Genomic DNA, 288,358 nt, shown 5'->3' on the forward strand with positions numbered 1-288,358 from the left:
AATGAAACTCAACATTTAAGTATTCGGGTTAGCGATAGAATTACAATGGAAGGTCTATTTGCAGACTTTCCAAGTGTCCTACGTGAAAATTAAGACACTGATCGGCAAGAAATAGAGGTATTCTAGGCAGACACAACTAAAGCTGAAAATCTGGAATCTCCTCTGAGTCCTTCTTTCAGTGACGTGCTTGTTCTTCTCAAGGTCTACCATTCCCATTCTGTCTAGTTCTACAGTTAGAGAAACCTGAGCACCCTATAATAGAGACAAGTAAAATATCCAGCCCAGGAAGAAACAGGTTATACCCCAGAAGAATTAAAATATTTTCCTAAATTTCATTGGCATGAACCTAGGAGTTATATGTGAGAATATGTTATAAGGGCATTAGAACAAGGTGGATCGAATGTGACACTGAATCAGCACAAAGCAATCAACGAGGTGTTCTTATTCCAGATTTAATATGGTAGGTTGACCAGATGAAAATCGTCCTAAAAGTTTTCTTGGTTTATTGGATTCAGTGATGACCTGCTTTCAATAAGGTTGGGTGAGACTCTGCCATACTTTGCTAATATAAAGGAAAGGCTTAGGGATATAGGAATATAAGAATGGACTTGTGAAACTTCCATATGTACCACCTCACTACATCTCTTCGGAGGGCCCGGAGGATATTCCCTTCACTAAGGCATGCACCAGTACCCTTGGAAAGCTCTATAGCAGCTAGCCTCTAAAGGTTAAAAATGGCAGTGGGACATGCTACCACTGGAAAGGAACCCCTGGGGCGCCCGAATGGCTCAGTCAGTTGAGCATCTGCCTTTGGCTCAGGTCATGATCCCACGGTCCTGGGATGGAGCCCCACGTGGCGCTCCCTGCACAGCAGGGAATCTGCTTCTCCCTCTGCCCTTCCCCCAGCTTGCGCCCTCTCTCTCACTCTCTCTCTCTCTCTCTCTCTCTCTCTCTCTCAAATAAATAAAGAAAATCTTCAAAGAAAAGAAAAGGAGCCCTAATCTCAGTAGATATCATGGGATCATAGAGTAGCAGAGGTAGCAACACTTACTTCAAGAATCAAGATTTTTTTAAATTACTGTAATAGACCCCAAAGAAGGATTGGTAATCAGAATATCTTGCTTTACAGGGATCTTTTACTATGGCTACTTGATCCTAGGGGTGAAATATCCCAGGGGTAAAATATATGGGTAGATTCCTAAAGTGGTGATTTTCAACATAACAGGTAAATTTTAGGTAGAAATCTGGCTTGAGTTTTCACTCAAGTCTCTCATCTACTTCCCAAACCTAAGCCAACTCATTGACCTGGAGTCTATTGATTAAGAAGGAAGCTAAAGGGGCACCTGGGTGGCTCAGTCGGTTGAGCACCTGACTCTTGATTTTAGCTCCATATCATGATCTCAGGGTCTTGAGATCCAGCCCCACATTGGGCTCAGAGCTGGAAGTGGAGCCTGCTTAAGAATCTTTCTCTCCCTCTCCCTCTGCCACCCCCCCCACCTCCACATGGGCACATCTGCACTCTCTCTCTCTCTCTCTCTCTCATAAATATAAATAAATAAATAAACAAACAAACAAGCAAACAAACAGTAGCTAGATACCTTTGAGAAAGGATCCTACAAAATCGCCACCAATGTAAACTGTAAAATCTTTCTAAGCCTTCTCAAAGCGTAATTGCACACATTTAATGGGTGACTTCGCACTAGATGTGAACGGAGACTAATCCAGGAACTCAAACATTGTTTTGGGCCACTGCTCAAAGTGGATGGCTAGGCAGTGGGTTAAAAGCTTCATCTCATACTGGGCCAATTGAGGGGAACCGAGACGTCGTGGACAAAGAAGAACTATGTATGTTTTCTTCCTCACTTATGTAGCGTTTTGCAAAATAGAAATTTCCGCAGCCCCTCCCTTCGAGGCAGGATCTGTTTTTCCATGTCTTGAGATGGGGCTGCCCTTGTGACTTCCTTTGGTCAATAGAACACAGCAGAAGTGACTGTGTGATTCTAAACTTGGGTCTCAAGGGGTTTGTATCCTTCTGTTCTCTCTCTTGGAACCCTGCAACTACCACATGAAAGAGCCTGTCCTTGCCATCTGGAAGTTGGAAAACCACATGGAAGAGGGACAAACCATTACAGCCAAGGCCCCAGACACACAAGAGAGTCTAAAGACCGGCCATCCCAGCAGCTGACCACAGACAGATAAGTGGATCCATCTGAGCCCAGAGGAATCACTAATTTGTTTCGTCTTTTGTTTTATCCCTATTACTTTGTGTAAGGAGTTTTAGTGAGTTTGTGACTGAACAAGATGATTTAGCATCCCCCAGAGATGGGACACAGTCAGTGTTAAGACGTTGAGTCTCCTCTTTGTGGGGGAAAGTGTAAGAGTGACTTCATTTTGGATAAAAGAGAGTTGGATCCTGCCGGGTGGAAGCATGAGGTTGTGACTGTTGCAGGGAAGTGAAAAATATGTGCAGAGGACGGACGTTTTTGAGTGCTGAGTCGCCAAAGCAGGTGGCTTTATGATGCTGAGGCTGGGGCTGGAATTCTGCAAATTACATTTCCCAGTTACATTTGCCAGCTGACCTCATTTTAGATCCTACCTTTAGGATACACAAAGAGAAGACAGAGGGAGGGACTTCCTTCCTGTTTTCCCTGTGTTCGCCAACATTGCCCAGGAGCAGCAGTTGGTTCCAGCCTCCAGTATCTTATGACATGTCTAGCGCAGCCCTGGGTTGTGTTCTCAGAGAAACCTGCAGCCCCTGGCAGTGGTTCCTGCCTTCGACGTATGAGAACCAGCTCTGCAGAGCCCTTCTTCTGAGTTTGTAGCTTGTAACCTATTTCTTCCCTTTGTGTCCCCTGGCCCAATGATGGAACTTGTTGCCCACAGTTATTAGTTGTTATGTTATTACCATTTCATTTTTTAAGTTGCCCAACACCTACCTGTGTAAGGGTCCCCTCAGTTCAAAATATTCACTGTTGTTTCTAGTTTTTTGACTACACTCTAACTGATAGAAAGCCTTTGCAGGGGTCTGAGATCTGGAATAATTTGTCTTACAATTTAGCGGGATCACCCTTGCAGCTGTGTTGGAAAAGACTGAAAGGAGAGACCAAATAGGAGACTATTTCAGTAGAAATATTTAGACTTGGCAACGGGTTTGCCGCCAGAACACAGGTGTTGTGAAAACCACCGCTAAACCTAAACCAAAATGGGAAAGGAAAAGACTCACATCAACATCGTCGTCATTGAACACATAGATTCGGGCAAGTCTCCACTCCTGGCCATCTGATCTACAAATGTGGTGGGATCGACAAAAGAACTATCGAAAAATTTGAGAAAGAGGCTGCTGAGATGGGAAAAGGCTCCTTCAAGTATGCCTGGTTCTTGGATAAACTGAAAGCTGAACGTGAACGTGGTATCACCATTGATATCTCCCTGTGGAAACTCGAGACCAGCAAGTATTATGTGACCATCATTGATGCCCCAGGACACAGAGACTTTATCAAAAACATGATTCCAGGCACATCTCAGGCTGACTGTCCTGATTGTTGCTGCTGGTGTTGGTGAATTTGAAGCAGGTATCTCCAAGAATGGGCAGACCCATGAGCATGCCCTTCTGGCTTACACATTGGGTGTAAAACAACTAATTGTTGGTGTTAACAAAATGGATTCCACTGAACCACCCTACAGCCAGAAGAGATACGAGGAAATCATTAAGGAAGTCAGCACCTACATTAAGAAAATTGGCTACAACCCCGACACAGTAGCATTTGTGCCAATTTCTGGTTGGAATGGTGACAACATGCTGGAGCCAAGTGCTAACATGGCTTGGTTCAAGGGATGGAAAGTCACCCTTAAAGATGGGAATGCCAGCGGAACCACACTGCTTGAAGCCCTGGATTGCATTCTGCCACCAACTCGTCCAACTGATAAGCCCTTGCGTCTGCCTCTCCAGGACGTCTACAAAATTGGTGGTATTGGTACTGTCCCAGTGGGTCGAGTGGAGACTGGTGTTCTTCAGCCTGGCATGGTGGTCACCTTTGCTCCAGTCAATGTTACAACTGAAGTAAAGTCTGTTGAAATGCACCATGAAGCTTTGAGTGAGGCTCTTCCTGGGGACAATGTGGGCTTCAATGTCAAGAACGTATCTGTCAAAGATGTTTGTCGTGACAACGTGGCTGGTGACAGCAAAAATGACCCACCAATGGAAGCAGCTGGCTTCACGGCTCAGGTGATTATCCTGAACCATCCAGGCCAAATCAGTGCTGGACATGCACCTGTGCTGGATTGTCACACAGCTCACATTGCTTGCAAGTTTGCTGAGCTGAAAGAAAAGCTAGATCGTCGTTCTGGAAAGAAGCTGGAAGATGGTCCCAAGTTCTTGAAATCTGGGGATGCTGCCATTGTTAATATGGTTCCTGGCAAACCTATGTGTGTTGAGAGCTTCTCTGACTATCCTCCTCTGGGCCGTTTTGCTGTTCGAGACATGAGACAGACGGTTGCTGTGGGTGTCATCAAAGCAGTGGACAAGAAGGCCGCTGGAGCTGGCAAAGTCACCAAGTCTGCCCAGAAAGCTCAGAAGGCTAAATGAATCTTATCCCCAATACCTGCCACCCCAGTCTTAATCAGTGGTGGAAGAATGGTCTCAGAACTGTTTGTGTCAACTGGCCATTTAAGTTTAATAGTAAAAGACTGGTTAATGATAACAATGCATCGTAAAACCTTCAGAAGGAAAGGAGAATGTTTTGTGGACCATTTGTCCTTTTTTTTTGTGTATGTGTGTAAGTTATTAGTTTTTAAAATCAGTACTTTTTAATGGAAACAACTTGACCAAAAGTCTGTCACAGAATTTTGAGACCCATTAAAACAAAAGTTTAATGAGAAAAAAAAAAGAAATATTTAGACCTGACTGTGACAAAGTGGTTAGATTATGTATATATTCAAAATATATTTGAAGGTATTGATGATTGGATTTGCAGATAGATCGGGTGTAAGTTTTGAGATGAAAGGAAAAGTATGAATTATTATCAAGAAGAGAGGAGATTGAATAAAGTACAGAAATTTAGTGTTAACGTTAGGTCCAATGAAGATTAGTGATCATGGATTTAAAAGTGAGACCAATTAGCACAGCTGTATATTTTCTACAGACATGGTTCTATGGTGATTATCTGTTTAGATAATGCTAGCTGCTGAAACAGATTAACCCTGAAGTTTTAGTGACCTAACACAACAGAAATTTATATTTCGGTAACCTGACGTCTAATGGGTAGTGGGACACGGGAGTGGAGGTGGAATCCAAGGTGGCGCAACTATGTCTTTCGGTGATCCTGACTGAAGCTCGGCACATGTTTGTCCAAGGTTATCCTGGGTGTTGACATCTAGTTGGAAAAATTGGGGAAGAGAGAAAATGGAGGATCTCAAGAAATTCTATTTATGCCAGGCCTGGAGGTGGTATGCATCGTTGCTACTCACATTTCATGGACAAAAATCCAATGCCATAGTTATATCTTAAGTCAGCAGCGGCTGGGAAATATTTTCTGCTTTGTACTCAAATGGAAAGGAAAACAGGTTTGGTGAACTATTAACTAGTCTCTGTGAAAGAAGAGACAAGGTCTGTCACTGCAAGCAGACATCAGTCAAAGAGTTGGACCAGGGCCGTCATTTTGCAACAGTACCACAAAAGTGAGAGAAAGTCAAAGGGATTCAGAGCATATATGAGGAATGATTGTGACTGACCATGAATGTAACCTGGATAAGGGGAGAGGACACAAGGAGAGAGCAAAAAACATGAAGCTTCTTGTTGTGTTGTGGTACATGAGTGGTGAAAACACTGTGAGAACTGCATTCTAGTGGGTATTAGTTGGCAAGATAAGAGGTGAGGTGCTGGTTGGAGAATGTATTGCTAACAATGGAAATTTTACATGAATTGTAGTGCTGTGTTGTTTTTTGGTTTTTTTTTGTTTGTTTGTTTTTTGTTTTTTTGTTTTTACAAAAGTGTGACCTTGAAATTCAATATCTGAGATAGGGGCCAAGAAAAACCATTGGGACAGAGACTGGCAAGGAATTTAGAATCTATGATATTGATAGATGATCTATTGCAGATATCAAAATGTTGAAGAGAGTGGCAGGTGCTGAATCTTTGAGGAATGTGGAAATATGAATGTAAGAACAGTGGATAACTTAGAAAACTATTCAGTGGGTAAAAAGACAAGGCTCGGTCATCAGTGACCGGCAGTTGAGATGAAGGAAGTCAATCCCAGGTTTCTCACTTATGCAAATGAGTGGGTCGCCTAGTCATTTAAAGGAGGAGGAGGAAGAGGAGGAGGAACACTGCAGTATAACTACCTTTAGGAGATAAATGATGAGTTTATTTTTGGACATATAGAACTCGAACTTTCTCTTTCTCAACTATCTAAATGGAGATTTTGATGAGATTCTTTGAAATCTAAAGGTCTCAGGGCTTAGAGAAACACCAGATATAAGCTACACATTTGGGAGTCCTTGGAAAATAAGTAGTAACTTAAGACCATGTATTGATAATATTATCTGAGGAATCATTGGGAAGCAAAACTGAGCCTTAACACATACAGAAAATTGAAGCACACAGAGAACACTATTATTTGTCAACCTACCGTATTAATTCAAGAATAAGTATACCTATGTGGATTAATTTAGCCTGATCCAATGTCATATTTTGTCCTCCTTAGTCTATCTAATATTCTTAAAATGTATTCTCTCATGTGTATTCTCTAGGTTTATGCCAATATAACTTAGACAAATGCTGCAGTCTTTTGGAGTATAACCTATTTCTTCCTAGGTGGGATTTTTTCCTTGTCCCTATTGGAATGTACTCACATCTCTTTGTTATAGGTCTGGATGCGATAGGGATGGCAGGAACAGGTCTTGAGGAGAACAACCAACCCACTGAAAGAAAGCTTAAACTAGATTCAAGATTGCCATCTTTGTTGACATCTACCCACCCTCCCAAAAAAATATCTACCCACCCCAAAACCTCTACTCTTCCTAATCAGTGTCCTAATTTTTACTTAGGACACCTGGATAGTCTGTAAATACACCTTACATTTTAATCCTATAACTAACTCAGATACTAAATGCTGAGTTTCATTTTCAGCCACTTCTGCTCTGCCATTTACAAATAAAAACAAATACATGTAGACAAAAAATATGACTCTTTTGAGGATTACAGGAGAAAGTCTATATTTGTATTGACACTGTTAAACCCCTGAACGTGTTGTTTAGTTATTTATTTATTTTATATGGTCTCTGGGGCAGACGTAAATAGCCATTCTACCGAAATCAAGAGAGTGTAAAGTGTAGTTGCCCAAAAATAGAGTTATTCAAGAAGGAAGGAGTGGTCAATAGAATTGATAGTAACTTTTTTTGAGGACTCACTAGGTGCCAGGCTTTGTTCTAAGAACTTCGCATATTTGCATTTACTTTATTTTTACAACATTCCCATGAAGCAAGTAATATTTTTATCTCTATTTTACAGAGAAGGAGACTGAGGCACAGAGAGATTTCTTTTTTAACTAATTGCTTTCAGTCCCAGCTGGTAATTGGCAGATCCGGGAATCTATCCCAGGCTGTCTGACTTCAGAGCCCACAGTTTTAACAACTACTTTATATTAACTTCTAACCAAAGTGGTCAAAAATACTCAGAGAAAAGTAGGCCATGAAACACACAATTGATTTTTTGATTTAGTGGCATGGAAGTCATTGTTGATGATAGTGAGAGCTGTTTCAGTGGAACAGTAGTTCATGGGGCTCATCAGAGGATGTTGAGAAGACAATGGGAAGGTAAGAAGAGGATACAGTGGAGGTTCTCATGTGTCAAGAAATTTGGCTGTCAAGGTCAAGAGAGGAAGAGAGAGAAAATGAGAGAAGTAAAACTGCATCAAGGAAGGTTTTATTTTCATTTATGCTTTGTTTTTAAAATGAAAAGAACTCTTTAAATGTTTGTGGGAAGGATCAATTTGAGAAAGAAGGCGTTTGATCACATAAGAGAGCAACAGGATAAGAAACAGTGCATAAGAAACTAACTGGGAAGGTAAAAGGAGATTGAATCTAGAGCCCTAGTGGAAGAACTGACTGTAACAGGGTCAAGGACAATGCTTCTTTATTTGAATAGGAGGGGGGGAGAAGTTGGTGGGTGCAAATGCAATAAGGTATATAGGTTGAGTGGCTGGGAAGTACCGGTGTGCCCATCTGATAGTTTCTATTTTTCTCTTCCAAGGAGTAAAATCATCTGGGCTTGAGAAAGATGGGGTTGGTGTGGTATAAATAGAGATTGAAAAAAGTATAGAATGTGTGAATAATTGAGGCCAGTAAGAGATTTGTTAACGATCTAGATGAAGTCGGCGATAGGTTTATAGTGTTACTCTGCTCTCTCTGTTAGTTCCTCCAGTATCATTCACTGCCTAAGATACAGAATATTGTTTCCTTTAAGATTTAGTTTTGTTGAATGAATGCATTGAAAAAGGAGAAAGAATCGGAGTTGACAAGGAAGAAAAAAGAATACTTGAGATAATGGACCATGGAATCTATACTGAACAGGAAAGCAGTAAAGATAAGAAGGATTATAGTTATGTTTATGGTTCTGGTCATTGTCATGGTTATGGTTACGGTTAGAGTTAGGATTGGGGTAGAGTAACAGTAGGGCAGAGTGTAAAACAGTCAAAGAACTGAAGACCCTGAAAAAAAGTTGATGAATGGTCATCATAGATTTTAGCTGAAAAATAAACTTATGGGCAAATGATGGTTTGAATTTTATTAGCTTCAGGCTATGGCCAAGTCCAGATTATGGCTTTAAGAATGAACAACAGAATGAAGTAGAAGAGAACTTTGGAAACAAGTAGTTGGAGTCCTAGATAGGTTGGCCATGGACCTGAAAATCTTATAGGATAATAGCAGAAATCTTGGGTTGACACCTAGCCCATCTGTGACTTAGGTGTCAAGGTGTTTGGTGAATGATGGGGAGTTACCGAGTGGCTGGTAGGTGTCACCTATAAGGTATGGAAGTGTGTGCTATGCCTGAGTGGAAGCCTCACAGCAGTGAGACTCCACATTGGACAGTGGGAAAGCAAATGTCTGAAATCTGCTAACATTACAGCTTGAATGCCTAATATATGGAGGCGACAGAAAAATAAAAGCCATGTCTTGAGGCCTACGGTGAAACTGGGTTCTCAAGACAGGGCCAGGTCCAGTTGAGGCGGAGGTGGAAGGAATGTTCTAAATAGAAGTTGATGGTATAGAGGGATTTTTATGATACGGAGTAGATCTTTCAGGAGGAACTTTTGCATGAGTGGGAGAAATTGTCTCAAGAAGATAAACAGCATAATGCAGTAGGAAATAGGGTGTGTTTTTTTTTTTTGCAATAGATTATATAATTTTTTAAAGAGGTCTCTGAGGCTTTGAATATTGGCTGAATTAAATAGGAATTAAGTGCCTGGGAATTCAAGAGTTTAGTCCTGACAGTCTCTTTAAAGGAGGTATAATTGAGGGATTTTTTAAAAATATTTTTTCTTATAATTTTCTCTTATGGATTTTCATTTTTCTTTTTAAAATTTATTTACTCATGAGAGACACAGAGAGAGAGAGAGAGGCGGTGATACAGGCAGACAGAGGAGAAGCAGGCTCCACGCAGGGAGCCTGGTGTGGGACTCGATCCCAGGTCTCCAGGATCAGGCCCTGGGCCAAAGGCAGATGCTCAACTGCTGAGCCACCCAGGTGTCCCAGAATTGAGGGGTTGATAGATAGTTCTTGGCTCACCTAACTTGAGGCAATGTTGATTTGGCCACAGGAGTCTTCAAGCTGAACACATGGATTGAGCGGTGTCACGGCCCCATCTTTGTAAACCTAGTATGTTTATTATTCATCTGTAAATGTTTGTTTCTTTGACTACAATCTGTTATTGCGTATATCATTTTGTGTTGCCTGTGTTTATTTACAAACCTTCCCTGCTGAACTCTGGGCCCCCAAAGGGCAAAAACTGAGTCCTGTCTTTTTATCCCTAGCACTTGGCTTAGTGCCTGTTCAATAAATATCTGATCCAATGACTTTAAGCACACTATTTCTAGTCCAAGTTCATTGCACTGTCTATGATCAATATAGGTAACCAACGCAGTGTATTGCTTTGTTAGTTCATGATCACTGTAAAAAAAAAATTTAGAGCCTAGATATATAGAGAAGTTGGATACAAACAAGAGGAAGAATGTGGAAGCATTAGTTTGTGTACAGACCAGTGATAAGAGAGGGAGGAAACCAATTAGCATTCTTTTCATTATCAGTTGTTTTCAATTGTGTTATGATGACCTAGATAGGATTTCCCATAAGAACTGAGTGGTGAAAAATAAATAAATAAAAGAAGACAAAGTCAATTGCTTAGCTGCATTTAATGCTGAAACAATCAATCTGGGAAAAAAATATTTCAAGAATAGATGTCTTACTGGACTCTAGCTGATTCTTTGTTGCTGACATTTTACAATAAAACACCCTCCCTCATTGGCATCATCATATTATATAGCCAAACTTTCTTAAAATGAGTTAAATCTCATTCACTATGACAAAATCCTATCAGAGCCTTAATTTTTTTTTAGTGATACCTGATTATAATTTACATCTTACCTATTGAGTGAAAACGTTTTTTCTCCTGTTCTAGAATTCTGAATCTTTTTTTATACTAGTTAGATTTTAATTCTTGAGCACAGGCTTCACAGAGGTGTTTTAGAACAGCAGCCAGTGTGCAGTTTCATCAGACATCATCAAATATAGCTCTTATCAAAATAGCTCTTGCCAAACATCAGTGGGGAAAATATGTAATAGTCCTGTGGGGAGAAACAGAATAACCTTTTCACAAGGTGAGGTTCTAAGCTGATCTCTGACACAGTTACCCTTCCCTTTTTAAGAAATCATAGATTTCACTGTTAAATTTCTAATAATACTTTAATAAACTGACTATTAAAATGACCACTTATGAAGTGCCTACTCTGCATTGGATGCTTGACAGTATCTCGTGTTATCCTAAAAATAATCCAGAAAGTTTTTCTTTAAAACTCTCAAGTTACAGATGATTCAACAGTCTCAGAAAAATTAAATGGTCTACAGTCACAAAAATTTTAAGACAGCACCTCATATTTAAGATCGGGCTTATTAACTCCCATCCCCACGCTCTTTATACTATATCACGTTACCTTCACACCATAGCAGACCAGAGTTACCAGTGTTTCCTTTGGAATGGAGGCAAAAGTGTACACACACCCATGCATACTCAATAAGCACTGGCCGGGACATAAAAGAAATCAGACCCTGTTGAATGAAAACTAAGCAATGATTCCAGTGAAAAATCTAAATTTTCTGTCTTCAAGTCCATGTTGAGCTTTTTCATTGTTGTTCATTTTGATGAAGAAAACTGTGTTTTCTATAGAAAGATCATTCGTTTCATGTAGTTCTGTAGTATAGATACAAATTTTAAAATGAAAATAAGAAGTAAAAAGGTGTTTCATTCAAGTAAAAAAATGTTGCTTCATCGTCATAGTTAACTGACTAAAACCAGAAACTTCATCTTTGTCTGGAAGCATGTTTTCCACTGAAAGAACAGTGCCATGAATTAATGGAGGCCAAGATTTCTATACTTAATAGAAGAAAGCAGTTTATTGGGGCACCTGGGTGGCTTAGTGGTTGAGCGTCTGCCTTGGGCTCAGGTTGTGATCCTGGGGTCCTGGGATCGAGTCCCACATTGGGCTCCCTGCATGGAGCCTGCTTCTCCCTCTGCCTGTGTTTCTGCCTCTCTCTCTGTGTCTCTGATGAATAAATAAATAAATTTTTTAAAAAAGAAGAAAGCAGTTTATCACAACCACTTATATGACTTTGAAATACAGCAGACATATTCTTTGTTGAGCCATTTTAATTACTGGTAAACTGAATTACAGACAGTACTTTACCTGCAGTTCCAAAATACACAACTCTCTAAAAACTGAACGTTTTGGAGGTGCTTGGGTGGCACAGTAGGTTAGGTGACCGACTCTTGGTTTCAGCTCAGGTCATGATCTCAGGGTCTTGAGATCAAGCCTGGCATCAGGCTCTGTGCTCAGTGTGGAGTCTGCTTGAGGTTCTCTCTCCCTCTCCCTCTGCCTTCCCTCTTGTGCTTTTTCTCTCTCTAAAACAAATTAATTTTATTAAAAAATGTATTATTAAAATTTTATTTAAAAAAAAACTTGAAAGTTTTGGATGAGTGTAGTTCTAGAACTTACTTGGCTTATAAACATGCCCTGAACTAACATTAGGCTATATATAACCTTGAACTTACTTTGTATGAATATTCATGTGTTTTGCCATAGAAATATTAATATTTTAATTAAGGGATGCTGGAGCTGGTGTGTAAAATATGGCATATATATCACATTACTGTTCTAAAATCCAAACAGTTTAAATACCAAAACACACCAGGCCCAAAGAGTTTTGGAAGGATGACCTTTCAAACTATGCATTTCTCTTTCATGTTCAGCTCTGTTTCAATCCTATAAATGTTACCCTAAGTTTATATAGTAAAGTTTCACTAATCAATATATTTTAAATTAGCTTGAAGTGTGGGATATATTTTACAATTAATTTATTGACATATGAATAAGCAGACTTCCAAGATGGAGGGCATCCACCCTTTGTAGAAGCCAATGTGGTCTTTTTACTTTTACACTGTGGAATCATAAGAGCTCAACACTCGGGATATAAGGCGTTCCCATCACAACAAGTCTCTTCAAGTCCTTTTGCAGTGAATCCCCTTTCCACTGGCATCATGACCAACCATTTGGCCACAATAGGATGGAATCATACTATATGTACTCTTTTCTGCCTCTTTTCTTCCTCCAGGATGGTGACTTGGGATCCACCCATCTTCCTTCATGTATCAGTATTTTGTTTCTTTTTACTGTTGAGTTGTGGTCCAGTGCATGAATATTTCATGCATTGTGTATCTGTGTACCTGTTGGTGGGCATTAGGGCTCTTTTTAGATTGGGGCTATTTTAAGTAAATTTGCCATAAACATTCACGTACAAGCCTTTTGTGGGAATATATTTTCATTTTCTGGGGGGTAAACAGCTAGGAGTGCAATCAATGAGTCCATACAAAAAAGTGTATACATAACTGTGAGAAATTGCCAACTATTTTCCAGAGTGTTTTACCCTTTTATAGCCCCATTAACAGTATATCAGAGTTTGGGGTGGGACCCATATTTGATACAAACGGTATTATTAGGGTTTTGTTTCAGTGTATGTATGCTTGTTTGTTTTTAATCATTTCAGCTAGTCTAAGGAGATGTAGTAGTATCTAATGGTGGTTTTTAATTTGCATTTCTCTGATGACTAATGAAGTTCAACATCTGTTTCTGGGCTTATTAGGCATTTGTATGAGTTTCTATGAAGTGTTTGTTCACATAATATCCCCCTTTTCTGGTCATCTTATTGTTGAATTATGAGAATTCTTTCTATATTCTGGATTCAAATCCTTTATCAGACACATGTGTTAGGAATATTTCTTTCACTCTGTGGCTTGACTTGCCCATTTTCAGTAATACCTTTTGCCGAGCAGATGTTTTACTTTAATTAAGTCCAATTTAAAAAATTGTCTTGTGTAGTTCATGCTTTTTTGTCCTCAGAAATCTTTACTTGCCCTAATGCTGCAAAGATTTTCTGTGAGTATAACTGTTCAAAAATAAAGCCAGCTCACCTTTTGCTTTTCCCTTTTTAAGTGAGAAGTTGAGCCAGATAAATGTTAAATTCCTTCTTAACTAGTACTTTTTTATTAGTTCTTGAGATTTTCTATGAAAAAAAAAAACCATACTAGTCATTTCCCTAAATAATATGGGTAAATCAGAGGTTGATAGTACCAGTTCTTAGTGAACATACACTATATTAGAAGAAATAAAAGAGTATAGTTCAAAAGCGAATGTGCTAAGCGCCTCAGGAACAGTATAAGGATGTTTGTAAAGATGTTCTAGGCACCAGAAGAACCCTGCTGTCTGAACAAGAAATGTTTTATGGAAAATGCAGCAGTCAACCTGGGCTGTGGGTGATGATAGAATTCTGATGAATGGGGTGAAGCCAGGGCATCAAATATAGCATGACATGACAAGGAGCACAGAGGCAATTAAAAAAAAATAGAAGTGTTAAAAATATATATATATATATATATATAAAATAAAAAATAGGAATGTTCAGGCAATAGTGGGCCACGCAGTTTGGCTGGAGATTAGTCCCATTTTAGGTAGATAATGAGACCTGAGGCTGGAAAAGTAATTTAGAGGTTGGGTAGAGCTTTGTAGTGTATCAGGTGCTGCTTACCTGACTAATTAGTTCTAGAGTCTCTCTGAAAAGACACCCATGGATGATTTGAGGTGGAGAAAGAGTAGAGTCAAGGACGTGCTATAAAAACATTTTCATGTAGCTTTGATGAGAGTGGTTCAAAGGGTAAATATATTGAAGAGACAAACACCAATTAGGACTTGGCTGAAGGGAACTGGGCCTTACCATTAGTCCTGTACTTCTCCTTTGCTTATTTCCACACGTTCGTGTTCTGTCTCTCTGTTGTGTGATTAAAAGGGTTGGTTTTTTGTTTGTTTGTTTGTTTGTTTAAGGGCAGGGTTGGGACTTATGACTCATTTTCATACTTGCCAACCTGTAGAGTAAATCACACAGCAATGTTGATTGATACCCAGGCAGCCAAAGAGAATATGGGAGGATGGCAGAGAGAAAATGGAAATTGCTAGTTCTAGAGAAATATTAATCCTGGTCCCATAATTAAAATTGCCTTACAGGCATACATCATGTTATGTCAAAATCTCACTTGTTTAGAAACCAGATCTGCTTTTGGCCATGTAAACATAAGAAGGTGAGTTTAGGTTACCCTAAACTCCCTCAAATTTGCTTTCATGGTCCGTAAAATGAAAAGTTTAAATGAAATAACTCTAAGGTGCCTTTTATCTCTGAACCTCTGGACATTGGTACAAAACCAACGTGTTATTTCTTTCTGAGATATCATTAAATGTAAGATGATTTACACAGGGGTCTTAAAAGGGGTCATTTTGTGTTCAAAAGATAAGTTATTCCAATAATAGCATTTAGAATAAGCAACATAGTAAATCATTTGATATAGGATGTACAGGGTATTGATTCTCTGTTTGGTGATGGGGTGATTTTTGTAAGTATTTCTTAACCTTACCTCCATGTTAGCTTTTCTCATGTCATACATTGATTTAATACAATATGATCATTGTAACATGGTCTTAAATTTTCCAGTATCTTTTCCTCTAAACACCTAAAAATACACATCTTGCTTGTGGATTTAGAAGATAGTGCTTCTCACATATTACTCTTCCACTATAATCCCCTGTCAACATGGGAACAGAAAGGAAGAAAAGAAGGAAAAAAGGTAGATCATTGGTCTGCAGAGTGTTTGCGGGGTGAGGAGAAGGAATGACAAAGGGGGGAGAGAACCCTGCCGGAGCCCCTCAAAACTGAAAGAAGCCATACGTGTATTCACTGTCCCTACTATTAATTTTCTGTAAGCCTCGAGAATTGAGTCCCTCAGCTGGAGAAACTCTGATTTAGTGTATAGCTAATAAAATAATTTTCCAGAAATTTACATTATATATATCTATGGTAAAATGATAGAATTTTAACATTTAGCTCATTTGCACATTTCCAAGTACCACTTAGCAAAGAGTTATGCTGAACTTTATTAATATAATAGAAAAATATAGATTCTGTTCTACATACGATAATGGGCAAACTGATTGCTTACTGATTTATAAAAGTCAACTTTTATCCTAAACTTTTTTCTAAACTTTCAACATTTCAAGCATTTTGTTTTGCTTGTTATACAGAAAGAGAAATAAGGTCTCCAGAGAAAACTTCTGTGCAAGCAAAATGTGTTCCAAAAGGGCTTGTGAAACTCTATTTGATATTGTTATCTACTAAGAGAGAGAACGAAATTATCATTTGATAAAGCCCAAAGAAAACTTGATGGTCTCAGATAAAATGAGTGATCTTTGCAGAGGAAAAGTACTTCACAGAAGCCGGAAAGTGGGATACCAAAGGGAGGAAACTGGTACTAGAATATTTCACTTAATGACTGTATGACAAGTCCATCACAGGTCATTATTTATAGGTCATTTTCCTGTCAATTGTAGGAATCCTGGCCTTAATCATTTGTGTCAACACACACTTCCGTATAAAAACTTCCAACATGATACAGATAATTCTGAGAAACACGATATGTGTTCTGACAATTTTGTGCTTTCCTTTTGACTCTGAATTTGCCAAGATATTTCCTGTTAACTCCTTGGCATGAGTGTTTTTAAGTGTCTCTTACTAATGCCAGCACTGGGTGTCATGCTGGGAAAATCCAGTTTTTGAGAGGAAAGTTACAAAGCATTGTGGTCAGCATTAAATTTAAAGAAACATCGCTAATACTTTTAGAGACATTTCCACAGTTGGGTATTTCATCATTTTAGACAAAATTTCTTTTTTAACATCTTTACTGTGGTACAGTTGATACACAAAGAACCGCACATATTTAATGTGTATAATTCGGTGAGTCTAGACATATGCAAACACCTGTGATACCACCACCACAATCAAGGTAGACATCTGTCCGACACCTCCCAAAGTTTCCTAAGCTCCTTTGTTTTGTTTTCTGTTTTGTTTTATTTCTACCCTCTTAACACATTTTCAAGTGCCCAAAACTATATGGTTAAGTGTAAGTGGTGGATGTCTAGAATTTATTCATCTACCATTATTTAAACTCTGTGCTCATTGAACAACACCTCATTGCCCCTGGCAACCACCATTTCTCTGCTTCTATGGGTTTAATATAGTCCCATTTGTCTATTTTTGCTTCTGTTGCCTGCGCTTTTATCGTCATATCCAAGAAATCATTTCTGAGACCAATGTAAGAAGTTTTTCCCCTCTTTTCTTTTGGCAGTTTTAGTTTCAGATGGTACCTTTAAGTCTTTAATCAATTTGGAGTTGAGTTTTGTGTATAGTGTAAGGTAATGATCCAATTTCGGTCTTTTGCATGGGAATGTTCAGTTTTGCCCAGACCATTTGTTAAAGAGACTGTCCTTCCCCATTGTGTGTTCTTGGCATCCTTGTCAAAGATCAGTTGACTGTACATGTGTGGATTGATTTTTGGCTGTCCATTCTGTTCCATTGACCTATATTTAATGTCTTTATGCAAGTACCATACTGTTTTCACTTCTGTAGTTTTGTAATGTATTTCGAAATCTGTAATTTGGATGTTTCCAGCTTTCTCCTTTTTCAAGATTGTTTTGACTATTTTTTTTTTGTGGTTCCATATGCATTTTAAAATCTTTTTCTATTTCTCTATTAAAAAATGCCATGTAGAGTTTGATAGGGATAAAACTGAATCTGTATTATGAGCATGTTAACAGTATTAAGTCTTTCAATCCATGAATGAGGGATGTCCTTCTTTTTATTTGTATCTCCCTTAATTTCCTTCATCAATGTTTTATAGTTTTCAGTGTCCAAGTCTTTCTCTTCCTTGGTTAAGTTTATTTCTAAGTATTTTATTATGTTCACTGCTGTTGTCAATAGAATTATTTTCTTAATCTTTTCTGTTGGTTTGTTCTTAGTATATGAAAATACAGCTGACTGTTGCATGTTGATTATTTGTATCCTACAACTTTACTGAATTTGCTTATTAATTCTAACATTTATTTTTTTTTGTGGTGTCTTTAGGGTTTTCTACATACAGGATCTTTCATCTACAAACAGAGATACTTTCACTGCTTCCTTTCTGACTTGAATGACTTTTTAAAATATTTCTTGCCTAATTATTCTGGCAAGGACTTCCAGTATTATATTGAATAGAAGTGACAAGAGTGGGCATCCTTTACCTTGTTCCTGATCTGAGAGGAAAAGTTTTCAGTTTTTTTGTGATTGAGTATGACATCGGCTGTGATCTTGTAATATATGGCCTTTATTATGTTGAGGTATATATTCAACATATTCCTTCTATATTCAATTTAAGAGGTTTTATCATGAAAAGATGTTACATTTTGTCAAATGCTTTTTTTTCTTTTGCATCTGTTGAGATGATCATATGATTTTTCCCCCCATCATTCTGTTTTGTACTGAATTGCCTACATTAATTTGTATGTATTGAACCATCCTTGCATCTTATGGGTGTATCCCACTTAATCATAATGTATGTCCTATTGATTTCAATTTGTTAGTATTTTGTTGAATATATATATATATATATATATATATATATATATATATACATATATATACATACACACATCAGGGAAACTGCCTGTAGTTTTTTTGTTTTGGTTGGTTTTGTTTTTTTTTTTTTTTCATTTTTGTAGTCTAGATTGGCATCAAAGTAATGCTGGCTTCATAAGACGACTTTGGAAGTATTCCTTCTTCATCAATTATTTAGAAAAGTTTGATAAAGTGAAGTCTAGGCTTGGCTTTTCTTTGTGAGGAGGTTTTGATATGCATTACTGATCTGTTCAAGTTTTCTTTTTCTTCATGATTGAGTCTTGGTAAGTTGTACATATCTAGGAATTTTTCCATTTCTTCTAAATTATCCAATATGTTGGCCTATATTTGTTCATAGCAGTCTCTTATGACCCTTTTTATTTCTTTTGCATAATTTGTAATGTCTCCTGTTTTATTTCTAATTTTATTACATTGTCTCCTTTTTTAGTTAGTCTAGCTGAAAGTTTGTCGACTTTTTTATCTTTCCAAAGAAACTGAGTCTTAGTTTTATTGACTTTCTTTTCTGTTGTTTTCCTAGTCTTTGTTTTATTTCTACTCTTCATTATTTCCTTATGCTAACTTTCAGCTTAGTTTGTTCTTTTCCCAATTCCTTGAGGTATAAGTTTGGGTTGCTTATTTAAGATCTTTTTTTCTTTTTTAATGTAGGCATTTGTAGCCATGAATTTCTCTCTTAGTACTGCCTTTGCCACATCCCACAAGTTTGATCTACTGTGTGTTCATTTTCATTTGTCTCAAGATATTGTCTGATTTTCCTTTTGCTTTCTTCATGGGTTCATTGATTGTTTAGGACTGTGTTATTTAATGTCCATGTATTTGTGGAACTTCCAATTTTTCTACTATTGCTAATCTCTAGTTTATATCACTATGGTATAGAAACTTGGAATATTAATCTTCTTACATTTGTTAAGACGTCTTTTGTGACCTGACATGGGGTCTTATCCTGGAAAATGTCTCATGTATGCTTAGGAAAAATGTGCATTCTGCTGCTGTTGAGTGAAATGTTCTGCATAAGTCTGTTAGGTCTATTTGGTCTATACTGTTGTTCAAGTCTGCTGTTTCCTTATTGATTTTTTTTGTCTGGATGTTCTGTCCATTGTTAAAATTATGATATTAAAGTAATCTATTATTTTTGTACTGCTGTCTATTTCATCCTTCTGTTAATATTTGCTTTATATCTTTATGTGCTCTGGCATTGGATGCATATATAATTGTTGGATCTTCCTAATTAATTGGAATATATATTTATATACCATTTATATTTTTTATTATTATATAATATCCTTCCTTGTCCCATATGACATTATTTAACTTAAAATCTATTTTGTCTAATATAAATATAGCCACACTTGCTCTCTTTTGGTTACCATTTGCATGGATTATCATTTTCCATCCCTTCACTTTCAGCCTCTGTGTGTCTTAAATCTAAAAGTGAATCTTTTGTAGGAAGCATACAATTTGGCCTTGTTTTATTATCCATTCATCCATTCTATGTCTTTTGATTAGAGAGTTTAGTCCATTTATTTTTAAAGTAATTATTGATAAGAAAAGATGACTATGGCAGTTTTGTTCATTGTTTTATGTGTGGTTTGTTGTTCTTTTATACCTATTTTCTTCTCTTGTTTTCCTTTGTATTTTTTTGATTTTTTGTAACAATGTTCTTTGATTCCTTTCTCTCTTTTTTGTGTGTGTATCATATATATATATATATATATATATATATATATATATATATATAAATTATACCATGAAGTATAATGGTTACTATAAGGATTACATAAAATATCTTCTAGTTATGACAGTCTAAACTGATAACTTCATTTGAATCATATACCAAAAATCTACATTTCACTTCCCACACACACACTTTATGTTATGGATAACACAATTTGCATCTTTTTATATTTTGAATCCATTAACAAGTTTTTATAGTCATATTATTTTTTGTCTTTATAATTTCTATTCTATTCTAAAATTAAAAGTAATTTACACACCATTATTACAATATTCTATATGTGTTTATATATTTACCTTTATACTTTCATTTTTCATCTTACTAATTAGCATCCTTTCGTTGCAGCTTGAGGAACTCCCATGCCATTATTGTAAATTGGACCTAGTGGTGATGCACTTCTTCAGCTTTATTTGCCTGGGAATGTCTTTCTCTCTCCTTAATTTTTGAAGGACAGTTATGCCAGGAATAGTATTTTTGATTGGCAGTTTTTTCTTTCAGTACTTTGAATATATCATCCCCCTTCCTTTTGTCCTTCAAGATCACTGCTTCCTCCAAGGAAGAAATTGCCTATGAGATGGATCTCTCTCTTAGCGCTGAGCCATATACTAGGTTGGGGGAGGGGTTGGCATGAATAAAGTGAAACTGCTCTACTTAACCATTTCAAAGTGCTTTTTCTCTATTTCATTCTCACCTGGGATGTTGCAATTATTGACTAGATTCTGGACTTCTTATTATTGCTTTATTAGTGTTTCTCCAGGGCAACAAGGACTGGGACTTCCTAATCTGCCATCTTGCTGACATCCTATACAAAATTATTGGAAATTTTCTCTCCTTGCCTTTTTTTTCCTTTGATAGACATGTCTTTCCCCATTCATCAGTTATTTCATGAGTGAAAGAGATAAAATTATTGTGTTTGTATATGCCATGAACCTTAATTATAAGAATAATAAACATCTCCTGAAAGCAACAACACAATTTTCTATATCATCAAGTTAGTTAGGACTCTAAAAAGTAAGTGCATTTCCAGGTATAATTAGCTGTGATAGAGATTTGGAAAATGCTTCTTTAGCTGATAAAAGTCCCTCAGAGTAACTTATCTTCCTATAAAACTGTAGAACTTCATCTGTAAAGAACTCACACAATATGCTTGTTCTAAATTATAATCATTTGAGTTAAAAATTTAATGGGAGTAGTAATCGCTCCCAGTGAAGCTTTCAACTTTTATATTTTTAGATCCATAAGAGATAAAGAGCTGTTCCTGGCTTCTGCCCTGTCTGGAGTGGGAGTGCCGTGGGAGTGTGGGTGGTGGATCAGTAATTCAAAGGCAATTACTGTTCTAGGACAAATTATATTGAAATTTTATCATTAACATAATATCTTCTAACAGAGATAGTAATAAGATTGTAAGTGATTATGTCAACTAGCAAAGTCTAGGTTTCAAATTAACATAATAGTTTACAAATAAAATAAGATAAATACATATGCAAAAGAGTCATTTATAAATCAAAAAAAATTTTTAAAAAGAATCGCTACTTGAGTAAAAAAAAGAAGTCAGAGAATACAGAAATAAATATTTTCACATGAATTCAATAACTTATGAAACACATAATACAAAAAAGCCCTAATAATCCAGCCAATAAGATAACAAACTAATTTTATAAAAATGTAATTTTTAAAAAGACTCCCCAATTAGAATCACAGAAAAAATTAATCAAAATAATCAATGAAGATTAATTAATCTAAAGATAAAATTAACACAGGATATAAGATTGTAACTGTAATTTAACCAAAAAACTAATTGGTTGATCAGAAGTACTGTCTTTGCTGGCATCGGCATTGTGAAGACTACTCTGGGAATTATAAAATATTAGACAAACAATCTTTAAAATCTCAGACTTGGAATTCAAATTCATTACGCATGCTTTGAGCATATAGTAAACGGTAAGCACTATACTAGTTGTGGGGTACCCGGATGACTAAGATGTGGTCCTCATCATGGAAGAATTAATGGCATAGTTGAGGTACTAAATTCAGTTCAATACAAAGCTGTCACGGTCATAAAAAAGAGAAAAAATAAGAGATGAGAGGAATTTCCTAGAAAAAGTTGACAGGTCTCAGTGTCTATAAATCAGTAAGTCTAAATTGGTGTTTCTGCACTTTAAATTTCATTGTTCTCATTAATTTCATTTGTAAATTCCAAATGTATCAAATAATATAACAAAAATCAAAGCAATGGCCTTACATGAATCACACACATACCTTTTGAGATTTAGGTATGTCTTCCACAGGATAATGCATTTTGCTTAAAAATCACTGCACTAGATTCAGAGTAGATTTGAACAGATAAAGAAAAGAATTAAGATATAGAGTATGCTTAGGCTAAATTAAACTTTTATACTAAGTGGATCTCCATTCACCTGTACCATGTTGCCTCAAAACCATAGTCTGAAATTTCTTCATGCCAAAACTCAGAGGATGGGTTGCAGGCAAATATTTAGCAAGTAGGGCTCCTTGACATTATGACGTCTTTTTGCTGCAGTAACCCCCATATCTAAAATGATTTCTGCAGCATGCTAGGTATTCAATAACTATCTGTCATTGAGCAGATAAATTAACATCATCCCTGTTCACAAACCTGACACTTTAACTTCAACACACAACTCACATGGACACAACATTTTTTAGGGCACTGTGAAACACATGTCTCATCTAGCTTTGGTAGTGTATTAATTTCCTATTGCTGCTGTGACAAATTACTACAAACCTAGTAGCTTAAAGCGGTGCACATTTATTCTCTTATAACTCTGGAGGCCCAAAGTCCAAAATGAGTGTTATGGGGCTAAAATCAATGTGCCCAAAAGGCTGGTTACTTCTGGAGCCTTGGAGAAATATCTGCTCATTGCCTTTTCTAGATTCTAGAAGCTGCTGACAAACTGGCTCATGGCCACATCACTCCTGCTTCTGGTTGTGTTACTAAATTGCCTTCTCTTCTGACCCTGACTTCCCCTGCACCCTTTTTATCAGGACCCTTATGATTATACTGAGCTTACCTGGACAATCAAGGATAACCTCCCAATCTCAAGGCTCTTATATTAATCACATCTGCAAAGTACCTTTGTCGTATAAGTTAACATAATTCACAAGTTCAGGGTATTAGGATATGGACATCTTGATTGGCCATTATTCTATCTACCACATTGTCCTTTGTAGTCTATCTTGAGTTTAATTTTAACCAGGTTTTCCTCTGTCTGAGAGAGGATCTTGCTCTCTCAGAGGAGGAAAGATGCAGAAAGGGTATGCTGCCATTTGGTCCAGGTCACTTTAGTCTCCTAAAGATGGTACCACCATGCCCTAAAATCTCTGACAAAGGCTATCAGCAAGAAAATTTCCAATTTTAATTTTTCAGTTTTCTCTGTTTCTTAATTTTTCTGAAAATACCATTTAATACCTAAATTGAATATAAAGTAGTCATGACTTCTTACAGAACAAAAGCAAAAAGAACTCTTAGGTTAATTAGCTGGACATTTCATCAAATCTTTTGTTTAAGTCTTTTTGTTTAAAATGTAAATAATAAGCTCTCCTGCTTATGAATGGTTGTTCAGTGTCTATAGCTACTTAAAAATTATCTTAAAAACATTACATTTGAAGGCTCATGAAGTTTACTGTAACAATAGGCAAAGGTTTACTTTACAAAGTGCCCTGTACCATTGAGAAAGAGAACAGTAACATTGGTTTTCTGAGTTATTAATGGCTGACTTCAATTTTAAAAGTCATAATTAATATGTTTCAAATAAAAGAAAACCTTCAAAAGAACTCATTTAAACTTGTTAATAAAAAGAAGAAAACTCAAGTTCTGTCCTTCTTGGTATTATCAGAATTTAGATTAACCTCTCCAGAGGAAGTGGTGGAAACAGGTAGGATAAATGTTCCCAAAGAAAGAATGACTCATCTGGAAGTTTATAATTAAAATCTGGGCCAGGCATATCAAACACTCAGAAAAGTAAGCTCAAGAGCAGACATTTTCTTCATAACAATAGACTGTATAACCTAGCCATGTAAAAATACCTTTTCTTTTAAAAGGAATGAATATAATGATCTTTCATTCACCATATCTTTAAGAATGTCTCCATTTGGTTTATTCTTAGATAGAAAAAGGAGCCAGATCCACTGCAAAAAAAAAAGGCAGCAGATTCACTGAGACCATCAGTTGGTCAACATTTAATAAATGTCTTCATCACTCATTAATTCAACAAATAACTACTGAGCACTTAATACTTGCTAAGCGGTGCTAATGAATTATAAACAGAAAAAAGGAAAGATTCATCCTCATGAGGCTTACACTGAGCGGGGATTCTGATAATCCTATGTAAATAGCCATTAGTACCTAAATAACAAGCTAATACTTATCTAACTGTCTCAGGAGAAATTGTTACATGTACAGTGTTGCATGTGCATTGAAAACATTAAAGCAGACTAAACGGGTAGGTTGTAATGGATGGTGTGAGGGTATCTTCGATAGAGTGGTCTGGAAAGACCTTTCTGAGGAAGTGGCATTTGTCCAGGGACCTGAACATGGACCTGAAGGAAGTGAAGCCACCAGCCACGTGAAGAGCAGGAGAAAGGACCTTCCAAGCAGAGAGGACAATAGAGTAAAGCAAGATTCTGATATGGGAAGGAGTTTGAATGGTCGAGAAAGAGTAAATCCAATGTGGCTGGCCAAAGTGAGCAAGAGGGAAGTGGTAGGAGGAAATAAGGTCTGCATAGCCTGTGGCCATGAAGTGTAAGTTTATTCTGAGGACAATGGGAAACCTTTGAAGTGTTTCTAGCAGATATATTACATGATGGATTTCTGTTGTCGAAAGTTCACTGTAGGTGTTAATGTGGTAGGATGATGTGGGACTCAAGAGTAGAAGCAAAGAGACAAGATAGGTACTGTTTTTGATGCAAAATGGTAGTTACTTGGACCAGGAGGTGGTTTTAGAGTGTGAGGAGACATTGAAATTCTGAGAACAGCTCCTCCATGATTCTGATGGAATTCTTTGGGGAAAAACTTTAAAAAGGAAAGCTAAGGGGACCCACTGTAGCCCCCTTTGCAGGTCTCAAGGCTACAACTGATATTCATTGTCTCCTACCCCTTCTGTCTCTTCCAGGTACCTCTCACTCTCAGCTATTACTTCAGCTGACCTGGCTGGCTGACCTGTTGGTGTGACTTCAACCTGCATCCCTGAGTGTCTGAGGCCTGAGTCCTCATGCTTTCCTCAGGCTAGATGGTAGCACATATCCATTTATCATCAACATTGAGTACGGAATGTCCAAATTGACCACGTGAATCCCAGACACTTTTCTTATTGGCCTATGGTGTACCAACAGTTGTCCTTCTCCCTCATTATCACAGGCAATGATCTCTGCCATGGTGTTAACTCCTCTTCTTGCCTGCTGGTCCTTTAGCTGGAGTATCCTCAAATGCATGGGATGCATCTATGTCCCCTGCTGGAGCCTGTTGAGAACTAAGACCTCTAAACACAGAGAATCCAAGAGGTTGAGGGAAGAGGAACATAAATTAGTCGAGAGGATAACAGAGAGTGATGGTTCCCAAACTCCTGAATTCTATCCCTCGGAAACACACCATCATAGAACAACTATAGATTTTAGAGTGTGTACTACTTCCTGAATGAAGTGCTTTCAACAAGTTATTTTATCACTGTCTCAGCCCAACAGCTTCTCAACGGTGCGGTATATTGATAAATTCACTAGATCTCATGTGCCCAGTGTCTTACTCCTTTGCTATCCAGTGGGTCCCCCAATGTGGCTGTAGGAGTGAATGAAGGAAGAAGAGCTGGGACATCAGTGGTAGAAGACATGGGATTCCCAGGGTCTGGGCCTCCTGCTGGTGCAGCTTACCTGTGCCCTCTCAGCCCTGCAGGTGCCTGATCCCAGATGTGCCATTCCTGCAACCCCATAATAGCTGAGAGCTGCCCATTAGCAGCATGCCAAACAGCTGGAAAAGTAGTGCTTCGTTCCAAAGGGGAGAACTGGGAAGTATATCACATCATCTAGCACACGCTCCAAAGATTTCATATGCTACCTAGATGTTTCTTTATTATTCCTTATCCTCTTTCAAAGCAGAAAACTGAAACGCAGAAGAAAGTGTCCTCTTTTGTGTCATTATCTAACATGTCTCCTCTCTGCATTTCCACAAATGAAGACAGAACTCTGTAGAATAAAGAATCCCCCACCCACCTGACACCTATTTCATTTACTCTAAATCCTTCCTCCCCTGCCTTGTACATTTCCAGTTATCTTAACCGTGCCTGTTTCCAGACTGTTCACCCTTCCCTGCAAAAACTCAAGTTCATCATCAGTGTCCCTCCTAAGGTTTGAAACTATTTCTCATGAGTCTACACAAAGCAAGGACTCCCTGATCCTGTATTTTGCAGGTGGTATTTCGAAATGAAGTCTAAAACTATGTACTTTTTTACTCCTAATTAAATTTCCTCTTCTTGGATTTGGCATCCTGTTCCAGACTAGAGAGATATTGAAACCTAGTTCTGTGATCCAATATATTACTCAACTGAATGAACTGTAAAGAGCACTCTGCTAGTGTGAGAAACGTTTTCAAGTCTTGGCTTTTACCGCTCATTAGCTCCACTGGATAGGAAGAGCTTTATCACATTAAATCATTGGAATTCTATTAAGGTCATGAAATTAGTCTTTAACATTAACAGACTGCACTATCATACTGATTTTATTTTATTTTATTCTTTAATGATGTATTTATTTATTTTAGAGAAAGAGAAAGTGTAAGGGGGGGAGGGGCAGAGGGAAAGGGAGAGAGAGAAGCAGACTCCCTGCTGAGCATGGAGCTCAATATAGAGCTTGATCCCAGGACCCTGAGATCATGACTTGAACTGAATTCAAGAGTCAGACCCTCAACGGACTGAGCAACCCAGGGGCCACTACCATTATGCTAATTTTAGTTCACGCATACTATGTTGGCAACTATCAGAAATGTTTTCACGTTCGATAATTAACACTTAATTATACAAAGAAAACTAGAAATCCAAGGTCTTTCAGACCACTTACCTGTAAGAACAAAAATCTGGAGCCATGTTAAGTCCTTTAGAGGAGCTTACAGAGCCCACTGGTGGGCCTTGAAATAGATGTTGAGAGATACCCTCTATGTCTGACTTCAGTCTATTTATTAATCCATGTTTTGTATGTGCTTGACTTGTCGTATAGCCCACATTTCATCCGGTGTGGTATCATAAGCTGTCTCTTGCTTCCTTCTCTTCATTTATGATCGATCAGAAACAGTTGCTTTCTCATCAACCAAAAGGTTGGTTCATACGTGGATATGAGAAGGCAACTAAGGTAGCCAAAGAGAAAGAGAAGAACCAACATAGGCACTCCTGTGAATCTCTTGAAGGCTTTGACCTCACTATTTTCTCCTGCTTGTTTGTCCTAGTAGGTGTGGCAAGTGCCTTCAATTATGAATATTTACAATCTTAAATACTGCCGCTAATGAAATACATTAATGAATCACACAAATATTCCAGCTATGCTTTTTTTTTAAGATTTATTTGAGAAAGAGAGAGAATGTGCATGGTGGGGGAGGCGGAGAAGGGGAGAGAGAGAGAGAGAGAGAGAGAGAGAGAGAGAGAGAATGTCAAGCTCACTCCACCCTGAGCACAGAGCCCGATGTGGGGCTTGATCTCACAACCCTGAGATCATGACCTGAGCCAAAACTAAGAGTCCGACGCTTAACCGACCACCCGGGCACCCCAATTCCATCAAAGTTTTAATGATGCTAAAATCAGTATCTAAACAAATGGTACAGTGGCTGATTTCTCCTATAATCATTTTTGTTGTTAATACAGGCTACCATTTCTCCATAAATCATAGTCTACTTCATGTTACTTCCTAAATCAGTCTTTGTCCAACATAAGCTTTATTTGAAAGGTTTTTTCATTGGTTTTGAAGGTACATAGGTGAACCACTGATCCTGAGCCTACACGATCCTAATAAGGATGTTGAATTATTCTATGAATTAAAATAGGCTTCGAAACCTCAGGAAAATTGTCAGTCTCTATAATCTCTCTAAGGAAGACTTTACTGTTCAGAGAACACATCTATATGCACCTAAAACTGTAATATGTGTGTATGTGGATCTATTATGTGTGTGTATTTGTTATGTACGTGTGTATATATTACACAAAACGTAATATATGTATTATTTCAAAAGCCAGACTACTTTGTTTAGACTTCTTTATTTCAGAGGAGGAAATTGATACAAAGGAAAACAAAAGAAGGCAGATTTTTCTTGGCCCCTTCATTGCTGATGATAAAATTCTGTGAGGAAGGAGGGTGTCAAGGGTTCCCACTGCCCTCTTTTGCTTCTTGCTCTTCTCTTGAAATAAATCCTGATGATACCACCATGATCTTTGTAATTAAATTGCTTTACCCGAAACAGATGTTCTCCAGGAGCATTTTCCCTTTTGCAGCCTACTCATAGTTTCTGCGCTCATTTATCTTGTTAACTCATATCTAAGAGAACACATGGAAGTGGCATGGTCAAAAAGAAATTGGATACAAAGAGAAAGAGTTTAATTGTTGCTATTAAACTAAATTATTAAACTGCAAGTCATCTGAAAGAGCTAAGACTGAAAAAGACATAAATCAGCCACCACCTACATATTTTGTTTCATGACTTTTTTTAGTGTTTTAGTATTTTACTCAGTTTGAATAATGAAACAATTAATTGATTTCACTTTTAAAGCAATGTTATTATAAACACGTACCTAAACTGAGTAACATTCTGAAAATATATTTTACGTGTTAAAATGTTTTTTTGAATGTGTAGTTAGATTTAAAAACATGTCTTACCATTTTAGTTCTATCTAGAACATTCCTACGTGACGTCAGTGAACTGAAAAGAGAGCAGTCCATATTCTGATCCAATGAATATATTGGATTTATATAAATCCAATTTATATTGCCTTTAAATTTATATTGCCTTTAAAATATATTTAAAATAAATAAAATAAAATAAAATAAAATAAAATAAAATAAAATAAAATAAATTTTTTTATGTATTAAATACAACTCTGAATTTCACACAGGCAGTGAAATCTCCTTTCCTGTATACCTGAATGGTTTTAGTTTTAGTATATTTTAGTATATTTAGTATATTTTAACTTCCACTAAAATTCTTTCTCAGAAATCTTTCTATTAGGTTCTAAAATATTTTTCTGTTTAGATTTTAAGAAGTCTGATATTGTGACCTAAAATATAAGAATACCTTAATTTAAGTAAAAATTAGCTCAACATGAGAGTTAAACAGAAAAATTCAATAGGCTTCAAATGTTTTTGAGCTTGGGCTCTCTGACATTAGCACGCTTTGCTCTTGATATTGGGAACGAAATAGTTTTCTGACTGTGTAGTTAGACTTATAAACATGTCTTACCATTTTAGTTCCATCTAGAAATTTAAACCTAAGGCAATACATAATAAAAACATAAAAGATGTTAAGAACTTTCATATTAGGTTGTCTTACACTCCTATGTGACTTCAGTGAACTGAAAAGAGAGCAGTCCATATTTGGATCCAAACACCACTGAAAGTTTTATGGTTCACTTGGATTTACAAATGGTGAAAATAGCTTTATTTTTCCTTTGAATCATTTCCCAGTTACTGTTAACTAATATATATATTTTAAAGTTATTGATTTTTATGGAAAAGACTTTCTCCATCTGGAAAATAAAGTATATATTACTGTCATATTCAAGGATGAATATGCATAATTTGAGTTTTGCGAGGCCATAACATGTGGGATTTGCAGAGGGGTCTGCAAGGAGGAGACGAAGGATGAGCAACGCGCAAGGTTGCACACGATCTCTTAAGATGGTCTCTCGTATCCAAACCAGTATTGAACGCCACTCAGTGCATGTGTGGCACAACTATTATGTTGTGCCTTACTTATTGATGAAATTTTATTTTCCTTTTTAAATTTATCTAACATTAACCATAGAGTGATTTTTTTCCTTAAAAGTTTAAGAACTTCCTCACAGTATTTATGTTTTTCTGACGAGATGGAGACTAGCCTAGAGAAAAGTGGAGTTAACTGAGAAACTACATTTTATTAATTGCTGTTAATTATTTTTTTATTAAAATTAAGGTTTGCTCTCAGTACTCTCATTCTATTCTTAGAACCACATGTTGTCCCATAACAATACATGTTTTTTTTTTTTTTTTTTTTTTTTGCTGATACAGAAGAGGCCGCATGGTATAATGTACACAGGGCTGGAACTGGGGACAGGAATCCTCGGAAGCCGTTTTGGTTTTGCCATTAACTAGCTGCCCGACCCTGCAACTGTCACTGATCCCTGTGGGCCCTGGTTCCTTCATTTATAAAATGGAGAGCAAAACTAAATGATTTTAAAATCTTTTCCAATTCCCATTCCACTGTGATTCTCAGAGGCAGATTTCATCTGATAGTCCAATACATAGTGATTTTGAAATAAAGAAAATCAATTGACTAGCGTGTGTCTTCATCCATGACATGGAAGTTTGTTCTGTAATCACCTTCAAAATAGATTTCTCAGATGATGCTCTCTTCATATGGTGAAACACGGGGAGTACAAATAAAACTAGAAGACAATCACATTATCTTGATACTGGAATTCATTTAATACACTCAATTTTTATGTTTTATCTTTTATTTTTTAAATTTTTTTGTTTTATCTTTTAAGATCTTTTTCGTCATTGATACTGAGTATTAATAGAAATACTACTTTGTAGGGAAGAGTCTAAGAAAAATTTTGAAGAGAGGAGAAAAGAACAAAATTTGGAAAAAGTATAAGCACACGGAGGAGACGTTTGACAAAGCACAGACTGAACGAAGAAAACCAGGCCTATAACGGTAAAGTCTGAGACCCCTAATGCTTGCTTCTTCATTCTGCGGGATAAGGACCTCACAGGCTCCCATGCCTTTACTGGAGGCCCAATTTCTTTATTTGTCTTTTGTCTTTCAATAAACTTATTTTGGAAGATTACAACTCATGAGACTGGTCGCACCAAGATCGGACCTACCCCAAGGCGAAGCAGTTTCGTATACATGTGTCTGCTTGTACCTTAACACTGACTTTTATTGAAAGCATCTTGACTGTGACAAAATGGACAAGTTTCCTCCCATGCTTAACCAAAATTATTGGTCAAGTTTAGCTGATAGTCGCTTATAAAGCTTTCACAAGACTGCCATCACCCAGTTCTCTAAAAATAACCTCATGGTTTGTTTTATGGTCTTAGTCACCTAATAAAATTCAATATTCTGTCGCAAATTGAAGTTTTATTCTGTAAGAGGAATACTCTGGGCAATCAAGTATGTTCTCGCCGGTGGTATAAATAGGATTTTAAAACACTGATTTGTTTAGTTCTATTGAAACTTCAGAGAGAGCTCAAGAACACATAATCGGGTGACAGGATTGCTTTGAAGATCTCTCTTCTTTGTTGACTTATTCATCTTGTTCCTAACTGGTCCATTTGCCCCTTTCCCAAACACAAAACGGAAGGTAAGATTTGGACTGCAAAGTAAATAATAACACAGTGTAGTACACGGAATTACACCTACAGAAAATGCATCACAAGTGTCCATGACTAACAGCCTTAAGTTTTCTCTCAACTATTTTCCTCAGGTGTTCTTTCATGTTTTTGTCTCCACGTGACCGACCACTGCAAATTTAATTGAGGATTTGTAAATATTCCCCACCCCTGATGAACTCGGACAGTTTGTTTTTCCCGTTCTATTGGAAACACTACCAGCACAGTGCCAGCTCCACGCACAAAACCTTTTAACAGCACACCAGAGCAAATTGTAAGAGAGATAAATGGGGTTCTAAAGAGCACACACTCAATCAGAATGGAATTTACTTTCACAAAAGGGTCCCTATTTTCAGTTTGTTTCTTTCATAGTGTGGTCATAAGAGTCTTATGAAAACATAACAAAAACAACAACAACCACCACAAAAACTTAAAACGATCCTTTCAGGAAAGTTTTTCACTGAGAATAAACATATCTCAAGACACTTCACATCATATGCTTCTCCAAAGGGTTTTGTTCCATACACACTTGAGTATGTTCAAAATATTTCAGCCCAGGCACTGGCAGCCAGGATCTGCCCAATTAGAAGGGACGGCCCGTGCGGAGAGCCTGCTGCACCAGACCTTCCTTCCTCGGCGGAGGGCTCTGTGTGATGGGGGCAATGGGGTCACAGGAGATTGTTTACCAGCACTTTGAAAATACCACAATCATTTTAACAGTTGTTCAGCTAATAATTTATCTGGACCGGTGCCTTCTCTGCCTTGTATTAACTAAAACACTATTCTCATACTACGGACAACAGAAATTTAGAAATCTGCATGTTTCGTTTATTAATTCAATAAATATTTATCGAGGACATCAGCAGGTGCCAGGCACTGGGCTAGACCCAGAAGGAAAGAAGACTAACGACACCAGCCTCCGTAGAAGCAGTTGCTCTCAACGGGGAAACTCCTATGTAACGTTTAACAGCTAAATTTCTTACTGACTCTCTTCTGCCCATGCTGTGTTTACATGACTCTTCCTCTTCTGGGAATAAAAAAGGGCTGATCCATCATCATCTATCTTCTCAATCTAAAAGAAAGCCAGTTTAACCCTCCTCTGTAAAATTAGGAAATTTGATGTTTCGAGTCTTCCGCATTCATTCCCAATGGATCTGCTGAGGTTTAGAAACGTTCACCCACTGTCCTTCTTAAATTCTTTTTGTGTTGTCCGTGTCACACTGGAGGGCACTCCTGAAAACACTCCGCTTGGTCCAGACCTCTGTAAGCTGGACCTGAGCTTCTCCTGACCAGAGAAGCGAGTGGGCAGCTCTCCCTGGGGAACACTCGTCTACCTTGGCCAGTTAGAGTCATAAGGACAGTGCATTTCTCTAGAATAAAACATTTCCTGCTTAGAGACAAGCATGGTAGTTCGAGTGATGTTTATCCCCTCTGCTTTGTTCTTTTATACGATGTTTGATGAAAGTTGGGGCATTTGCACACACAACAGCTTTCTGTTGGCTCCCGTTAAAGGATTACTTTTCCCTCCAGGTGCCAGCATGTCTACCAGATGGCGAAGACCTCAATGCTTAGAGCTAAGGCACCACACTCCGGACCTAGAATCCAGAAAAATATCTCAGAAGTAAACCCCATTTCTTCCAAAATGCCGCAAAATAGACAGTAGTCAATCATCAATAAGTACTTCAGAAATATGTATTCACCTGCATTAAAATTGTGTGGGGAATTACCGGTTTGCTCTAAATTTAAGATCAGGGAAGAATAAATCAATAACTGAAGTAAACTAACAGATTAATTTTAAATTTATGTTAACGGAGGAGATTATAACACAAATAAAGATGGGGTGTGCAACGGAGACAAATAGTCCGTTAAACCAGAGCAACCTTAGGATGGAAGTGGACACCTTCATGGGAAATCGGTAAACATGTCATGTAGTCTCAGCAAACATTTTTTTTAAGTGACAATAGACACAGATTGTCTACCACCTGATTAATAGTATAACTGGTATTGAAGCCAAAAACCAGGACATACCCACTCACCACTATAATAGCAAGATTCGTAAAACAGAAAGAACACAATCTATCCTTTCTCACCTCTCTGTATCATAAGTTGAGGAAAAGCCTCATGAGTTGTCCGGAGCAAATCATGGCATCATGGTAAAAACGCGTGGCCCTTTAAATTCATGGAAAATTCCCCTCTGTGCAGGAGTGGGAGTGGGAACTGGTTGTGTGGGGGGGTGGTATTGAATAGGGTAGAGATCTAAAGACAGTCACCTCCTTGGCAAAAAGCAAGGCGTTAGAACCAATCAGAATCACAACCAATGGAAAAGTGTGCAAAAGTACTTTAGCGCATATTTTAAGTCATGAAGAAAAATGGTATAGGATTTAGGAAATCATTCTGTTTTAGGGAACTGCACAGCTCAAAGCAATCCTGGTAGATCTGAGGAAGAACAATTCTCACCCCCGGGCCTTCTATTTAAGTCTTGAGCAATCAGTCCAATGCAGTAGTCACTAGCCACGGTGATTATTAAGCTCCTGGAATACAGCAGGTCCAAATATACATGTGCTGTGAGTATAAAACACACCACGGATTCCAAAAACTTGGTATCAAAGAAGAATGTAAGATATTTCATTAATAATTTTATATTGATTATACATTGTAATGATACTATTTTAGATGTATTGGGTTAAATAAAATTATTTAATTTATTAGAATTAATTTCACCTTTTTTTTTTGGTCTTGGTTTATTTACTTCTTAAATGTGGCTAGAAGAAAATTTAAAATTATGTGTGTGCCTCCCATTATGTTTCTGTTAGACAGCACTGGTCTACATTAGCATGTCACAGTCCGAAGGAAATTAACCATTTGACAGCTGTTTACTGACGAGATAGTGGGGGGTAGGAGAGTACTTACCAGACTGTGCCAAGAGCCCCTCTGCAGGCAGTGATTCTTCCTGAATAGTAGAGACATTTGCTTTAAATCTTTGGAACTCAATCTGGCTTTGGACCAGACACAGCGCTAAAATCAGCACATGTAACTTCTACGAGTCTCTCCGGGCAATATCAGATGACAGATCTGGATTGAGTTAATGGAGAAGACCCAAATCCTTCTTCATGCTATTTTTGTGAAGGACCAACAGCGACCCTTTAAGAATGAGGACTCCAAGCTTAAGTTGTGTTTGAGGAAGCTCCCAGAGCAAGCTGAACATGTAGAGAGAGTGAGAAGAGCAGTAGAGATGATTGGATTATAACCAGAGTTGTGTTCTCACAACTCTGGAGGTAGTTCTTCCCGAAGGCACGGCCTCATGGGAGGGCGGCAGTCCTTCAGGATCTGGGCCCAGGGCAAGTTGCTCTTCGGGAGTAGGGTACAACTTTGGGACCAGACAGGCAGGGGCGACGAGTGGCCTCCGGTTCCGCATTTTTCACTGTTTATTGTCTCTTTGATTCCCATTCTGCATCCTCATGGAAGTTCCTTTATACGTGAAAGAAAGATTCTTGGCTATTGGCCACGAAGCACAGAAACACATTACCTCCTACACTGGAAATAAACCTGACCTAAGGGAGAAATTCAAGAATGACACTCAGTTTGTGCTTCCTTCTTGGAATTGTTAGAGAAGGGCCTCAGAGAACAGTGACTTTCCCCCGACCCCTGCCCGCACTCTCCCCCAGTTGTTTTCGGTTAGCTCCACCTGTATTCCTATTCTCAAATTATATTGGAATTGACAGTAACCAGAGAGAATGAGAAAAAGCAGTTGAGGCTGGGAAAATGAATTGTCTCAAGTTGTTTGTCCTACTTTTGGCACCATACGCCTGTTCTTTCATTGAGTTGTTTGCCCTGGCTCTCTCCATTCCTGCGAACACCGTGATGGGAAACCATCCTGCAGGGACTTCGGACCTTGGGTCTTGCGCAGCTATCTCAGTCTGTGACTCCTTGAACTTGGTTATTTACCAGGCCATTGAACTAGTTCTGCTCTGACACTCACGTTTGGTCTCCTCTGCTTTTCTTGGCCTGTCTCTTTATTTTCCCCCTTAAATCATTGCCACCCATATCTCTACATGGTGAGATTAAATTGATAAAATAGCCCCCTTTGACTAATGGAAAAATAGGCCTGCCTGTTAAACATTTAATTTCACTTCTCCTTGTCAAATAGGTAACAAAGATCTTCCACACACCTGTTGTATCTGTACAAACATGTAGTTTATTATTAATTATAGAGCTTAAGATTTTAGCTTATGCTTCAAGACTTCAAAACCACGATTCTCGCTTCATCTCTAGTTATAAATATTTAAACTTTGGCAATGAATCTTAAAGAAAACATAGCATGATTTATTCTCTGAGAAGAGACCACTGTTAAGAAGTTTGGCATGAAGCATTTTTCTTAGCACTTGTGAGACAAGCCAACTTCTCAGCTCATGCACATTACTGGGATGAATGGCATAGGGCTCTTGTGACTCTGCATAAAATTATTACTAACCTCCTAGGTTTTAGAGAAGCAGGCCTGTGAAGGAGTGAAATAAGTATACTAGCAACATCCAAAATTAAAGACAGATAGAGCCTAGAGAAATGCTTCTGCCAACACACCATATGATTTATTACTGGAAATAGTTCCCAAATCTGGAAAAAATATTTTAAATCTCCACTTGAGGTAAACTGAGGGTCTACGTAAATTGTTTACTTTTTTTAGAGTGACATTTTGCTATGGTGAGACAATAGTGTGATATATATTCCACCCTAAAATATATGCATGTAAATTAAAATGGGACAGTACGTTTGGCCTGAAAGACTCACTAAATAGTGAAGTGATTAATGTCCTGATTACCAATCTTCAAAGCCTAGACTCGACACAATTATAAATCACGATGTTCCATGGGTCCTTAGGATCACTCACAAACAATGTCAAAATGTTAAATCCACAATGAAAATAAACATAAAAATGATTTTGCCACTTTTGAAGAATTACCCAATATGGAATATAAAGGCAGGCAAAGTCTTGGTTATGGGTCCAGGTGACAAAGAGAAGTGTCACCCAGCACCCCACCATGCTTTATCAATATTCCTCATGATCTCAGTTGACACTGGGCAGATCCTTGAAGCTGTGAATGATGAGAATATGGAACCCCAGGCCTTTTCAGATACCGTCAGGACTTGCTGCCATCAGGGCCACTTACTAGATGCTCTTAAGTAATAGGGAATGAGTATGCTAGTGGGACCTCCAAAGAAGCCTGCAGCTCCTGATGGGGGTCCCAGGGAAGTACAAACTTAATTCAATGCAAGCTCTCTGCAAAGTTCTTAAATGCAAAAAAAAAAAAAAAAAAAAAATATCCAATTTGTCCTGGTTAATTTTAAGTTTCAAGCCTCTCTCATGGGGGAGGGGTTACAACACAAACATCTAGGGCAGCTCAGCGGTTTAGCGCCGCCTTCAGCCCAGGGTGTGATCCCAGGGTCCGGGGATCAAGTCCCGCATCAGGCTCCCTGCGTGAAGCCTGCTTTTCCCTCTGCCCTTGTCTCTGCCTCTCTTTCTCTCTCTCTGTCTCTCAGAAATAAATACATAAAATTTAAAAACCCATAAATATCTAAAGACCCCAAGCAAAACAATACAGATTGACAGAAACATATCAGACTGGAGGACAGAAACTGCAGTAAGAGAGAGGCCACTCTTTGGCTCCAAAGGATTATTGTCAAGCGTTGCCCAATCTACCAAAATTCAAGAGAAGTCAAACTCCAGAAGGCTTTTGTGTGTGAAATTTCCCTATTATCAGAATATTTTGTTGTTCAAGAAAAGCATATCTGTTTTCTGTGCATCGCATCTCTCCAGCCCGCTGACTCCCGGGCCTCAGCCTGAGGTCTATAGGTTCACTGGATCACAAATCCTCTCTGTTTTCTCCTTAGCATGCCAAAGCATTCGAAGGTGGTGTTCCCTTGTTCCCCAGGACCTCAGATCATGGACACTGTATTGAAAGTTTGCTTTCAAATTTTTGCTCCTCAAGGGCTACAACCACTCTCTTCAGCAGTACCTAACTCTGTGCACCGGAATGGGTTACAAAACAAGGTGCAGCAAAACTCCATTTAACCTCCAACTGTTTATGGAACAATTTCCATCTGCAGGCTGAAAGCACGTCTGCATGGAGAGCCTGGAGAAACATAACTTGATGTGTACATTGAAGGAGTTCACAATCCATAGAATCATTATGGAATTAAAATGCGAAGAGTATTATTGTCAAATATATGATGCAATTTGTCACCAGAAGAGTCAGATGGAGATTCATTTATTTTCTGAACTTAGCAAGCATCCTGACAACTCCAATGAGTTTGTGCCTCTATTCCTTCTCAGTTGCCTGTTATCTGATAGAAGTTATATACAGGCAGTGGGAAACCCAAAACCTTGCCTGAAAGGTTCAAGAGAAGAGTAAGGGCTGGGGGAAAAAAATCTGAGTAATTACCTCATTTATACACACAGAGACTCATTAAGGTCTCATTGCCTTCCCTGCAAGATGAAAACAAAGATGTGATTGATTCTCAGATGTTAGATTTTGCTAATTATTACAAACTAGTATTCATCACTGAAATAACCAATTCTTTCTGAATTGCTAGGTCTCTTCAATTCTCTGCTTCACTTTGAATGAAAATAACCCGCTTTCTTCATTACTACTTCTGAATAATTCCTGGGAAAATGCTGAAATCAAGTCTCCGATTAGATAATATTAGCCCCAACTATTAAACAAAATCCAAGCTCACGCTTAATGAAGTTCCAACGATGTGTTCTCAGAAAAAGACCAAATAAAGAAGTTCCCAGATGAGTACAACATGCACTTGACTTTTGTCTCTAATAGCAATCACTCACTGAAGTGTTTTCAACATGCTCAGGCATTTCCTCCTCTATCCGTAGTAGAAGCCTCCAAGCAACAAGACCTGCAGTGTTCCTCGGCTCAATATATGTGGTAATGATTTGCTATTATAAGGATAATCATATATGGTATTGTTGGGCCTTCGGTTCAGGATTACATCCTGATTTTTAAAATACCCATGACCTCATTAGCATATCTGTAAGATTCCGACAGGAAGCTAAAGAGGAAAGAGCCAGGTTTTGCTTTTAAGACTATTAAAGAAAGAACATTTAAGCATTGCAGTTCTGGCAAAAGAAAATATAAGCATTGCAATTAGTGGAATGAAAATTCCGCGCAGGGTTCAAAAGCATAAAAACAATAAATCGAATGTAATCATTTCAAAGAAACTTCTCATTCAGTAAAGAAAGAGAGAGGGAGATTTTTTTTTTTTTTAGACATTTGAAATAATGGAATCAATTGTGTTAGAACCAAAATTGTGAAGTATATGAAGTATATATTCAATCTCCTGCTTTTCCTTTAATGTGAAGACTCAAGGATCCTCACAGGGTGGGTCAAGTGGTTGGGGGGTCCCGGTGCATCAGTGGGGGGCAGGGGCAGGGCCAGGGGCAGAGAAGAGGAGCACCTAGGAGCGTCCAGCACCGCTCCTGGCCTGGAAGGTGCAGGCTCCGGGGGGGGGGACTCCAGGCAGGGCGGTGGCAGCAGCAGAGGAGGAGACCAGGGCAGCTCCCCCTCAACAAGGAGGCCTGGGTCAGTGACTGACCTGGTGACAGTGAGCAGGATTTCCTCTGTGTGTCCATACCCTACTGTCCCAGTCTCCAGGTTTTTTAAACCAGTACGTCTCATTAGGACGGTTGGCAGGTCCCAAGGTGGTTCCGAAGGCTGTGACTCCTACGAGCTCTGTTTGGCCAGAATAGTTTCCCCCTTTCTGTCATTTGCTTACAGTGAACGATGGAAGGGTCTAGAGCCTTGAGTTCCTTCTCACTCAGTCCCCGCTTCAGAGGCAAACTGAGGGAAAGAGAAGATTCAAATGACTTCTCAAAGGATCACATTTTGCCTCAAAAAATTGTATTCAATGTGGTAGCAGCACATTCCAAAATGAAGGTCAAAGAAACGTAGGACAGGCCCCCACATTTTGGCACTATCATCCATAGATGCATGCTACAGAGTCAACCAACCCCCCCACACACACAAAAAGTTTAGCTGCTGTCATTTAAGAGCATCCTAATTATGCTGAATTAAAAACCACTTTCCTATTCTAAACTCCAGTTGTCCTCTGACATAAAAATAAATGTAACTTGGCAGGAACATTAATCGGCTCTTTTGTCACAAGGTGTGGTGAGCTCCCTGGCCTACAGCAGGAGTCCTCCAACCTTGGCCGGGGTAGGACTCAAAGAAAAAACTGTAAAAATGCTGATTATCAGGCCCATCCATAGAAATTCTGACTTGGTATGTTTGGGCTGTGGCTCAGGAATCTTTTCAACAGCGGAACCCAGGTAATTTTAACGTAGGTGGGCCATAAGCCTCTCAAGAACACTGGTTTCCAGGATGTATTCTCAGAGGACAAATGTGCAATTATAGTCCTATCAATGTATAGTCTTGGTGGACTATATATATATATATATATATACATATATCCCCAAAACCCTCGAGTACCTTGCTCGTGAATCCTCCCAGAGCCATGCTGAGGTGGGCGGGGGACAGGAAGTAATATTCTATAGACAAGACTGAGTCATTTACCCAAAGTGACTTAACAGGTCTGTGCTTGAACAGCAGTTGGAACTAGAGCCTCCAGCCCCTTGAGCCCCGTGCTCTGTAGAGAGCTCCACTCCCACAGCCAGGGAGCACGTGTTGCACTCCACATCCTCAGTTCCCCCAAGATATTACAGGATACTTCTAATACACCCGTTAGGGAAATGTACACACCTCACGTCGAATATTGTCACCTACTTTGGAAGTGTTGCTATTGCACAGGTGCAGGTCTGTACTTGCGGCCACGCCTTCCACACCCACTACTCACCCTCCGACCCCCCAAAACCTGCATTCCTTCCCCCACTTTGGTAAATGTGTTGCCACCAAGATCACTCACAATTTCCTTGTTGCAAAATCCAAAGGAGAACATTTGGGTCAAGTTTATGGGAGAAACGCAATTTTCTCTCGTCTCCCACAACGTGATTCTTGAGATGACTAGAAGACTTCGAATCTCGGATAAAGTTACCACTTCAGTCAGAAATGAGGAAGCATGGCATAAGTAAATCAGAAAACGTGAGGAATTCCTCAAAGATTCACAGCAAATGGAGAGGCTCCAGGGAGAGCAAGAATGGAGAACCAGAGGCCAGAACACCACACAGCGGAAATGTGACAAAGGCGTCAAGGATGCTTCAAAGCAAAAAATTAAAACAGTGGTTGAACAGCTTTGCCCCCAATGTCCCTCTGCACTCTTTCATTAAGCTCACAGCACTGTTGATTCATAGGCCAATACGTGAGAATTGTTCTCCAAACAAGTAGGTAAGCTTCTTAGGGAAGTCTTGTTTTAAGAATGATGGGGCTTAATTTATGTCCTTATTGAGATAATATAAATACCAATTTATGTCATTATTGAAATAGTAACATATATAACAAGAACTACTGGTGCTAATAAAGTACCTACTATGTGCCAGGCCCTGTTCGAAACAGTTAATGTGTATTAACTCATTTATTCTTCACAATAACCCTACAAGGTAGATCTTATCTTGCCCCGTTCAAGGAAAAGCAGAGACATCAAAGGGCCTCCCCAAGGTCACACAGCTAACACACGGTAGAGCCGCAGTACGAGCTCAGGGAGCTGTAGGGGTCTGTGTGTTTGGACAGAGGCAACTCCAGATCTCAACAACAACCACAGAAAGGGGGAAAAGGCCAAACAGCTAGACCCAGAAGAAAAATACATGAGATGCGGTACCATGTGGACCTTTTTATTCCAGAACCGAGTGAGGAGGTGTTTGGTTCAGTTATACATCTCTACCAGCTGAGAAAATTCATGCTCACTACCTATCCCAATTAGCCCAGCCTTCATGCAAAAAAATAAAAACAAAAAAACAAAAACAAAAACAAAAATAACAAGAGAAAAAGCAAAGATCAACACATAGAATACTTGACCCTGAAGAAAAAGAAAGACTACGGAGAATAACTCTACGAGACTATGAGAACTAAAATATTTGTAAAAGCAAACTCTGGGATACAAGGTAATATTTAATTCATAAAAGAAGAAAAGCTCACTAATTTTTTTAAAAAAGTAATCAGAGGAGGAGTTCTTAGAAATTAAATATATGATTACTGAAATTGAAACCTTTAGTACATGGGACAAATCCTAGAACAGACATCCTTGAAGAATAGATTAATAATCTGAAAGATAATTTTAAGTAATTGTTCTAAAACAGAGAGCAAAAAGACAAAGAACTTGAAGAACTAAGGGACATGGAGAATTAATAAAAGTTCAATGTCTGTTTAAAGAAACGGCAGAAAGATAGAACCAAGACAATAAAATAAAAAATAAATTTCTCTAGGTTACATAAAGGCACAGGACTCAGATTTAAAAGGCTCTCATCGAGTACTACTGAACAGTAAAATAAATTCTGATGATGGAGAAAAGCTGTGGCAATAACAAAATAACCTTCAAGTACACAAAAATAGATCCAAAAACCTACTGTGCAAGATATCATAAAATAAATAATGGTGAAAGATGTAAAAATAGTCCTACAGAGATAGGCAATGATTCTCCTGAAATTGATCTATAATTCAATGCAAATCCAATAAAAATTTTAAGAGGAGTATGTGCAAAACTTCAAAAGATGTTTTAAAAATTCATATAAAATAATAAAGGACCAAGAATAACTAAGATGATTTTTTTAAAGTTGCTGATCAGCCATTAAAACTTGTTATATAACTAGAAAGATTAAGACTGTCTGAAATTGGCACAGAAGTAGATGATGACCAGTGGAACAGAACAGAGAACCCAGAATGTGGACGCTTGCTATACTACAGACGTGGGATAAAATCAGTGGGGAAAAGATAAAAATCAATAAATTTCCCTAAGACAAAGCCTTTTTCATGTTGAATGAAATAGTGATCCTTGCCTCAAATAATACAGAAAATTAATTTTAGATTGATGAAAAACCAAAATATGCCAAGCAAACATTAAAGCTTTTAGAGGGTAACGTATCGGAAGATCTCTGAGATGCAATAAAGCTAACTGGATAAAGATGAGCTTTGACCAAGTGACTTCATTTCAAGGTTTGAAATAAATGAAAAATAAATTTCTCTAGGTTAAGTAAAGGCACAGGACTCAGATTGAAAAGGCTCTCATCGGGTACTACTGACTGGACGGGAAAATAAATTCCGGAAGAACTTGCAGTCACATGCACAAGGAGACATGTACAAAAATGCTCATTTTCCAAGTTCTTGCAATTGTGCAAAACCGGGGGAAAAGTTAAAATAAATAAATACATTTAAGTATATTATACCTATAGGGAAAAAAGAAAAATGAATATATACTAAGCATATAAATGTTTCCAACAGCGTCATGAAAAAATGCAGATTGATACAGAGACAATCTTCCTCCACATATATAAAGTCTCAAAACACTCACTGTGTCATATTATTTGTGGAAATGTACGTATATCGTGAAAATGTGAAATCACGCATAAGAAAGAAGCAAACCGACCGCAGGCTAGAGGCCCCTTCCGGAAAGGGTAAGAGGCGAGCGGATGGGACCAGGAAGAGCAATTCAGGACCTTCAATTAAATCTGTAGTATTTTATTGTATCTCTAAACATAGGGCATGTTAGTTGTGTTATTCTCTGTGCTTTTTCTCTGTTTATAACATTCAATTAGAAATCCAGCTATTAAGACAAAAGACGCTGTACTTATTAAAATGAGTAATATGTTTTCTCATAGCAAACAAGTCAACTTCTCTAGCACCTGGGAATGTCTCAGCAGGAAATGTCTAATAGTAATTGCTCACACAATGCTTTAATATGCCCTGAACGAGAATATAACCTCCTATAACGATTATGAGTAAGCACTTTATATTCCAAGGGCCCCCTGAGAGCAACAAAGGAAATTCAAGTGGAAAGCCCCATGCAACTGTCAGGCCCCAACTCTCTCCGCCTATCTGCTACCCTGAGCAGGAGTGGGGGCGAGTACACACCCTCCCACAAAGGATTCGGACCATCCTCGGTCCTGTGTTTGGATTAATTAATGGGACCATTTACTGAAAAACCTATTCCAGGCACTAGAGATCCGTGAAGAAGGTGGGGATGGGAGACAGCGGGGCTCTTCTTTGAGGTTTGATACATTTCTCTTCTACTAATAGTAAATGTGACAGTCACTGTCATCCATAGACACAGACAACTCTAAGAGCACACAACTAAGGTCTTAAATGAAGGGACCACACCCTGGATGGGGTTCTAACACACCCAGGGAAGCCCAGGACAGCCCAAGATGAGACCTGCACATCTAGTTAAAGAACTGGGGTTCCGTGCAGCCATGGAGAAGGGACCCCAAGGACCTCATGGTTACTCATCTTAAAACTTGATTCCCATAGAACAGCTTTACTCTTAGCTAGCGGGTGATCGCATTGCAGGTCCCAGAGAGAGCCAAGGGTGGAACGCACAACAGACACATCTATGGTAGGATGTTGGCTGCTGGTCTTTTATATCAGTTTGGATTTGAAATAATGCTTTCTGTGTAAAATACAAACCTTGACTTTTATACAGCACTTTCAAATACATGATTTCATTTCAACTCTTAGAGCCTCCCAATATGGTTGGCTGTGCACTGTGGGGGAAAAAAAAAAAACTACAAAGGTTCCAGGGTATGGTACAGACACAGAATTTTCAGAGGCTGGGATGCTTCCCAGGGACATTTCCTTGGCTTCTGGGTCACCACCATCCTTTTCTATAGACATCTCAGAAAACGGCCTGTCTTGTTTCCCCATCCATGGTCAAAGGTGGCTTCAAAACTTCACTCAGGAATTAATTATCCATTTAGCATAGAAGAAAATAGTCTCATCTAGTTAGAGAAGCACATACCAGCCCTATTGAGGTTTTTCTAATCGTTTTATATTGGAAGGGTTAGAGAAGATTTCTAGCTCAATTCCTAGTTTCCTTATTTTGACCCTATAGACCAGTACTTCCCAGTGGAGCAGGAGTGATGGGCAGGCTGCCTCAGGGTCATCTGTGGCACCTGCCAACATAAAGATGGATGGACCCCCATCACTAGGGATTCCCATTTGCTTAAGTACGAGGTGGGGCCCTAGAATCCAAATTGTTTTTCAAAGTCCCATAGGTAATTTCAAGGTATAGATAATTTTGGGAATCATCACAGAAGGAAAAGACAAGACTGTCATAAGTCTTTAAAGGAGGGGTTTGGGGTGCACAGAGGTCTGAAGATTCACCTATATTTCAAATAAGTTTGTCATAAAAATTTCAGCAAGTGCTTCCAAATGAAGGGATTTGAAAATGATATAGCCTTCACACATTTTTATTTTGGCACTCAACGTTATGTTATAAGCAATGTGTTGGAGCTGGCTTGTACAGCTTTGTTAAGTTTTCAGGAACTTTGCCATTCGGTTGTTAAACTGTTGATAGCTTGAAATCAGCTACGATGGAAATATTTACACCATGGAAATCAGGAAATGCTACAAATCAGGGGATTTGCCCCCCAGGGTTACTCGATACAAATTTATCATCCACCCCCACTGGTTTTAGGGGATGTAAGGAATAATGTGTTATAAATATACACATTTATATAGTACTGCTTCGTTCCTCTCTTAAATGTTTCCGATTGAATCAAACCCCAACAGTACTGGGTACTCAACAGCCATTACGCATGTGGAAAACATCGGACTATCTCTTCTTTAGCAGACCCAAATTTTACATCATCCCATCTTCTTACTGAACTTGCTTTCCACATCTACTAGAAAATTTTATTTATATATAATTTTTTTAAGCTTGAGAGACTTTCATCCTACCACATTTCTCTTATAGATTATGTACGGAAATTGAGATTAGAGATTTTTAAACTTTTCTCTGATCATGAGCTCTAAGTTTTAAATGATCCAGAAAACTTCTGGATTGAGTTATCAGTACTATCAGTAGTAGTAGACAATTGATTAAAACAACACATACATATTAATAATGTATAAATGATTGCTAATTATAAAAAGCAATTTTTTTGGAGATGCATCTGCTCATGAAATGGGCGGGGCTGTTGAAATTACTTCATGTGTTCAAGGATGAATATTAAAGTTGCTAAAGAGATGTGCTCGCTTCGGCAGCACAGAAAACAGCCCATAGCCTAAGCTTTACTACCACCTTTTCTTGTTTAGTAAAAAACAATAAAGGGAAAAAAATTGTTAAAAAATAGGAATAAAAATAATTCAGTGATGTTCCTCAATTTTTTAAATTTCTTCTCGGTTACAGGCCAAAAATTACATGGTAATCTGGTTATAAGAAATAATTCTTTGATGTAACATGATCATTTGATTAGGTCTCTTTCAGTTGTGTTGTGAGCAAATACTTGGAAAACCATCACATTTCAAGGGTTTGCCCAAACAATCAGCCATTCCCCTCTCTCACTACTCGCACTGTTCCTTCATTTCCCTCGGGGGTTTTTCCCACTCTGGACAATGCACCAGTGAGAGTAGGAAGGGGTGAGGATTATGTCCCCTCTTCCTTTTTTGATAAAGTATGAAACAGAAAAAAAAAATATGAAACAGGTGCCTTTGGAAAAAAAAAGGTGAGAAAGGAGAACCAATTTTAAGGTGAAGTCTCAGACTGGCCCACATTAGGAATGATTTTTAATGAAAATTGAAGATTTAAAAATTGATTTCCATAAAACTATTGATGAGCTCTCAGACCCTGCGATAGTCGTCATACACATCCAGGACTTTGAGGACTGTGGCTCTGCAGCCTAGCGGGGGTTCAATCACGCAACCAGAATCCACTTGATGTCAAGGACTACGTGTGTCTGAGTCATCCATCCTTTCAGTTCTCTCTTTTCAGACGTCCCAAATAACCTCATTTCTCCCATGACTTCTTGGGTGTTGTGCACAGCACTTTTACACTTAAATATTAGCAGCTAACCCCAGTCTGGCTCCATATAAATTACAGAACTACCTTTCTAATAAACAAACAATTATACACAAGTCTAACTCTATTGACCACAGAGATGAAGCCTAATTTTCAGGATTTAAAGGTCAAACTGGGTGGTCCCCATACCTACTGCAATCTTAAAAATTCTTCAATGTCTTCCACCAGCTTTTCCTTCCTCCTTTCCCAAACTTCCATCTGCTTCAACAGGAAAAGGCATAGGAAAATGTTGCTGTAAGTTATCTGAAGTAGTGGAAATCTTTTTGAAATATGTCTCTTTATTTTTAAGCAGTAAATTTTCCAACTATTTAGAGCAATAATTCTTAAACTCCCCCCTCCCAAGGAATATGATGAAAGACTGGACATTTGACCCCCTTAAAAATGCATTTTTTTGCAAATACACAAATATGTGCCTTCAACTGCAGAGGGTGTTGTTGGTTCCATGAAGCCCATCCATGGGCCCCACTCAAGAAATTCTTTTGGCAATACAATAGGAATATTACAGCCAGATCATCTCTCAGAATATATAGTGTACAACATCTCAAAGAATTAAAATAGATAAGCAATGTTTCAACCAAAAAAAAAAGTTTTGGTAATTATCCACAAAAAAAAAATTGGAGTAGGCTTTCTTAAAAAGGTCAATTTCTCTAGTGCATCTGGAATATTTCACTATGTGGTGGCTTCTTGCTATAGAAGATAAAGCACAGGACTTGGAGTTAAACACATTGAGATCCTGATTTTTGTGCCTCATTTTATTGCCTCTCTGCTTTTATATGCCTCGTTATGACCTTGAATCATATCTCTAGTTTCTGAGCCTCTCACATTACTTATTTGCCAAATGTGGATAATATCCCCATCTTGCAGGGCTGCTATGAGAATAAAGTAATAAAAGGAAATGTCTAGTGCCGTTTCGTGAATGTGAAAGAACTCAATAATTGGTAGTCCTTGCTTCTTAATTTAAATTAACTATTTTAGAAACTTTTTCATTTCCAGTGACATGCACAAGTAGGCTATTCCTATGAAAAAGCAAGGTGGTAGAAAGAGGAGGGATTGGAGAATCTCCAAAGAGGCTCAGAGTCTCCTTGGTAGATGTCTGGAATCTAGGCTACTTATTTTTGGATCTTATACTCTCTTTGTGGAATTGAAGCCACACTGGTGAACTTTGATGGAAACGAACACACCAGAATTTACTGTTATATTCGTGTAGTAGGATGCCTCTGCCAAATTCCTGTAGTATTTAATGGGAAATATTGATATAAATCTTTTTTCAGACCAATGAGAGTAATGGTCCTAAAAGTCCCAGTCCTTAGGCAATAGAATGGATCTGTTGTCAATTTAGTGTTACATAGTCAAGATTATAAACAAGGGTATATTTAAAAACCCTTATCCAGCAGCGTGGCTTTGGTATAAATTTTTAAGAAAATCAACCTTTTCCTTCAGGTCATCAGTCATCCCCTCCAAGTGACACAATGACAAAATGTTTATACACTTAATAATTTGAATCACACAAAAGAGAAATATGAAGTCTGAGTAGATCTTATTTCTCTCCCTGCTGCCCTGGAAACCAGTGAAGAATTTATTCACCAAACAGTGTTTCTGAAAGTTCTGACCAGCCTAGATTTTAATAAAAAAAAGCCAAATATCCCTGATGATGAATTTTAAGCCAGCAGAAAATTGAAAAGATCAAACTCCAAACCTCTCAGCAAGACAGTTTTGAAAGGAAATGCTAACGGACCCACCACTGGGTGCTGCTATGATAAACAGATGAACCCTTCTGAATGTGCCTCAGTTCCAGTCACACCCATTGGCCAGAGCCATTATTGGCCAAATCCAGCTGCTGCAACCGCTAGGCACTGTTGAGACAGATGCCAGAAATAATAAGTTGGAGCTGAGGCAAAACCCAGGAGGAAACACTTGATGTCAGATATGAGCTTGCCATTGTTTTGAAGGAACATGGATGGAGGAAAGAGTAAATTCCTGTGTCTTTCAGACCCGATGTATATGTGCTGACTATCAGAATGGATCTTATTTTCCCTGGCTAATTACAACTGCCACGAGATCATCTTTTTCGGATATTTACTCTAAAGGTGACTTTCATTCCTAGGCTGTTATCCAGAGCTATTCTAGCGTTGAGAATTTTCCTTAAAATAATAAATGTATGAAATAATAAAACATCACACAGATGTTTATAAACATTGGCCAGACTCATTTCACATCATTGTGACACTATATCCGCTCATGGGGAATTCATTTTGCTGGAGGGGACAAATAACCTCATATGCCTCTCATGCCTGTACTCTGTTTTGGTCAAGATTAGCAGTAGGGAGGCAGCAAGAGAAAAAAATCTCACAAAACACATGTATACCCAATCTCTGTCCATGCCCCCATGGCTAGTCCTGTCACGGCAGCTCCACAAAAACTATAGCGGAATCCAACAGAGAAGGACAAGACCAGAAGTCCCTTTCAATCACCAAAAGCCATATGGACTTTGGAAAGCTAAAAGGTGTTAAGCTGACCTAGAATCACATAGTTTCTAGGCTGGGCTTTTCCTATTTAGCAAGCCACAAGGCAATTTAACTTGTAGTTTATAAGCATTTGTTCAGTGGTACACTCCATCTGAACTGCATGGTACTATCTCTATCATCATCGTACCCATGAGAACCACGGAAATTAATTCGAGTCAAAAGGGACCAGGAAATGGTAATATTGAGCAAATACAATTTAATAAGGATTCAAAAGCTACTTAGTATATATCTGTTATGTGCCAGACCCTGAAACGACAAAAATAAATGTCATTGTCCCTACTCTCAGGAAGCTCACGGTCTAGAAGGAAGAAAGATTCACACAGAACAAAATTATATTACAATATGACCATTCTCACCCATAGAAGAGCGGGCATAGGAGCACAAAGGAGGTAGCGATGAATCTCTTCCAAGTCGGGTACAGCTTTTCAGAGAAGGTTGATTTTTGTTTAGTCATGAAGGGTAAGTTGTGTGTCCTCCAGCAGAGCGGTGGAGGGGGAAAATGCAGGGAAGAAGGCCAGAGGGAAAAGGCATTCCAAGAATAAAAAACAGTATGAACAAAACAAACAAAAACAGAGGTGTTAGCCTACCTGCTGTGTTTATACGTCACATGAGTAAAATCGGAGTACACAAAGCGTAAGACGGTGGCAGAGAAATGCTTGGCTGCTTTGCTAAGAAGCCTACTGCGATCCCAAACAGTGAGGAGCCACAGATGATTTTTAGCACCGGAGCTACATAATTACATCTGGCCTTTAAAAGGCGGACTCTGGTGATAGAGTAAAGGGTAACTGAACAGGGAAGGGTGAGGAAGGAGCTCCGAACTTACCCAGAGAGAGTGCCGACTCTACAAAACGTACCAGTTAATTCTAAGTTGGAGCAAAGAAGGAAAGCAAATAACAAGGGACAAATGAAGTCGTAGGCTCAAGAAGATCCCGTGATTCCTGTTTTCTGTCTGGTTCTGCATCCTGATCAAACATAACGTGAGGAGTTACCCAACGTTCAAGTCAAAGTGCAAGACTTGAGCCTTTAAGGATTAATTAATACTCAAATACTTGAGTATTTAAGAGTCTAAGTTGCCTCACTGGGCACCCTGGCACGCCAGTTGCCTGGAGTGCTTGTGCTCAAGACGTGCTGTCAATGGTGACACGGGCCACTTGAAAGACTGTCGTAGAAAACCGTCGGAAGACATGATGCTGAGCTGCTCGTGAACACCCTTCTCAGCGGGACTTCGGTATTGTGGAATGTTTGAATACAATCTCAGTCCTAGGAGTTCCTGGTATTAAACAATTTGTCAAATACCTGACAGCCAGCACAGCTGGAGCAGTGATATGACTGTGGCTGCCAGGGTGGCTGCCGCCCAGCTCTTGCACTTTCTGCTTCCATTTGTAGGTCCCGACAAGGACCTTTCTTCCAGAGACAAAGCCTTGCTTCATGACTCAAGGACTCTGGGGTTATCTCCTTGTGATTACCCTCTAATGGTTTTGTTCAGCGTCCTGCTCACCTGCCTGGCTCCTGAATATTTCTGGGATCCTAACTTGACACCCAGTCAAGACCTCTGCCTTGCCCACATCCGGCTTTCTTATTTTTAACTTCTTAACCCAGACCCCCAATCTAGAGTTGTCCAGGTTTGTGATACATAAAACTAAAACAGCTCAGAGATAAAAATATAACCCTATAAGTGAATTTTTAATGGTATGATTTGAATTAAAGACAGTGAAGGACACAAGTATGGTTGGCATTTACCTTCTTTTTTCCCAGAATCATACTCAGAAATATTTCTAGTTGTTCTGTTTGGCTAAGTCTTCATCACCACTATTATAAGAGATCTCTGTCTTACATTTTCTTTTCTTTTTCTTAGCTTAATAAAAGGAATGAGAGTTATCTGAAATAAGTGATAAATATAAGATTATTAAAGAATCTAACAGAATCTGAGACTTGGGAGAGTAGAGGCCATCAAGTGTGATCTGTTTTATATCCTAAGATATGAAAACTATCTATAATGTCATTGACAGGTAAATCCTCAGTTTCCTCCTGGGCACCATCATTGACAACAATGCACTTCTATTTGAAAGACCCCTTTCCATTTATTACCTCTGATGTGTAGAGAGAGCCCAGTGAATGGAGCTGAAACATCTATCCCCTGACCATTGATCCCATTCTACCTGTTGAAGCCATACAGAGAAGGTCTATCCTCCCACTAATAAGATATAGATAATTATATTGGTGGAGGTGGAGGTATAGACATAGATATATAATATAAGTATATATTTGAAGAACATACCTATAATCACCTAAATTTATATTTTTCTGGGTTGTATACGCCCCATTCCATCAACCATTCTTCAGATGGTAAGGCTCCTAAATCCCCCCACACTCTTGGTCGCCCCTCCTGTGGAAACTCATCATTTTGTCAATGTCCTTTCAGTATTTCCACAGTATTGTGAGAACATCTGGAGATGATACTTCCGTTAATGCTATGTAAGATTTATTTTTTTCAACATCTGTGTCACACTGTTGACTCATTTTAAGCCTGAGGCCAAAGGCAACCCTTAGCTCAATTATTTACCAAACTATCGGCTCTTAAACCATATGCTACATGTTTCTCCTAGTAACAAACTGATGAGAAAGATTTAAGGACTGGGAAAAAATTAACTAGTGTAAGCAAGACTCACAAATTTCAGAGAAATATATTTCCATTTGAAATTCCCCATTTTTAAGGCAATTTCCATTTGGCAACATCATGAAATTGAGTAAGATGATATTTGATAATTTGAGGTCTGACATTACAGGGTGTATTACAAATCTATAGCGAATAGGACTAAAATTACTTAATTTTAGAATAAACCTTAAAAGAAATTTTAGTTGAAAATTGTTAATTGTCTACTGGATAAAACTGAAACATGTGTGAGGCACTCTGTTATCTTCCATTCACTAATATACTGTTTATTTTACTTGATTCGACATTGTTATACTGAGACCAGGGCCAAGGCTGAATGAATTGTTGAATAAATCTAAGAGACTACTTTCTGTCCATGTGTCTTAAAACCCCAATAATACACTCCAAAAACCATTCACATCTCTCCATTCTTGGGAGTGTGCTCTTTGTAAGACAAATATATATTTTACTTTGGCTCTGTTCTCTCTCTTTTCTGTAATTGGCCCAAAAAATCACCTTTTCACAATCAAAAGAGATTGTATATTACACTTGTAAACCTAAGAGTAACAGTTCTAAAAGAATGTGCTGTGATGTTGGAAAATATCAGTTTCCCACTTTCACTTTCTAATATCATATTGAGTCATTACGCATGAAAGCATCTTAGCTCCCGAGTGCTGTGATTTCCATCATGACAAAGTATCCCATGGTGAAGGACAGATATCTCCTTCACATACCCAATTTCCATAGCATGCGCTTTTAAAAAGATTCATTAACTTAAGTGTTGAGAAAATACTGAGATTTACTATTTAGCTCCATAATCTTAAGCACTTTGTTAAAATATTTGGCCCATTTTGAAACAGAATTTCTTTGAAAAATCTATTTAACTTTCTCCGGGGGAAAAAATATCCCTTCCCAGTATTACTTTCCTTTTTCTGAAAAAAATTCTTTCCTTTGAGAACATGGGATCTCTGATGCTCTCATGCCCCTGGTAAATTCCCTGTCCAATTACCTATCATCGCCCAGCTGTGATTCACACCCTGAACTTAGATTTAATGGCTAAAAAAAAAAAAAAATTCACATCCAGAATAGTTCAAATGAAACAGGTCAAAGGAACAGAGCACGGATAATTCTGAGCACACAGATGTTCAACAGAGACAATTCAGAAAGCAGCATGGAAATATCATTGCATTTGTTATCCCATCGCACCGTGGCCATTAACAACAGAGAAGCCATTAAACAATGTATATTCACCTGTTTGTTCTGGCCTACAACATTTATGTTCACTGTGTGGTTGTTTTTCTAATTACAGCACAAATTCACTAATTTATAACTGCCACAGATTGCTTTCTAGACACTGAAGAATCCACCCGGAAAGGAATTTGCTGAGGATTTAATAATAAGAAGTACATAATGTGGTTTCCTCTAACGGGTCCTAGTAGTCACCACTAGTTTACCGTAACACTCAATAAAAATATAAATTTGAAGACAACAGCCCTCCCACCAAAAGTAATCCCACCAAAAGTAATTTTAGAGGCAAAAAATGGCAAAAGGAGGAAATAGAACAAAGCAGAGGAAATATTCAAACTGGTTACAGAGGAAGGCCATGTCAAATGAGTGTGAAGTCAGAGTTCACCAGAGCGACTTGTGAGCAGAAATCAAAGGTAACCAACCTTTGGCCGGGGTCACACATCTTACTCAAGCTCGGGCCTCATAGTGGAGATTCTGGGAGGCCTCCACCTGATGGTCACCTTCAGATCGTTGGCCTCCACGGGAAGACAGACATTTTATACATCGAGCCCCAGTGCCATATTGATTGTATAAGCTAGGTGCTCTGAGAAACACAAAGATCAACCAGATTTCTTCTGAGTCCTACCCTCAAAGGGGAGATAAAACAGGAGCATAACTAACGCGAATATAGAGTAGAATCTGACAAGAACCATGAAAGAGGTATAAATTGCTGTGGGATTTAAAAAAAGGGAAGAGACCACTGAAGCATGGACAAGGAAAGAGAAGTTGGCAAAGGTCAGTGATGGCTTCAGGGAGGAGATGCCATTTTTTAAATTTGGTAATTTACTGGTTGACCTATTCATAAAGCTTTTTTTGTTTCTTTTTTGAGAGAGATAGAGGGAAAGGGAGAGAGGGGGATGGGCAAAGGGCAGAGGGAGAAGGAGAGAGAGAATCTTAAGCAGGCTCCAGGCCCAGCACAGAGCCTGACATGAGGCCTGATCTCACAACTCTGAGATCACGACCTGAGCCATATTCATGAGTCACATGCTTAACTGGCTGAGCCACCCAGGTGCCCCCCACCCCGACAAATCTTTTTTAGCATTCTTCTCCAGACTTTTTTGGGGGTCTCTTCATATTAAAGTGAGTAAAAGCAGAATATGGTCTTCACCAATATAGTGCAATGTTAGATAATATGCTCAACCCTTCTTGATAGAGGTATAATTAAGCTTAACTAGTAAAGCACATGCCATTGCTCATCATCTAGGTGCACTGTCCTGTGCGCCAGGGATGGCTATTCATATTCAAATTAATTAAGCTCTTCAGTTGCATTAGCTAAATTCCAAGAGCTCAGTAGCTCTATGTGGCCAATGGCCGCCTTATCGCACAGAGTAGATATAGAAGAGTTCCAGCACGGCAGAGAATTCTATCAGATGCACTGAAGGAATGGGCAACAAACAGAATTATGAAAACTGTGTACTTTGTCTCAGTGTTTTTCAGGCGTCTCAACATGAACAGTTACAAATGCCATAAATTATATTCAACTTAGATAGAAATACCATTAAGAAGATCATGGTGCCTAGAAAAATAAAGTGACTGGATGCATTATGTAATATAATTAAAATGATTAAGAGTGAAATTCCTTGAATTTTCAAAAAATGCCTTAGGACATTTACCTTTGACAACGTTTTAAGGGAGGAAGATAAATATATCAGTATCCAAGGAGAAGAGTACAGGATAAGAGCTCAGGAGTGGGGAGACAAGCAGGATCAGTAAGCTGGGTAATAGGAATTAGTGAATAGAAGAATAGGGGCAAGAAGAAACACACTTTAGTTAATTGTCAGAAGTAATTTTTTTAAGTGGAAATGATAGAAACAGAAATACTCTGGAGGTAGAAAAGAAATATTTTCTGAGTCCATTATTCACATTATCTAATTCTCTGGATATATCTAAATCATCTCCAGGAAGACCACTTCCGCTACATAATTTCTCTCATATGCACAAAGTGCTTGTTATAAATTTGGCTGCTTATTTGTTTTAATTAAAAGAATATTTATATGTAATTTTAATGCTGTATTGAAATTAATCTTTTAACCTCAACATTATAAATTTCAGTTGTAAAGCCTCATGGGATTAAAATATTATGTCACAGATCAGTGGAAATTTTCTTAATGATTCATAGCAAAATATAACCACCTGAAACTAAGCAAAAGTTTTCTAATGGGAATTGAAAGAAGACATAATAGTTTGTCCCATTTATATCTCTATCCTAAATAAAACAAACTTCGAGGGAACAGTCCAGGATTAAAATATATTTTAGGTAAGAAATGCTTTTGTACTTCTCTCTTTTGTGAAGCTAAGGAATGTGTACTCACATTTCTTTAGAAAACTGGTAAATTATCTTTCTAAAAAAAGGAACTAATTTTCCCTCTTATTGAGAAACTGGGGTTAAAGAAGAAATGTTGGATTTAGAAGAGGAAACTCAAGGCACAGAAACTCTAATGACATATTTCACGCATTTTAATCAATGGAAGTGAGATCTATTTAAAACCCAAGTTTACAAAGAAGCTCACAATTTTAAGCCTCTCGAATGAGAAACAATAAACCACAGGTAAGGGATCATAAGTACTTCCTAATGTATGTTCTCTTATGAGAGGATATTTTCACATTTAAAAGTAGTATCATATGAATATTCAATAGGAAAATAGTGTCTCATGAAAAACTAGGGGGGAAAAGACCAAATGTGACCACTACGACATATTTTATATTTGAATAGGGCTGCCAGGTTGTCAAACCTTTTTTATATACTATTGCTTACATTTGATCCTCACAACAGTAATATCTGGGGAGCGTTATTATAAACTTTCTAGAGATGAAGAAACTAGACTTATGAAACCATGGGAGGTATTAAGATACTCCCAAGTCAACAGAAACATTTCCTGGTGGGAAGTCCAGTGGATTGAGCTGAAATGGGAACTTTGGGCTTTTGGTGAACCTGGGATCCAGATTTTCTGCTCATAATCCTATTGTGGTAAATATTATTACCGGGCAAAGATACGTCCATCTTACCGTTTTCAAGGACGTGAAAGGATTATACTTTGTATCCACCTTGCAAAGCTTGACAGGGCCATAGAAACTAGTTCGACCAATGAAATGAGTGGAAGTGATGTCACATCCTGGCAAAAGCATTTAATTGCCAGTGCAAGATGTTATTCCATGGATTACAGCTGGCCTGGACACACAGCAAGAATGAATTACTCAGTGTGTGGAGGCTGAGATATTTTAATTGTGTCCTACTGTAGCGTAACGTAGCCCATCCTGGCTGAAACCTCTCTGTACTCTTCAAAACCTAACTGAGCTCCAATTCTTCACATATCCACAATACAGCTTTTTCTTTCAATCACTATTTTAAAAAAATGTTTGATGAGTGCTTCAGTTCACTTAAAACAAATTTTTAAAAAATCCTCTCTCGCTAATGCTTTACATTCCTTCTACTTTTCATAACAAATCCATTTACCCCCATTCAATTTTAAGAGCCTTCTTGGCACCAAGCGACAAAGCAGCCATCTTTGTGGGTTTTCCTTCCTTCTCTCTTAATTTCTCCTCCTTCCACTTTTCACTAGAATGCACACTTGGCTATTCTGTAGCTACCAGCCTCTAAAGTGACAAAAACAAAAAATAAAAAGTCAACCCCCTTAAAGGTTGGGTATTTTTAGGGGTGTTTTTAAAATAGAGCAAACCGCAACTGAGATCCTAAGGGTGTTGTATTCATCAGGACTCTAACTCAAGCTAGTTTAGCCAAAAAGAGGGACATCACTGGATTCCTGAGATCAAGAAAGAGCTAAATCATATAGGTGACAAGGACAGGGAGATAATTGTTCTTCAGGAAAACCTGGAACCAGTGATAAAATCCCGGTGGCTGTCCTCCCCACCACCACCTTGTTTTTCTCTCTGTCCCTGTCTCTAACACTGTAGACAATTGCTTTCACATGACGGTGGCAGCTCACGCACTTTCTATCTTACACATTTCTCCACCTGGAAGATGTTGATTCTCTCTCAACTACAGGATGAGAAGTCCCAAGCAAAATCTCAGGTTGGCTTAGTTTGGGGTCATACATCTGTACTTGAACTAAATAACTGTAAGAAAAAGGAGATGGTGCACAGGAAGCAGGTCACTCTCAAACCAAGTGGAAGACATTAGGGGTGGTCCCAGAGACGGAAGGACAGCAGCTCACATACACAATACCATAGATGCCCACTATAGACCCCCCCCACACACACAAATCTACCTTTTTTGCAAATAGTTTTATTTGATTTCAGTCTATATAGTTTAGAAGTTGAGTATAACTATTGTATAGCTTAATCAAGTTGGATTGCAGTGGGTTACGTGCAGCCACCCTCGCACTGTACCTACAAATCTACTCATTTTTGAAGTTACCTCTATCCTAGCTCACGATTGCTATATTTACTTTTAAACTAACAATTAACAGCGATCTGAAAACTATACTACAAACTTTGCATGAATATTAAATGAAAAAAATAAGTGGTTTTGGATCTGAGACAAAAATAACATTGATCCCACCTACAGGTCAGATCTGTTACGGGAATTCTCACCTCTCGTACTGACTGTTTTCCCCTCCCATATTTTAGCTATCTCTGTATTTCACCAGGTTGAAAAGAACCTCTTATTTCTCGCTGAGAATCACATCTTCCAGAAAACTCTCATATCCTCGTATATACAGATGAAAAAATGTGCAGAGGAGGAGAAATCACTTGCTCTTGCACAAAAAAATAAAATAAAATAAATTTTAAAAAAATAACATTTCCATTGAAACGATGTATTAAGTGTAGGAGTACAGGAGTTTCTTTGAAATATTCTTTATGTTATGAATTAGTTCCTAGAACTGTGGAAGCTCCCGGATGAGTTTCTCCGGGGTCCTAGGGATGCTTTTAATTTGGTGGGAGAACTTTCAAAAAGTTAATTTCTATACCTTCTTCAATCCTAACTATTTTCTGTGTACCACCATTTTAACATATTATGCCTATCTAAAAATCAAAACATACTTATATTCTTAAAAGCAGGGTGACCATAGCATTTATTGTCTGAACTTGCATACTTTCGAGATTCAAGGGGGACGCTATTAATAATTATGCCAGGACAGCAGAGTAGACTGAAACGGTTTTGCCCAAATCAAGTCTTAAAAACTCATCTCACCTAAAAATAACAGTTGATCAATTTGGCTTTGCATTATGCTCCATTTTCTACTGATATTATAAAAGGGGGAAAAAAATTCCTTTGCCTTGCTTTTGTGTGTGTGTGTGTGTGTGTGTGTGTGTGTTTTGTTTTTTGCCCCTGCACAACGAGGAATGCTACAATTAACTTCTTTTCCAGGAAACAGTCCCACATAACTGATAAATGTGAAAGTAAGTCTGATTGTTTATCCAGTCTTAAGTCATAGAGACCCCATTTAGAATCCATACTTAGTTTCTTAGCCCAGCCAGGGCTAGTTGGTAAATAAGGCCCTAACAAACTGTTAGCATTTGGATTTGGCCAAAAGCAATCCAGGCCTTGGAACTGCCCAAGTGCGGTGGACCACAGCCTCTCCCCTCTCCCACAGCTCTGGAGATTTCCAATGGGCTGAGGCCTCTGTCCAACAGCAGAGCTGAAGCCATAAATCAGACTTTCCTTGGAATCATGGGGAGAGGACTGGGACCGTTACTGGCCTATTTTTATTCTCAACAAAGACCTTTCTATCCTGTTGAGAGACCATACTTTCAGATTAAAACAAAAAGGAACGCATCGTCTGAGCGCTGTAGGCACTTACTGTGAAGAAAGAAACGCAAAAATCACTTTGAAGTAATCACGTTTGCCAGGATTACGTACGGCTTGAACCTCCATTCCAGGTCCCTTTCTGTTCCCAGCACTCGCTGCCGTTACCCACTTACCACGGCCAACAGCACAGATGTCCAACCCGGGCGCTAAAGGCAGCAGGGGTTCTGTGGGCTGGGCTCCTGCCCTTCAATCCCAGCACTTCCTTTACTCTCCAAAAAATGTGAAGATCAAATATTTCTTAGTAGTGATCATCACTTAAACCTTTTGTAGATGTTGGAAAAACTCTCCTCTTTGTAAATGTTCTTTTCCCCTTGTGATCTGCTAAGAAGTTTCTCCCACCCTCTAGACGTAAAGCAACATTTCGTTTAACTATGCAGCACATTTTTTATGGACTCCATGGCCTGTAGCCCATAATTCTAAAACGCTGAAACAGAGATGCCAGATTTTAGACCTATTTCACTCTCTTCCTGAATGGAAGGTTAGGAGAAGCAGGTAACATTTTAGAACGCCGTTTGCAAGAAATCCCTGGCTGGCACCTGAGTGTTGAAATATGAAGGAAGGCCAGTGGTGCGATCACACACTATTAAAGCCCTATGAGTGAGTAGGGATTAGTCCCTTCTTCAGGACCACCACTGTGCTGGATAAAGCCACTTTATAGTGAATTTTCTCACCTTGTGAAGACAAGTTCTCCAGTACCCTATGCGTCTTTCGAAGTATGATTTATCGCCTCTAATAGCGCTTAAATATAGGATGAAATTATCCGATCATTTTTCAAATAAATTTGTCAGGAAGGTATAAATCATCGCTCAGTAAGAGACAAAGAAGCTCATAATATCCTGCCCTGCCTCCATTCGGAGTATGAATCAATCGATCATGCTCAGAATGAAGTGAACAGCTTACAGGCCTCACACTGTTCAAATGAACTTTAGCTCGTGAATCACGCAATTTTCTCATCCATACTCAACAGTCCTCTGTAAGTTTGTGAAATAGGTTGAATGTTAAAGGGCGAGGCCACGGAGCACCGTCACACACACACGCATGTACACGTACACGTGTTTATGTGTGCACGTTGTGTGTTCCCACACAGAGACACAGGATGAACTGGGATAGAAATACAGAATCAGTAGGTATAGATACCTGGAGAGGGTGTCTAATACACATTAATAAAACAAATATAGAGACAGATGTTTGAATGGATTAATCACAAACAATCCAAAAAAAAAAAAGCGGGGGGGGGGGGGTGTTTAGGGCTAAAACCATTACTGACCAGCGAATTACATGATGCAGTGCTTGGTGCCTGCCAGCTGAGCGAATGATCCTTTCCCTCCCAAGCCTGCGAGGCTCTGCGGTGCTACGTTGTTGAATTCGGTTTTCCACACTTCTAAAGGATATGCTCAGTTAACGGTCAGGAGCTCTTAACCTTGGGAAGTGTAAAAGGCTCCTGGACACCCGAGATAGGCAACCTAAGTCATCTCTTCAATAATAAGAGTCACTCGGTGTTCATTTGGGTTTTTAAGGCCTGAGGATTTTTATGTGTTCAGAGAACTTCTCGAGTGATCATAAAACTGAGCCTAGAGCTGCCTCCAACAGTTTGTGTTTCCTCTCAGCATCACGACTGTGACTAATCCCCTAAATTAATTTAATTTCATAGAATGAAGCATCTCAAAATACAGAGTAGAATCATTTTCTTGAAGATGAGCCAGATCGTATATCCACTGTTCCTGAATGCTGTGAATTCATCTGGGGACACTTAACATTCCACAGTTCAACAACCCTGGCAAATTTTTATTCCTAGGGAGTAGTAAACTTTCACTTTCCTTCTTAGAACATTTTATATCTGAATAGAGTGTATGCCCTAGGTTTTTTTGTTTTTTTTTTTTTTTTTGCTTTCTTGTCTTATTAATAACTTACTTTTAAATTGAGATAGAGACACTCAAGTGAATCCCAACAGAAAGGAACAATAGACACCAAAAAGGCTTCTTTTCTTATTTTTCCATTTCAAGTATTATGGGCTTGGGTTTTTTGTTGTTGTTGTTGTTGTTATTTGTTTGGTTTTGGTTTTGTTTTGGTCATTTAGAAAATACTTTTGTGGAACTTGGCTCGTTCTCTATATATTAAGAAATGGATGAGAATTTATGTTCTAAAGCATAACGTACCCACACAGCAATGTGACTGGAAAATACTTTCTTACTGATCTCTGACTCTCAACAATTCACCCTAAGCTACAAAAGCAGGTAAAATATATTATGAGGAGCAAAAGAGAAGGTAATAAATTTTCCATAATGTAATTATTACAATTGGGTTACCTACCTACAGAAAAATGCAAGTTTAAATGTCCAGTGTTCCAGATGCTGGTTTGATAAAAATCTGAAAATTAGCTTTTAATAAAAACTGGTAGTAATTTAGCCTAAGGTATGCCAGTGAACCGAATGGACATTATTGAAACTTTTGGGAAAATGTTCTCTTGGAAAGGAACATCTCAATTTTTCTAAAAAGTATTTGGTGAACATTTCTCTAAAAGTTTCATAATTTGACTCATTATAGAGGCCCTTCAGTCACCCTCAAATTATAGCCAAAACTCAAAAAACAAAAAATAACTCCCTTCGGTTGCCAATGCTGCAATTGCTCTTCCTGTTCCAACCCCCTTGCTATCTAAGGGGCTCCCTGAGGCAAGCATATGAATCCAAGGAGGTTTCCTTCAGACCTGAGACTGTAGTTGCCCAAAGTAAAAACCTAATTTCTCCCCAGATTACTTCCTAGGAATCATATTGTTTATTTTTATAATACGGGCAAGCTTACCTGTCTCGACGTAACTCTGGCTAATTGACTTGGTGTCTATTTCCCCAATCATGTTCCGCTATCCTAACCCCTTACCCCCCTGGGCCTTACTCTTCACCGCCCAGCAATTTGAGAAGAGAGTGAATCTAAACTCCTCTGGGTAACCAGGAACCCCCTGCTGAATTCTGGGGAACCCAGTCCCTACGCCCCCCCCCCCCCCCCGCCAAGGTTTAGTAAATGCATAGTTTGCTAGCTAGTACCATCCAGCCTTAGGAAACAGCGTTTTCTCATTTTCTTTCTTCCTTCATTTTTTTTCTTTTTTTTTTTCCTTCTAGTTTACCACACCATAGAACACTAGTGAAGAAATAGTTCTCCTTTTTTCCTCACTCTAGAAAGGGTTTCTAATTCCTTGGATGTGAAAAGATTTGGCTCCACTACCTAATAATGGTGATCCCTATATACTTAAGGCTTTTTTTTTTTTTTTTAGTTACTCAAATTATTCTATTTTTCGGCAGAAAGTAGGATCAAAAACTAACCAGAAGACAACATCATCGTTATCAGAAGCATTGAAGAACATGAACAAACAGTATTTTTCATGTCAAAAGCCCTACAGGGGCCCCACAACATTGAAATAAATATGTATAAGTAATACTTTAGGAAGAACATGCTATTGGACCACCCTCCTCCACAAAGAACACAAGAGCGACTCTTTTTGCACTGGGAGAGTAAGTCGATTCAGGTCTAGGCCTCCCAGATGTGCGAGAGCCTGAGAATCAAGTCGCTGCTAGGTGGCAAAAGGTCCCCACGTGGGGGTTAGCACACCTGCTCTCATGCTTCGGTGATGCCACTTGACTCGCTGTATGGGGTGGGCCACGGAAAGGGCACAAAGTATAAAATCTGATGGAACTCCCCAGAAGGAGAACTACCTTCTAGAAGCAAATCGATTGACGCCTGCCTTTGGTTATAAAATGACAGCCCTCAGCTCATCATCAGGATGGTTAGAGAGAGAAAAAATAAAAATCAAATGTTGCTACCTCAAAATAAGTGAGGGTTTCCCACAGCAGCAGAGAGGGAGGGGATGGGGGCAACGGTAGAGAGGAGGGCAGAGACCCATGGGCAGTGGGCAGTGGGCGGGAGCCCGGGCCAGCCACAGGGCAAGGGCCCGCCTGTGACTCCAGGGCACAGAACCATCCTTGACCAGCGCCCGGGAAAAGGGAGGGCTGCTGGGATTTTAGGAACAAGGAGGTTTGATAGTCACTGTGAAGGACTCCTTTGCACGTAGGCTGTGCTGTACAACTGCAACAACCAAGGGGGCAGCCTAACCACGCTTTCCAACCTGTCCAGTGCCTGACAAATCCCTAGCGGCCTGCCTCCTACTCTCTACAGGCCTGGGGTTGAGGAAATGCCAAGAGGCTGCCTCCCGCTGACGCGGAGAGGAAGGGAGGCCACAGGTAGTCTGAGGAGAAAGAATCGCCAAAGAGAAAAATGTAGTGGAAAACGTGGCTAGGAGAGATTGCCATCAATTTGTGGGGGACGTGCTGGGCCTTCAAGCCATTTTTACTGAAATATCAAGGGACCATGTTCCTCCAAACCCTGAGGCTTGAGGAAGGCCAGGCAGCTGGCCTCTGGGCTACGACAGGGAGTAGGCGCATCGGGGTCGTGAGCCCAGGTAGCACCCATTAAGCCAAAGGAGGGCACCGATGGGTGTATGTGGCTCTTCTGGGGCTCTGTTTGTGATGCTCACGTTAAAAGTACACAGCTGCATCTTCTCTCAGCCCACCTATCCATACAAATACAGCTTAAAATAGCAGAGGCCTCTCTAGGTTAGTAGAAAATGTGATCATTCAGGAGCCGTAAGCAAAATAATCTGCTCTTGTCAAACTGTATCTAGAAGGCAACATCTCTAAAACCCTTCAGGCCACTAGGCTGATAATAAACCAGACTCATAAGTTAATTAATAGGAAGGCACATTTATGTATATACAGAGAGAAAAAAAAATGTTGGTTCCTACAGCTGTCTACCCTCTACCTACAAGAACTTAAAAATAAAGGAAATAATACGGTGCTGTGGAAAATAAATGGTAAATTCAATCCACAATGATCCAAAGCAGAAATAGTGCCAGAGTCACTTAGAGAGATGTAATAACACAACCCAAGAAAGAAAATATTAGAAAAGGATATTTTCAAAGACGGAAGTTGTGAGAACCTACTGGAACATTTGCTGAGAAGATGGTACGTTCATCCTTAAGGCCTCAACTTGTTGAATCAATGGGTGTGAGTTACCTCAGGCTTCCTCAGTTGGGCATCTTGAAACGTTCAAACCATGGAACCAACTCCACAATTACTCAACAAACAAACTCTTGGGTAGAGTTTGGCTTTCCATGCAGCTTGTTTGGAAGGAGTTAAAACATTACTGTAGGTTAATAAATTGGCCGTTCTGTTTATACATCAGGGTTTGCAGTTCATAGGATAAGTTTCTCCCTGAGAGGCAAGGCCACTTCCAGGGAGCTGAAAAAACAGGCTGCTGAGTCTGGAAAGCTGAGGGCCAAGTTCTGGATCATTACAAACAACTCAAATAATAACCACCCCGGGAGGTAGCAAGAGAAGCTCCATCAGGTGCGAGCCTCACTGTTCCCAGGTCTACCTTGAAATTTAACACGAAAACACCGAACTAGCATGCATTATTCTCTTAATCTATAATGACTCAAACTACTGCTGTCGAGTATTCTTACCTCAAATAATTAGAAAATGAAAAAGTAACTATATTCCATACAGTGCAATAAGCTATATCAAAAAACAACAGAAATGGAATGGCTAGATTAAAATATAGCCCCCAAAAAAGCCCTGGGAAATTGAACTCGTCATTTTGATTTGGTTTGAAAACTAATATTTCTTCATCTGTTACTATGGTACCGTTTAGCTAATCGTAACATAATGAAGTAAGTTTAGGTTTTCCGTTTTTTTAAATATGTTATGTTCAGAGATCTAGGTAGCACCTTTGTGATGTTTTTCTATTACTTCCCAAGTAGAGAAAAACTCTGTTATCTGGGAATAACATTATTTTTGGCTTGACCTTGTGTGGAAGACTGTAATGACACATGCAGCTGTTGAAATGTAAATGAGAAATAGGTTAACCGCATTTGGAAACTACGCTTTCTCCTCCAGCCTTCTTCTGCTCCTTTCATTTGGCCTGATAAGCTGTCCTTAACCTCTGTTCAGCATAGAACACTATTAGGCATAAGCGATTTAGCTTAATTTCTGATATTTCATACTGATTATTCTACTTTCATGGGGTGGAATTTTAAAAAGATCAGATAGTCAAACTAAAATGTGAATTGAATGCTATTCCACTGAAGGATACACGAAACACATTTTATTTCCTCGTCTGGAACAGTAAGCGTCACTCTGTGTAGAAGTCGTGTAAACTGATGTGAAACGTCCTCCCAACTCCAGTCCGTTTCACCCACTGGCCACAAGAATCAAAACAGCAGTCGCAGGGCTTTGAGACCAAAACTCACGGAGTTTAACACATAAAAGTGAAATACAGATTACAAGACTTCCTTAAAATCTCAAAGCATTTTTTTAATGACTTATCTTCAAAGTGCCAGTCGTTATTTTGGTGGGAGAGACACAAGTTCCTGGAGCTTGTATTCTCGCATGGAGATAGACCCTAAACCAAATAGAATGTGTTGTCTGTTAGATATGATCCACGATAAGGAGAGAAACAGAGAAGGGAAAGCATAAAAGTTTTGGGGTGGCGGGTTTTGCAATTTTAGATAGGAGAGTAAGGAAGACTTTACTAAGAAGACATTTGAGTAAAAAAAAAAAACTAAAAAAAAAAAAAAAGGTTGGGGAGGAAGCTATGCAGGTTTGGGGAAGATCACTCTAATCAGAGAGAACAAGTTTCAGAGGTGGAAGCAAGCCCAGCTATTTCAAGGAATAAGAGGCAGGTCTGTGTGTGTGGAGCAAGGTGAAGAAGGCATGAGTAGGAAGAGATGTGGCGAGAGGGGAAGCAGGCCAGGGTGAGAACCAGGGTGAGAACCTCTAGGACCTTCTGAGTAGCAAAAGGACTTGACTTTCTGCATTTTGAAATGAGAGCCATTGGAGGGTTTTGAGCGCGAGTGCCATGATCTGACTTATCTTTTAAGCAGATTTCTCTAACTGCTGTGTTAGGAAGATAATGAAGGAGTCAAGAGACCTGGAGCTGGAAAACGCTGGATTTGGAAAGCAGCTCATAAAATAACTAGTGATTAAAAAAAATTATATGTATTTATGTGTGTAGTGAGAGTATATTAGGCTTCTCCAGAGGAGCAGAGCCCATAGGATGTACGTATACATGACCACGGAGTCTGAGACTCCAAGATGAACGGGATGAGCTGGCGGGCTGGAGACCCAGGAAGAGCCTGATGTTTCAGTTCAAGTCTGAAGGCAGGAAAAAAGCCAAAATTCCAGTTCAAAGGCGTTCATGCGAAGAGAATCCTCTCTTACTCTAGGGAGTGTCAGCCTTTTTTGTTCTAGTCAGGCCTTGAAATGATTGGATAGAGCCCAATCACATTAGGAAGGGCGCTCTGCTTACTCCGTCTGCCAATTTACACGCTAATCTTATCCAAAACAGTCTCACAGAAACACCCAGAATAATGTTTGACCGAATAGCTAGGCACTCCAGGAGCAGTCAAGTTGATACAAAAAATTAACCATCACAAGCGCACCCCTTGTCAACATGGCCTCACACACATCTCCAAGATTATTTGGAGATTAAACTATACCTAATCTCCAAATGCAGATAATAACAGGTCATTATCCCATCTAACGTGATAAACTATCCTGCATACAACCAGGTATGCACTAACCCTTCCCCCAAAGGAAGAAGTAAAGTCCTTGAGTGATGTTTACTCTTCTTGTAACTTAATATTATGCTATAAATCGACAATACTTAAATACTGTGATATTAAGTCAATGCATCTTATATCACATGATAAAGGGGTAAGAGAAAACAAAGACATCCATTAAGAATATTGTTGTGAATATTTTGTTTTTGTGAATTCTCTTGTGTATACACATAAATACATTATTTGTAGATGCATATACACCATATACACACATACACTCACAAACTAAGGAGACTATATTCATGACAATTACAGTCCTCATTTCTGTAACTGGCCGCATGGTCATAACTGCTTTTTAGAGCTACTTTTCCTATTATTCATTCTGTATTTCTTTTGCCCTCATCAAGCCTCCCAGCTGGTCGTGATTCTTTACCTGATGAGGTAACTCAGAAGTTCATTCCTAAAGCGTCTGGGTCAGTAGTGGTCCTGCCTGGACCGTGTTGTAGTTTTTCATAGACCTTAACCACAGGGCACGGTAACATCAAGAAATGCCCTAAAGGAACTCTATTCCAGACCTTCTCTCCCTTACCCCCACTGTGACGTAATAAAGCGATTTCTTCAAGGTGGTCAGGATCATTCATTCCAGTCAGCACCCTAACTCTGTTTTGCCTATTGATTCAGAGGCCTGAGGCGCCCAAAATAGCCAGCCTTCAGTCTTAACTTTAAGTTCGATGAAATCATCGTGTCCCCTGATGGAAGCAGCCCTCCCTCTGGAACTCGAGCCCCTAGGCCAGCAGACCATAAGGGCGTGTGAACAGGAAGCAAAACTTTTGCTGTGAATCACTAGAAGTAATGATGAATGATGCCACTCCCATTTCCACCCGTTGATTCCTGGACCCATGACTCCTGGCTATTGAGAAACAGAAAAATTGGACACTGATGCAGAGAGCATGCAGCCTTCTGGAAAACCTTGCCCCAGCCCTGTGAGGTATTGTCATCAAGCTGGCACTAGAGTTGAGTCCTCCTCAATGGCCGTTCCAACCTTCTATCAAGTGAGCTGCTTTGAGGAGGTTGGGAAATACGCTAAGGCCAGTGAATTTTATGAACATAGGCCCACTTCATTTTCTACGAAGCGAGTTCCTTGATCAGAGGCAATGCGGTGCGGAACTGTAGTAGATAAGGCACTCTATAAACCCCTGAACAGTGATTTTGGCAGAAGCATTGCCCTCAAAGAAGGCAAATTTGTATCCAGAGGGTCTATTCCAGTTTTTTAAAAAAACAGAAACGCTGCCCTTTTCATGAACAAAGCAGAGTAATGTAATCGACCTGCCACAGGCAGCTGGATAATCACCCCGAGAGATGGTGCCATGCTGGGGACTTGGTGTTGATCCCGCTGTTGTCAGATTGGGCACTCAGCAGTGGCTATAGCCAGGTCAGCCTGGGTGAGTGGAAGTCCCTGTGGCTGAGCACGTGCATAATCTCCATCCCTGCAATGTAGTAATGAGAGGGACGGTGGGGAAAAGCGGGGGACTAGCATCCACAGCATGGGTCATCCTGTCCATTTGGTTATTAAAACTCTCCTCTCTCGAGGTCATCCTTTGGTCTCATTCCCATGGGACACAAATACCCTCACATTTTTTGCCCATCCAGAGAAGTCTATCCACATATCTCTTTACCAAGCTTCCTTCTCACTAAATTTTCTAATCACGTTCCTTCCAAGTCTCCGACCACCCAACTAAACTATTGGCAACAGCCCACGGACTGGTATATGATCATGCATCTAACTGTTTCTCCTTTCACGTAAAGTGAACAGTCAGGTGCACTACTTGGAGTTCTGCCTACTGGGAGGATTTCCCTTCACTGCTGACCTTCAGGGATGTCCCAGAAAGGGACAGTAGGGTTACAACTGTCCACTGAAGGTGGTGCCTGCACACCATACTGAACCATCCGCAAACCAGGCCTAAGTCCACTCTTCCTCTTCAGCTGATCTCAGGGAAATCCTCATGAGGCCATAGGTACAGGCCTAAGAGAAGGAAAGCAGTATAGTCGGAGTGGGGACCATAGGCATTTAAGCCACCTGTTTCATGTAACTTGGTTGTGTCTTCAGGGCTTGGTCAATCATAATCATATACGTATCACTTCTATTGGGCAATGGAGTGCTGCTGTGTACACAACTCTATGGCTTGGTGGATCATAACACGCAGTTCATGATGGGCAGGTCACATGGTAACTTGGTGACCCACAGAAAAGCATTCAATCTCTAAGAGCAGCTGTTTCCTAAAAGAAGAGTAGTTATCTGTGATGGATGACAGGGCTTTGCTCCAAAATCCTAAAGGCCTATGCTGCAATTCGCCTATAGAGGCTCCAAGCAGCATCTCTATCTGCCATTGCCGCATCAAGCACCATTGGATCTACTGGATCCTATGGCTAAGGTGGCAAAGCAGCTTGTACAGTAGCCTGGACCTGTTGCAAAGCCTTCTTTGTCCTGTACTTCACTCAAAACCAGCACCTTTTTGGATCACTAGATAATGAGCCAGAGTAACAGACCCGAATGTTGCTGTGTTGCTTCCAAACCCCAAAAAGGCCACTAGGCATGGTATCTTTTCTTGTCATGGAAGGGGCCAGAAGCAACAACTTATTCTTGAACTTATGGAGAACCTTTACCAGGAACATTTGCCAGATCAATAGCTGTATTTCCAGGGTCAGAAGATGTGTTAATTTGTTCAAGCAATGAAACCACCTCTGGTACAGCAGCTGCGACTGGAGTCACCACCTGGTTAAGCTTATGAAAATCCACTGTCCATCTCCAAAATTCAATTGTCTTCTGCGCAGGCCGAATAGGCTAGTTGAATGGGGATGTGATAGAAATCACCACTCCTGCATCTTTCAAGTCCCTGATTATAGGCTAATCTCTGTAATCCCTCCAGGGATGCAGTGTTGCTTTTGATTTACTATTTTCCTTGATAGAGACAGTTCCACTTGCTCTCTCCCACCAGGATAGCCTTTACTCCCCAGGTCAGAGAACCAGCGTGCGGATTGTATCACCTAAGTCTGTCTAGTCCAATGATGCATTGTGGAACAGGAGACATAACCACAGGATGAGTTTGGGGACCCGCTGGGCCCACGGTGGGACGGACAGGAGCTAAAATGCCATTCAGCACCTGACCTTCAAAAGCCACTACTAGCAGACCACAGTGATGATGTGGGTCTCTTGGAATCAAATCAGAATCAGTATCTAGTAGTTCCTGAAATGTCTGATTACTTCCTTTTCCTCAGCATACAGCTACCCTGAAAGAAAGCTATAGGTCCTTTTGGGGAAGGCTGGAGAACGATTAGCAGCGTTTTTGGCAGTGTTCCAGGATTCTTCCTCAGGGGGATTTGGTCTTCTCTTCATTCAAGGAGCTTGAGGTCTGGCTCAAGTCTGGGAATTTACTGAGGGGCCATATCCTGTTTTTAAGAGTCAGTTTAGACCTTCGTTCACTTAAACGAACACTTTTCTGCTTATATGTATCAGGTAAGAATTCAGTAGGCTTCCTATCTGTTTCACTTCTAGGAGCATCATGATCGACTAGCCAACACCATAGATCGGTGTGATTCGGATTATTCTGATCGCCTTCATTCCGCTCTCCATTACACTAACCACAACCACCTTGCCTTTGGTGGTTAAGTGCTGCAACTTGACTCCTACCACACAGGGATCCAATTACTGCCATGCATTTAGGTTTCCCAATCCAGGGACCTCAGTTCCCACCATGAGGTCCGTCCTACAGAGAAGGGTGGTCACGGAGCTCTTCAAGGATGCTGGGGCTCCCCTCACAAATTTATTTCTCAGAGTAGTGGTGAAAAGCATGACTTCTGGGCCCTCCCAGAGTGGGTGAGGGGGTCTTAAATGACAAATCCATTCTAATGTTCTAATTTCCCTGAGCCCTTGAATCCTCTACATTAAACGAAGGCAGGAGGGGCATTTCTAACTCACACACGGAGTCCACCATTGGTCCACGTCTCAGCAACAAACTATTTGACCCCTTTGAACTCCCGAAACTACCATATTAAGTGCATAATGTCTGCTCAGTCAGCCCCTGTCAAAAAATGCAGCCTGATCCAACTCCACAGTTCTTCTACCGTTAGCCCAATCCCAAGTATCCATTCCTGCAAACGTTCCCCAGATTTCTATCTGTAGAAATAGAACGCTCAAGCAGTTATTGTCAAGTGCAGCACACCTCCCTGTGAGTCACACTTTGTGCCTCACCTTTAAGGGCCTGGCTGGGGGGCAGCCCGGGTGGCTCAATGGTTTAGCGCCTCCTGGAGACCCGGGATCCCGTCCCACGTCGGGCTCCCCGCATGGAGCCTGCTTCTCCCTCTGCCTGTGTCTCTGCCTCTCTCTCTCTGTGTGTGTCTCTCATGAATAAATAAATAAAACCTTTAAAAAGGGGGGGGAGGGCCTTGCTGGGACTTGAGTCTAGTTATGGGTCTAGAAGTGAAGACGGCTGGTGGGAGTGGGTCCTAAGGAAAATCAGCATCATCTTGCAGGGCAACTACCTTAGGGAAAGCCACTACTGCTTCTTCAGGTGATGCAGAGTTAATCCCCTCAGTCAGGGTGGGGCGGCCTCTTCAACTAGCAAAGAAGACTCATCAGAATTCAGGGGTTCAATGTCCCCAGTTTTGTCTAAGTCTTCCCACACATTCCCATTCTCACTTTCCGGATCCCATCCTTCTTCCATCAGTGCTCTTACTTTACAAGTGAACACATCGCAAGGCTGGGATTTCAACTTGTATTACAGTTGAGCCAGCTGCAGGGTGAGGTTCTGGGCTGGATTCATCAATCTCACCCTGCAGCTAAAGGAGACAAGGGGCTCCTCCTAGGAATACATCGAAACTTGCAGGTCACTTATGCACCTCAGCTGGGAATTTATATCTCTGAGCTCATCCTTTGTTTTCACCATTTTTTCCAGAGATATAAGGAGCAATCAGCCAACCTCATTATATTTATTTGTTTGACAAAAAAATAGCCAACAATATTATACGCATAGTCACCCAGATACTTGCTTCTGGTCAGTGATTGATTATCAGTATCAAACGGTAATATTTTGTGTATCTCTATTGCCAGATCATGCCAGAGTATTAGTGATCTCCTTACTACTGGAAATAGAGTCATAACTAATCATAGTAGAGAGCCAATCCCAAAAACCCCAGAACCAATTCAGAAAACTCATCCTTAAAGTTCTATTTCTCTAGAATCACTCTTGGTACCAAAAACCATAGTAGTCAAGGTTCTTTACAGAAACAGAACTAATTTTATATGCATATAAAATATATGTATATCATTATTATAAATACAAAATAATTATTATAAATATATGATATATATAAATAATATAGATTAAATATATCTATCTTAGAAAGGGGGAGAAAGAGATTTATTATAGAAAATTGGCTCACATAATTATGGAATCTGGCACAAGTCCCAAGACCTGTAGGGTGAATCGGCAAGCAGGAGCCGGAGAAAAGCCAGCGACGCAGCTCCAGGCTGAAGGCTGGCAGGCTTCATGTGCAGGAAGAGTTGATGTTTCAATCTGAGTCTAAAGGCTGGAAAAGGCTTCTCTCCCAGTTCAGAGGCAGTCAGGTGGAAGGAGTGCTCTCTTGTTTGGGGAAGGGTCAGCCTTTTTGATCTCTTCAGGCCTTCCACTGATAAAACGTGGTCCACCCACATCGGGAAGGCAATCATCTCTACTCTGTCAACCTCAATGTTAATATTCTCAGAAACACTCTCACAAACATGCCCGTGATAATGTGTGACCATATAGCTGGGCGCCTTGTGGTCTAATCAAATTGACACATAAAATTCACCATAATGAAGAGGTTTTAATGATAAAAAAAAAATGAGCAAACATTTCTCCCTCATACACATGCTACATATATACAGGCAAATCTCATTTTATTGTGTTTCACTTTATCGCATGTCACAGACACAGCATTTTTTTTTTTTTTTACAAACTGAAGGTTTGTAGCAAACCTGCATCAAATAGGTCTATCAGTGCCATTTTTCCAACAATATATTTCATTTCATGTTTCTGTGTCACATTTTGGTAACTTTCACAATATTTCAAACTTTTTCATTATTATTATATTTGTTAAAGTGATCTGTGATCAATGGTCTCTGATGTTGCTACTGTAATTGTAACTGTGGTGTTATTATTGTAATTGTGGGGTTCCGCAAACTCTGACCGCCGTAAGATGGCGAACTTAATAAATGTGTCTGGTCCAGTGACGAGCCTTTCCCCCATCTCTCTCATTCTCCTTGAGCCTCCCTATTCCATGAGACACAATAATGTTGATATCAGGCCAATTAATAACCCTACAATGGCTTCTAAGTGTTCAAGTAAAAGGAAGAGTCACATGTCTCTCACCTTAAATCAAGAGCTAAACATAATTCAGGTTAGGGAGGAAGGCATGTCAGAAGCCAAGACAGGCTGAAAGCTAGGCCTCTTACATCAGGCAGCCAAGTTGTGAATGCAAGGAAAAGTTCTTGAAGGAAATTAAAACTTCAATGCCCGTGAACACACAAATGATAAGAAAGTGATACAGCTTTGTGCTGATACGGAGAAAGTTTCAGGGATCTGGATAGAAGATCAAAGCAAAGCAACAATAACATTCCCTTAAACCACAGCCTGATCCAGAGCAAGGCCTCACTCTCGTTAATTCTGTGAAGGCTGAGACAGGTGAGGAAGCTGCAGAAGAAAAGTTGGAAGCAGAGGTTGGTTCATGAGATTTAAGGAAAGAAGTTAACCTCAAAGTTCAGGGTGAAGCAGCAAGTGCTGGTATGGAAGCTCCAGCAATTTATCCAGAAGGTCTAGCTCAGATAATTAATGGAGGTAGCTCCACTAAACATTTCCAGTGCACATAAAGCCTTCTATTGGAAGAAGATGCCATCTTGCACTAGAGAGGAGAAGCCAATGGGAGTCAGGTTGACTCCCTTCTTAGAAGATAATGAGGCTGGTGACTTTAAATTGGAGATAGTGCTCAGTTTCCAGTCTGAAAATCCTAGGGCCTTTAAGAATTATGAGGAATCTATTCCACTTGTGCTCTATAAGTGGAACAGCAAAGCCTGGATGGTAGCATATCTGTTTACAAAATGTTTATTGAATATTTTAAGGCCACTATTCAGAACTACTATTCAAAAAAGAAGATTCTTGGGCAGCCCCTGTGGCTCAGCAGTTTAGCACCGCCTTCAGCCCAGGGCCTGATCCTGGAGACCCAGGATCAAGTTCCACGTCGGCTCCCTGCTTGGAACCTGCTTCTCCCGTTGCCTGTGTCTCTGCCCCCCTCTCTCTCTCTCTCTCTCTCTCTCTCTCTCTCTGTGTGTGTGTGTCTCATGAATAAATACATAAAATCTTAAAAAAAAAAAAGAAGAAGAAGATTCTTTTCAAAATAAAATTGTTCATTGACAATGCACCTGGTCACCCAAGAGCTTGATGGAGATGAACAATGAAATTAATGTTTTCATGCCTGCTAACACAACGTCCATGGATCAAGGAGTCATTTTGGCCTTCAAGTCTTATTATTTAAGAAATGCATTTTGTAAAGCTAGAGCTGCCACAGATAGTAATTCCTCTGATGGATCTGGGCAAAGTCCACTGACAACCTTCTGGAAAGGATTCACCATTCCCAGATGTCATTTAGAATATTTGTGATTTGTGGAAAAGGTCAAAATATCAGCATTAACTGGGGTGTGGAAGAAGTTGATTCCAATCCTCATGGATGACTTTGAGAGGGTCAAGAATTCAGTGGAGAAAGTAACTACAGATGTCGTAGAAATAGTAAGAGAACTAGAATTAGAAATAGAGCCTAACATGTGACTGAATTGCTACTATCTCATAATCAAACTTGAAGTAATGGGGAGCTGCCTCTTATGGATGAGCAACAAAGGTAGTTTCTTGAGATGGAATCCACTCCTGGTGAAGATGCTGCAAAGATCGTTGAAATGACATCAAAGGATTCAGGATATTACATAAGCTTAGTTGATAAAGCAGCAGTAGGGGAGAAGATTGACTCCAATTTGGTAAGAAATTCTACTGTGGGCAAAATGCTATCAAATAGCATCACAGGCCACAGAGAAAGGAAGAACCAATCCGTGCAAAAAACTTCATTATTGTCTTATTTGAAGGAGTTGTCACAACCACCCCAATCTTCAGCAACCACCATCCTGATGAGTCAGCAGCCATCAACACTGAAGCAACATCCTCTACCAGCAGAGATTACAATTCGCTGACAGCTCAGATGACGTTAGCACTTTTTTTGGCAGTAAAGTGTTTGTTAATTAAGGTACGCACATTTTTGTTAGACATACGCTATTGCACACTTAATAGATATAGCAGAGTATAAAAATAACTTTTATATATACAGGAAAGCAAAAAATTTATCTGACTCGCTTTATTGGATATTTACTTTATTATGGTGGTCTGGAAACAAACCTGCAATATCTCCAAAATGTGCCTATACTCAAAACTGATTCATAATCTGCATATTAATTCTGGTATCCAATTTAAAGCAAATGCCTCCTCTTATAGATATATATTTAGTATTAATATCTCTTTCAGAGCATGTCCCTGACATTATGTGATAAAATAGTATTGTGAAAAAAATAGTATTGTGAAATGTTTATTATGATTTCTCTCCAAGAATGATACTATTACTAAGTCTGAGAATGATTTCACAATCTTTTCACCTAGAAAATACCTTACATGTTTCTAACATATGAACTAAAAATTTAAATCCACTTTTAGCCTATTATTTATTTGGGGGACAATGCAATTTTTTAAATTTTTTCCTTTTTATAGAAATAATGCACTGGTCAGAGATTCTGCTGCCTAATTTTGAAAATTATATAAAACTCTGTGGGTTCTTTCCACTATTTGAAAAGGCTCTATAACACACAAGAGACCAGGGTCAAAAGGCCCATTGATCTAATGAAGTCTGATTTTCAAATATTCATGAGCAGGTCTCCTAATTAGTTTGCTCTTTGGATATCCTTACAAATCATCATTATTGTAATTTCTCTTGTCCCAGTAGCAAAAGATTCACATTCCGTGATGAAACTGTAATTTCATGATTATAAGGAGTTAATGATCATAAAATATTTTTAATTACAGCAATTATACTATCGTTTTGTTATTAATCTTTTTAAAAGATTTTTATTTATTTATTCATGAAAGACACAGAAAGAGAGGCAGAGACACAGGCAGAGGGAGAAGCAGGTGGGGGTGGTTTGGTGAGGAGCAGATACTGACCTCATTGTGCCCTGACACTGCTGTTCCCCTCTACATGGAGAGAAGAGACTCAGGGTCTCAACTGGGAATAAAAATAGGTTCTCAAAAAAAAAAAAAAAAAAACTTGTCATTAATTTAATACTTCAGCAAAGTATATTTTAATTGTTGATCCATCTTGTGAATTCAGGATATACTTAGCACTATGGTCTCAACAACAAAAATAATAGGATTATTAATAAGCAAAGAATAATATACAAATGATATGATATAAGTTATTTAAATAGACTAATTCATTGCTTGTGGCACATATACAATTCTAGAAAACATAATGATTATTCAGAACATAAAGAAATTTCTGTTATGAAAATCATTATTATTGTTTTACTTCAAATTTATGAAATGTATGCGAGCAAATATTTCATGTTCTTCTTCTGAATTGCCTAAACTCCTATGAATCACCCATAAACCATCAGGGACCACCAGTGTTCCGTGGACTGTGCTTTGAGAAACACTGCCCTCGAGGTTCATTGCAGATACTTTAGGGAACGCACCAAAAGGCAAGAGGAAGGAGAGGCTGGAAGAAGAGGAAGACATCTGATTTCAATAAGAGGATTCAGCCTTCACCTAATTTACATATTGGGTTGGTGAGAAATTTTTCTATTTCAAGAAATGTTTCTACTGATAAAAAAAAAAAAGTTTAAGAAGCATAATGACTAACTTTGTTGAGAGGAGGAAATATCAGTCAATTGAAGATACATTACTTGGCAATATCCTATTATTAGCTAGTTATATAGCTAGAAGAAGGATTTAAGTTCTCTTAATTCAAGACAGTGGTCTCTTCACTGTGTCATGTTCTCTTCTTCAGACAGGAAAAACGGGAAAAGGGGTAGGATCCTTTGGGAGCAAAAAGCTCTTTAAACCGTAAAAAGAGGGACGCCCGGGGGGGCTCAGCAGTTGAGTGTCTGCCTTTGGCTCAGGGGGTGATCCTGGGGGTCCTGGGATCGAGTCCCCCATCGGGCTCCCACAGGGAGCCTGCTTCTCCCTCTGCCTGTGTCTCTGCCTCTCTCTCTGTGTGTCTCTCATGAGTAAATAAATAAAATCTTTTTTTAAAAAACTGTAGAAAGATCTAAGGATGTGACTAAAGTAAATATCATATAGCATATGGAATAATACATCTGACATGAGCAAAATAAAGGGAAGAGAAATACATGAAACAGTTTTTATATTATTTCTCGCTCTGAGAAAAGAAAGAAAATTAAGACAACTACTCCTGTTACACTGTTTCAGAAGTTAAAATCTACTTGAGAGATTGATTATAATAGATTAGCAAAATTTGATGTACCAAACTGATTGTTCAGTAAACCCAATGGATCCATCATCTCTTCCATCCATCCAATATTTTTTTTGCTCTGATTTAAGTTATTTCTCTAGAAGACGTAGGATTCACTTGTCAGAGTTCCATTCTCTGAGCATATCATTTCCCAGCCAGAACTACACTAAAAACAAGCATCAACTGCTGACCTTTTAAATTCATCACTCTTTGTAACTCCAATCACAGAAAAATACTTAGGAAAATGTGGCTCTTTCATCTCTGTGTGGTAGTGGATACATAGCTCTTCCTACAGAAGCTGGCAACCCCCAGTTCCTTTTCTCACTTGTGAGAAATGCTTTGAAAAAGCCATTTCCAGCCAAAGTTCTCAGCCTTCTATTTCCTCCTTTACTTAAAATGAGGAAATGATTTGTAGAAAGGGGAAAAAAAACAATAAAAGGATTCATTTATTGTCTACTTAGCTGGTCTGAATTATCTCCTGATCCACATCTTTGCTGACTTTGGGAACTCCTTGAGTCCATTCTCAGCACTCGACAGAGCCAGCTATTTTGCAAATTTTCATTCTCATAACCAACCTGGGAGTTTGTAAGACAAAATGCTAAACTTGCTTCAACATATGCCAGATGCTAAGGCTAAAATTACTATATAGAAAGGAGCCAAGAAACAGATAAAAGTCTAAACTGTGTGCGTGTGTGTGCATGTATGTGCGTGTGTTGAAACATGCGTTCAGGACCACTATGCTTCATTTATTCCTACATCAAATTATCTTTGTAACCATAGTTATCTGACCTAACACTGAAGTGTCTTTGCATTCCCCAAGTAACAACAGATTAGGAAGATCTAATATTTATTGACCACTTTCCACATGCCAGTTGTGCTGGGCATTTTATGTGCATTGTCTTATTTATTCCTCACCTTAGGCTACGAGGTGGACACACTTTGCAAATGCTAAATGTGGAACTTAAATAAATTAAATAAGTTTCCTGAGGCCACATAGCTATCCTTAAAGTACAGAGCCTGGATCCAACTCTGGGTCTAACTAGCCAGTCCATAATCATATTCTGGCCCATAGCAGATAAGGATGCTGCAAGAACATTACTCATTAAATTGCCATTTCTTCTTTATAAAAACTCATATATCACTGTTGGTCTTAGCATCAGGACTAATTGAGTTTCTTCTAAGCAAATGATTATATTGATGAATATATCCTTATACCATATGGATAGTATACGGATTATAGGAATATTATATATTGAATTATAATAAATACATCCTTATATTACCTACTGAAAAATGCACAGCCAAACTCATAGCCCTCTTGAAACAGTGAAAAAAACCTTTAAGAACTTACTCAGAGAGAAAAAAAAAAGAACTTACTCAGTCACATCTTCCTGACATTTTCATTTTGTTCCTATTCCCATTTTCTTTGAGTCCATTGTCTTCATTTCTATAATGTGTTTTTCATTTTATCTTGTTTTATTTTCAGTGTCCATAATAGCTATATCAGTGGTTTTCTGGAACAGAAAGGAGATAAATGTATAAAAACCACATAAACAAAACTGGGATGATAAGAGTCTCGAAATGTGAAAGATACTATGACAGAAAAGGTGTCACCCGAAGATGAAAAAATTATTTCATATGACTGACATATGGATAACTGACAAGTGTCAACATGAGAAATATTTTTATGGACTAACAAGTTGTTGGTAAGATTCCTTTCTCAGATGGTAAGACTCCAATTTATCACAAAAGAGCTTTGCCATCTCAAGAGAAAATTGTACATTTTATTTATTTATTTTTTTTTAAATTTATTTATTTATGATAGTCATACAGAGAGAGAGAGAGAGGCAGAGACACAGGCAGAGGGAGAAACAGGCTCCATGCACCGGGAGCCCGACGTGGGACTTGATCCCGGGTCTCCAGGATCGCGCCCTGAGCCAAAGGCAGGCGCCAAACCGCTGCACCACCCAGCCCAGCTTTTCTTCTGAAGCTGTCTGGAAAACAGAAATGGAGATCAGTGGTCAGGATGAGGGAAAGCTGATAAGACAACATGTTGCTGCTGATATTTTGTGAGGTTTTCCCTTCAATGAGCACAACAGGTGAACCATGTTGGGGTTTTTTCTCTCTAAAACTTTTTATTGGAGTATATCTTAGCATATAAATGAACACTTGCATTACTCTTCTCTTTAAACAAATTAAATAAAATTGCAGAAAACTCCAAAACAAAGAAGCTCCACTTCTTCCTTTGGCAGTCCCTAGAAAACCAAAATAAGGCCATTTTTCCAGTATAAAAAAAAAAATGTATTTACTGACCATTTCAGCAATGATAGCATTTTGTAATTATCTGATATTTTGAAATCGTCAATAATATGACATTACAATATGTCAATATTGTTCTCATTACAATAAAAGAAGACCGCGCAAATTACCAACAATTAAAGGCTTTTTCTTTTAATATACTCTACAGAGTATATTACAATGAAAATCATTAAAGGATAGTGAGTATATCTATGTGAACCAGTACAGAAAAAGCTCCAAAATTTATCAGATTTTTCTCCTTCTCCTAATATATATCCTTTATGATATCTTTTTAAATAGGTAAAAATCACAAAAATTTAATGTTCTACTTTTTTTTTGACGATCACAATATCCTCTCTGCAACTTTAATTTATAAAGTTGGCATTTTAACATATTGTTGAATAATATGTATATATTGCATTGACTAGAATATATCCCCTGAAAAGAATTCATTCTATTTATTATGCTAGATTAAAGAGGACCAAAATGACTTTTATTTTTTTATTAGAAATTTTCTAAGGTAGAATTATGCCCATAGAAAAACTCATAACTGAATCCATTTCAAAGAATAATAAAAGTTCTGAGATGAGCTATTGGCCTTTAGTTCAGTACTTTCCTTGGACAGCTTACATCTGGACTCTAAAACTTACTTTCATCTAATTAAAGTGTTCAGATGAGAACATTTTCAGTAAATGTAAAATAAAGGAAATGTGTCTGAGGATTCTCTGACCATTTAATCATCCACATTTGGCCAAATCCTTAGAATGAAGGTCAATGAGTTATCTGAGACCTCCTCCGCATCACTCACGTTTTCTACCCAAACCAATCGATCCCAAGATTCTTATAAAAAGGAGCGAGCACAGACAGCCCAGACTAAACTGGCCCATTGGAATACACACTGAAGAGCTGTCTAGAAATCCAGCCTACTAAAACAAATACCCAAAACCCAACGTGGCTTCTTTCATTTCTAAACTCATCTTTCTTTCTCACAGATAGACTGGTTTTCTTTACCGAGGCTCTTAGATGAAACTTCTTGGAAAGAATTCAAGCCTGGGCTGAATGTGCCTGGCGTGGGCCTGTAGAGGGATCCCTCCATGACCACCGAGGCCAGGCTACCTGTGGACCACCACAGCAGTTGTGTAATTAGGCTCAGCATCACGTGAGGAGCAATTTCTGATGGGAAACGAAGCCTCTACTTGAAATGGCCAGGGGCACTGGACAAGCAAAATGTAATTATCTGACCTGAAACCCAGCTGACAACTCAAACAGCAAATGCCAGGGGGTCTTGAAGGATCAGATGCTTCATCTGACGTCAGGACTTCAGCCTTCAGCATCCTCTACTCCCTGTCCCCCAAAGTGGACAGAGCACTTAACACCCAGCCGCCAGCACCGCTTAGTTTGGCGGCCAACTCCTGCCAGCACGGCGGAGGCCAGCTTTCTACTAACCGAGTAACTGAGACGAGGATCCAGATATCTAACACCAGATGAATTTTGGTTCTTTCCAAATTAGGAGGATTATATAATTCTTCCTTCCTGCCTCTCCTAACCCAGAGAGAACCAGTTTTCCTTGCTTTTTAAGGTATACAGTTAGAGATAGGACAGCTCAGATGGGTCTTTTTCTGGCACCCAATGAAGACATTCATTTAATTTATGTCTTTTGTAAGTTAATATGTTAAGAAAGAACTCTTGGGCTTTTAAGCCGCAGTCTCTGCTTTTTTTTTTAAGTCAGAAACAAAGTGGACAGATGAAAACTGGGATATGATCGGAGCCGCACCAATGTTTGGTCTCAGGATTTTCGGTGCCTCTAGTGTGCTTAGTGACCACAATCACTAAGACAGGCTCTTTGCCCTAAAAAATAAATAAATAAATAAATAAATAAATAAATAAATAAATAAATATAAAGATAAATAAAAATAACTGAGTAAAAAATAAAAGTTCAGAACTTTTTGAGATATTAAGAGCTAGAGGTAAAAAAAAATAAAAAAATAAAAAAAATTTAAAAAAAAGAGCTAGAGGTAGAAAAGATTTTCCAGTTCAATGATCTTATCCTGGTGAAGGCCTATTTCTTCTCGTATATACACATACACATTCCCCATTTTAATTTTCAATATTTCAGCTCATATTGGCTAAAATACCCTTCCCTAGGAGTATCTTTTATAATCAGTCTTGGCTATTAGAAATTTTTCCTGGTACTTTACTTAGCTCAATTATTCCTTTGTTTACCTTTATGCTACTAGTCTTAATTACACCCCATTGGACTTCTCTAAATAATTCTTCTCTTTACCCTTTGATTCATCACAGGAAAAACACTGTTCACATACCAGGCATATTTATCATTCTCCTTCACATCACTTTTTTTTTTTTTTTTTACTTTGGATGGTCTCCCAAGTGCCCCTTTAAGACAGTGACCAGTGGTCCTGTTTTGTGCCTGTTATCCCAGCATAATTGTTCACACCAGGGGATCGATTTGAATGAGAAATAACACAATTACTTTAATTTTATAGCAGACAATGTACTTGAGATCACTGTCACACTCTGAAGAAGAGAGGATGAAACTGAAGCTAATGGCCACTCTTTTATGCTCTACTTTATAGCACTCATCACAATGCTAAGATATTTAGAATCAATTATATAGCTTTTTGTTTAATATCTGCTTTCTTCTTTAGACTGAAGCTTCATGAGAGCAGGATCATATTTCTCTGAATCTTTCCACCATTCTCGGGACCAGCACAGTGACCATAACACTATGGGTGATCAACAAATATTTGTTGAGTAAAGAAATAAATAACTTTGGATCTCAGAAACTCACAGAGCCCCATGTAGCCTGCAATCTCCTCTATCTTCTCTGTATTACTCCAGCCTCTCACCAACCTCATTTTTGGTTTGGTTTGGTTTTATAAAATTATTTGTCCTCTATTTGCTTGGATGTGGCTAATTATTGACAAACTTCGTTCCTACACTCCTGAGATCCTGAAATTAAACCGAAAGGAATTTTTGGTATTGGATTACTGTTTGTCAAGTATTCAACAGAATGAACACATCTAGAAATCCCAGATCCTATAAGCGAAATTAATCTTATTTAAAATCCTATAACCCACCCACTCACAGCACAGAATCCTAGATTTTTTTTTCCCCCAATTTCCAAAAGATGTTTTCCGGCATTTATTCATCTCCAATAGCTCCTTTCTCTACACCCTTTTTGCGATCCTGTATTGACTCCATCACAACCTGAGAAATGTATTTGCTGAATCCCACTGCCTTCCCTAAGTGATGTGCTCTTTCTCTCTTCCTTTCATTGCCAGACTCTTTAAATTACTGGTCTTAGCTTTCATTGAAAATGTCCACTGGGACATGCTGCTACCAGCTCACCCCAAGTTTATTGGACATGTTGCTCGTTGTCTTCTGGTTGCCCGTTAGCTTTCTTCTCAATGATGCCACCACAGAGTTCTTCCAATCAGCAAGACTCAAGACTCTAAGATGGTCTTTGGGTCACCCTCTCCTTCACCCTTAGGTCCAATCAACCAAGACTTCCATTCTCATCTTCATCCCCACTGATGACACCCCAATGCTGACCCTGATTGTCTAACCTGTAGAATCTATTGCACACAAGTTCCTGAGAGAAGCCTCATAGATTTGAGTCCAACCTGCTTATTTAAATGTTACCTTCAGGCGCCTTCAGCCAAGGGCGTGACCCTGGAGACCTGGAATCGAGTCCCATGTCAGGCTCCCTGCACAGAGCCTGCTTTTCCCTCTGCCTGTGTCTCTGCCTCTCTCTCTCTCTCTTTCTCACTCTGTGTGTGTGTGTGTGTGTCTCTCATGAATAAATAAATTTTAAAAATCTTTTAAAAAATGTTACCTCCATTATGTACAAGGCATCATCTCTGACTTTAGCTTCTGTTTCTATTCTCATTTTTCCCTTTCTTGCCCAGGCTGCCTCTCTGAAGTCAATTCCTCCATATCCCAGCACCTTGCTCACTCCATCCCCACCGGCATAATCCTACCTCAGGACTGGTGTACTAACTCTTCCTTTTGCCTAAAATGCACTGTCCCTTTGTGTCATAGCTTGCTCCTACCGTGTTCAGGTTCCTGCTTCCTTATCAAAAAAGACTCTGTCTCATACTCTGTCACTCTCTATCCTCCGACACTGTGCTTACTGCCTGCCTATGATGTATTTATGTATTTACTATTCCAGCACCCCTACCCCTACTCTCTAGGATGCAAACTTTATGAAAAAGGAATTTTCTTTCATTTTTTTATCTTTGTTTTCTGAACTATCTCCAGAAACTACAACAGAATAGGAGCTCAATAAATATTTGTTGGATGAATAAATTGCTATTTTGTACCTGATATAAAACAAGGAATTCTAATATTCTCATGTTCTCCATTATTCTGGGATCACCATTTCCTTTCCGTGCTGTAGTATAAATGTAACTGCTGGATGTTTTTTTACAAAATCCAGAAAGTTAAAGCGTCAGAGGAGGAAGGAATTATTTAGCTTTTTCTCAATGATTTTCCCCTCTTGCATCAAATTGTTATACCAAGTTTCCCTTCAATACCTCTGGCTGTTATATAAGCCATAACCTTCACTCATCCTCACTCTTTCAAATATACTTTCTTAGAAAAAGTGTACCAGACTCTCAGACTTCCTTTATATGAACAAAGGAAAAATTTTTCTAAGATTGTTTGAGAGAGAGAGCAAGGGAAAGGGACAGAGGGAAAGAGAAACTTAAGCAAGACTGCGCTTCGTGTGAAGCCCAACACAGGCCCAACTCATCTCAGGACCCTGAGACCACAATTGAGCCAAAACCAAGAGTTGGAAGCTTAACCTACTGCACCACCCAGGTGCCCCCTAAGAAGGAAATTTAACAGGGTCCCCCAAATAAACAAATGAACCTTGCTACCATCCCTGTGCATTGTTAATATCTGACCATTTTCTTCCTGCTCTAATAGGTGATTAAAAACTAGTAATAGTGATTAACATGAGTTATTTATTAATTTCCCAACACACATTCAGACCTTGCAACAACTCGATCAAGTAGGTGCTGTTATTAAAGTTCCTGGTAACAGAGAAAGAAAATTAGTATTAGAAATCTAACTAACTAGCTTAATGCCATGACACACGTTTGTGAAAGAGTCAGGAATCTAGCTGAGACGTGTCTAACCGCAGAGCCCACCACCCTATACTACTTCCATCATAAAGTACACTAAATCTCTTTTGTATCAAGTGGGAAGCAAATTAATGAATAAATGAATGATCAATTGTGTCTATTTTCTATCCTATTAATGATGTTTAATAATATATTTTCAAGTTAAGTCAGTGGAAAGACTGGTTTTCAACCACGGAGAGCCACAAGTGCCCTTTGCCAAAGATTTGGCAGAGGATGTTTCTGAACTGTGTGGGAGGCATAACTCCATAATCTTTAACGTCTCTGCAAGATCAAGTGATGCATTCTGTGATTCTAAGAGGTTCTTATAAAGTGGAAAATTTGGAATCATAAATGACTGGCTATCGTCTACACAAAAAGAAGTAAAATTAATCTGAGTTGGTCTTTTTATGCTCTTCTAAAAACGAAAGAATCATTTTAGGATGAACCCAGGAGATAACAATCTGAATATCAACATTTTGAACTCTATCAGCTTTAATTCATTTTTTCCTTTAAGTTTGCATTTTTGTAGCACTGACTTTTCTCAAGAGTCAGAGAAAATAACAATGGTAAATAATGAGCACTTCGTGTTCCTGAGACAAACTACCCAGTGCTAGAAACGCCGGCTTTGGCATGTGCTGAGAAAGCATCCAGATGTTAGCCAGCTGAAACAATATGTCCCAGTGCATCTAAATAAAAAAAATTATTTTCATCTAAAAATTGGAAATCGAAATAGAGTTCTGGATTTCTAAAAAGAGTCAAGAAACTCCAAATACTAATGAATCTGTGAACCTGCTTTTGCCAGAAGTATCCATATTGTTACTAGAACACTGAAAATGAACAAGTAAATACAATTCTGGGTATGATAGCTGAACAACTCTGATTTCTGAACCTTGAGTTAATAATCATAAAGATGCCTAATATTTCTTTGGTTAATTACTTGTGATTTTCTCATGTCAGATCCTGACCATGGGTTGCTTAGAAGAGTGAAATCATATGCTCCAGTACAAGGAGATGCAGTAGAGATGAGGAGAGACCCGTGGAAGAGCTGGGAATGGGAAGGGGCATCCCCACACTCCTCACAAAACTCTCTAAGAGGGGAAAAATTAACTAAACTGTCAGACAAACAGAACAAAATGCTGAGGAGCCCTGAAAACTTTAGAAGTAGGCTTTGGTTCTCAGGGTCACAGAAAACCAATAGGCTTACTCTCATAGAAATCAGTTGAAAGAAAAATAGGATTCGACTTATAAACTGAAACGTATAGCATGGATACTTCAGTGTTTGACTAGAGCTCACTGCCATCTGAGAAGCTAAGATGGACTAGAGCATGTTTTTCAAAGTGTGGCCCATGAATTCCTAGCATTAAAATTATAGGGGAGTGGATAAAAAGAATAAAAATAAATGCCAACTTCCAAGCCTCCCATCAGACCCATGAACAAAAAAGTCTAGCAGGAGAGCTTAAACAGTCTGTATTTTATAATAATACACCAGTAATTTTATATGTACTACAGTTTGAAAATTTAGGGGGCTTGAATAATATTTTTAGGTAACAAATATTATTTAAAAAAATCTAAAGTGCAAGGCTGTGATTAGAGCCAGCTTAGCATGTAACTTTATCCCCTAAATACTTTAATTAAAAAAAAAAAAACTGACTGAAAGACCCAGTGATTAAAAGGATTCAAATGAGAAACACAGTAGGAAGAGAAGAGGGATGTCAAAATGTAAGAAATTGAAAATAACTTCTACCTGACAGCATTTCCAAGGTCCATCTTTGGAATTTTCTCTCTAATATTTGGGGTATTCAGAAGTATTTCTGATGGTCAGATATGTGAAAGATCATCTCACAAAATTCTCAAATTTTAAGGTTAAGATCAGGAAAAAGCAAGATTTTTAAAAAGCAAAAAAGTATAAGCACATATAGGTGCACACAGGGTCATATTCTGTATTCAAGTCTTCGAAGGTCAGTCCCATAAACCAGCCATACTGACCTGAAACCAAGTCAGCCCAAGGAAATCTATAATTTGACAAGTCAAAAAAAAATGTGTTATATGATCAATTTAATAGAATTTCAAGTGGAATAGAGTTTGTAACATCTATTTCTTTTTTCATTTCCTAGTCATTCACATCAATGGTCTCCACAGCAGAGTATGCAAGAAAGTGGAGTAAAAATGAACATCTACTTACATTTATTTTTCATCTTAAAAGAAATCAAGCTTTCCTTACATTTAAAATATAGATTAGTGTCTCTATAACTTATAAGTAGAAAATGTGCTTATTGAGATACATGCTCATAATGTTTTTACTTATAGGGATGCCTGAGTGGCTCAGGGGTTGAGCATCTGCCTTCAGCTCAGGCATGATCCTGGGATCTGGAATCAAGTCTCCTATTGGGCTCCCTGCAGAGAGCCTACTTCTCCCTCTGCCTGTGTCTCTGCCTCTCTCTCTGTGTCTCTCATGAATAAATAAATAAATCTTTAAAAATATATTTTTTACTTATATAGATGCGTGATCCGAAGACTTTGGAGACCCTTAATTTATTCAAATTTGTAGTAATTTAAACAGTTCTTTCTTGTAAAAACATATATCTCTAAGCTTTCAGATATCTGAATTTTATATGAATATAAATTATATGGCATATATTTCATATCCATTCAAATATGGGTATAAATTATATAAAAAATCTTGGGATACTTCTTTTGGGTCATTGTAGACTAATTTTGGTTCACATGCTCAAGAAACAAACAATTCAATAGTATGATACTTGCATAAAAGCTCCCAACAAGTCACATCTCTAACAAAATATCTTCCAACAAAATCATGCTCCAACCATATAGTTTAGTAGTTTAGAAAGTATAGACAAAGGAAAAAGTCCAGTTCAGTGATTTCTCCAGCCCTCATAAAATGTCAATATTCACTCAAGTTACATACAAGACATCCTGGAATTTAAATATTGCAGTCTAAATATTGCAGTTATTAGATCCTGGTATGATAAATTCTCTTCCCTCCTTGACATTTATCACCAGAGAAGCATGTGAATCTAAAGATTCACCCCAACAATTGACCAGTTTCTTTTATGGGCAAGAACCACCTTTCACTTGTTTTAAATCTCACTATAATATCTGTCCTCAACAGTAGTGTCAAGACAAGTTGATGTCATGGTCACGTACGTCATTGGGGAAACAGTTTGCGCTTTCTGCCTGCCACCATCCCCTCTCACTCTTCTAGTGCAGGATCCCTCTTTTTTGTTTTATAAAATACCTCATGGTTTGCTTGGGTCTGCTGTTCTCCCTCCTAGGAGTGGGCACATGACTTGAGTTGCTCAGAGCTTCCAAATTCCTGGACACATTTATTAGCCCAGGGATGGACAATTATTTAAACAAGTTCAACAAGAATCATTTTCAGGATTGAAAAAATACTGGGGAACTGAAGGAGGATTTCTTTTCCTGCCAGGATAATTGCTGCTAAAAACTATGCCAGCTTGGTGATACCAGAAACATTTTTTGCTACCAAAGGGAAAAAAATCTGCTTAAGATAAATCAACACAGGGGAAAAAAGAGCTGAGAGATAGAGGGAAAGAGTGCCCAGCTTCACCCTTTACTTTTACATTGCATGGAGGTAATAAAATTCCATTTGGGGTTGGATTTTCATCAGCTGCAACTAAAAAAGTACTATTAACACTAGGATGATACACTAGAATATATTCAGGTAATTACTATAACGTTATTCCTACTTTCTAGATACATTTTCTTGAACAGGGGAAAGGTAAACCTCCAAATAATCTTAAATAAATCGCACGACTGTGGCTGCATTTCTCAAGTGTGTCAAACATGTGACCACCATCCATTAAACGTCTCTATTCACACACACACACTCACACACACACACACACACACACACAGGTCACAGAGTTTTGCCCTAAAGTAGCTTAACAAAGAGCACTACATAGAGTTGTGTATCCAACAACTACAACTGACTGACCAACAATAATATAATGCTTGAATTTCCTCCAGTAATACCTACCCATTAGGTAAACTGTTCATTTCTCCTTTGGCATTCTTTTATTTTCTTCCCTTCTAATTTTTTATCGTCCTATACAGCTTCTTCTAGGCCATACCAATGAATCCAAATCCTTACAATATTTTGAGATTTGACAACTTTTACCTACTGAAGCTTACAGAATGGAAACAACCATTGATAAAAAAAAAAAAAAACAAAAAAACACCAACCTCAAACATTTGTTCAAACCCTAAATCAATTTGAAATATTATGCTATGTCAACTATATAAGCACTTTTCTTTGAAGAAAGCCGCCAGCAAACGATTTCACCTTTTCTTAGATTATCTATTACCGGCATTTCTTAAAGAATAGGGCCAAAGGGAAGCATTCCTTTAAAAGCGAAATAGAGTAAAATCTCGTTTAGATCTTTTTCAGTAGTAAAAGCTGGTTCTTCTATGAACCTACATCTCTCTGCTATGATGTATTATTAAAAATGGATAGACATTGTTGATGGTATGTATTGTATCAATAGCATTGTGGGATACCATTTATTTCACTTTAAGGAGAGTTTATTTCATCTTGAGCCAACTTGGAAAGCCTTTCAGAGGCCATCAGCACACTGGCTTTCTTCATATTAGATAAAAGCAAGGACACTGTGTATACACATTGATCTGGAGCCATTCAAAGACTGGGTTAGGGAAGAGAGAATTTCCTTCCTTGGTACAGAGGAACTTTCATATCATCAATACCTTCGAAAATCTGCAAAGGCCTTTTAAAATCAAGAATGTCAGTGGGGAAATTTCACCTTTTCTGAGGTAAACTGGAAACTTGGAGACAAAGTTTAATCGGAACAAAAAGGAATAAAATAAAAATAAAGTTAATTTCAAGAAAATAAAAATAAATGTCAACTTTAAATGTCAATATATTCTATAATATAAATAGTGAAAAACTGAATTTAAACCATACCAATTACTTGAGAGTACCTTTAATTAGTTATTTGTATTTCGAAAGTTGTACGTTAATATATACTGTTCACTTAATAGAGTGCTAAGCATAGGACTCCAAAAAGGATACTTTTCTGACAAACGTTTTATTTAAATGGCCAGATAATAAATACTTTAGGCTCTATGAGGGCATCCAATCTCTTCTAAACTCTACAATGTATCATGAAAACATACATTACAAATCACAAATGTGTATGTTCCAATAAAACTTTATTTACAAAATCAGGTACCGGGCCAGATTTGGCCCACAGGTTGTAGTTTGTCAACTCTGTCTCTATGCCAAATTCTAAATTGCTATATAAGCTGTAAAGGATAATAAGAGTAGTTTATATGTTTAATAAATTGAAACATTTTCCTTAGAATCATATGACTTATCTTTCTAACTTTACCAATAACAAGTTTTAATCTATTTTTTCCAAAAGGTGCTCCTCTAAGGCTTAGTTTTCTAAAGTTGAGAAGGGGAGAGGATATTTTGGTAAAGAAAATGAGCATTATTGGTCACGATCTGCTCTGAAGCCGACCAATTCTGCTTTTGTCTACTTCATATATTTGAGTTGTGCAAAATCTCATTAAAAATGACTCTACTCCGGTGCCTGGGTTACTCAGTCAGTCAAGTGTACATCTCTTGATTTGTGTACAATCTCAAAGTTGTGAGATCAAGACCCACCTTAGACTCTGCTATGGACAGGAAGCCTACTTAAGATTCTTTCCTCTCCCTCTGCCTCTGCTCCTCCCCACCCCCCACTCTCTTCCTAAATAAATAAATAAATAAATAAATAAATAAATAAATAAAGACTCTACTCAGAAAGGTTGGAAAATCACTGCTCTAAATTATTTGGGTAAGTTGGATCCAGCTCTATTTGCCACAAGATAGTATACTGTTGACCCTTGAATTTTTTTTATTTATTTATGATAGTCAATGAGAGAGAGAGAGAGAGAGAGAGAGGCAGAGACACAGGCAGAGGGAGAAGCAGGTTCCATGCACCGGAAGCCCGACGTGGGATTTGATCCCTGGTCTCCAGGATCGCGCCCTGGGCCAAAGGCAGGCGCCAAACCGCTGCGCCACCCAGGGATCCCCTACTGTTGACCCTTGAAAAACAAAGGTTGGAATTGCATGGGTGTACTTATACACAGATTTTTTTACAGTATGGTACTATAAATGTAGTTTGTCCTGCTTCTGCTTTCTTAATAATGTCTTCTTTTCTGTACCTTACATTATTGTAAGAATATAGTATAGAATAGAAAAAAAATACAAAATATGTGTCAATCAAACATTTATGTTATCAGTAAGGCTTCCAGTCAGTAATAGGCTATTAGTAATTAAGTTTTGGGGAAGTCAAGTTATATATGGGCTTTCAATTGCATGGAGAAGGGGTCAGTGTCCCTAATTCTTATATTGTTCAAGGGTCAACCGTGGATGTCTTAAGATCAAAGGGACAGATGCTTGAAGTGTAAAGTGAATCTTGTGTATAGGAAACTTTAAGAGATCATTATTTGAGATGAAATGAAGATCTAGGCACATCCAGTGTCCTAATAAAGAAGCAGAGAGCACTGAGAAATAACAATAGAAGACAGATGCTAGCAGTGTCAATACAAGGACACAGTCACCCTAGTGCTTATTGCTGGCTTGTGAGGAATATTCCATCTTTAGCTTTTCAGATGCTGATTCTTATAGGCAACATGGAGCAAAGGCTGCAGCCTTTCCGCAGTGCTCAGATCACATGTGACAGCCATAATTGAGTAAGCAAAGGGGGTGCCGAGAAGAGGGTAATGGGCCATGCAGACAGAGGGAGAGCTGAGCAAGTACTAAGAGATGATTCCCACTGACAGTGATGTGAAACTGGTAGATGTATATTGAGTTTCAAACATGCTTCCGATCCAGAGATTGAAATTACTATTATCATTGTGACAGATCTGCAAAAGGTGACTGTTGTCCAAAGGCCGCAATGCAACAAGGATTAGAATTTAGGATACAAATTCTCCCTTTTAGAAGAAGGAATTGATATATGTGGTGGAATTTGAGGTAAACAAAATACTTCTATTTATATTACAATATATAAAAATATTCACTCACTGACCAGCTCTGGAACTCAAGAGTTTTGGAAAAGAATTACAACGCTGATACCCTGATTGTGTAAAACAGTATAGAGGTTCCTCAAAAAAATAAAAATAGAAATACCATATGATCCAGCAATTCCATTACTGTATATTTACCCAAAGAAAATGAAAACACTTATTTAAAAAGATATATATATATATATACCCTTATGTTTATTGCAGCAATATTTATAATAACTAAGATAATGGAGGCAACCCAGGTGTGAATTAACAAATGAATGGACAAAGAAGATGTGGTATATTACACATACATATAATGGATATAGGTGCATCATGGATAAAGAAGATGTGGTTTATATATATAATGTTTATAATGTGTATGTCATACATAATATACATATTCCATATACATATATGTATGTGTGTATAAAAGAATGAGATCTTGTCGTATGTGACAACATAGATGAACCTTAAGGGTATTATACTAAAGGAAATAAGTCATGAGCATTAAGTAATGTATAGAATTCTTGAATCACTATGTCATACACCGGAAACTAATGTAACATTGTATTAACAATACTTCAATAATAAATTTTGTTTAAAGAATCTTAAAAAACTGAAACCCTGAGTAAACACATTTTATGATCTTCCTAACTCTCACTTTCAGGCTCTCTGTTCATCTTTGATTCATACTTCCCTCACTAACAACATTTATCTACCTCATAGAGAGAATAAAAATAAAAGATCTAGAGGTAGAGCAGCCCCTAAATACGATTCCCTGAAAATAGAGAGAATTCTACTCAGTTGGACAAGTTTCAGCTTCTTTGGATCTCAAGAACTGAATGAGAAAATCAAAGGAATACAGGAATACAGTATAGGATTACCTCTGAGCCAGGACAGTAGGGACCGCTCTACAACTTTCATCTAAAGCACTGGACACGTGCTTTGGTTAATGTGCCGCCAAGTGAATGGTAATGCTTAGTCTAAGTTCTTAAAATCTAAATAGAAGGGCTTTCTATAAACATGATTTATGGATTCAAGGAAAATGTAGTCCAATACTCCAAATTAACAGTAATGTCCTAGAAAACTATGTACTGGAATAAATGTATAAATATTAACTGCCATTAATGTAATATGTTTGTATGATATATGTTATATATCATATATATGTTATTATATATTTATTATGTATATACATATACAGAGAGTTGAGAGCAAAGGTTCCCAAGCTTTCTCTATTCAAGGCATCCTTAGTGTTTCAGTAACTTTTCCATGGCACCCCTAAGCCGAAACAAATTACTAACAATTCCATGTTTTATCTAGTCAGGAATCACTAAAAGCCCAGCTTCATGATGTTATGACATCAGCAAATGGAAGTAAAATGATCCAGTGTTGACACTGTGAAGTACCTCAAGATTCATGTGGTGATCAACTATCTTTACCTTGAAATTCTAAAATATCTCAGTGGCCTTCCCCTGAGTTTGATGCAACCCTGGGAGCCCTGAGCACATAGTTCAGAAACCAGGGAATGATTTTGTACCTAATCTCTCATCCCAGTTTAGTCACACGACACTGAAAGCTAGCAATTTAACACTCTCATTCTCTGCTCAATCTTAAATTGACCGTTCCTTCAAGTTTAAAAAGTAAATAAACTTGAATTGACTTTACTTTGAGGTTTCAAAGAAAGCCCGTGGTTCTCTCAGACACTATCCCTCTAACCATCTTTCTTCTTCAACAGGAGAATCTCAACTGACCATCATAATTTATCGAAGAAAAAGCTGCGTTTGTCCTGCAAAGGTCACAGTAGTTATTTTTCCCCAGGAGCAAAGCTGATGAAACAGATGTAGATTTATTTTCTTCACTCTGAATATATCCCTTCACTGAAAAATCTCAACAGTCTTCTTCGCTGATCAAGATATTTCTAAATTAATAACCCCTCACCACACCAGTAGCTTGTCATTCACATGTGGTTTCCTCATATGTTTTAACGCATATTCTAAGATTTCTTTCTTTCTTTTTTTTTTTTTTATTCTAAGATTTCAACAACCCTAACTAACACAAAGAGATCATGGTTTCCTCTGGCCAACTTATGTTCTTCATCAAGTGAGACTCTTGAAAATAAAATATTTTTAAAAGATAATGATCCTTCACAAAACATAAGAAGTGTCAAATAATCTAATTTTTTTTCAAATAATCTAATTTGACTAGAGAAGAATCCTGCGTGCCTACGAAGAAGATGCCTAAGAGTGTGTGTTCGTGTGTATGTGCTTGAGCACACCCACACGCGTGCATGCCCACGAGAGAACTAAGAGAGAACAAGGATACTTATATTCCTTACAGGCATGTGAACGTGAACTTGGGACAACGTTAAGGTGATAGGATGAGTGTAGGCACGCAGGGAGAAGGGAGGAGTCTACGTGCAAAGTGTGGGCCAAATAATCGCAGCAGGCCAAAAGATTTTCTCCAAACACAGGGAGTTTTCAGATGGATCTAAAGTGATTCAGTCAAAACATGTTAAATGACAATGATAACCAGGGGCAAATTGCAACATTCCGAAGCAATCTGAATTAAACTACATCCTCCTTCCTCCACGCATGCCTGGGAGGCTTATCACAACAGCAACCACGTGCATTATAAACACTATCACCCTTCAAATGGACAATTGGCTTCTTCCCCTGCAGTAATGTGATTTGAGACTACCTCGGCTCCAACAATCGGGGAGATGTTTTGCATTAACTTTTGCAGCATGGATATCCTCCGAAGGCAGAGACAGGATCCTGTTGCGTTCACAATTAGCAGAAAAGTGCCAAAGGCAACACCTCTGACGAGGGCCACAGAACGACATCACTTGGTATCGATAGTTTCTCTCCAGTACAATCCCCAGTGCGCTTGCCAGCGTCTATGAAACAGGTCAGTGCACAAGACCAACAAATCACGAGAGCCTATGGGGGATTAATTACTGGGTTACGTTTATTTAAACACAAACTTTCAAACTGAAGGCAACTGGTAGAGCCATCAAATACGGCATTCATCACATGTAGAAAGATGTTTGAAATTGATCTAAAAACATGACTACCTTGCAATTTAAACTTAAATCTCAGTAAATACTTATATTTAAGAGCCCACAATAATTACTGGATGCATAGCCTTAAATGAGACTAGTCCCGTATTCATGCATTGAGCAAATGCTGGTACTACACTGTGCATTTAGTAAACACTAATTAGTTGTCAAAAGCAATTCTTCTTAACCTCTTCACGGTGTAGTAAGGCACGGGTAATGCGTATCGCATGAAGTGACTGAGGGTGGGGTCTGGAAGATGCAACAAGCAAAACTAAAGCCAGATGTCGGTGAAATGATCCCCACACTGGGTCTGTCTATCTCTTCCCTTGCTATTTCTCTATTATTATATTACGAAACCCCACATGGCAGAGAGCCATTATAGTTTAGTAGTAGAACCACCCAAAAGAAGCAGATTTCTAAACTTTTTTTCTAACCTACTTGGAACTTCCTAGAAATAGTAGCAGTAATATTATAAATCCCAGAAGTTTTAACATGTAAGTATTCACTGTAATCCTCCTTTTCCTCTGGTAACTCTAAAAAAAAAAAGTGTCATGAAGACCGATAATGCTTTAAAAAAAAAATTGTTTTCAAAGAATTTATAACCAGAAAACCTCAGACTTTAGAACAGCCGCTATCGGTAAATAGTCCTTTACTGACCTCTTTGTTTTAAAGTCTTCCTATATAAAATGGAGGTAGAAATAGTGCCAACTTCAAAGGGCCATTGTAAAGATTAAATGAATTACTATATGACTACAAATTCTCATAGACGGGTATGTCTCAGAATTTAGAGTTATAACTTTCAGAGAGGTAACATAGTGTATATGCCATGTGTTAGGTGACACTATAATCAATCACAGTATTTCTGCAGAGTCTGTAATATATACCTGGATAGGATAAAGATTATAAATTAAAAATTGCCCACTCAGGACAGTTCTTGCCACCAAATTAGTTCAGACCATGTCAGATCTTGCTGCTAATTGAGCTTAAAACAAAACTTTTTGAATTTTAGGATCATAGACGAAAATCGCAGTCCCATATACATAGAACGCTTAGACATTTAGCACAGAATCTCACATATAGGGAGCATTAAGCATATGTTTCTCAATTGTTATATTTTATTATTATTATCCAATTTGGAACTCAAGAAGTTTCCTTCCTTTTCTTCCTTCTTTCCTTTCTTCCTTCTCTCTCTTTCAACAAATAAACATCCAGGGCATTTTACTTATAAAGCACAGTACCTCATAATGAGATAATTTGCCAAGGGAAGCACTTCCATAAAATACAGTTCCTTTCCCGGTAAGATTCCTAAAAATATTACTTTGTATTGCTGCATACGTTTTCTCTTGCCAAAACCAAAACTTAAACACTTTCTATAGCCACCCATACTCCACAGCTATCACCCATACATTTATAAAGTCAATAATTGGCTTAAATTAGTAACTAAATAGCAGTCATTTAATGGTGTTACTATAATTGTTGACATAACTTTGATTACCAGGGTTTTCTCTGATCCCCACTTGTAACAGGAAAAATGAAAGATCTTCTGGAAGATTCTTCATAATTAAACTACTCTTAAAACGAATTAACTAGGGATGCCTGAATAGCTCAGCAGTTAAATATCTGCCTTCAGCCCAGGGCGTGATCCTGGGGTCCTGGGATCGAGTCCCACGTCGGGCTTCCTGTGTGGAGCCTGCTTCTCCCTCTGCCCGTGTCTCTGCCTCTCTCTCTACGTCTCTCATGAATAAATAAATAAAATCTTAAGAAGAAGAAGGAGGAGGAGGAGGTGGAGGAGGAGGAGAACCTAGAGTAATACTCCATACTTATCTGAAGAATTTCAATCAAAACCAAATCCTTATTGAATAACATTTTAAGAGTCAAAAACTACAAACTCCCAATTATAAAATAAACAAGTCATGGGGACATAATGTACAGCATAGGAACTACAGTTAATAATACCACGTTGTATATTTGAAAGTTGCTAAGGGAGTAGATCTTAAAAATTTTCTTCATAAGAAAAAAAAAGTGTAACTACGTGTGGTGACAGATGTTAACTAGACTTGTGATGATCATTATTTGTATACCTGAAACTAATATAATGTTATATGTCAGTTATATCTAAATTAAAAAGAACAAATCCTTATTAAATAACATTTTACACTCAAGAGATGAAAATCTTCAAAGCATTCCCCATTAATTCCATAAGAGAGTTACTTATGTTTGGTCCAAATCTGTAGAGAAAAAACTGTTAGGGCAAAATGCTAAGTATGTCTTTTAACACAATAACAACCAATCATACCTCAGATTCTCTCTAAATCCAGTTCTAACTTCCAAACAGGACAGACCCTTCTGCTGAAAGCGTTTGCACCATTTTTCCCAGTTATTCAACTGCTCTACTAACATGGTTGAGATCTAATTAAAAGACTAATCTCAGGCTTTTTGCATGTATAACTAACTGCCTATATTGAATATAATACTCTGAAGTGAAGATAATAAATCCTACCTCTAGAGTTACTATGTGGATCCAAGTCAGTCTCAACGCACATTTAATTTCAACTACTACTTGCCCAATAAAGATATGAAAAGGGCTGTATAACCTGTTAAGCAACATAAATGGTAACATGTCTTACTCTTTTTTAAAAAAGATTTTATTTGTTTATTATAAAGAAAGAGACAGAGAGTACGAATATGGGGAGGAGCAGAGGGGAAGGGAGAAGCAGACTCCCCACCAAGCAATAAGCCCTACTGGGGGCGGGGGCAGGGGACTCCACGTAATGCCCCACTAGGGGCTGATCCTGGACTCTCAGATCATGACCCGGGCCACATGCAGACATTGAGCAACGGATCCACCCAGTGACCCCATGTGTTTTAATCTACTGCAAATAGTGAAAAAAAATTGATGTAGAGAATTACATTTATACATTTCCGTTAGATAGGGACCTGTGGAAGATTCATCTTAAAATTCTTTAATTTATGAGATATTTGTGATTTTCTAAACAGATGGATAGAGACTATTTTGCATGTATCATCTTATTTTACTCCCCCTTAAGGAGAAAGTTCCTAAAGAAATCTAAGTATCATTCTTGAACTTCAGATTTACTGATAGACCAAAGGTCAGATAACAGGATTTATGTGACTGCCAAGGTTGTTCCTAGCTGAAGCAATGTGCCTCCCTAGAGATGAGACCTAAATTCCCTTGAGGTCCCAAGGTATCTCTAGAGCAAGCAATCTAAGCAATTGGAGTGAATCAGATTTTATCCTCAGGTAAGATGAGAATCACCCACTCCACTTAGTTTTGCAATTGCACTATTACTATATTACACATTTATATGATGGCATAGTATAAATAGCAATAGAAATAAAAAGAACAGAGCTACAATATATGGCATATGTGATAAATTCAACAAAAAATATTGAACAAAATGGCAAGTTTTAGAATATATACATTATATGTATATGCCATTTAAAACATACACAATATTCTATTATATATATATATAGTAGAATTATGAAAACTTAGGTTAAAATAATCAAGAAAATTCAGCGTGGCTTATTCCTAGGATTGGAAAGGGAAGGGCTGAAGGATATAACAGAAGGGACACAGGGAGGGCTTTAACCAAATCTAAGATACTTAACTTCTTAAAAAAAAAAAAATCTGATATAATTATAATAAAATCCTAAGATTTGTTCAAACTAAGTACCGATGACCATATGCATATATTTGTTTCATAAATTGTTATACTTTTATATAAAAATATTTCATAAGTTTAATTTTAAAAATGAATGAATATGTGCATGACAAGGGGAAAAGTAAAACAAAGGAAGAAAGCATGTTACTCCTAATGCATTTTCTCTTGGAAACTGGCAACTTATACACATCCCTCTGATTTCCTAGTAATCTTTTTATTAGCAAAACAATGCCAGATTTTTCTGAAAACCGAAAGAAAACACTATAATATTGAACACTTACTATGAATCTAATTCTATGCTGCATGCTCTCATTTAATCATTCCAAAAATTTTGTGATAGTCGTTATCATCCGCATCTGGCAGGGAAGGAAATTCGGAAGCCAAGTAATTTGTTCAGGGTCATACAACTGAGGCAGAACTGAGCATCAAACCCACCCAGGTGTCGTCGACCCAGGGCCCATTCTCTTTGGTCAGTACTGCATCAGGAAACCCTAAAAATCAGAGGCAGAAGTGAGCAACCCAAGCAAGTAGGATAGAATGGGAAGAACAGGAGAGATCATTCGAATTGAGTCAGTTAGAAGCCAGCTTAGGGGGAGAACTGCTTTTAAAAAGATGAGATCTGAGCCATGCTCTAAGTGAGATGTCTTTAGTGACTTAGAAGAATAAAATGGAACACAGACAGTGAAGCAGAACGGGAGGGTGAACTCCTTGGCGAGGAGGTTCATTTTCTCAGAACAAGAATGGAGAGTGCAACTGACACAAACAGGAAAACAGACAAAATAGAGAATAGGCCTAGTGGAAATTTAAAGAGAAGAGATCCAAATCAGAAGAGAAATTAAACGATAGAAAACATATGAAGACTATTAAGACAGAAAAATAGGAAGATTGAAGAATCAAGCATTAGCTTCTGAAACTTGAATCAAACCAAACTCTGAAGGCAGAAAGGAGAGCTGAATCATCTGATTTCAAAGGTAGGAAAATTGGAACAAATGATTAGGTTGAGGGAAAAAATGGGGAGCAGAATTGTGGTTTGTTTATTTTTAGAGGTTAAATGGAATATTCTTTTGAAACATGTATTAAAAGCATCTGATTCCACATAAGGAACTTTGAAAAGTGGAACAGGGAAAAGAATTCTGCTTCTGTTTCCTGAGCCTTCTGAAAGTACTTAGGTGGGTGTGTTTGGGTGGAAACATGAGCTTTTTTTTGAACACCCTTCTGATCCTCCCCCACCTCAACCTGAAATCCTAACGCTGTGTTCATGACAACACAATCATTTCTCCAGTAACTAAAGAGCTGTCAGCAAAAGAGGATTATTACTTAAGTTGAGAAATAAGCAACTAAAAAAAACCGTAAACCACAAAGAACAGGTTCCCATGCCAATACTGAAAGTGACAAAGCCAAAGCAATGCAAATACGGAAAATGTTACGTGCTGGGCAGCCCCAACTGACCATCTAGTGATTGGTTTCCAAACTTTAGGGAAAGATTTCTCCAATTTAACCCAACAGAGTCAGACTTTGATATATTTTGCTGACTCCTCAGATACAGATTTATTAATGGGTATCCACAGTCAATGGAAGGCATTTGGTTTGTATGCCTTCCCACCCACCTGTGATATATTGAATTCAAACTGGACCATCTGGGCGCTCTGTGATAAGAATTATGAATTCTTTATGAAGGTTTGAGATGGTCCAAACTCCACCAACATAAATAAATGAATCACAGTTTGTTGAATGAATGTGGCCCAGGAGTTCTGGGGGAAATAATGATATATTACTATTCCAGGAAAGCTATCAGACCATTTCCCAACATGGTAGTAGGAAAGCTACCACATGGTTTCTGCAGTTAGCTCACTTTCCTTCTCTTTGCTAATTCAGTTTAGAGTACCTCACCCTTCTCTTTTTTTCCACTTTTTGCTACCAATAGAGAAGAGTTTTAATATTATTTACAACAAATTGTTTGCATGTTCAATAAGTTATAGAATAAGAAAAAAAAAAACCCTTGCAGCAGGTCTGCTATCTCATGCCAAAGAAAAACATAATTGGAAAAAAATGATTTATCTACCTGACCTAATTATTTATTCTAAATAAAAGAATCTACGAATAGTCCACCTTACATTTTTTAGTCTTGAAAACATGTCTTAGGCCCTGTGTTTCGATCTGCCAGATAGCAAGTGATAAATTGATAGGGGATATGCTGGTATCATGAAAGCAATTTACTTTCAGTAACAGTAACTACGCTACTGGAGAATTATAGTCTTCAAGGAATATTTTTAAGAATTTTTATGCCATCATTTGTATAATTATAAAATAAACGTAAAATTTAGGATTTCTCTAATGCTGAATAGATTCATTCTATAAAATGTTGGATTTTTCATTCCTCAAAATTTTGGCAATTTAGGAAGCCAGATTAACTCTGTTAAGCCAGTAGGGTCCACTTTACAAGAGAGAAGCTTTTGCTACATCTTAAAAAGTTAAGGGGCTTCATTGGATGGTTCCTTGGAAAGCAGTGGCAGAAAAAGTTAGTATGGTCATTTCAAAAATGTAGAATTGAAGTCACAAAATCTAGAATCTAATCTAACCCTAGCTATTTTTACCAGCCAGGTGACCTTGGTTAAATAAGTCAGTATATCGTTTTCTTCAGCAGCAAATCAAGGACACCAACCACACTTCTCTCACCAAAAACCAAGTGAAAAACACTATGTTTAGATAGATCCATCTGTGTGCATATGCATGTACATAGGATTGAAAGGATTTCTGTGTATATGTGTGGGCAATAAAAATGTAGAAATTCAGACAAACCGTGAGTCCCAAAGTCAGAAAAAGCCAGCAGATTGGCAAGCAGATTTGGCACGCCAAAATAGATGCAAAAATGGTAGCAAGAAAGGGGTGCACATTTGGCAGAAAGATGGTTAGATTTCAAGACATCAAAGTTAAGGCAAGAAAATGAGAGAAATTGCAGGATTCCTGATGTCCATCCACAAAAACAAAACAGTGACGGAGGTGAGACCAAACTCTTGATGATACTAAAATAGAGAAATTTGTCTAGTGGAGCCTTAGAAAAAGTGTGCACTATGTAAATAAAAATCACCAATATCCTCCCAACTATCTCCTTGAATTCATAAGATGATAAATTTCCCAGGGCTATGTATTGTATTGAATCTTAGCACAGGCCAACACAGGATCATAAAGTCAAATCAGTTTAATAGAAGCAACTTTTTGGTGTCTCAAAAACAGTGTGGTGCAGGTACCCAGCTCTTTATTGGCTGGTGTTAACACACAGAAGTGTATTTACCTCGAGCAGCAGATTTCAAATACGTGGGTCTCAGAATCCCTTCACGTTTTTGAAAATTGCTGTAGCCCCGAAGGGCTTTTGCGTACCATGGTTATATATACCAATATTTAACACATTGAAAATTAAACTGAGAAAATTTTAAAATGCAAAAATACATCAGAGTGACAATATCTTCACATGCCACGTAGCCTCTGGAAAACTTCACGGTACACTCATGAAGGAATGAGAGGAAAATGACAAATAATACCATAGTGTCATAGAAACAGTTTGACTTCGCAGGCCTCCAGAAAGTGTCTTGGGAAACTACAAGAGCTTCAGACCATCCCCTGAAAAGAGCTAATCTAGAGAAATTGTAGATCTATGTATGCACCCTTTGAGCAAGGCTTCATCAATATTATTTCTTGGAATCAAACCTTTAATAACTAGGCAGCAGGAAATGTGAGCTTATACCTCCAAAAAAAAATTAGATGGCAGGTATTTTATGTTTCTAGTTGTGAGAAATTCCCTCTACTTACAGGATCAACTGAAGAACATTTTCTTACTAAAATTAAGAAGCCAAACCAAAAGTAAAACCTCTTACCTCCATCTGAAGAGAGACCAAGACAATTTCTCACAAAATTAGTTGGGATGTTACGGCCAAGTGTTCTCCACTGGACAAAACCATATACGTACAACGTTAGTAGTTATTACACTCACTCACCACGGCCATAAAGAACACATTTAACTAAAGCACTCAGAGAATATTTAACTGTAAGCAATGCATCCCCCTGGTAAATCCTACAAATTGTCAGACATAGTCCCGTAGAGTGGAATGAGTGAACCTGATAGAACTAGTCAATACTCCAAGTAAATGTTGGAAGACGTCTCTTGAAAATCATAATTTTGATTTTGGAAGAGTCGAACTTAATTCATGTTTTACACATACTAAATTGTCTTTGAGCCACTCTTGAGTGCACAGTGATACAGTGATATCGTGAACTGAGGGAAACCTCTTAATTCTGCAGACTGGAGTGGAGATAGAACTGGAAGTGTGCCTCGTTTATTCAGAAATAATATTGTGGTTTTTACAATATAAGCCTAACAGTTCTGATTCGGAATATCTCCAAAAAACACTCTAGCTTGTTTCTAAATCAGCTTAACTAGATAAAGAATTTCCAGGATCAGAGGGGGTTTGGTGGTGGGGGTGGTGGGTAAGAAAGATAGCAAGGACTTCACAGCTGGGCAGTAAAATGCTTGCATATCCCAACTGGAATCTGGGGTGCCTTGATCTCACACTCCAAATTCAGGCTTACAGAACATCCGCACAATCAGTTTTAATGTTTACCATATCTTCCTAGTCAAATTTATCATTCTTGTTTCCAGGGTAATGAGAACTTTATAAATAAAATTGAATTTGATTGAATTCTGAGTAATGTCTTCCAAATTTCAATTAGCCATGACTCTCACAACCAGCAGTCCTCATGGTATGAGTCAGTTGGAGAATGAGCTCTACATTTGATAAATCCAAATTAGATAACATTGGCTTAAATTTAAGAGCAAATCATTAGTGAAAAGTAAAAAGGAGACTACTTGTTCCAAGCACCAGAGGCAGAGTTCTGAGCAACCCTCACATAGCAACAGATCAACATTGGGATCCAGTTTATCTTTCCTAAGACTTTCTTATTTTTTCCAGCTTTATTTAAATATAATTGACATATACTATGGCATAGGTTTCAGGTTTACAACATAACGGTTTGCTACACATCTATACTACAAGATGATCACACTATAGTTACCTGCTGTGAATGTGTGTGTGTGTGTGTGTGTGTGTGTGTGTGTGTGTTGAGAATTGTAAGGTCTGACCTCCCAGCAGTTTTTAGGTCATACAATACACGCGTGTTAACTGGGGTAACCTTCCTACACGGTATATCCCCAGAACCTATTCATCTTGTAACTGGACGTTTGTACCTCTTGACCACCTTCAACCATTTCTCCCAACCCCCCCGCCCCCCGGTAGCCACCTGTCTATTCTCTGCTTCTATGAGTTTGTTTTTTTAGATTCCACATAAAACTTATTTCACTTAGCTTTTGCCTTTCTCTGTTTAACTTATTTCACTTAGCGTAATACCCTCAAGGTCTGTCCATTTTGTTGCAAATAGCAAGATTTTCTTCTTCTTTGACCAAATAAGGTAACATTGTGTATACATTTCACATTTTCTTTGTTCAGTCATCCATCAGTGGTCCCTTAAGTTGTTTCCATATCTTGGTTATTGTAAATAATACTGCAGGGAACATGGAGTCCAGCTGTTTCGTCAAGATCTTCATTTCCTTTGGATATATACCAAGGAGTGGAATTGCTGAATCATATAATTCTATTTTTTAATTGTTTAGTGGCTGCACCAGTTCGTATTCTCATCAACTGCACACAAGTATTCCCCTTCCTCACATCCTCGTCTGCATTTGTTATCTCTTGTCCTCTTGTCTGTAGTCATTCAAACAGGGGTCAGCTCAGGTGATATCTCATCATGCTTTTGATTTGCATATCCCTGCTGATGAATGATGTTGTATACCTTTTCATGTAACTGTAGGCCATTTGCATGTCTTCTTTGGAAAACTGTCCATCTGGGGTCTCTACTTAGTTTTAACCAGATTATTTTTATATCATTGAGTTGTATGAGTACCTTATATATTTTGGATATTAACCTTTTATGAGATACATGATTTGCAAATGACTTTTCCCATTCTACGGATTGCATTTTCATTCTGTTGATTTTTTTTTAGCTGTGCAGAAACTTTTTAGTTCAATGTAGTCACATTTGTATATTTTTGCTTTTGTTGCCTATACTTTAGGTGTCATATCCAAAAAAATCATTGTCAAGACCAATGTCAAGGAGGTTTCTTCTAACAGTTTTATGGTTTCAGGTTTATATTCAAGTCTTTAATCCATCTTGAGCTAACTTTTGTGAGTGGCATAAGAGAAGAGGTCCAGTTTCATTCATTTGCATGTGCATATCCAATTTCCCCAACACTGTGTACTAAAACACTATCCTATCTTCATTGAATATTGAAAATATTTGTCAAATATTTGTTGACCATATATGCATGGGGTTATTTCTGGGCTTTCCAATCTGTTCCATCGCTCTGTGTGTCTGTCATTATGTCAGTACCATACTGTTTTGATAACTATGGCTTTGTAAGATAGTTTGGAATCAGGAAGTGTGATGTCTCCAGCCTTGTTCTTCTTTCTCAAAATTGCTTTGATTATTTTGGGTTTTTTGTGGTTCCCTATGAATTTTATGATTTTTTTTCAATATCTGTAAAAAAAATGCCATTGGAATTTTGATAGGGATTGCATTCAATCTATAGATTGCCTTGGGTAGCATGAACGTGTTAACAATATTAATGTTTCTGATTCATGAACACAGGATATCTTTCCACTTATTTGTGTCTTCTTCAGTTTCTTTCTGAAATCACCTCTGGCTGAGAGAGTCTTCCAAGCTCTTTTCCCTGGCGGGATAGTACCACGGGTTGAACTTCACAATTCATCAGGACTGCAGGTGGGCTCTGCAGTTACTCCTGGCTGGGTGGGACTTCAGCCTGTGTTCCCCAACCAGACAGTGTATGTGGCTGCACTCCGTGTTCAGACAGGGTGCAGGCAGGGCTTAGTGGTTGGATGGGGGCTCAGATTGTGCTCTGGCATTAGGCAGACCACAGGTTGTACCCCAAAGCTGTGTAGGGCTGCAGACTGGGCTTTGCAATCAGGTAAGCTATAGGATGTCCTCCGTGATGCTGAGCATCTGTGGCCACACTTCCCAGAGGGCAAGATTAGACATTATTCAAGGAAGTTGAGTGTCACTTCGAATTTGTTCTCTGCCTGTGTGGGGCCATAAAATGGACTCCATGGCAGTGTGGCCCTTTTGCTGGGGACCAAGTCAGGCAGTACTGCTAGCTGAGCTCTCTGGCTAAATAAGGTGACCAGCTCAGCTCTACAGATAGCCTGAGACACTGGCTGGGATCTCTACTTAGACACTGTTGTAAGTAGGAACTGAATCTACCAAGATCTGAGTGCTGGTTGCTGAAAGCCCTGCTCCCCTTCTCCATCTCTATCTGATCCCCAGTGGTCAAGCCCTGAAGATTCCCCCTGTTATCCCTGTGAGGTGAGATTTAAGCAGGCATCCCAGGAAGCATGTGCCAGTGTTTATGAAACTGGATGTCTACTTTGGGCTCTCTTTTTGCACCAGAGAAACTGGAGACCCAGGGCAGCCCTCTCAGTGCAATGCTATGCCAGCCTGCGGGAGGAAGTGAAATTGTTACTCTTGCTCTTCTAATGAGTTCCTTTCCCATCTCTGTGTTCCAGGAGGGTACCTCAGCCTTGCTCTTGGGTTTGGGGATTTTCACAATGGTGTCTTGTATATGAATACTTGCTAGTTGCTCTTCTGGGACTGAAACTGGAAATGACCTATGCCACCATCTTAATGATATCATCTAGTTTTTGGTTGTTTTTTTTTTTTTTTTTTTTATTTCCACAGTAGGCCTTTCAACTTTCCACTCTTCTGGTGCTCCACTGGTGCGCGGTCTGAATAGCATCACGTATTTTAATGCTTAGCTCAAATACATCCTACTCTCAGGTACCCACTCTCTTGACTTGGTGGAAGATGTCTCAAGACTCCCTTACTCTTTTCAACCATTAAATTAGACAAGTACAATTAGATAAGCAACACTGTATAAAATAAATATTTGTTGATTATAAGAAATGAAAAAGTTAGAAAAGCATAAAAATATAATAAAAACTGTACTAAGAGCTAATCTTTAGCATTTTGATACATATCCTTCTAGACTATATAAGTATATATACAGATAGAAATTAATATACACATAGAAACTAGAAGATAGTAGTGGATATATTCATTTATACAATTAGCTTGATGCTGATATTATGCTAGCATCATGCCAATTATATATTAGCTGTATTCATTTTTTTAGCTGTACTCATTTTTAATTAAAATTCCATAAGAAGCATTTTTTTCAATCAATAAGCATCTTTAGAAATAATTTTAACTGAATAATCATAATTTTGATTTTTTATTATTAACCATTTGGGTTATTTGAGAATGCTTTGAAACTGTAGATCACTTACAAGTATATAAATAAAAATTAACATGTGTATCATTGAAATAGCCCCAGAAAGATGATAGTATAACTTGAGTATTATCCTTTGCTCTGAAATGATGGCCATGCTACACTTTAATATATGAATAAGTTAACTTGCTGGAGAAAATAATTTGCTTGAAAATAAATGGTTTGACACCTAAACAAGTCAGCTAAGTTTTCTATAGAGTAACAGAATGACTATAGAATAACTACCCATTTTTTTCTTAGTTAGAGTGGTTTCCTAATGAATTTTTCTAAGTGGTTTGTCCTGTCTAATTTTATCAGTCTAATAAGAATCCATGCTTCAACTTTCTCACTGCTTTAGGCAGAAATTCCTGTGAACATGTCAAATGCATGAGTGAATGGACAAATTGGCATAGTGGGAGAGCACACACACAAAAGTGAGATGATGGCTGACCGATTTCCCTAATTACTGGAGTTTTAATGAGACGATAAAGCCCTTGCTAAGGATTTCCTAAGTTTTATTAGAAGTCAACACTCTTTTTCTATTTGCAAAACCAGGGCAGCTCAAACCGACTCACAAAAGGACAGTGTCATATTCAGTTTACAGTTGATGGTCATAGTTAGTGCCAAATGAAGCACTGATGCACACGCCGCCGAACATGCAAACAAAGCGAAACACAACAAAACAAAATTGAAAACGGGGAAGTGATCTCACATGGTAAGCACGACAAAACGGTGAGGCCCAAAGGACTGGATCTCACCTCTCCTTTAAAATAGTAGCCCTGAGTCTTCACTCATCTGAGCATCTGATCCCACAAAAACCACTGGATCAGGTTAATTCTCTTCTAATTCTATCATGACACATCCCTCCAACAACTGAAGATCTGAAGAATGTGCTCCTTTCTCACCTAGAGGATTTGTGTGTCACTTAACTTAATCCAGTTGACATCCTTTGTTCATTAGGCCCACCTTCCTGCTATTAGTTACTTACCATGGTTAGTTACTTACTGTTATTACTTAATATCTTAAATATCTTTAATAAATATCTACATATTACCTCTAAACCCTGATTCTTATGATTTCTCTTTACAAGTTGCTCTTATATGGCTTCACAGCCATGAAGCGTTTTTTTCCAAATCAACGGAACAAGAAGAGAAAAATTATGAAGTTAGCAATATATCTCCTTTATTTCTCCATATTTCTGAATAACTCTTACCTTGAGACACAGGGTGCTTAGTGGCTCTTTCTATTAGTTCAAAACTCATACAGCAGGGGGTTGCACTTCAGCTCCCTGCCCTATAGACAGAATGTAGACAGGTACGCCTGTTCAAGAAAATTGCCTAGCTTCAGACTACTGTGATTTAGTTTTATGATCCTTAGTTCTCTAGTTAATCCAAAAAGCAGGATCATTTGACATGAAGGTGTAGTAAGTGATTTACATAGTCATTATCCCAAAGAGAAGGTGGCACTCTCTAATTTCTTAACCCAAAGACTGGTTATTGATTTTATCAATTGCATAAATGATTTTTAAACTTTTTAAAAGACTTTACTTTGTTCTTTATAAAATGCATAATTCAAAATTTGCTAATAATAGGCATTTACCGAATGTCATTTTAGAAGGTGTGAAATGCATACTTAACTTCTTGTAACTAATTACCAAAATCTATTTGATGTGCACAAAATACTGGCTTGGGGGGTAGGCTCATTTATTGAGTGTTCCTCCTCTCAGAAAAATCCTTTGGGGGTGGCCTTGATGATCATGTTTGTTCAGGCAACACTAATTGGCTCCCACAGCCCTGGAAGATTATGCCAGGGATAGACATCTGACTTACATTCTCTCTCATAGGAATTTGGAATTGAGACCGAGAGAAAATAGTTTCCCTAGTTTGTAGATGGAACTGAATATTTAAACGTGGGTGGCATGGGACAGCCATGTTTGTGGAGAAAACCATGCTACACACAGAGTGAGTTTTGAAGATACACACAGAAGGAAAAAGAGACACAAGGCCATTAGATCACAGTTCGAGAGGCTGCGAGGAGAGCTTGCTTAGTTTCTAATGGTTTTCTAATTCTTGATTCCAAGGCCTTTGTGGTATGATTAACTCCTGGATACTTATATTTCCTTTTCATTTTTAAGCTCACATAAAAGAGATTGTGTTTTTTTTGTTTGGTTGGTTGGTTGGTTGGTTTTTTTGTTTTTGTTTTTTGTTGTTGTTTTTAGAACTGAAAGGACACTGAAGTTTGTAGCTATAGAAATGATGGTATTTTCATTTTGTGTATCATATTTTTCAGTTCAACAGTTCTGCTTGGTTCACTATAATTTCCATTTTTCTATTGTTTCTTTTTTTTAATTTTATTTATTTATTTATGATAGTCACACAGAGAGAGAGAAAGAGGCAGAGACACAGACAGAGGGAGAAGCAGGCTCCATGCACCGGGAGCCCGACGTGGGATTCAATCCCGGGTCTCCAGGATCGCGCCCTGGGCCAAAGGCAGGCGCCAAACCGCTGCGCCACCCAGGGATCCCTGTTTCTTTTTGTTCCCCGATTATATCCATCCTTGCCTTTAACTTCTTGAATATGTTTGTAAGAGCTGTTTTAAAGGCCTTGTCTGCTAAGTACATTATTTCTTGACACTGCATCTAGTTGGGGTCTTCTGCTATTTTTTTTCTAGCTGTGGGTCACTCACATTTCTTTGCTTCCTCACGTATATAGTGATTCTTTATTGTGTGCTGGATATTATGGGTGTACATTGTTGCGTGTCTAAATTTTATTGTCTTCCTTGAGTTTTAAAGTTTTTTCTGCCAGGCAGTTAATTATTTGTAACTCTGCCAAATCTTTTAAAAGGCTTGTTTGTGAACTTTGTTAGGGTGGATTCAAGTCATCTTTGCGCTAGAGATAGATTGGCTCTCTTCTGAAAGAACTCTGCTGAGATTCTGAGTGTTCCCTGAGATCTCGCCCCTCTTTTTTGGGGGCGAGTCAGAAATTGGGTATCTCCCAGCCGTTTGCCAGCTGCAGAAACCATTGCCTTCACAGCTTCCCAGAAGTTTTCATTCTCAATCATGGTTTTTTTGCTTGCCTATTTTTGTGGAGTTTTGTCCTGAGCACGTGCAACTTGAAGTTTTATGAACTCCTTTTCTTTGTAGTGTCCTTCATTCTGGTAACTTTCCTCAGACAAACCAACTCCTTCATTATCCCAAACCCTGATCTCTGATGCACCAGCTCGGCAAGACCACTGGGTTCCCCTACTGGCACAGAAGATCAGAAAGTATCTCCCAACAGAAAGTCAGGGCCGTAATTCAGTTCCCGTTGTGTATTACCCACAACTGAGGAATCGCCTTCCTGCACCTTTTATCCAGAGTCTGAAAAGAATAATTTCATATCATCTGCCCTGTTTTATGATCACTTACGGTGGGTGTCCAGTCTGGGGCCAATTAGCCTGTTACAGAGAGCATTTAAACGGACTTATTGTAAAAAATGTTCCTTAAAATTAATGTTATGTAGAATGAATCTATGTATTGACTGTATATTTTGCTTACTTGCTTAAACAAAAACTATGGCATTTTTGTTATCTTGCTTAATATTGGGTTTCCTCATACATTTTTAAAATTATATTAATAGATTTATTGTGAATCAGAGAATTTCATTTACTTTGATGTTATTTTTGTTTCCTCTATGCTTCTCCTACCCAGCCCAAAGGCTGTCTTTTCAGTACCAGGTCTTGTAAAAGTATTTTGGGTCACCTGTGCGGCAGTGATATATCAAATCTAGACATAGAGCATATGGGTATTTTCATTCATTCAATCCTGATCACAATGATCTTTGAAGGTACCTTAACACCCTCTTATTGGCCAAATCCCAACAGTGTGCAAAGCTCTCATCACTGTCCCCAAGAACCCGTTAGTGCTATTTGCAATGCAGGAATAGAACTCAAAGTTACTACTACATGCTTGTGGATCTAAACCCCTACAGGTCAGCCCCTTCCATCATTGGTCCACAGTAAGATTTATCTAGTTTTTGACAAACTCTTTTATAATTTATCTATAATTGCTATGTACTTGGAGAAAAACACGAAATCACTGAGCCATTCTGACCAGGATATACCAAGCAGACTTCTTTCTCTGAAGTTCCCATAATTTAAACATGAAGCACAGTAAGCAGTTTTGATTTTATAGGCTAAAAGCCTTCTATAAAAGAATCAGAAAAAAATAACAAATCATCAAAGAGTGCCCTGACCAGAAAGTAATACCCTCTGTATAAAAGGAATAGACTCAGCATATGAATTGTAACTGAAAAGTTTTTAAACCTCAAAACACTATCACTTTAGTTTTTTTGTTTTGTTTTGTTTTTAAAGATTTTATTTAATTATTCATGATAGTCACACAGAGAGAGACAGAGAGGCAGAGTCACAGGCAGAGGGAGAAGCAGGCTCCATGCACCGGGAGCCTGACGTGGGATTTGATCCTGGGTCTCCAGGATCGCGCCCTGGGCCAAAGGCAGGCGCCAAACCGCTGCGCCACCCAGGGATCCCCACTTTAGTTTTTTTAAAGTGTTCTCCTCTCTTGGTGGGATGAGCTCTGTGTGTTATACTATTTCTAAGCAAACTGAATTTAAATGAAATATTTTTAAAAGTAAGTAACATAAAGTTATCTCCTTTCTGTACTCACAATGAACTGATGTCAGTGAAAAAAAATGAAGTATTAGTTAGAATTACTATCATACGATTTATGTTTTGATGCAGGTAGGCATAAATTTCAAAATCCGTCCACCGCTACATATCCTCCAAGGTATAAAATGTTGAACCTGAAGAAAGTGATTCCTACTGACTCTCCACCCCTCCTGGTCTCCATATAGACTTATTGTGTCAACAGGCAATTACCATGACGTTGTGGTAGCCTTTGAGTTTATTACTACTAGGCAAACCGTTCCAGAAAGAGTCATTGGCCAAATTAAAATGCTCAAATCACAGCCTATTGAATCAATTTAAAACATATAGTGAGAACCAAGAGAAAGATACGGGATACGTTAAAACACTCAGGACCAGATGTTAACTAGACCTACTGTGGTGATCATTTTATAATATATACAAACACTGAATTGTTATGTTGTACACTTGAGACTAATATGTTATATGTCAATTATACCTCAATAAAACATAAACACACACACACACACACACGACAGGGTACAAATGGTGTAGAAGGACCACACTACCTGAGTGTTTCGCTAGGCAGTGTGTATGTACGCTCCTCACTCCCTCTCCTTCTTACCCCCCAACCCCCCTCAGCAGCCAGCAAGGTTATAAATACCAGCATTGAGACTGAGTAACAGAGCTTGGCAGATGGAAGATGTCTGGAATAAATACAGCCTTTTTCTATCAGAAACAAGTACTTGCCACAGCTCTTAACTCACCAATAACTCACTGAGCAGCCATAGCTTCGATGTGTTTGTTTTGGGAAAGGATATACAGGATCAGAATGGGTGCCACCAATGGATGCCCAGTGGTGCTATCACCTGAAAGTCACGAATGTTCAGTAGCTGTTTGGGGTTCTTCCCCCTTTTATTGTATCTATGTCTCATCTATAAATGCTCTCTTTATTAACTCTTTTGGTTTATTCTATGTCTAGCTATGCCTCAGAAATGACTTCCTTACTTATTATCAATAGTGAGTTTCATTTATCTTCCTGGTTGATTTCTCCTATTCTCTACAGCAGAGTTGAATATTCTTAATGCAATAAACATTCATTTAAATGTTTTCTGAAGTCCTAATAATTTCTAGTAATTATTTCACATTCATTATGCCAGGCATTTTAGTAGAGCATCACATAGTACCGTATCATATAGTAAAGTGTCATATACTCTGACGGACCCACTTGGCTGCCTATCCGACAGTCACTTGCTTCCACAGGAACAGGACCCGTGTGAATAGTGTCCCACCATCACCCTGTGCTTATGGTGCTTGACTCCGCTCCAAGCACTGGAGCAATGTCACGACAGGTCACAGCTCACTGAAGCAACCTCTTGCCCTCCCAGCCAGGAAGTGGCATTTGACACAGTCCTAACCAATAAGACCAAAGGGGATCTGCTGCGGGGATTCTGGAAAAGATATTCCTCACTGATAATAAGAGCTTAGTAAGAACTATTCCCTTATTTGGACATTATTTTACCTTTATCTCACTCTTAAATCTGCAGTAGCCTCTTGGGAATGTAGTGACAGTTTATGAAAATAAGTCAAAAAGATGAGAATGGCAGAGAATTTGATAATTCTGTTAAGCCACTGAATTAATCAACCCTGGAATGATCCAGTCTCCAACATTCTTGTTATATAAAATGTTCCTTAATGTTTATGGTACTTATGATGGAATTTTCTGTGTACAGATTTTTTTAAATCCTCACTGATATAAAAAAAAAAGATGCCATTTAATTCTCCCAACACCCCTAATACCCTAACATAACAAAACTTATAAGTTGTAGGTCTGTGATTTTTTTTTTTTAAGATTTTATTTATTTATTCATGAGAGACACAGAGAGAGGCAGAGACCCAGGCAGAGGGAGAGGCAGGCTCCATGCGGGGAGCCCGATGTGGGATTTGATCTCAGGACTCTGGGATCACAACCTGAGCCAAAGACCACTGAGCGACCCAGGTGCCCTGTACGTAGATCTATGATTAAAATACCACTTTATCTGCTTCCAAAACTCATATCCATAAATGTCACGTTAAATCAATATGCTAAAAATATATTTGATACAAACAGTTCAAATGTTTTCATCGTCCTTGGTTCCTATAAGGGGATCTCTTGACTATTAGTTCCTGTTCTCGACTTCATTTGCGTCTTAGTGTTTTCTCACCATCCCCAATCTCTTAGCTGAGCTAGTGGTCTTGTCACTCTTCTTTTCCCTTACCCACCTTCCATTCCTTCGAATTTTTGAGATTAATGTCACTAGGTCTGATGAGGTATATAAGATGCACAGCCGGCTGTCATCTTTCCTTTATTAATATATTCATTCATTAATATTTTTCTTTTCATTTTGTCTTAGACAAACCGCATCATTGATCCCTGAAGACCTCTACTACTACTAACTAGTAGTTACTAGAACAACTGGTGTCTTCTTTTGCAACTGGACCTTTTTCATATGCTAAACGCAGCCCAGGGGGGAAAAGGCCTACAGAGGAAGGTGCTCCCGTAGCAGAAACCTTCTGTGATACTCTGGACGGCACCGGAATCTTTCCTAAGTGACCTTGACTGTCTTTCACTCTTTTTTTCCCCTTAAAAAATCAGTTGGTGATTCACTATCAGTTCCTTTCGGGCCTTACACAAAACTTCTTCAATTCTAAGTGGCAGGACTTGTGATGTTCATCCAGAAGATGACAAACACGCAGCTGAGTCACGTGGATACGTGAGGCGACCTTGCAGAAGTCCCAGCACATTTCCTGAGGCACAGAGCCCTGCTCCCTGGGAGATGCTCCTCTCCAAGAGTTGAGTCAGACTGTCAGGGGGAATTAGCAGTAAATGTGACATTCCTTATCCCTTCAGCTTTCAAGAGGTGAGATGGAAGATGCAGCCTCTCTGTCGAGGGAGATTTGTCTTTTTGTGTAGTGAGATCAACCGAGGGGTCACAGAGAGGCCTGAGAGGACACATTTGAAAAAATACTATATATATATATATTTTTTTTGGGGGGGGGGATATCAGAAAGGGAGACAGAACATGAGAGACTCCGAACTCTGGGAAATGAACTAGGGGTGGTGGAAGGGGAGGTGGGGGGGGTGGGGGTGACTGGGTGACAGGCACTGAGGGGGACACTTGGCGGGATGAGCACCGGGTGTTATTCTATATGTTGGCAAATGGAACACCAATAAAAAATAAATTTATAAAAAAAAAGAAAGAAAAAATACTATCTAACATTATGCGTACGTGGAGGTCCCAAACGTCTAAAGAGAAGCCAATAATAGTACATAAGAAAATAAGGCTCCGGACCGACAGCCCCAAATATCACACGGTGCTCATCACTTTTAGAAGAGGCCTTCGGGTTCCCGCTCAGAAGCCATCACTCTTACTTTAGGCGTTTTCATAATAAATTGGGTTAACTTGTTCTTGGTTCCTAACAAACGAAACTCACAATATCCGAGGGAATGCATTACTTAGAGGAGAGGAAGGACTCACTAACGTGCACCTGGAAAGCAAGGGCAAGAAAACAGACAAACCACACACAGAAGCGCCACTTCGCAAAAGCGTGCGAGCCCCTGGCCCTCTATGAAGTGCCAGCAGATCATCAAGCCTTGAAATCGTCGCTATTTTATGGCTCGGAATCATAATTAATATTTTTCTTTACACTCACAAGAAAAATCAATAAATGTAATATAAATGATTTTGCAGCTTTAGCAGTGATGGCCGAAGGAGTAGCAGTGACAAAAAATCCATGTAAAATAATTTCAGTAAGAAAATATCCATCACTAAAACGATGAACAAATTATATTCAGATATATATCATTGACCAAGACTAAGCATGGACCTATGTAAGTATTCCTCAGCCATAAAAATCCTAGGAATAAAAGCAATAAAAATAATAGGAATTTCAGGTGACAAAAGACTGGATTTATACAGTCGGTGATGTGGGGGAGGGGGAGACAGCGGGACATCCCCCATCCAGGGGACCAGCCGCTCTCCCCACAGACGAACAGAGAGCTCCCCGCGGGCAAAACCAGGCCTGGGGGGGCCCGGCAGGCGGGGGACAAACTGCAGCTGTGGCCCGGGGCTCAGGGGTTGAGCGGCTGCCTTCGGCCCAGGGCCCGACCCCAGGGTCCCTGGATCAAGTCCCGCATGGAGCCTGCGTGTCCCTCTCCTGTGTCTCTGCCTCTCTCTGCGACTCTCATGAATAACAGAAAAAGGAAACTTACGCAGCTCATTGAAGCAGGAAGCCTGACAATAACCAAACAAGAAGGGAAGGGAAACAGCTTCCCTTGGCCTGATTCATCCTGCTCCCCACCCCAATTTACCCCCACCCCAACTTGCCCCACCCCAACTTACCCCCACCCCAACTTGCCCCCCACCCCAACTTGCCCCACCCCAACTTGACCCACCCCAACTTGACCCCCACCCCAACTTGCCCCACCCCAACTTGACCTCCACCCCAACTTGACCCCACACCAACTTGCCCCACCCCAACTAGACCCACCCCAACTTGACCCCCACCCCAACTTGCCCCACCCCAACTTACCCCCACCCCAACTTGACCCCCACCCCAACTTGCCCCACCCCAACTTGACCCACCCCAGCTTGACCCCCACCCCAACTTGACCCCCACCCCAACTTGCCCCACCCCAACTTGACCTCCACCCCAACTTGACCCCACCCCAACTTGCCCCACCCCAACTTGCCCCACCCCAACTTGACCCCACCCCAACTTGACCCACCCCAACTTGCCCCACCCCAACTTGACCCCACCCCAACTTGATCAGAGCTGGAACTTCCCAGCCAGGAAAGCAGCCCGCACTTGGAAGAGAGGCGAGAGCGACGGGCTTCCGCAGCCGTCCTGGCACCACTGAGGCCTCGCTCAGCTCCTGGCAGAGCCCAGGCATCGAGGCAGCTAGAAATCAGGAAGAAGAGCAGGGGTTTCTCGGAGCAGCCGCTCAGCAGGAGTGACGGGGGTCCCGTGCCCCCTCCAAGGACAAATCCAGCGGCCGCCCCAACCAACGACCCCGCGGGCAGTGCGGCCACTGCAGACACCGGCAGGCTCGGCCAGCAGCACGACCTGGGACCCCGGGGACCTCGAAGACCTGCCCCTGGGCCCCTGGGGACCTGGACGGCCTGCCCCTGGGTCACCAGGGACCTTGACAGCCTGTCCCTGGGCCACCGGGGACCTGGGCAGCCTGCCCCTGGGTCACCGGGGACCTAGACGGCCCTGCCCTGGGTCACCTGGGACCTCGATGGCCCTGCCCTGGGTCACCGGGGACCTCGACGGCCCTGCCCTAGGCCACCGGGGACCTCGACGGCCCTGCCCTGGTCACCGGGGACCTTGACGGCCCTGCCCTAGGCCACCGGGGACTTCGAGGGCCTGCCACAGCCCTGCTGGAGCCCGGGGTCAGCGCTGGCCACAGCCCAGGCCCAGCACCCCACTAGCGCGGGACACAGCGGGGATCCCTGCAGCAGCCCACGACCCCCCCGCCCCGCGCATGCTGCGCCCCCCACGCCATCGCCTCCCTCCGGGGGACCTGCGACAGTGGGGACGCCCCCGGACATGCCCAGCCTCCCCTGCCCCTCCGGACCCGATCAGCCAGCTGCCCTCGCTGACCCCGGGGCCCCCCAGACCCCGAGGGCAGGGCCATGCGGACGCGGAGACACCTGCGCTGCGGGGAGCCCACCGGCGGCCCTGTCCATGCGTCCTGCCCCGGCCGCTACCTACCTGGGGTATAAAAATAACACCAAAATCATTTTAAAAATACCAAAAAAAAAAAAACCCAACTCTACTAATTACTTAACATCTCTATAATACTTCTCTTTTATATCTGCTATTCTTTCTTAAAATATGTTATTCTTGATCATCTCTTCATAGATGATTTTTTTGTTTTGATTTAATCCATTTTAATTCACATACCGTAACATGTATGTACATTAACTGGACCAGTTCTGAGTTCGACACTACAAAACCCAGGCACAGAATAGTTCCATTGCCCCCCAGGAATGCCCTCCATGACCAGCCCCTCAAAACCACTAACCCATCTCTCTCTTCCCATGACTCTACGTTTTCCAGAAATTGGAATTGGAATTGGTGTCTTGGAGGCTTGCTACCTTGATTCGGCTGAACGCATTTGAGCTCCCCCGTGGTGCTGCATCCGGCAGGAGTTTTCTCCTTCCTTTTGCTCGATGGCATCACAACGTGTGCAAGTGCCCTACGTGTTTATGAATTCCCCCTTTGAAGAACATTTGGGTTACTTCCAGCAGGGAGAATTATCAATAAAATACCTGTAAGGTTTTTTGTGGGAACACACGCTATCTCTTCTGAGTGTAATACTGGGGCATAGTTTCCAGGTCGTGTAGAAGGTGTGTGTTGACCGCTCACAGGACTTCGCAATTATTTTCTGAAGTGTCCGTCCCTCCTTTTGCATTTCCACGGGCAGCATATGGGAGCTCCACTTGTATTTTCTCGCCAGCACTTGTCTGAGGTTTTTGTTCATCTGTTTGTTTTTCCCATCCTAATATGTATGTAGTGCTGTCTTACCACTTTAATCTGCATTTGTCTAATGACTAACCTTTTTATGCATTTATCTGTCAGCTGCGTGTGCTCTTTGGTGAAGTGTCTAATCTGATCTTTTACCCATTTTTAATTGAGCGTCTGCTTTTTTAGGATTACTTTTAAGAGCTTTCATGTAAACTCACTACATCTTTATGAGATTTGAAATATTTTCACCCTGTCTTTGGTTTGTCTTTCATTTTCTTGGAAGTGACTTTTGCAAAGAAATTAATTTTGATGAAGTTTGACTTATGCATTTTTTTAAGATTTATTTTATTTATTTACTCATGATAGACATAGAGAGAGAGAGAGGCAGAGACACAGGAGGAGGGAGAAGCAGGCTCCGTGCCAGGAGCCCAACGCAGGACTCGATCCCGGGACTCCAGGATCACGCCCTGGGCCGAAGGCAGGCGCTAAATCACTGAGCCACCCAGGGATCCCCGACTTATGCATTTTTTAATTGTGCTTCTGTCATCACAAAGACACCAAATAATAATTCTAAGAGCTCTTTAAATAATCCAAGATCACAGAGACTTTTCCCAGTGTCTTCTCCTAGAAACTTAACAATTTGAGATTTCATCTTTAAGTCTATGATCTGTTTGAGGTTAATTTTTGTATAGAGTGCAAGGCACAGGTCTGTTGGCGGTTTGTTATCGTGTGTGTTGTGTTTTTCTGTTTTTGCTTTTGTTTTTTTGCCCACGGATGCTTAATTATCTTAGCACTTGAATAGACTCTCTTCTCCATCGAATTGCTTTTGCACTTTTGTTAAAAGCCCTTGACCATATCAGTGGGGTTCTGTTTCTGGACTCTCCATTCTGGTCTGTTGACCAATGTGCCTATCCTAGGTGTCTACGTGCTACCCTAGTACCACACACTCTTGATTTCTGTAACTTCATAATAAGTCTTAAAATTGAGTTTTCCTAGTATTTTTCTTCACATTCAAAGCTCTTTTGGTTGTCCTAGTTCTTTTTCCTTCCCATATAAGTTTTGGAATCACTTTGCTACTATGTACATAAGAAATGTTATTTCAGATTCTGATTGGAAGTGCATTAGATCTATAGATCACTTGAGGAAATTTGAGATGTTAACAATACTGAATCTTCAATCCAGGAACAAAGATTTCTTTCTATTTATTTGCATCTTTTTAAAATTTTTTCTCTCAGTCTTTTGTGGTTTTCCAGCATACAGATTCTGTATATATTTTGATAGATTTATACCAAAGGATTTTATTTTTTGGCATTATATTTTTGGAGGTTTTTTGGTACCATTCTCATTCATTTCAATTGTTATTGCTAATATATAGAAATATAATTTTTTTTGTACATTTACCATGTATCCTGTGACCTTTCTAAACTCACTTGTTAGTCGTGAGGGCTTTTCTACAGATTCCTTAGGAATATGTACATAATTCTGGAGTGTATAAATAAGGAGAGTATCATTTCTCCCTTCCTAATTTATATACTACTTATTGATTTTTCTTACATTATTGCTCTGCCTAGGACTTTCACTATGATTTTGAACAGTAGCAATGAAAGAGGGCATCCTTGCTTTGTTCTCAATTTTAGTAATTCAATCTTTCACCATAAAGTCTGACATTAGCTGTTGTGTTTGTTGTTTTGGGTTTGTTTGTTTGTTTGTTTGTTTGTTTTTGTGAATGCCTGTATTAGTTTGCTCAGGCTGCCGTAACACAGTACCACAGTCTAGATGACACGGGCCAGAGGAGGGTATTTCTCACAGCTCCGAAGGGTAGAAGTCCAAGAACAGGGTGTCCGAGGTCTGACTTCTGAGGCCTCTTTCCTCGGCTTGCACATAGCTGCCTTGTCATTGTGTCCTCTCACGGCTTTTTCTCTATGTATCCAAATTTCCTCTTCCTATAACAAGGCCCTTCGTCAGATTGAGGAAGTTCCTTACTATTCCTAGTTTGCTGAGAGGTTTTTCATGAACGGATGTCAAATTTTGTTAAATGCTCTTCTGATTATATGATTTCTCTTCTTTAGTTTCTTGATGTAAATTATAGTCATTGATTTCTTTAATGCTTAACTAGTCCTGCATTCTCAATATAAACCCATCAGTCATGCTGCATTATATTGTATACTATTGAATTCGATTTGCTAGCATTTTGCTAAAGATGGTTGCATCTGTGATCATAACAGGTAATGATCTTTAGCTTTTTTTTTGTAATATCTTTTTTTTTTGTAATATCTTTGGTTTTGGAATCAGGGTAACGCTAAGCTCATTAAATAAGTTGAATTTTGTGTTTTCTAGAAGAGATTGTGTATGAATGATATTATTTCTTCTTTTAGTTTGGTAAAATTTACCATTGAAGCCATCTAGGTCCAAAGCTTTCTTTGTTGGAGGTGTTCATCGATCAACTTCTTTGACAGAGAACCCTTCCAGTATAGCAAAGTTTTTTACTATCATTTCCATAGAAGAGAAAGAAAATTCAGCCTTTTTTCCAGTGTGTGGTTCGTGGATATTTGTTATTTTATTACTGATAGGATGCAGAAAACGTGAGCCTTCGCACATTGACATGTTCACCATTTGCAGTACCGCTACAGGTTTTTGTCCCACACCCCAGGAAGTCTGATAACATTTTATACAATTTTTAAACAATTCTCATCAAAGAAGAAAATGTGTGGTGTTATTATGAATGCTACTTTATTTTATACTTTATTAAATATATACTCTATATATTTATAAAAGAATACCTTATAGTTTTATTTATATTATTGTAACATATATACAATATACAAATATACATTTTATTTTCAAGTGTATATCTATATTCATGATATAACCACCTGCTAAACCACAAAAAAAGTTAACTAAGTATAATATATGGGTATATTGGGGCACCTGGGTGGCTTAGTCTGTCAAGTGTCTGCTTTCAGCTCAGGTCAAGATCCTGAAATCCTGGGACTGAGCCCACTGTTGGGCTCCCTGCTAAGTGGGAAGTCTGCTTCTTCCTCTCTCTCTACCCGCCCCTCACTCATAGGTGCATGCATACACGTGTGTGCCCTAATAAGTAAATAAAATCTTTATAAATATGGGTATATTAATTCTTATTTTTAATACATTGATTACAATATATCAATTTATAAATTAAAAGAAAGATACCTGTAAATGTTTAGAAATATTTCCTAATAAAGTAACTAAATTGAAGAAAAATCCAGAATTGAGAAAAAAATGAAAACACTGAATGTAAATACAATAAATGCAGTTAAAAATTTTTATTAAAAAATAATTTTTTAATTTACATTCTCTTACTATTTAATAGGCAGTTCAACTAAAGTTCTAAAAAATTTGTGGTTTAAAATTTAAAGAATATGAATAAAAATATAATAAATTGGGAAATCAAAATGAGAATGATAAATTTCTAGCAAAATTTAATATGAAATCTCCAGAATTAAGCTGGAAACCTTACAAAAAACTATTTCACTGACAAAGTGAAAAAGTCATCCAAGAACTGCTCCCAACCACAGTTGGGGAAGGAAGTCAGTTAAACCTGACAAGCCCTGTAGAAAAATCGTTCATTCAGGCTTTCAAATTGATGATTTCCTTGTAATTCCCACTTAGAAGCCTAGAAAAAAAAAATAGCCTGAAATTACTTAATTTATTTCACAAAACAAATGTGGTCCTTCACACTCAAATCTGTTTAATGCCAAAACGCTCTATCTCACTTATGAACATAGGTGTGAAAAATCTATTTTTAAAATGATAGACTAATATACAGAATTTAATTATACGATATAAAATAACCCACTATAACTAAGTGTGGTTATCTCAGAGATGCAAGAATTTCCCAATAGGAAGAAGCAGTTTTAGGTAGCATGTTAGTTCAACAAGAAAAAATGTATATAATAAATTTAGCAGATGCTGAAGAGATTTAGGAACAGATTGAGACATGCCCAGGACCTGTCAAGAAGCCCCAGAGAGCAGAAGACTGGCATGAGGGTTCCAGGAGCCCTTGAGAAGAGGTCGCTGGGCTGTGTTTGTCTCTGAGTGCGGGGAGGCAAGAGGAAACAATGGCAGCAGAGTCTGTGAATAAAGGCAGCTGATTAGAGCTGGGATAAGGGCCAACAGCAGATTGTGCTCAAGAAAGTTGGTACCAAGAGGAAAGAGAACATGAGAATCACTGTTGGCGAGATGGATGGTGGAAACCGAGTAAGGGCCAGCAGACTGATAGTCAGGAGCCAGATCTACAAACGCAGGCCTAGGTCACTCAGGTTTTCCCTCTCAGGTGGTCTTGTGGGCTTTTCTTGGCTAGAAGCGGCTTCCTAAAAATACTGGCCTATGCCAGAAAAGTTATCTGATAAATTCCAATACATCATTCCCCATGTTCAGTAACATGATAGAGAATACCTACGTTAAATATTGAAATGGCATTTTAAAGGTGTTTCCTTTAAATAAAAATAGAAGCTTAAATTTATTAATCACGTGTTTAAAATTCTGGTTTTGCAATCAATGAACAAATGAAAGTTCTGGTTATAAAAGAAAATGAACAGAAATACTGTAAATACAGAGAGAAAAGCGATCATTTTTAATTATAATTTTATCTGTAAAACCTCCCAAACCAACTAAAACAAATTATTAGAGGGGCACCTCGGTGGCTCAGCTGGTTAACCATCTGCCTTTGGCTCAGGTCATGATCTCAGGGTCCTGGGATTGAGCCCCATGTTGGGCTCCCTGCTCAGTGGGGAGTCCGGTTCTCTCTGTTCTTCTGCTCCTCCCTCCCTTTCACACACTCTCTCTCTCAAATAAATAAATAAAATATTTTTAAAAAGAAAATAAAACCATTTATTAGAATTATTTCAAGAATAAGATATCCAGATTTTTAAGAAAACACACATCAAACATGAGTCATATGATTTGAAATATTAAGGGATTTTTCTTTTTTATTTGGAGAAGTAAAGAATGCACATTTATTTCTGGATATGAATGCTATAGACAATAAAAAATCAGCTAAGTTAATGTTTAATGTAATGTTAATAGGTTTAATGTAAGATCAATCAATTAAAAATAGGTATATAGAGATATAGGCATAGACATAACTATAGACATAGATGTAGTCAAATAAAGATATAGCTATAGATCTAATTTGTTTGATCAAAGAGAAGCCAGAAATATTAGGTTATTATATAAAAGAAAAATTTTAACATTTTATTTTAAATTTTAATATTTCAGAGCCTAAATATAAATCTAATTATACAAATTTATTATATGATAAAATATCTGCAGCAATCAATGAAAGAGGCTTTTTTTTTTTTTTTACCTTTGAGTTAGCCAGCTATAAGTTTGGGAGATTTTTCTCTGTAATATATGTCGTAAAACAAAATGCAACTCTCTGTGACCACAAAATCTTAACTTCCCATGCTTCCTGCTGTTGCTACAGAATATGCCCTTTAATCTCATCATGATCCCTAGTCTCCTCATCTCTGGCATCATTTCATTGGCCTCTCTGTGAATTTGGGGGAAACAATTTAAAATTGCTAGCAGGATAGGAAATTTCCCACTTTGCACAGTGCCAGTCTTGACTGAAATCTAACTACCAGTTTATGCTATGTGAGAAAACATGTGTAAATGCACTTTATAAACTGCAGGTCACTACATGCATGCTGCCTATTTTTTTAAAGATTTTATTTATTGATTGATGAGAGAGACACAGAGAGAGGCAGAGACCCAGGCAGAGGGGGGAAGCAGGTTCCATGCAGGGAGCCCAATGTGGGACTCGATCCTGGGACCCCAGGGTCATGACCTGGGCCGAAGGCAGATGCTCAAGCACTGAGCCCCCCAGGCGCCCCCATGCTTCCTGTTAATCTCATTTCTTGATCATGGTCCCAGGCCCCTAAAAACTGCCAGAGACACTGACAAACCTCAATGGGAAAAACCCAAGTGCTCCAAGATCGCATGGGCATGCTGCTACCTGGACACCGTGTCATCTCCCTGGGTGGAATGATGTCCATCCTCCTCCCACGTGATTTTCACATGCCCTTTGCTATCCTTCGGTAGCCAATCCCATCCGTTATCTTTGATCCTAGGCAGGTGACCTCATTGCCTCTGTGAGCAGTACAACTGAGACCCAAGGAAACAAGCTCCCTGGCTTTCCCCATCTCATGCCGTGTCTATAAATCCCCACTGGGTATCAGCGATCCTCTTGTTGGCTTTGCCATCGGAGGGAGAAGAGGTAATACCTCTCCTCGTTGCTGAAGTTCACTCACGCTATTTGCTTTTGGCCCCACTCTGAACATGCCCTGGGATTTGTTCCATCCCTTTCTGCCTCTCTCCCTCATATGCTTCTTTACTGCTGATTTATTTCCCTGTAGCTCACACCCTCATCCCTTCACCATGGAAATCACCTTCCCAATCATCAAACCTCTTGAAAGTAGTCTCCTCCTAACCTTGATTCACATCCACACACTCTTCACAGTTCATAACCTGGCTTCTCCTGCCACTGATTTTCTGAAATTGTGGCTAAATCCTTAGCACCAAGTCCAATTACCTTTTCTCACTCTTCACCCTCCTTGGCCTCTCAACAGCATATTAGGTTTTCCTTATTTTCTGGAATACAGTATCTTTCTTGCTCCCGTGAAAGAGATTTTTGAGTTTCCTTCTCTGATTCATTTTCCTTTTCAGTTCCCCTAAATGCTGATGTTTTCACCAAGACTGCATTTCTCCTTCATTTGGAGAGATTGCACTGCACTCACTGCATCACAGTAGCTTCGGTTGTTCCTCGTTAGCAAAAGCTACCGTCCCCATAGTTCCACTTTCCTTATAAATGTTATCTATGTCATCCTGACACCTCAAACCCAGGACAGACAAAGTGAAAGTCGTATCTCTTTATCCTGTGTCGGATGAACCTCAGAGAAATGTACTCTTCTCCTTGAAAATATTTGCCAACTGAACTGTTTGTGCATAAACTTGATCTAGAAACTCAAAGCCACTTTGACTCTACTTACACGCTGCTTGAGTCACACAAGACTCCTCTGATTGGCCAGATACACCTGGGATTCCCAACTTTTCTGGGTTTTCCATGTTCATTCCTATCAGTCTCTCCACACCACCTCCTTTAAAAAGGCTTTTTTTTTATTACTTTGACCTATTCATATTTTTCTTTTATCAAAATTAATATATACCTAGCGCCTAAAATTTGGAAAATACAAAAGGATTTTTAAAATAATTAGGGGCACTGGGTGGCTCAGCAGTTGAGCGTCTGCCTTTGGCTCAGGTCATGACCCGGGGTCCCGGGATCGAGTCCCGCATCGGGCTCCCTGCATGGAGCCTGCTTCTCCCTCTGCCTCTGTCTCTGCCTCTCTCTCTGCGTCTCTCATGAATAAATAAATAAAATCTTTTAAACATACGTATATTCTTATTAACTGCTCTATAGTTGTGCATAGCATGAATGACAAAAGGTATCTACCCTGTTCCCTATTTCTTGATATTCAGTTTGATTCTAATTTTCCACAACGACAAATAATGCTGAAATTAATCTCTCTGTGCATGTCTAACAATCATACTTGCCATCATTTACTCACTGCTTACTCCGTGCCAGTCACGGTGTTAAATACCTGCATTACCTCCCTGAACCCTCACTCTCGTGAGGCCCATTCCATACGTGAGGCAGGAACAGCCTAGAGGGGGTAGATCACTTCCCCAACACCAACAGGTACATGCAGAGGGCAGGGTGCGGCCTCGACTGCTCTGACCTACAAAGTCTATGCCTATAACCACTTCGCACACTGCCGTCTCAGGCTACTGACAAGTACACATTCCCCAAAAAAGAATTTCCAAAACGAAAAATATTGACCTTGGTTAAATGTCATAAAACGATTTAAAACTCACTCCCACTAGCTGTCTGCGGGCTCACGCTCGGGCCTTGTTAACCGTAGCCGGTTTGATGTTGGGCAAGGTATCCTATTGTTGTCAGGGGTGGAGGCTTTCCCGGCTGCACTGGGGTCTTAGGGGCACTGGGAAGGCCCGAAGCCCTTCTACGGGCAGCGCTTCCTCACTGTAAGGTTTCTGAGGTGACATGTGCTTAAGGAGGAATACTGAGAGAGAAGCAAGGATCATTTTATCACTTCTCACTGCCCAAAAACCCTCCGTGCTCTTGTTCTGAGAATTAGGGCTTAGAAAATGCCAGAGACCTAAGCACGAATCCATTCCCCACTAATTGGATTTCTAATCTGGAGATCTTATGATCTCTTGGCTCTCCGTGTGGACAGAAAAAAATGGAAGACTTGCTTTAAGCCATTTGTTTTTTTTTTTTTTTTCGTTCATTCCAGAAATTTATTAAGCACCTACCTTCTACTAGGTTTGCTCTGGGAGCTGAGGATACGGCAGTGAACAGGAGTACACCGGACTCCTTCCCTTTCTCGAGCTCACATTTCACAGATGAGGGCAACATTTGTCATTTCCTGGTTTACATGTTTTATCTGTGGAACAAACAAAATTGTATTTTATGTATTTAGTATTTAATATAAATCGCGTAAAATACTATATATTTAAAATACATATAGTGTACATGTAGTGTAGGATGTAATACGTGGTCTGTGTAGGGACAATTCCCTACTGTGTTAGGATCATGAAGAAAGTAAGTCGAGGCAGGGAAAAGAGAGTGATGTGGGCTCCGATCTTCTATAGGTGGCCAAGGTGGGCCTTACTGAGACACAAGCCTGACAGAGGGAGAGAGAAATTTGGGAATTTAAAACAAATTCTTCCCACTGCATTTAACTCATATTCCTTCGGTTATTAGTGAGGTTAAATATGTTTCCGTGTGTTTCTCGGCAATAATTACTTATCCGTGTCTGAACGTGGTGGTGGTGAGGGGAGCTATGGCCCATCACGAAGTCCTTTTTGATCCCTAACCGGGACTGACTTAATCTTACTTGGAAGTTAAGGAAGATTGTATTTGCGTGTCTTGTGTGCTTATGATGCTCCGCTTAGTACTTGAGGTATTGTTTGCTCATTTTATCTTCAAAGTGTAAATCTTCTGGGGTCCGCAATGATTTCCTTAATCTGTATCACCCTTTCCAGCTGTTGTACGTGGTAGGGAATAAGTCTTTCCTGAATTATGCTGGATCATGAGCGGACAGGGATTTGATCGCAGATAACCTGCGATTAGATGGTCTTTTCCAGGTCTTTAGGTGTTTTTGCTTAACTCTGTTATATGAGCTTAGTAATGTGACTGTGTATGGATCACAAGGAAATTTGTCACATTATTTTAAATTTTCTTGATGTTAAGATACAAGTTTATTTCAATATAACATAGTCCTCTGATTTCTAAATATTTCTGCATAAATATTTCTTCCTTCCTGTGATTGGTTCTCTCTCTCTCTCTCTCTCTCTCTCTCTCTCTCTCGATTTGCATTTGCCCTTTGTCCACATGCCGATGTTATCTATCTCGGCAGTGACTGCTGCAGTCACCAACCCACTCTCAGGGTCACTACGAGGCCCCATCTTCAGCATTTCCCCTTATCCCAAACTGGTACAAAGGCCCAAAGAACATTTACAAACACAACAATGTTAAATTCAATTAATACGTTATTTTAGTGACAAAGATATCCACATCGAGCGCACAAGATGAAACCACGTGGCTTACCCTGGCATTGGCCTAACGCTGGTTTCTCCCCCTCTCCGGGGGTAGAGTGCTCCCGGGAAGGCCCTCATAAACCAAAGCGACAGGAAGCAAAGAAGGGAAGGCAGAGAATGTTTTGAGTGTTGCCAGATTCAAAAAGTATAACCTGTCTTAAGCTCTTCTGACACCTTAGGAGACCTCCTGCGAAGGGATGCACAAAATCAGTGGAGGCAGAGCCCAGATGCTCGCAGACACAATTGGCAGCTGGCGGCTGAGCCTAATTCCCAGGGGAGCAGGGCCACACTCACTGCCACCAGGGCACTTGCTGCCTCCGTCAGGGCTCCCCGGGGAACCAGTGCTGAGCGCTGCTTTCACTCTGGGCCTTTTTCATAAAAGCAAAAAATCCTCTTCAGGTTTCTTTCAGTTAACGAAAACAGGTACCAATGTAGATCTTTCATAAAAGCAAAGTGGCCTAATGCGATCTTTTGAAAAGTGAGGGATACTCACTATATAAAAATAAAATGTCGTGGGGCCCCGGGTGGCTCAGTCGGGTAAGCATCTGCCTTCAGCTCAGGTCATGATCCTCGAGTCCCAGGATGGAGCCTGCATCAGGCTCTCTGCTCGGGAGGGGGAGTCTGCTTGGGTTTCTCCCTGTCTGTCTCCGTCTCCATCTCTCATAAATAAGTAAAATAGGGGATCCCTGGGTGGCGCAGCGGTTTGGCGCCTGCCTTTGGCCCAGGGCACAATCCTGGAGACCCTGGATCGAATCCCACGTCGGGCTCCCGGTGCATGGAGCCTGCTTCTCCCTCTGCCTATGTCTCTGCCTCTCTTCTCTCGCTCTGTGTGTGTGACTATCATAAATAAATAAATTTTTTTAAAAAAGTAAAATATTAAAAAAAGAAAGTTTAAAAGAATTACAAATAAATGTTGTAATGAAGGAAACATGTTACTAAATAAAGCCAAGCTCCCATACTATTAGAAATGGTGAGGTTAGAGCCTGTTTGTCTCTTAGCATCACAGTGTCTAGAGAGTTCGACTTTCGGTGGTCCTTACTGCCTGTGATCTCCCAATACACTGATGATAAAACCGGAAAGAAGAGCGCGCCTGAGTGGGCTCAGAGTGGGCCGAGGCCCGCACAGGTGTGAACAGCCCAGGCTCAGCGGCAGCAGGGTCCACGCTAACCAAGTGCGGAGGCTCCCCCACCCCACTGCAGCTGGGACACCAGCAGCCAAGGGATCCGGAGACAAAGAGGGTCAAAGGGAGCCAAGTGGGGCAAAGAGGCGGCTGCTCTGGACCCCCTTCCAGTGCCGATCGGCCACCGACGGCGGCGTCTACATCCTGCCGTCAGGTCAGGCAAGCAGGCCCGCTGCAGAGAAAACACAGTTTGAGTGAGGTGTGTCCCTGTTTCTGTTACACGAGGAACTCCACCGTGAAGCAGGAATCAGCTCCTCCTTCCAGGCGGTGGATCCACCTCTTGTGAGGCAACCCACGGCCTGTCACAAGGCAAATGTAGCATCGCAGAAACGCAGACTCTACCTCCCTTAGCCACAGGCTCCGACCTTCAGGGACCCAAACCCGAAGTCTAGAGCAATCACTGCTACTAAAGAGGAGGATCAGAGCGGTCGCTGCCCCCCTGTTCTAACTCCCTGGCCAGGGCTTCTGGCAGCACACCCACCATACCAAACTGGGTCTTCCCTAAGATCTCTGGCACCGGCGGGGAGATAGGCCGCCTGGATTCGGGCCCCTCCGTGCCACACCACAGCCTCCCCAGCCTCCGGATGTGCCCTGGCGACCTAGGACCCAGCTCCTAAACACAAAGGTCTCGCCACTGGGACGGACCCCGGTTGGCACCTGGCCTCACAGAGCTGGCTGCCCCGAGTAGACCCCCTGGGCTGCACCGGGGAGGACTGCTGGGAGGGGGGGATGCAAGGTGCTGAAGTCCTCAGCACAGCAGGGCTGCCCTCCAAGACCCATAGCAGGAGTGGGGGCCCGGCCTCTGCAGTGGTCTTTCTCCCCCCGAGAAAACGTCAAGAGAAAGTGCACCCAGGACCAGAAATCGCCCACTTGCAGACAATAAGATGCTTTTTCTGGGAGTCCAAAATGCTGTCCTGCAGCTGGATGCAAGTCCTGGTAATCGTATGCCTAAAACAGGGCTCTGAGCCAACCACTGACTTTTTTCCTCACTGCTTAAATTTAGGAGACTGAATGAGAGGCTCCTTTTCTTGGAGATTTCAAAGTCATCACTACCCATTGATGTCTGTGTGTGCTTGCTCTGTCTAAAATGACGTTTCTGATTTTCATTCATCAAGTATTGAAAGAATGTACATTTGTCACAAAAGTCTTATGCTCAGCACTGTAGAGGATACCAGAATACACACGAGGCACGCAGAGCTCACCACCCCCTTCCAGTCACAGATAGGGAGCAAAGCAGTTTGACAGTTTTATAGAAATACGGACATTTATTTTAGGTACAGGCCTGTACCTAAACTCAGTATCTAGCAATAATTAATGTATTCAGTTCTGATGTCTGAGAAATATTCTGACACTGTGAGAAATACAGAATAGACAATGACCCATCCTTACACACATTCGCACACAGTCTACTACAATTCACCAGAATAGAACTGGAAACGATGTTCTGTTTCGTTAACTGCACAATTATCAGTTATCTCAAGACCACCCATGTGGATCAGTTCTAATTCAATGGAACCAACTGAGAACAACAGGTGAGTGAAGAGATAAAAATGAGTAAGAAAGGAAACTCTCAGATCACACGTTCTTGACTTCATAAGGGTCTCGATGACGCACGCAGACTGCACCCACAAACTACGGGGCAATTTGAAATTACCAACATCCATCCTTAGAAAATACACTCATGACTTTGTACATTGTGTAGCACACTTGCAAGAAAGAATTACAAAATGCTTTTTAAATATCAACGTTAGAAAACACTAGTGTGCAATTCAAACTGTATTAATGAATAAAAGATAGTATTTAAGAACTGTAGAAATAGCTATATCTGCTCTGATAATTGTGTTGAAAAACATTCAGATAGTCAGACATAAGTATAAGCTCAAATCTGCCCCGGGTCATTCTTCTACTATATCTACTTTAGTACAGAAAAAGACCTCAGATATCTGCTCCAAATTTTTGGTAAGATCAGAATTAAAGAATTCACATGAGGATCCACCAAAAAGTCAATAGAAAAGAAAAATAGGTGAATGTGATCTCTTTATGAATAAGTTCTGGTCTAATTTTAGAAATGTGAGGTATCTATTACTTTCTAATGTTTTTAATATTTGCACTCCAACATTGGTTTTCCTCCTTATCCCGAGAACCCCTCAAGTGTGACGGGATAAACATTTATTAGGCAACGACCTAGAGTCCGGTAAGTCTAGAGCACGCCAAATGATTCTAATTTACCTTTTGACAGATTTAATTCATGATTATTATGATGGGCTGAACACTATCACCCGCAAAATTCTTGCCCACCCAGAACCTCATACTGTACCCTTACTTGGAAATGGGATCTCTGCAGACATCATTAGTTAAGGATCAAGATGAAATCATACCAGATTAGGGTTAACCCTAAACCCAGGGAAAATGTCCTTGCAAGACTCAGAAAAGGACCCAGACAGGCAGAGGGAAAAGGTCATGTGATGGAAGACGGAGGTTAGTTACGCTGCCGCAAGCTAAGGAATGCCAGGAGCCACCACCAGCTGGAGAGGCGAGGAAAGAGTCCTCCCCACTGGCTCTGCCAATGCCCTACTTTCAGACTTCTGGCCTCCAGAACTGTGAGACAATAAATTCCTCTTATGTCAGTGACAAACATTTGTTACAGCAGTCACAAGAAACTAATACAAGGGACATGATCCGCTTCGGTGCCTAAGTCCACTGACGGAAGTTTAACCTACAGGCAGACAGACGTATTCCCCTTACTACTGGGATCTCAATTTGACACTGTACTGAATCGATTATACATAGTGTGTAACAATGGTGCTAAAAAAATTAATTATTCTCCTAAGAGTCTTAATTGGGGAAAAAAGTTAGTTCAATAAAATGCATAGAAGGTATCTTTATCCACCTCTATTTTATGTGTTCTCCCATTTAAATATTTTTCGAAGTCAAAGCTAATTTAAAAGTTATCTTAAAGTTCAAAGTTAAGCAGATTTTATAAAATAACCTTTTTCAAAATACTATGTATGTTAGTCTCAAGTTGGCCTTCACGCTTTACAAGATGTGGTGATCAAACTGCTTTTTTTAATTTACATATATGGTACTTCATCTTCCCTTCAAAATCATCAAAGAACGAAGCGTAAGTTCCACCCTACACTTGCCATAGATGAAGCGATCTCGACTGTCACTTTGCAAGTTGAAGCCAAGAGTGACTTTATTTATTCCTCCCTAATGTATCTTGTCATGTATGAAATGGCTCCTCCAGACTTTGCCATTCTTCCATTCTTTTCCCACCCACGGACCAATAAAGGTTGGCTCCACTGGGGCTTCCTCAGGGTATCCTGCTCTGTCAGAAGGTCAAGGCCAGCAGGGTTCCAGTATTACTTACCCTTTATGGGCTATTGTTCCCACCAACTGTACTGTTGTTTTACGTTGTCATCTAAAGGGCATGCTAAGATTTATGGCTAATTCAATGGTCCTAAGCCACAGTAGCAAGAAGGAAATTATAGAGCTGGCCATAATTGGCTGCCTACAAAACCTACCCGACCAGATGACAAGGCCTATGAAAATTAAAACCAAAGTGGCCCTGCTTACCATTTGAGATTGCTATAAACAAAAGAGATACACCCGGCTGAGAATTCCCGAAGTCAGAGAAACAAAGAAAAGTCTTTGTTCTTTAAAACGGAACCATGACAAAGTTTCCAGAAGGTAATCATATGGTGACTCTCATAGGCGAACCTAAAGCAGAGAAGGACAACCTTCCAGTTGCAATTTTTCATACTGTCCGAGAACAGGGAGAGTTGTCGGCATTCCGCGAAGTGAGCCTCCGAGTGCAGATGGTTGAGTCCAGAAGAAGGTGCTGGCAGGGGCGAGGCCAAGGGAACCCTTAAGGGAAACAGTGCCCCCTGCCTCGGAGTGCTCTGCTCCCGGAACACGCAGAGAAGAACAAAATGACAGGACCGGCTGCTCTGCAGAGCGAGTACACACCTCAGCACCACAGTCTCCATCTCAAGCACCGAAGGGTCCATTTTATGAGAAGGAACAACAACTGGCTCCTGTCCCATAAAACGTCAAAGCATATGCCTGGAAAGATAAAGTGCCAGTAGAACTAAATGGGGCCCCATGAGTTTCTGATATCTGCCATGAAATATATTTTTAATCAATTGATTTTTTTTTTTTATTTCTGCTTCGGCTAAATTACACTGAGTAGATGTTTGGACGATAACCAAAGTCCTTATGTGAGTTTTTTTGAGATCCTCCATAATCTGACTCCTTCAAATAACTTTCATTTCTGCCCCCCCCCCCTTCCCCTTGACCCTGAGCTCCAGCAAATCTGAAGACGTCCAGGTTTGGAGGCCACAAAACCTCCAGCATGTCAGGTTACAGTCATTCCTGCCTTCAGGGACATCAACAAGAACTGCAGTAAGTACAGTAAGAGCTACATACAGACAAGCACAGGACCCTTGACCCGGTGTGGGGCCCAGAGAAGGCTTTCAAGGAGAACTGTCCAGAGCAGCATCTGAAAGGAAACCAAGGGCTTGCCAATGTAGGCTGAATGCATAAGTTTTCTTTCCAGAGGGAACAGCCTGTGCAAATGCTAGGAGGTCAGAAATTCCTTGCAAACATGACAAACATTCTTTAGATTACCCACAGCTTCAATCTGCCGATGGTATCTAAGTGCCATTTACTGTGGATGAATTTGAGATGGATTCTCAACATGAGTTTTCCCCTCCTATACCCACGCCAGTTTTAGGACACAAGACACAAGCCTACACAAACGAGGCGTGGGATGGCATACGTATCATTTTGTGAATTGCTAACCCTAAGTACAGGATGCTTCCCTAAACCGTAACGCCAGGCCCCATGTGGCTCTGTTAATTGTTTGATTTCACTCACTGTTCAAATTATTCTCACTCTTCATTAGATGGAAGGCCTGTGGTCTCCATGAAAGACATGCCCTGAAAGCAAACTTGGCTTTGAGCAGCTGTTTCTCTTCTGTAATCTTTTACATTTCATACAATTCAGGTTCATTGGTCTCCCTGGCAATACCCTCATTTGAAAACACAAAGGCAGAGCAGGAACAATGCCATCAACCATGCGTGTTAAAAGCATGACATCTCCCCACCTCCATTTTGGCCTGACCCCTCTCATTTATCATCCCTTGGCCTCATTCCCAAGTTCTTCTAGTCATCCCCTAAGCTACTAGAAAAATATGTTGGATGAGAACTTGGCAAGATATGGTCCTTCTTTAGCTAAATATACATGTGTAATACACATATGTGTTCAGAAAAGAAGTAAGCAGAACTAATTTCACATACGCTACAGTGGCACCACATCTGTTCTCCATAAATGTCAGTTAAGGGGGAGAATTAGCTTGGAGTTGGCCCAGAGACGAGAAACTTGTGTGTTCAATTCCTGGCACTTTCTTTTGACTGACAATGTGATGCTTCACAAATATTTTACACTTTTGGCCCTCAATTTTCCCCCTCTGTAATGTCTACTGGTCTCTATTCTCCCTCCCACTGTGTGCACTTCCTAATTTCTATGTAGAGTTTTCACTGATTTTGTTGGGTGTTCGATTTGGAGGGAGAAAGATGGTACATCTGCATAAAACAATGGAGCTCCTGCTGGTCTGCAAAACTACTCGATTCAAGTTCAGACATGAGGTACAAATATTGTCCATGTAAGGCTATTTTTAATGCCAAGTTCTGATGCTGAAATATGCTCACATTTTTACCTATCACTTATGGCATGCACTTTCTACTCCAAAAGATAAAATGTTACAATTCTAGAAGTTTTCTAGGAAATAATCAACATTCTTCAATTTAATTCTTAAAATATATTTCTTTTACTCAGGCTCACACACAAAAACATAAATCAGTCCGTTTTTTTTTTTTTAGGCTCCAACGGTATAAATAAATTGTGATTCTAAGTATCTTTATGTGCTGCCTGGCTTTTAAAAAATTAAAAATTAAAAAAAAAATCTGTGGCAACGCTTGCCTTAGAAGAGCTCAAAGAAATTTATAAATACTTCTTCAACCATTTCTGGTTTTCTAATTTAAAATGATGCATCATGCAGGAGTTATAAACAATTGTTTCTTATAAAATTACTTCCCATACAAAGCTCAGTATCAGCCCTTATAAGTCATTTCCTAGGACTTCTGAATCATTTGGCGAGTAGTTATGCATCTGTGCGTAACTGAATGACCTAAATTACTTTAACTTCTGATTCATCACGCCCCCATCCTATTTTATATTTAGCTGTATTTGATCCCCAAATGTGAATGTCAACAAGGAGCAAGGTCATACATAAATAGTCTCCAACCTATAGTTTTATTGTTCACATCTCCCAAAGACATTTTTGCATCTTTTCTTCTCCTAAATTTTTCTTATTTTAAGTTCTAAGCCATATGGTTTTATCAGGTAAACATACAGAATCTGAAGGCTGGAAAAAAAGTCTCAAGGTTGACTAGTTTCCATCACCTACTAATGTGGGAGTATCTTCTTAAACTCCCTGGAAGGTAATACAGACACTAAACAACTCTAGGATGGTGGATCCACAAAATCACAAAGAAGCCAATTTCTTGTGTCCCCAAATTAAGACTACTTGCCCCTCCCAGTGCTTGACGGGAACAACATCCCTGAAGGCCTTTGCATGACCTGCTCCCTAACTACACTGAGGTATCTGCTTAATGTCACCTTGTCGGAGAGGCTTGCCAGTCACACTCTCCTCACCTACCCATCTTTATTTTTCTTCTTATTGCTTCTTGTCACTCGACATTAAGATATAGGTCGACTTGGGTTTTCATTGATTATCTGATGCAGCACAGAAAATAAGCCCCAAGAAAGGAGAGGCTGTATATTATTACCACTGTATTCCCAGCTTCTAGAATAATGCCTGGTATATAGTAGGTGCCAGAAATAGTTGCCGATTGATTGAATATTGAGCGTAAATGGGCATCCCTGTATCTTTTACCCATTGACCCAAGTTCTGCTTTTTGGAATCAGATGAGAGCAAACATTCCTCTACCTAATAGCCAATATTCAGATATTTAAAAGCACTTTTCTATTTTTTTAAGATTTATTTATTTATTTTAGAGAGCAAGAGAAAAAGAGAGAGTGGAAGAGGAGCAGAGGGAGAGAGAAAACCTCAAGCAGACTCCCTCAAGCACAGAGCCAGATGCCAGCTCAATCTCACCACTCTGAGATCATGGCTGAGCAAGACAAGAGTTGGACTCTTAACCGACTGAGCCACCCAGGCAACCCAAAAACACTTTTAAACTCTTTCCTTTCAGAACTATAGTACATGGCAGTAGAAAGCACTTTCAAGAGGATGATTTTTAGAATGCAATTTAATCACCTCGAAGAAACCAACCGGCAAAGTAAATTTGAGAAGCAGGACTTGAGACTCAAGATATTAGAGATAACATTGTGATTTTTTGTTTTTTTTTAGGAAAAAAATTAGGGATCAGGGAAAAAATCTGGTCCATTGCTATTTCTCTATTTAAGGGGTGGTACAGAAAGTGAATTACCAGGTCAAGACAACAGCTTTTTGATGGAATCCTATAAATTCCTATAACCTGTTGGAATAGTGTTCCATGTTACCTAGGGAATTAACCCGCAGTTTCTTTATCTGTAAATTGAGGAGCTAGACAAGACGATGTTCAAACTTCCTGACAGCTTTGAAATTAACAGCCAACGTCCATCTAGTTAGTACGTGACACCTGTAAGGAACACAAGTCTTCTACTGATATTGGAGATACGGAGGTGGGGCTGAGGACCTGAGCTACATAGAGAGTTTGAGAATAGCCTTTCTCAGACGTGAGCTAGGGAACTTTAAAGTAACTTAAAAAAAGAGGACATTGTGCATCCATGAAGAGCCCATTTAGGGATATGGAATTAGAGTCAGCTAGCATCTCACAGATTGGAGTCTTTCTCCACTATGTTCTATGGGACGGGAGGGAGAGAAGGGAAAGCACACGGCGTGACTGGCCCAGGTCTGAGGCTGGTCTAAATGGAGGCCATGACATTTTAAGATAGTCATGAAGGCGGTGTTCTGGTCATGAGAGTACTTCTTGGGATAAGGACGAATGGTTGGTCAAACTGAAAGAAATGCGACAGAGTAAATGAATAAGTTTGTTCAACAACACAATATCTTACAGGAATTTGAAATATGCCCTGCAACTGTTTACATTCATGGATATATGTAATGTAGAGTCCCCATTCCTTGCCTCACCTCTTTAAAAAAAAAAAAATCATCCCTGTCTTTCAAAGTACTTTAAATACTTGCACTAGACTAAAATTGTCTCTAAAATCCCACTCTTTTTTGGAATGTCATAACTTTTCATTCTACTTTTTAATGAATCTGTATTTGGAAGATTCTCTCTATCTCCTATTCGGGAGTCAAGAGAATGACCAAAACCGGGTATTGTGTAACATCCTTTATATCCGATATGTGTAGCGCAGTCTGGTTTGACTTTTTCTATGTATCTTCCTTACTAATTTCCAATGACGATGATGGAGGATGATACTGACATGGATAAATTCTCTCCACACGCCTCATTTTTGACATTACGACCTCCTCTTCAACAAGACTTCTATATGAGTTTCTAGGACTCACAAAATAATTGGGCTTTGAGGTCTTATCTACCTACCAAAAAGGCAAGCAGCCAGGAGTAGAGGAAGACCAAGTGTGCAGAGTTGGCCACATAGCCTGTCTTCAGCACAACCGTGCCCTGCCTTCCTAACTGCTTATAAAAGCCGTACCCACATTCTTTGTCCTTCGGAAAGTCAGCTAGCAAATACTAATTAAGCAACCTTCCACACTGACCAAATTCTTTTCATTTACCCTGCTGATTTTCTCCTGAGATTACCTCCATCTTCTCATTGGAAAATAGGTCCAGCACTAGGGACTCAAACTAGTATTATCACAGCATATTTTTTCCATGTTTCTAGTCCTCTTTGCAGATCTCCACTTATTATTACCATTTTCTTTTTTCAAAACAATGAGTACTTCTCTAATGACTGGACTGTGGCCCCGGCTTCTTCACCTTTCCTTCCTTACAAGTATCCACAGGACCCTGTCACCAAAATATTTACTGATGGCAGCAATTCCTTCCTCATGTCCCCAGTGAGCCTTCTTCCCCTCTGCCAACACTATCTACCATCAGATAAAGACATTGTCACCTGGAGGAAACCCATTTCCTGTCTGCAATTTGCTGAGTCACATCTTGCCACTACTCTGCTATCATCACCCAACACTTGTTTTCTATTTGCACTATACCCTACAAAAAGTGTTGTCTGCTCATTCGACTCTTTATGGTTTCCTCAGCCAAAATACAAAATTCAACTTCTGCATCGTGGGTGCTTCCTTTAACTTCTCACTGGCCATCAATCAGATCAACTCTTTTCCTATCTACTCACCACCCATTCCTTCACTGTTGGCTCTATTATCTGTGGGAGCAGCATAAGTAAGCGTGGTCATTCCATACTTCACAGGAAGGAAAACTGAGGCCTTGACAAGATAGTTAATTACCTAAGATGGTAGTAGACTAGACAAGCGTTCATACGCTGCGGGTGGTGGTGACTCACTGCACTCATGAAAGGAACATTGATGTGTTCAAGACAGAAACTGTTGGATAACATCTTGTGAATGTATTTTACCAAGAACTTAGGTGAACACATTCCTGATTTTCCTCTGGTCTCCTCCCCATCTGAGCACAGATGTTTATAAAGGTTTAACTCCTTCCCAGAGCCCAGACCAGAGAATGATTAAACACACACACACACACACACACACACACACACACACACACAAAACCTGAGGCCACATTCGCCAAGCCTCCCTCTTTAGAACTCAAGCATCCAACCTGTCCCCAGGTCTTTGTGCATGAGAATCATCATCTTCTTTAGAGTTGCTTGAAAGGCACATCTTTCCTATTATTTCATCCTCAACACGAGGAGGTCTTCCCCTTCTAAATCTCCACTTCTCTCTTTTCCATTAAAAAATAACTTGCAACAAAGTCCAAAATAAAGTATTTCACTCAGAGAGCTCTCAAATCAATGGAGATTATCAGTGTCCTGCTTTACGAAATGCTGTGCCATGCTCATATTGTTCTGCCTTAGGTATTCAACTTCCTATTTCCTTAGATAACATGATAACTAGCATCCAATAATATTTTGTTTAAATGAGATTTCATCTTAGGTAGCCTATCTGATGGTGCCCTGCAATATGCCATATGTAACCTGAAAACTTTCAGAATACATGATAGAATTTGGATTTCTAGGTAAGAATGATTTGTATTCGTTTTCCATTGCTGTGTGACAAATTATCACAAACTTAGCAGCTTAACAGAAGACCCCTTTATTTTTTTTAATTTTTTTTATTTATGATAGTCACACACAGAGAGAGAGAGAGAGAGGCAGAGACACAGGCAGAGGGAGAAGCAGGCTCCATACACAGGGAGCCCGACGTGGGATTCGATCCCGGGTCTTCAGGATCGCGCCCTGGGCCAAAGGCAGGCACCAAACCGCTGCGCCACCCAGGGATCCCAGAAGACCCCTTTATTAACAGAATTTCCTAGGGTCAGGACTCCAGCACATTTCTGTTTGGCCCTCTGTTTATGGTCTCACAAAACTGCAAACTGTCAGCCAGATTGGGACTTCATCTGAGGTCGAGGGTGTTCTAAACTTCTTGGTTGTTGGCCGAGTTCAGCTCCTTGTGGTTACAGGACTGAGGTACTCTTTTGATTTCTGACTTCTACCTGAGGCCCATTCTCAGCTCCTGGAGGCTACCCATGGTTTGCTGCCATACGGCCTTCCCTACATTGTGGCAGATTGCATCTTCAAGGCCAGTAGGACAGAGCCTTTCTGGCTTTCCATCTCTCCCTCCAGACTTCTAACACAAGGTCTTACATAGCATAAAAGAATCATGGAAGTGACTAGCCCATCATATTCACAGGTGCCACCCACCATCAAGCAGAAGAGATTGTATAGGAAATGTCCACCTGTTGGAGGAGAGCAGGGAGGATGTGTCTCAGAGCCCACTTTAGAATTCCATCTACCAAAACGGTTTGGACAGGTCGTGCATTTTTTCCAAGGTTATCCCAGAGGACAACTAAATGAGTTTTTCCAAGGTTATCCCAGAGGACAATTAGTTGAGTTAGACAAGTCACGAATGCAGCAATTGCTGTTGTCAGTGGGCATTTTCCCAATACTGGGACCCCAGCAGGATGTTCAACTGCCTGTGAGAGGCTAACTAACTGTTGTGCACAAGTTCTATCACCATTCCAGAGGTCTACAAGATAAAGAAAATTCAATCACTTACTTTTTAAAGTTTTTATTTGTTTGAAAGAGGGAGACAATGAGAGAGAGCATGAGCAGAGGGAGAGGGGGAAGCAGATGCCCCAATGAGCAGGGAGCCCAATGTGGGGCTCAACCCCAGGACCCTGGGATCATGACCTGAGTCAAAGGCAGATGCTTAATCAACTGAACCACCAAGGCGCCCCTCAATGACTTATAAATGGGTACTAAGTATTTTCATCTTAAAGCTTTTGAACATGGGGGATTCTTTGTGCTGATAATTCTAGACAAGCTTTGGGGAGAAAATTCAGAAGATAGACTTTCAAATAGTCTAGTGCTTTTAAGGCTGCTTTGGGCATGAATTATCAATAGCCTACTATAAACCTTTTTCCATAAAATTTTAAGTTTAGCCTGAAAAATTATGATGTTTGAATGAAAGCAAAATAATAATAGTCTTCCTCGTCAGAGTTCTAAAAATGCAAGCTAGCAAAGCTTACAATTACTCGGTCTGTGGTTGCATACGCGGATAAAAATTAATAAAAAAGGTGCCAGGAAAACATATCCTATTTGCAATGTTTAACTTCCCATTAAGTAAAATGTAGCATTGCTTCTGTTTGATTTTTTTTCTAGTTATTAGATAAAACTTTCCACAAATCTTACTAGATTAAAAGACATTTTTTTTGCCCATAGTACTTGTGTTTCGAGCTTTAAATATGTATGGTTTTGATAGCGCTAGCTAAGTCGATGAAGACAGCGAGCTAATGCTGTCTCCCTAGATCCTGAGGTCGATTGCTGTCAGGTGTAATCGGCCTTCCCCAGGGTTATAGACCCTAAGTCTCTTGCTGCCAACTGCCAATCCATGCCAACCACTACATGGTAGTGGAACCACAGGAACATGGTAAGAAGAGGCGGATTTAGCACAAATCCACTCTGTATTACCAAGAAATAACTCCGTGCCTCTGTTCAATAGATACCAGAGCAGTGTCTTCGTCTTTGAAAATGATGCACCATATTCATATTTGAACCTTAAATCAGATGCTACAGGTTTCTCTTCATTCAAATCAGATGCTACAGGTTTCTAGTTTGTGCAACTTGTGCCAATTCAGTCAGAACTAAGAATTTTGGCAGTTTTTCCCCCTCCTCCGCTTGGATTTGGGAGGTTCTTGCTGCACTATGGGATCTTTCACCGTAAAGCATCTCATTCCAGGCAATGTGGTCTATGGGGACACATGAGCCAGAGATGATGCTGGCGCTCAGAAGAGCCTGCCTTGCTGGCACTGTTCTTGGCTCTTCAAGAACTTCTCAACAGTGTCCAGGTTCTCAAGCAGCATCCGCTCCTATCCAGGCCTCCTGAGGATCTCTGCAGCCAGTCTCACGGCTCCCACTGCATTCTCGGCATTCTGTACTGTCTGTGGCTCTGGCTCACGGCAGATCCAGAGAGCGCCTTTAGACTGCTCCTAGCAAATGTTTGGTTTTATGCATATCCTCTCTCTGTGGCTTTTATTTCACACCTATACAGATCACAGGCTTGAACCTTGGTCTTTGAGGATGTGCTCTCTGTATCTAGTTTCTTGCCATTTTTCTAGTGTGCATGTGGGAGGGGAGGGGGTAAGAGGGGGCAGTCTGGGCAGTTCAGGCTTAGACTTGAAGAGGGAGCAATCAGATGACATGGAAAATAATGTCAGCATATTTTCTAGATATGGGAATATTCTGGGAGAATATATAAGAAACTGTCAACAATTGTCGCCTTTGGGGAAGACCAGAGAATTGAAGAGATCATTGATTATGCATCCTTTTGTCCTATTTGAATGTGTTCTATTCATTTTACAAATGTTTGCACATTTAATTTTTTTTCAATTAAAAATGAAAACAAAAGTAGAAAAATAATAAATACTCAACAGGAGCCCTGTGCCAACCGGTTAGATTTAAGAAGAGAATAGACAAGTCCATTGATGTGAATCGGCATCAGTTAGAGCTAATGTGACAAACCACCTCCCCTTCTGCAGAAAGGAGCATTTCTCCTCCATTCAAACAAAACCTTGCCACGCACTCTTCTGGGTGCCATGAAAATTTACACAAAAGACATCATACCGTTTTCATTCCCCAGGAAGCGGAGATGTGACAAACATGTCAACCAGAGAGTAGAAGTTGAGGCAGTTAGTGCTTAAATGCCAGAGAGTTGTTTCTGGCACTAAATGCACAATAGTTGGGATCATACTGTTAGGACTTGAACCGCATCTGTCCTAAAAAAAGGTATATTGGAGTCCCACTCCCAGTACCTCAGAATGTGGCCTTACTTGGAGATTAACATAACAATTAAAATGAACCCATCCTTCCTACTCAACCACAAACTGCCCTTGAAAAGACAAAGAATGGAGAGCCATGTAGATAAAACCCAAATGTGTGCATCGTAGCTTCCATTCTCATCAGTGGTTTGCAACCGGAGGAGACACGCCATCCAGGAGACATTTGCCAGTATCTGGCAACATTTTTGGTTGTCACGACAGGGGGGATTGCCACTGGCATCTAGTGGGGCCTAGAGGCCAAGGATGCTGCTAACCACCCTACAGTACACAGCTAACCCCCAACGACAAAGATTCATCTGGCCCAAAACATCAAAAGCGCTGGCTGATAAGCTCCGTGGCTGATGACATTAAACCAAATTTTTCTTTCTACATGATGTATTCGTGCAGCATTACATAATACGTACATAATTCATGGTATTTTCATTCAACCACTAGTTGAGTGCCTACTATATTCCGTGTGCACATAAAAGGGCATTTGTTAAAATATATATTCATTTCGTATCCGAACAGCAGGCACGACGTGGTCCATCGTACGTGACAAAAAGTGACTCTTCTCCGAGCCCCATGCCCCCGTCTGCTTGCCGCCCCCTTATTTATTTAACTAACATGAGGCTCACTGTTGTGTTGCAGTTTTGCAATCTGGTGAAAGCGATACATCCTCCCCTCCATGTGCTAACTGCAAAATCATCTCTAATAAATTAGCACATGTCTGAAGGAAGAGGCGCTCAGAAGCCGGTTTTAGATTCCCTGCGCTTGTAAAGCTCGTGGGAGGTGACTCGGGCCGAGAGAAAAGAAATCAACAGACAAGCTGCCACCGTGTTCTGATCTGATGGGGCTGAGGACACATGCTCCGCGGTTTCCCTCGCGGGTCTCTGTGCAGTCTTCCCCGTATAGTACGTCTGTCTTCCTATTCCACAAAGGGACTAAAGCCTTTTTTCCCTCCATTTGAAATATGTCTAAATCCTTTCATTCAACTGTCAAAAAAGTAAAATACTGATTTTCTTCTTTAAAGAATGTGTAATGTGTTAATAGGTCTTTTTTTTTTTTTTATTTCTTTTGAAGGGCTTGGATTTAAATCCCAAATTGAGCTGGCGGCTGAAAAGATGTCTTGTAGTTTCATATAAATGCCTGATGGTCTTTTATCCACATTAACCATTGTATATTTGAACTTGACGGACAGTCTTTTGCAAAAAGAAAAAAAGTGGGGGGGGGGGCAGGTTTTAAATTACCCCGAAGATCAGAATGAAATGCACGGGCAGCCCTACTCCATGCATATTAGCATTTACTCATTTATTCATTTATTCCCTATACCTTAGAACAGTTTCCTGCGGCGTTTGAGTTCGAGGAATCTGTCTGAACGCTTCATGCTGTTCATGAAAGGGGACTATTTTTTCCCCATAAATGTTTTAAAGCCATTGGCCTAATTCGCACGGACTCTAAATTGACGAGTTTTAATATAAGACTTCACAGGTGAATGGTCTGTCGAAGACCAAAGAAGTTGGGTGCATGTAAAAACCTAACTGAGGAACAAGCATCACCTACGTTACGCACAACAGAGCTGCGTACACACGTGAGATATGACAAGCACGTGGCACCACTTTGCTGGACTGTGATGCCATCGGAAGTTCTTTTAGAAGCCGCGTGGAGAGCCTAAAGGGAGCTCTACATCCCCAGAAGATGAAGGGCCACATCTTTGTGGTTCTGCAGGTTGACGATGGTTCTGTTGCAACCTTGGAATGCTGCCAAATAAAGGAAGAGAAGAGACTTAACATGCCACCCAGAGGAGCGCCTGTGGGGTCTGTGCCTTGCCTTGCGTGCCTGCGTGCGTGGCTCCTGGGGGCTCGGGCCCTGTGAGCTCTTCTGTCAAATACCAGTCTTGCTTCCAAAATACAGGGTTTCCTCGGGATGGGGGGGTGGGGGGGCAGGAAAGAGGTAGCTCTTGTCACCGAGCGGGTCGTGAGCCAACAGAAGGGTGATGGGGATGCGCAGCGTGTGCTTCAGGACGAAGGCCGTCAGCATAAACCAGGCGGGGCTCCTCGAGCCAAACAGCAGCAGCAGCAGAAAGACAGTTATTTGCAGGCTTGGAACTGAAAAGCGGATGAGAAAGTGGAAAGACCAGACAGCGGGTGGGGCAAAGCTTGGAGGGGGCGGCCTGCGAGGGACTCCTGGGGCGCAGGGCTGGGGCCAGGCCGGAGGGCGCAGGGGAGGGAGCGCTCCCAAGCAGAAGCGTCAACCAGAAACAGGGGGACGGGGATGGCTGAGAGCGCCAGCAGCCAGCAGAGCTGTGCGGAAGAGCTGGGGTGCACGGAGACGGGGGAGCCCGAAGGGCCCTGAGAGCCAGCCCGGCCCGAGGAGGTGCGCGGGCCCCAGAGCGGCCTGGAGAGGCCGGCGGAGCCCACGGGGTAGTAGGAGCCGGGACCTGCCGTAGGTTCCCCGGGAGATGGGACGGACGATCTAACACCAAACCGCCGCCCCTAGAACACGCTTCTCTTGTTCTTAGATTCAGGTGAAACCAAGTCAGGCTGATTATTCTGGTTCTTGGCAAGGCGCCCCCTTGGGTTCAAGGATCACTTAAGGCCCCTTCACTGGGCAGGCAGAGTGGGAGCCCTCGGCCGCGTGGGGAGCAAGGCCAGGCCAGGACCGCTGCCCCTGCCTAGTGGTCGGGGTCAAAGGTCAGGTGGCTGAGCAACCAGCGCCCCAGATCGGACGGACGGCTGCCCGGCAGCCTCTGGCCCCACTCGGTGACCCCCCTTCTGTGGAAGGCAAGGGATTCTCTGGCCCAGAGACGGGCCAGCTCCTTCCTGCCCCCTCCTGCCAGAGCACTCTGGTCTTGGCCGCGTCCATCCTGACCTTGGCCCCGCTCCTGTGACCTGGAGAGCACCGGGCCTTGGGCCATCAGCAGCACCCTGGGCACTGCCCCAGAGCTCGCTCACCCGCCCCCAGCACCCGGCGGCCACGGAGCAGGCCCCCCGGGGTCCCTAACCATCAGCGTGACACTAAACATCAGTGCCACAGAGTCCTCCTGATGTCCAGAGGGGGCAAGCACCTCTGCCGTGGAAGGCCCACCAAGGCCTCGTGGGAGAACCAGACGTGGAGTTGGGGGGACGCCCCTCAAAAGGCTGAGATGTCAGACAAACTAAGGCCTGCCTGTTACAGCAGGGGGCCCGAATAATCCGAAGGGCCACGTGGGGAAAGCAAATGTTTAGGCAGGAGCCTAAGGTCGCCTCCAGGACCCCTGGGTGGCCCAGCAGTTGAGCATCTGCCTTCGGCCCAAGTCATGACCCCGGGGTCCCGGGATCGAGTCCGGCATCAGGCTCCGTGCATGGAGCCTGCGTCTCCCTCTGCCTGTGTCTCTGCCTCTCTCTCTGAGTCTCTCAGGAATAAATAAATAAAATCTTTGAAAAAGAAAATTGAGGTCGCCTCGAAGACGGTACTCTGTGAAGCAAGCAGAAGAGGGCAGACCGTCCGGGGGGCTGGGGCCTAACAAAGGAGACCTTGGCCTCCCCAGTGGAGCAGGAAAGTTAGCGGCAAGAGAGGAGCCACGGGAGGCACCTGAGCACAGGAGTGACTTCAGCAAGACCGTCTCAGCACTGTTTTGAATGGACTGGTGCACACCTCCAGGGCTACAAAATTCCGTGAGCAGAATATTCTAGCCAGGTAGGTATACACTGTATTGGAAATGAGACGTGAACAACTAGCTTAAAAGCTTCTGATGGTAAGATCTGTCCTCTTTATCTCCATGGCACCTAGCACATTCTATAAAGACACTAACTGTTTTGTAATAAGCAAAGATTTAGGAAGTGAATCGGGAACACCCACAGAACAATGAGAGCCAAAGGGCGATCCATGCCAGGTGCCACGGCCTGGTAAAGAAAGACCTTTCCAGAATGGCTGGAAAATGGCCAGTGGATTTTACAGCAAGAAGGTAACTGGTAACAATGGAGAGAAAAATAAGTGTTTAATCACTGGGTGGCAGGAAGAGGGGAGGCAGAAAGTCTTTACTCCCAGTTCAAGAAACTTGAAATAAAAAAGGAAAAAGATTCTCCGGTAAGAGGTAAATAATGAATTTTTTTTTCTTTTCTTACAAGGCTTTGTCTCTCAAAAAGGACACCTGAGAAGGATTTACCTGATGGGAAAACCTAGTGTTCAAGGACAATGAAGGCTCCAGCGAGAGAGCAGTCAACTAGATAAAATTAAATAGATATAATCCAGTAATGAATATTTGTTAAGCCCTATTATGAACCGAAAACTATGCTAAACAATGGAGATATGAAGGAGAAAATAAATAGTTTCTGCCCACACAGGCTCTATAATCACAGGAAGAATCAGATAGGACTAACACACAATTAAAATGCAATAATGACTTTAATTAAGGATGTACCACTTACAAGAGAGGAGAAGGAAACAGAGGCAGCCCGGGGGAGTTATAGAAATTGCTGTAGACCCACTGTCTCTTTTTTTGTGTTAATTGAATTCTTCTGCTTTTGCAGAATCACTCCACTCCACAGGGTTTGGTGAGACTGACCAAGCTCGCCAGCTCCAAGGTAGTTACAGGACCCTGGGCCAGCCAATCGGAATAATACCTCCTCCAGTGATTAACCTGGGGAGCGGGCTTGGGATCCAGGCCCGGCCAATCAAAATCCTCCCCAGAATATTGTTTAACTGTGAGTAGCAAGAAGAGCCATTTTTTCTTTTAAAAATGACATATGGTGGTACCGAGCAAGCCTTGGCTGCATGGGGTTCCCTTTGCCAGCGCAGAGAAGACAGTGCCTGATAATGAAGACAACCAAGTACATATATGCATACAGCGCCAGCAGAAAAAGAAAAAGATAATTAAAAAAAAAAAGATTTCTAATAACATTTAAAGACCCTTAAGACTTTTTAATGCAGGTAGCATAATTAAGAACAACCATGCAATCTTCATACAATCTTAGTAGACTATTTAGTTTGACAAAAGTGCTCTGAAGTGGCTATGGATTGAATGTTTGTGTCCCACCCACATGCCCCCAAATCCATAGACTGAAGCCCTAACCCTGTATGACTCTGATTAGCTGGCCCGGGATCCTATAACTACTTAATGATGTTCGGGGATGGGGTCTCCGGGAAGTAATTAGGGTTAGTTGAGGGCCTTTGGGCAGGACTCTGGTCTGATGGGATTAGTGCTCTCATAAGAAGAAACATCAGCAAGCTTGTTCTCTCTCTCTCCTCCCCTACATGCACCAAAGAAAGGGCATATGAGGACACAGCAAGAGGGCAGCCATCTGCAACCCAAGCAGAGAGCTCTCACTAGACACCAAACCTGCTGGCAGTTTGATCTTGGACTTCTGGTTGCCAGAGCTGTGAGAAATACATTTCTGTTCCTTAAGGCACCAGTCTATGGTATTTCGCTATGCCAGCCCCACCTAATTATGCTAAGTTTCAAATACATAGTCACCCAGAACCTTATCTATTAGAAGTATTTGAGTAGCAGCATCAATGGTGATTTGTGTCTGGATCATGCCATGGACTAGCGATGCTCCCTTTATTGCTAGAAATAGGATCATTGGTGCCTTTAAATCTAATAGAAGTAGAGAATCAATTCCAGAAACCTAAGAACCAATTCAGAGAATTCATCCTTAAGATTCCGCTTCTCTAGAACCACTCTCTGTACCAAAATAGAAAGAGATTTATTTTAAGGAATTGTCTCATATAACTGTGGAGCCAGCAAGCGGGAAATCCGTATGGCAGGCTGGCAGGCACGCAAGAGTTGATGTTGCAGTCTTGACTCTGAATCCCATAAGGCAAAGAAGGGCTGGAAACTCAGCCGAGGTTTCTATATTGCAGTTTTGAGACAAATCCCTTCTTCAGGGACTTGTCTTTGCTCTTAAAGCCTTCGAGCGATTGGATGAGGCCCACCCACACAACAGAATGCAATCTGCTTTGCTTAAAGTCTACTGATTTAAATGTTAATCACGTCTAAAAAGTACCTTCACAGTGACACCTAGAACTGCTGTTTGACCACACCTCCGGTCACCACAGCCTAGCCAAGCGGACGTATAAAATCAATAATCATGTCCCACAAAAACTTCTCCACAAATGTTCACATCAGCTTCATTCATAGTAATTCCAAACTGGAAACAACCCCAAATATCCACCAGTCGGTGAATGGATAGATTGTGGTGGAGTCATACAGTGAAATACTGCTCAGTAATAACGAGAACAAACTATTGATATAAGCACTGTGGATGAATCTCAAAATCATTATGCTGAACGAAAAGCCAAAGGAAGAAAGAATATACACCGTATAATTCCAGTCAACGGTATTCAAGAAAATTCAAATCAATCTATGGTGACAGAAAAAAAGTGGAACAGTACTTCCCAGAGATTCGAGGTAGAAGGGGGAATTAATTATAAAGGGACATAATAAAAATTTGGGAGGGTGATGGAAAGGGCAATTAATTATCTTGATTGCGGCGATGGTTTCATGGTGTTACCCTATGCACAAGTCATTGTGGTAGGCAGCCTCAGAGGGGCCCCCACAATCCCCCTGCTGGTCTTCATATCCTTGTGGAACTCCCTCTGCTTAAGTCTAGGCTGCATTTAGTGACTCGCTTTTTTTTTTTAATTGACATACAACTTTGACCTTTGTCTTCATGGTTCTATACGGCTAGTCAAAATATTAAGCTCGTCGATATGAAAAAACATGGTAGTCGATCCATCAAATACCAGAATAAGCTGAGACCATTCAGTAACTGTTCTATTATCATAATAATAGAGGAAGGGGGGAGGAATGGCTTCCTTAGTGATTCTGATGACGGTCTGTCCTGCGTAAAGCAGGTGTTGCATAGAAGACTAGAGGAACGTATAGAGGCAGAAAGGTCATTTTTCCCAAATGCCCAGCTTCTGAGTTGCCCCAAATCCCAGAACGTGGTTCTGTTTTCTCTTCACAAGGGAATTAAAGAGGAGCTTGTCTTTTTTATAAGTCAAATTCATTGCTTAGTAACTTTGCTTTTTATTTATTTAAAGATACTCCTCCATGTGCTCACTCATAAGCACGCAGTACTTTTTTCCTCTTCGAGTCTCACTCCCTGAGTGAGCTCATGCACACCCACTAATTTAAGCACCATCCTCTTGTTTACCCTCAGATTGCAGCCCCGACCCCTCTCTTGAGCTTTAGAATTCTATACACACTATTTGACGTTCCTTGGATATCTAATAAGCATCTCCAACTGAGTAACTTCGAGAAGTCTTGCTTCCCTCCTAAAGGAAATGCTTCTTTTCACCCCAATATTACAGTACCAACTTGTCACCCAATTGACCAAAAAGTTTAGGAATAACAGCTGATGCTCTCTTCTTGCTCACCTCCACACCCAATTCATTACGAAGTTAACTTCATTCTATCACACATCCCAGGTCTCTCTGGCTCTCATCACCCCCTACCATTGCTCACGTTCTCCAGCTGCACCTACAACACTTCTCCACAGGGCAGCTAGAGTGAGTTAAAAAGAAAAAAGAAAAGGAGAAAAGAAGAGTAAATCAGATCCTACCACACCTCTTCTCTCCATTTAACAACAAAATTTAAGATCCTTATCTTGGTGGCTACCGCAAGCGTTTAAACCACCACTACCTACCACTGTTTCTGGCTAACTCCCTCTGGTTCCCAGCTCTGCTAATTTTGGACCCACCATGGTCGACAGAGATCTCAGTATCATTCACTGTCCTTCCACTCTCATCTCCTCGTTCACTCCTCTGACCAGCTTGAAATCTTTGACCAGTAATTACCATCAGTTTTTTGCGTATACTTTCAAATTCCTTCTCTCCTACTTCATATCTACTTGGCAACCTTCTACTCTGGGTTGCGTCTGACTCAACTGTTTTACCTTGTCTGCATCCACACAAAGCAAATGGGACCAAAGAAAAGCACGTGCCCAAACCCATGATTCCTCTAGCATTAGGAAGGCTGTTAGCGCCGCCTGGCAACCCTGCTGTGTTCCTTTGGCCCTTTCCCTTTTCCACTCCTCCAATCTCTCAAATAAGACCCAAGAGTCCTATTTCTCTGAGAAAATAGAAGCAATCAGAAAATCTTCATAACCCTCCACCATCATATCCACCGAGCTACCTGTATCTATGCCCATAAATTGTCTCTTCTAATAACGTTGGATAAATTGTCCATGATTTCAGCAAAGCAAACCAACTCTTTATTTATGCATTAGATCCCATTTCCTCTGATCTACTCAAAAACATCGCTTCATGTCTCTCCCACTTCTTTCCAGGACCATCATATTTTCCTTCTGTGCTGGATCTTTTCCAATAACACATAAACGTATAATTATTTTCCTCCATCTCAAACAAAAAAAAATTCTGTTTGGTCTAGCATGATCCTCCAGTTACTGCTCTATCTCTCTTCTCTTTACAACAAAATACCTCAAAAGACTTCTGTCCTCAATATTCCTCTTTTGAATCTTTGAGCCCACTCTGGTCAGCAACTACGGAGTAGGGGAAACACACTCTTTCTGTGTGCTTCTCTCGCTCTCAGACGACCACCACATTCTCAACACTCTGGCATCTGATGTGTGGGGTTTTATTCCCAAGATATCCCCCAACAGCAGCTGAATGTCCTACCGTTTAAATCATTTCTGACACTGTCTACCTGGAGATAACATTGGATCCCACAGGTTAAGGACTCAGTCCCACAAGACTGTCTGCCCCCTCTCCAGATACCAACCACAAGTCTCCAGTTGTCACCTGTATCTCTGACGACCACCTATAATTTGGCATTCCCGTAACCCGCTCTTTGGGTTCCATTACTTGCTTGAGTGGCCCACAGAACTCAAGGAAATACTTCCTTAGATTTACCAGCTTATTAAAGGATATGATAAAAGATACAGCTGCGCGGCCAAATGAAGAGCTACACAGGACAAGGTCTGGAAAGGTCCCAAGGACAGAAGCTTTTGTTCTCGTGGAGCTGGGCTCTGTCATCTTCGCAGCATTGAAAAATTTTCACCAACCCAGAGACTCTCTGAACCCCATGCTTTGGGGATTTTTGTGGAGGCTTTCTCACTTAGGCATCATTGATCATAAGCCCTTTGCCCCTTCTTGAAGGAAATGAGGCAGGGGTGAGGAATAGCCGAAAGTTCCAAGCGTCTAGTCATGACCTGCTCTTTTCGGGTAACCAGCTCCCATCCAGGAGCTAGCTATTCAGGACGCCACCCAGAGTCACCTCGTGAGAACAAGAGACACTCCTATCACCCAAACAAATCCCATGGGATTTAAGGGCTCTGTGTCAGGAACCCGGGTTGAAGACCAAATATCAGACCTGGTGCTCTTATAACGTAGGAAGTTACAAAGTGCTTAGCTCTGTGCCGGGAGCCAGAGGCAGAGACCCATACATAGTTTCCCGATTATTTTACAACTACCATCCCCCTACTTCCTACATCCCCCTAACCTCATTCCCAACTTACCTCTAAGCTATGAAGATTCACTGCTCAGTTCTCTGCTTTCACCTGACTTCAGCAGTATTTGAGGCAGTTCTTTACTTATCCCCTCATTAACACTCAATTTAGTTAATGTCTGGCAAACCACACCCACCTGCTGCTCCTCTTCTTCCTCCGTCTCCCTTACCTCTTCCTCCTCTTCTCTCCAATCTACTCATGTTGATGTAGTCTAGGGTTGAGCCCCGGGACCATCTCTCTCTCTGACACTTACTGCAATGATCGCATGTGGCTTCAGGGCCTTACACATCACCTCTATACTGATAGTTCTCAGATTTATAAGCTTGGGCAGGACATCTCTGATCTCCAGGCTCACATACCCAAACACACCTACTCGATAGCTTCACTGAGACGTCCGATAGGCATTTAAAGCTTAACATGTCCCAACCTGCGCTCTTGATCTTCCCTCTTAAACCTTCTTCTCAAAAGACTTCGGCATCTCGGTACACATCAACTTCATCCTTCCAGGACCCTAGGCTACAGTCTTTCTCTCTCTTACACCACACACTCACGCTCAGCGTGCCATGCTGCTACCACCTGAGTACAAACTGCCAGGCTTCCTCTTTGTCTACAACCTACTATCATATCTTGTACGGATTATTGTAATAGCATCTTTTTGGGCCTTTTTGTCTTTATCTTTGCTTCTTTATGGTCTTTCCTCAATGCAGCAGCCAACATAGCCCTGTTAAAATAAAATATCAGAGGTCCCAGCAAACTCTCTAATAGCATCCCATTTCAGTAATAGGGAAAACCAAAACCCGTAGAATGGCCTGCAAGGTCTTAGGTGATGTCTCCCTATTAGTGCTCTGATCTCATATCCTGCTACATCCAAAGTCTTGCCTTGTTCACTCCATTCCAATGCATGGCTCCCTTGTTTCTGAAACAAGCCAAGCACCACAGGATCTTTGTACATGCTATTCCCTCCCTACCTCATTCTTTCCCCAACTATTCACATGGTTCAATCCTTTATCTTCTTCAGGATTTTTTCAAATGCTATTTAAAATTGTAGCCTCTTATCCCCCACAATACTCCCTGCTCCTCTTTTCTGCCCTATTTTTCTCCATAGCACTTACCAACTTTAGTCATCTCTGAATTCACTTCTCTGGAATTTCCTCAACTCCTTTACGTCTGTGCATGGGTGTGCATGGGTGTGCATGGGTGTGTGTGCACATGTGTGTGAGAAAGGAACAGACCACACTGGATCCAGTTCTCTCATCTGAATGCAAGCAGAGTAGAGTGAGAGATTTACTTCTGAGTCTCTCATAATTCCCTAGTCAATGACCTAGTTAATCTAGAAGTCTAAGGAATAGTTTGTAATAATAATTGTTACCACGATTTTTGCAGATGAGACTGTCTCACTGTCTCACTTTAGGTGACGTGCCTAAGGTCACTCCACCAATAAAGGAGGCTGAGCCACAGCTTCAGCCCAGGACTTTCTGACACCAAAGCTCACAGACAAAAATCACTTTTCTAGGCCATATTGTCCTAAAACTGTGTTAATCATGTAACAAATAACATCCATCCAAGGCAATGTAACTAAAGGTTATTTTGCCTATACCTGCTTTCATACATGGTCTGTAATGCACCTCTTTGTCCTTTTTCCATAATATGTAATCCTCTGTAATTATAACCTGGAAATACCATCCATTCTAGACAGACCAACTGTTTACACCTTCAACACAACAAATTTTTATTTACCTTAACAACCTGCTTTATTCTTTCTACTGTGCCTATGATGCTCATACTTGCCATTCTGTTAGTTGAGGCTGAGGTCCATCTTTCACAGCCAGCCAAGGCCAGACAACAGACACGGACTTGCACTTTGTGACACTGAACTGTGATTTACATTATAAGTTTCTCCAGACTTTATTTGGGAAATAGCTAAAGATATCTAAAGCTGTGTCCCAGAAATATTCCGACTCCCTCCCCTCCCTTCACCCATCCCCAGATTGATGACATTGATTGCTGCTTCTCAGCGGGGAAGCAACAATAGACAATGTTGCTGACACCTCATATGAGATGCACTACGAGCCCCCGAACCCCCGTGGTGAAGGCCAGGGCCAGTTCTGTCTCTTCTGATCAGGTCCTTTCCTTCCCTGCTTCGCACTTGGCACCTGTTCCCAGACAGTTGGCTAACACCGAGCTGCTCCTGAGTACAACTGCCTATACAAACACCTTCCATTTTATGGAGAAGGAAAACTTTTGCAATAATAGGGGTTCCTGTGGTCTGGAATAGATAACAGTCATTTTGTAGGTACTTCGTTCCCTCATCTCAGCATACACATATGCACTGAGCTTTGATAGAAAAATCCTTGCCTAAATTCTTTGCTCTATTGACCCAAGAAGCCTGAAAGTTTGCTCTTTCCTCCTTTTTCCTTGATTTTATCACTGAACCCTTCCTGAATTTATTTTAAATGTAAATATTTCTGAAGGAAGTGAAATTTTGTTAGTCACTTTAGTGACACTAAAGTGTTAAGACACTTTACTGCTGTCTCGTTTATCAAATGTTTTCATATGACAGAAGGCATACAGTTGGCAACAGGATATCTTAAGAGAGGGTTGGTTCATACCTAAAAAAAAAAAAAAAAAAAAAAAAGTGGGAGTACTAACCCAGAAAAGGGAAATCAGAGATGCAAAAAATAAATGTGGCCTTCCTCCAAAGCTCCTACCACCTGTTAATTGTAGGAAGGAAGGAAGGAAAAAAGAAGAGAAAGAAAGAAAGTTCCAATATAGTTGAAACTTAGACCAACCTAGTAATTTTAACAGACCCCTTAGTAGTGCTCATGATCTCTTAGAGAACCACACGTGCATCCACATACACAGAGAATCCCAAGTAGCCAGTGTCTGAGTGTATAAACAGGAGGGGTACAGTTCATATAACCTCCTGGTGTGATGGAGAAGATTGGGTGTTAGTATCTAAAGCTGCCAGATACCATTCTGGCCTCCAGTCATGGAGATCACATGATCCACTCATTTTGTTCATGAAATGCTCTTGACGAGCTCCTGCACTAAGACACATCTTGACTCCCACTAATTCATGAGGTCTCTCTAAAGGCCAAGCCTTGCATTCAGACCACACCAAGGCAGTCTACTCTGCAGCCCTAACTTATATATAGTAGCTACTTCCCCCAGAAAGAGCAACATCCCCATCCACACCCTCAGCTGTATCTAAGATCCATTATGTCACCCAAGAACTAAGTTGTAATTGACCATCCCACAAGAAGCAGCCTCTTTTCCAGAGTCCTAAGGTACGATGACCACAGTAGCTCCATCCCCTTGGAATCTCTCCTAACACACTAAACATGGGGAGAAAAATTAGGACACACAAACCTAAACACTGTACATTCTTCTCACTTCTCCTCCATTTTCACCATGCCCGGACCTAGAAAGGATGGACTTTCCCCTCCATTATATTCTCCTCTTATTGAATCCAACCTCTTGGCTTATAAGGGTATTTTCTCTGTACAGTTGAAGAACTCAGTGAGATTATTCTTCAAGGATTAGATGTTGATATTTTAAAGGGAAAAATAAAGAGGTTCAAAATATTCAAGAAAATGATCTGATTGGAAAGGATATTATCTCTCAGCATGTTATTTTGCATGTCAAAAGCTTAATGATCTCACATTCATCCTATTTACATTTCTCCCATCATAAATCCCCTTAAGTGAATAGATAGATATCTGAAGACAATTAGGGCAAAAATCAGTACTCAGAATAGAAAAAGTCAAGTAAGTCAATGATTTTCAAAATTATTTCAATGTGAACAGAATTTCAGAGAGAAAGCCAAAAAAATTATGTAATAAATATTCCTTAAGAAATATGTCCTCTCGGCTAATTAAGTTAAAATTTTGAGAAATAGAAACGTATCTTATATTTTCATGGAAATGCAATGAACCCAAAGATTTTTTCTTCAGTCTTTTAAGGATTAGGTTTCAACAGGACTCAATAATACTCTTCCATCCCATATTCAACATTTCTTTTCCCTAATAATAGCTTGAGTCCAATGTGTCTTTTCAAATCTTTCCTGACCCTTTCCTCACCCACCATAATAACCTCTGAAAAATTATTGTTCCATCTCCAGGAACTGGCCCACCCTCCCCTTTCAGATACCTACTGCTTGAAAAGTGGATGTCAATTGTCAGTTTCCATTCCCACCTCAACCCTTCCCAGGACTAGTTATTCTACAGAACTTACTGGATCCTTGCCTAAAGACCTTGGGGGCAATCTGCATGCTTTGTACTTTTCCTCTGTGCACAGGGCATAGCAATGCCTTGAATTCTAGAAATTTATTCAGATTCCCTGACATCAAGGGAATTACCTCAAGCAGCTGTCTGGAGCTCACACAACCCCGATCACTCCCTATGGAACACTAGAAAAGACTTCAACCATCTTAACTTCTGTTTGTCCAGCCCCTATCAGTAGTTTACTTTACTTTCACTGAAATTGTCTAAGGATTCACAAGCAGTTGGCTGTAAGGAGAAAAGATCCTATATAAATACTCACATTGTTTTTTTTTCTATTTCCTTCTTGCAAGTACACTCGAAAGGACAGGATTTCACATAGGAAACACTGAATGATAATATTTGGGGAAAACCTGCTGACTTTGTAAGACACAGTTGGCCAAAATTCAGGTCAGAAATACCCAGGGAAGTAAAAGGCTCCTAGAATTACGGGGATGAGGTTTCTGCAGGCAGTGAAGCCCTCTGTAAAGGACAAGGGATATTTATGCTTACAAAGGAAAAAATGGAAACATTAGCAAGGCTGCAGGCAGCCCAGGAGTGTGGTGTACAGGTATGCCAAAAAGTAACTACAGTGTGATTTTGCAATGAGTAAAGGGAAAAAGGACCCTCAGACATAACAATAATAGGAGAAGAAGAAGGAAAAAGAAAGGGGAAAGGGAAAGGAAAGGAAAGGAAAAGAAGGAGATAAAGACAAGAAAATATAATAACTATGTAGGGAGAAATTCAGGAAAATAAGATCCACACTCTATGATTGAAAGGATAATTTTCAGAGATGCCAGTTAAGAGATATCTAAAAGAAAATCCTTTACTAATGGACTTTGGAGAGTGTTCTGTAGTCACTTAGTCATTAACATTATTGATAATTATAAACTGCTGAGCCCAAGGGTAAAATCATCACTTCTTTTGTTTCCTGAGGGCATAAGTGCTACAGGGGACATGCATTTATTTCCTTCTCAGGGAGGGAATATGAAAAGAAACATGTTTTTGCCCTATTAAACTCACTGGAGAACAAGTCCCAGTTGGCCAATATTGTAATATATGGAAGGACCTGTTCGATGTTTAGACTATTAACCTTTCATAGCCAACAAGTATCTTAAATGTTCTGATGGGTTAAGGAACAAAGGCTAAATGCCAACCTAAGGTCATATCTAGTCAGGTAGACAGATGAAGTTTTAATATCCGATGTTTGTGAGTGGTAACAGGGGCTATTTCAAAAGAGTGTTATGAAGGGTAAGTGAAAAAAAAATCCCACTATCTTCTCAGCCCCGTCTGCTGGTGCCAGGCTCTGAGCTAAGGACTGGAGATGTTAAGGTGACTCTTCATGAAGTTCAAGGCCCAAAGGAGAAGACAGGCATGAGACAAGCACTTACAAATAACCACACACTTTGAAGACATACACATGGCGATACGACAGCGCCCAGCTGGAGCACCTATTCTGAGGGTCCTGGAGAATGATTATAAAGAAATGGATGCCTCAAAAGCAAATAGGTATCTTAGGAACAGAAATGCCATCTACAGAGACTAAATCCTAGTTTACGACCAAACAGAAATAGCTTTTGCCTCTTCAGCTGCTCAGAGAGGTTGAGCAGAAGAAGGAGGAGTGGCCTTTGGGTTTGGAATGTCCCTGTCTGGACCCAGTGGATCTGTGATCCAGCATTTAAAATTGGAACAGAGCCCAGGCTTCCAGCTGACAGGTGTGTGTCCAGAAGGGCAAAGGAAGGCCTGTTCTGCGTGATATTTTACATGCTTCACTCTTAAAACTCTTTCCTTAATGCAAATTTCAGATGTAAAATCACCACTTCCACTAACTCCTTGCCAGAAGAATTAATTATGCTAGTAAGTGCTGGTCACATAGTCAGGATGTGATCTCAGAAGCTTCTGAAAATCAAACACATTCTCTAAAGCTTTCCCTGAATTAGGGAGCTTCATCTTCAGTAATTTTATTACTGAGCATTCAGGTCTTGCTAAGTGGCCTGGTCTTGGGTTTACTCCCAATGGGCACAGGACATGGGCCTAAATAAAGAAAAAAGAAAATAAATAAATAAATAAATAAATAAATAAATAAATAAATGAAAGAAAGAAAGAAAGAAAGAAAGAAAGAAAGAAAGAAAGAAAGAAAGAGTCTTTATCCTTCTAAAAGTGTTTCAAGAGTCATGACATGACAAAGTTGAGATAGAGGAGCCAGAACAGAAATTCCCTCTAGGCTTGGAGATCCTGACCTTGCTTCAGTTCAGCATGTAGGACAAGGAAGTATTTTTTCCCTGGAGCTGCTTAGTTCTGAGACAAATACATATCACATCATCAAGGCTACTTGATAGGGGCTAGAATGGGAGTTAGATCAGGAAGGAAGTCATGATGCAGTGATGTGATCTAGAAGGTAACAGACTTAATACTTTCTGTATGGGGAGTGTGAGGGAGGGGAATGTTGTGTTTTACACAGTCCTATCATTCATACACTACAAAATAGCACCTGAGGATGTGTTCATCTTTTGGATTTACAAAACAAGCTCTAAAAGCCCAATGTAGAGACAAGGCTTTCACTTGAGAAAGCTAAGCTTTGCTCCAAAAAGAATTTGTGTAACCCGAGGAACCAAGATGGAAGACTAGAACACTGAGATTTAAAAAGTTAACCAGAGCACATGAAAGAATGCAGGATAGTACAAAATAGCCTTTTACCCCCCACTAGAAGGAGAAAAGACCCTTCTTGGATTAGGGAAAGATGCGGAAGAGAAGCTAGAGAGAGTTGAGACATTAGTACAGAGCCTGTTCCCTTCCTCCAGATTGGGTTTGAAATTTCCAAAAGATATTAGAAACACCAAGATAGGTTTATGATTCTCATACCAGAATATATGAGAGGAGACTGCTCCCCCTCCAACTGCACTAAGGCAGAGCTCAGGAAGGAGAGGATAAAGGAACATGGGGGAAAATCTTGATTGTTCCTTACTTTGGACAAGCTACCTACAGAGCACATCATCATATGAATGTTCCTTTTCTTTCTCTGCCTTGCTCTTAAACATTGGTCTTTGGAATGCATACTTACCCCATCTTCAAGATTTCAAGTGAAGGAACTCCACCTAGAGCAACACTTTCAGTCTCTACAGCCCCTCCTCATTCTTCTTCAGGAGAAGCATGTTATTGCTGAGTGTGGGAGAGGGACAAAGCTCTGTGACCTCTGGATTTTTTAAGGTTTTATTTATTTGAGAGAGAGAGAGAGAAGAGCATGAGCAGGAGGGGGAGGAGGAGAGGAAGAAGCAGACTTCCCACTGAGCAGGGACACACACACACACACACACACACACACACACATACACACACACAGCCAAAGGGGCTCAATCTCAGAACCCTGGGATCATGACCTGAGCTGAAGGCAGATGTTTAACTGACTGAGCCACCCAGGCACCCCTTCCTCTGGATTTTTATCCAGGAAGTATGCTTCTGGGCCGACTTAGATAACCATGGTGGTAGACTGTGTGGGAGTGTGAGGTGGGGGATATATGCATACATAAAAGTATCTTCTGGGACTTGGGAGCCCAAAGAAGGCTCATCATCACCATGAGGATAGTATTTTTCTTATATTGGGTAGTTTAAAACTTGCTATTATTTCTTAAGAGATCTTCATATTCAGAAACAACCTTTTTTTGTAAACATGTGGTTGAGCACTATTGCTATGCAAGAGGCCTGTTGCATGTGGATTGTGTTGACTAGTGAATGAATGCTTAATGGTATTACATATTTAATAGCAAGCCAAATGCTAGCCAAGTGCTCTGTTGTGTTTACCTGGGAGAACAGAGTGGGACAGAGTACATTAAATGGATGAGTAAGCAGGTTTTCACTCTTGATTTTGCTACCAGAGCCATCAGCACTTTCTCAAGCATATTCTTAAGAGCCTAGATGGCACACCATTGCTAATTTTCTATACAGTCAGAAGCACCTACTGCCTGTGAATTAAAATCTGGCAGGTAAGAGAAATGACAGGAATTTCAAAATTTACAGATGTTGATATCAAAGATCTTCAGAGGTGCAGAATGCTGTAAATTACAAAAGCCTACAAGACCGTTCTTACTTGTTCTGGGAGACCAGGGCCTGCTGCGGTATTCTTAACTTCTCTATCAAGAAACAATTAAGGAGATACACACCATCTTGAAATCTCCAAATGAGACTAGCAGAAGAAACTGCAGACAGATGGCCCAGGTGCAGCATCCTAAGAGCAGCGCACGCTGCATCGCAATGAAGGAAACTATTACCTCACTGAGTATAATTTAGAACTGTGTTTTCAATAAGTCAAGAGATTTCAACATGTTTGCCTTAGCACGCAGTTCAATGTGAAGATGTCTAGATCTCACACTGAAGCCCTACAATTTAAGCCACAGGGTTCTTCAAAACAGATATTTCACAAAAGTAATAGGGACGTCTGACTGATTTCCCAATTTTTCACAGCACAGAGATCCAAGAAATCTCATTCACGAGATGGTGTTTTTACTGGCGTCCCCAACTGACAATGACAGCAAAGATGAAACTCAGGGAGCCTCCAAACCTAGTTCAAAGGTTCATGATCCGTTGCATCCTTCTAATAGCACTGCAGGGTACTATGGGGGATGTATACGTTAGTCACCCCATGAGAGAGAAGAACTAGGGTTACAAATGCTATTTTAATTCTTTAAGGCAAAGGCAGAAGCCAAATCCCGATCTCTTGATAACTCAGTATCAACTCACATTCTCACACTGGGTTGTACAAAGCACAATGGAAAATGATTCATTTGATCTTTGTAGGCAACCAAATTAGATTTTTTTTAACTTGAATATCCATTTAACACCATCCAGGTCAAATTGAGTGTTAAAGGCTGTGTCTACACAAAGGAAACCATTGCACTTAGACTTAATTAAAAACAACAACAACAACAACAACAACACCAGAATATAGGAAATTGATTGATTCAAGATCTTAATGTATTTACCTTAATGCTCCCATCAATTTTCTCTCTCCATGTTGCAGTCTTAGGATAAACAATTGTTTTGTTCTGCTTTGTTTCCTTATATTTTGAAGCTCATCACGTCAACAGTGAACAAGTCACAGCATGGAGCTGAAGCTCTGCAGCTACATCTCCGACTGCTCTTGATGCTGACCACATGACCCCCTCCTGTCTTGGATCACACCATGCCACTCTTCTGTTTGTTATTCTCCTCCTCCTCCACCTTCTAGGAATATTATTTCTCCAGAGACCAATTTGTGAATCATGCTGCCTGGATTCAAATCCCAGATCTGCCACTTACTTGAGTTTCCATTTCCTTACGTATATCTCACGGTTATTGTAAAGATTTAAGAAGTCAATGCTTATAAAGAACTTGGAACCAGGCCTGGCAAATGGTAACTACTCAATACATGTTCATATAGTCATCATCATCATCTCCTCTCAAATGTAGGCCATGTATCCTGACCCCAAATTTTCATGTCAAGGAACGTCACCTAGAGTTAACATTTCCAGTTCTTTTCAACCTGTCTTCACTCTTTCCCATTAAAAAAAAAAAAAATTGAGTAGCTTACTTGATGATGAGCTTGGGAGAGAGGAAGCCCACCTTTTATCTAATCTGCCTGCATGCATAGCCAATGTTCTGATTCACTCTCCTTTCAAAAGCCAGGGTAAGCAACTATGTCTAACTGCTGGGCGAAATATTCACAAAGCTTTGGCCTCAGAAATAGCCATGTTCTCTAACCAACTTTATCAGCAATCAAGGTAATATTTCCATCGCTGTCTGTCTGATCCCTGTGTTTGGCTCCATATTGGTATCAAACTCTGCAGGGGAAGAGCAATGTTCTCCGTTGGTCAGCTACAGGCTCGGTAGGAGCCAGCAGCCCAATCGTGTCTTTCTCCTGCATGCTCAATCCACTATGTCAAGTTCCATCTCTCTTCTGAGGACACAGTTGTGTATCCACATCTGGGACAGAGCTGCCCTAGCACTTCAAACACTGTCCAAAACAGAATTCACATCTTCGCTCTGGCTACGACTGCCTATTCCTGACCTTAGTGTCTCTGACATTCACCTTATCTCCCAAGCCAAAATCCCTGGTGTTTTTACTCTTGTTTGCTCACCTCACATGTTCAGTTTTACTTCTGTTATGTGTCCCATATTCTTTCTCTCCTCTTCATTTACTCTTCCACATCCTTAATTTAGACTCTCCTCATTTTGTATACATTATAATCTCTTACTCTTTTGCACTATCACCAATCTTTCCCCTTTCTTTCCATTTACCAACTGCTATAAGAGTGACCTTGCTAAAACAACAGCAATGACAACAAAATAATCCAATAGCATTCCTAAGTTAAGTGTGAACTCCTTGGAGTAACACTTGCCACTATTTCAACCCTGTCTAACTCTCCAGCCCAATTCTTCATGACTAATCTCCTCCAGGAGAGTAATCTGATACGCCTTATGTCTTGGCCATACTGCACCCTTTCAAGAATACTGAGATTTAGTCATGTACCTTATTTGGAGGTTTAAGTAGAAAAATAATAAATGTCATCAAGATAAAATTAATCCTATCATCACTAAAAATTTCATCCCACCTATATGAATAAAGATCTTTGAGTACACCAAACATGCATTCAAATTATGGTATCTTAAGGGTTGCATGATGTTTTCCTTTATGTCACATCAATTTTAGCATCTGTTGTAAGTGAAAAGAAATCCAACAAGTTAATCTCAAGTCCTAGTTCACACTGTCCTCAACATGGAGCTCACCAGGCTCAAAATGTGGTCTTCCAGGCCCCTAGGCATCCTATGGCTGTCCCCTTTGTCTGCAGTCTTCTTTCCTAATCTCTACCATACCCCAACCATAATCCTCACAGCACCCATTATTGGCTCTATTAGGACCCTAAATGCATGCTCTTGAAATGCCTCTTTATTTTGCCTGTCTGCCCCTTCCAAACTCATTTAAGTCAATATCTCATTGACCAGTGAGTCATTAGCACTTACCATCACTCTTGCACATAGTAGGTGTTCAATAACAGCTTATTAAAAAATTAAGGAGTAAAGTGTTTACATTATACCACACATTATGGTAAATATAAGACATAGAACAATGAGGTAGAGGGACACAAAACCAAGCAAAATGTACTATACTGACTTTAAGAAGTTTACAATATACTTTAGAGAACAAAATTAAGTGATACACACCAGCTCTATTAATGGTTTTTCCTTATTTTTCAAATAATATCAACAAAACTTCTTCAATGTATTTGGATGCAGAAAAAAAAAACATGAAAAATTACATTTATTGATAACAGGGAATTCAATGGAAAGTCAATCATTGTTTTTGACAGTTTATTTCAGTATTGTTTATTGCCTTTAGTGACTCCTAATTGGGAAACACTGACCGTTCCCTTCAGCAGCCATAGCTACCATTGTCCTTATTTTATGTGAGCCATACATGTGTGCCAAAGCTAGTTTTATGTGCAATGGGTTTATGTTTCATTAACTTTGACAATAGCTGTTGATCTTTTTCCCCAGGCTCTTAAAATTTCACTCTTGCACATACCTATAAATAATGTTACCCTGTCTTGGAACATGGACTCTGAAACACGTCATCTTGAAGCTAATCATAGATCATGCTGCTGTCACTGATTCCAGGCTTCAACTCTTAATAGCTTGATAAAGCTGTGGCTGTAAGTCCACCACTGGTTGAGTACATTACTGGGGCAATGTCCCTGATTTTATCCACACTAAAAAGTCATCTTTGAGTCATTTCACTTTTTGAACAGAACATCGTGAGCATTTTCCACCAAAACTTAATTAATCATATTTTAATCAGGCCCTGTTACAACTTGCATGCCAGACTGTTCTAGGAAAAACAGTAGGTTAGTCAGCCAGCTAATAAAGCTCAACTGGTAAATTGCTGAGTTTACTTCTTGCTGCATGGATGATACAGTCAGACATTTCTGGGTCCTCAGACATGACTCAGAGGCTGCAAATGTCCTGCAGGCACATTCATAGACAACTTACCAAGGACCATTGAGACACTTAGACTCCTTTTTCTTTTCTTTTCTTTTTTTTTTTTAACCTATGTCTCTAAAAAGCTATAAGGATTGGGAGAAATCAGTTGCAAGGCCCTTTTACCTGATGACAGCATGATTGCATTGTGCTGGTCGTGAGCCAGGAAAGAGGAGAGTGGCCATGGTCAACCAGACATGGGGTCCCTGGAGGTTTGTGCCTGGACTCGCAACCAACCCATTAAGTTAATTCAGCACGTCCAACATAACTATTTAGGTTTTGAGAGTACTAAACGTAACCAACTCAGAGAATAGAATTCCAAAGAACATCTAAAGATTGCTAACCACTAATTTCTTCTTACTACGCACGTATCCAACTTGTGAGCATTGCCAGTTGACTTTCTATCCTCTCAGAACTTTGAGTCAAGGTAATAATAGATCTTCTACACAGACATGACTAATATGCCACAAACTCAAGGTCTCCACTGTGCTGTTTGTGAGGAGGTATAGGAAGAAAATGGAAAGATTCTGAATATTTCTCAAACACAGTCTATAAATTTAAAATGCATATACAGACCTTAAAAATTGTTATAGAGCCTGTTTGGTAAACCACTCTATGAAAGACCGGTCCTTTGTTATTTAGATAAAGTTTCCCAAATATATCAAAACGTCTCAACAAGACATGCTACCTGAATAGATGTGTCTGGAGGGAACATACAAGCTAGGGCAAGAGGCAACTTAAAAAGAACAATTAAATGTCCTAATAAACCAAGTAACAGTTGCTACAAGGATTATGGTCGGGGAATGGAAAAGGTTAGCAAAGGCTCTTTAAAAGAAGGGACGTCTATCTCAAGACCAGAAGGTCAAGAGGACTGTGAAGGTGAAAATTTCAGGGAAAAGAGACAGCCCACGCAATTCCTAGAAGCCAGATTGTGTTTTGAGCCTGGGGAACTCCATGGTTCTCACACAAGTTCCCCCAAAAAAGTCCACTAACTATACTGGCCAAATACATGGGGGCTTTGTTGGAGAAACGTGTCTTTTTAGGTCTTTGGACCACACAGGAGACCTTGGTTAAACTGAATTCCAGTCTCTAAAGCAATGCATTCGCAGCAGGCTCTAGTATATCACCTTCCCCTGCCCAAACCTCCCCCTCCCTACTCACACATAAGATTTCCAGATTTTTAGAAAATTGTTAACCTAGAACCAAAACCCAGACACTTTACAGTTTAAGCAAAATACCAAACTTTTTTCTTAATCCTCCATCTTAAGATATGTTCTCCGCTGCTTTTTCCTCTGACATAATTATAAATCCACATTACAAAATGAAACGACTGTCTCATTACCGGCCACCTTCTCAACTGGAAATTAAGCATACTCTTTCTAGTGGCATTTCTGTAATTGCTTTTAACTTGATACATTTGCTTTTCTTCTCTTTGACCATGAATTCAGTAAGAGTTAGGCGCTCCTCTTAAATGTCTTTGTATTCCTCGTGGGCATAATAAAATTTCTTAAAAACAAGTAACAAATGAATGCTGTTGATTGAAAAGACATACAATATAACTATAATGGGTTTTATTCAGAGCCCAAAGCTGGAAATAAGCTTTCCAGCCAGGAAGGACAGAAAAGCTTCAAGAATAACAGATTTCTTCACACCTTCATTTTGTATCTCAGCAAAAAATACGATAGTTTTTAAACCAAAATGATGACCAGAACTATTTCAGATATTTCAACCCTAGATCTCAAAGCCAAACTAAGAGAATTTGTAATGAAGCGTACAGAATCTTGCCTGTGTTACAAACACTATTGAAATTCGATCGTAAAAATGAAAAGCTTGAACATCCATATTACCTAAGCAAAGACTTGGATATGTCAAGAAAACCACATTGTACTCCTGCTAGATACATCCCATCCTGCGTATGTGTGTGTATGTGTGCGTGCGATTAGTATTCCTAGTTTAAATGTACACCTATGAAAAAAATAAAAAATAAATGTATACCTATGTTTCTTAGAGACCCAGAAATCACAACTAAGTTTGAATCAAAAAGTAGCCTGTAATAACAATCAAAATTAGCATTTATAGAGAGCGCACTCCATGCCAGGTACTATTCTAATAAAACTCTGCATATATTAGCTCAGTGTATTTGTATTACAACAACTCTATACGTTAGCTGCCCTTCAAATCTTTAGAGATGAAGGGATGGAAGCACAGGAGTTCAGGTCTCTTCTCAAGTAACACAGCTAGTTTTTGGCATGGTGGGAATCTAACCTAGCCGGTCTCCAGCCCCCACTTAACCACTATACTAAAATATTCTTAAAAAAGAAAGACACGATTTCTGAGAAAGGAAACTAACTCTTTATCCAAATGATTACACAGTAATCTCCCAGCATTCAACTAGATGGCCAGACAGATGATGTGATGTTTGATAAAGGAAGGGATCACCGAAGAAAATATTTTGAATGTGTCTAAAAGCTTAATGAAATAAAATGTTTATTTAAAAGGAACTAATTGGGGAAGAAATATCTCAGATTATTCTTTTTTATAGGTTAATATTTAGCACAGTAACACATAGCTATAGTTGTGACCAACGTTATAACGAGACAGTTCTCAGAGCTGCCTTTTCTTCTTGCCTCTGCGTCTACGATCTCAGGCAGCCCCTGGCAACTCAGCTTTTGCATTGCTTACTTCTCTATTTCTAATGCTACACTATTATTGTTTTCTTTTCTTGACCTTATCAACTGATTTCCTACTGTGTAATATATGTCTTCATGGTTGGTGAGCATCCAATATTGCTGTTGAGAAAACCAATGTCATTCTGACTCCTGGTCCTTCATATTTGACCTTTCTCTCTGGGTCTTTTTCTCTCCCTCTGAAAGCTTTTAGGACATTGTCTTTTTTCCCCAGGCTCAAAAATTTTAGAACGATGTCATTTTATGTGGGCTTTCTTTGAAATGACACTCCATGCACCCTTTCAGAGTGGAAAAAAAAATGTTATTAGGTCCTAGGGAATTTTCTTATATTACTTCTTTGATGATTTTCTCCCTTCTGTTTTCTCCTTTTCATTTTGGCTCCATTCTAAAAATTCAACCTCATGGACTGATTCTCGAATATTCTTATCTTTTCCCTCCTGTTTTCAACTCTGTCCATATTGTACAAGATTTCCTCAAGTTCTGCTTCTAAACTTGCTATTTATTGTTCTGTTCTCAGTCATGAAAGCTACATTCTTTTATCTCTCTGAGAACAGCTTTTGTGTTTTGTGGTTGTTTTTTGTTTGGTTGGTTTGAGTTTTTTTTTTTTTTTTTTTCTGTTTTAATTCTGTTCTGTTACTTGCATTATCTCCCATTTCTGAAAGCCCTGTTTTTTCCTAGTTGTTTTGGTTCCTCTTTCTGTAAGAGCCTTTTCTCGGATCCCTGGTACCATTGACAGTCTAGTGAGAATTTACACTTAACAGTGAGATGCTAAAACTCAAATAGAAGCTCTTTGCTTGTTAACAGGTAGCTGTCACTGAAGGGTTTTCAGGGCTAAAATCCCTCTCTTAGTAGGGGGCTCCCAAATATTAGTACCACCAAGACTTTTCCCTTAGGCCAGTTGAGTCCTCCCAGGAAATTACCTAATCTCAGGCCTGGAGGGGCAGGGGGAGGTCAAGGGTTGGCTGGTATCTCTGTACTGTTTCTCTAATTCTTTGCCTAAGAAGAGAAGGGAAGAAAATAAGTGCATAAAGCTCACCATGTTTAACTAGAAGACAGACACGTGAGACTTTATTCTTCATTTCAGGAAAATAAGACAACTCAAAGGGAAAAGAAAATAGCTTTTTATTTATCCTGTTTTTCTTAGGCAAAGATTATTTATGACCCTGAGTCATCATGTGAGCTATTCAAGCCAATGCTTTTTAAGACACAAACTTAACAAACTCTATTAGGAGTGATGGTTAGATTCAGCAACCCGAACAACATAGGAATTGCAAAGATTTATCAGTAGCCCCTTTTAATTGCTGCTATCCCAAAATATGGAAGCAAAAAGTTTGATGTTTTTTAAAAAATGAATAAATACATAACAGTTTGCCTTCCTCAGATTTGTGCTGCATTGACTTCTTTAATTCAGAGTAAAATGTCACAACAGCATTTTGCATATTCCTTCCAAATGTTTTAATAACTGTTTTATATATTCTCTTTTATAATTAACCCATCTTTCTTTCTTTTGCATCTATGTTATGTCTCTCTTTTGCCCCACAGTTGTCTTTTCTATGAAACAGAGGAATAATGCCTAGTTTTAGAGCCAAGATGTTCAAGTAATGCTCCAGAGGTAGTTCTGCCTTTAGGAGAATCCTGATCCAGTGGTTCAAATCATGATAATTTCCTGGAGAGTTTAAACCCTCTTCACCTTTGTGATGCTGTCTCCTACCACTCACCTCCTTGTTCATTCCATCCAACCGCGCTGGCCCCCTCCCCATATCTTGAACACATGAGCTCATTCTATAGCTTTTACCACACAAATTATGGCACCCCAGTTTCTGGTCGGTTCCCAGACCGGTGTACAATCACGTGGGAATAACATTAATGTGAGATAGAGCATATATGCAGATAACCATTACTAGCTCCATGCCCAAGGTAGGCCTCTACCTCACAATCCCAAGATCAAGAGTTGCATGCTCCACTGACTGAGCCAGCCAGGCGCCCCAACCATTATTTAATGAAAATGGAATGCTTTATTTTAAAATTATATAATTGATGACTCTTTAAAAATTTTTACCTTTGTTTCACAAACTAAACATAGAACCAGATTTAAAGCTGTAAGTATATCCATAGATTTTTGTTTTTAAGAGTTTTGTTTTTACTTGTTTTAAACGCCACATGTCTTGAAAAGTATTAGATGTTGGGCATGGGAAGGAAGCTTTAAAAGCTTTAGCTTGTACACCTCTATGTTGTGTGAGGTTAAAATATTAAAGAAAAGCTTCAGTACTATTGTATTTAATTTGATAAGCTGTACCTACACACGCACCAATGCACACACGCACAAATTAAAGTACCATATGGAGTAAATCAAAGTAGAACAATTAAGGAGAAACACCTATTCGAAAGAATCAGAAAGAAAAGATTATTTTAAGCACTCTGGATAGCTATAGAATCCCTGGAAAATGATTTTTTGGTAAAAGTAAAACTGGAGAAATGGTAATTTTTTTCATTTTCCGAGATTTGCAATGTGTCACTTAAAGCCACAGCTGTTTACTTAATTTTCCTCCAGATTGGCTCACCAGTCTGAGAACAGGATCATGACTTACTTCTTTTCTTAAGGTCAGAAAGGACTGATCACTCTGGTCTCAGGGCAGCTGCATTTTAGCTTGGTGGTGAAAATTTATTGCGTCAGCAGGCTTTTCTGCTTCAGCTTATTAGAAACCCAAGCAATATCAAGAGCAAATTCTATTTATTTGACTGAACTAAAAATAGACATTTGCTCTTGGCTCTAATTTTTAATTCAGTTTTTACCAGATGGGTTAAGACCCTTGCTCTGCTACCCCCCACTGTGTGGTCTGAATCATCAATATGGAACCTAACATGCCCTTCTTTCCAGAAAAGTCCACTAGTCAAAGTCAGATGTGTGTTTCCCTTCTAGAGGATCTTTTGTCCCAAATCACGGGCATCAGTTCCATTCGGAACTCTGTCACCAGCTATCTTAGTCCTCCCATGGGAAGGAACCTGGGTGTTAAATTATTTTCACAAAGATACAAACGGTATTTGTGTTAGCCATGGAAGTCTTCTGCTCTGATGTCCCTTGAAGAGAACCTGCTGGGATGGAGGTAATTGGGCAGACAAGCTCCAGCTTCCACATCTTCCAATCAGCTGGAATTGTCACCTGAAGCCACCTTCTCCTCAGGCTGCTATCAGCCAATGATTGATCATAGCTGAGACAATAGAGTTGGGTCTTTACAACTCAGGACTCCCCTGACACAGTGTCTGCTCGGGAGCTGCCCAGCAGCCCAGCTAACACTAAGAGCCACCCTGCAGCCTGAAACGCCACCTGCCCCAACCTTCTTCCTTCCTTCCTCTTGTCACAGGTGTCACATCAGCATGGGGGCCCAAAGACGTCCTCTCCTGTTCTTTCCACTTCCTCTCCCCTTCAGAAGCATTTGCTAAATCGGGCATTGATGTTAATATAACTTGGACGTTGTGGGGATTCGTACACAATTTTTTCCTGAGAGATTGGATAAGCTTCAACTGGAAAAGAGTCGTCCACTCTGCTAGTGTTTACCGTCCTTTCCAGCTCTACCGTAAGAAACCTTAAAATGAGCAGTTATCCTCCGAGTTGCCCGGTCAGGGAGCCTCACACCATCTCTGCACCCCACACTTGGGCGGATTTACCCTTCCTCCTGGGCAGCTCTGCTCTGCGAAACTCCACTTCCATCTCTAGTATCTTGGCACCACAAGCCAAGTGTTTACATTTCACCGGTTTTTACCTTCTGAGTGTCCCCAGAGCAGCTCCCAGTCACCCTGAGTCAGCCAGCTCTGCTCAGGTTATCATCTGAGATCATTTTCTGTGGTGGTTGTTCGTTCTTTGGCTACACATTAGAGAGGCCTGCGGGTTACGACATTATTGTCTTTCAGCTCCAGACCCACCTGCATCTGTTCCCTAACAGCCAGCTCAGTGCCTTAGAATGCCACTCATTTAGGGCTCCGCATTTTCCACGCGCCCAGTGTCTGGGCGGAACTAGACCTTCTGCTCAGGATCTTGCAAGGCTGCTCTCAAGGTGTCAGCCCCGCTGTGATTCTCTTCGGGAGCTCAGAGTCTCTTCTTCTAAGTTCGTTCATTCAAGGTGTTGTCAGGTTGCCTTTGAGAAACTGAGGCCCTTGTGTTTTTTCTAGCTGTTGGCCAGTCTCAGGTCCTGTAGGCTGCCCCCAGGTCCTTGCTACATGGTCCCTGTAGGCAGCTCACCCCATGGATGCTTCCTTCTTCTGGGCCCACGGGGCACCTCTCTGATTTCTAGTCCCTCTCCAGTTGGCCACGACAGAGTCTGTACAGCTGCACCGCACTCCGAGGAGGGCCTATATCCCATCACTACTTGCCATATAACATAACCCAGTGCAAGCCACTGTCCCATGACGTTCCCAGGTCCTGCCACACCTGCAGCCCACCCTCCGAGCCCAGCTCACAACTCTGCGGGTCGTGCAGAAGGATCCTTCTGTGCTCTGCTTTCTGATGCCGGAGCTGAAGCTCTGCAAACCACACGTCCCCCTTGCCACCTGGGCCTCTTAGTTTCTGACGGTGAGGGCAGGAAGGGACGGAAAGGCTGCGGAAGACAAAGGTCTTATTCTTCTTTGTTTGCTCGCTGTTCCCGTCAGCATCACCCCGGCGACAGCCTCCTCCTCTGGGGCAGCAACTGGGTTCAGTCTTCAGTGTTGCAGCAAAAACCACCTCACTGTATCCCCTCAGAGATCTGAAACCCTGTTCCACGGGACAGCTCCGAGCTCCCGAGACCCCACCGTGGGTGGGTTAGCGCTGCAACTCCAAGGCTTTAGTACTGACCTCACTCGGTCCCTTCTCGTTTCTGATGAGCCCATTTTCCTTTCTTGTTCCCCCAAACCGTCTTTCTGTTATTGTTTTTTGTCATCCCAATTTCCCCTTTTTTACTTTTTCAGTTCTCCAATACTTGCATGATGGGTTATGTTTCTCTGGTCATACTTCAGGCTGTGCTCTGATAAGCTAGCTTTCTTCAAATAATTGGATGGTTTCTAAAGATACATTATGCATAACTTTTAGAGATCACATCATTCTGGTAAATTTGGGTGAAGTCTTATAAATGAATCCTATAATACTGAATTACTTCCATGAAATGACAATAAAAGTCAAATATTTAATAACACTCTGGTATAAGATATAATCAAATAGTTTTGTTGCTCACTAGCTTCTTGATTGTAGATAAATCATTTAACATCTTTAATCCTCAATTTTCCCACCTGAGAGATGGATATAACAATAAATACTTAATCAATATTAATTGAATAAACAAAGCACTATTCAGAAAATTAAATGATGAAATGTATGTCAAATCTTTAGCACAATTTTGACATCAGTCAGTCAACAAACAATTATTGAGTCCCTATTATGTTTCAGGCACTCTTCTGGACTATGGGGATATAAAGCTTAATAAAGCATAGGAAGTATTTGCCCTTGTTGAGCTTAAATTCTTTTTTTTAAGATTTTACTTATTTATTCATGATTTTACTTATTTATTCATGACAGACGCACAGAGAGAGAGGCAGAGACACAGGCAGAGAGAGAAGCAGGCTCCATGCAGGGAGCCCGATGCGGGACTCGATCCCAGGACTCCAGGATCATGCCCCGGGCTGAAAGCAGGCACTAAACCACTGAGTCACCCAGGGATCCCCTCATTGAGCTTAAATTCTAATGAAAAGAGATAAACAATTAACAAATAAATAATAAAATATGTAATGTACTTAATGGAAGAAATAAAAGGGAAGGAAAACAAAGCAGTTATCAGCTCTACTCTAATACTATAGTAATCAAGATAGGCAAACTGACCAAAGTAAGGGTTATAGGATGCAGAAGCAGTCCCAACAACTAGAAGTAAATTTAATTCATGAAAGAGCATACTTTGCAGATTAGTGCAGAAAGGATCGACTCTTCAATAGAGATTCTAGATAAACTGGTTATCACATGGAAAAGAATGAAATTTGATCTATACTTCCCACCATTCACCAAAATTTATTTGAGCCAGATTAACATCTTTTGTTTTTTTTTAAAGGAAAAACTATAAACTGTTAGAAGACAATATAGAAAACTCTCTGCAAGACCTTGAGAGAACAAATAATTTCTTGAAACAAAACAAAGGCTAACTGCATTAGCCAGTGTTCTCCAGAGAAACAGAACCGATAGGATGTATGTACACAAAGAGAGATTTATTATAAGGAATTGGCTCACCTAATTAAGGCCAACTAGTTCCAAGATCTGCAATCAGCAAACTGGATACCCAGGAGAACTGCTCATGTAAGTTCCAGTCTGAATGTCAGTCCGCTTGAGACCCAGAAAGAGCTAGTGTTTCAGTTCAAGTTGATGGGCAGGAAGGAACCAATGTGCCACCTCAAGGCAATAGCCAGAAGTTCCTTCATATGTGAGCGCCAACCTTCTGTTCTATTCAAACCTTCAACTAATTAGATAAATTCCATTAACATTAGGGAGGGCAATCTACTCAGTCTACTTATTCAAATGTTCATGCCGTCCAAAAACATCCCAGAGTAATCCTCAGCCAAATATTTGGGCACCCTTTTGCCAGTCAAACTGATACATAAACTCATCTGTTACAAGTCCACCCCTTGTCTGGCACCCATACGCGTCTCCTTAAATGGTACTTAATCTCCAAATAAAGACAATAACAAGGTTATGATTCAACTTAACATAATTCAACTGGCCTGCCTACAACCAACAATACACTAACCCCTTCCCCAGAAGAGGAGATAAAGTCTGTGAGAGATGTTTACTCTTCTTGATACTCTAGGACTTAAATATTATGATATAAAATTAACGGTGCTTAAATACTATGATAAAGAGTCAATATATCTTATGTTACATGATGAGGGAATAAGACAGGGAACAAAAACAAAATACCACATATATATACATATATATATATAAATGTATCATATATAGTACACAAACAAACATTTTCATAAGAAAATAAGGAGAGAATACTCTTACAGTCTTTGTTTCTGTAAATGGACACATGGTTGTAGCTGGTATTTACAGCAACTTTCTTCCACTACACATCCCATATTCCCTTTGACCTCAGAGCAAACATCTCAACTGGTTATGGTTCTTCACCTGGTGGGGTGACTCAAACCTTTATCCCCGAAGGGTCTGGGCCATGAGTAGTCACACCTAGATTGGGTTGTGGTACCTTTCCATTGACCTTAATCACAGGGCAAGATAATACAAAGAGTTACTCTAGGGAACCTCTGTATTCCAGACATACTCATCCTATAGGCCAACAGAGCATGGAAGGCCATATAAAGCCATATAGGCCAATAAGGTCATGGAAATAGGTCACTAGGGATAACAATAAGGGGTTCCACTCTGATTTTCACCATCCCTGGACCTATGAATCCTGACTATAAGAGAAAAATGTCATGCGTTGGGTGCTGATGCAGGGCATACAGCCTTCTAGTGAAAATTGCCCCCATTTTAACAGTGAACTCCCTATAAAGCTGGGATTTCATCCTGTGTTATAATTCAGCCAGCTACAAAATGAGATTATAGGTTTGACTTTCAGCAGTCCCAGCTTTGTGGCTACAGGAAATAAGGGTCTCTTTCAAGGCACACATAGAAGCCTTTAAGCAATTTATGTGCTTCTTGAACTGAGACTTCAAATATCTGAGCTCTTTTTTTTTTTTCACTACTTTATCTGGTGACATTAGGGACAATGAGCCAATCTTGTCCTATTCATTAGTTTGACAAAAATGTTTGAAAGCTTTATGTACACAGTCACTCAGCTTCTTGCTTTTTACAAGTGTTTGATTAGGAGCATCCAATGGTGCTATTTTGAGATCTATATTGACAGATTATGCCATGAACTACCAGTACTCTCTTTACTGCTAGAAATAGAGGCATTATCATCTTTAAATCCAATCAGATTAGAGAGCCAGTTCTAGAAACCAATTTAAGAAAACTTGAATTTTTACCGGAACCAATTCAGGAAACTCATCCTTAAAATTCTATTCTTCTAGAACCACTTTTGGTAGGAAAGTCTGTATTGGGACATCCCACGGCCCAGTCAAGTTGACATATAAAATCACCATCACGTAACCGCAAAGCAAAACTTAATAAATTCAGCCACATTAAAATTAAGAACTTCTGCTCATCAAAAGATATCACAAACAATCTGAGAAACAAGCCACAAATTAGGAAAGGACAATTGCAACATAAGTGACACGTAAGGATTACTATCCAGAATGTGTAAACAGCTCCTATGAATCAATCTCACTTATAATCAAGGCAATGAAATAAAAACCAAAAAGAGATAGCATTTCACACCAGGGATTGGCAAAACAATTTCAAGTATCAGTAAAGATATGAAGCAACTCATACCCACTCTAGTGGGAGGGTAATTTGCTATAATCACTTCCGAAAATTATTTCACATTACCTAGTAAAGCTGAATGTGCACATATCCTATGACCTAGCAATTCTCTTGGGAATATACCCTAAAATCCTAGAACAACTCTTGCTCTTATGCAATAGGACCTGTACAGAAGTAGTCCTACCAGTAATACCCATTACTGGTAATGGGTGTGCTAAAAATGGGTTAGCTAAAATCTGCAAACAGATTGCTTCCCAATGTCCATCAGCATTAAAATGAACACAATAATTACTATATATACACATATACATATATGTATATATATATATATATAGTGGAATACTATATGTCAGTGGCAATAAATAAACTGCAGCTACATGCATCACTGTTACATGGGCATTGAGTCAATGAAGAATATAATAACAATAGTAATAAAGATGAAAACAGCAGGGGCACTTGGGTGGCTCAGTTGGTTAAGCGTCTGCCTTTGGCTCAGGCCAGGAGTTCTGGGATGGAGCCCCACGTCGGGCTCCCTGCTCAGCGGGGAGCCTGCTTCTCCCTCTCCCCCTGCCATTCCTTCTGCTTATGCTCTCTGGCTCTCTCTATCTCTCTGTCAAATAAATAAAATCTTTAAAAATCAAAAATGATGATAATGGCTAATATAGAAGCTCTTTATTATTACCAAGTTTTTCTCTAAGTGCCATTTAGATAGTCATACCTAAGAGATATAGGTTTGGTTCCAGACCACCGCAGTAAAGCAAATATTACAATGAAGTGAGTCAAATGAATTTTTTGGTTTTCAGAGCATATAAAAGTCATGTTTACACTCTACTGCCGGCTGTTAAGTGTGCACTAGCCGTATGTCTAAAAAACAATGTATCTATCTTCATTAAAAAATACTTTACCGCTAAAAAAGTGCTAACAATCATGCGAAGTTTCAGTAGGTTGTAATCTGTATGCTGGTGGAGGGTATTGCCTCCATATCAATGGCTGCTGACTCCTCAGGGTGGTGGTTGCCGAAGGCTGGGGTGGCTGTGGCAACGACTTAAAATAAGACAATGAAATTTGCCACATTACTTGACTTTTCCTTCCACAAATGATTTCTCTATAGCGTGCAGTGCTGTTTGATAGCATTTTACCCGCAGTAGAACTTCTTTCCAGACTGGAGTTAATCCTCTCAATCCCTGCCGTGCTTCATCAACTACGTTTACGTTCCTTTGTTGTCACTTCAACAATCTTCACAGCATCTTCATCAGGAGGAGATCCCATCTCAAGGAACCACTTTCTTTGTGCAGCCATAATAAGCGACTTCTCATCAGTTCAAGTTGGATCATAAGATTGCAGCAATTCTCAGGCTCGGCTTCTAATTCTAGTTCTCTTGCTATTCCCACATCTGTAGTTACTTCTTCCACTGAAGTTCTGAACCCTCAAAGTATCCATGAGGGTTGGAATCTGCTTCTTCCAGACTCCTGTTAATGTTGACAGTTTGACCTCTTCTCATGAGTTTTGAATGCTCTTAATGGCATCTAGGATGGTGAATTTCTTCCAGAAGGTTTTCAATTTACTTTGCCCAGGTCCATCAGAGGAATCAACCTAACTACGGCAGCTACAGCCTTATGAAATGTATATCTTAAATAATAAGATTGGGAAATAAAAGTGACTCCTTGGCCCATGGGCTGCAGAATGGATATTGGCTTAGCAGGCATGAAAACATTGATCTCATTGTCCACCTCCATCTTGGGTTCTTGGGTTACTAGGTGCATTGTCAATGACCAGTGATATGGTGAAAGGAATCTTTTTTTCTGAGCAGTAGATCTCAACAGTGGGCCAAAAATATTCAGCAAACATGCTATAAACAGATGTTATCATCCAGTCTTTGCTATTCCACTGATAAGAGCATAAGCAAAGGATACAGCATAATTCTTAAGGGCCATAGGATTTGGGGAATGGTAAATGAGTGTTGGCTTCAACTTCAAGTCACCAGCTGCATTAGCCCCTAACAAGAGGGTCAATTTGTCTCTTAAAGCTTTGAAACCGGGAATTGACTTTCTCTCTAGTTATGCAAACCTTCCAATAGAAGGCTTTTTCATCTACGTTGAAACTCTGTTGTTTAGTGCAGCCGCCTTCATTGACTCTCTGAGCTAGATCTTCTGAATAACTTGCTAGAGCTTCCACATCAGGACTTGCTGCTTCACCTTGCACCCTTCTGTTAACGGGGACAGCTTCTTTCCTTAAACCTCATGAAGCAACCTGTGCTAGCTTCTAGCTTTTCTTCTGCAGCTTCCTCACTTCTCCCAGCCTTCAGAGAATTAAAGGGAGGTAGGGCCTTGCTCTGGATCAAGCTTTGGCTTAAGGGAATGTTGTGGCTGGTTTGATCTTCTATCCAGACCACTCAGACTTTCTCCACGTCAGCAGTAAGACTGTTCTGCTTTTCTGTCGTTTGCATGTTCACTGGAGAAGCTGTCTTAACTTCTTTCAAGAACTTTTCCTTGGCATCCATAACTTGGCTGTTTGGTGCGAGAGGCCTAGCTTTCAGCCAGTCTTGACTTTCAACATGCCTTCTTCACTAAGCTCAATCATTTCTAGAGATGTGTGACTCTTCCTTTTACCTGAATATGTAGACACCATTATAGGGTTCCTAATTGGCCTAATTTCAATATTGTTGTGTTCCAGGGACTAGGGAGGCCTGGGGAAAGGCATAGAGACTGGGGAACCAGCCAGTCAATGGAGTGGTCAGAAAATATACAAAATTTATCAATTAAGTTTGCATCTTATATGGGCATCATAATAGTAACATGAAAGATCATTGATCACAGATAACCATAACAAATATAATAATGACGAAGTTTGAAATATTGCTAGAATTACCAAAATGTGACACAAGAGACGCAAGATGAGCAAATGCTATTGGGAAAATAGAGACAAAAGAGTTGGTCAAGGCACAGTTGCCACAAACCTGCAATTTGTGGGGGAAATAAAAAGCAGTATCTGTGAAGCACAGTAACATGAGGTATGCCTGTAAAACTTAACCCTGCAAGAATGCTGTGAGCTATGTACAATTATTGTTCTCATTTTACAGATGACAAAACTGCAATCAGAAGGATAAAATAATTTGCTCAAGTTGACCCAGCTACCCAGTGAAGCAAAGCAGGATTTCAAGCTTGGCGAATATGAATAGTCCATGGAGTGTAGCTATGAATGTTCAAAAATTGGCATTACCAAGCACTGCATTTGGGGATACCCATATACATGCTTATTATATGAAGAAATATATGGAGGACAAGGGGCATCTGGGTGGCCCAGTCAGTTAAATTCCAACCCTTGGTTTCAGCCCAGGTCATAACCTCAGGGTTGTGAGATCAAGCCCGGAGTAAGGCTCTGAGCTCAACAGGGAATCTACTTGAGATTCTCTCTCTCCCTCTACCTCTCCCTCCACTTGTTCTCTCTCTCTCTCTCTCTCTCTCTCTCTCTCTCAAATATATAAATATATCTTTAAAAGTATACACGAGAATGAGTCACATGATATTTTTCCTCTAGGTGAAGTAGAAGGGGGCATATTCTGATAGTTTCAAAATTACTGGAATTCTTTCATTTCTTAAGCTGAGTGATGGCTATGTTTTCATTCATTTTATTGTAATTCTTTAATCTAAACTTCTATATTTAATCTATACATATACATATATTTAATCTATACATATACATTCATTTTATTGTAATTCTTTAAACTTCTATATTTTATCTATACATATGTAATCTATATGTATATACACACATGCACTCTCTACGTGATGGTTGAATATGCTTTCCTGCTACTCATCTACTTTTACCTCAGATTTAAGCAAGATTTCTCCTTAGCGCTTATTTGAAACTCAAAGCCACGAGGAGACTCCTTTCTCACCACATCCCTTCCCAACTAAAGTGAGTCAGAATGACCTGGTCCATAAAGGGGGATAGAGGAAAAACAAAAAGAAAAACATGGAGGGAAGATTAGTTAATATTTTTGAACAATTATATTATAACAGAAGAAGGAAATATGGGAAAAGAGAAAAAATAGATAAGGTAGGAGGGAAAGAGTAGAAGTGAAAGAGGTGAAGATAAAATGATATGGAAGAAAGGAAAAGGGAAGGGAAGGGGAAAAGAAAGAAGAAAGAAAAAGAAAGAAAGAAGAAAGAAGAAAGAAAAAGAAAGAAAGAAAGAAAGAAAGAAAGAAAGAAAGAAAGAAAGAAAGAAATATGATAAGAAGATCAGTCAGTGTTCCTGTGAGCAGATCACGTGGTTCACATATGAGAAGCTGAAAGGGACACACTTTTTGCCACTAGACCCTTGTAAAAGGTCAACTGATAATTGCCTGCTAGGAGTGGTCTAGTATAATCCAACGATCCAGTGGTCTATACTAAACACTAAATGACCAATTTCTACATTAACTTTGAGTAGCCATCATATTCCCCATTCATCGATACTTAGATGATATATTTATTTGACATCAAATGTAAGAGGAAAATTCAAACAAATCAAGGAATGGGTTTAAATAGATGTGTATATCGGTATCAACTTCGGCGAATCGATCAGTCTCACTCTGGGAGGGAGACAGAAATTACTGTGCTCCTAGCAAGGATGTATTTGAATGTCTTATTTCCTTAAAATTCTGTACACTGGAAAGCAGTATTCTTTGGACACCAACAAGCAGGTTTATAAATTACAGTATTTCAAGTTCTGGTACTTTCATTGTACTGGGTATTTTTCAAGATAAAATAATAGAAACCAAGAATCTATGAAAATTTTGAACTTATAATAATCAAAAATACAAATATAAAAAACAAGATTTCATTTTGATACATCTCAAACAGATTTTTTTTTTTTAGAAAGAGAGAGAGAGCATGCATGCAGGCACGTGCAAATGGGGGTAGGGGCAAAGGGAGAGAAATTTCAAGCCAGTTCCCGGCTAAGCATCCTCACCGGACTCAATCTCAGGACCCTGAGATCATGACTTGAGCCAAAACCACGAATCAGACGCTTAATCGACTGAGCCACCCAGGTGCCCCAAATAGAGATTTTTTTTTTTATAACACCCAGTTTTGTAGATCAGAGGAAATGTGTACTTTCACATAATAATGCTTGACAACAAGTATAAGAAGCCTTAACGGTATTTCTACTTTTGGTATAATAATTTCATATTCAAGAATATACCTTAAAGAAGTTATCATGAATATGTTGGAAGTTCTAGCTACAAAAGTATTTCAACACTATTATAATATTGAACAATGAAATGTCCAGTTCCATGGGATTAAGTGGCGGCACGCTTATTGAGTAGAATGACATGCTTTTAAATGATAGTAAAGAACAGAAAGTAACATCAAAAATTAAAGTATGCTAAGTGGAAAAACAAATAAGTTTTTAAATCCATACATACATATTGTCAGATAGTTGGCTTAAAATAAAGATTTGAAGGAACAAAACAAGAAGGAAATAAGATTTGAAATATGGCTGGCAAAGAAAACTGAAAGCCTCACCCATTGCCTGAGTCAGTCTCAGTTGAGTGGCTCAAAATAAAGTCCAACTTCTTTTTTCAAAACAATTTCTCAGTGAAAGATAAATTATGTTCCCATAAAGTGCATTAAATTGTGCAATAAACGATTAAAAATATTCAAATAACCTTGGGTCACTGATAATGGAAAAAGAAATTCAGTGAGAATGTAGTTTGCGTGCTATCCCATTGAGACCTTTCGGAGCATGGCTGATGTAAAAGACTAACACGATCAATGATGCTGAATCCCACAGGGTGAGCAAAAGCCTGGGATGGCCACAGCTCTGTAATCACAGATGATCACTCATGAAAATGCCACTAGCCAATCTCCCTAAGTGATGCATTAGCCCTGGGTAATTGATCTAGAACTTTGCTTAGGCTAATTCTAAGTATTTATGCATTTTATGCAAAGGAAAGAAAAGTTTCTCTCACTTGCTTCCTAATGGAAGTTTGCACTTTCTTTTCCATAGAAAACAGGATTGGGATGGAAAGCTAATGGTATTCAGAATTGTCAACCCCTCTCACACATGTGTAAAGGGAAAATTATCATGGACTAAGAAGGCAAAGATTTTCACATCTGAAAAACAGAATAGTTGAAGGGATGATGTGTGTTAAAAAAGACGTTCAAGTCATGAAGAGCATGCATTTGTTGACCATAAACACAAACCACCAAATCCCAAAATACTAAAAATGAGCCAGCAAGGAGGTAGTTCTGGAACAACTTTACTAAACATGTGGAACTCATTTCCCCAAATAAATAGTGTGAAACAAAAATGGAATAGTCTAGGAAGAGATTGGTTAGAGCTCCTTTGTCCATGGATTTAATGTTATTAAAAAAAAAAAAAAAAAGGTAGTAATGTCAGTCCACGAAGACCATCAGAGCAGGAAACAGCCAAGCTCCTCCCAGCACCTGTTCATGTGCCACTGACAGTCTCTGCATAATGCCGTCTCTTGTGTTTTTACCTGCACTGGCACAGTGCCTGGTACATGGTGGATACTCAAGTGGATATATTTGTTCAGTGACCTCAAATGCAATCTGTGTAACCCGGCACCCTCTGAACCATTAACCGTCAATCTGCTGTGTCATTGTTCTTAGGGAGAAAAAAACCTGAAAGCGAAGACCTATTCAGAATTGCAATCCCCTAAATACTTCTTAAACTCAGTAATAAAAGTCAGACATTCTCCCTTTAAAGAAACATTTAAAGGGTCAGGATAGAGTCATTAAAGTACTCTTGATGAAGAAAAGGTAGTAAAGTAAGGCCAAATTCTGGGATTAAAAGGAAGCACATAGCAGGTACTCAATTAAGGGCACTCATTTGTACCTGGTATTCGAATATAAAAAGTCCATTTCACAAAGAATCCCATCATGCCACATCTCCTCCCTCATCCAGCAATTGTTTGATGAAATCCTATAACTTCCCAGTCAGTCTTTCACAAGATCTAGGACAACTGTAAAGCTGTGAGTTGAGTTCCATCTTAGCTTTGGAGAAATAAAATTCATGAGAAAATAACACACCCCCCCTCCCATTTCTTCTCCTGTCTACCACCTTTTCTTGTATGAAAGGCACCCAACGACACCCCTTGCAAGCACCCCAAGCAAGTTCAAAATGCATGACTACCTTTGTAAGGCTGCCAAAACCCGTCAACGAAAGGAGACAAAGTGCAGTAAAAGGCACTAACATGATGGCTTTAGCAGACACGCGTGTAAAAAGTCTCGAGGTATTTCTCTCCTACCCGTTCCAGAGATCTTTCAAGCCTTCCCCGGAACCATAAGGAATGTGCCAGGTATTTTATCGCATCTCTTCACTGGCCTCCTGGAACCCACTCTTGCAGCTGCAGGGAACAACAAGAAGCGAGGCCTTCTCAAGATCCCTCGCTGTCATTTTGTATATTAATCAAAGAAGAGTCCCTAAAGAAAGTGTATCCTAGAAATCTAAACTCGCTGTCTCTACAACATCCTCATCACTGCTGGGAAGTAGGGTGAGTCTAAGTCCTCGGAGCTAAATTCCACACGAGGGACAAAGCTAACAAATCAAAGCAGAATTTTCACTTCCTGGAATGATAACGAAGTGTAGGAGGACAAGAGGCACGAAAAGTGGATGGAAAAAATATTTTCTCCCAGTGACTGCCGTATATAATGTCATTTTTACTGTGGAAAAATAAAAATCATCATGTCTAATGTTCTGATTCAGTAGAATCACGAATCAGACGCTTCGCCGAGGAACCCTAATTCATTTCGCTGGGTCATGGGCACTAGGTGTGTTCACACCGAGGAAGAGTCTGGTATGAAGATAGAAGTCCGCGAGGATATCAGCCAATTTCATGATTTAAAAGAAGGCAATGATTCTGGCCCAAATTTCTGAAGAAATAAAATCAACAGTGAATTCCCTTTATTTTCACCCCGTACCGTGCATAACACGCTCAAACAACATTCAGAACTGTGCGTGCCCAGTAACTGAAAATTATTCTTGTTAATAAAAAGAAGCATCGATAATACGAATCGATGAGGTTGTATCAGGTACTGGAACTGATTACGTGGATTATATCCTGACACTGACCTCGTCCCCCAGGTTCTATTTGGCTTAAGCCCATTAGAACAGGAACTCGCCGTCCGGAGGTCCACAGCGACCAAGATGAGGCAAAAAGTATCGGAGCCTCGTCCGGGTATGGGGACGGCCACCGCAGGTTGAGTATCTCCTGGGGGCAATCGTCCAGCAAGTGGACTCCCTTACTTCACCCTTATTTGCTTTTTTTCACCCTAACTTAGGAGCTCACTGCCCCTCACCTGGACTTGAACATCACCTCCTGGCATGTTCTTATTCTGAGGATTCATGTGTTGAAATATTCGGAAGGGGACAGTCACGAGGCCTCCTTCAAATGGTTTGGGGGGAAAATACGTGAAACAAACACGGTGAAATGTTAACGACTGAATCTCGAGGCTACGTGTACGGGTTTTCAGGGCACGGCTCTCTCAACTTCTGTGTCTGAGAATTTTCACGGTCAAACAAGGAAAAATAACTGCCTAACGGATTTAACCTATCCGTCCTCTAAGTCTCTGCGAGGCAGTCGCATCGTCTTCTTTATTATTATTTTTTTTTTGAGTGTAGTTGATGCACCACGTCACATCAGTTTCAGGTGTTCAACAGAGGGAGGCAACCTCGCCCTCTGCTGTGTCCCCACCAGGGTGGCTACCATCTGTCACCGCGCCAGCCCAGGGCGGTGTCATGGACTAGATCCCCTCCCGTGTCTCCTGGAAACCTGATGGTGAGCGTGTCATTGTCCTGCTCAAACGTTCAGGAGCTCCCGTTCACCTCACTGCACTGCCGGCGCTGCGCTTCCACTAATTAAAAACAGACCTGCAGTCGGACCGCTCGGGTTCAACTCCTGGCGTCCCTACCGATTAGCTTGCGATGCGTTTCTTAATCTCCGTGTGCCTCAGTTTCCACATATATGAAATGAGGACAATAGCTGCCCCTAGCTCACAAAGTGTCATAAAGACTAAATGAGCAAATGCAGGTGACACACACGTAACGACTAGCAGATCTTACGCTAGTGTTAACTGTGTGGACCCAGGGTACTTCTTTCCTAATTATTATTATTATTATGATTATTATTATTATTATTTTAAAAGATCCTAAAAGCCTTTAGAAAATGCCAGGTTAAATGAAGCAAAGCAGGAATCCTCGTTAGATCCCTGAATATTCTAATGCCCATAATGAATCCTCCCACTGGGCACATCTCATGGCAGCAGTTCTTTGCAGCCCTGGCCGCGGGGACTGCTGACCTAGTGAACACCAGCCGCCGAGCTCCTTCGCTGATGGCTCAGGGCTCCCGTCACCAAGCTCTGCCCACCTGCCACCGCGGCTTCCGTTGCTTTCACCCACTCTGCTCCTGGCCCAAGTTCAAACCCTGCTCCTGCCGCCGGTGCACCTTCAGCTTCCCCACATGCACTGTGCTTTCTGCCCATCTAGCCGGTTCAGAGGCCGCTGCCTCCAGGAAGGCCACCCGGATGCTCCCAGGTGGAATTGACTCCTCTCTTTCTGCTCTCCCTGCGTATTTTGTCTGAAATTCTATGAAAACACATGACCTTTTGCCTTATGGCATAGGGACATCTGTTTTCTGAGATGCCTTCTTTGGGTCACTTGTAACCAGCGAGGCCAAGGCGCACTGGAGCTGGGCGGCCTGGCTGCCTTCCTGGGCGCGCAGACCGGGAGTGGTGTGCTCCGCTCTGGCGGCATTTGCTGTTGTCCCAAGTCACGAGTTCCTAGACAGCAGACCACGCCTTGTCCGTTTTGGTCTCTGTCACAATAGCTGACAAAGTGCAGTGGACACAGCGCACGCTGAATACACGCGGGCCGAGTCCCTCACCGTGCGAGCCCGTCTCGTGGCGCAGGTTCAGGATCTGACTTGACCTAATTCAGAATCGGGGGGGCGGGGGGCAGCCTCAGAAATACCAGACACGGACGTGAAGGACTTGGCTGCGTCGTCCCTCTCTGAAGACTCCTTCGTCCTGAACAACGTAAATCTAGGGAACCTTCTCCGCTTCTTCCTTGGATGCTGCAAACTCGGTGAGGACAGGAACTCGGTGAACAAACTGAATGCTGTCGTTTCAGTGTCGTGAGCGGCCACAGGCAAGATGCAGGAGCCAGAACTTTCCAGGGAGAAGGGCGAGGCCATCCAGGCCGAAGCCGGGCCCCCGGTTGGCCCCAGTTCCAGCAGGAAATGGCAATTAGGGAGGTGCGGGTGCTGAGCATCTGGAACTATAGGAAGCTTCTAAATTTGATTTGTGTCGGAGGACCTGTGGTCAAGAACGGAGCATGTGCATGGTCATTCAGATGCGCTCCAAAATGTGCCTGTCGGACCCCAGAGTGTGCACTTCCGGAAGACAAATGTGAGCGGCGCTCCCTTCCACCCTCAAACCGTTGCCTCGGCCTGTCTGGGGAGCACAGAGCTAACCAGCAGGCGCCCCCCCAGAACCTCTCATCTCACAAGCAATAAGCACTTGGACATTTTGTCTTTACATCAAAACCCAGATGCTCCGCCAAACAACCTCACGGAGTCTCGGCTAATCCTGCTCAGGCAGCGGGCAGCAGCGAACCGGAGAAGCAGCTACTCTCAGTCCCGGTTGGGGGGACACCAGCCCAGCCAGGTTCCCGCAGTGCGGGAGGCCTCAAAGACGGGATTTGGGCTGCTTTCACCAGGAGCCAGTAGCATTCGTAGAAAATAGGAATATCGACGTGCACTGGACCTACATAGATCGCATCCCAGGCAGACCTTCCTGACGCATAATAATATTAAAAGAGGTCCTCCTGGGGCGCCTGGGGGCTCAGCAGTTGGGCGTCCACCTTGGGTCCAGGGCGTCTCCCGGGGTCCCAGGTTCGAGTCCCGCGTCGGGCTCCCTGCATGGAGCCTGCTTCTCCCTCCGCCTGTGTCTCTGCCTCTCTCTCCGGGTCTCTCGGATAAATCAATAAAATCTTAAAAAAAAAAAAAAAGAATCTCCATAATTAGACCGCTCCTCCATCTTTCACTGCATCGGTGCATTAGTGCATCAGTGGCACCACCGAGCCAGAGAGCTCTTCCCCCGCGGGCCACGAGCTAGCTTACCCGTCCCTCAGCTCCCCACTGCAACGGCACTCCTCCAGGGAACACCCCACACACCCCTAAGTCCCCCGTTCGTTGATCAGGACTTGCAGCTCTTGGCACCGTCTAAAGGCCAGTTCCAGACGTAGACCTCCAGCCCAGCCCAGACGAAACTAGACGTTCATCCTCAGAGGCCTGCCACACACCCCAAGCTCCACGCGCCCCAACCTGACCTCCTGGTCTTCGCCTCAGCAGCTGCTAGCCCTCAGCCTTACCCCCCTCAATCGGCGGCTCCACTACCCTTTAGCTGGTCGGGCCGAGCGCCTGGCGGTCATCCACCAGTCCTGTCCCTACCTCTGTAAATCTCATCCAGTCCATCAGGAAATCCAGGCCCAGCCGACTATTACCGTCTCCTGGATGGCTGGTCTCCTGCCTTCCCTGTTCGCGAACCCCTAAAAAGTTTATTTAATGCAACAGCCAGGATGATTTATGAGAACACAAATCAGATGATGTTTGATATCTGCTAAAACCCCTCCGTCGCTCCCTGGATCAGTCCAGGTCAACATACAACGGCCTACAAGATCCTCCGTGATCTTCTGTTCATCACCCCCGACCAAGTCCTCCAAACCACCGTAGGCTCCCTGCCGGCCAGTGAGCCTCCGCGCAGTTCCGTGAACTCACCCACCGTGTTCCCGCCCCAGGGCCTTTGCACTTGCCACTCTGTGCCTACAGCTCTTTCCTTCATTTCTTTCAAGCTTTCAGCATCTGTTGCCCTTTAGCTGGGCTCTCTATGGCTGCACTATTCAAATTGGTAGATTCCTCCTCGATGCTGCTTGTTTTTCTTCCCTGCCGTAGATTTCTCCAGAGCACTTACCGCCAATGTACTGTGAGGTTACCTTATTCTGTTTGTTGTCTGTGTCCCTCAACAACAACAGCCACGTGGACAGGAATCTCTTTCCGTTTGGCTCCTCATGAGTCCCTAACGGCTAGAACAGTGCCAGGCACAGAGTAAGCAGCCAACACGCGTTTGTTGAATGAATCAAATCAGACCACCCATTATACGATCACTTAGCACTGTATCCTTCTGTAACCTTTCTCGTAGTTATAATTGCTTTTGACAACCGTCTACTTACTGTCTCTCTCCTCGATTAGAAGTAAGATGAGGTCTGAGACTGTGTCCTCGTGCCCATTACTTAGCCGATGCTTACTAATATTTGTTGAATTAATGAACTGGACTGGGCAGCTGTTAGCATTACGTTCTGGGCAGGCTTTATGCTCCTGAACAGTGTCACAAACAGATCATCTGCTCCAAGAAGTGCCCTGATGAGACAACAGAGGGTTTCTATGTACGGGAGGAAGAGACTCAGTAGGTGAGAAGGCACGTAAGGCAAGCATGCAGGTGGTTATGCCCACGTACGATCCAGCAGTGTTATGTGGAGCAGGTTGTTAGGGTTGGGATATAGGGGTTTTTTTTCTTTTTTTCTTTGTAATCAAAGCAGTATCATCATTCTTCAAAAGCTTGCGTCTGGGAGGTCTCAAGACTTCTGGGAATAAGAAAGAAGAACTCTACAAGATTTTTTCAGGTTATTTCATAGGAAAACCAAGTTACAAACCTGAATTGCTTGAGGGCTAAATGAGGAGAGATAAAATGACTTTTCACTCTTAAGATTTGCACTTTTATTTTTTTAAAAGTTTGCACATTTTAGACTTTTTGTAGACTATTACCTCTCTACTGAGAATTTTCTTTAAACTAGCCTAGTATGAAAATATTTCGACTTGCTTTGAAGGTAGAAAAATTTACTTTTAGCTGTTTTTTAATTGGTGTTATACTGTCATCTAGTGGCCACAAAATGTATGCCTCACCTGTACAGCTGAGGCTCTACAGCCGCCCAAGGCACTTCACCTGGGAGCTGACCCAGCTGCCAAGATCCCTTTCCATTAGGCACCCCCGTTCCCGACAACCCGCTGTATCGGAGTTCCCCTCTAGACTAACACTTGCCCTTGGCATGTCGCAGCATGAAAATGATTGTTTTATGTTTATTATCTTCTGTGTTCCAAATAGGCAACTTTTACATCCTTTATAAATCACTTTCATTGGACTCAGGAAGGAAACGCCCAATATGGGGGCTAGAATTCATTCGTGTCCCTTCCACTTCTGACTTCACAGCAATCGGGGGATGTTTCAGATCAGGTGAACCTCAAACACTTTCCTAACCACTTCAATATGGAGAAGCTATGAGACCGTTGCGGTTAAAGACGGGCTTAAGGCAGCCTTAAGGCAGCCTCTTTCTAGCTAGATACACGTGAACACAAATATTTCTGCATATATTTCTGGCAGCAATTATAATCCTAAAATGCCTGAGCTCTGTAAAAATTATTTATTTTCTTAAAAATATATATTATTGCACTCAACTGACACTAATAGTCTCTGGAAATGACTATTTGGCTTTTGTGGATTGAAAAAAAAAAAAACAGCCTTCAGGATTACAATGTACTGTAACACACTCCCAAGACCATAAAATCTTTAGAGAACTATTCTCCATCTGCCAAATAAGCCCAGGCTGTGGTTTGTCTGCCATTCATTTCTCACCACATTTACTTTGTCTAATAAAGGTGACTTGTCATTTGATTGGCTTTATCTTTTTCTCAACAGTCTCTACATCCATTTCTAAAGATAACTTAGAAAAAAGACAAATGACACAAAAGTTGGAATATGTTCACTTACTTGATTTTCATATAAACAAAAAGTAATTGGTGTGCACTGGTAAGATCATCTTGTCTGGCTAACATGTGGCATGAATATATCTAGAAAATGTGGAGGCCTCCAACTTTCAACCGCCAAGGGAAACCTCTACAGAAAAAAAAAAAATGGAAGCACATTTACAAGATGGAACAGAGAATGGTAGTGCAAACCTTATAACCTAGCAATCCATCGCCATCAAAGAAGCAAGGACTTCTCATTTTTATTCAAGGGGATGAAATTCATGTTTCCCACGAAAAAGATCATTAGAATTATAGACACTGCTTACTATCTCAGTTCATTCAGGCTGCTGAAATCAAACTGGAATGACTCAGTTTTCACATCAAGGGGATCTTTCCAAGACAGAAGACTGTTAAAACAGAAATAGATGCTGTCCTAGTGCGATGGTAAAATCGTGAAATAGGAAGTCTGATTCTTAAACCAAGAAAACAGACTGAGGAAAGGTTGGATGGAATGAGCCTTTTCCACCAAAACAGAATACAGCAGAAAATGTGCATGTACTGTTTAATTTTAGCAGCAGTTTCTCCCCTGCGTATATCAGAAAAAAAAAAAACAGTAGCAACAAAGGGCTTGAAATGCTGTCATTGAACTACCTTGAAAATAAGGTTTACAGAGTATTATTTAACTTATGGGTAAAAATAGGTGGCTAGAAACCTAACCTTATACCTTATGGAACTAGAAAAAGCAGCACAAACTGAGCCCAAAGTTGGGAGAAAGAAGGAAATAACAAAAATCCAAGGAGAAGCAAGATGAAAATAGAGTAAAAAGATGATAGAAAAGATTCATAAACTAAAAGCTGTGCATTTTTGAAAAGATAAACACAATAGACAAATCTTTAACTAGACAACTAGACTCACCAAGAAAAAGGAGAGGATTCAAATAAATAAAATAAATGAGATAAATGAAAATAAATAAATGAAAGAGGAGACATTGCAACTGCTACCACACTAACATAAAAGATCATAAGAGATGCCCAAGGACAATTATACACCAAATTATCACCCAATTGGACAACCTAGAAGAAATGGATCAATTCCCAAAAACAGACAACCTACCAAGACTGAATCATGAAGAAGTAGAAAATATGAACAGACCAGTGACTAGTAAGGAGATGGAATCAATAATCAAAAACCTCCCAACAAGCAAAAGTCCGTGAACGGATGGCTTCATAGGTGAATTCCACGAAACAGAAGAATTACCCTCCCCCCCCCCAAAAAAAAAGAATTCATAACAACTCTTCTCAAATTCTTCCGAAAAATAAAAGAGGATGGAGTATTTAAAAATTCATTTTTTCAAGGCCAACATTACCCTGATACCAGGCAAGGACACTACAAAAAAGAAAACTATAGGCCAATATCCCTGACAAACATAGATGTAAAAATCCTCAAAAAATAGCAAACCAAATTCAACAATACATTTAAAAGATCACACGCCATGAGCAAGTGGGATTTATTCCAAAGATGTAGGGATGGCTCAACATGCACAAATCAATCAATGTGATACACCCCGTTAACAAAATGAAGGATAAAAATCACGATCATCTCAGTAGATGCAGAAAAAGCACTTGACATCCGTTCAACATCCGTTCACGATTTAAAAAGAAAAAAAAAAAACCCTCTCCACAAATTGGGCACAGAGGGAACATATCTCTACATAATAAAGGCCACATATGACAAACGCATAGCTAACATCATTCTCAGCGGTGAAAAGTGTAAATAAAGCTTTTCCTCTAAGATCAAGAACAAGAGAAAGACACCCCCATCCTGCCACTTTTATTCAACATAGTATTGGAAGTTCTAGTCAGAGCAATTAGACAACAAAAAGAAAGAAAGGGCTTCCAAATTGGCAATAAAGGAGTCAAATTGTCTCCTTTTAGGCATGACATGATCTTATATATATAAAAAACCATAAACACGCAACCAAAAAAACTGGTAGAACAAATTAACAAATTCGGTAAAATTTCAGGATACAAATCAATATACAAAGATCAGTTGTGTTTCACATCATTTACAATCACCAAGATACAGAAGCAACCTAAGTATCCATCAATAAATGAATGGAAAAGAAGAGCTAGTATACATATATTCAATGGACTATTACTCGTTCATAAAAAAGGATGAGATCTTGCCATTTGCAATGACATAGATGGACCTAGAGAATATCTTTTTAAATGAAATAAGTCAGAGAAAGACAAACACCATGATTGCACTTATATGTGGAATCTAAACAACAAATGAAGAAACAAAAATCAAGGAAACAAACAAACAAATGACTCTTAAATACAAAGATGAAACTGGTGGTTGCCACAGGGGAGGTGGGTGGGGAGACTGTTGAAGTAGATAAGAGGATTAAGAGGTACAAACTTCCCACTATAAACTAAATAAGTCACAGAGATATAAAGTACAGAATAAGTATAGAGTCAATAATATTGTAATAATGTTGTTTAGCAACAGATGGTGAATACACTTACCTGGTGAACAATGAGTAAGGTATTGAATTGATGAATCATTATAATGTACACCTGAAACTAATATAACACTGTATGTTAATTATACTTCAACAAAAAAAAAATCTGTTGTGTTTCTGTTCACTAACAATGAACTATCAGAACTATAAGAAAGAGAAATAAGAAAATAATCCCATTTACAATTATATCAAAAGAATACATGGGAATAAATTTAACCAAGCGGGTGAAGGTCTGTACACTGAAAACTGTAAGACACTGATGAAAGAAATTGAAAAAGACAAAATCCTAAAAACCTTCCTGTCATGACTACAAGTCTGACACCACACACCGAAGCATAATCACCTACTATCAGCAGGAAGCACGTAGAGAGATCCTCTCCATGGCACAGTCATGCCAGAGCTGCTGAAATCTGAGGCTGGAACAAAGATACTGAGAGGAGCCCTGGCCTCCAGGTCTCATCCTAATCACAAGGCAGCAGCAGTACCCCCCCAAAAAAGGAATTTAAAGACGCTGATGCCAAAAGCACCTATAAACCCAACCCCAGCTCAACTATTCTACACTGACTTGCTTTCTCCCCCACACATACACACTAATGGCTTTACAGAAGAAGAGACATGCCATTACAGGGCAGGAAATGATTTGCCTCCATCTCTATTGCTCTTTTACACATAATTCCCAACATTCAATAACAAAATCATACAACATCCAAAAGAGAAAAAAAATCCATTGTCAAAATATAAAATAGTGACATTGTCAAGAGATTAAAAAGCCAACAGAATCAGACCCAACCCAAAAATGGCCTAGGTTGCTGACATTATCACACTGAGACTTTTAAATAACTATTAAAATTTTACATGATCTAGTGGAAAAGGTGGAGAATATGTGTAAACAGAAGAGAAATTCCAACAGAGTGATGGAAACTCAAGAAAAAAAAAAAAAGAGCTCAGTGGAAACGTGTGAGTGAAAAACACCGTTCCAGAGATGAACGATCCCTTCAGTAGGCTTGATATAACAGAGGAAAGGACAACGCACCTGAAGACAGGTCAGTAAAAATGATCCAAACTGGAACAAAATGAAGAAAAAAAGACAGTTAAAAGGAAATGGGCTTCTAAGGTCTGCGAAACAATATTAAATGATCTAAAAGAAACAGGTGACTGGAGTCTCAGAAAAGGAAGAGAGGCAATCATGGAAGCAGCGTTTGAGAAGAGAACAGCCAACAATTTTACCACGAAACATGCAGTTAAAGGTCAGTTTTGTCCCCCCTTGTCCTGCATTTATCGCGAAGACAATAATGAAGCTCGCAGGGCACAGACACACGGGCACGACGGAGGGCGGGCGCTCAGCTCTGGAGAGGGGCCGGCGTGGGCTCGCCCTGGACTGAGACACCAAGCTGCCATACAAGACATACGCTGGAAGGTTCCCTTGACCTGGGACTTCCTGAGGTACGGAAGGGGAAGGAACCAAGGTCACGAGCACTCGTGGACGCCCACGGGCCCTGGCACCTCCTCGTGAGGCGCCTTCACGCGCCTGTCGCCACCCCTGAGCCTGTGGCCCGGCTCCTCACCCCTGCCCCGGATCCCAGCCTTAGCTTCCCAACTAACTTCCCTCTGCGGCCCTGCAGGTTGCTGCGCTGCCCCTGCCACAGGCTGAGGTACCAGAAATTACTTTGCGAAGCCAGCGGAGGCGCTTGGCTCTCGAGGTGTGGCTGCCCCCCCCCCACCAGTCGGGAAAGCTCCATGTGCCAGCCCGGGTCGGGTCGGCTCGTGGGGCCCAGGCCGGCCGCAGGCTCGCACTCCCCTGCTGCGGCCGCCTGGCCGGGAGGGCCCAGGTCCCCTTGCCTAGGTCCCCTGCCACAGACACCGGGGTACCCCCTCACTTCCCTCACTCTTGCCTCGCTATCTGCATTTTGATGGCCACTGTGGGCGACCCAGACAGATGGTGACCCCACCGTGCGCACCTGCAACCGACCGCTAACAAGGTGCCCGACGAGATCCCCCATCCCCGCACTTGTTTTCTCAGTGTTCCCCACCTCACACTCCTCACACTCCTCGAGGGCCCTGGTAGCTCCCAAGTCCTCTATTCTGACATGCAGGGCGATGAGGAAGACAGCGCGGCCTCTGAACCGTGCCAGGAGGCCTCGGAAGAGGACTAGGAAGATGGGAGTTCACTGCCCAACGCCTTTTAAGGAAAGGAAAGAATTTCAAGAGGGAAGCGCCCGGAGTAGCATTCGGAGAGCAGGAGAGCTCATCCGTGACGTGCCGGGCCGCCAGAAGGCAGCAGCTACACCGAATGTGGGAACTGACATCATTAAACATCAGATTAGTTCCCTGGATGAAGAGCTGTTGACCAGGTAACTAGGAGGGTAAAGGGAGACGTCATGGAGGTAGTAACTGCAGGGGGCAATTACCCTCCGTAGGACTGAAGGGAAAAGGTGGAAACTATTCAAAGTTAGAGACCTGGGGGAGGGACCCTACAGCTGATGTTCACGACTTCCTTCTTTCATTTCAAATTCCACGATTCTCTTTTTTGCCCTCAATCAGGACCTCAGTTACTTGGGGTTCTTAACTGATAGGGCGACCAAACCTCCACGTGTGAATGGTCTGAATCCTTGGTGTCCTGCTTTAGTTCTTGTAGTTTTTCCATTGACTTTTATAAATGAATGTGGAAATACTAAGAGACACCCCAGAGAGTCACCTGAGTTCCAGAGCGTCCTCCCTGTCCCCTCTGTGGAATACCAACCAATTCCCCCTGCTTTCCCCGACAGAAAGTCCAGATTATCTCTCTTTCATGTGTGTCGGTTACGTGTTTTGCTGATGATGAACAGTATGATTAAGATACTGATGCTACTGCTGGGGATTTACCCCAAAGGTACAGATGCACTGAAACGCCGGGACACCTGCACCCGATGTTTCTAGCAGCAACGGCCACAATAGCCAAACTGTGGGAGGAGCCTCGGTGTCCATCAAAGGATGATGGAAGAGAAGCTGTGGTCTGTGTGTACAGTGGGATATTCCTCGGCCATTAGAGATGATAAATACCCACCATTTGCTTCGATGTGGATGGACCTGGAGGGTATTATGTTGAGTGAAGTAAGTCAATCGGAGAAGGACACACATTATATGGTCTCATTCATTTGGGGAATATAAATAATAGTGAAAGGGAATAGAAGGGAAGGGAGAAAAAATGTGTGGGAAATATCAGAAAGGGAGACAGAACATAAAGACTCCTAACTCTGGGAAATGAACTAGGGGTGGTGGAGGGGGAGGAGGGCGGGGGGTGGGGGTGACAGGGTGATGGGCACTGAGGGGGGCCCTTGGCAGGATGAGCACTGGGTGTTATGCTGTATGTTGGCAAATTGAACTCCAATAAAATAAAATTTAAAAAAGGAAGAAAAAGATACTGATGCTAAAATACTATATATATTGGAGCAAAGAGGAAGTATGAGAATAATTATTAACAGAGCAGATCTTTTAAAATGAGTAGAAAAAGTAGAAATGGAGATGTCTCAGGAAATTAACACACATTCCATCATGTATGGAAATTGGTTACCAGTTGGCTTAATTATCACACAGTTTAGTTAAATATCATTAACATGACATTTTTGTCACGAGTTTCATTTGACCAAACTACACAGGTACGTTCACACCTCACAGTCTGGGCTTATACAATAAAACCATTAGTTTATAATCCCAGCACAAGGTGGAGGAGCGGGTGGTCAACCCACGTGTTAATCCACGGAAAAGTAACACTGTCGGTTGCAAACTCCAAGCTGCGCTGGAAATTCGGGTGTGTCTCGCCCACGGCCGTGTGATAGCGGCGCCAAATTTCCTTTACCTGAACATCTGTGTGGGCAATCTTCACCAGAAAAACGTGGGATATGTTGCCCCGATTCCTTTTTTGATTCGTAAATTTTTAAGGCAAGTTAAGACAGAGTGTTTCTTCAGTTAAAATGTCTAGAAACAGATGGTGTGATAAAGTCGCTAATGATCTGCTAACAACCTCCAAACTGACTAAAAGGACAGTGAGAGATTCTAAGATCGCTTCAGTAGGAGAAAACATATCTTTGCTCACTTCATCGCTTCTGTTGATTATTTGTAAATGTGCCAACAGCAATTTTAAAGAGATTGTTCTGTTTCTTAGTAATATTAGCAGAGCACGGATATATGCGAAAACAAATTGGCAGTGGTTTATGAAGTTGTCCCCGAGGCTTTAGCTTCCTGTCTTTGAAATTTGCAGCTCTGCAAAGATTTGCATTTGGCATCAGCGGATCTGCAGGCCACCTACCTCTGGATGCCCAATTCATATGTCTAATTCAGTAAAAAGTTAAAGCGACAGACGTGTGTGTGTGTGTGTGTGTGCGCGTGTGTAATGCCAAGTGCTAACTCCGGTAACCAGAGAGGAGTCGTTTCCAAAGAGAATTCTAGTCTAAGCAGCAACATCAGGCCTAACCGATTTGCTCTTCGACTTGAGACCTGCTGACATCTAGCGCGCAGTAGGTACCAAAGTCTTCACGGGAACCGCAGGGGTAAATCTTAAATGCACGTAAGCCCCTATGCGGCTACCTCCGCGGACGCTGAAATCGCTCCTTTGAAGTCTTCTTTCTTGCCGTTGCAAGTTGCGAAACTGGACAGTCCTAGGCTTCAGGGTTCTATGCGGAGGGTAATGGTGGCGTCAAAACCAGGAGGAAAACTACGTACAGCAGGGCAGCCAGAGTTCAAAGAATTGGATCGTCAATTACTCTATGACGCAAATATCACAAAGGGGAACCCTGAGCATCTTCTATGCGCATCCCAGAGACAGCGCTTCTGGGTGTCAGCTGTGTAGCGTACAAAGGAAATATAAGTGAATATATCGATAGCTTTCACTGAGGTTGATAAACTGGAATTGGATCTTTCCCAAAAAAGGAGAACGAATGGTTGGATCAGTGATATTTAGTAAGTAGACGTTGAACTTACTTGGATTCTACACATTTGGGCAAGATTAGGGGAAAAGATACACGCACACATCATAAATCAGAGATCAATTTGGAGCATGCCTCAGAATTTCTTACTTAGATTCCAAAGTCAATAATTCCCTGGGATGCCCTGAGGGTGTAATACATTTCTGAATTATATTTCTAACAGGCAGACAGTGTAGAATGATGAGATGGTCAAGATTTGGTAGCGGAACGGTCTGAGCTTCAGGGCTGCCTCCACCATCTTTTGACGACCTTTGGCAAGTCGCGTAAGTCCTCGAGCCTCAATCTGTCATCTGTAAAACAGGGGTACTAATACATCCACATCAGGTCGATGTGAGGATGAATCAAGGAGGAAAAGTGGCTGGTACAAAGCGGGCATCCAGGGATCCGACTTCCTCCATCGCCCTAATCCCCCGACTACGTACGCAGCCACCTCGGTAGTGTTAAGACTCTCTCTTTACTTGAGAATACACTCAAGTACCTCATTCAAATGTTTCGCTTTTAATGGAGCCAGACTGTTGGACCAAATTGTCTCTCCCAGTTGGGTCCGATGACTGATTAAACTGATCGCTTTATCAAACCACCTGAAATTTAAACAGAACTTTATAGCAGATTTTACTGAGGATGTTTACGATGCAAGGAAGCTTCATTGCCTCACTGTGTAGATCCTACACTAGCTCCAAGGGAGGGGCTCTGTTGGTCTTGCAGCTGTGCTCCTTTCCTGGAACGCTGAAGTTTCCGGAAGAAAGCAGCAACAATTTGTGGTCCACAGAGAAAAGGTATGGTGATACCTTAATCTCATAATTTATCGTTCCGGTGTAGTGTAGGCCAGAGCCTACAGAAATGGGTATTAAAATCCACGGCTGCTCTCTGACTTCCCCATCTTCCCTCTCTTGTCCTAAGGGCTCTTGCATGAAAGGCTAAGGAGGGCTCAGCCGCCTCCACTTCGGATGGATGGGAGCACTACCTCAGCACACCTAAGGGGTTGCCCGTAAGTGTGTAAGCTTAGGACTTGTGAGCCATCACCCTGCCTCCTGCCACATGCCAACTGATCCAACTCAAGATCTCCCAGTCGCCTCCTCTTGGTGCCGCTTGCCTTATCCACCTGGTGGACTGGCTTCTCCATATTCCCTCCCACTTTCTAGATGCTCTGATTACCGCTGCTGGTACTCAGCCTCCAGGCTGACTGATACTTTGTGACCCCATAACCTCCACCCTGAATCACATGGTTGGTCCCTAGGGCAAGGCCAGCCACCACTCTAAGACTGTCGGGAGTGGTCAGCCTCTACCCTAAACAAAGACATTTTATCAGGTATGACATAGCTTATCTCCTAGAAGTCAAGGGCAAAGGCCAGACCGCTCTGTGGGCAAGGCCAAAGTCTTTACTGCACAGACTTAACATCTCCGAGAGCCGGTTTTCTCATCTATAAAATGAGAACAAAGATGTCTGCCCCATGATTTGTAAGATTTAATTCATACCAAAAAAAAAAAAATGCAACCGTTCTCTAGATTCAAAACCCCTACTTCACGGAAGAATCCTTGAGTTTTCTGCTCCACTGGAATCATTGCTCTAGGTCTGGTTCAATTTTTTTTTTAATTTTTTCTTTTTATTTACGATAGTCATATATATATAGAGAGAGAGGCAGAGACGCAGGCAGAGGGAGAAGCAGGTTCCATGCACGGGAGCCCGACATGGGATTTGATCCCGGGTCTCCAGGATCGTGCCCTGGGCCAAAGGCAGGTGCCAAACCGCTGCACCACCCAGGGATCCCTCTAGGTCTGGTTCAAATATTGTCAAATAGCTCCTGCCTTTGAACCCTACTTTCAGAAACGATCTTTGGTAATTCTGATCGTACAATGTCCTCAGGAGCTCTGTTGTCAGGAGAAATAGTACATCACGGTGGGAAGTGCACTGGTTCGAGCCCTGGCAGAGAAGAGCCTGGCTCAAGCACTCATTAGCTATATGATTTAACTGCTCTAAGTCTCAATATTGTCATCTAAAACTGGAGGTGTCGGGGCACCTGGGTGGCTCGGTTGGTTAAGTGTCCAACTCTTGATTCCAGCTCAGGTCATGATCTCAGTGTTGTGAGATCGAGCCCCACCTTGGGCTCCGTGCCGGGCATGGAGCCTGTTTAAGATTCTCTCTCTCTCTCCCTCTCGCTCAGAACCCTTCCCCCCCTCTCTAAAAAAATAAAATGAAATTTTAGAAAATGGAGATGTCATACCCGTCTGGTCTATCCTACAGGGTTGTTGTAAAATAAAATGAACTCATATAGCTGAAAATGCTTGTTAGGCAAATTTTATTGGTGAAGTCGAGCCCTCGGAGGCTAGAACTTCTAACCTCCAGGAGTTTAGACCTAAAAGGCTGAACAAAGTGGCTGATGTGCCAGTATGAAGTGTCCTTTAGGTCACTTCCAAATAAATAAAACAGTGTGCAAATGGGTTGCTGAATCTTCTCCTCCATCTCCCCCACAGAACTTGTAATATGTTCTTCATTTCTTGATTAAGTAGCATTTAAGATATTTTCTTTCCTACACTCTCTCCTTAGCACCTGTCCCGTCATAAATACCCAACCAGACTGTGAGAGCTTCAAAGACCTTTTTTTAACGATATATATTACTTTAACGGATAAGGGTAGATTCCATCCCCCTCATAACTTTCTGTCCTTTCAGGAACTCTGAGGTCCCTTTATTCACGACCCCCGATGCTAGGCTTGGTCCCCCGTCCCTGGCTGCCTGGAGCCCGGGGACAGAGCCCGGCTCCAGCCAGCGCACAGGGTCCTCGAGCTCCACCCACTTCCTTTCCGGCCCTGCTGAGCCTGCTGGGCGACCAGGAGAGGAGGGTCCCCTAGAGCCTTAGCAGCCAGGCCCTCGGCCCGGTCCAGCACCTGCCACGTGCACAGAGCCGAACAGACGAGAGGAGGGGCGGGGGGCTGCGCCCAAAGGTCCTCCGGACACTCTCAAGCCAAGTCTGTGAACAAACTTTCCACAGCCGACAAAGCCTCAGCCGAGCTCCCCAACCCTGCCACTCCCCCCTCTGCCTCCACGACCCACGACGTTTTCTCTCCTCTTTCCCCGCTTCCAGCTCTGCCCCAGCTCCTTTCTTCCACTTGCCTTTAAAATCAGGGAAAACGAGGGGAAAGGGAAGAAAAGGGAAAGTGAATATTTATCATGTGCTGCCTTTACCAGCAAGGTGACATTCTCTCCTGCTCGCCGGCACTTCTGAAGACTCCAGTGAGCGGGGTCACACGTGGCCAGACCTGGTCCATCCGCAGAGGGACGGACGTCCGTGCGCAACGTCCACGCACAGAGAAGGGAGGGGGGAGCCACAGGGCCCCGGCTCTCACGGCGAGCGGCCGTCCATGTCCATGCACGGCGGCTTCAGGGCACCCAGCTTGGCTCGGGTTGCCACGGGCCAATCCAGAAATCCAGGTTCTCTCCATCGTGATGAAGTCTTGCTGCCGAATTCCAAGCAGACCAATTTTCCTCACCTGTGCTCTCCCACAGCCACGTGCACGTGAGACTTCCCGAGTAAGAAGAGGGGACAGATGCAAGCAGTGAGCTCTTCCTGAAAGGGAAGACTGCTCCCCTTCAAGGCCGGTGCGGCTTTACCACCATTGTTCCAGAAGACTCAACAGAGGAGACTGCACGCCTTCATCCGAGGCGGCCCAGGGCCAACCTGTCAGGAACTTCATGTGCTCCTAGAAGAGGCAGAAAGAAATGTGAATTGGGGACACGGTTTTGCTGTAACTTAGAGGCAGGCACGGACGGCATCCCTAAGCTGTTACCGCAGGGTCCAGCTGCCGTCGGGGGGCCGGGGACACCAGCGCGGGCGCCCCGGGGCGGGGCGGGGGGGGCAGCCGCTGCGCGGGAGCCAAGGCGGCGGGGCCTGGACCACCACCCTAGGCCCAGGGCAAGGGGCCGGGCCGGGCGAGGGCAGCTGCGTGGCGAGGGCCACCTGCCGGGCCGCGGAGCCTGGTGCCAGGCACATTCCTCAGACCTTGGGCCCTGACGTTTTCCACTGGTGTCACCTACTGACAAGTCCGCAGGCCGGCGCGGGCACAGGGGGCAGAACCCGCTAGCCGGGGGTCCGGGAGGCTGTACTGGCGGGTCCCCCAGGAAGAGGTTCAGGCCCGACCCCAGCCGCTGCCGCCGCCCGGGCAGGAGTCACGGGTCACCAGGAGGTCGTCCCGGCTTAGGGCAGGCCCCGGGGCGGTGGCTGGTGTCCCGGCAAGAGGGGGAGATCCGGGCCGGCCCGGGGAGGACCCTCAGCGCTCACAAGGTGAGGGACCCAATGCCTCGGATTTCCCACCACCCCCAGGACGGACCCCCACCCCCGGGCTCTGCCCCCCCAGTGAGCACTTCCAGTCCTTGGGACTGCGACAGCAAGTACCTGCGGCTCGGGGTGCCCGTGTCCGTGGGGACCAGCAGCCCTGGGGGAGCAGCAAGCCCGCAGGCCGCCCACGATGGGCCCTGCCTCGGGTCACACGCAGGCTCCTGCATGGACGACAACCTGTCCCCACAGTAACCGGTCCGGGAGGGCAGCGCCGCCGGGGTCCACTGGCGCCCACGAATGCCGTGACCGCTTGCGTGACCTGGGCCCTGGTCACTGTTCCTGAAATCCGGTCCCTGGGTGGTAGATGCTCCTAGAACTACCCGAAGGTGGCCTTTTGTGATTATCCTAGAGACACCTAGGCCACTGCCATGTCAGGGGTATCGAGGCTGGGAAGCCCTCATCTGGAGGAACGTTCCAGACTGTGAAGGGGGCAGACGGTTTGGACCGACAGAAACGATGAACAATCCCCATGTCAACCTCCCGAGGAGAGTTAGCGGGGGTGTAGGAGGGCACGTGTCAGAGATGCCAGAGGGCCGCCCGCCTGTGACCAGCGACCAGGAATACAGGCTTCACCCGGCCTGTCCCTCACCGGCTGGCCTCAGGTGCAACGGTTCCTTGGCTGTCCTGCCGGAGCAGCGGGGACCCAGCTCAGCACCTCGATCTGCAGGGGGGGGGGGGGACGTGGGGAGGGTGCGCCGTTCTCCAGTCCTGCGAACTACGGCTGTTACGGGGTCGCGGCCACCAGGGTCCTGGGCCACAGCCCTCCACCTCTTTGCCCATCTCGCGTCTGAGCGGTCTCGGCTCTGACACCACCTGACTCTTTGGCCAAAATCCTAGAGTCAAGCCCAAATCCGATTCCACAGAAACATCTCTAACTGCCGCTAATCTCACTTTCCTTGAACTACTGCGTATCATTATCAAGACAGACTCAAACTTCCGTTCACCATTTCCTTATTTTGTAAATAAAGAGGGGAAAAACCCCTAGTCTGTGCTTGTTTCTTTCTTGGTTCGCCCGCACCATTCTGGCTTTTCCGCTACTCAGTTATGCGTCTAAGAAATGTTTCTGTTATTTTATGTAAATTAAGATAGTTACATGGTTCTGTAAAGATACTGGTTTATTTTTACTTTTCACAGTTCTTTTAAAAAGGCAGATCATTGCCTCCCCCCCCCCCATCCTGAGTTTGTCCAGGAAAAGGACATTGATCGCTCTCGATTGGCCGAGTGTTGCGTACTTTATCGCAAGTAATCGTCATAAAAACCAGGCAAGGACGTGTCCCTATTGGTGTCTGGGGGGTTATGAAACTAAGTCCCTGAGCAATTAAGTAACTGGCCAGAGGCACACAGTTTGCAGGGAACCGAGCCGGGATTTGGACCCAGAGGTGTCCTGCTCCAAAGCCTGCGCTCTTCCCTGGACCCATCGGGCTCCCCACCGGAGTCTGCACCCTGGGCGCCCTCGTGGCGGAGACAGACAGACACCCGAGGTCAGCGCAGGGCCCTGGGAGGGGGTGCCCACCGCCTGTGTTCCCCGGGGGGGGGGGGGGGGGGCTCGGTAGTTGGAGCCCACCTCCTGAGCTCACCGCGGGCTCTCTCCGTCCCACAGCCTTACAGACCAACTCGAACACCCCAGTCCCCGCCAGACTAGCAGACCCACAGGTGTCTGCCCCCGAAGTCACAGGCACCGTGTTTCTTGCACCTGCTCTTCAGCCCGGGGCTGCTGGGCTCCGAGGGAAGTGCCTGTTGGAGCAAAAGGACTCGGGTTCTCCAGAAGCGGGGGGGGGGGGTGGGGGGGGGGGGAGGAAGGGAATGAGGGGGTAGGAGGGGGAGGAGGAGAAGGAGGGGGAGGAGAGGAGGGGAGGAGGAGGAGGAGGAGAAGGAAGGGAATGAGGGGAGAGGAGGGAGGAGAAGAAGGAGGGGGAGGAGAGGAGGGGAGGAGGGGGAGGAGAGGAGGGAGGAGGGGAGAGGAGGAGGAGAAGGAAGGGAATGAGGGGAGAGGAAGGGGAAGGAAGGGGGGAGGAGGGGGGAGAAAGGGGGAGAGAGGGGGAGGGGTGGGGAAGGCTACCGAACCCGCTCACCCTCGCCCGCTCCCTTACCCCCGCGGCCCCCCTGCCCCTCTCCCCTCACCCCCGCCCCACGGCACCCCAGCCCCACTCCCCCCAGGCCTGCTCCCTTCCACCCTCCCCCGCCCCACTCGTCCCCTCGCCCCCCACTCCCCCCCCCCGCCCCGCTACCCCCCCTCCCCCCAGGCCCGCCCCCCTGCCCCCGCGGCCCCTCCGCCCCAGGCCCCCGAGCCCCCCAGGCGGTGGCGGCGAGGCGGTGGCGCCCACCTGCGGCCCGGGAGCCGCTGCACCCACCGCCCGGGACTGGGCCCTGTGACCCCGTGACCCCGCGGGGCAGGCCGGGGCGCGGCTACCGCGGAGCCAGCGGCAGCCCCCCGTGCCCCCCCGTCCCCCCCGTGCCCCCCCGTGCCCCCCCGTGCCCCCCGCCCCCCGCCCCGGCTCCGTGCGCCCCCCGCGGCGGCTCAGGTTCCCGTTTGCCCGTCGTGAGGGAGGCGACCTCGCTGCCCCCGCCGTCGCGGGAGGACTGGCCTGGGCCCCGGGGGCCGACTCGGCGCTGGGCCCTGGGCTGGGGGGGGCGGGGGGGGCCAGGAACCTGGACGGAGGGGGAGGGGGAGGGGCCGGGCCATCGGGGAGGGGGAGGGGGAGCAACGGGTGGAGGACCCCAGGACCCCGAGGACCCCAGGACCCCAGGACCCCCAGGACCCCCAGGACCCCCAGGACCCCGAGGACCCCAGGACCCAGAACCCCGAGGACCCCAGGACCCCGAGGACCCCAGGACCCAGAACCCCGAGGACCCCAGGACCCCAGGACCCCGAGGACCCCAGGACCCAGAACCCCGAGGACCCCAGGACCCCCAGGACCCCAGGACCCCCAGGACCCCAGGACCTCAGGACCCCGAGGACCCCAGGACCCAGAACCCCGAGGACCCCAGGACCCCCAGGACCCCAGGACCCCCAGGACCCCCAGGACCCCAGGACCCCCAGGACCCCGAGGACCCCAGGACCCAGAACCCCGAGGACCCCAGGACCCCCAGGACCCCGAGGACCCCAGGACCCAGGACCCCGAGGACCCCAGGACCCCCAGGACCCCAGGACCCCAGGACCCCAGGACCCCAGGACCCCAGGACCCCAGGACCCCCAGGACCCCAGGACCCAGGACCCCGAGGACCCCAGGACCCCCAGGACCCCGAGGACCCCAGGACCCCAGGACCCCGAGGACCCAGGACCCCAGGACCCCAGGACCCCCAGGACCCCGAGGACCCCAGGACCCCGAGGACCCCAGGACCCGAGGACCCCAGGACCCCCAGGACCCCAGGACCCCAGGACCCCGAGGACCCCAGGACCCCCAGGACCCCAGGACCCCAGGACCCCAGGACCCCGAGGACCCCAGGACCCCCAGGACCCCCAGGACCCCAGGACCCAGGACCCCAGGACCCCAGGACCCAGGACCCCGAGGACCCCAGGACCCCCAGGACCCCGAGGACCCCAGGACCCCAGGACCCCGAGGACCCAGGACCCCAGGACCCCAGGACCCCAGGACCGAGGACCCCAGGATCCCGAGGACCCCAGGATCCTGAGCACCCCAGGACCCCCAGGACCCCAGGACCTCAGGACCCCGAGGACCCCAGGACCCCCAGGACCCCAGGACCCCCAGGACCCCAGGACCCCGAGGACCCCAGGATCCTGAGCACCCCAGGACCCCCAGGACCCCAGGACCCCCAGGACCCCAGGATCCCGAGGACCCCAGGACCCCCAGGACCCCGAGGACCCCAGGACCCCCAGGACCCCGAGGACCCCCAGGACCCCAGGACCCCCAGGACCCCAGGACCCCCAGGACCCCAGGACCCCGAGGACCCCAGGATCCCGAGGACCCCAGGACCCCCAGGACCCCGAGGACCCCAGGACCCCCAGGACCCCGAGGACCCCAGGACCCCAGGACCCCGAGGACCCCAGGACCCCGAGGCCGGGCTGCCGCCTGCGGGAGGGGGGAGGGGCGCAGGACAAGGGGGACGCGGCGGCCTGGGCGGCGATCTCGGGTCGCAAACGTCAGCTGAGCCCGGGCTGGAACGTGACCCCCAAGTGGAGAAAACCATCACCCCCGCCCTCTATGGTCAGGATCTCGTTCTCGTTCATTTATTCCTCAGGCCCAGCGAGGCCCCCCTCCCCCCTCCTTGGGTCTCTGCGGAGCCGGAGCCGCCGCAGGGATGTGGAGCGGAGGGGAGCGAGCGAGGGGAGCGGGTCCCAGCCCCACCCCCACCCCCACCCCCCACCCCCACCCCCACCCCCGTCTGAGGAGCAGCACGTGCTCCTGGCGGGGTCCCCAGGGGCGCGGGGAGGGCGGGCATTTTCTTCCTTGGATCACACACACACACACACACACACACACTTGGCTTTGAAACACGTCCATGGATTTAATGCGTCAGAAAATATATTTTAGGTCCAAAGCGAAGGACGCTCGGCCGCCCACCGCTCTAAGCTTCCCCGACCAGGCCCCAAATCCCCCAGCCAGGCCCTTGCAGCCGGATAAGCCGCGGCGAGGAGCTGCCGAAGCTCTGGTTAGACTCAACGCTATTTTCTCACCATCCTGCCCTTCAAATGTGAAGTTTAAAATAAACACGGAGGAAAGTTGCAGGAAGTTGCTGGAGCAAAGGGTAGCTGTAGGCAAGTGACCGTGGAAGTTGCTGGAGCAAAGGGTCGCTGTAGGCAAGTGACCGTGGCCCGCTGCTTGGAGGCGGCTTCATCTGCAAGGGCAGGGAATGGAAGGGTGCCTGGTAGTGTCAGGGCTGATTTTCTTCTTTTTTTTTTTCTTAAGGGATTTCTAGAATAAATATTAGTGTAAATGAGGGTAAGAAGAAATGGCAGTTTTAGCCAGAGGGTCCACTGAAAAAAATTGTAAGTCATGTAATCAAGACAACCAGAAGAATGTGTTATTATGATATTCAGAGTCCTGAAACTTGGCTAATCAACTGCTGATTCAGCGATTCAAAAAAGCCATCGTATCCTTTCCTGGTTTACAGGCTTTATAGGCGGTTACGTCTCCTCTTACAACGATCGATCGACCGGGCTTAGTCATTCATTAAATCTCCTATTGATGTGTCAGGTTTCTTAAGTCTGCGAAGAGGATTCCCACCGCGTCGGTTCTGAGACACAGAGCCAGTAAGGTCAAGTTTGAAAACCTGTATAGGAAAAGGTATGAGACTCTACCAAGCTTGGAGCCCAACATGGAGCTGGATCCCCCAACCCATGAGATCATGACCTGAGCCGAACCCGAGAGTCGGAGGCTCAACCAAAGGAGCCACCTAGGTGCCCCTAACCACACGTTTTTGAACAATCATAATGTATTGTCAAATAATAGTAATTACATTTTTGAGCACTTGCTACATGCCAGGCAGTTTTCTAAGTGCTCCATATATATGAATTAATGTACTATGTGCACACGGCCCCTTCTTGCCAGGATCATAGACCGGACCCTAAGCTGACCAGGAACCCAGGTCCAGGAGCAGAAGCCTCACTCCGCACGGATAGCCTCATTGAAGCTAAGAGCCTGTGTCTCTTAATTTATTCGTTTATTAAAGCATTGTCTGCATCAACTTTCTGATTTCAGGGACCCTAATGCTTCACTTTTACCCTCCCATGCCACCCCGCTATGGCCCCCTTGACCACAACTCCAGGACAGAACTTCTGCAGCCAGAACCTGCAGCTGGTCAGCTTCCCAGGAATTCTCTGGTCCCGCTGAGAAAGCGAGGGGCAAGGAGGCAGTAATAATGCCACATCCTCCTCTCTTCACCTGCCCTGCTGCCGCCCATGGCCTGGTAAATCCTGCAAGGTGTCCCTTTACAGCATTAATGTTGGGGTCAAGCACAACACCTGTGCCAGACATCACCAGGCCCCCTGGGCGCTGGATCACACCAACTGGATTCACCGTAATTCCACAGAGCAAGAAGCTATAAAACAGGAGCTTGTTGTATGTACTTACAAAATGTTTTAAGATGGTCTGTAAAGAGTAGATAATAAAGCCTGCCCAGAAACCCCAAGTATAGTGATTGGCAAATGTGAAGTCGTCAGAGGAATAGAAAATGAAGATGTGCTTGTTCAACCAAGAATACAGCCCTTTCGGGGTCAGCCCAAGGAGGTGAGTAAGGTCAGAAAGAGAGAGAGACTTGGGGCCAGGCCAACAGGAGCTCTGGTCCTGGCCTGCCGCTTACTCTTAGCTCTGAGAGGCCAGAAATTGAACTGAACTCCTGAATCTGTCCTGTCGTACAGCTTCATGCTGGGGGTTCCGAATACTGCAGTTCACTCCAATGGCCAGAAGAAAGTTTGGCACAAGATACAGGCTTGGTAATGGTGATGACTGCCGTGGAACTGGCCGCGGCCATCCGCCGTAGAGGTGTGATATTGTCATCTGCGGTCGAGATCTCGGAATGCGTAGTTAGTATGAATGAAGAATGAATCTTCAAAGGGAAAGAACAGAGAAAGGAAAAGAAGGGTAAAGGGAAAAAAAGAGCCTAAGATAGCTCAAATATTGGAGGGAGTAGAAGAAACAACAGCAACCTACAAAATTAGCCTTGTGGCCCCTGGCGTCCTGAAAATTTATGATATGTTGATTTTTCTTTTCTGAGCCATTTCGGGCCAGATTCACTCATGATGACTCTTAACCCAGGTAAGCCACATTTGGCCCTGCTTTTAAAAACACTGATTCTCAGGGAATTTTTGCAATGATTTAAATTAATCACGTAAGACTAAAGTTCTGTACGACGCTAGAAATCCAGGCTATAAGTGAACTGATTCCTGGCCGACGGTCTAGTAGAAGAAATAGAGAGTGAAGAATCAGAACATCTGTAAGTACCTAGAATGACATTTACCCAAGAACAGCAAAACCCGGATGGAGTGTGTTTCTAAGGGAGTCCGTTCTATCGTGACATTTCTGAGGCAGACACTCCGAATGCTGTCCAGTCCTATGCACAGAAGAAATCCTCTTGAGAAATTTGGAAAGAGAAGTTGAGTCCTATGTTGGAACAGCCGATGACTTTTTAGCCTCCCACACCACCAAGCCAAGGAAGGATTTCAGAGCTCGTGTAAACAAAATAAGAATATCAAAGTTCACGGTCCCCTTTCTGCCAGTAAAGTCCATCTTTGTTTACGCACAGCACTGAGAGTCAAAATGTGAGCGGAGATTAGCTTCCACAATAACGCGTCTGGTTTTCACTGTGGAGGAGCGGGGAGAAAGCACAGTTTCCAATGTGCTCGTTATCTCGTGAAATTCAACTCCGCGGTGCCCCCCCCTTTAGGATTTTTGTCACCCACAACCATTCGGCCCCTTTGTTCGTGACCCAGCTCCGAGTAACCCTCAGCCCTGCCTCGGATCCTCCGCAGTCCTGCCTGCTGTAGCATTTGACTTCAAACCGAATCAGACTGTGATGCAGATTCTCATTTATGCCAGGTGAGGCCGCAGGGTGACCTAAAACCTCCAGAAACTGTCGGTCCTTCTTAGGTTGTATTAGGCGGGCTGCGATGTGCAACAGGAAAGACTGATCCCACTTGACTCTTGGGGAAAGAGAAAACAAAAAAACAAAAACCAGACAACAGGTAAGGCGTGGAGGTGCTGCCTGCTGCAGTCCGAGCCCCCCGCCCACCTGGGGAGGGCCTGGAGCTGCCCCTGCCCCGCGGGGGGGGGGGGGGCTGCGGTCCTGGGGCACGTGCTCCGCGCATCCCTCAGCTCACCTGGCGTCACCCGGTCGGTCGGGCCGGCTTCGGCGGGGGGGGAGGGGGGGGGGGAACACCGGGGCCCGCGGTGCTGCTCAGGTGACGCCGAGCAGAGACCGACCAAGGGAATCTCCCGCCAGCCGCCCTCCATTCCAGCCCCTTCGTTTGATAAAATCAGAGCGTGTCGAGAGCAGAACCAGGACAGTGGGGACGCCTGGGAGCCCGGATCACGACCCTACACACGAGGGCCGCGCCCCTGGGATCGCCACCGGCCTGCCCACGGCCCGGGGCGCCGCCACCTGGGCCCGTACAGCCTGGCGGACCGACAGACGTGCTCCCCCGCGGCCCCCGTGCTCCTCCGTGCTCCCTCCAGGCCCCTCCGTGCCCCCCATGCTCCTCCGTGCTCCCTCCGTGCCCCCCATGCTCCTCCGTGCCCCCCATGCTCCTCCGTGCTCCCTCCGTGCCCCCATGCTCCTTCGTGCCCCCCATGCTCCTTCGTGCTCCCTCTGTGTTCCCCATGCCCCTCTGTGCTCCTCCGTGCCCCTCCGTGCTCCTCCGTGCTCCTCCATGCTCCCTCCGTGCCCCCCATGCACCTTCGTGCTCCCTCGGTGCTCCCTCCGTGGCCCCCGTGCTCCTCCGTGCCCCTCCATGCTCCCTCCGTGCTTCCTCCGTGCCCCCCATGCTCCTTCGTGCTCCCTCTGTGTCCCCCATGCTCCTTCGTGCTCCCTCCGTGCCCCCCATGCTCCTCCGTGCCCTCGTGCTCCCTCCGTGCCCCTCGGTGCTCCCTCCGTGCCCCCCATGCTCCTTCGTGCTCCCTCTGTGTTCCCCATGCCCCTCTGTGCTCCTCCGTGCCCCTCCGTGCTCCTCCGTGCTCCCTCCGTGCCCCCCATGCACCTTCGTGCTCCCTCGGTGCTCCCTCCGTGGCCCCCGTGCTCCTCCGTGCCCCTCCATGCTCCCTCCGTGCTTCCTCCGTGCCCCCCATGCTCCTTCGTGCTCCCTCTGTGTCCCCCATGCTCCTTCGTGCTCCCTCCGTGCCCCCCATGCTCCTTCGTGCCCCTCTGTGCCCCCTCATGCTCCCTCCGTGCCCCCCATGCTCCTCCATGCCCTCGTGCTCCCTCCGTGCCCCTCGGTGCTCCCTCTGTGCCTTCCGTGCTACCTCCGTGCCCCCCATGCTCCTTCGTGCTCCCTCCGTCCTCCCTCCGTGTCCCCCATGCTCCTCCATGCTCCCTCCTGCCCCCCGTGCCCCTCCATGCCCCTCTGTGCCCCTCCGTGCTCCTCCGTGCCCCTCCGGTGTCAGGCTCCCTCCTCAGCGGGGAGTCTGCTTCTCCCTCTCCCTCTGCACCTCCACCTCCACCCATCCATGTTCTTCTCTCTTTCAAATAAATATATAAAATCATAATTAATTAATTAATTAAAAATGGCGAGGTTCAACAAGTGAGAGGCCGTTATCAAGGAAATACACTTTTTATCACAAGACAACTCTAGGCCAAAACCCATAGAGAATTAAAAAAAAGACCACAGGGACTCTTTTTTTTTTTTTTAACTTTTATTCATTCAGAATGCAATTCTAGACCAATCTACAACCAAGAGAAAATCCTTAAACTTTTAAACAGTGTTAACAGGCTAAATAATATAGCAGTATAGCCCCCGTATGTACAAGCAAGAAGTCGCTTTCCATCCTTATCACAAAGCCTCTTCCTAAACATTTACGTTTCCTTCCCATCCAAAAAATGCATTAACAAGATCATGCTCGTGTAGCTAGTCAGCACAAGACAAGTGACAATTTATACTGAAATATCAAAGTTTTGCGGTATATGGTGCCCACAACTCCAAGCTGCAGCTGTTGACCTTCTCAGTGGCACTCACTATGTGGCATCGCCACCAATTAACATTAGAAGGACTTCGTTCATTTTTAAAAGCTAGAATTACTCAAAAAAATCTCTGTATTGTAAATAGCATGTGAAATATTGCGTTTAAGTCTAAAACGGCAATATCACTTAAACTTTTTCTACAGTCCTCCATGATTAATATACGTAGGAAAATCAATGTTATATGAGAAGAAACAGACCAAGTTCTTACATTTTACCTAAAAGTCTAATTGTTTTTAAGTAGTATCTATTAATATTTAAATGATTACAAAATAAATCAATGTTAAATATTGCACAAAATCTAAAAGAAAATGGCCACGTTACATCATACTATATAGTATAGATTGATTAAAAGCAGCTAATTAGAAGCTTCTTTAGAAATTTAAAGTTTCTGACATCATTTTCCACCATTCCATCAATTCTTCCTTTTCCTCTTCTTTCCTTTCAGAAAATGACTCCAGTTCAAAATCAACCTAAAGGAGAAAATCAAGAATATATTGTTACCAAACTGTAGGCATATTTTTAAAAGCTGAGATTTTTAAAATTTAGCGCAGTTCTGGAGCTTATAGACTAAGTTCAGTATAGCCCCCTGAATTAAAGGATATCCTAAAAATCTCTTGTGATAAATAAAAGATACTTTCAGGGGAAAAAAAAAAAACAATCAGAGGCCATTATGTTTGAAATGTGCTTTGATCTTATAGCCTTATAGGATTATTTAAAAGCAGATTGTGTAAAGGCAGTCTATTTAAGGGCAATCTTCCCCTCTCCTCAAGAAGAAGGTATAATTTATAATTCATTTTCTGCCTTTGAGTATTCACTGAGATTCCATAAACTTTGAATTTTCTCCTAATAGCTGGGGATACATGGAAGAATGTAGCTCAGTTTCCTCGTGTCCTAAACCACAGGTTCTGCTTTCCAGAATCTTGAATCTGCTGAGACTGAGGGAGACACACACATCTCCAAACCGCCACAGGGACCAGGGGCCCAGGAACTCAACTCTCTGGGTGGACTGGGAGTTCCCAGCAGGTCTCTGCAGGTCCGTGCACTCCTGCATATTCAAAATCTGTACGTCCAGCCTCAGTCCTCCTCCGGCCCCTACGTTCCTCTGCTCTCACTGCAGGTAGAAGCGAGGGTTCCTTGGTCTGGCCGCTTGAGCCCCTAGTCACACGCTACCTCCTTGAAATCACACGGAGCAGGCTAAGATCCAAATAACTGAATATTTAACAACCTGGTCCTGGAGCTCCTTTTTCCCAGGTTCCATCTGCCCAAATTTATCTCCTCATTTTACTACACATGCAGCCTAATGTACACATACACACGACGAAAACCAAAGCACCAGTTAAAAACTCAAGATGCTCTGTTTGCATAACCAAGCACTTTAGACTTAAAACTTTGGATTCAAGCACAAAAACTCAATAAATTGTTTTTAAGGAAGCCTTGGAACTGGAAATCCTGCAGGCCATGCCCTGGCTGCAAAAAGGTGACGCCAAGATAGCAGGAGAATCCTGCTCCGAGAGCACCTTTGGTCTCCTCACCATCACCTTCCTAACTAAATAAGTGGCACCTACTTAAATAAGATGCACTTTTTGATAGCTCTTAGGGTCTTTCTCATAATATGTGCTTAATAAATGTTTGGTTAATGCCCAAGATCACCTGGCAGGCATAATTAACTTTTCCAAATACTCACTGAGTATTGTACTGGATGCTAGAAATAAAAAAGATAAATGGAACAGAAATGTCATTTTAGATTGCAATCAAGGTGGCAAATAAAACCTTCATTTTTTTTTTTTTAAGTTGTATTCGATTTTCTTGCGGATGTCTTCAAAAACCGAAAAGTGATAAGGGAGCTTCACATTGAGTAGTATAAAATCAACCAAGGAGCCCTTGGTCAAGTTACTTGACTTCCCTAGGCCTCAGTTTTCTCACCTGCTAAATGGGGTAATAGCGGTACCTACCTCACAGGGTTATTATGAAGACTAAATAGAAATGACTTGAATATGTCCGACACATACAGAGCGCTCCATAGATCTTAGAAATTATGACTTCTTACCCCAACAGCAGGGCTGTAAGGAACTGCTACTTTCTTTGTTGTTGCCAGATAGCCTGGAGCTGAGGCTGTGAGCTTATAGTTTCCAGGTACAAGCAATCGCCAGTAATCACCATCCTTTGCTGTAGGGAAACAAAATACCAAGTCACAGATTTAGGCCATTTTAGAAAACCCAGCATACCTCAGTTCAACTTCTTTGATTCCCTATTTTTAAAGCAGCTGTTTATGGAATTTGATAAAGCTCCACTGAAATGAGTGTTACACTCTCTTAGAAAAAGTTAGAAATTTCTTTTTTTTTAAGATTTTTTTTTATTTGTTCACTTGCGAGAGAGAGAGAGAGAGAGAGAGAGAGAGAGAGAGAGAGAACACCAGCAGAAGAGGAGGGGAGGAGGGAGAGGGAGAAGCAGGCTCCTCCTGAGCAGGGCGCCCAAGGCCAGGACCAGAAGGAGGCAGAGGCAGCAGGGCGGGAGCGAGGGAGGGACACAGGAGGCCCCCAAGAGCAGAGAACCCCGGCGGCCACAGCAAGGATTCATGCTCCGTGCATCCCCTAGGGCCTCCAGGCCACGGCAAAAGCACCCACCAGATGTGACGTCGTGGTCTATTCCTTCCACCGAGATGGTTGCGTTGGCGATCGGGTTCCCCTGAAGGTCGCGCACAAAGCCTTTAACTCCCCGGTGTATCTGTCAAGGTCAAGAACAACCAAAAACGGCAAATTAGAAATGATCCAGGAATACACTTTGCGTCAAGAATGTCCGCATTTCCTAGCAAAGTCCTGTTAGATCCCCCTTGCCTAAGGATCGGAAGAGGCTCAAAAAGCCGCTAAATTATCTTGAACGCTCTTTACACTGATCTTTCCTCAAGTGGACAAATGAGAGGTAACCCCCCGAAAATTGACATCTCGTTCTGAGCCACAGGAAGCCAGCGAAGTACCCTCCTAACCACCAAAACCACCAAACCAAGTGTGTCCCACCCGGACGCTGCGCGGGGCTTGGCATATTTCAGTACTTTCTCCTTCTGACGTTTGGCCCTCGAATCCTCGCTCCTGCTGAATAGACACACTGTGGCCGCCCTTGCAATACACCCAGTGACGACATGATTCCGGTTGAAAATAAGTGACATGAAAGACGAGATTTGGACTTCAAGACTGAAGACGAGATTTGGAAAGGCAAGCAGAAGAGATGCCGTGGAGAATAACGCCCCCGAACCACGTTGCAGTCAACAACTAAGGCAACGCAAACTACAAGAGCGGCTTTTTCCTTCATTTTAAGCAGAACTCAACTAAATCCACATGTGTTTCAAGTGACCAAGGTCACTTCAGGTTCCTGAGAACGTGCTGCTTCTGGAATACGAAATGGTGATTCATTAAGCTCAATTCCTTAACAGAAGAGGCCCCACTTCCCAAAGCCTCAGCTCGCTCCTCACTCAGTCTCACCCTCAAAAGTGGATTTTCTTTTGCTACTGAGGCTACTGACTGGAATATTTCCTACAGGAGGTTGATTAACTCTCGGGTTTGCCTTTGTCATCAGAATAAATCTGGCAGTAGCACAAAGTTTTTTCAAAGAGATGCCCCTGATTACCAATCAGCAAATCTTTTTGCATTTGCTATTTAAAAAAAAAAAAAAAAAAAGCAGAACTTCTAAAACTCTATAAAAATAACATGTACTCGCTTTTCCTAAAGGCAATTTGGGGATCAGAAAATTTTTAGGGAAAAGGAAGAGAGGTACACAGAGAACAGAAAATCAGAGAAAACATACAAATTTTAATTTCTTAATATGAGGGTTCTTCAAAGAAATTTAGAAAGCTTATAAACAAGCAATAATTTACCCACGTGTACTTTATGCATCTTGAGACACTATAATCCTGGTATGATCAATATTATCATAAATATTCAATATTATGAATAAACCTGATCAATATTATGATCACTATTATGATCAGGTTAGGGAAACCTTAGGGAAATGAAAGTTTTAAATTTCCTTGCCATTGGACAATAAGTCAATCCCTTCAAAAACATATAGTTTGTGTGTATTAGGCACAAATATACCCAGTTAATATTCATGTCTTTACTTTTTTCTGCCTCTGCAACCCCAAACTTAGAGTATGCAGTTTAAGAAGTAGTGAAATAAGTAGATATCTATCTGTGAGATGGCAATTTTGGAGCAAACATCTCTGAAAAAAATGCCCCCGTAGCCGTAAATCTCAGTGGAAATGTTACGGGGTCTTGTAACTCCACGCGAATGCAGATCGGGAGCCTTGGTCATTCTATGGCTTCTGGAAAGGAAATCACAGAAGTTCAAATTTCACTCGTGCTTGAAGAAGCTATTTACTCTACTTGTCTACTCCTCAGATCCCAGGACATCAATCAACAAAGACTGGGAAAAAAAAGAAACCGAAACCCCATCCAGAAGATTCTCCACTGTTAGTAGAACTGTTCGTGTCAGTAACCCTTAGGCCCTCCCGTGCCCAAGTGCCACCCAGAGCGCTTGCTGGGACGGAGACTCTGAGGTCCTGCAATGCAGGGAGTGGGGCTCATTGGTGGGACCGGAAGCTCATTTTTAACGAGAACCTAGGCGATTCTGATGCAGGTGCCCATGAACCAGTCTTCGTGGATTTCTTTGGGAATGTTGGGAACTGGACTGTTCCAGAGCTACCGAGTGAGAGGCTCAAACTATTTACCCTAATTAACTTTACAATTCCAGTTGCTGCAAACATCCCTTTAAAACTCTGCAGGAGATTTCCTCTCAACCGATTACAGAATTAGAGATTACAGATTAGATCTCCTAATCTATTTTCCACGAGCTGTCAACTAGTCCACACTCGGACTTTGGGTCCAGGTGTTCAATTACGAAGCCCCATCGTACTCTGTCCCACTGTCGATAAAATAACTCCAACACAGAACGTCCGGCAGTCTTCACTGATCTGTCATCAGCCCTTGACGCCCGGGACGAAGTGTCCCATGAAGCAAGCTGGGGGAGTTCGGTGTAGACGAACTGCGTCTCCGCGGCCTGCACGGTAACGCGGCCGTCCCCCAGGGTGGAGCCCGTGGGTGTGCAAGTTCTCATTCCAAGTGGCCTAAGATAGGTCTGTATGGCCAGCCAGCGCCCTCTTCTTTTCGGCTTATTTCTATATAAACTGAAGAACTGACACAAGCCTACTTGCTACCACAAATATCACACACATTCTCCTTCCTCCTGATGGTACACACCCGTGGGGTTTGTTTTGTATTGAGTTTTTCCTTAAGAACTGAGACTTCAGCAGCAGCTGAACCTGTTTTTCAATTGATGATCAGAGTAATAATCTTATCGGTGTCAACTATTGTAAATCTTGCAAGTTCTTAAAGTTCCAAGAAGACTTTTCTGAACCCCCAGGACTGAGTTAGGGACCCAGAGTGCTGCCATTACTCTTTGTAATTGACCTTTATTTTAGAATTTACCATCCTCTCTTATGGTTAGGTATTGACCCAATCTAATTTCTGACCTAATCTAATTGACCTAAGTTCTGAACTCCACTAATAGGAAGACTTCTTGAGGGCAGTCACTAACTACCCCCAGTGCTTAACGATGTGCCTAAGACCCTAGAGGAGCTGAATACATTTTTGTTGAAAGAACCACAAAGGGGGACCTGGGTAGCTCGGTCAGTTGAGCGTCTGCCATCGGCTCAGGTCATGATATCGGGGTTCTAGGATGGAGCCCCACATAGAGCTCCCTGCTCCATGGGGAGCCTGCTTCACCCTCTCCCTCTGCCTGCTACTCCCCCTACTTGTTCTCTTTCTTTCTCTTTCTCTCTTTCTCTCTCTCAAATGGATAAATGAAATCTTAAAAAAATAAAAAAGCTATGTAAATAAAATGAAAAGCACTATATAGAGGAGACATCATTTAATGTGTAAGTGGAGGACACACCAAATAACCCCGTCTTACTTCCTCTGCCCAAAAAGCATTTTTATAACTCTCCTCAAAGGAGATCCTTCCTAGTCAGGAGCTCTTATTAAAGTTGTTCTAGGGTCCACATAGCTAATTATCCTTGGCTTTTGTTGGTAAAAATGCCTTTTTCTATTAACATGCAGCAGGATTCCTCTGATTGAAAAAATCTTGTGTAATGAGTAATTTTTAATTACTGTAATTAGTGGATATATTCCCTGAGACTCACTTTTAGTAAGGTTTTATGTGGATATCTGACATGTGTAGAATACTTTTACATGTCTTAAAATGCATCAGTTTCCTATGCATATGTTGTCCACATATATGCAAATAGCGTCGTGTTTACTTAACAGCATTTGTTCATATCAAATTCATTTTTAAATTAGTCTGGACTCTCTGCTGGCACATGAAACGGACACCACTCTACCTGACTTTGGGTGTAAACGGCCACACATGGACTGGAACTTGAAGACTGTCAAGGCCCTGCAGGCGAGGAACGGAGTCTTTAGGTCTGGTGCCAATGTCAGCACACTACAGAGACGTGGGGTGGTCAGGGGACTGGCCTGGGTTGGGTCTCAGTAGGTGAGACGTCTCGCTCCAGCAGATGGTGAGACTCCCCCCAAATTCTGTACAGATCCCACCGGAATGGCTACGTAAGCGCCTCTCCAGCACAGAGCTAGGCTTGTGCCACCAGAGATAACACGGCACGGTCATTCTGGAATGAGACAGCCCAGGTTCAAATTCTGCCCGAGTGACTTCAGGCAAGCTGTTTGCTTTGTCTGCGTCTCCGATCCCTCATTTTTAATTCGGGGATGAGAATGATGATGAGGATGATGATGATGATGACAGTACGACTTCCCTCAGAGGGTCTGTTGTGAAGATTAAATGCCTTAATGATCACAAGGCACTCAGAACAGTGTCTGGGAACCCGGAACGGCCAGGAATGGTCAGCTGGCATCATGATGACTGCCTCGGGTCCCGCTGAGTCAACGGGGAGACAAGTGGGGCACCTGGGGCACAGCATTTGAGAAGGTGCTCGCACCTGGGGGGACCCTCTACCCACAGGCCCCGGCAACGAGCGCCTCCTAAGGCCTGGAGCCCAGGGGCCTCGTTCCCCTGCCCTCGCCCTGCTCCCGCGGGGGGCAACCGACAGGCCCGAGATGGGGGGCAGGAGGGGCTGGGGCAACACGACACACACAGGCTGTGCTGCCACCACCCGGGGCGCCTGACAGGCCCAAGATGGGGGACAGGAGGGGCCAGGGCAGCAGGAGGAGCGCAGGCTATGCTGCTCCCGCCCGGGGGTGCCCAACAGGCCCGAGATGGGGTGCAGGAGGGGCCGGGGCAACACAACACACACACGCTGTGCTGCCATTGCCCGAGGCACCCCACAGGCCCAAGATGGGGGGCAGGAGAGCCCGGGGCAACAGGACCAGCGCAGGTGTGCTGCTCCCACCCAGGGCGCCCCACAGGCCTGAGATGGGGGGCAGGAGGACCAGGTGACAACAGGACCTGCACAGGCCGTGCCCTCGCCCTCCCATGGACCCCGTTCAGCGGTTCCCGGTGAATAGTCAGGACAGGAGCCGCCAGGCCTGCGGTGGCCCAGCACCTGCCGTGACCTCCCCAACGGGCTCGCCAGGTCAGGTCAGCGGCCCCGGGCTGGGCTCCCCTGGGAAGCCCCACTCTGCACCCGAGGCTGCTTACCTGCTCGAGGTAGCGGACCAGGGAGTTCTTGTTATCCTCCCAGTAGCTCCTCAGGCTCTCTTCAGGAGGGAACTTTTCACAGCTCAGCTCCACCGTGATCTCGAAGCAGTTGCTGCTGAGGTAGTTGAAGTCCTGCATTCCTGCCAAAGCACCAAGCAGAGAAGTCAGGAGACACCTGCGGCTCCCCCCGCCCCCCGCCCCAGCACCGAGCGGCCTGCTGCGCCGAGGGCCAGGCTCAGGGCCCACCAGTGGGCGCCGGGCAGCCCCCCAGGACACACCACTAACCAGTTGGCTGTCCCTGCCCTCGAGCACCCTCATGGGCTCCCAAGCCCTCACTCGGGCACCCCGCAGCCCTGGAATGGGCAATGCAAACAGGGACAGGAGGATGACAGAGGGGGCATCTCCTGCCCCCCTAAGACAGCACCCCGTTGGGACAGTGTCCCGTGGAGCAGAGTGCCCTCGTGGAAGGCTGGGCGGCAGTGCAGCAGTCCTGGGGCACCACAGGAGGGGATACACCCAGACTGGACGCCCTGGAGAAGTGCGAGGAATGGTCTGGCTTCACTTGCAGCCCCCCTTCCCTGAGGAGGCACAGCTCAGTGCCAAGAGAGCCTTTAGGTCCATGATCTCTCCCATGTGGGAATGTGTGGGTGAGCCGTACCGGACACCACTTCTCTCTCACCCCATCAGAAAACTAGAGGAGGCCCATGACCAGGGCAGGGAATGGCTGGGGGAACAGTAACCAAGATTAAAGAGTGTAGCAAGGGATGTGGGCCTTACTAACCATGCCACAGACGCCATCAGGAAGCCTGCCTGTTCACAGACAGAGAGAAGAGAAAGAAGGCTAACATCAAGAAATAATGGCTGAGAACTTCCTAAATCCAGGAAGAAATCTGGACATCCAAGTTCATAGGTCTCCCAAATATTTCAATTCAAAAAGATCTTCTCCAGGACATATTAGAATAAAGCATTCAAAAAATAAAAATCAAAGACAAAAAAAAATCAAAGACAAAGAGATGATCTTAAAAGGAGCTAAAAAAGGAAAAAAAAAAAAAAGCTTATGACCTACAATAGGAAATTCTACCCTTCCACCCCACCCCCGCACCACCCATGAGGCTATCAGTAGATTTCTCAGCAGAAACCTTACAGGCCAGGAAACAGTGGGATGATATGTTCAAAGTGAAAGAAAGAAACTGTCAACCAGGAAAACTTTACTGAGCAAACTTGTCCTTCAGAAATAAAGGAGACAGACTTTCCCAGATAAAAGCTGAAGGAGTTCATCACATTAGAACTGCCTTACAAGATACGCTGGAAGGTGTTCACTTGAAGCTGAAATGAAAGGATACTAATTTGTAACATGGAAACATATAAAAATATGCAACACACTGGTAAAGGTAGGTATAGGGTCAAATCCAAATCCATAATACTGTGTTATGGTAGTGTGTTAATCACTTAACTCTAGAATGAAAATAAAAGGACAAAAGCATTAAAAATAACTATATCCACAATAATTTGTTAATGAATGCACAACAAGAAAAAAATGTAAACTGTGACATCAAAACAAAATATTGGTGGGGAACAGCATAGAAAGGGTTTTTGCAACTGATCAAAATTAAGCTACCAGCTTAAAATGGATTATTATGTCTATAAGATGTAAACCTCATGCTAACCACAAAGCAAAACTTACAGTAGAGTCACAAAAGATAAAGGTATAAGCACCAAAGCATATCACTAAGGAAATCATCAATTCACAAAAGAGGTCAGAAAGAGAGGAAGAAAGGAACAAGGGAACTACAAAACTGCCAGAAAACAATAAGATGGTATTAATATGTCATTTAAATGTTAATGCTTTAAATTCTCCACAAAGACATAGAGAGTCTGACCAGATTTAGAAAAAAATAAATAAAAGAAAAAAACAAGACCCAACTATATGGTCCCGACCAGAGCCTCAGAGGCTCTCCATCTTTAAGGGTAATAAAAGCTCATAGTGAAGGAATGAAAAAAAAAAATATTCCATGCCAGTGGAAACCTAAAAAGAGTAGAGGTGATTATACTTTTATCAGACAAAATACACTTTAAGCCAAAAAGCTGTAACAAGAGACAAAGATGGTCATTATAAAATGATAGAAGGGGAAATTAATCAGAGGACATAACTCTTTAAAATTATATATGCATTCAACATAGGACCATTTACATATATTAAGCAAATACTAACAGATCTGAAGGGAAAAATAGACAACAATATAATAATAATAGAAGACTTCAAAATCCCAGTTTCAACAATGAATAGCTTATCCAGTTGGAAATCAATAAGGAAACAATTGCCCTTGAACCGTATGTCAGACCAAAGGTACCTAATAGACATACGTGGCACACTCCATCCAATAGCAGAATTACACATTCTTCTCAAGCCCACGTGGAATATTATCCAGGATAGATTCACAATTATGTAGAAAATTAAAACAATGCCCTTCTGGACAACCAATGGGTCAAAAAGGAAATCAAACGGGAAACCAAATATCATGAAACAAAAAAAAAAAAAGAAAAAGAAAGAAGAAACAAAGAAACAAAGAAACAAAGAAACAAACAAAGAAAGAAATACAGCATACAAAAACTCGTGGGATGAGGTAAAAGTTCTAAGAGGAAAGTTTATTACAATAAATGGCTGCATTGAGAAAAAAGAAGGATCTTGAATAAACAATCTAACTGGATACATCAAGGAACTAGAAAAAAGAAGAATAAACTAAGTCCAAAGTTAGCAGAAAGAAGGAAAAAACAAAGATCTGAGCAGAAACAAATGAAATACAGACAAGAAAAAAGGAAACATCAAAAAATCTAACAGCCAGGCTGGGTTTTTTTGTTTTGTTTTGTTTTAAGATAAACAAAACTGACAAACATTTAACTAGAGTAAGAATTGAGAGAGAAAACCCCAAAAATAATCAGAAATGGAAGTGGAGACACTACAACTGATACGACAGAAATATAAAGGATCTTAAGAGACCACTATGAAGGATTATTACCAACAGTTGGATGACTTAGAAGAAATGAGGAAATTTCTAGAGACATGCAGCCTCCCAACACTGAATTATGAATTATGAAGAAGCAGAAAATCAATTACGAGCAGGAAGACTGAACCAGCAATCAAAATTTTCCCAATAAAGAAAAGCCGAAGACAATATGGTTTCACTGATGAATTCTACCAAACATTTAAAGAAGAATTAACACCAATCCTTCTAAAATTCTTCCTTAAAAGAAGAGGAGGAAACCCTCTCAAACTTATTTTACAAGTCAGCATTACCTGGATACCAAAGCCAGAAAAGGACATTATAAGAAAAGAAAACTACAAGCCAATAACCCTGATGAATACGGTTGCAAAAATTCTCAACAAAATACTAGCCAACTGAGTTCAACAGCACATTGAAAGGATCTTACAGAATGAGCAAGCGGAGTTTATATTTGGGATGCAAGGATGGTTCAACATACGCAAATCAACAAATGGGAAACATCACATTAATGGAAGGACAGATAAAAACCATGATCATCTCAAAGATTGCATAGAAAGATTTTTGACAAGATTCAACACCTTTTCATGATAAAAACTCTCAACAAACTGGATGTAAAAGGACCGTAACTCAACATAATAAAGGCTGATTATGACGAGTCCACAGCTAACATCATACTTAATAGTGAAAGGCTGAAAGCTTTTTCTCGAAGATCAGGAACAAGAAAAAGATGCCCATTTTCACCACTCCTATTCAATATAGTATTAGAAGTCCTACTCAAAACAATCAGGCAAGAAAAAGAAATAAGACATCCAAATTGGAAAAAAAAAATGAGGTAAAACTGTCTTTGCGGATGATACGATCTTAAACGTAGAAAGTCCTAAAGATTGTACTAAAAAAACTCTTGGAACTAATTAAACAAAATCATTAAGGTTGCAGGCTACAAAACCAACACAAAAATTGGTTTCATTTCTATAACTAACAGTGAACTATTCAAAAAAACAAAGAAAACAATCCCACTTACAATAGTATCAAAAAACAAATAGGAATAAATTTAACCAAGGAGGTGAAAGATCTATAAACTGAACACTATGACACTAATGAAAGAAACTGAAGAAGACACAAATAAATGGAAAGACATCCTGCATTCACAGATCAGAATTAATATTATTAAAATGTCCATACTACTCAAAACCGTCTACAGATTCAATGCAATCCCTATCAAAATTCCAATGGCATTCTTTTACAGACAGAGAAAAAAATACTAAAGATTGTATGGAACCATGAAAGGCACCAAATAGCCAAACCAATCTTGAGATATAAGAATAAAACTGGAGACATACTTTGTGATTTCAATCTATACTCACAAAGCTACAGTAATCAAAATGGTATGATACTGGCATAAAAAAACAGACACATAGATCAGAGATACAGAATCAGGAGCCCAGAGATAAATCCTGACACATAAATATTAACAGTTAATAATATTTGACACAGTTAACTAATATTTGACAAGGAAACCAAGAATACTTAATGGAGAAAGGCTCATCTCTTTAATAAAAGCTGCTGGGAAAACTGGATATCCACATGCAAATGAAAGACATTGGAATTTTATCTCATACATACACAAAAATTAACTCAAAATGGATTGAAAAAGTAAATGTAAGACCAGAAATCGTAAAGCCACTAGAAGAAAACATAGGGAAAAACCTCCTGGTCATTGGTCTTGGCAACAGCTTTTTGGATATGGCAACAAAACACAAGCAAAAAAAGGAAAAAGAAACAAGCAGGACTACATCACACTGGAAACTTCTGCCCGACTCACCGCCAGGTACACTATACCAAGCAGCACCGTTGGTTGTTCCATCTATGAAGCTGCTGTCGTCATCATTCTTGCGACACGGGGGCCGGTTAGGGTCAGACATGGGTGGGTTAAAAGAGGAGTACGCCCGAGCCAAGCTTTGGAAAATGGCATCATCCGGGCAGGAGCTATATTCATGGGCACTACCTGGAAAATAAACCCACAAGGTTAAAGAAATGTACATTCTACTTATGCCTTGAAAGTTTCATGAGAAAAGGTGATAAACTTACAGTAAACTAGACCTGAGTAAAGAGGAGATTTCCATTGCTAAAATTTTTAATTAAAAAAATTTTTTTTTTAATTTCTAAAAGGTAACCTCAAAACAACAACAAAAACATAAAGGTAACCTCATAGCCACCATGAAGCATTCTCACACATAATTTTCAGGATTTGAGTTTAAAGTCTAAAAAAAAAAAATCCCCTATGGGTAATATAGAACTAAATAATATATATTTTGATACACTGTGTTCTTCTTCCTATCTGATCAAATATGCCAGGCTTTTAAATTTCCCAGCTATGGAGGAACTACATAATCTCTCAATTGTAACGATGTCTCACCGAAGACTTTCTTCGGGGCTCCAAGTTTCCAATATCTAAAATCACCATGGTGTGCCTACAAAGAACAAATTCCTCAGAGGCCCCGGGAGATCCATACAAAGCAGGAAGTTTCTTGGAGCAACAAAGAGCACATTGAAAACCATTATCTGGCTAAAGCTTGCTGGGCCTGAAACTTAACTAAAACTAGCTGGGGAAAGTCAGAGCACCACTTCGCCTCCCTGGCACCACTAGAAACAGTTCCGAATGCAAAAGCGTGAATGCGTGGAAAGACATGGAGAGATCCACCTGGGCCCTGATCAAGCTCCAAAAAAGGGCCACTTCCATTGTAAGCCATCTTGTACACAAACCTATGTAATTTCCGTTTCTCTCGATTCATCCAGGGTTCAAGAGTGACCCAAGCTCATGACATCTGTTGTCTCCCCTTCTCTTGCATTCCGTCAAGATCACATTTCTCTTCAACTAAACTTATTAAAAAGTTAGTTCTTTCCTGCCAAATATTTATACCAATGCCACATGAAATAAACATACATACTTCTACAGGTAAAATCACTGAATGGCCTGTTCCTTGAAAGAATATTATAGAAATCGTCCTATAAAACCTCATGAGGCAGTTGTAACCCTTGAGCTGTTTGAGAAGCAGGAGGAACACCTACCACTCCGGGTCTCGTCATAGGGGTAGTTGGCCACGAGGTCTCCTCCATGGAGATTGGCAGAGAGCACGAAAGGAATATCCATAATCCAATGAATGACTGCCTTGGTCTCAGGAGCAAGCTGTATGAAAGATTAGAGATGAGAGGCTTATAAATTTGGTTATCAAAAATAAATAAATAAAAATAAAAAAATAAATTTGGTTATCGTTGGTGGGATCACTTGACAGGAAAGACACAGAGAAGGAAAAACAAAACCAATAATCGAAAGCTGGTCATAGGTCACATTTCAAGCGCTTTGTGGTGGTCGTCATAAGAATAAAAAAGATTCCAGCAAGACCGTTTCCATCTCTATCTTTCTCATTTATAATAAAACATATTTCAATGCTGTTTGAATTTCCTTAAAAGTTGTACTTTTGTGAGCCACCAGCTATTTTTCCTCTTTGTGTTTTCGTTTAGCTTTTTTCTCTTTGAAACTTGAAAACCATCCTGCAAATTCTGCAACACTTCCACCTGATCTTGGTTAATAAAAGCTAAGAACAAGACAAGGAGAAAAGAAAATAGTGGGACTGAAGACAACAAGGTTCTCTATGATAGTTAAATGCTAGAAATATATGGTAGATTTTATTTCCTTTATTATTACTAATTTTTATTTATTATTTTCTTTTATTGCTTACTATTTTTCCGATTCCCTCCAGTACCTCTAACATCACCCCTATAAAAAAATATCAACTGGGTCTCTGAAAACTCACTGTAAAATATCAGCTTACTTTGGGAAAACCATCTTAAAGGCAGAAGTTTCAAAAATTCATGTTGGTTTTTTTTTATTTTTTATTTTTATTTTTTTTTACGTAAATTCAATTTGCCAACATACAGTATAAAACCCAGTGCTCATCCCATCAGGTGTCCTCCTTAGTGCCCGTCACCAAGTCACCTCATCCCCTTATGCTCTTCCACCTCTATAACCCTTTGTGTCCCAGAGTCAGGAGTCTCTCATGTTGTCTTTTAACGACTCACAGCCCCTCATATCCTGATAGCAAAAGAGAAGAGGAAAGAAATTTATACCAAGAATTAATTTGGAGCCAGATGCTTGATTCATATGGTGAGTTTTTAATAGCAACAAGAAAGACTCTCAAACTCCCAAATACCTCATTGATTAAAAAAAAAAAAAAAATCCTGGAGGTGTGATCCATACTGTTCTCTGGGACAGAAACTCTAACAGCCTCAGTAGGGTTTGATGGTTACAAGATCTTATATTTCTGTATCACTGTTCAGTTTATGAATGAGCTTCACAGCATCCCCGGTGGAGAAGCAAAGATAGTCATCCCCCTCTCACAGGAAGAGCCTAGGGGCTGAGCGTGTTACTAATATGTCCAAGTTCACACAGCTAAGAATTCAAATCCGGTCTACAAAACTATAAAGACTACGTCTTTGTCAGTATAGCAACTTTCATGTAACAAAACTAACCTATTTTTCACGTAGGCAACTAATAATCATGAAAAAGTGTGACTTAGAATGGGGTGTTGTTTTAATTATTTATTTGCTTGGTTTATCTCATTCTGCCTACAAAAAAAAATGTCTGTTGCAAAAAATGTAAAGGAGACAAACACAAAGAAAGAAGATTATAATGACCCATAATTTTACCATCTAGAGATACAAACTGCTTTTACACGTATCTTTCTCAGTCTTTTTCCAACACTCTTATATAATTTTTTAAATGTGATAATTTATGTAAAATTTGATACGTGGCCTTTTTTGTTTGACAACAAGTAACAAATACTTCTGCATGTCCTTGAATAGCCTTCTAAGTTACTATGCTAATAGCTGAGTAGTATCCAGTATATGGATATAACATTCTTAAACATGAACAGAGTAATAGCTAATATTTACTATAGACTTTCTGTGTGACACATTGGAAGTCTCACATCCACCCTGTGAGATAAGGATGACACGTACTCCTATTTTGCAGATGCATAAACTGAGGCACAGAGAAGTCAGGCAATGGCATGAGACCAGTCGGTTCTGATTGGCGGAGCCTGGACTCCAGCCCAGCCTGGACTCAAGTTCCAGAGCGCTAACAACCTCCAGTTGCTGGGAGGGGTTGGGGAGAAGGGGAACATGTTGGTCTGAGGGTACACACTTTCAGTTATAAGACGAATGAGCTCTGGGGATCTAACACACAGCATGGTGACTTCATAACACTGCGTTGCATACTTGAAATTTGCCAAAAGAGTAGATCATAAGCATTTGCACCACAAAAGAAAACTAAAGTGACTATGTGAGGTGATGGACATGTTAATTTGCTTGACTGTGATAATCAATTCATAATGTCTGCTCCGTCAAATCATCACATCGTACACCTTACATCTATACAATTTTTTATTTGGCGACTATACTTCAGTAGAGCTGAGGGATAGTTCTCCAACTGTTGGGTACTGAGTTGTTTACTATAGAAAAAATATTCTACGAGAACAGTAGAATTGTAGCTACTCCTTGTGCAGATCTGTACTTTCCTTTGGGAAATTTTCCTAGAGACGGAACGACTTAACCCAAAGCTAAGCATCGTTTTTAATTTTATAAAATGTATCCCACATTGCCTGTCTATAAAATACAGCAGTAGCATATTAAGCTTGCCACTTCTTATCACTCTTACCAACATGGGACATGTGGTTTTTTAAAATATGTCACTTCGATACATGACAAGTTAGAATTCTTTTAAATGTGCATTCTTTGATTAACTAATAAAACTAGAACAATTTTTACATGTTTAGTAGCCACTTATGTGTATTCTTTGGTGACATATTTATACATGGTTTAACTGATTTTTTACTGAAATGCTGATCCCTCGCTAATTGCAAGAGTTATTTATCTAGTAAAAACACTAACCCTCTATATTATGGATATTTTCTGAGTTTTTCATTGGTCTTTCAAATTCATTTTTTTCAAATTTAATGATAATTATAATAATTAAAATACAGAATATCAAGATATTTATGTTGTCAAATCTACTGATCTTTTCTTTATGGTCTCTACTTTTGCATTTTATTCATTCAATAACTATTAAATGGTCACCATATGCCAATTCTTCTATATAAGGGATTTAGAAAATTCTATCCCCTTCTAAAAATTATATACTTACCAAAATTTTCTTTTTCTAGGTTCATACTTTTAATATAGATTTTATGTTGATCTGTGCTGAATTTGTGAGATGGATTCCTCTCAATTTCATTTACTGAATTATCCTTTCTTTCCACAATGGTCTGAAAAACTCCCTTGCTATATGCTAAATTCTTATACGTACTTAAATTTGTTTTTGGAATTCAAATTAATTTAAATTAAATCCAGTTCAAGTTTTTATTTAAATCAACATTAAAATAACTGATACAGAACATGGACTCAAAAAAAATCTTTAATCTAAAAAATAGCCATACTTTTCTTTGCAATGAATTTACGGTTTATTAGGCTCAACTCAAAAAAATGGCAGTAATATTATATGTAGGAGTTTAACACATTCTTTTATATTACGTTCAAAGTTTTCCTTGCAGTGCTGAATTTCTTTTCAACCCTCTCCCTTATACATCTCTTTCATTCCTCCTATTTGCTCTACCCCAGTGAATGGTACCAACAAGTATTTCTATGAGTTCAGAAGAGACATCTCTGTGGTTTGGAGAATCATTGAAGACTTTAGGAAGGAGGTGGAATTCCACGATGCCTTGGGGGAAAAGAAGACAGGCTTTGGATAGGAGGAAAAGAGTAGTAAAAACTGAAAGGAAGACAGTACAGTGGGGGAAGCAAGGACTGGTTTGAGTGGGAGTTCAGGAGGCAAAGCCATACTGTGGGAGACTACGCTTCTCTAATTATTCACCTGAAAGTGTTCAAAACAGTGTGCATGGTATGCTTCCACATATTTATAGATTGGTACACGCATAAAACATAATTATAAAGGATACATACCGAGATGAGGATGCTGGTCATCTAAGACTATAGGGTAATGGGTTATTTTTTCTCCTCATTTACATTTACTAATTTTGTAATACAACATTTTTTTAAGAAACCTTTTTGGAACAAATATAACACACAGTCCTGAACAGACGAAGTCACAGCTGGCGATTAGGTTCAGCCTATTGCTAATTCTTATACATACACTATTGCTAATATACATGCTACCAATGTGCTCAAAAGCAAGTGAGTAAATTCCACAATTTGACAAATTAAATTCAGTTTGTCTCTGGCTACTAACAGAATTTTTTAGGCTGATTAAATGCTGTGATCCCTGGGGTACTGTGATTATGTATTTAAGTAACCCATAAAGAAGCCTCTGGAATATCTCTAAGATTGAGCCCCAGGAGAATCTAGAACCAATTATGACCTATCTTTAAAATTTCCATTTAAAGACCGTCAATATAGCTTAAATGTTATGCTCTATAATTAGATGGCTTTGGCTCTTAAAATATATTAAAGCTATATTTATTCCCTTTTCTTTACAACTCTAGCCATTAGAGACAAGTGTAAATTTAATAAAATTGTTTGACTTATTTTAATCCACTCTGTTTTCAAGCAATCCAGGTCCAGGCTCATGTCCTGAGCCCAGATAACAGTGGAGGTGACCCGGCCAAAGAGCTCAAGAACAGATGAGGAAAGACAGCAAGGAGAACTCCAGGACAGCAAGAGAGAGCTTTTATTCAGAGGTTCAGAGGAACAAGGAAAGCATCCGGAACATGTGGTGAAAATTCTGATTTCTTTTCATCACCCATTCCCACAGCATACACACCCCAGAACTCCCCAAATCAGCATTTGTAAAAGTCTGCATTTTTAACCTCAAATTCCTACAAAGCTTGAAATGCTGAGTGAAATAAGTCAATCAGAGAAGGACAAACATTATATGGTCTTATTCATTTAGGGAATATAAAAAATAGTGAAGGGGAATAAAGGGGAAAGGAGAGAAAATAAGTGGGAAATATCAGAGAAGGAGACAGACCATGAGAGACTCCTAACTCTGGGAAACGAACAAGGAGTGGTGGAAAGGGAGGTGGGCAGGGGGTGGGGGTGACTGGGTGACAGGCACTGTGGGGGCACTTGGCGGGATGAGCACTGGGTGTTATGCTATATGTTGGCAAATTGAACTCCACTAAAAAATAAATAAATACATAAATTTAAAAAAAAACATTATAAGGGCAGATTGGCGGAGGCCAGAGACAGCATTGGGGGGATGGGGAAGGAAACGGGTAAAGGTGGTCAGAAGGTATAAACATCCAGTTATAAAAGAGGTCATGGATGTCATGTACAACATGGTGACACTGTGTTCTATATTTGAAGTTTTAAGAGAGCAGATCCTAAATGTTCTACCACAAGACAAAAATCACAACCATGTATGGTGACTGATGATAACTACGGTGGTGATCATTTCACGATCTGTACAAATACCAAATCATCTTGCTGCGCATCTGAAACTAATAGTATGTTACGTCAACTACATCTCAATAAAAATAAAACAAACATAGAAGCTACTGTAAGGGACAGAGAAACTGAGAAGAGGGAGCAAGAAAAGGCCAGATGTGTCCTGACATTAACGAAATGTCCACTACGTGTCTCCTACCAGGCAGCGTCTTAACACGGTCTCGATCTTAACGACAAAGATGGAAAAAAAGAGAAGATGAATAATATGAAGAATATCATCCCAGGTTTACTGAAGATTCAGTCCAATGCAAATAAATCTTGCTACTGTTCCAGAAAAGAGACTAAAAAAAAAAAAGAGAGAGACTAAATTTTAATTTTTACCTATTTTTCTTTTAACTTACCTTTACTCAGAAAAGATAAGGTTTTTTAATTTTTTAAATAAAAACTCAAACTCTAGTTTTGGGGGGGGGGGGCACCTGCCGTGGCTCAGTCAGTTAAGTAGCAGACTCTTGATTTCCGCTCAGGGCATGATCTCGGGGTCATGGGATCAAGCCTGCCATCGGGCTCCATGCTCAGCAGGGAATCTGCTTGAGACTCTCTCCCCCTCTCCCTCTGCCCTCCCCCTGCCCACTTGCATGTGCACGTGTCCGTGCTCTCTCTCCAAAATTAATAAATCTTTTTAAAAATCCTAATTCTTTTTAAAGTGCCATGAGCATACATCTCCTTAAAAATTATTGCTTAAGCTAGAAATAAGAAAAGACCTAACAGCGATCATGCAAATACTGCACGGGCTGTGCTGGGGAAGGGGAGGGTAGTGCTGATGGAAAGCCTACAGCCCTGCACGGAGGCTGCCCATCAGATATCCCGCGGACATGGGTTTATTTCAGAGATTCCTCTACAGAAGGTGGCAGGCATCACCTTCCCACCGCTCGGACTCACTAAAGACAGCACAGGCCCGAGGGCAGTGGGGAGAGTCTGCAGGTGGACATCAGCACGCAGCTTCCACCACGCGTTTTCATTTCTGCCCCACCCTCATAGCTTATCACATAGGACTTCCCTCTTTTTACCTCTGGAAAAAAAAAAAAAAAAAAAGACAGTCCTCTGTCTTTCCAGCTTTCCCTGCAGCCAAGAAAGATGTATCTGTGACTCAGACGCAAGAACATTTAAGTCCCTCACTTATCAGGTTCTACTAGAATCCTCAGGCCCTGGCAGTCCTTTCCTGAGACCAGTTTCCACTCGTAGGCCTCGCCTAAGTTTTCTGGAGTGAATCCTAAATATAGGCAGGAAAGTTTTAAGAACTTTACACCAATAATCCAGGACCCTCCCTACGTCCTGGTTCCTCTGTCTAGTGCCCAAGTGCATGAGGAGTGCTTGTCTGGAACTCCAGCCGTGGATTTTTAGATACTGGGATTTGCTTGCCAGGCTGCATTGCATTCGTTCATAACAGGTTTTCAAGCTACTGTGTGTCAGACTCAAATATAAACTATGATTCTTGCAACCAAAAGACTGAAATCTAGAATTAAAAGGGAAAAGAACTACATAAATAATTATAAGAAATACAAAGCCACAAGCACCGTGCTGTATGTATTTTTAAAGGATGTAAGGGAAGCTTAACAGGGTCTGTCTGGAAGAGCAGAGGGCTTCACAGAGGAGGTGACGCAGAAGGAAACGGAAGAGCATTCCAGGCAGTTGTAGCAACATATACAAAGACATAAAATTATTAGAAAATGGTTTGTTTAGGGAGCAAAATGGAGTCGGTGGCCTCGAGTACATGGAATACCAGAGCCCAATTAAGGAGCGAGTGAGCCAGCAGCTGCCAGGGGCCAAGGGCACTGTGATCAAATGGAGAAATTGTATCCCACGTTCTCACTTAGGAAAGGTACAAACAGGGGTTGATGAGCCAGAGCAGAACTGCCTGAAAAAACAGAAGCAGAACTGAGAGCTGCCAACAGCAGTTCGCCACCTTCCCTCCACGATGGGCCCTGCCTCTCCAAGCAGTTGACAACAATGTTCAAACAATACTGGTTTGAAGGAGCATCAGATGTTCAGTGAACGTGTCAATGCGTCCATCTAACTCTGGGGGACATAACACAGAGTATGGAGAAATTAGGCTGAAACGGTAATAAAAGTTGTAGGTAGGGCCTGACTTGAAGCACTTGATAAATGTTAACTCACTCAATCCTTATAACCTCCCTGGGGGGAGATACCATTATCATCTCCCTATTGCAGATGAAGAAGCAGAAGCACATAGTGGTTAAATATAATTTTCCAAAACCCATGCAGAAAATAGGGAGCCGGGATTTGAACCAACGTGGTTGCCCCCAGAGTCTCCAGACTAAACCATCACATGATTCTGACATACTGAGCTTTTGCTTTATCCTCTGAACGGTGGAGAGCCGGCAAGGTTTTTTAAGCAATGGGGCAATCATTTGTGTATGAAGATCACCCGGGAGGAATTCAAGAAGACTGAACAGAGTTGGGAGAGGGCGAACCCAAAACAAGAACAGGGGGCGACTGTGCTCATCAGAGCAGGAGACAATGGGGGCCCAAACCGAACAGTGGAATGAGTCTGCGGAAGAGGGGAGCCTGAACAAGTGTTAGGGCTCTCACATCACTGAGATCTGCCAACGGATTGCTGGTGGGTGGTGACAGTGATGGAAAAAATCAAGGCTCTGATGACAGGATAAAGGAGAAAACACTGTTTTCGTATGGAAAATGTTTGGTTTTGAGGTTCTGGGTGTCATCAGATAAGGGACTCAGTGAGCAAGTAAAATGGAGAAAGAGAACACCACAGGAGATGGATCTATAGGGAAAGAGATAAAGGTAGCAGATGGCACCCCGAAGGCCAGTACTTAGCCAAGTAGGGGACATGGGGAAAGAAGCTGAGTGGGAATTGGAACAGCAGTAGAAGGGGCAGGAGAAAGCAGAGTTGTACAAAGCAAAGAGGGGGAAGGTTCTGGAAAAGAAGAAAAAGATTAACTGTGTGGAATGCTGTGATGTGCTGATACAGGGCCTCTGAAAGGGCCATGACGACGTTCAAGACACCCACAATGGGTTCCTTCCACCTGTCCCCTCCCCCATGTCCTATTCCCCCGACCCCCTGCCCAATTCCAGGGGCTCCGACCGAGACTTTCTCAGAGCTGGCTAACTATCCCACACAAGCTGTGACATTACTGCTCCAGCCTCCATTATGATGAAGATACTAGAACATACTTCCTTAGGCTAGAAGACCGAACCCAAGACAACGACACATGTTCTCTACCTTTGTGTTCTGATCCACAATCTTCTTCAGATTTTTCAACAGATGATTATTCGGACCACCTTCTTTCTCATTAACATAAACTATCCTATCCAGGTCTGGGAAGTTCCGGTTCAGATCTATTCCCTGGGCATTGCTTCGACCCACAAACCAGTCCTTGAGCTCACCAGGCTAAAAAAAAAAAAAAAAAAAAAAAAAAAAATCAAAAGGAAACATAATAAGTTATTTATTATTATTGTTATTATCTAGTTAAGGTCTTCATTAATAATTTTTAAAGTAATTTACTAGGATCAGTTATTTATTTCAACAATACCCTCTCAAACTGTGTTTTCACTCTTGCTGACAAATCCATGAATGTATCAGGTTTAAAGTATTTGTTATGATTATTTTGAAAATATTTTCAATGAATAATACCTTAAATATTAATAACAATCACATTTAAATGGTATTTATCATCAAACTGCAAAAAAAATCTATATATGTTAGTAATAGATGATGCCTTTCAAAGCATGCCAGTCCGTATTTGATTTTAAGTAAAATATTCATTGGCTCTGTAAATCAGAGCAATCTATTTTTTAAATATTCAAAAGAACAAATTACTAAAGAAGACTGAAGGTTTAAAATGAGTTTAACATGAACTATGTACATATTAGATACCTCTCTTTTACAGTTTTCATGAAAAAAAAAATGAGCCCTAGAACAAAGATCAAGAGCTTTTGTAAGTTGAGAAATGTCTGTTCAATTTCAAATCGTACATTTCAGTATTGGTATAATCTAGAAATTTAAGGAATTTTCAAGACATTTACCCATATTCCACAATGTATATGTTCTTATTTTACTATTAAGTTACACATTATCTATGATATAGAGCTAATTCCCATATCTTGAAGTTATATAAGCTCAGATACCTTAGACTCCAAAGAATAAGAATCCGTAACAGAAAATAACAATGATCATCTTTTGCCTGTTTTTACAGCTCCAAATACCACCTTTAAAATAGTATACAACTTAATTCTCTATGTTGTTAGAATTTTTCTTTTATGACTTTAGAAATTGTATCAATGTTATTTCCAGAAATTCTCTAGGTTTCTTACAATGTCAAACTGTCAGGTCACTGGATGTTTTATTTTTAAGGTACAAACTGACTTCCTAACTATAAGTAAAATACTAATACTCCCATAAAATAAGGAAATTGCTTCAAACTGTGGAAAACAACTCATGTCCTCCATGCCTGTGCAAACAAAAAGGGAACACAGGCCATTTATCTTCTCTTAAGATGTCTTACTTTCCAGCGTCTCTAACAGTCAAGATTGTATTATAATTTAATTTTAAAGGCAGAAGGGGTTGTTGTTGATGGTGGTGGTGGGTTTTTTTGTTTGTTTTACTTCCCTCACCATATGTACCAGAATTAAACACCAGGGAAACACTGATCCGGCCTCACTTTTTCTTCCTTGATGTCAGCAGAGGGCGCTAGGACATCACCTCATTCAGAGACCTCCACTGTGTTATGGCCCCAACCTTGGCGGTAGTCAGGCTTTCAGCTTTTTAGAGGAAAGGAAATTTAGTCACAAACATGAGTGAATAAATATGGCTATTTACCAGCAAAACGCAATGCTGACTTATTAACAAAACCTCTCACTCCCAATCCCTGCTGAAGCCACTCTCACCGGCCAGGCCTTATCTTCTGAAATGTCTTCTCCCCGGGAGGCAGGGGAGCATCTATCACTTCCATCACCTCCCCGTCCTATCTGTAAGATTCACGTGCATGTGCTACTACAGAAGAGCACACACCTATGAACACCAGGAAAGGAAGCATGCCCTGCTCTGGGCTGGCGGGAACTCACCTGAGATGCGGCCTTCTCGAAGCCGTCCGGGTTGAGGGAAGGCATGATGTGGATCCGGGTGCTGTGGATCAGCTTAACGATCGTCTCGTTGCCCTTCTGGTACTCGTTGCACAGGTACTGGGCCAGGAAGATGAGCAGTTCCCGTCCCACAGCCTCGTTCCCGTGCATATTCCCAATGTATTTAAATTCAGGCTCACCTAAAAGACCAAAAATCAATGACATGAGGATACTTTCTACGGCTCCAAATAGAAGACAGACGGCACACGGCTAAGGAGTACGTTGTGTCTCTACTGACCTACTACACACAGCTGACGGCTTCTTCTCTTTCCAGAATTGATACCTAAGACAAATCTACTTGAAATGTCAAAATATTCCTAACATTTCTGTCCTTCTAAGTCTGTCTCCCCAAGGACTGAACTGTGTCTTCCCCAAATTCCCCAAATTCATTGGAGGTGAAGCCCTAACCTTCAATGTGACTGTATTTGGAGACAGGACCTATTCGGAGATAATTAAAGTTAAATGAGACCATGAGGGCGGGACCTTAATCTGTACAAGAGGAGGAAGAGACACCAGCGCTGGCTCTCCTCTCCCCCCAGGTGCGTGGAGGAAAGGCCACGTGAGGACATGTACGGGGAGGAGAGCACCTGCAAGAGGACAGGGTCTCAGAAAACCACCTTACTGGTACCTTGACCTTGGAGTTTGAGCTTTCAGAACTGTCAGAAAATTAACTTCTGCTGCTAAAGTCACCCAGTCTGTGGTGTTTTGTTAGGGCAGCCTGAGCCGACAAATATACCATCCCACCCGCAATAAATAATAATAACAATAATTCATCGCATGCCTTCTGCTGGCTGAACACGGACCTTTGCATTTTTTTATTTAGTTCTCACCAAACATCTAAAAGTCGGTATTATTTTATAATGAGCAAAGTGAAGTTCAGGCTGCTGAAGAGGCCTGAACGCGGTAACATAGCCCATGAAGCCAGGATCTATAAATGCTGATCTTCGCATTTAGTTGAAAGCCTATACTTTTTCTTTTTCTTTTATTTTTTTTTCTTTTTTTTAATCCTTAGTGATTAAAAGCATGAACTTCTGGACCCAGACTGCATGGCTTCAAACCCTCGCACCAACTCTTACGGGTTGGCCTTGAGCAAGTTACTTCGGCTCTCTGTGGCTCTCTTTTCCCACCCCTAAAATAAGAGAACAGATCCTACCCGTAAGATTATGGTAAGAACTGAGTGAAAGAATAAATATGAATGCGTAGAACAGTGCCTGGCAAATAACAAGTGCTAAGTGTTTGCTATAATCATTATTATTGTGATGAAGATGACGGTGTCCTAATATCGGCGTGACATGCTTTACCACGTATAATCTAATTTTCTCTTTATAACAGCCCACTAAAATAGGGAAGACAGACATTTTTATTGTCATTATTGTACAAATGCAGGCCCAAGAGAATATGTTTTGCTGAAGGGCTCAGAATTCAGACTGAAGTCACTATTGCCTGTTTCTGTTGTTCTCCACTGTTTAGGAGTAATTAAATTGCAAGGCATAGCAGCGAATGATCCAAATTAATCCTGTTGTTTGGCTCCCTCTGCTTCATCCATCCCCCAGGCCCAACCTCTGCAGTGGAAAGGATTTTTCCACCTACAAAACCACTAGGACTGCTCACCTCTCCCCCACCCCCCAACTCCCCCCCCCCCCCCGGGTAAAAGAAAAACTGGAATTATTTTTCTCCTGGAAAAACGTCATCTAAATATCCTTTGCGTGAGATTCCTGATGGTGTGACTTAAATGACTGCTAACCACAGAAAACCACGTCCTTGTGTGACCTCTCGGCCTGCATCTGAGTTAATCTTAATCTAAGGATCAGGCCGGAGCAGGATCAGGGCTATTTATATGCCCCTCATTTTCTTACTTTGAGGGAGAGGCGCTGGTAACACTATGCCTGGGCACGTACCCGCATAATGCATGAGAAGAGATGTTTTCTTTGCTTCTGATTTCAAAAGTCATAATGACCTTCCTCCTTTCTGTCAAACTCATGTGCTTTACTCCTTCCCCTTACTGGATATTAATTTGATCGAGGCACAGAAGGGAGGGTAGCAGCCCGTTACAAAAAGAAATGGAGAGCAAGTGGCCAGAGGAGCATTACAAGCCTATCTTGCAAAGGTATTGAGAGAAGATTCCACTGTGGGAGGCAGGGGACCCTGCCTGTTACCCCACCCAGCGCTGTCTGAGGCCTCAGTCACTCGAAGGAGCTTGGCCCGTAACCCGTAAGAGAAGATGAGCTCACTGAGATTTCGTATTTCTTCTCCCAATTCAAAAAAAAAAAAAAAAAGATATATATCATTTAAGGGAGACGTAGCAACGTCATACCCTCTCAGCCTCCCCCAGGGTGTGGCGGTCAGTGCACCTGTCTGAATCTGAATGCGCTCCCGGTTCTGCCACAAGCCACACCACCCCCTATTGCCCCAACGCCTGATTTTCAAAGTGAGAAAATTCCCAGGGTGGCTTTGTTTCTTCAGCTCTGTAGGAAATTGCTCTCAAAAGCAAATCTGCCCCACAACGTCTGCCACATTTGTGAGGAGACAGCAGTAAGAGTAACAACAGCAATGCTCTCGTCCGACGCGAAGATAGAACCGTAAAGGTCATTTTATAGAAGACAATGTATGGAAATAAAATTCAAGGCACGTATGACTTGGCGAAAGAAAAGGCAAGTGTATTTGCATCCTCCTCTGACTCACAGAACGAGTTACGTTGCTAGATACGCTGTCACCAGAATCCAGAAGAGCTGCGCTAAGCCTACGGACGCGTCTTGTGAGGTGCCGAGGAGCTTCGGTGCTGTTGGAGTACCCGTGTCCACCCTGCCGTTCGACGACGCCACGGGAGACCCGCAAGCCAGCAGAGCAGCACCTTAAGTTCAGGGAATGTGGGCTCTGGAGGAGGACACCAGCACGCGGGGTTCGGCGGTGGGGCAATGATGGGGGGACGTTGGGCACATGACCAACCAGCTGCAAGGTTCTCAAGTGGCAGAGTCCCATCACCTTCTCCAGCCCTTCGCCCTCTCCTCTTCACCGCCCACCCCACTGGGTCCCCTCTACCCAAAACCCATCAGCTAAGGAGCCTCCCATCTACTTTCACCGTAAAAGCTGGAATCCTCTACAAGAGCTGTAGCTCCCCCGGGTGTGGCCTGGCCCACCTCCCAGTCCCCTGAGGACCTGCTCACCTGTCCCTGGGCCACGGGGCTCTGGCCCACCAAGGCTGCCCTCCCGGTCACCCGCACGTTTTGCCCTGTCCTTCCCTGATCTGGAGAGCCACCGCTTCCTGGGCCACCTGAGGTCTGCGTCCAGCCCTTTTGTTCTCTCCAATACCTGAGTGTGAGTACACACCTGCCCCCGGGTGACCGTCCCCCAGGCCGCGCGGGCAGCCAGAACTCGGGGACAGGCTCCTGCCCACAGCGTCCGCATGGCCCACAGCCAATGAGCTCCCGAGGGAACGAGTAAACTGCCCCCCGGGTGGCTGAGGGCCCCGCGAGCCCTTGGGGTGCAGGTGCAGCCACGCGGGGAGCACCAGCCGGGAGCTGGACGGGCCGGGCAGGTAGCGGGTTGGCACCCTGGGGGCAACACTTAGGGACCTCGGGGCTACTGGGCGCCCCCCCCCCACTGTGAGCAGCCGATGTCCCAGGAAGACAGCAATTTCCGTGGTCACAAGACGCCCCAAAACCTCCAGGCAAGGACTCCCGAGGCTGGCTGTGTCCGAAAGTCTAAACAAGGAGCTCAGGAGACATTCTGCCCTCCCGACCTTTAATTTAGAAGGAAGGAGAATAAAATCGAAGCCATTGGCCTTTGAATAAGCCCGTGTGTCAGCTCACCAACCCGGAGGGTACAGTCCGCAGATGACCTGGGCACCCCTGTGTGCGGCCTCTGGGGACGGAGGATGGCGGGGACACCTGTGTGCGGGCTGCAGGGGATGTAGGTGGCGGGGACACCTGTGTGCGGGCCACTGAGGACACAGCCCGGTGGGGACACCTGTGTGTGGGCTGCAGGGGATGGAGGTGGCGGGGACACCTACCTGTATGCAGGCTGCTGGGGAGGGAGGATGGCGGGGACACCTATGTGCGGGCTGCTGGGGACAGAGCCTGGCAGGCACATCTGTGTGCGAGCTGCTGGGGACACAGCCCGGTGGGGACACCTGTCTGCGGCTGCTGGGGACAGAGCCCGGGGTCAGCAGGTGCCCATTCCCAGGGACGGCTGGCAGCATGCCCCCAGGCTCAGTCCATCCACCTCCCAGCCCAGAAGGACCCCGCTCCGGCCCCTGGGGGCTGCTCGGTTCCCATTCCTCTTAGCTCTGCACCCGCCACTTAGTTCTTTTGCCTTTTCACCCGGTGGTTCCCGAGTCCCTGATCCCCCGGAGGAGTCTGTTCGCAGGGTGCCAGGGTGCTGCACTGCCGATCGCCTGGCTCGGGAAGTCCAGCTCCCCTGCTGCACCAGCTTTTCTGCAAGATCACATAACCCTCTGTCCTGGGTGCTTTGCGTGGTGCATAATCAGCAATCAAGCCACCGTTAGAAGATGATCACCTGACGACCAAATCCAGCCTGCCTGGGCCGAGTTTCCTTCATACTCATCTGTGTCACAGAACAACCAATGTACCTGATTGGACTTGTACTCTCATCAGAACAATATAAGAATAACTGATGGGTGTTTTAAAATAAGATCCAAAGCCTTACTGAAATAATTAATAAATAAATAAATAAATAAATAAATAAATAAATAAATAATGGAGCGGCAAGTGATTTTAAGTTCTATACTTGTAACTCCTCATTTGTTCCAATTGTTTATTAATGTGATTTGAAATAGCCAAATCATAAAATGAAAAAAATGTACAGATCTATTGCTTCAAAATAAAACAGAAGTATTTTGCACCCCCAGAAACACATATCCCTTAGGCTTAGCATGTGGGTAGAGTCTGAAGCTGACAACAGTCTGGCAAAGCTCCCACATGGTAGGAATCAATGGCGTTAAAGTGACCAGAGAGACCCTAAAGCAGAAGTTCACAGGCCCAGTTGGCTAAACCTTGAAAAGAAAAAGAAAAAAAAAATCAAATAAAGGGGTAAAAATAATAATAATAATAATACTCTGCCTTTTTCACAAAAAGGAAATTTTACTTTCACTGCATTATTTGACCTAATGGTCAGCCTATCTGTGTCTGATATTTCTGCTCTTGAAAATAGCTGACAGGCGGACCATTCAGTAGAGGGCTTGATCAGATGACTTGGAAGGCCCTTCCAAATCTTAGAGTCAATTATTCCATGACCTCTATATAAGAAGAAAAGAACAGAGGTCAAATATCTAATAAAAAATGAGATAAATGTGAAAATAGGCTGTAAATTGTGAAACTCGGTGTAAGAAGTGTAGCATCATTATTTAGAAAAAAGTAAGTAAGTGAAGGGTATTTTAAGAAAGAACTCGATTATAGTAACAGAACTCTTCCATCTTCCTTTCTTTAAATAGAGAGGAAACTCATACTGAGATGAATCTCTTCTTCCTCCAACATCAAATTATTGCAAAAATATAAGTCCACTAACTCATTTGGAAGGTGTACTTAACTCACTGATTTCACAATTCCTAGAGCTGGTGAAAATGTCAAAGTACATGTTCCCGGTACACGTAATATACTAAACACATGGCTGAATAACCAGAGTATCCAAAAATAAAACCCTATTTCTCAAAAATATCATGGTAAAAAGTGCATCTCACCAATGATTTTGAGAAACAGACCCATAAGTAGCTACACAAGCAGCACAGTCACTGAATGATTTGATTTACAAATGGCTTTGCAAGTTGGAGACATCTCTGGAACAGATGGGCCTTCCCATCAAGGATCTCCCTCTCTCAGTGGTAAACTGGGGGTTAAGACATTAGTGCTACTAATTGTTTCCACTTGTTTGACGTTCTAACCTATTACAGCTTTTAAATCACTCTTGCAGAATGAACCCTACAACTTTCCGAACACTTGTCAATGAATACGTCATTAATTGGCTCGTGTTTTAGGATATTTTAGCAGCCTAAAATGCTCAGTGTATTCCTAAAAGAAATCCAAATCTCCGAGGGCCAAATAAATAATAGAAGAGAGTGGGTATGGATACGAAAATAGAGCCTCCTTCTAGCAGAGTAGATGAAAAGAGAATAAAGAAGGGGAGAAAAAAATCCAAAGAAAGGCAAAAGAATAAAAAACAGTTGCAGAAGACAATTCGGAGTGTAAAAGATTACTTCTCCTTGCTTCTGCCTTCATCGTCATATTTTAAAATAACTAAATTTACACCACATCTTGAAAGTAATTTCTCACTTCATCTGATTTTTAATGGGCAGCCAATACAGAACACATTACAGAACTATTCTGCAGAGATGCATTCCAGAATTCTTTTTCAAATATTAATTATGCATTAGCCACACATATCCTCTCAAAGTTCTCTTACAAATGACATCTAGTGTATATCTAGAAAGATCCTAATTGAAGAAAGAGGGATAAACAGAAGAGCAGAAGATACTGCTAACCTTGCAAGTCTATAAAAATGTCAGAGTTCGAATATCAGCAAATGCCTTTAATTTTTTTTAATTAAAATATTTGTCTTTACACAAGTATCTTAGAAACTTTTTACAAATATCCACGTACGATGATGAGCACTCCAGTGTTAACAACCAGCTCCGAGCTGCTGGCTCATGGTACGAACGAACGCACTCCCTATGGACAATCTGAAGTTACCAACGTGAGGTCAGTCGGCTCACGCAGTTCCGGAAAATTAAAACTAGGTCTCATAAACCAGTACAGCCCTACTCCGACACACCACCGCACATGGAGAGCAATTATTTGAAATATGTAACTTCCGGTTTCTTCACGGGTTCTCCAGAAGGTGAATCTGAAGTCTAAGAAATCTGAAGGATTTTCAAACACATAACGAAAAGTAGAATCAGGCGAGCCTCTACCATACTGCCTTTCTTTATGTTTCATTTTATGTAGTAAGAATTAAAAGAGGTTTGTTTGGGGGTTTTATTCTTGTATTGAGATGGAGCTGTCTTCTAAAGCACCACACCAGTATCCATCTATTCTAGGGGGAAGGAAAAGAAGAAAGGAGTAGGGGGTTTTACTTTGGCTTCATGAATTACTCTAGCAGTTACCAATGGACTGGATTATGTTACTCTTTGCTCTATACCTAATCATAATAATCAATGAAAAAAATCTTACTTTGACCTAATAAGTAGTTTTTCTAAAATATTTATCATTCTAGGTATTCAAAATTCCTTCTGTTCTTCCTACAGTCTTGACCTAGGAGGCTATCTTCGACATGAAAAAAACCAGTATAATTTCTGTGCCCACTCCCAGAAATTCACAGTTTAAAAATCACAGAAATTGGTCATTTAAAATTAGTAACATGAAACACTTTATAGCTATTATCCAAGGAGAGGCTGCCTGCAAAAAGCCATACAGTCAGAAAAAAATCGTTGACTTGTTTAAGAGCATCATGACATGAACACAGAGTAAATTTTAACACAAATCAGGTAAGGCAGAGATTGTTTTAATGATGTAGTTTCATGATGTGAAATCTCTCTGTAGATATAGTTTTTAAGATTTTATTTATCTGAGAGAGGGACAGCATAAGCGGGGAGTGAAGAGGCAGAAGGAGAAGCAGACTCACCACTGAGCAGGGAGCCCGATTCTGTAGATATTAATCACCAGGAAAGACAGAATTATTTTTAAAGTACTCTAATAGTTACAGATCACATCAAATGGTTACCAGAATGCCTTTGTGCAAGTATTTACTGAAGATGGATTTGGGACTTTATCTTTTGAAAGTATCAATTTAAATAAATAAATAAATGTGCCAATTTTATTTTAGATGATTCTCTTAGAAGACTCTGTTGTCTTTCACCAGTATTTTGATAATATAAAATAAAACGTGAAGATAAATATATCTAAGAGGCCAAAACAGAACAGAGTCAAACAAATTGGCACCAGAAGAGGAGAAAAGAAAGTATGAATGGACCAGGTTTCTGACAAGTGATTATGGTTCGGTCTTTGCCGGCTCTCTCGTTACCATATTTGGTTGACTGGTAGGTCAGTTTTGGAAAATAATGCCCATGAGGAGTTATGTTGTAGCTTGGAAAGAGGCTTTTAGGTGTAGCATGAGCCTCCCAGGGGCGGTCGTGTGGCTAAGGGTTTGGCTAATTCTGTAAAACTCCAGAGGACAAAACTAGAATCCTAACTAGAATATCCAGAGAGAGCACTTAGCACAGCTGAAGAACAATCTCTCTCTCCGGGAAAGTTGCTGAAAGCCAGAACGGCCGTTGTGAAGTCATCAACACCCCTCAAAGGCACAGAGGTATCTCGAAGCCATGCTGTAGGTGCTGTGGATGACCTCACACCTCCTAGCATCCCAGAGAAACAGAGCCTGATAGCTTTTCTTTGACAAACTATTGGTATTCAAGCTTCTAAACTTGCCCTATACAAATCATAGCTCTCAATAAATGTTAGCTGACAGTTCTCTGGAACAAAGAGAAAATGGTAGATCATCATAGTGAAGTAAGGCCTGGTTACAAAAAGTAATGAAAAACCCCAAGTCCCTATCTCCCAATCACCACTCTGTATGCTAAAGAAAGAACAGCCCACCTCATGCCAAAGGTGAACAGAGGATGAGCAAACTGATGACATCAGAACCTACATGGGTGGAAAATGTCAAGTATCTCTAGCAGACACAAATGAATGGAGAAAAACTTCAGTTTACTAATAGGCAGGTGAAGTGGGAGCAATAACAATGACCTAAAACTCCATCAGCAATGTCAAAACTTAGTCTAACAATCTCTTCCCAGAAACAACCTGGGAGCTTTCTTTTTAATTTTCCCAGGAAGAGGATAACTCAAAAGTCAAGCCCATTTGTCAAATCATCTTCAGGATGTCATTCTCTCAACATCGTAACTAACGACTGGCAGCGCTGAAGGTGCCCCAGTCTCAGAAGCAGTGAGTTACACAATAGAATCTTTTCCACGAGGGTAAAGGGCGAAATGGAGCCCCCAGGTCTTTCTGCCTGCCACAGTACCTTAGAAATTCCAGCCCACATGAGCTGGTGAGGATCCCCTGTGGGAGGGCTGGGTCCACTCTAGGTCTCCCGCCAGGAGATTATTCCATACTGGGGCAATCATGAAGTAGCCTCTTTTGTGCAAAGTTCTTGAAGGAAATTGTGCTCGCTTACTGCTCTCTAGGTCAGGATCAGCTGTGGGTTTCTTGCAAATGCAGGGTACTGAGCTCTGTTCCCAAAGATCATACTTCAAAAGCTCTAAGAAGGGGCCTGAATCTGTATTTTATTCAAAGATTGAGAGGTGATTCTGGTGCCCTTCTGGGATTGAGAATGAATCATTTGGGAGTTGGTACATGGAAAGTCCAGCGCAGCGATGGGGAGTCCAATGAGGCCAGCAGACAGCTGGGAATTCCAATGGCTGAGGGTCAATGGGATACAGATGAGAAGGGTGATAGTTCTTAATTTATGGATCATTGGTTTTGAGAATTTAATTTAAGGGAATGTATGAATTTTCTTCCCTCACATTTGCAAAAGAAAAGCCACAAAAGTATGCAAAGATCTTACAAACTTAAGGAACCTTCTTATACTAGACATTGGAAGTCGGAATCTGGAAAGAGAGAAATCACAGCCACCAGAAATATCTACATACATTTCTACATAAGCTTGTTTCCTGATCCGGACAAATGGACTATTACATGCCCTTCCTCACTGCAAATGGAGCACAGCAGCATGGCAGCAATAGAGCACTGTTTAAAAGAAACTCAAGGAGGTGGGGAGCATGGGCTTAGATAACACACACTTGGTTTGGATTTCAGCTCTAACATGGTATATCTAACCTTTTGCCAATAACCTCTTCCCCAAGCCTCAGGATTCTTTTCTCTAAATTGGCTCACTAAAGCCTCTTTTGTTGAGTTGCTTAGAAGATTAAAGGAGAAAATATCCAAATGAGACATTCTGTGCCAAACCCAACAACTAGTTGGTAACCAATAAATCATTACCCATGACTCATGTTATTAACACAGTACGAACAATCTTCCATATTGGAAACATAGAAGCTAGAAGCTTCCAACAGTATTATGTATGAGGTGATCCTGAGATCCTTCAAAGAGCTGTGCAACTTAGGTGAGTTTGGAAAATTAACCGATCCTTCTAGGAGTACAGATACAGATATCAGCCTAGAGTTGACCTAAGCCGTACGGCAGGCTCCTCAGACTTGGATGTGCAACTGAATCACCTGAAGATCCTATTCAATGCAATTTCCAACTCAGAGGGTCTGGAGTGGGGCCTGAGAGCCTAAAACTCGAATGAGCCCCCAGGGGATAACTGGTGCCTATCTGTGGGCCACTGGAGTGTAGAAAGACTCCAAAATCAAGATTGGGGGACAGAGAGAAAGAGAAAGAGACTGATTTTAAAATAATAAAAAAAGACTTTAGAAACTTAAGTGCTTTTTCTTAATGTTGGCTTGCTCCAACCACCTTGAGTGCCCATTCTCCCAAAGGCACCCAGCCTGGAGGCTGCTACATGGCCTCAGGCCTGAGATGCACTATAAATGCTAACCTGCATGAACAACAAAGTATCTGCTAATGTATATGGAACCCAATGTCAGATGCAAGAGCATGGGAGACTGTCATAGGGCTTACTGATACATCCCTAGAAAGCTCCAGAACTATTCAGATTACAGGAAAGTATATCTCTCTTCTCAGTTTTAAATTAAATATTTAAATTTTAAAAGTACGTTAAATAATTATGCACAGTCTTATATTTAATGTAGTTATGAGTAAATTATGAATAACCGTGGATACTTACCGGCTATGTATTACCATATTTTGCTCGTAATTCTCTCATTAAAGAACTTTCAAGATTTTTACTCACTACAACTACTCTAATTTTATCTCCCACTCCATCTCACCCATCTTCTGCCAGTCTTTTATTTACTTCTTTGGGGACTAAAATATGAATTTTAGGGAATTTTTTTTTCAATGAAGAGAAGAGGGTAGTACAATGAGGGGAAAAATCTCATACAAGGAAAAGTAAGCAACTAAAGAGATACACACAGCCCCCCAAAAAGACTAGAGATTTCTGCTTTTTTAAAAAAAAATCTGCATTAAAATTCAATTTGCCAACATATAGTGCAATACCCAGTGCTCATCTTATCATGTGCCCTCCTCAGTGCCCATCACCCACCACCCCCTCTGCAGCCCTTTTTTGTTTCCCAGAGTTAAGAGTCTCTCATGGTTTGTCTCCCTCTCTAATTTTTCCCCACTCAGTTTCCCTCCTTCCTTCATGGTCCCTTTCACTATTTCTTATATTCCACGTATGAGTAAAATCATATGACAATTGTCTTTCTCCAACTGACTCATTTCACTTTCTGCTCTTTTTTATTTTACTTTATTTATTTATTTGACAGAGAGAGAGAGAGAACATGAGCACAAGCAGGGGGATCAGCGACAGAGGGAGAGAGAGAAGCAGACTCCCCATTGAGCAGAGAGCTGAATGTGGGGCTCCACCCGGGACATGCAAATCATGACCTGAGCCGAAGGCAGATCCTTGCCTGACTGAGCCACCCAGGCATTGGCATCCCCAAGATTTCTGATCTTAGAATACATCTGATTAATTGTATTAGTATGTCACCTGACCCTTCACTTAGGGATTCCTTAACGTTAATGTAAATAAATACTCTGCTGGCATTCAAAAGTAAAAATAACATTGAAAAGTTTTGCTAAATAAAATAAAATCACCTGGCTCAATGAAAAACTAGACGGTTACAGAGGCACCTGGGTGGCTCAGTTGGTTAAGTGTCTGCCTTCAGCTCACTCAGGTCATGTTCCTGGGATCCTAAGATCTAGCCCCACATCAGGCTCCCTGCTCAGTGGGGAGCTGGCTTTTCCCTCTGCCTCTGTAGCTCCCTCTGCTTGTGCTCATTCTCTCTCTCTCTCTCTCTCTCTCTATCAAATAAATAAATAAAATCTTTAAAAAAAAAAAACTAGACAGTCACTAAGCGTTTATCATCTTTAATTTCACATGACCCCAAGTACACAATATCACAATCTCAAAACATCAATACAAAATTTTATATCGAACCCTGTCATTTTTCTTACTAGTAAGTTGATGATTCTTTTTAAATTATTTAAGACTCTGTATTTGGATGGTTTGAGATATCTTGTCCAAAACAATCTTTTTAAAAAAATTATTTATTGAGAGAGAGAGCGAGAGGGTGAAGGGGCTGAGGGGGAAAGAATCTCAAGCAGACTCCATGCTGAGCACAGAGCCCTACATGGGGCCTAGTCTCATGACCCTGAGATTATAACCTGAGCCAAAATCAAGAGTCAGATGCTTAACCGACTGAGCCATCCAGGAGCCCTTTGTCCAAAACATTCTTATCAAAACATTTATTTGTGAACAAAATAAATAGCTACCTGTTTTCAAGTTTAAGGGTAAAAATCATCATGTATATCAAAATTTGCCATTTAAAAATACTTTCTGTTTAACAGTTCAAAAAAAAAAAAGATAAATAACTGTATCCCAAGCCCAGCAGGAGGAGAATTTCTTCTTGGTAAGATAATTAAATAACAACAACGTGAAATTGTATGACACCAAAACAAACAAACAAACAAAACCCTTTATAGCCCCATCCACATAGTTTCATCACCTATCTCAACTTAAAAGTAGAAAATATAGTTATTTTCTTCATATATCTAGTACTCTATTTTTATCACTCACCAATCACTTTGCTATCTTCACACTCACTTCTCTAATCTCTGGATGTCTCATCTCCACAATATGTAAAATATGAAAAGACATAGCCAACAGAGCAACAAGGGCAGTCATGAAAAGAAATCAAAAACAATTAGATCCCTCCTTAAATAAACTAGTATTCTTTTTTAACATATAAAGATTTATTTGTTTGTTTTAGAGACAGACAGCATGAGTGGGAGGGGCAGAAAAAGAGGGAGAAAGAATCTTAAGAGGACTCTGTGCTAAACATGTAGCCCAACTTGGGGCTCAATCTCACAACCCTATGGTCACAACCTGAGTCAAAACCAAGAGTCAGCTGCTTAACCAACTGCACCCCCCAGGCACCCCTAAACTGGTGTTCTTGAAAGCAAAATGGCAACTCAACATTTCTGGTGTCATTTGTGAACACATTAACATACGTGGCAGTGTTCAAATGTTTACTAACCTCTATTTCGTTATGACATTGATAATCATGTCACAACTACAACATCTAATTAGACCTAGAATCTAAGAGTTGGGGATATTAGCAATGGCCTGCATGTACTAAGGGCTGTTTATTAATTACACACACACACACACACACACACACACACACACACACACACCCTATGACATAGGAACTATTTTCATCCGTTTTACAGATGAAGAAAACAAGGGTGTTGGGAATCTAAATGATGTCCTCAATACCACACAAGTTACTAATAGCAACACACGGATCCAACACCCATGACCTACCACCACAGCCAAATTATTTAACTACCCCGCTACCTGCCTCAATCAAGTTTTGATATTTCATTCTGCTTTGCCCTGAATATCCAAATTCTAGTTTACCAATATGCAATAATCCAGTGGACGGTGGATGAAAGATCACAAGTGTCTTAATGTGGCAGCCTATTGGTATAGGTGTGTTAGAGCAAAGGAGTCGGTTAGAAATGGTGATAGCGCACCCAGTAATACACGAGGTTGGGTCTTTTGCTTTATTTTTTATTAGTTCCAGCGAGGGCCTGAGCCACCACTCTCCTTTTTATGGCTCCCTTTCCTAGACAGAAATAAGGGATTGCCTGTCCCACACATCAGATGTAGCTACAGGATGGCCTATCAGAGATATTTGCACTCCCATGTTCACTGCAGCACTATTCACCATAGCCAAGAGGGGGAAACAAGGTAAATGAACACTGACAGATGAATGGGTAAAGAAAATGTGATGTACACATACAGTGGAACATTATTCGGCCTTCAGGAGGAAGGAAATCCTGCAATACGTGCCAGCATGGACAAACCTTGAAGACGTTATGCTAAGTGAAGTAAGCCAGTCTCAGAAGGACACATCTTGAGCTTCGTTGGAGCATGTTGTCTCCAAAATGCTCTAATTCAGTAGAAGCAAAGAGGACTGTGGTTGCCAGGGGTGGGGTAGGGGAAATGAGGAGCTGCTTACCAATGTGTATCAAATTTCAATTATGCAAAATGAGTAAATTCTAGAGATCTGCACAGCATCATACCTGTAGTTAACAATATTGTACACTTAAAAATCTGTTAAGAGGATAGATCGCATGTCGCATTCTTAGACAATGATAAAGAAAAAAAGCAAAGTAACTAAAGAACGTCACCCAATTTTTTTTGCAAGATTTTATTTGAGAGAGAGAGAGTGAGCATGGTGGGGGAGGGGCAGAGGGAGAGAGAAAAGCAGACTCCCCACGGAGTAGGGAGACCGACCCGGGGCTCCATCCCAGGACTCCAGGATCATGACCTGAGCTGACGGCAGACACTTAACCAACTGAGCCCCCAAACGCCCCCCAATTTTCAATATCAAAGATCTTGTTCTTCACTTGCTACAGCCATCCTGTAATTCATGTGGATGGTGCAACTGAACACTGGAACAGCCCGGCATGAATCCCTCTACTCACTAAAACTGGGGGAAATGCAAGGAGGGTGGGAGGAGAGACTACGGCTGGGGTAGCAGGAACTCTGTGGGAATGAAGAGTTGGCAAGTACAACAAAGTACCGAAACCAGTGGCAACAATAGCTGTGCCTCGTCTTCCCCACTTGGCAGTCATCACCCGCCATACTCCACCTCAACCGGCAGTTATTTCTTCTTCTAATTAGTTCCAAACCCAGATGGGTCGCTAACTTAAGGAGATGCAGTACCTCTCCCTCGTAAACATGCAAGCTCTGAAGCGAGGCTGGATGTCTAGCTGCGTGTGTGCCATCATTTACCAGCCGTCAGGTATAGGCGAGTTATTAATCCTCTCTACCTCGATTTCTTCAACTCAGATGTGGGCGTGACCATAAGACCTACCTCACAGGATTATTGGGAGGATTAAATTTTTAAAATCTATTAAAGGCACGTAGATTGGTGGCCTGTGTGTCATATATGTCAAAAAACAGTCAACTACTTGATCGTGATGACAGTGATGGTGAGGGAAGAGGAAAGAAAAGGCAGAGAAGGAAAAGGAAGAACCACTCCAAAAATCCTCTTTGCTCTGTTCTCTGTTCTGACTTCTACACAGAGGACTTTTCCAACGACCCTCACCTCCTCCTCCCCATAACTGCCGGAGAGCACTTGACACGCAGTGTGGTGCGGCGGAGACCTGGATTTTTAATTATCCTCAATTGCAATCATACTTCAGTAGCTGTATGTGGCTACCACGTTGAACAGCACAGGACTAAATTCTTTTTTTTTTCCCCCTGTTACAATCCTGAGACCTAATTTGGCTCTTTTTGTATGAATCCCCTGTACGCTAAGTTTATTTACATGGCAAGAAGACAAGTTTGAAGAGTATCAGAAGGAAGTTCGGAAGCAGTACTATGGACCACCAGTACGATTCTGTTTTGGAATAAAATGGTTCTATTTTGGAATAAAAACTCATTGTTTTGCTATAGGAAAAAAAACTTTCCTTAGTGGGAAAATTTTAGAAGGTCCTGCCAAACCAGAAACGTGATTTAAATAGTAAGTTACAAAAAGAATGTTATATTTTATTTTAAAAAAAATAGGGAATGCATTCCTTACTGCCCTTTTATAGCAGAAGACATGGTTGGTCATGATTAGAACCACGTACAAAAGTCACTTTGAATCTTCTGCACACGCAACCTGAGGCAACAGAAAGAGAACTGAAGCAATGGGGGTCATTTTGGTTTCATCAGAATGCCAATGGGTCCTCAACCATGACCCACAGCCTCCAGCCAGGGATGAAAGGCAAACCCAAAATTTTGAGTGGACTCCGAGCCAAAAGAAAATTAAAAAGATCTGTCAAGGAAGTGCAAATATGATGGGTTTAGTGACTGGGAGTAACTGAAACCAGGATCTCATGGAAAATGCCCACCCCGGAAGTTATAATTATTGGCTCTAGACTGCTACTTGGAAAACAGGCAGGCGAGTCTAGAGAGTGCCCTGAAAACTCACGGGCCACAGTGGTCTGCTCCAGAGGCAGGCATTGACAGGTCATTCAAACGATGGCATCGTTCTTTAGCAAAATGGGGCTGAGGCATCGTGATGTCCTGTGTCACGGGAAAGGTCCACCAAGTGCTGCCAATCAGGCCTCGTGAGGGGCTCAGGATGTATGGGAGCCACCTCTTCTCCAAGTTGCTTCAATTCTCCAGATACACAATACTCCTCTAAGTTTCCTTATGCCCTTTGAACCAATAAAAATCATGTCAATATTCATCAGATCACCAACCAAATCAGAGGACTCTTGAGAGCAAGGGATCTCAGCATTTAATTACTCCAGGAAAACTGTCCTAAACTGGGCCACTGTGAATAAGCCAGGTCGTGCGGTCACCCTGGCAATCCTGGGAACTGGCACAAAGGCCCCAGGTCTGCAGCCAGAACATGTTTCAGCAAGTGCATCTCTCCCTACTTTGTTTCCCTTGGGATGTGTCTCTGAACTGATGAGTTTTCCATCCAGAGGTATCCTGCAGGCCCTTTAATGTAACAGTAGTTTATATTCTTTTTTTGTATCGTTGAGATTAGGTTGCCAGGGCTGCATTCTAAGAATTCATGTCACACTGACAATCGCTGATGCTGTCCAGGAGGTAAGGAGCCTCCCTGGGAACCAAGAGGTCCCAATCTCCGAGGACATTTACAAGCACTAATTGGCCAGTGCTTCTTAAGGGCTCACGGGACAAAGCCCCTCAGGCAAATACTTCCCCATCTGAGAACCGGGGTAGAGGTGGTGGCCTCAGGCACATGCCCTGCAACGCTCCCAGCACGGTAAGGCCTGTGGGTCGTCGTGGCCCCAAGGGAACGCAACTGGGAGGGCAGGAGGGGGGTATCTCGTAAGTGGAGAAGGCTTAAATATCTAAATTATGGGAATTTACTCTTGTTTATGCCCTCGTGCTCCCGTGAATCGGGAACTCAGCGCTGCTTGCCAGTCCCCCCGCTGCTCCAGAACCTGCGCTCGGGAGGGGATGGTGGTGGCTGGGGCAATCCTGGAACAAACGTTCGCCTCATTTCTGCTACGAATGAGTACCTGGCGACCTTTCGGGTGCCCACATGTGTATGATGGCAAGTGATCTGACTTCTGCAAGGAAGGCAAGGTTATTTTCTAGAATGACAAAGGTTCACCTTAACACCGCCACTCCTTCTGCCTCCTAGAGATTCGGCCCCCACGAAAACGCTGGGCCTTTCTGGCTAAAGACGTCACCGCATGAGAGGCCTGTGGAGAATCTGGAAGGACACACAGGGAGTGAAAACAGAGAAACAGACACCTGCACACAGTATTTTAGCAGGAACCCCCGAAGGAAACGGGACAGGTGGCCGTGGGGTGGAGGCGAAGCTGCACGATGGGCACGAGGCTGTGGCCCAACCTGAGCCCCCAGCGCACTCATCCGCTCGGAGCTAAGGGATCAATAGCTAAGACGATTCTAGAAAGCAGAGAAATAAACTCAACAAACCAACTGCACTTTGCTCCTTCGTCGAGCTGCAGGCCAACTGGAGGACTGATTCAGCTCTCATTATCCACCGGGGCCATCACCTCAACACTTTATTTTTTAGGACTTCATTTGTTCATTTTAGAGAGAGAGAGAGAGAACAAGCAGAAGGGGTGAAGGGAGAGAGAGAGAATGTCAGGTAGACACTCTGCTAAGTGCAGAGCCGGATGGGGGGCTCCATCCCAAGGCCCTGAGGTCATGACCCCAGCCAAAACCAACAGTCGGAGGCTTACCCCACTGCGCCCCTGGGCACCCCTCCACGCTCGTTTATCTGGAACACTGGTGTGTACAACTTAAGAAAGCTACTCCCCTTTTCTAATCGGATGGCTGCCCCAGTTTGTTGGTATATGGAAAGTTCTAGCAGCAGCAATAAAGACATATTCTCATTAGCAACAGTATCCTCTGCTGGTAGTCTCTCTGAATTTTTCGTAAGAATGAAAAATATAGCATGAACCTCCTGTCACCCTGAGATAGAAGATAAAAGTTTGAAACTGAAGACTTCAAAGAGTTATGAGTCACATAAAACAACCGCTTCAGCAGATTTCTTCCACCACATACTGTTCCTTCTGTGTGAATAAATTGGCAACAGAGAACACAGATGGCTCCTCCATGAATAATTTATTTCTAACAATTTAACTAGGAAATGAATTCCTCTTGACTTGTACAACAGAATGATGAACACCAAAGCCGTGGTCTACTACCTTCCCTCAGTTAATTCCGTGGGTCTTTTCCTCCTCGTCTCACACCTTATCCACTTTCCATTTCACGTGTTTTGTTGCGTGGATTTCAAAGTTGCCTCCACCCAAGGCTTCCTTCTGGCAATTACCAGACAACTGGTATTTATGGTGTTACTTGGGGTTGGGGCTTTTGTTTGGGGTTTGGGCAGGGTTGTTTTTGTTGTTGTTCATATTGGGTTGGTTGGATGACTGGTTAGGTTTTTCAAACATAAAGCTAACTATTTATCCAAAAACACCTTTCATGAACCAGGCAAGTGCATGTTCCTCATTATTCCCTTTCGTCTAAGTCAGAATTACAGGAGCCAGATTCTCCGAGGCTGAAGCCTCTTCCTGACTACCAGGCAGACATCTTGGAAAACTACACACACTCTTTTAAAATTCCAGGACACATATTCATCAGGAGAGCCTTGCACAAAATCTGCCTAGTGTGAAAGGGCCAGGTCTTCACACCACAGCTTAGTCTAAGGATCTCCACCTCTGTTTTTGGCTGGAGGTGCTCATCCTTTCAGCAAGCACTCCTTGAAACTCTATTAGGAATCTGCCCTCCATGAGTTTCAAGAAACCCAAAATCAGGTCCATACATTACCCCCATTGCAGCCACTGGCATGAACCTTTACAGTTCTTAATACACAGTAGCCTTAAAGCCAGAATGGACCCTTTCACTGCATTAGATCTATTTTATCTTTTTATTTATTTTTTTTAATTTATCTTTTTAAAACCGTATTTATTTTAGTGACTTTGTAACACTAATGTTTAAGATTGCCTGTTCAAATTATCCGTTCGTCTTCCACAATAGGCTATAGGGTGCATAGAAGCAGGGATTATGACTGTTGGGCTCACTACTAGGATCCCAGCACGGTGACCAGCATAAAAGAGAATGCTCAATGGATACATGTTGATGAAATGATCAATAGAGGGGGGAACGTGATGCAGCATAACTGTGCCTCAAATACGAAAGAACAGATGCCCAATTACTTCCCCTACTCCTTCCTCACAGGCTTGTTTGTACCTCCAAATATACCTGTTGCTTTGTCTAGACCAAAATGACCTCCCTGACCTGAGGACTAGTATCTGGAGGAGACATGTACTGTAAAGCGACCACCCCCCTGCCCCGTAGATCCAATTACCGAACTTATATCCCTTCCCTTCTGAATACTCTTCCGTTCACTACCCTCATCATCTCTCACTAAATTTGTTAAAATAGTATCCTAAGGTGACTTCCCACCAGAACTGACCCTGCCCTCATCCATCCTCCACACAATGATCTGAAATGCACGTCGCGCCATCCTTCCCCTCACTGAGCTCCTTTAAAATCTCCTTAACCCTCACAGGATAAAGTTCAAATTATTTTGTACTTGAACTTAACCTAAACTCCAGGCAGCTTATGTTGGTGCCCAACACCGGGCCCTCACCCACCCCTTCCAGCCTCTCTCTGACTCACACTTCACCCTCAGGTAACAGTAAGTCATTTGTAGCTCATCACATTCACTTCGCTCTATCACATCTCCATATGGGTGTACATTATGTTCCATCTGCCCAGATACCTCATTCCCCACTTTCTTATCCAAAAGCTCTTACTCAGACTACAGGATTCAGCTCAGACGTTAGCTCCTCCAGAAAACCTTGCCTAAATCCCTTCCGTTATCCAAGCTCTGCTTCCAGACTGGCTGTATGCCCTGCCTCCCATGATACCCAATGCATGATGACATCATAGTAAGTCTTACATTGTCTTGAATTCATATGTTTAAGTGTCTTTTATTAGACATAATGATTTCTAGAGCCACATCAGTGCCTTCTCTATATCTTCAGGATCTAGCTGACTGCTTGAGTTATTCCCTAACAAGTACTGACCAACAGGGTTTTCACTTTAATCCTCCCCCCACCCCCATCTTCTGGCCCTTAGAAAACAATTAACTCAGGAGCAAAGAGGCTGAAAGAAAAGAGCTGATTCATTCAGGATTCAGCCCCTCAATAGAGATTCCTGAAACTACTACTGAAATGGTATCTAAAATGAGCATCTGATGCTTTTGCTGGTCTAGAAATCAATCCCCTTTGTTGAGTAATAGCAACGTGATTTCCTCCACTTTCAATTCACAGGAACCAGACTAGCCAATCAGCATACTCCCTCTGACTACAACTGTTTCAGATCTGAACATGTGACACAAACCAGACCAGTAAGATTCAATTAAGAATTGTGGGAACTTATCTTTCTAAGAAAAGTGTCTTTCTGAGAAAGGAGGCAATACAGAGAAGAGCATTCCCCCTAACCAAGGGCTTGAGATCTCACTTTCTCTCTGACCCAACCATGCACGAAGCCAAATCTATCCTAGAGGTTGTCATTTCCATAGACCAATATATTCTCTTTTCCCCTGCAGTTGGGCTGTCTGTCACGCACTATGAGAATTTCTATACAGTGTCCAACTTAAATAACCACTTGAGATATCAAAGTTACATAACCAGACTAATTTTGAATACAAAAAGTAACAAAGAATAGTAACAAATGAAGATTAAAATTCTTCTATATGTCAAAACTAAGGGTTTTTTTAAAATCCCTGAATTTCTCTATAAAACACTTTAGTCAAGATACACACACACAAAAAAGGGACCATTAAATAAATCATTAAAATCTGTTTTATATTGGACTGTCTCTAAAATAGACTAAATAAGAAATTGGCTGGTCTTTGGAAAACTCGGGCCCAATAATAACGTAATGTTATTCTTTAAATGTGTTTTGATAGGAAACAGACTAAACGTCTAGGGGCATTTTAAGCAGAGCAAAAGCATCATACACAAACCTCAAGAAAAAACTGTTTGATGGCAGAGTTTTAAAGGTAAAGTTATATAATGATACAAAACTTCCAGATACAAGGTGAAGTCTTTCATGATGCCAAGAATCAGAGGCACCTTTGGTGGCAGGGTCTTTAGAGGCCACTGGCTTAAGGGCCATCTCTGACCTCCATCCAGATGGGCAGGGGTCTGGGCTGGGAGTAGAGTGGGCTTCTCACCCTCACCTTAAGAAGATGAACTGTCCTAAGGTTCTCATCTGCAGCCAGGGCAGCCACCCCCAACTGGAGAACAGACATGAAGGGGAGACAGTGTGGTATTGAGGGAGCAGCACGAGAGAGGACCCCAGTGGAGGGTGAGCCATTGGGACATGCGAAAGCTCAGACACAGCATCAGCCTTACGTGGTGACCATGCCATCCAACTTGGCACATAGGACTGAACACAGACAATAGTAGAGGGGCACACCCCTCCCAAACTGGTTCACACTAAACAAAGTAGTTGAATTGGTTTTACTCAGAATACAACTTGGCAGTTGTTAGTCAGAATATTGGTGAACTGCAGAAAAATCAGAAATAGCAATTTTTGTACATCAAGCCTATAGCACACATAGATTAAAAGAAGCAAGTAGGAAAAAAACTCATTAAATTCAAATAGTGCTCTTCAAGTTATGGAGTGTTTTTTTTTAATACATTATTGTTATATTTGAGCATCACTCTACCTTACTACAAGTCTCTGAGGTTGTGCAGAGCTGGTGTTAATAATCTCACTCAACAGGTGAGAAAGCAGAAACTGAGTAAAGTGACTTGCTCAAGATTGCTGTGCCAGCAAGTTGCAATACTAGAAGGATTTGTACCCTCCTATCCCAAAAGTAGATATCTTCACCATACCAAGCCATGCTGTTACTCTGAAAAATACCAAGTGTCCACACAACTAAAAAGCATTTGTTCCGGCTCTATACAAGAGCACCCCTTTCATCCATGATATGCAGAAATTATCACCATTTCAATTGCTACATAATCAAGGTTACAAAATCAAAGAACACTGCAGGAATTTAAAATCAGAAAAAGTCACAAAGCATATTTTAGTTTGGAAAAAAAGAGTGTCATAATAAAAGAACACAATTGTTTTCCTTCAGGACAAAAGCCAGGAGTCTGACTTAATAATACCCATCATAATGTGACGAAATATTGAGCAAAAGTCAATGACTAGACCTTTTCTATGTCCACCATAAGGGGGTGAAAAGAAATGGGCTTCTGCTGTACCTGTAAGATATGTGTGAGAAATGTAGATAATCATAAGGCTGGTAAAACTAGGGTGGACATTCTGAAAAGAATTATGAAAGCTCTTTCCTTGGTTCAAAGATTAATTCAAAAACATATTTTCTATGTCTAAGATGATTCAAGAATGATTCTGCCAAAAAGTCTTTGGAACAGTCTAGTTCAGGGCTTAGCAAACCAAAGTCCATGATCTGGCCACTTGTTTTTGGTAAATAAAGTTTTTTTTTTTAAGATTTTATTTATTTATTCATGAGAGACACAGAGAGAGTGGCAGAGACACAGGCAGAGGGAGAAGCAGGCTCCCTGCAGGGAGCCCAACGCGGGACTCGATCCTGGGTCTCTAGGATCAGGCCCTGGGCCAAAGGCGGCGCTAAACCACCGAGCCACACTGCCCAAGTAAATAAAGTTTTATGGGGAAAAAAAGCCACACCTATTCGCTTATATATTGTCTATGATTGCTTTTGCACTACCTCAAGGCCAAAAATAATTATTATCTGGTCCTTTAGAAGAAAAGGCAAATGAGACCGTCAGAGGAATGAAAGTGACCCAAAGTGAATATTAGCCACCTCTCTTTAGGAGGGACTGGCCAATCTCTGTTCCTCCGAGATTCTGTTTTGGACAAATTGAGTTTAAATGACCTATAAGAAATTAAAGTTACACTATATTACACTGGAGTTCTGAGAGAAATGCCTGTTGGATGGATCCAATATGCATGAATATCAGCCACCACCATGTAGCTAATTAACACCACGTCCCCAGCAACACGGTTCACATTTCAGTTACCATGGCATATGAGATGTGTTTGCATAAAGTACAAAGGTCACTACTAACCCTCTGTCCACAAATCACTCCTTAAAATGACAGATGTGCATCACGATGACTGACCAATCATGTCACTTCTTTGTAAGTCTGTTGATGATTGATCTGTCATTCTGTTTTATCCCCAGACAGCAAAGCTTGTCGTTGTGTTGCCTTCTTGTCTCTCAGTATTAGAACATAAGACTTTTCACAAATTAGATAATTAAAAGAGGGATCTGGCCAACAAAGATGAAACTGCATCAAAGACATGGAAAGGAATAACGCAGAAAGTAAAATTCAAATTGAATGCCACTAAAGGTCTTTATTTTTTTTAATTTATTTTAAATTTATTTTAGAGAAAGAGCACGAGCAGGGGCAGGGGCAGAGGGAGAGAGAGAAGCAGACTGAGCTGACCGTGGAACCTGATGCAGGGCTCAATCTAATGACCCTGAGATCATGACCTGAGCCGAAATCAAAAGTTGGACACTCAACTGACTGAGCCATCCAGGCACCCCTCAACTGAAATTGGAAGAAATAGCTAATAGTGGGAATATTGACACTGCTGCCATCTGAGAGACTCTAGATATGTGGCCCAAGGAACTTAGTGAAGGGGAACTTATCGACATAAATGAGTAAAGTGGTTGTGAGGAAAAAGGATAAAGATGTCCTAGAGGAAGTGATGCTGGCAAAAAACAACTTTAAAGGAAGTTTTGGAGACATTTTACACTGAAGGTGCAAAGAATAAAATGTTGGAAGCTGATCCAAAATCAGAAAGCAGTGACAGTGCTATGATTTACCAAGACATTGAAAAGATGTTCATTCTGTAAGGTAACTTATACAAGAAAAAGAAGCAAGCAAGCACAGTTCAAACTACTCTTGATCAAAAAACAACCCACACACTAATTCTCAATATTTCTGTAATTTTCAGTTACAGTGTACTGAATAATACTAAGCTCACTATTTTCCATTTCCCTATATATTTACCATCAGAAGAGTGTTTCATGTTTTAATGAGAAATTTCAAAGACTGTGACTTGTCCCCTTGACCATGAGGATAGCTTGACAAGCTTTCAGTTGGCACAGTCATTTTCATGATCCTACACTCCTATGCACAGTGAAAACTACTTATGTGTTACAACACTGTCTGCATAAAAGTGGCATCCAAAATCATGAGACTATATGAGACCTACTTAGAAAAATGTCTTTTCAACTGTAGTTGTGTGACTCATCGAGTGGGTAGTGAAATCAAGCTAGTGGGTGTGAAGAGGACTTTTTAATGAAATAGAAAAGATTAGAGAAAAGAATATATCAAAATGTTTTGTGAGGACTTCGATTCAGTGTGTATATGTGTGCATGTACCCAGCAATGTTCTAAAATGTGTTTCTTACCGCATACAGATGAAAATAAGTTTGAAAGTCATTGACTTAGGAAATGTGCACAAAGAAGAGATCAAGGACAAAGTCCTAGAATATTCTAAATATTTGAGTTTGGAAAGTAGAGAGGAAACTATAAAAAGGGTAGAGAAGAATCAGCCAATGGGGGAAGAGGAGCGGTATGAAACCAAGTCAAAAAGTGTTTGTTTTTTTACAAAGAAAGTAATGATCAGGAGACACCTGGGTGGCTCAGTGGTTGAGCATCTGCCTTTGGCTCAGGGTGTGACCCTGGGGTCCCGGGATCGAGTCCCACATCAGGTTCCCTGCATGGAGCCTGCTTCTCCCTCTCCCTGTGTCTCTGCCTCTCTCTCTCTCTGTGTCTCTCATGAATAAATATTTTTTTTAAAGGAATGATCAATGAAGTCAATTGCTAATCCAATTACTCTTACACTTAGCAGCATGGCACTGCTGATCTCGACAGGGATGGAGATGGTAACCCTCAGTAACCTTCAATGGAGTTGTAAGAACAAGAGCAGAATTGGAATTTATTCAAACCAGCAAGGAGAGCAAAGGTTGCCAGACAAAAGTCTTGCAGTAAAATGGCACAGACTGCTATTTAAAATTTGTAAGGAACATGATGATATCAAAGTGAATAAATGTCAACACACATCATGTCACATATGTATAAAATATGTTCAAATTTATTATTCTTTTTGCTCCCCTTCTACATTTTTTCTGAATCATAAAACCTAGAAGGGCACACGAGAGGTTATAGTCTTTGAATTCCCAAAACTTTCAGGGATTGTTAATATTTTACATCACATTTATAATTATTTACTATTGTTAACCCATAACATGTTCACTAATTGGCTAGCCAATTAATTATTAGCTGTTCTTTAGAAGCACAGACTCAAGCTTTCATCCTTTCTTCTTTTGTTTCTCTGGATGATTTTCCAGGGATGATTTCTCCTGTAGCCTGGAAACGATTAGCATCTCAATTCTCCTGCAAAGTCATACATGTAAAATCACGGTCCCTTTTCATTTCATGGAATCTGTATAAATTATTTGAGACATAGTTATCTCATCTTTTTTTTTCCTACAGTTTTAACCAAGTAGTTCCAAAGACCTGTTGTTACCATGAACTCAATGCCCAGGTGCTGCTGCAGGTCTTCTTGCTTACACCCTATTGGCAGATTCTCTCACTCTTACTCCCAGGACCTCATCTTCATCAAGAGCTTATGAAATACAATGTTCCATGCAACACAAGCCAAGTGGGAACTGTGACCCCAGGCTGGCGTTCATGGGTTTCATTAAGTCTCTCAGGTGCTGGAAGTAAGTAGCTCGAAGAAAGAGGGTACACCAAATATTTAGCATTAGGTTGAGGCACATGAAATTGCCTTTTCTGTAGTCCAAGAATAGTCAAACACAGGCCTAACATGTGGTTAGGCCCAAAAGTTTTTCTTGCAAAACCTGTGCCCTCCATAGCTGTTAATCAAATGCCACAGCATCTCTGTCTCAATTTGATTCTCCAGCGGGCAACAGCTTCTTTAATATTGACTTTCACATCGCAGATAGACATTATAGTTTGAGATGTACTCATTCAGCAACTAGTTGCCTACTGTCCAAGGCACGAGATCTGATGCTGAGAATTCACAGTCGAAACCTCAGACATGTTCCCTGACCCACAGACTTCGTAGTCTAGAAAGGAGCAAAAGTCAGGCAATCACACCAGTATTCGTTTCATTAAAATTAAGATAGAAGTTATGAGGTAAGTATGGAGGTAGCAGGAAGCATCTAAGTTAGTCTGAGAACATAGGGAAGGTTTCCCTGAAACCACTCAAACTGAGAACAGAAGGCTGAGTGGGAGTCAGGAAAGTGAAGTTTTCTAGGGAGAGGAAAACAGCTTGTGTAAAGGCCCCAAGTCAGGAAGGAACTCGAAGCTTTCATGGATCTGAATGAAATCGGGCCAATAAGACTGGCTCAAAACGATCAAGAAGGAAGGGGCTCAAAATAAGCAGAATAAAGGAGCAAGATGCTGCCAAATGTTTCCCCCGAGCAGTGAAGTAATTAAATAGCTTCAAGCAAGGGTCTGATGCCATTCAGCTCATATTTAAGGATTACCAGCCACCCTGTAGAGCAGAGATCCTCGGCAACCTGTGTCTAGAACACCAACCCTACTGCTATCTGGTTGGTAAATAAAGTTTTCCTGGGCGACCACTACCATTGTCTTATGTACTGTCTCTGGCCATTTCCCCTTCAGATGGAGCAGTTCAGACAGAAACTGTACAGATGGGCACCGGGTGTTTGAAGTTTTGAAGAAAACTGAAGAAGAAAGAAAGAGAAAGAAAGAAAGAAAGAAAGAAAGAAAGAAAGAAAGAAAAGAAAGAAAGAAAGAAAGAAAGAAAGAAAGAAAGAAAGAAAGAAGGAGAGGAGAGGAGGAGAAGAGAAGAGAGAGGAGAGGAGAGGAGAGGAGAGGAGAGGAGAGGAGAGGAGAGGAGAGGAGAGGAGAGGAGAGGAGAGGAGAGAGCTAACTTACTTTATGGCCAACAAAGCCAGAAATATTTATGACCCGGCCCTTTACAGAAAAACTTTGCCAACCTTTGGTGTAGATGATGAATTGGAAAGACAGAGAAGGTGACAAGGAAAGGAGACAGGAGACACTGTGGGGATGCTACTGGCTTGGACTAGGATAGTGGCGGGGTCACGGAGAGCATGGACATTCATGGACAGAATGGAGGATGATTAAGCAGTAGCACTGGCCGGGCTTGGTGATGCCCTAGGAGAGGTGAGGGAAGCATCCAGAGTAACCCCCAGACCTCTTGTAGGAGCAGCTGGCAGCGTGCCGGTGCCACTTATGCAATAAGGAAACGAAGAATAAACTGAGTTTAAGGGGGGTGGGGCATCAGGAAATGGCCTTGAACTATAGCCGTAAATACGAATTATCCCTCTGGAACGTGTGACTCTGGCCAATGTGTCCCCTGTGCCCAGCACGACCGAAGGCAGACACAGACCAATCTGTCTACACCAATCAGCTTCTCACTTTTGAAGCACCTAAAGGTTTGGGAAGTACATTGTCTTCCCTGACCCTCCTCTCTGGCATCATCCCGATTGTTTCTTTTTTTTTTCTTGAGGGGGGTGATGTGTAAAGAGGAGAGAAAGGTGAGGCTTTTTGTTTCATGTTTCTAGCTATTATATTCACCTCTCCTGCCTTTGCTGCCCGTGTTCCCATTAGCCACCCCAGCGGGCAGGGGCGCCCGCCTCACACCGGAAAGCCTTCAGCGTGCTCCCCTCCCTTCACAGCTCTTCTCACATATTTAAACATTCTTATTACTCTCTGGGACCTTCATCACCCTCCCAATACCTTAGTGTTCTCAGGCTCAAACAGAAACCTAACCAGTTGTCACCTATCTCTGCTCCAAGTGCCAAGCTCTTTAGTACTTAATTCCACTCACTGCCCTTGGATGGTATACAGAGAAAGCAGCATCTTTCCCCTTCAGAGGTTTCTAACTTGTGAGGAAGCAGCAAAAAAAAAAAAAAAAAAAAAAAAAAAAAAAAAAAAGAAAAGAAAAAGAAAAAGAAAAGAAAAAAGAAAAAAAGCTTGGTCTTCATCAGAAAAATCCCCCCTATTATTAACTCTGTGTTCTTACTTACTGGGGATATTAACACCTCTTCCTAGAGAACTATGGGAGCTAAACATGGAGATTATATATGGAAAGTACCTGGCCTAGCGCCCTCAACACACTTTCTTCCCTCCCTCCCCTTCTCTTTCCCTCTCTGATACAGAAAGTCAGGTCTGCTAGCCGTTCCCCCTTTTTTGCAAGGGTGATTTTGTAGCCCCGACATGCCTAAACTATAAGATGAAACAGATACAAGAGCAGATCTGAAGCTAACCCAGGCAGCATAACGTAAGCGTGAACAGTGGAGAACAGTCCTACCACTTGAGGACAGAGACTTCCCACCAGAGAAGGAAGTGAGAAATATGGAGACAACCCAACACCACAAATCTTAGAGCTTAGTAGAAATATGACTCATAGCTCAACATAAGGACATCCAAGGTAAGGAAGCCAAGAGGCTGGGAAAAGGCAGGGCACACATTGGAAACACCAGGAATAGGGCGCAGGCTCCGTTCCAGACCGAGGCGTCTCAGCAGGGAGCTGGAGCAGGTGCTGAAGAACCTTCTTTGCAATGATCGCAAAGTCTCCACTCAGGTGAAGCAAGTTCATTGGAAAAGACCAAAGACAGAGCTGATCATGAGCGACCGTGAAGGCCAGAGTTTTTTCTAGTCAGGCAAAGGGGCTACATTTGTAGTGCCATTAGGCCTTAGTCATGGTTCCATTCATTCCTTGGTTTCCTCTGCGCTGTGCCAGCGTTCTTCAACTTGGGCATCCAAATATTTAACTCGAATCATTTTCTTTTTTTGTTTTTAAGATTTTATTTACTTATTCATGAAAGACACAGAGAGAGGCAGAGATACAGACAGAGGGAGAAGCAGGCTCCTCACAGAGAGCCTGATGTGGGACTCAATCCTGGGACCCCAGGATCACACCCTGAGCCAAAGGCAGATGCTCAACTGCTGAGCCACCCAGGTGTCCCTCAAATCATTTTCTGATTGTTCTTTTTGCTTTTTCTGAAATATAACTTCCTCACTCCAAATGCCATTCTCTTAGTAGGCCTGGAAATATATATCCTTTTTCTTTTAACAACTTTTTAAATATTTCTTCTGTGAGCCATATATTAGATATAAATAAAAATCACTTTCATATAGATCTATATTTTTTTCGAACTTCAACAGAGAGTGAAAATTATATATTTTACTACCATCCACTTGCAACCATCAATCATACTACCATCCACTTGCAACCATCAATCATACTTTTGCAATCATGCAAAAGTCCTTACCTTCCTTTGGGGATTTGTGCTAGAAATTATGAAGTTTGAATATTAGCTGACAACACTTCTAGTCTGTTTCCTTCAAAATGTCACTAAAATGGGATCCTGCAGAACATATCTATAAACATCACTCTGAAATCCCACACAAGTACTTAAGTTTGTAATCAGGCCAAAAAAAATATTTTTAATGTTATTTTTGTCACATGTTGTTTTGCATTACTTTTTAAATTTTTTATGCAAACTTCCCAAAGTGACATTTTCTTCAGAGAACAAGGAGGTCTTGTAGTAAGTATGGCTAGGAGTACTTCTTCCAAAAATTGAGTCAACACATGCAATCAATTTGGTCACATATGGTTACTTGCAAGCAGTAAATTTTTTTTTAATGAAAACTACCTCTAGGCTATGTGATTTCTGTAGCTATTCAAAACTGGTAGAAAAATAAAAAGACTAGACTCAATCCATTTTAAAAAGCATAGTAGCAATAATAATATTATTTCTAGTTTTCTTTGGTATTTCCACTCAGCTTTCAAACAATTAGATTCTCCAGGTATATGAAAATTACCTGCAGAATGACTCCCAAAATAGTCATGGCTGGCCTCACGTCAGCTGAGGTTATGACTTTCCTAGGGATTAGATGTTAAGCATAAAATTTTTCTTACCTAACTATGAGTAATATACACAGCATGAAAAAACAACCCAAAAGCATAAGCAGAGCATAAACAAGCACTTGTAGTAAATACTTATGGTTTATCCAGGTTGCTTATTATTGCTTTTATATCATGTATATGTATGTATATATGTGTGTGCATGTGTGTATGTATATTTGATTTTTCTCATACATTTGAAGTGTTATTAACATGAACAAGCTAAGCTTAATCATCTTTAAAGTGAATGTAAAGGACTCTTAACTATAGAGAACAAACTGATGGTTACCAGAGGGGAGGTTGGTGGGGGGTAGGTTAAATAGGTGATGGGTGTTCAAGAGAGCACTTGCTGTGATGAGCATTAGGTGCTGAATGGAAGTGTCCAATCACTACCTGGTACACCTGAAACTTATATTACACTGCATGTTAACTAGAATTTAAACACAAACTTTAAAAAAATAAAATAAAATGTGTTTAAAGAACAAAGAATCTTCCCACTAATTCTGGGAACTCTTTTGTAGAGACTTGGATTTTTTTTTTCAGATTTTAATTTTTAAAAGCATTAGAAACAAGAGTTGCAGGGAATTAGAAATTGTTAAATTAATGGTCCTCAGAGCTACAACTCCCTGAGCCGACACCCATGTAGTCTCCTCTGACTGCTAGATATCCAGAACCTGCACAGGCAGGTATAATTGAAGCCATTTGAACCAGCCAGCTTCTAAGTAAACTACAGCAAACTAGCAGAACTACTCAGCTGAGCCCAGCTAAAATTGCTGACCCACAGATTTATGAAAAAGGCAAAGGATTGTTTTTAAGCCTCTGAGTTTTAGGGGTGGTTTGTAATGTAACAATAGTTAGCTAATATAAGACAGAAGAATGACAGGATTGGTTAAAAGAGTAAAGATTGGTGTTGTTAAAAGATAAACTGAGGCACATTAAATATTTTAAGAGTTCATTTGAGCAAAAATCAATTTGAATCGGGCAGCATCCAATCTAGTGGATAGAGAGGAACTCCAAGGAGCTGTACAAAATGAAAGACTTATAGGCAGAAGGGAGTGGGATCAAAGAAGCTATACTAGGCAAAAAAGAAAAGAAAAGAGCAAGCAGACTGGTTACTGAAAGGTTACTTTCCTTTAGGGGATAGCAGGGGTCTATCAGGCAGATTACCTAACTAGTGCTGATCTGGTGACTCCTGATAGACTGGTTTAAGATTTGATTTCTGGGAATGCTGAAGCTATAATTAAATCTCAGGTTTGGTGACATGAGGCTTAGCACAAGCAACTCCATTTGGGGCGTGTTGTCTTGTTTTTAACAGTGTGGTAGGCTGAAAAATGGTTCCTCAACAGATACCCATGTCCTAATCCTGGAGCCTATGAATGTTGTCTTGTCATTGCAGATGTGATTACATTAAGAATCTTGAGAAGGGAACATTATGCTGGTTATCTGGGTGAGTCCTAAGTGCAATCATACATGTCCTTATAAAAGGGATATTTCCCATTCAGAAGAGGAGAAGGCAATTCTACTACAAGCCAAGAATGGGAAACTAGGAAAGGAAGGGAGCTGTGGCCTGCCCACACCTTGATTTCACCCCAGCAATACTAATTTTGAAATTCTGGCCTCTAAAACCACACTGAATAAATTTCTGTTGTTCTAAAGCACGAGGTTTTTGGTGATTTGTTATAGAACTCACAGGAAACTAATACAATGGGTAATGCAAGCATATGAGAAACAAGGTAGTCTTTATGTTGTGATGTCAAGGGAAAAATTACCTCCCACTACAGACAAGTCTTTTTCTTTGAGCAGTAGAACTGTTTGGGTATTTTCACATTGGAATATTTAAATCTTGCCAAGGAGTTTAAGAAAATACAGCATAGGGGCGCCTGAGTGGCTTGATCAGTTAAGCATCTAACTCTTAATCTCCTGATTTCAAGTCCCACATTGGGCTCCACACTGGGAGTGGAACCTACTTTAAGAAAAGAAATACAGCATAAAATGTATAATCTTAAGGAAAATTTAAGGGAAGTTCCCATTTCACTAGAAAGCAAAAAAGAACATTATTTTTGTATTTGTAGAATGAAATACAAATTCATATGAATTTTTTCAAGAAGATAATTATATCTAAAATATAAATAAATAAATAAATAAATAAACAAATAAATAAATAAATAAATATCAAATGTGTGAAATATAGGTGCTTTGGACTACACCCTGACATTGAGGGAGGGTCTAAATCACTATTCTATACCCTATCACTAGAGGAAATTCCATGGAAAATATTGGGAAGTACTACATCCACTTCTATTTCATCAGACTAGCACAATGGGATACTTCTGATACAGCTGTGTAGAAATAATGCATCACAGACAAGGAGTTCCATACATCCTATAGAGAACAGGGTCTCCTTTAAAGAATTTAATATTCAGAAAGAAATAATTGAAAATTTTTGTAGATTCTTACCTAATGCCTATGTTATTTTTTTCCTTTCATTTAGGAATTATCCTCCACAAAATGACTAAATTATGCTGCATCAACAGAATAAAATATAATGCAACCATTAATAGGTCTTCCAAATAACTGTAGAAAATAGTTAAGAAAATGTTTATGATACAATATTTTTAAAAGGCAGAACAAAATTATAATATATGCATACACAAACACATAGAGACAAAAAGAGAGCAACGCCAAAGGATTGCCACAGCTAATCTATTTACCCTTTCTTTTAGTTTTCCCAAATATGTGTGTGTCTCTGTGTGTTTACCTCAGAAACAAAAAAGTTTTACTACTTCTTGCTTCTAAATGAATTTGAGGCAGCTTACACAATTTAACATTATATCAAAACTAGACCACTGAAATGGAAAATAAAACCAAGGCCAACAAAACAAGTGTGTCTCAAACTTTGCCATGCATATTAATCACCTGGGGACCTTGTTTACTTGCAGATTCTGATTCAATGAGTCGGGTCCCAAGAGCCTGCATTTTGAGCAAGACCTATGTGTTGGTGATACCATTGATAGAAGGGACACAGGTGGGCACCACATTCTAAGCAACAAGAAAGGAAACAGGGAGCAGATGGCATGGAGCACCTGAGATGACTCGATCACGATAATGGGACTGGATTTAGCATGTTCCCCAGCTGTTTAAACAGACTACGTCACTATATATAACAAAGGTAACCTTAAACTGTAATTCAGTAAAAAGAAATGCTCCAATAACTTGGCCTTCGATTTTACTTTTTTTGAAAAGTACAAAACAAGGGCACCTGGGGGGGCTCAGTAAGTTAAGCATCTGCCTTCAGCTCAGGTCATGATCCCAGGGTCCTGGGATCCATTCCCACCTCAGCTCCCTGCTCAGTGGAGAGTCTGCTTCTCCTTCTCCTACCCCTGCTTATGTTCACACTCTCTCTCTCACTCAAATAAATAAATAAAATCTTGAGTGTGGAAAATTATCACCTATTTCGATTTGGCTGAAGATCCTAGATCATTGCTAGTGAGAGCCCTGAAATCCAAAATGCAGAGAATAGTACAGAATAGTTTATTACTGAAGTCTTCGGGTCATTCTTTCAGGCACTTATAGATATTTAGATGTCTGCTTCTGTCTTACAAAAGACCTTCTGTTAAGGAGGGCACATGATGTGATGAGCACTGGGTGTTATATGCAACTAACGAATTACTGAAAACTACACACCTGATGTGTTGGCTAACTGAATTTAAATTTAAAACTAAAAAAAGATATTCTGTTTTACGATGCACATCAATATTATAAAAATCTATATTCACTATTGTACATAATCATTTAATCAAAGGTGTCACTTAAGCCGAAGCAGGTATAACTGGAGCATTATTGACCTTTGGGACCAGAATATTCTTTGTTGGGAGAGGGTGCCCCAGGCATTATAGAATGTTTAGCAGCATCTATGGACTCTAACCAACGATGCCAGAAACACCTCTCCATGAGTTAGGACAACCAAAAATGTCTCCATACATTGCCAGAGGTTCCCTGAGGAGCAAAATCTCCCTCATCGAGAACCACTATCTAAAACATCTACTTGGACTTTACTGGTATTAAGTGATGTTTAGGAGAAATATTTTGTTTTTAAACAGATCTGACCTTAAACAATCTTTGTATGATTTGACTGCATTGTCAATATAGTATTAACTCTGGCAGATTATTTTTTACTTCTTGCTCATCTTTATCCAACTAATAAATAGGCAGGGGGAATTTTCTATTTTCCCAAATAGAAAGTAGGCAAACTTTTCACCCTATCTTCTATCTGTAGGTATATAAAGGGAACATTGATCTAAAATATTACTTCAGCAGAGTCCATAAATTCCTTAGACTCAATAAATTAAGAACTAGAAGAAGTAATAAAGAAGGACCTATAGTGTTTTTTTAGCAAGATAAAAATATAGAGACTTAAAAATCAGAGTAAAAACTCCTGAGTTAAACACAAAGACCAACAAATGTTAAAAAATAAATAATATAGATTTATAATCTATTATTATGAAAATATAAATCTTATGCTATCTTTATGGTAAGCCACAGTGGAATTTAAAAAAGGTTTCTACTTTTTAAATCATTACAGAAACTGAAAGGAAAGAAGATGGCATTCATTGGAGGATGCAAAATAGAAAGCAAACAGTAATAAAAATAAAAAGATAGAAATAATGATAGGATCAAAGTAGTGATTATGGCAATTAATAGAAATCTTTTATATTCTACTGTCAAAAGGAAAAGTCTAAGACATGATGAGAAAATAACTGATCCTACAACTTCTGTTAAATATACCTAAAATAAATGACATGGAAAGGCTATAACACAAAAACAGAAATACGAACATCATAGCAAGCAAACCCAAAAATAAAAAACAAGAAAAGCTAACTGCTTATGCAAGTTGACTTTAACTTAAAAAAAAAAAAGAAGTAAGCAGTATTTTGTAAAGTTACAATATCTACTGAGCATGTAACTCTGAATAATGCATTGAGAAAAGCATATGCAACAAAAACCCTTGGAAATACAAGCAGAAAATAGTCAAAGCACAATTACATAAGAGACCAACATGCCTTCACCAGTTTACAGCAGGTCAAGTAGAAAAAAAGAAAGATAGTGGAGATTATGAAGAGACAGATAAAGTTAACCAAAAAATATCCAACTTAATAATCTAGAAATTACTTTTTAACGCACACATGAAACATAATGGCTAATTACATAACTGGCCATAGAGAAATATTTAATACATTTTAAAAAGCAAAATTTTACAAATAAGACTATAGATCACATTCTCCAATAACCATACAAAGAAACTGGAAATTAACAAAAATTTGAAAAGAGGCCTACATTTAGAAATCATTAAACTTCTTTAAAAATGAGATGAAAATAGAAAATTAAAAAATAAAGTGTATTTATAAAATAAGTTGCCAAATATCAAAACCTACACAATGAGTCAAATGCATACTCAGAGACAGTGTCATAAGTTTAATTTTTACTCATGTTTAAAAATTTAAATGAACAAGACTATTTTTAAGTTGTAAAAAGATGGGAAAATTACTTTAAGAAGTAAAAAGTAATTAAAAATAAGTAAAAAATAATGAGAAAGAAAAACAATGAATTGAATAAACAAATTCCAAACTCCTTATTTGAAGTGATAATAATAATGGAATAGGCTAGCACTTCTCAAACTGGTGTTAAGAAAAAAAATCACTAACTGTGCCAAGAAAAAGTCTTCTTCTACACAAATAAGTTCTTTATTTTTAAGTTCTTTAAAACATTAAACAGACTTCACAAGTTTTCTTTTTTACTTTAAAACTTCTCAGATCTTTTCTTATGTTAATATGTACTTTGAATCCTCAAGAGGGGTATTTAGTACAATTTCCCAAGCTCGCTTGCCATTGTTTAGAATTCTGAGAAGAGTTTTGCAAAATGCTGAACTAGACAAAACTCTAGCAAAACTAATAAGGAAAAAAAAAGTAGAAATAGTTAGATTGGAAACAATAAAATGGAAATAATGTGTTAAATGGAATGCTATGCACAATTACACACTAAAATGAGAGAACATGATTTAAGAAATCATTCACTGTCAAGATATGCCTCCTAGTTTATATAACTTGTGCTCTAAAGCAAGATATGATTTTAACTAAAATTATGAAATGGATGAAAAATCTAAACCCAAAATATTAGCTTAAATCAAACATTAAGTAAGCATTTTATAACTACAACATGAATTATCCTTTCCTGGGTGGAAAGCTGTTAGTATTGAGGGAAGAAAAGGAATTTCAAGGGTCCCTTGTAAAAGAAGGAAGTAAAGACAAATGTTGAGTCCTCTGGGCATACTTGGAGAAGAACAAGAAACCCAGCAATCTGGGAATGAACCCTATCTCTTGATGGGTAGACACAGGACCTGTGCTGTAAACTGCCAAGTCTAAAAGGTGGTGTAGAGGCAGAGGTGATTTGGTGCCCAACCATACAAGGGACATCAAAATTAAGATTCAGTACATTCTCTGCCCACTGGAGGACAAGTCGCTATAGCCAGGCACGTAGGTCCTGAAAGTACACTTCTCAATACATCTGTTGTTTTCTATCCTGCAGAGCACTGCAATGAAAGGTCTCCAAATCCAAGGGGGCCTATAAAATATTCTCTAACCTTACTACTGCACACCCAGTAAGTTTCTGCCTAAGGAGAATGCTTAATTCAACCACTCCTAGGCTGTTAGAGGGAAGTAACTAATACTCTGGCAGAATGTTAAGAACTGTAATTTTCCTGTATGATGCAGGCCTAAATAGAGCCAGTCACTCCTTATTGCGTTAATAAATAAGTAGGCCTCAATGAAATAATTTTCTCAAAATAAATTATAACTCTAACTCCGAATCTCAGAAAAGTTATATGAAGCAAAAAAGTACAGCCAATCTCCTTTATGGATGTAGATACTAACATCTAAATAAAACATCAGAAAGTAGAAATATATTAAAAGAATAATCTACCCAAATCAGTTTATTCCTAGTATCCCTTAAATAAAAATTTATTTCAAATTAAAATGACATCTAATAAAACTAATTATTGCAAAGATGTAATGTATTTAATCTGCAACTAAAGAAGCATAGACATTTACATGCTAAAGTAAGCAGAGGAGCCGACCATTCCCAAGAAAGGCCCAAGGGAAAGATAACTATTGGTGTTGTCATGTAACAATGTGCTAGAAATTCTGTACTTTTAATATGAGTGTGTGAATAAACTGGGGTATATAAACTTTGACAAATAATGCAAACATTGTATACGAACTATATAGTATACTCAGAAAAACTGAAAGGAATCACTGGACAACCACGAGAATAGAAAGCTTAGCGATGTCCAAAAGAATATATATGTATATAGATATATATGTATATTTATAGAGAGATATGAAAAATCAATAGTTCTATCACTTCAGAAATAGTAAGTTACAAATATAATGAAAGAGAATTTATCCACAGTAGCAAGAAAAATAGTCTGCATAAGCAATGACTCTAATGAGAAGTATATTACAAATGCTAGTAAAAATGCTAGAATTTTCTGAAAAAAGACGTAAAATATTTTCATTTTTCCCAGATTCATATTTTGATGTATTTTTAGTCAAAATATAAGAGGATATTTTTGTTATATGATAAAATGATTCTTCAGACCTCTTAAAAACCAAAAATGGCGAAAATAACAAAAGAAAATCATTAAAGAGATCTGAGAATGAGGACGAGGATAGCACTAATCCTTTGAGATGTTAAGAGGTACCCATGCATATAAAGCCATAAAAGTGAAAACATCACGTATAAGCACAAGAAGAGAAAAACAATTATTTGTAGTATACATATATATAGCTCCCAGAAATAACCTGTTATATTTCTTAATCACTGGCAAAGACATTCTAAATCTAAAGTTAAAAAATATTATTCAGTGAAGGAGGCTGGATCAATTGGCTAACAACTTGTAAAAAACAATGTTTAGATCTTCACCTACCACCATACAATAGAGACGGTAGGTAGGTTGGTTGGTTGGAGGGTTTGGTTGGTTTGGCTGATTTTTGAAACTTTGCATACAGCAGGTGCCAACTAAAGGTTGGAATCGGAACCTTCTCCGAAATTTTTTCAATATGCATATGCCTAGGCACTACCCTTGGACAGGTGCAAAAGACGAGTAGTCTACTGGACAATGTAATTAAGTAATGTGATGTGCAATACCCTTCCCTTGTTAAGAAGCACTGACCTAATGGAAAGAGTCAGAAGACATACAGAACTGAGTTCAAATCCACTCCATTACTTAGTAGGTATGTGACCTTAGGACACTGACTTGGTTTATATGATCCTCTGATTCCCCAATGATAAAATGAGGATGCTAATACCTATGTTCAAATGTTACTTTGAAGATTAAATAGCTTCTGGAAAGTGTCTAGGTTTCATGATTCTAGATCATTTAAAAGTATACTTTTAAACACATAAGCTTGTTTCTCTGAAAACCGTGTTTTTAAAAGTAAAACAAACTTTCATAGTATATTCAATTCTTTGCTTTGGGTTCTCAAAGAAAAGGCCAGAAATATCATCATGTAATCCACTTCCCAGTCCTGAACTTGATTCATTCATTCCAACTTAAAATACAAGACTTACTCTTAGGTAGGTATGGTTAAAAACCAAGACCAAAACAATGAAAGACAAGAATACAATCTATTTCATTATTAATCACTTCTTCTAAAGAAGGAAAACGAAGCTTCTAATATGTCTGATGCACAAAATCAAAGACTTATTCCAGCACCTAGCAGAAATGCTTCAGTGATCCAGAAGAGGGTCGTAAAAACCCAAGCTCACCTGACTCCTTAAGTTGGATGCTGCTATAAGAAAATGGAATAAGTAGTTCTCAACTAAGATTTAAGCAGAGAAACCTACGTCCTTTATGTAAAAAACTATCCCTGATTCTAAATGTTCAACCACAGCTATTCCAAGACAATGGCAATGAATTTTTTTTATCCATTCTCTCAATACCATTTCAAACCATCAATTTTCTCTGCTACAGTCTCAACTTTCCAATTAATATTCTTCACTTTAAACCTCAACATTGTTATTTCTTATTTCCTATATCCCATTCCAAAGATCTTTCTAAGAAAAAAAGAGAGACAGAGAGAGAATGTTTTGTGTACTCTTTCAGTCAGAAAATTATTTTGCTACCTTAGTAACCCATTAATATTCTTAGGAGAATTCTTTCTTACATCAGAAATGTGAAAGGCACAGATTTAATAAAATTCCAACTCTTTTTATGCAGAACAAAATACATTTTATAATTTTGGTCACAATCTCTAAATAAATAAAACTTCTGTTCTAATAGAATAATGCATCTCACATTTCTATTATCCTGACACAAATACGCACTTACTTAATATTCTGTTTGTGTACCAATCATCCTTTCTTGTAATACTAGCAAAGAGTTTTCGTTTTTCCCCGAAACCTCAAACTACAGATGGATAATTTTACAGTCTTTGTGATTTTTAGCACAATCACCGCTCACTGAATACTTCCTGTCACCATCTGCCTCTTTTAAGGCCAAATGGGACATTTCTTGGCTTGTTTATTTTTCTCCACAGTCTGTTGTCTGGCATTTTCTCACCACCTTCTGGCCTTCTGTGATTTTCAATCTGATTGACTCTGGGCTCTTTCCACTCTCGTGTTTCCTGATTTTTCCAATGGGCCTTGAATGTCAATCAGTGGGCTAAGTTCTCATTCACACAAAGTCTGTTTGCCTCACTGCTGGCTGATGATATTTGTATTTTAAACCAACACATTTATTATATTCTTGAATCTGCTATTCTTCGTGGCCACCTACGTTGGTGTCATGTGCCTTAAGGTAAATGCTTAGAAGACAAGAAATGCTCATGTCCCCCCAGAATTCAATTCCAATGTGAGTGTAACTGTGGCACGTGAATTTGATCCCTGAAGTCCTTCATAATTAATGTACACTTGGTGAAATGCTCCTCATGAGGGACCAAACCAAAACACAGGTTCTAAACCAGAATATGCCAGACTTTGTTAGTACTGAACAGAAAATGATTTATGACCCTGACTTCTCTCATCCACTATCAATCATTTGCTAAGTACCCACCACGTCCCAGGCACAGTTTCAGTTATACTGATGTGATCTACTTAATTTCATGTATCGTGTTTATATAACTCTCTCTGGATTAAAATCATGGTTCGAAGTGAAAGGCAATTGTTACCATCGGAAGAGACAAAACCAATGACGAAAAACATTTACTGCCAATAAATATTTATTTATGAATGGAAGAATAAATGAAAGCTCCAGCTCTACTGTTTGTTTTATGACTGTAAAGTTAATTAACCCCCCTGAACCTGTTTCCTTATCTATAAAATGAAAGTACAGCTTCCACTTCATCAGATTGCTGTATTAAAGGAGATAATCCATATGAAGGCCTGGCCTGTAGACACTGCTTAATAGTGGCTCTGTCTCTAAATCAGATATTAATAATATCAAGGGAGTCATACTTAACTTAGTCCAAATATTTTTATAGGGCTACATCTGGCTTTTAGGAAATTCATTCATTAAAAAAAAGTCGCAACTAGGGAGAATTGGACAGTTTCCCGATTTCCATAACCATCAACACCCCACCTGCTACTGATTCCCCACCCCTACTCCATCCATATTATTTTCTAGTTTGAGACAATGGGCCTATTATGCTAAATGAGATAAGTCAGACAGAGAAAGGCAAATGCCATATGATCTCACTCATACGTAGAACCTAGAACAAACAAATCAAACTCATAGACACAGAGCACAGATTGGTAGTTGCCAGAGGCAGGGTGGCGGATGGGTGAACAGAACAGGCGAAGCGGCCAAAGGCACAAACTTCCAGTGAGAAAATAAGTTAACTCCTGCGGATGTGATATCCAGCTTGGTGACTATAGTTAATAATACTGTGCCTCTATATTTGAAAGTTGCTAAGAGAGTAAATCTTCTCATTAGAAGAAAAAACTGTAACTAGTGTGTGATGGACATCAACTGGAGTCACGACTGGTCATTCTGCCTCAAATACAAATATCACATCATCACGTTGTGCACCTGAAACCAGTACCATGTTCTGGCCATTTGATCTCAATTTTTTTTTTTTTTAAGATGAAGGAAAAGAAAATGGCCTTGTCTCTCTCTCTCTCTCTCTCTCTCTCTCTCTCTCTCTCTCAAATTCAGTGGTTGGCTTGTACTTTTTGGAAGGAAACCCACCGCTTTTCTACATAAAACCCAACCTCAGTCCTGCAGGGCTACATAAGGGAAGCACCCCGCAGGGTGAAGGGAAGGTAGGTGTCAGAGAACTGACTCTTTTTCTCTGAGATCCTGAACATTCATTTACTGACTCGTTCAAAAATACGTGTTGAGTGCCACTGTGCACCAAGCGAGGATGTGGGGCCACACACCTGTGGAGGTGCGAGGATGCAGGGCCGCCCCCATGCAGGTGAGAGGATGTGGGGCTGCACACCTATGGAGGTGAGAGGATGTGGGACTGCACACCTGTGGAGGTGAGAGGATGTGGAGCTGCACACCTGTGGAGGTGAGAGGATGTGGGGCTGCACCCCGGGGCAATGAGGGGTCATGTGGCAGGCTCCCAGGGGGCAGGGAGCCAAGGCCCTGAAGCCCACCCTGGAGAGCGGGGTACATCACCCAAACACCTGCAGTTCCATGGAAGGTCCACACTGCCTCCTGCATCTTCCCCCCTCGCTGGCTTCCACAGTTACTGCAAAGCCCCCAGCTCCCTCTCGTACAAACCCTCACCCTGCCAGGACCTGTGTCCCCACTTGGGGCCGCGCCTCAAGGAGCGCAGTGGCACCTAGCAGGATGCACAGCAGGTGAGTGGGGGGCAGAGTCGGGCCAGAGGCTGGGCTAAGTCCTGCCCGTGCACCTTCCCTGTGGCACCCGGCTCGGCTCAATTAGGGAAGCGGGGAGTCTCCTGGCAGCTTCCCCACCTGAGGGCACTAATTTGGTCCCATTGAAAGTGACGGGCGAGCTGGCACAGGTGTGATGGTGGCTCAACTGCGGGGGGAGTTCGGCACCTGCGTCTCCCAAAGCCCCCACGAATGCCATGCCTAGGGCTGCAGGACCAAAGCCGAGTTCCAAATCTTCAGTTTGCACTGAGTGTTCCCCTCTGGTGGGTCTCAATCCTAAACAGAACTAGAAAACCAAGCGAAGAGATCCACCCCTCCGAAGAGTGTACATAATAGTGCAAGAGTGCTTAGTCCATCGTCCCGTCCTACTCTGTCCAGTCCTTACTTACAAAGCAGATGAAGGCCTATGTGTGACGAAGATTAACATGTCACATGTCACCAACTAAATGTATTCATGTTAATTTTGATCTATACATGCTACATAATAGAAATGACACACTCTCAATTTATAAAATAATTAGACGACGATAGGGGACAAGGGGCACAAAATACAAACATGCACCAATGAGCTCATACTAGTGGCAAAAATTTAAATATAAGTTCATGGTTAATTGTCCCCAAACATACTTTCATGGAAAATAATACTGAGGAAATATGAAAGATTGTGGTGACAGTTACTTTGAATAATGCTGCTTTCGTTTGGCTGTATTTAATCCACATGATAAAATAATTTATTTATTCGAGACAGAGAGAGCACATGAGTGGGGTGAGGGGCAGAGGGAGAAGCAGACTCCCCGTTGAGCAGGGAGCCCGATGCAGGGCTGGATCCCAGGACCCCTGGATCATGACCTGAGCCTACAGCAGCTGCTTAACCAACGGAGCCACCCCCAGGTGCCCTGATGAAAGAATTCGTTAACATTGCCCTCCAGGTAGCAGTAGCTCTAAAAGATAATTCAAGTCAGGGCTTACACAAGAGCTCTCCAGAGAACACAAGAGCTCCCCAGAGCACAACAGAATCCCACAAAGTAACAGAGGAAGAAATACACTCCGTCTGCTTCTCCCCATAGAGGGAGAAGTGGATTAGCTCCCTGCTGTGGAAACCTGCAAGACTCCTTCTTTGAAGGCTTTTCCTCAAATCAGAAGATCAATGGCCCACGGGTAGTTTCAGGTTTGGCCCTATTGACATATCCACTCATTACCTGTTTATAGTTTGTGAGTCGAAGGACTAAGAATGAAATAAAGACTCCAGACCAATGTCTCAATCAACATATTCACTTGGAATTCATTTATAAAAATTAGGTGGTTATAGGAAAACTCAGTCTTCTAGTGTTATTTATATTTTGTTTAAAAATAATTGGCCTCCTGTCTCCCAGTCTGGCACTTTGAAGTCACTAGAGTTCACTTCAAAATGCAAATATTATCCTAAGCGAATAACCAGCTCACCCTCCCTCATGTGAGGTGGTACTTTCCGAGCTCAGTTTTTTTTTTTAAATTTATTTATTTATTTATTTCGAGCTCAGTTTTATTTCTGGATGCATTCTTCTGAATTAATTTACTCTGTGTGTGTGTGTGTGTGTGTGTGTGTGTGTGTCCAACATTTCTTGGAACAAACTGTGTAAACCAGTTGATTTTCACCAAATACGGTGATGATGGAGCCAGGTAGCCTACAAGGGAACACTGTTCAGGACATTAACACATACACACAGTTTATTTAAGAAAATATTCTTTTTTTTTTTTAAGAAAATGTTCTTAGCTTCCTGATTGCATCACCATTTTCATTTTTCATACATAAAAACTATTCTTAGAAGCATAACAAATTTTGTTTTTCAAGTAAGAACATCTGGCTTTAAATTGCATACAAATACACTAAGATTATTTAAATTCACCCGTCTTTAAAACAGACCATCCTGTTCATCATAAGATTCTTAAAAATTTATAGCTTTGCTTTTATTTGTCATGGAAAAATAAACTTTCTTTATTTTTGTACCCGAACACACGGAACAATTTTCAAGATACATTCATCTGGTCAGTTTGATAGATGAAGACTCTCTTCCAGTAGTAAACCCTCAAGTTATTTTAGGAAAACTACTAAAACCTTAAAATATGAATTATATAAGCTTTAAATATTCTAAATCTTTTGTGGATTTTATTTTTTGCTATTATATTGCAGGAAAAATATATAAATATCTTGAGAAAAATAATAAAGCTAAGATTTTTTTTTCTCAGTATGCTATAAGCAAGCTCAGGAAATGTTTCAAAGTGAACATTCTTCTTGTCCATACTAAAAATGGAATATTTCCCCAAATGCTATTAATAATTTAACTTAGAATAGAATCATAAATATGCATGAATGGAAGATCACTTGCTCTATCCCTATGCTCAAAAAGACCTTGGATGACACTTTTTCATAAAGATGAACAGCTTGCCAACTTTCAGGTATCTCAAGGCACGTCTATGGTGGAAGCTCTGAGGAAGACAAAGGAAAGGCTGCAAAGGTATCTTCCCTGACCCCTTGGGCTCTGCTCGCTGCCCCTACTCTGCGTTCCCACAGGACTGTGCCTGTGCCTAACGCATAGCATGTGCCATCATTACCTATGGACAAGTCAGTTGCCCAAAGTTTCCAAGCCATTTTAGTGATCCTTGCTTTATATTTGAGAAAACAAGCACAGAACGGTTAATTAATTGGTTTAACATCCCAAATCAGCAAGTGATAGAACTAGAATTCAAATAAGACCTACCTGATTCCAGAGTCCCTCGATCTCCATGATAGTACACCGCTGCTCAACATCTAGCCCCGTACCTGCCAAGCTGGTGCTCAAAAGAAGTCCACTCACTGGTTAAGTGTATTAATGCATCACATTCTGTGTTAGAGAGAACTGTGTGAACAAATTCCCACCCCCCATCCCCCCACCTTGCACTTGGGCCCCATTGTCATGGGGTTTCCAGGCCAGGTATGGAAGTGATGAGCATACAAACACATGGTGGAGAGGTGGCATCTGGGTGGAAATTGAAAAGGAAATAGGATTTAGCCACTTTTAAAAGAAAGGTAGAGGAAGAGGAAGGAAGGGAAGATAAGATGCTTGAGACAGAGGAAACAGCATACGGTAGGGTGGAAGGGGCAAGAAAGAGGGTGTCTTGTTAAAATAAGCATAGTAGGGCTAGAGCTCAGAAGGGGAACAGGGAGTGACAAGTGATGAAGCTGCAGAGGTTGGCCGGGACCCATCAGGAAGTCTCCACAGGACTGCATCCTAAACTTCAGAGCTGCTAAGAAACTAGATCTTAGTTATTCTCACCACAAAAAATAGAGACGACAATTATGTGAAGTGGTAGCTAATGATACCGTGGTAACCCCACTGCAACAGGTAAATGTACCAAATCGCCATGTTGTACAGCCTAAACTTACTCGACATTACCTGCCAGTTATACCTCAATTTTTTAAGACAGAGACAGAGAGCAAGCATGGCGAGAAGTATGGTTTGTTCCTAAGAGTACAAGTTAATCATTGGATGGTTTTAAGCAAAGAGCAAAACATGGATCTTGTGTTTGAGAAAAATCACTCTGCTACAAATGGGAGGAAGGGGATTGGAGGGATGTGACTGAGGAGAGGCTGGGACGCCAAAGAGAGGACAGGCATTGATCAAGGCAAGAGATGAAGAAGACTTGACCACTTCTTCCTGGTGTATAACTTTAAGCAAGCTATTTAATTTTTTTTTTTTTTGCGTTTTCTTAAGTGTGAAGAAAAACAGTCTCCCTCACAAGGGTTACTTTTTTTTTTTTTTTTATGATAGTCACACACACACAGAGAGAGAGAGAGAGGCAGAGACACAGGCAGAGGGAGAAGCAGGCTCCATGCACCGGGAGCCCGATGTGGGATTCGATCCCGGGTCTCCAGGATCGCGCCCTGGGCCAAAGGCAGGCGCCAAACCGCTCGCCACCCAGTGATCCCACAGGGTTACTTTTAAGATTAAGTGCACAGTGACAGAGCTGACGGCATGAGATGGGAGAGTGTGGTGGTGAAGAACATGGGCACTGGAGTACAAGAGTGTGGCCTTCATCCTCAGTCCTCTACTTCCTAACTGAAGCTTTGGGCAAGTCACGTAACCCGTCTGTGACTCGGTTTCCTAACACATAAAGGAGAGGTAACAATGGAACCCGACTCGTAGGGTTTGTTGAGAGGATTTCATAGAACAATGCCTGTTTTATTTCTTGTCTTATCTCTAGCATCTTGAATTCTGTTTGGTAAGCAAGTATGCTTACTAATATTAGTAATTATTTGAAAAGCATAAAGAACTATGTCATTGTAAGGTGTCACCATAACTGTAAAATATAATTGCCTAAAATTTTCCCACCTCCAAACTATATTTTTAAAAATCCAGTCTCTCCATTAGCCACACATCTGTTCTTTTAAACCTAAAAGTCAGTTTACATTCTTCTCTTTTGTTTCTTTCTTAAGTTTTCCGTATCAGACTTTACTCTTTCAAACAAAACTTCTTCTGTTGAATGAGTTTGTGAACCCTGGCTTTCGGGCGGGCAAGGACCCAAGTGCCCTCTAAGATCACCTAAGTCTGTACTGCATGTAGACAGATGCTGTTCCACTGAAAAAGCTGTCCCTTGGGTGGATGGTCAACACCTTTAAAAGCCGTATTAATTAGCTCAGCCAATGAGACCTGTTGAGTAGCAATTTGCTGTACTAAAAGTAACTGATTACAAAAAAGACAGTTCCCTTGATTTCAGAAAAAGCTTTCATATTTAAAGAGATGATTTCATCCTCATGGACTTCATCCTAAGAGACACCCGGGCCCCATCTCTTCCCCACACCGCTCTTCTCCTCACTTCTGGTAAAGAAAGGTCTGCTTCTCAAATCATCAGCAACAGGTGCAGAGTTTCAACTAGCAGGCCCGAATCCACTGAACAATTTACCATATACTATAATGATTGCACACTCTTCACTTTGAATAAAATTATTGCAGTCATCGTTTGACCAAATAAACAGAAATATGCCATGTAGCCTACACTCTTCAGGTATCTGGATACCCGTGAGAAAATCACTGTCAGCACATCACAAGGTTTCCATTGTGTATTATAAAGAATTAGAATTCAAGTGGCCATACCCCCCTCCAAAAGAGGAGAAAGCTGGTTTCCATCTTCATTCAACAGAGAACGAGGAGCGGAAGCTCATTCATTGATCGAGTCTGTGCTTGGCCGATGACTGAGCAAGCATATGACTCTCAGTTATCAACTGTGTGGAATATCAAGTATACTCCACCCAATGGACTGTGAGTTCCACAGAATGAGATAAACCAAGTAAAACGAGGAATCAAGGGAAGTTGGAAGGGAAAGGAGTGGAAGGAAGAATTGGACAGAGAGGGGAAGGAGTGGGCGGGGAGGGAACAAAGAAAGGGAAGAAGGGAAGGATGAAAGATAAAAGGTTGTCCAAGGAACACCTGGGTGGCTCAGCAGTTGAGCGTCTGCCTTTGGCCCAGGGCGTGACCCTGGGGTCCCAGAATCAAGTTCCCCATCGGGCTCCCCGCAGGGAGCCTGCTTCTCCCTCCCTTGACCTGTGCCTCTGCCTCTCTCTCTGTCTCTCATGAATAAGTACATAAAATCTTAAAAAAAAGTTGTAAAAAAATCCAGTTTTAAATAAACAAAAACGATAGCACCTCTCTTATATGAGAGAAAGAAAGAAAGAAAAAGAAAGAAAAAAGAAAGAGAAAGAGGAAAGAAAGAAAGAAAGAAAGTCCTTTTCCAATAGTGTCTTTTTGTTTTAATAATTTCTCTCCATAGAGGAGATAAGAGGGGGAAATATTCCCTCTAGAGAGGAGAAAGAGATCAACTCTCAGAAATAATGAGCTAGATTTTGATCTTAAGTGATACGGGGATCAAGATTCCGTGAGATATTGGAAGAATTTACTTCCCTATTTCAGAGAAGCCTGGAAAGACTATAGAACATCCTACATTCACCACTTTCTCTGGTTCTAGATTCCTCCACCAGAGCTGCCAGGAGAGGACCGTGGACACCCCCCAAAACCAGGCTTTCTGCAGCATTAGTGTCCGGTAGCCTCGGATCCTACAGCATCCACAGAAACCCCAACACATACGCCTACACAGGCACACACACACACACACACACACACACGCACATACACAAGACATGGCAACACCACAGGTGAAAAGAAAATCCATTCTGTGCAAGATTTTCCCATTCTGTAAACTAATCCCAGGTTTTCTATTAGGCCTTTAAAATACTCTGTAAGGAATTATCCCACCTTCTATTATAGGAAAGGAACAAATGCAAAGACAAATATGGTCCCCTCTCCTCCCCTTTTTTTTTTTTTAGTAACTGCACGTATAAAACCTCTGCCTCTTCAATCAAGTTAGTACTGAGATTCTATTTCAGCACCCTCTGGGATGACAAGATTCCAAATGTGCAATAAAAATAAATCTCCATTAATAGCTGGGTCTTTAGCAGCTGAGAGAGTCCCTGGTCCCTTTCATTTACTCACCCAGCTTGAGGGGGAGTTCTACTTTGGGCACAGCTGTGAATAGGTCCATTACTAATCGGGATGCTTCAAAAAGGGATCAGTTCAAAGCACTAGGTTTCAGTGATTTTTTTTTTTGACCCTTTATAAATTGAAGTCGTTCTCCTGAGTGAATTGTTCATACTGTTCAAAACTGACCCACTATCACTTCTCGGCCTTTTGGCTAAGATCAAGTGCAAAACTGACTCTGTTTTTTTTTTTTTAATTAATTAATTTAAAAGTCTTGTATAGTTAACAGACAAAACTCCTTCAGGAAGAGGAACAACTGTTACACAATCCTGAAATTATGCACATCCATTAATGTCGCCTTATTCTAGGATCACGTTAATTCAGCAATATGAAGGTTACCTGGTGAGCACACACCCTAGATACACTATAGTGTCAATGCTATGCTGGGGAGGAGTGCCTGGGTGGCTCCGTCTGTTAAGCATCTGACTCTTGATGTCAGTTCAGGTCATGATCTCAGGGGTCATCAGATCGAGCCCATGTCCAGGTCCATGCTAGGTGTGGGGCCTGCTTGAGACTCTCTCCCTATCCCTCTGCCCTTCCCCACTCAGCTCACGTGGCATGTTCTCTCCTTCTCTCTCTCTCTCTCCCTCTCTCTCTCTCTCTCTCTCTCTCTCTCTCTTTCTGTCACCAAAAGAAAAAGATTACCTAGGGCTGGTGGGGAAGTATGGGGAGGAAATGGGGAAATGGAAAGTGACCTGCTGACGGGCAGGGGGTTTCTTTTCCAAGGAATGAAAACATTCTAAAATTAAAGGTGGTGGTGGCTGCAAACCCCCTGAATACACTAAAACCCACTGAATTTTATCCTTTAACTGTGTGAATCATTCAGTGTATGAGATCTCAATAATCTCTAATAAAAAACATATCAGCAAGGACTTTCAGCCATGAAAAGAGGTTAAGTTTTAGGACAGAGTTTGAGAGCAGTATGATTCTGAAATCTCAAGAAAAAACTGTGAAGTCAGTCCAATTATAGTCTCCTTGTTATAATGTATCAAAAGAAATATGAAGAAAATATGAAAATAAGATTAAAAATATGAATTATAAGACATCCTTGACATCCTCTTTTTATATTACTAGCAAGCCAGAAAACACATATTGGTGGCATATGTGGTAACTTGCATTTTAACAATGAAATCTCTGTCACATTTAAAAGTGGTGGCAGGATTTTAGAGCTGAGGCTCTAGTGCTTGTCCATTCCAGCTCCCAAATTTTACAAAAGTAGACTTCTCTAACATTTTCCATTCCAGTTCACATTTCTTCCCCACCAGTACACAAACAGTAGTTTCTATTTCATGCAGTTTAATAAACTGCCTTCTGGAACATAGGTTTCAGGACCCCAAGAATGTAGTTGTTTTTGTTTTTTGGGGGGTTTTTTTTTAGATTAATTTTAGAGAGAAAGAGTGTGTGTGAATGAGGGAAGGGATAGAGGGAGAGAGAGAATCTCCAGCAGACTCCCCCCTGAGCTGGAGCCCAATGCAGTGCTGGATCCCACAACCCTGAGATCATGACCCAAGCCAAAACCAACAGTTAGACACCCAACTGACTGAGCCACCCAGGTGCCCCTAGAATTTTTTTTATCTTAAATTTCTTCACTGTCTTCTTCTCACACTTGACTAGAGCCTTTATTGCAATGGTTTCCTTTGTAATATAAATGTATCATAAACCATCCACTGTTCAAATTTTTCCTTTTAACACCTTGTCTGGACAGTTATACAGAGCTAAAAGAATCAAGTAGCCATCTAAATACTCTTCATAATCACCATCAATTTTTAGTAGTTTCTGAGTAGTACTTTTTAAATCTGAGCTCCAATTTGGGCTGTCTGCTCTTGAGTTCAGAATCAAATATTTCCCAGCATTTGGTTCTCTCAAATCCTGAAAAGGAGAGGAAAAGTCTGCCATTTTACCTTCCAGATTTCAAAGAAGCAATTACTAAAAAAAAAAAAAAAAAAAAAAAGAAGGAAGGAAGGAAGAAAAGAAAGAAAGAAAGGAAGGAAGAAAGAAAAAGAAAGAAAGAAAAGAAAAGAAAAGAAAAGAAAAGAAAAGAAAAGAAAGAAAAAAGAAAAGAAAAAAATTCATAAATATTTTTAAAGACATGGGTATTTTTCCCTTTCCATTTTTCACCTTGTCAAATTTCTGAGGTTTTCACATTGACTCTTTCTTCTTCAGTGGAGAGTAATCTTCCTGTGACACATATAAAAGTTTATATATTAATTCACATGATGTCATGCAATGGGCCGGAATCACTTAAAGTACAAACATCCTCCAAGAGTGAGCCATGCATCACCAACAGACTCTGTAACTATGAGAATAATAAACGTACCACAAATGGGACCTGTGCTTCACAAAATCCATTCAAATGATGGAAATAAAATTCTAGTCTTCTAAAGAGCTAATAGGAAAAAATAATCTGTAGATATTTCCTTACCTATATTTTCCTCCTCAAATTATCCCACTCTTACTTCAACAGCCTCCTGGCCAGCCTCCCTCCCCCACCCCCACTTTTAAGACATCTGGCTTAATATTAAAATAACTAATTTTACAAACACACCACTTTTCATAGATTCACCCTTATGCCTCAAAGCTTCCAGAAGCCCTGGTTACATCTAAACTCCTCTGTCCAGCTTTTAGGGTCTCCCATATTGACATACCACCCAATCTTTCCAAAAATATTTTGTGTTCCCCCAAACATGGGTCCTCTTCCACTCAAATAGGGGTTCCACATTTCATCAAACAGGAAATTCAGAAGAAGAATAAGGCTCAGGGAATAAAAGCAATCCCTATTATTTATAAAACACACACTGTGTGCTATGAGCTATGTAAAGCACTTCACGTTGCTATCTCATTTTATCCCCACCTAAATCCTGTGTGATAGATTTTCTGATTCCACAGAATGAAAATTGAGCCACAGAAAGATTAAATATCTTCTTCAAGTTCTCTAAACTACTGCATGGCAGAGGCAGCAACCCTCCTGCATCCTACTCCAATGCTCAAATCCTTGCCCAGATGTTGAGTTTCCCTTACAGTAAAGATGTTCACGAGGCAGCTGGATATGCAAACCTGAAGTCCAGGGGGAGAAACCAGAGCTATGTTTTGTAGTCACTGGCTTGTAGTTAGCTTTCCCTATATCTGTGAATGAGATTGTCCAAGGAGAAGGTGTGTAAGGAGATGAGAAGAAACCAAGAACAGAAGTCTGGCCAATGCCACCACTCAAGGGGTAGACCGAGGAAGAGACCTCAAAAAAGAGTGAGAAGATAAAAGGAGAACCAGGAGATTTACCCACACAAGTCAAAGAAGAGCCTGCAAGTCACAATAAACGAATGTGATCAACTGCATAATGCACATGTAAATAAATAAGGTCGAGTATGATCAGGATTGAAAATTGCTCAGTGGAATTGGTGGTTAAGAGCCAGGGTGACTCAGAACTTACCACCCAAACCAGGACAGTTTTGAGAGTGAAAGGGGGCTCTATTAACCAATACCCAAGGAGCACCGAATACGGCCCCAGCACAACCCCAGGACACAGGGTCACCCTATGGGATCACAAGTGTTCTTCATGGGAGCAGTTTCAACAGCATGATGCCATGGAAGCCACATTGCTGTGACTTCAGAATGAGTGTGATGAAGAGGTAGAGAGAGATTCATCTTTCCAGAACCTTGGTTGGATGAGTTAGAAAAGGCTAGTGTTTGAGGTGCATCGGCCCTCCGCTTACTCCTTATTCCTTGGCCTGGCTCCTTCCTCTCAGTTCTGCTGAACCTCCCACCACACATGTCACAGGGATCTCCAACCAGGGCAGGAGTGACTTTTATGAAGACCTCTGTCTTCCGCATCCACTTCCGCAGCCCCGACACTGCCTTCTGCCCCCAGCCCCTGCAACTCTCTTCCCATGATTTCTATGGCACTGAATCTCATCGACTGTCTCTATTCCTCTGACTGCTCTTCTGTTCTGTCTACCTCCTCTAATCTTAAAAATGTGGATATGGGGGATCCCTGGGTGGCGCAGCAGTTTGGCGCCTGCCTTTGACCCAGGGCGCGATCCTGGAGACCCGGGATCGAATCCCACATCGGGCTTCCGGTGCATGGAACCTGCTTTCCCTCTGCCTGTGTCTCTGCCTCTCTCTCTCTCTCTCTCTCTCTCTCTCTCTCTCTCTCTCTCTCTCTGTGACTATCATAAATAAATAAAAAAAAATGTGGATATGTCCTAGGGTTCTTCCCCGGGACACCTTCTTTCCTCTGTCTATTCCCTCTCCTTCGGTGGTCTCATCCACAGTCACCACTTCCACTTTCACCGGTCATGCAGATGATTCCAAAAACTCTTCCTTTGTCCTCAAACTCTCCCCTGAAATGCAGGACGTCGTTTCAAACTAACGACTATACACCTCTCTCCTGGTGGCTGGTCCACAACATCTCACTAGACCTGTCAAAAGCACACTTTACCTTTTGCTTAAATTGGCAGCTCAGATATTTTCTAATCAAGGACACCCTAATACAACTAAAGTCTGTCTGTTAAGATTTTACTTCTTTCACGTGTGCAGTAAGCGTTGAACACAAAGTCTAATGTTCTCTGAACATTAGTTACCTTGGAACCCGCTCTTAAGAGAGCTTGGGGTTATAATTTTAACGAGTGTTACTGCTTCTTCTAGAAGCCTCTCTTCATCAACACTTGCTAGAATCTAGGCCAATCAGGCCCCACTTCTCCACAGAGGTATCCTTATCGGATATATCTTCCTCCATTCTTTAAGCTCAAACTTCACTTTGCATTTCTCTTAAGGTACTTGTCGTATTTTGTCTTGATTATCATATATATGCATCTTATCCCCTCCTACTACACTGGAAACTTCTTAAAAAGAGGGTATGTCTCCTTTTTTTCCCCCCGAACACAGGCAGCAACCTCTTTGAACTTGGCTGCGGCAACTTCTTACTAGACACGTCTCCAAAGGCAAGGGAAATAAAAGCAAAAAAGAACTACTGGGACTTCATCAAGATAGAAAACTTTTCCACAGCAAAGGAAACAGTCAACAAAACTAAGAGGGTATGTTTCTTAATATATATATATATATATATATCATATTTATTATTTAGAATGGATAGTTATCATTTAGATAACAGATGCATTTGACTCCTTTTCACTTCATACTTGAAAAATCTATTATCACTCTCA

General features: G+C 41.4%; 1 protein-coding gene and 2 long non-coding RNA genes across 4 annotated transcripts in view; 1 reads left to right on the plus strand and 2 right to left on the minus strand.

Annotated features, from left to right (window-relative positions):
* Positions 1-35,135: 35,135 nt before the first annotated feature.
* Positions 35,136-173,004, minus strand: LOC129516961 (uncharacterized). The gene is made up of 4 exons (XR_008665907.1): positions 172,895-173,004; positions 126,211-126,341; positions 78,427-78,563; positions 35,136-35,196 (listed from the first exon to the last, which is right to left on the minus strand). It is a non-coding gene; the product is annotated as an uncharacterized LOC129516961 (long non-coding RNA).
* A 36,968-nt stretch (positions 173,005-209,972) lies between these two features.
* The window catches only part of CPE (carboxypeptidase E), a 106,511-nt gene continuing 28,125 nt past the window's right edge, over positions 209,973-288,358 (minus strand). For both annotated transcript variants that reach the window (XM_055336607.1, XM_055336606.1), the window contains exons 2-9: positions 234,527-234,723; positions 232,686-232,853; positions 224,029-224,150; positions 222,786-222,964; positions 217,962-218,101; positions 212,924-213,023; positions 212,347-212,465; positions 209,973-210,769 (exon numbers count right to left, since the gene is read on the minus strand). In XM_055336607.1, coding sequence (XP_055192582.1) covers positions 210,671-210,769; positions 212,347-212,465; positions 212,924-213,023; positions 217,962-218,101; positions 222,786-222,964; positions 224,029-224,150; positions 232,686-232,853; positions 234,527-234,723 — 1,124 coding nt within the window. In that variant the 3' untranslated portion in view covers positions 209,973-210,670. The remainder of the gene's footprint in view (positions 210,770-212,346; positions 212,466-212,923; positions 213,024-217,961; positions 218,102-222,785; positions 222,965-224,028; positions 224,151-232,685; positions 232,854-234,526; positions 234,724-288,358) is intronic.
* Positions 287,582-288,358, plus strand: part of LOC129516991 (uncharacterized) — an 8,162-nt gene continuing 7,385 nt past the window's right edge. Inside the window, exons 1-2 of the long non-coding RNA XR_008665919.1 lie at positions 287,582-287,968; positions 288,081-288,229. This is a non-coding gene — a long non-coding RNA (uncharacterized LOC129516991). The remainder of the gene's footprint in view (positions 287,969-288,080; positions 288,230-288,358) is intronic.

Source organism: Nyctereutes procyonoides, unplaced genomic scaffold (assembly GCF_905146905.1).
Source record: "Nyctereutes procyonoides isolate TBG_1078 unplaced genomic scaffold, NYPRO_anot_genome, whole genome shotgun sequence".
In the NCBI taxonomy this organism is placed as follows: domain Eukaryota; kingdom Metazoa; phylum Chordata; class Mammalia; order Carnivora; family Canidae; genus Nyctereutes; species Nyctereutes procyonoides.